At 43.3% G+C, this 258,397-nt stretch overlaps 1 protein-coding gene across 5 annotated transcripts; it reads right to left on the bottom strand.

Moving 5' to 3' along the window:
• Nucleotides 1-81,165: 81,165 nt before the first annotated feature.
• SPATS2 (spermatogenesis associated serine rich 2) lies at nucleotides 81,166-242,717 on the bottom strand. Of its 5 annotated transcripts, XM_077483352.1 has the most exons (13): nucleotides 242,558-242,717; nucleotides 196,030-196,204; nucleotides 121,453-121,532; nucleotides 116,018-116,126; nucleotides 115,213-115,262; nucleotides 113,579-113,840; nucleotides 111,101-111,301; nucleotides 110,056-110,191; nucleotides 93,953-94,011; nucleotides 89,641-89,750; nucleotides 88,071-88,173; nucleotides 83,744-83,937; nucleotides 81,166-83,615 (listed from the first exon to the last, which is right to left on the bottom strand). In XM_077483352.1, the coding sequence occupies exons 2-13, from the start codon at nucleotides 196,052-196,054 to the stop codon at nucleotides 83,313-83,315; spliced, it is 1,632 nt and encodes a 543-aa protein (XP_077339478.1). In that variant the 5' UTR covers nucleotides 196,055-196,204; nucleotides 242,558-242,717; the 3' UTR covers nucleotides 81,166-83,312. The 5 variants fall into 5 exon arrangements, with proteins under 5 accessions (XP_077339478.1, XP_077339476.1, XP_077339477.1 ...); XM_077483350.1 differs by lacking the exons at nucleotides 196,030-196,204; nucleotides 242,558-242,717 and adding an exon at nucleotides 190,574-190,636; XM_077483351.1 differs by lacking the exons at nucleotides 196,030-196,204; nucleotides 242,558-242,717 and adding an exon at nucleotides 135,679-135,799.
• Nucleotides 242,718-258,397: the final 15,680 nt, after the last annotated feature.

Here is a 258,397-nt window from a genome sequence, read left to right as displayed (position 1 = left end):
TTGCATCTGGTGGCAAGCGACAGTGGCAAGTGACAGACATGCTCAGGGCTCCCAATGATTCTGCATTATGGTGAGCTGAACTATTTGATTTTATATAACAGAACAGAAATTGGTTAGAAAGCATGGAGGTCAGCAATGTGTGTCCTTCAGGGGCTGCATACAGTATACTGCATACTTTGTTGTAAACTAATATAAGCTGTTGCCTGGATACTGTGCCATATGGTTGTGGTAATCTGTTGTTCAATGCCATTAGTTCATTTTTTTGTGGGGGAGGGGGCTGTTTGCAGGGGGGGGGGACCTTTTGCTATGGGGCCCTGTGATTTCTAGTTGCTCCCTGGAAGAGGGGGTTTGATACTGTTACTACAAATATGGGATACAGATCAGGCAACTGTTTTCTCTTGTCTAATGGATAATGTGCTGCTGGGGAGGAGGACATGAAAGCCATAATAAATACAAAGCCATATTATATTCCAGCCTGCCAATTCTTAGATGTGGTAGCTGCATTGTTTTCTCTTTTTTGGGCTTTTTTTCAACTTCTGTTAGCAGACTAAGCTGTCCGGCAAAAGTGGCAGTTAACTAGATGCCGACCGCCGGCTGTCAAATGACGGCCAGGCGGCGCACATATTGTGGCGGGAGGCCGTCATATGACGGCCTCCCGTTTAAACAGGGAATGCGAGCGATCGTGCGCGCGCATCCCTGTTTCTTCGGTGGCGGCGTGTCACGGAGACACCGCTCGCCACCGAAGGGGGTGAACAGCCATTCGTTATGGCTGTTTACCACGTGATCGGCCGTGATGAAGTCACGGCCGATCACAGATGGTCACACCCCGAACGTGCACGGCGCATGCGCATGATCACGCTGCGCGTGCACGTCGGTAGCGGCGTGTTCCCCGGGAACACTGCTCGTCACCGACGCTGGTAAACAGCCATTGGCCGGCTGGTTATCCACGTGATCGGCTGTGATCCTTTCACAGCCGATCACTAAAATGTAAACAAACCGCGGTAATGGGATGTTACCGGGTTCTCCTCACACCGATCGTGTGTGAGGAGGAGATTGCGGTAACATCTCGTTACCGCATACAGTGTACACCAATCATACTGATTGCCCCCCCCAATAAAGAGGACCTGTCACCACCCCTCATAGTACCTGTCAATCACAGTCCATCAGAGTACCTGTCACAGTCCATCAGAGTATTTGAGTACCTGTCCCAGCCCATCAGAGTACCCGAGTACCTGTCCCAGCCCATCAGAGTACCCGAGTACCTGTCCCAGCCCATCAGAGTACCAGAGTACCTGTCCCAGCCCATCTTAGTACCTGAGTACCTGTCCCAGCCCATCTGAGTACCCGAGTACATGTCACAGTTCATCTGAGTACCCGAGTACCTGTCCCAGCCCATCAGAGTACCCGAGTACCTGTCACGGCACATCAGAGTACCCGAGTACCTGTCACGGCACATCAGAGTACCCGAGTACCTGTCACGGCACATCAGGGTACCCGAGTACCTGTCACGGCCCATCAGGGTACCCGAGTACCTGTCAAGGCCCATCAGGGTACCCGAGTACCTGTCACGGTCCATCAGGGTACCCGAGTACCTGTCACGGTCCATCAGGGTACCCGAGTACCTGTCACGGTCCATCAGGGTACCCGAGTACCTGTCACGGTCCATCAGGGTACCCGAGTACCTGTCACAGTCCATCAGGGTACCCGAGTACCTGTCACAGTCCATTAGAGTACCGAGTACCTGTCACAGTCCATTAGAGTACTGAGTACCTGTCACAGTCCGTCAGGGTACCCGAGTACCTGTCACAGCACATCTGAGTACCCGAGTACCTGTCACAGTACATTAGAGTACCGAGTACCTGTCACAGTCCATTAGAGTACTGAGTACCTGTCACAGCCCATTAGAGTACCGAGTACCTGTCACAGTCCATCAGGGTACCCGAGTACCTGTCACAGCCCATCTGAGTACCCGAGTACCTGTCACAGTCCATCAGGGTACCCGAGTACCTGTCACAGTCCATTAGAGTACCGAGTACCTGTCACAGTCCATCAGGGTACCCGAGTACCTGTGACAGTCCATTAGAGTACCGAGTACCTGTCACAGTTCATTAGAGTACCGAGTACCTGTCACAGTCCATTAGAGTACCGAGTACCTGTCACAGTCCATCAGGGTACCCGAGTACCTGTCACAGCCCATCTGAGTACCCGAGTACCTGTTCCAGTCCATCTGTGTACCCGAGTACCTGTCACAGTTCATCTGAGTACCCGAGTACCTGTCACAGTCCATCTGAGTATCCAAGTACCTGAGCACCTGTCACCGCCCTTCAGAGTACCCAAATACCAGTCACCAAACCATCAGAGTACCTGTCACCAGGCCATCAGAGTACCTGAGTACTTGTCACCAGGCCATCAGAGTACCCGAGTACCTGTCACCAGGCCATCAGAGTACCCGAGTACCTGTCACCAGGCCATCAGAGTACCCGAGTACCTGTCACCAGGCCATCAGAGTACCCGAGTACCTGTCACCAGGCCATCAGAGTACTCGAGTACCTGTCACCAGGCCATCAGAGTACCCAAGTACCTGTCACCAGGCCATCAGAGTACCCGAGTACCTGTCACCAGGCCATCAGAGTACCTGAGTACCTGTCACCAGGCTATCAGAGTACCCGAGTACCTGTCACCAGGCCATCAGAGTACCCGAGTACCTATCTCCAGCCCATCAGAGTACCCGAGTACCTATATGCAACCCATGTCTCATAGAATATACGTTGGGGTGTTTGCTTTCCAAAATGGGGTCATTTTGTGGGTAATTTCACTGTCCTGGTGGTCCAGGACCTTCAAAAGTGTGATGGGTAGGAATGAAATGAGATGTGTCATTTATGCTCCTAGAACGCCTGAACGTACTACTTCAATGTTCGGCCTCTCTATGTGGCCAGGCTGTGTAAAAGTCCTACACATGTGGTATCGCCATACTCGGGAGGAGTAGCAAAATGTATTTTGGGGTGTAATTTTTGCTATATACATGCTATGTGTTAGAAATATCTTATAAATTGACAATTTTGTGTAAAAAAAAAAAATGCGTTTTAATTTTTTTCCACATATTCCAAAAACTTCTGGAAAAAAATGAACCGTTCAAAAGACTCATTATGCCTCACAGATTATACGTTGGGGTGTTTGCTTTCCAAAATGGGGTCATTTTATGGGAAATTCCATTGTCCTGGTACTCCAGGGCCTTCAAAAGTGTAATAGGTGGTTGAGAAATGAGATGCGTAATTTTTGCTCGTAGAACGTCTGAAGGTACTACATCAATGTTAGTGCTCTGTATGTGGCCAGGCTGTGTAAAAGTCTCACACATGTGGTATCGTCATACTCGGGAAGAGTAGCAAAATGTATTTTGGGGTGTAATTTTTGAAATATACATGCTATGTGTTAGAAATATCTTATAAATTGACAATTTTGTGTAAAAAAAAAAATGCGTTTAAATTTTTTTCCACATATTCCAAAAACTTCTGGAAAAAAATTAACCATTCAAAAGTGTAATAGGTGGTTGAGAAATGAGATGCGTCATTTTTGCTCGTAGAACGTCTGAAGGTACTACATCAATGTTGGTGCTGTGTTGTGTATGTGGCCAGGCTGTGTAAAAGTCTCCCACATGTGGTATCGCCGTACTCAGGAAGAGTAGCAGAATGTATTTTGGGGTGTAATTTGTTGTATGCACTTAAAAAAACTCACCATGCTACTTACTTAATACCTTGGGATGTCTACTTTGTAAAAAGGGGTCATTTGGGGGGTATTTGTACTTTCCTGACTTGTTAGTGTCTCAAGAAATGAGGTACACCTGATGTACTGAAGGCCTGATCAGAAGTGATCAATTTTCAGTGATTGGCACCATAGTTTGTAGACTCTATAACTTTCACAAAGACCAAATAATATATACTAATGTGGGTTATTTTTACCAAAGATATGTAGCAGTATAAATTTTGGCCAAAATTTATGAAGAAAAATTACTAATTAGCAAAAATTTATGACAGAAACAAAGAAAAAGGCATTTTTTTCACAAAATTTACGTTTTATTTTATTTATAGCACAAAAAATAAATAGTGATTAAATACCACTAAAAGAAAGCTCTATTTGTGTGGAAAAAAGGACGCAAGTTTTATATGGATACAGTGTTGGATGACTGAGTAATTGTCATTCAAACTGTGAGAGCGCTGAAAGCTGAAAATTGGTCTGGTCAGGAAGGGGGTGTAACTGCACTGTATTGAGGTGGTTAAAGGATTGAGACAAACCGATACCGCAATATGTCATCTCCAAGTTGCTATGATTGTTTTTATGAATATCTGGTCAATAATATGTGATTGTTATGCTTATTTATTATGTATGTACTTACATTGCCATTTCATGTTTTTTAATGAATAAAACATGTCTTGTTACATTGACTCATCTATTAGCCATGCTACATCTACCTCATTTACAGTCACAAACCCTCTTTTTCTTCCATACGGATTGAGACAAACCATTTAGCACTGACAGGGGTGCTTACTATGGCCAGGTTTTATTCATTTATGTAAAACCTTTATCCCAAAAAACAGTTGTTGTAACTGCATAAAAAGTGTTAGCTGATGTTTGGCTTTAATTTGTTAAAGTCAAGTCCATTTAAATCCACTGGTGCGTCTTGACAATGCTGCTGTCCAAGGATGGCTCCATTCAGGGGTGGCTGGTGCTCAAAATCTTTGGGGGGACGCAAACAAACTGAAAAAAACCCCCATCAATTACAGTCTCACTGTGCCTATCAAACGCAGCCACTGTGCCATCAAACACAGCCACGGTTTCCATCAATTGCCACCACTGTGCCCATCAAACGCTGCCCCTGTGCCATCAAATGCTCTCACTGTGCCCCATCAATTGCTGCCAATGTGCCATCAAATGCTCCCACTATGCCATCAAATGCTCCCATTGTGCCCCATCAAATCCTGCCACTGTGCCATCAAATGCTCCCACTGTGCCCACTGTGCCCGTCAAATGCCGCCACTGTGCCCCCCACCCGCCATCTGCCCGGCACTTACCGTCTTGGTGGGGCAGCAGGTGACGGTGGCAAGCGGTTTCCTTCATGTCCTCAATGACTCCTCCTGTCTACTCTTATGATTGCATGCCTAATAGGTGTCCAATCACAGCGCCTGTCATTTCAGCCAATCAGGTGACGTGTAACAGTCCCGAGCACTTGATTAGCGGAGAGGTGGTTCAGTGTTAGGAAAGCAAATATTCATTCGCTTTCCTAACACAGCTGAGTGAACTGCGAGTGCCAAGCATGGGGCTCGCTGTTTACATTTTTTGACGTCTATTAGAGCCTATGACTCTAATTAGGTGTTTAACCACTTAAGGACCGCCCTCACGCCGATATACGTCGGTAGAATGGCACGGCTGGGCTCTTAAAGGGCAACGTACCTGTACGTGTTTGTGCCCAGCCGTGCCATTCTGCCGACGTATATCGGCGTGAGGGCGGTCCTTAAGTGGGTCGCGCACATGCCATCAGCGGCACACTCGCAACCCAGTCCTGAGCTCAGTGACCATGGCAGCGGGACCCGCGGACCCGATCGCTGCCGGTGTCCCGCGATCGTGTCACAGAGCTGAAGAACGGGGAGAGGTAAGTGTAAACAAATCTCTGCCCGTGCTTCCTAGTGAGCCTGTCACTGATAATCTGTTCCCTGTCATAGGGAAAGATGATCAGTGACCTCACACGCCAAGCCACGCCCCCTACAGTTAAAAAAACACACATTGGGTCACATTTAACCCTTACACTGCCCCCTAGTGGTTAACCCCTTAACTGCCAGTGACATTTTTACAGTAATCAGTGCATTCTTAATCGTACTGATCGCTGTATTAATGCATTAAGGTGAAAAAACATTTACCTTTACAACCCCTTTAAGGCAGTGCTAGAAAATAATGGTAGCCACACAAAATATTGACACTTTGGGCCCAATTTGGACATTTTCACTTAGGGGTGTACTCACTTTTGTTGCCAGCGGTTTAGATATTAATAGCTGTGTGTTGAGTTATTTTGAGGGACAGCAAATTTACACTGTTATACAAGCTATACACTCACTACTTTACATTGTAGCAAAGTGTCATTTCTTCAGTGTTGTCACATGAAAAGATATAATAAAATATTTACAACAATGTGAGGGGGTGTACTCACTTTTGTGAGATACTGTATAACGTTTTTGTTTTTAGATGTTTAATAGCACTTGGTTGGCCCTCCATGGGCAAAGTACAGGTTGACCTGATGTTTTTGCTGTTGACGTGACCTGATGTTGAACTGTTGATTTTCAGCTTTACTGTCACTATAATGTTTTTGGCGACCATGACGTCTTTGGCCCATCTCTCTGCCTCAGGCAATCAGATAAAGTTTTGTATTTATTGATAGAAAACAAACTTGCTGGTGAATGATTGAGTGCAGCTCAGCCTGACTCTATTTTGTTCGGGTGTGAGACGGCAGGGCCGGATTAAGAACATCATGGGTCTGGTGCTGAGGGTTTTGGTGGGGATTTTTATAAAAATAAGGGAGGGAGGATGAGGGAGAAAGACAGGGATGAGCATGTGTGTGAGTGACAGCAACGCAAGTGACTGAAGGCACAGAACCTTGAAGGAAGAACGGGTGAAGATGGAAGTGCCCGGGACCCGCCAGATTGATCGCAGTGCTGGAGGGCTCAGTCGGACAGGTAAGTGTATCCTAATGTGCTAATATGCTGTGTATACTAGTACATTATGGCATAACCTACCCCAGGGCCTCTAAAATGTAGTAATGTTAGCGAACTTTACTACCGCTTTAATATCACAGGAGCCTCTCATGGGGCCCCCTACAGACCCAGTGGCCATTGGGCAGTGCCCAAGTGCATAGTTGCCAAAATTTAAAAACATATTTTCAGTAATACTTTTTTTACAAGTGGTACATTTAGTGTAGCTGACATCCTCCTCTATACATCACAGTAGTAACCACAAAATTAAATGAGTACTAATAATGGACAGAACAAATATGAGGGCTGAGAAGATTTTCTTTTAGTTGAACTAACAAAAGTGTGCCCATTCTAGAGCTCGTAACATTAAGGATATTCAATATAATTTTTTAAGAACTGTTTTTGTGTGTTAGAGGTATGGGGGGGGGAGTATGGATGGTATAAAAGTGGGAAGTATGCACAGGTGAGGGAGAGGAATGTGGAGGGTATAACAGTGGGCACTATGTACAGGAGATGAGTATGAAAGGTATGACAGTGGGCACTATGTACAAAAGAGGAGTGTGGGGGGTATGATAGTGGGAAGTATGTAGAGGAGAGGAGTGTGGAGAGAAAGACAGTTGGCAGTATGTACAGGAGAGGAGTGAGAAGAGAAAAACTGTTGACAGTATGTACAGGAGAAGAGTGTTGAGGGTATGATGGGGCAGTATGTACAGGAGAGCAGTGTGGAGGGTATGGCAGTGGGCAGTATGTACAGGATAGGAGTCTGGAGGGTATCACAGCGGGTAGTATGCACAGGAGAGGAGTATGGAGGGTATGACAGTGGGCACTATGTATGAGAGAAGTGTGGAGAGAGTGTGTAGGGTATGACAGTGGCCACTATGTATAGGAGAGGAGCGTGGAGGAGGATATGATAGTGAGCAGTATGTATAGGAGAGGAGTATGGATGGTATGACAGTGAGTATTATGTGTAGGAGAGGAGTGTGAAGGGTATGACAGTGAGCACTATGTATAGGAGAGAAGTATATAGTGTATGACAGTGAGCAGTATGTACAGGAGAGGAGTGTGGAGGGTATGACAATGAGCAGTATGTATAGGAGAGGCGTGTGAGGGGAATGCCAGTGGGCACTATGTACAGGAGAGGAGTCTGGAGGATATGATAGAGAGCAGTATGTATAAGAGAGGAGTGTGGAGGGTATGACAGTGAGCACTATGTATAGGAGAGAAGTGTGGAGGGTATGACCATGGGCAGTATGTACAGGAGAGGAGTGTGGAGGGTATAACAGTGGGCACTATGTACAGGTGAGGAGGATGAAGAAATCTGGGGAAAAAATGTAAAGGTTTGTGGAAGGATGTTTAGGGACTGTGTAGTGGTAAAGCTGGCCATACATGGATTGAAATTAAGCCAATTAAGCAGACACCAGCCATAGTCGCTCTATGTATGGGCTAGCTGGTTGTACACAAGTCAATCTATTCATCAACTTGAGTGCAACCAGCCTGTCAGGTTTTTCCCAAAACAATCAGTGCTGCCAGCTATAGTTAGCAACACTGATCATTGTATTCTGTGGGTAGGGAAGGCTCCCCACTGGCAGAACACAATAACACTGCGGGAGTGATTCCCCCATCCACAGGTCAGCAGGTAAGAGGGTATATGGGAACAGGCTGGGGAGAGAGGTCTATCAGCAGGGTGGTGTGAGGTGATCATGGAGGGATATCAATCAGCAGGTGGGGGGAGTAACTGGGACTGATATCTTTTGGAGTAGGGTGATATAAGTTGAAGGGAGGTGGCTAACATGGGAAGTAGCTAGGGAGTGACCTGGTTGTTGGGGAGTGTGAAATGGATGATGTCTTTCAAGTTTCTTTCACATTTGCGGTAATGCTTACTGCCCTCTGAAAAGTGATCTGTGGTGAATTGCTTTTCAAAGAGTGGTAAAGCAGCAGCTGACAGGCGTTCATGAGGTGCCACTGCCGCCTCCTTGTTTCTTTTTTTTACATTGCTGAATGGTAGTTTTACATTGTTGGACTATGCTGCTACTGTGAGCGAGTCTGGCTTGCATTTGCAGAGTGGCCCCATTGAAATCAATAGGCGAGTTTGACGGTCGATGCTGCCTGTCATACCATGCAGGCTCCAAGCTGTCCATTGAACTCAGTGCCTCTGACAAGAAGTGAGGAGAGGCACTGTGAGCTCATCCTCTCAGTCTGCTGCAAACAGAATGTGTCAGCTTGTATTTAAACTGGCCTCTCTGTATGTAGCTTCTGACAGGCTGCGCAAGGAGCCCCCCTATCTCCGGGACCATAGATGATAGGAGCCCCACATTTTGATCAGTGGTGGGGTAAGTCTTAACTCCCAAATTTAGGTCTCTGTGTCCCCTGGTCACCGAGCCACGAACCTCAAAGTCGATCATTTTTTTTGTTTGTGATTTTTTATTTTTTATTTGGGCAAATGGGCCTATCTGCAGCTCCAATAGCCCCTATGTTAATTCAGCCCTGGAGATGGGAAGGTCTCATCTTACAAATGGAACTCAAGGTTGTACACTGTATGTAGCTGAGGCTTGTCCAGGGCGTGCACCTATTAGTATAGGAAAGAATTTTTTTTTTTTTATGGTAAGCTTGGCCCAAACAAACTAGTTAAAATAACAATAAAGCTGGAGATCAGTTTTAAGCCTGCACATACCTATGTAAAACAAGGACTTTGCCTTCTTAGCATTCATAAGTCCTTGCCCAAGCATTGGCTTAAAGTCATTGTAAAAGCAGATAGTTTTTAAACTTTTGCATTATATGCATGAAGGTAAAAAACTTTCTGAGTGCAGCTTCCTCCCCAGCCACCCCTTATACTCACCTGAGCCCAGTGATGTGCTTGAGAGCTAATGCTCTCTTGGCTCTCACTTCTCATTGGGTTCTGCTGCTGTCGATCACAGCCAGTGAGGAGGGAGCGGGGCTGAACAGCACTCTGTGTGTCTTACGGATACACAGAGGCAGCTTGGGACTGAGCCTGCTTGAGTGTCCCCATAGCAAGCAGCTTACTATGGTGGGCACTCTACAGGGAGGAGGGGCCAGGAAAGCTGGGGGGGGCCGGGAAGAGGAGGATCAGAGCTGCTCTGTGCAAAACCATTGCACAGAGCAGGTAAGTATGACCTATTTGTTAATATTAAAGTGATTTTAAAGTCTTTTTTTGTTTAAAAATAACAAACACATCATACTTACTTGCTCTGCGAAGTGGTTTTGCACAAAGTTCCTCCTCTTCTCATGTCCCTCACTGGCGCTCCTGGCCCCTTCCTCCTGCTGAGTGTGTGACGGACTGGGGTTTATATGGTCACAAAACAGACACCCCAAAGCAAAGTACATATTCATTTTTTTTTATATTTCTAAACATCTCCCTTCTATTCTATTAATAACCAGTAGATGGCAGAGAAGGTACACAAACAGAGTCTATATAAGGCCACACACCATGTGACTGGAAATTAAACTACTTCCAGCCATAAAGTCAGTGGTCATATCTCATGCTGTTTGTGTGATTCTTTGCAGTTATGAACTCTAAATCGTTCCTAATCTGTATTAACCTGTAATAGAAAGATTCCTAAACATCTTGAGCAGATGCAGAAAAAGTCTCAGCAGATTTTATGCTATAGTTTTGCTGTAATTAGAAGTTTAGAACAGCATGTGTCAGAAACAAGTGAAAAGTGCATAAGAACATGAAAATACTGCATTAGTCAGAACAAATGTCTATAATAAACACTAAACCTTTCTAAATAGGTATATTTAAACCTGATTTATTGGAAATTGCATAGATTTATAGAAGCACATGTTTTCTGTTATTTAATATAGAAAAAAACCTATTGTATGTAAAGCTTATGCATTGCATCATACAGACATTCAATGTGCACCATCCAGTGGTTAAAAAAGAGAACTACCATGATAAGATTTGTATTAAAGCAATGCATTGCCAGTATGATTATTGCACACTTAAAGTGTACCAGGGAGATAAAGATAATTATCTATAACACTTAATAACAGGGATATATATGTTATTAAATCTAGTAATGTTCATTGTTATAAATACGTTTTAAAATACTTTAGTTAAAATCTGTATTATATATTGTTAATGTTTATAAACATGTGACTATAAAAATGTAAAAGATGTATTGTTATGTAAAAATTAAAATACTTCCAGCCATAAAGTCAGTGGTCATATCTCATGCTGTTTGTGTGATTCTTTGCAGTCCACGCCAAGCTGATCACCTTATCTCATCGCGTCTACAATCATCGGCTCTCTTAATTCACATTTTGAGGCCGGTAACAAGTGCCCCCACAGCAAGTGGCTTGTTATGGGAAGAGCTGAGCCGAGCCGCTGCTCTGTGTGTCTCTTCAGACATTGAGCTGCCCTCCCTCTCCTCATTGGCTCACTGATGTTGATTGACAACAGCGGGAGCCAATAACTGTCTCAGCCAATGTGGAGGGAGAGTCCCGGACAGCCAAGGCTCTTGTGTAACATTGCTGGATCGAGATGGGGCTCGGGTAAGTATTAGGGGGGGGGGGGCAGAAGGGGGCTGCTGCACACAGAAGGCTTTTTATCTTAATGCATAGATTAGAAAAAAAAAACTTCTGCCTTTAGAACTGCTTTAAAAAAGACAAAAAACCCCAAACCTTTAGACCCCTTTCACACCAGGGCGTTTTGCAGGCGCTATAGCGTTAGAAATAGCGCCTGCAAAACACCCTAAAGAAGCTGCACCATTGTCTGTAGTGTGAAAGCCCAAGGGCTTTCACACTACAGCGGTGCGCTGGCAGGACGTCAGAAAAAAGTCCTGCCAGCAGCTTCTTTGGAGCGGTGAAGGAGCGGTGTGTTTACCGCTCCTCCACCGCTGCTCCCCATTGAAATTAATGGGGCAGCGCTGTAATCCCGCCGGCAAAACGCCGCTATTGCAGCGTATTGCCAGCGGTTTTAACCCTTTCGCGGCCGCTAGCGGGGGTAAAAGCGCCCCGCTAGCGGCCAAAATGCGCCACAAATCCGCTGCAAATTACCGCCCACGCTATCAGTGGTGTGGTGTGAAAGGGGTCTTAGAATCACTTTAGGTATGCTGATCATCAGAGGGCTGTCCTTGGATCACTTTGCATTTGTTGCTCCTAGCCTTTACTTCATAAAGTTATAATTTCGCTACTGACAATTCAGCATGGGACAGCTATCTGCGAATGTTAAACCTCCCAGGGGCACAAGTACTAATGTCTGTGCTCAATTCCAAAATTATTCTAGGGCTCCCTGTCCCCTCAAGCTTAATTTCAGAAGCAATGTTACAAACACTACTACAGTGACAAAGAGCTGCATACCAATAGGTTTTGCAGGAATTTTATACATTTCATAATCACTGTACATGAGCTATATACACTTTCCTTTTACCCTAGACAAACACAATTGTTACCTTGCATTCTAGATATTGTAGCACTCTCCTCTAGTTAGGCAGCTAGGCTAAATTAATTTTTTGGATTCTCTGCAGTCAGTGGAGCAGTAATCTATTGTTTTTGATTGGTCGGGGTTTCCTAGATAGGTCTTTGATTTCTCTCCTTGCTTTTAGAAGAAACTTCCAGAATGTAGTGCAGGGAGAGTCAAATGACCTGCATGAATATTTAACATGCTCCATTCAATCCCTGAAAGGAGGCATCCAGAAGGTTACTGGTGGGGGTGGGGGGGGGTGATAAGTGTCGGGGAGGCCTTTCCACAGTGCTCTTTCCTTGTCAGGGAGGGCTCCATCTCTCCTGGAGCAGCTTTACTGAGTCAAAGATTGCAGTCTGGGCCTCCGTAGGAGTTAAGCTGGCCATACACCATACAATTTTCTTATTTAATTTACTTTAGATTTACCTTCAACTGTGTGGTACAAGGGCTTGTCTGATTGCACACAAATTGAAAGTGTTTAGATTTGACCTCATATTATATGGTTTTGGTAAATCTAAAGGAAATCTATAGAGGAAATTGTATAATGTATGGCCAGCATTAGGCTGAGGGCCTGGAGAAGACTGCAGAAGAGGAGTCTGGGCTTCTTCCCAGGGTAAAGGATAGGTAAGTGCTGGAGGCACTGTCAGAAGTCCCAGTCTGGAGAAGGATATTTTGTCTCCCTCACTGAGGATATCCCAGGGGAAGCTGTAGGGCTCCTGGGACACTGTGAGTAGGAACTGATTTGGGACTTCAGTGACTTCTGTGACTGCAGTTATGAGGATTTAGTGTGAGGATTGTCCTCCTATTGATTGCTGATCTCCTTTTGTAGTATCCTGTGACCTTAAACCCCTCTCCTGTTTCAAGTTCTTCAGCAATAAATTCTAAAAAGACATCCCCTAGACTGAGCCATTATGTGCATGGAACTGTTTGTGTGATTGTCAGCCTCTGTACTACTTTGGGTGACCTGGGCATATTCCTATCAGCCTCCTCAAGGGATGAGCGCTACAGTATAGTTTGCCCATATAGTTTTTAATTAATTAATTTTTTTGGAGAAAGAAAAAAAAACAAGCCTCTGAATACAGGAAACTCTTTTTCTCACCCTTTTCTCTATCTGTGCCTTAATGGAACATGAACTTTTAGTAATAAGTTCATGTAGCATGTAAAGTTTTTGGTCTCTGGAATAACCATAATTACAGTATGTCATAAAAAATCCTAATGGTGGAACTATTTATAATGTTTCTAATATAAAATAATTTTTCATCTCAGCTATGACAGTTCAGTCTTCAAAAGATTTTTTAAATCATAGACCAATTAAAGAGGCAAGTGTGATAATATACTGTAGGAAATCATCATGGGTGCTGATTGACTGCCTTGTATAGTGCAACTTTTCTAAACCTTTTTTAAACTGAGTGTAGCACTGTCCCCGTAGGGCTTACTGTAAGCACACTTGCACTACTTACTGTGAAGCAGACTTTCCTCCACAGTGCAACACATCCTTCTTTCACTGACACTCCAGCACTACTTGAAAAGACATAGGGTTTCTTGGGTACATATCTGGCTGTTGCAGCTAGCAACCACTGCTGTAACTCAGAGAGACATCCTGGATGAGCCCCCATATGTAGCACTGTCCCCGTAGGGCTTGCTGAGTGTTGACTTCATAGGCCTCTCCCTGGTTACCTGCAGCTGGTTGTTTAGGGTTTCCACTTTATTTGCTAAGGGTTTACACTTGTCCCACCCTTACTCTTGTTTGCTCGTTACTCGATTTCCAGTCCAAGGTATTTGTGTTTTTGTATTTTATTTGGAGTTTAGATGGGAGAAGGGATTAGTGGGATACTCCAACTTGAACTATTCACAGTAGATAAGGACAACTCTCACTTGGCCTCATCGGATAATTTGTGGAAGCAGTCATACTGTTTGAACCATACTGCATAATGTATGGAATTAAATCTTCTTGCTCTCACTAGCAGCAGAATTTACACACTACTTTATCTTCAAGATACTCTCTGGCATTCCCTTTACTGACACCCATCCACTGACTCTTCTAGCTGAAGGGGTTGGCCCTCACTTGACAGGCCCGAAAGACACAGATCTATACTAAGAGTGGGCAGAATCAGATCCCTCTTGGTGTCACCCTTCCAGCTCTGCAGGACCTCTGGGCTCAGCTTCTTTCTCTCTCCCCTGGCCCTTGGGCCAACCACCCAAGTCCGCATGACCACCTCCACGGAGGAGAGGGCAGCTGCCCCCTTCCGCCTGGACTCTATCCCCTGGCTCAACTAACTTTGAGCACATGTACCCTGGGCTTTTATACAGTATCCCAACAGCAGCATTTTTCCTCTGCCAATTGCCAGGGCTGTAACAAAGCCTGTGCACTCACTTGTCAGATCCCCTGCCACTGTCCAATATGCCTCCCTATTGGACCAGTGGGGGACAGTGAAACAAGCTGAGCTGCACCTGAGCACAACCGAGCAGACCTAACCAATAGATCCTGCTCCCTGATAGGCAGAGAGCACTCTAAGTTTTACCTGACCATCTTCCTGGTAAGCAGAAAGACCAAAACTATACTCTCTTCTAGCACCTACCTAGGCGGGTGCTACATCCCACCAAAACAAGCCATGTCCTCATTGGCTTTGGGCATCCGCTCCTACAAAATTACCTGTATAAACATATACAAGGAGTATCCCACAAACTTGGAACGGGGGGAAAAGGGAAGTAACATATATACAGGGCCATGGGGCATACTCCATATGTGGCCAATTAGCACAATAAGTTAGATAGAAAAATATAGACATCTGCTGTACAAATATTTCCATTAATTTTGAAGAGCATTTTTTGCCAGGTGCACCCTTCACCAAAACAAACTGATTGATAGGGAAATGGCTGAACACCCCTAACTAACTATGCTACACATAACATTTTTATTTATTTATTTTTTTATTACATATGTACAAAATATATATACAAATATATTGAGGACAACCTCCTCCGAAGCATGATGATTTCTAGTAGGCCGGCAAAGAAAAGAAACACAAGTATATAGCCTCATTCACCCTATATACTTACAGTCCTCAGAGGTGACCTTTTCACTTTACCAATCCTTATCACTAATTGTCACATATAGATTGCAGATGTATGCAGCCCCATAAGGGCAATTCTTGACTCATCATGTAGTATTCCTGTAATAGATAAAACAGAACAACATCCTGGTCTGACTGGACAAATTTCACATTTGAGAACCATATGACTAGCTATAGACTCAGTCCCACTCAATTACCAGGGTACTGACTCTTGCCTATCCTAGTCAAACCCACAAGTTAGAATGAAGAGGTGCAGTCTGCAGAGTTGACTGATGCTCGCAGTATCCCTTCCTTTGCGGCACAGAGGAAACACAATTTCTCCTGGCGCCCTACTGTTATTGCTGGAGCCTGAGCAATAGCTGGCCTAATTGTGAGTGTTTATAGAAAATCTTCAAGGGAGCCCTTTCCCTCTGGCACTCTCGTTCTCTGAAGAGACAATTAGCCACTGCCCCGTTTTATTTTTCCACAGGGTAGCAACTCGCAAAAATGACACTGGCCCAAAGGAATCTTCATAAAGTGTCCTTGCTAAATGAAGTATCTTCAAAGTGTCCTTTCTCTTTCTTTTTCAGAACAGCACTTGAGCAAACACTTCCTCGGGGCATATGGATAATCGTATCCATACTCCATGGCCACCTTTCTCTGAATAAGCCATTGGAAATGGGAGAACCTGGGGAGTTTCTGCCTATCACGTCTCCCAGGTGGGGCGTACGGGGTCTCTACTTTGGTAATCAGTTTCCCATACAAATTATTCTGTGTATCCCATAGGATTGGATTCTGCGATCCAGTCCGCTCCGCCAACACATGCGATAGCATCCTTGCTCCAGCTCACTCCAATGCCCGCCTTCTTGATACTTATCGCATGTGTCTCCTCTGCAGCTACACACAAAGGCAGAAGTGACATTGTAGCTCTCTTCCCCTTCTCTGATTGGCAGCCTATGAGCAGTGACTCTGCCCAAGGCTGCAGACTAGCTGACTCTCTGGCAGGGAATCCTCCTGAAAGGGAGATCTCTTTGGTGCACTCTCTCCTGCATGGCACAGTAACCCCTTCATTACTGCCATCATGCTGCTCAGCTTCCATGAACGGTACTGCAATGCACACTGTGCTCCCTGCCATGGACACACATTCATCTGCCGACACTTGAGCTCCAGCTGCTGGAAACTGTCCCGCTGTTGCTAGCTGCATGGCAGACATTTCCTTTGACAGCACATGTACAGACACAACCCCTGACATGCCAATCTCTGCGTCCCAAGTTACTGCTTTCTTGAACACAACTTGAAAGCACACTTGCACTAATTACTGGGAAGCAGACATCACTTTCCTCCAACGTGCAACAATTCCTTCTTTCACTGACACTCCAGCACTTTACTTAAGAAGACATAGGGTTTCATGGGTACATATCCAGCCATTGCTGGTAACAACCACTGCTGTAACTCAGAGAGACATCCTGGATGAGCCCCATATGTAGCACTGTCCCCATAGGGCATGCTGAGTGTTGACTTCATAGGCCTCTCCCTGGTTACCTGCAGCTGGTTGTTTAGGGTTTCCACTTTAGTTGCTAGGGGTTTCCACTTGTCCCGCCCATAGTACCGCTTGCTTGTTACTCAATGACCAGTCCAGGTTATTTGTGCTTTTGTATTTTATTTGGAGCTTAGATGGGAGAAGGGATAAGTGGGATACTCCAACTTGAACTATTCACAGTGAATAAGGACAACTCTCACTTGGCCTCACTGAATAATTTGTGGAAGCAGTTACACTGCTTTAACTATACTGCATAATGTATGGAGGAATTAAGTCTTCTTTCTTTCACTAGCAGCAGACTAGATGCACTACATTATCTTCAGGATATTCTCTAGCATCCCCTTTACTGACACCCGTCCATTGACTCTTCTAGCTGAAGAGGGTAGCCCTCACTTGACAGACCCCAAAAGACACAGATCTGTACTGAAAGTAGGCAGAATCAGATTCCTCCTGGTGTCTCCTTTCCAGTCAGCTCTGCAGGACCTCTGGGTTAAGCTTCTCTCTCTCCTGGCCCTTGGGTCGACCACCCGAGGCCGCGCGACCACCTCCATGGAAGAAAGGGCAGCCGCCCCCTCCCGCCCGGACTCTGTTCCTCGGCTCAACTAACTCTAAGCACATGTACCCTGGGCTTTTATATAGTATCCCAACATGCAATGCAGCATTTTTTCCTCTGCCAATTAGTGATGTCCAGTTCATTAATGAATTGTTCTTTTGCATCGATTCTTTTCAGTGAACTGATTGAATAGATACATCTGAGTGAACTGATCCGTTGGAAACAGTTCACTATGCACTCAATACATAGCAGAGCAGGCCTGGTAATATCATCCTAGAGTGAGAGAGCTCCGCCCCTCCCTGCAACCAATCAACGTGCTCAAGGCACAGTGACACTCAGGAACAGGATGCAAACTTAAAACAAGAGTCAAGAGTACACAGTACACCGAGTTAAAGAATTATACGAGTTATGTTCCTTTCGCACTAGGGCTGTAAAACTGTGCTATTTTTAGCACCGCTTTACCGTCATTTTAGCGGTGGTATTCACCCACTAGCAGGGCGGTTTTACCCCCCTGCTAGCAGCTGACAAAGGGTTAAAACCACCGTAAAGCGCTGCTGCGGTGGCACTTTGCCTGCGGTATAGCCGCGCTGCCCCATTAATTTCAATGGCCAGGAGTGGTGAAGGAGCAGTATACACACCGCTCCAAAGATGCTGCTATCAGGCTTTTTTTACTGTCCTGCCAGCGCAGGATGGTAAAAAATGAGTGGCTCTTTCAAGGCGCTTTGCAGGCGCTATTTTTAGCGCTGTATCGCCTGCAAAGCACCCCAGTGTGAAAGTGGTATTACCGAGTTAAAGAATCATATGAGTTGTTAGAACAAAGTACACTGAAAGAACCATGAGTCACCAAAACAGGGCCAGTTCACACATGATTCAGTTCTGTGCGCTTTTTTCTGCACTAAAAATGCATGGAGAGTGTTTGCAATTTATTCCAATGGCTCTAGTTCACACCATGCAGTCAGTTTCCGGTGTATAATCTGACCGGAACCTGACTGCATGGTGTGAACTAGAGCCATTGGAATACATTGAAAACACTGTGCATGCATTTTGTGCAGAAAAAAAGCACAAGGAACTGAACAGAACGGCGCCTGGTGTGAACTAGCACTTAATCAATGATCAGGTAGCAGCAGTACACTGCAGACTGCTTTAAAGACAGAGAGGACAAAGAGTCAGGATAAGAAGATATCCTCATTCCAATTAATTCTTTAACCCTTTAGTATTTAGTTAACGAAAAACTGATTTTTGTGAATGTGAACTGCATTCTGATGGGCCAACAGTTAAGATCGCTAGCCATCAAATTTGTCTGTAGTCTTTACATTGCATAATGAGGCCCCTTTCACACTTGTGTGACTTGTCCAGCGACTTGGGACTGGGACTACAAAGTCGCATGACAAGTGGTACCCTATGATTTCCAAAGATTACCATTCATATCTTTGCGTCTTCAAGTCACAGCGAATTCAAAGTAGTCATTGCATTACTTTGATCTGATTTTGATGAGACTTGAGGCAATGACCTCAAGATTACATAGGTATTGCTTCAAGTTGCATCAAAATTGCATCAAAGTCACTGTAAAAATCTCAGCAAAAACTGCAAGACTTTCAAGTCGCTCAAGTGTGAAAGGAGCCTAACAATTGGATTTTACTACTAGTAAAATCCAATAATTTTTCCTGTGCATGCGCTGTAAAGACTATGGAAAAATCTGATGGCTAGCAATGTTAACTGTGAAGCTGGCCCATCAGAATGAGGTTCACATGCACAAAAACCCGCTTTTCATTTACACAGCTTTTTGTGCATCACCAAAATTAGGGGAGACTCTGATGGGACATAGACATGCAGAAAGGCTCTGACGGGGACACAGATGTGTGGAAAGGCTTTGACGGGGACACAGACATGCATAAAGGCTCTGACTGGGACACAGAGGTGCGGAAAGGCTCTGACGGGGACACAGGCGTGAGGAAAAGCTCTGATGGGGACACAGACATGCGGAAAGGCTCTGACGGGAACACAGACATGAGAAAAGGCTCTGACGGGGACACAGAGTTGTGGAAAGACTCTGACGGGGACACAGAGGTGCGGAAAGGCTCTGATGGGAATACAGACATGCAGAAAGTTCTGACGGGAACACAGATGTGCGGAAAGGCTCTGACGGGTTCACAGACGTACGGAAAGGCTCTGACGGGTTCACAGACAGACGGAAAGGCTCTGACGGGTTCACAGACTGATGGAAAGGCTCTGATGGGTTCACAGACTGACGGAAAGGCTCTGACAGGGATACAGATGTGTGCAAAGGCTCTGTTGGGGACACAGACATGATGAAAGATTTTCACGGAAACACAGACATGCTCTGACTGGGACACAGAAATGACCAAAAGGCTCTGACGGGGACACAGACATGCGGAAATGCTCTGACAGGGACACAGACGTGAGGAAAGGCTATGATAAGATTTTTTATATTTTATTCATTTATTTATAAATAAATGCATTTTTTCGCCTGCAAATATTTGTAAAATCTACAATGTGGCCCTTGGGCTAAAAAGTTTGGAGACCCCTGTACTAAAGTATCTGAATAATAAATGTAAAACAACTGTTACATGATCAGTCAAAGCAGCAATCTGAAAGTGACAATACAACACTTAACAACGAAAAACACAAAATTCACATGTGCAACAATCATATGTGCAATTATCTAAATAAATTCACCTTGGAACACCTTTAACAACAGTGTTAATTGTGTTATCTCACACCACGCTGATAAACAAATGTATGACTTGTACCAAAGCAAGATTTTTTTTACTCACTGTAAAATCCCCTTCTCTAAGTTCATTGAGGGACACAGCTTAATCTTTACCATAGGGCTTTTAGCGCCACCTACAGGAGTAGGACACTAGGCAGAAAAAGAACAGAGCACTGTCTATGGGCAATCCTATTCATCCTATACATCCCCTCTCTGCTATAAGCAGCTTAGTTTGTCACAAAGCAGTACAAACAAGAACCAAATAGATGGGTGGGTGCTTTGTCAGTCAATGAATTTAGAGAAAGGGATTTTATGATGGTAACAAAAATCTAATTTTCTCTTGCATTCATTGACAGACAAAGCTCTCTTCTTAATCTTGATGGTAGGGATATTACAAAGCAGAGCCTCAATGAGGGGTGGGAAAGGACCAAGAGTAAAATAGGCAAACCACGCAATCATCTGAAAAACACCCCAAAGGGGAAACAGGGGAACATTAAACAGTGGCCTGCAAAACCCTGCAACCAAAACAAGCATCCAGGGATGCAACACATCCATCTTGTAAAACTTGGTAAAGGTATGCTCACACAACCAGGAAGCCGCAAATTTGAAACACAGATGCCTGTTGTTGAAATGTCCAGGAGGCACTAAATGTCCTGGTAGAGTGTGCAGTACAGGTAAATGAGGGGCCCAACCCTTGATGGCATACGCCTGAACAACCATCTGCCTGATCCAAGTAGAAATGGTGGCAGGGGAGTAGGGATGGGCTGAACACCCCCCGGTTCGGTTTGCACCAGAACACCTCGAACAGGCAAAAAGTTCTAGCGAACATGCACACCCTATTAAAGATTATGGGACACGAACATGAAAAATCAATGTCCTAATTTTAAAGGCTTATATGCAAGTTATTACCATAAAAAGTGTATAGGGACCCAGGTACTGCCCTAGGGGACATGTATCAATGCAAAAAATTTTTTTTAAAAACAATTGTTTTTTCAGGAGCAGTGATTTTAATGATGCTTAAAGTGAAACAATAAAAATGAAATATTCCTTTACGTATAGTGCCTGGGGGGTCCCCTGTAAAGTGGTGCATATGTGCGATGTACAGAACATGCCGCAGCAATAATGACATTTCTAAAGGAAAAAATGTCAATTACATTTGCTTGTGGCTATAATGTATTGCCGGCTCCCGGCATTTTACGCTTGGGAATCACGGGCAGCATTGTGATGATCCGTCCATGATCTGGAAAGCCATGGTGTGAATGGAGCCTTAGTGTCTCCCACGCAGGTCAGATCCTGTGCATCAATTTCTTGAAATCATATACAGACAGCATTATGTTCTGTGATTACAGCCCACAGTGCCACTTTATCCAAAATATAGGTAAAATGTGTTTAAAATACTAAAAATTATATAAAATGACTGTATATGAGATTTATAAATGATATAGAACGTTATATCCCATCTTAGTCCCGACTAACTATTTATTCACTAAAAGACAGAGTTAGGCTAATGCATGTGTATACAAGGAAGTATGGCCAGCATATCTTAACAAGTGATGAGCTAAATCAATTAGCCACTAGTAATAGGTGAATCTGCCCAGGTTCGATTTGCCAAGGGTTTGTTGAATCTTGCCTAAAATTCAGTGAACCCAAACTTAGAGGTGAATCCCACTGAATTCTAGGGGGTGTTGAATCTTGTTGCTAAATTCTGGTAATTTTTAAGGCTTATATCAAACTACTGTCAAAATGGCATGGGAAGCTAGGCACTGCCATAGGGGGCATGTGCTGATGCAAATAATTGTTTAAATACCATACAGTGGGGAGAGGGTCTGTTCATGTGGCTTTAAGGGCAACACTGAAAATGCACAAATCCTTTAAATAACATGCTTGGGGATGCCCTAAAACTGTTTGTGATGTTTCGAAACTCTATAATGTATAGCGACAGATTCAGCTGCAGTTTACAATAACAGCATATCTGGCTGTGGAGTTAAAATATTTTTTTAACTAGCTTGGATAATATTCAGCAGCAGCATCTCAATCTGATTCATTTCAGTTGAAAAAATAAGTCTTTTTTTTGGGTAATTAGCAGTGACACATAATTTTTTTAATCAGATACTAATAGACCAGCTTTGACTGGTAGATTAACCTTTTGCAGACCAGCCATCGCAGATTTATTGCAGCAGAATGGCACGGCTGGGTGAAACGACGTTACCTTACGTTGCTTTGCCTTTTGACCACTAGGGGCGTGCCCGCAGCGTGTGCCAGGAGCTGATGCAAGTGCCCGGCAGGAGCAATGACCGCCGGGCTCCAGCAATAACTCGTGACAGAGCGAGAACCGGGATCTGTGTGTGTAAACACATAGATCCCAGTTCTTTCAGGGGAGAGGAGGCAGATCGTGTGTTCATACTATGTATGAACACCGATCTCTCTCTCCTCCTAGATGGTCCCATCCCCCAAAGATAGAAACAAACATAGGGAACACAGTTAACCCCTTGATTGCCCCCTAGTGTTAACTCCTTCCCTGCCAGTGACATTCACACAGTAATCAGTGTATTCTTATAGCCCTGATCACTGTATAATTGTCAATGGTTTAAAAACATTGTCAAAATGTGTCAAATAGTTTTAAAGGATAAGTTGACATTTTTAAAAAATAAAAAAATAAATGCACACTTTTTGCAGGTAAAAAAATGTGCATTGATCTTTTTTTTTCTTAGGAGCCTATAAAGCATTGCGTCGATCGGCAGATTTCAAGTACAATCTCAGGCAGTTACTGAAGGACAGGAAGATTCACTAAATTACCTAGAGCACTCACTGGGACCCTGGTAGTTCATTGAGAACTACAAACCATTTTCCAGAAAGGCTGTCGGTACTTGTAGTTCATTCATTCACAGATCACAGAGCCCCACAGCTGCTCTGTGTCCTTTTCAAATTGTGACAGCAGGTGCTGGGAGAATATCCCCGACCCGCTACCACAATGGGGGGATAGAACGTGTAACATGTCCCCAAAGGTGAACTTAGCAGGGATAATAGGCTTAAAAGATATATAACTAACTTTTATTGTATCTATAGGGGTAGGGGGTTCGGGGAATGTGGGTGGTATATTATGATTTTAGTAGGGGGTTTAGGTGCACACTATTCTTGTACTTCCCTTTTCATTAAATGATGCAGCAGTGTGCTGCAACCAAAAGACAGCTTTACCAGTATTATAGCGAAAAGACGAATACAGCACGTGCCTCCGGTTCTAGACAGATGTCCATGGATGTCCCTCCTTACGCCGCCTGGGGCGCACTTTGTTACTGCTGTGTCCTTTGGACACAGTTGATCACAGATCAGCATAAAGGGCCAATCACAAGGACTCTTTATCATTTGATCAGCTGTGTCCAGTCACAGCTGGTTGCAGGAAAACAGACTTGCCAGTTATCAGCTCTACTTTCCTCACACGCTGTCTCTGTGTGAGGAAAGGAGAACCGATAACAGGCAAGTCTGACAGGACACAGCGAGTACGTTGTTTACACTTAATCATAATCAGGGCACAGAACATAAGTGCAGCCCCATCAGTGTTCAGCAGTGCAGCCTCATCAGTTTCCATCAATACAGACTTATCAGCACACAACAATGAAGAAGAAAAGGACTCATTTGCAAAATTGCATAACAGTAACTAAGAAAAATGTTTTTTTTTTTTCTTCAAATTTTTGGTCTCATTTTATTTAGCAAAAACTAAAAAAAACAGTGCTAATTAAATACCACCAAAGGAAAGCTCTACCTGTCTTAAAACAAATGATAAACATTTGATTTGGGTACAGTATTGCATGACCGCGCAATTGCCATTCAAAGTGCGACAATGCTGAAAAACGAGAATTGAAATGGTTAAAGAACAAATGGACAGCAACAAGTGAATGCCCTATAAAACAAAATAAAACTCAAAAGGTTCCCATAATAAATGAAAACCCAAAATACTACCTCCTAAATAGGGTTGCCACCTCATCCCTTTAAACCCAAACACATATGAATTACACAGGTTATGAGGCAAAATTAATTCAGATAAGGCACCAAGTGAGTTTAATTACCACCTTAATCAGACACATACTGTGTGCTTAATATGTGTTCGGGTTTAAAGGCTGGGTTCACACTGGTACGACAAACGCTCCAAAATTGGGAGCACAAGTCGCATGACGTGTATAAATGAATGGTTCCCTATGAGAACCGTCTTAACTGGTCCAACACAAGTCGGTCTAACTTTGAAATAGGTTCCTGCACTACTTTGGTCCGACTTTGATCCTACTTCAGGCCATTGAATTTCATTGAAGTTGGATCAAAGTCGGATCATCGTCTTAACTGATCTGATTTTGGCATGCAACTTGTGCGCTGATTATCTTGAAGGGGAACCCCACGCAAAAAAAAGACAGAGTCCCTCTTCAAAACCATAATAGACTGAAGGATATTAAGGGGTACCCGCACGCCAAAAAAAACGTTGTGGGATCCCCCCAAAATCCATACCAGACCCTTATCTGAACACGTAGCCTGGCAGGTCATGAAAGGGGGTGGGGATGAGCGAACGCCCCCCCCAACTATACCAGGTAACATGCCCTCAATTTGGGGGGTGGATGCTTTGGGGTCCGGGGGAGCCCTACGCACCCCCACCCCAAAGCACCATGTCCCCGTGTTAATAGGGACAAGGGCATTTTCCTGAAAACCTTGGCCGGTGGCTGTCGGGATTTGCAGGCGGGGGACTTATTAAGTCCCCTCACTCTATGTGAATGAGTATGGGGTACATTGTACCTCTACCCATTCCCCTAAAAAAAGTGTAAAAAATAAAAACAGTACACAGATTTTTGACAGTCATTTATTAAAGCAGCTCTGATGTCTCTTATCCTTGCGATTTCTTCTCCCTCTGGCAGTCATTTATTAAAGCAGCTCCGATGTCTCTTATCCTTGCGATTTCTCCTCCCTCTGGCAATGTCTTCATCCTCTGGTTCTTCTTCCTGGGGCCAGAATCTGGGGGACCCCTTTTTAAAGGAGGCTTCCAGATTCCGATAAGCTCCCCGCCCGCAAACTCCAACAACCACCGGCCAGAGTTGTCAGGAAGAGGCCCTTATCCCCACCAACATGGGGACAAGATGCTTCAACATGGGGGGAAAAAGGCCCCCCCGCCCCAAAACACCCCCCCATGTTGAGGGCATGTGGCCTGATATGGTTTAGGAGGGAGGGCGCTCGCTTATCCCCACCCCCTTTCCTGACCTGCCGGGCTACGTGCTCAGATGAGGGTCTGGTTTGGATTTTGGGATGGACTCCACACTGTTTTTTTGGTGTGGGGGTTCCCTTTAAATTCCATACCAGGGGCGTGGCCAAGCGCATGGAGGAGTAGGACGCGTGAGAGCTCAGCTCCCGCTCCACCGTTCCCATCGGCACACAGCGCCGCTACCTCAGGCTTCCCCGGACATCCCCATGAGCAGGAGAGGAGCCCCACACACCCCCCGCACCTCAGGGACCCAAAAACCGGGGGACATCGACAGCTTTTCCCCGCGAGGGGACCGAACAACAAGGCCGCGCCGGAATCCAAGATGGCGGCGACCCGCTCGGCGGCAGCGCAGGCAGCACACACTGCCTCTAAGGTACAGGCCTCCTGGCCCCCTTCACCTCCGTCCTCCCCAGGGTGCCCCGAGCCGCGGGATGGGAGCCCGGAGAGCCCTACACCCTCCAGAAGCCCTTCTCCAGCCACAGGCAAGCAGAGCAGAGGATGGGACATGGAGAGCTATATTAAAGCTCTCCCCACAAAAGGTGACATTGAAGCCTATATAACCAGACTAGAGAGATCCTATAGAAGGGAACTTAAGGATCTGCGCCAAGACATTGGCCAGCGTTTTGAGGACATTGAGCTCCATGCTGAGGAGTCTGCGAATAGACTCAAGGAACATGATCATATTTTACAGCAACATACTAACCAGATTCAGCACTTATTCTATGGCGTTGATGACCAGGAAAACAGAAGCCGCCGAAACAATATCCGCATTCGCGGTATACCTGAAAAGATTGAAAACAAGGATCTGTTATCAGCTGCCACCACCATGTTTAACCAATTGCTGAATAAACCTAAGGAGTCGCCGATTGAAATCGATAGGATTCAAAGATCTCTTGGTCCTCGCAATCCTAGCCCTGATCACCCCAGAGACGTTATTTGCCGCGTCCATTTCTTTAATATTAAAGCTGAAATAATGCAAGCCGCGCGTGCACAGGACTCCATCTTGTTCAACGGCGCACCGGTTATGCTCCTGACGGATCTCTCTAAGCAGACACTGCTGATGCGGAAGGCCCTGAGGCCAGTCACCGACGCTTTGCATGCCAAACAGATCAAGTATCGATGGGGATTCCCTTTTCACCTTTTCGCCTCCCATGAGGGTAAATCTGCTACATTCCGCACGCTAGGGGACTTGCCCAACCTCCTTGGCACTTTTGAACTGCCCCAAACCAGGATCCCGGATTGGCCCCTTACTGCCTTTACCCCTGGCCTGCCCAGCACCTCTGCATGGGAGAAGCAGACCAAGAAGAAGAGGTCCCGCTCCCGTACCACCAGATCTCCTCCAGGATGAACGTTCTCAGCCCCACTTGACAGTGGGTAACTACCTCTCCGTTCTCTACGGCGGCCTTATTGGACTCCTGGTACCCGGGTCGTCCCTTTACAACCTCTGACCTGAAAGTCAAACATCTGTTCCCTTGTTTTTCTTTTTTTTCCTCTCCTTTTTATCTTTTTTCAGGTTGACTGTTCGGTTCATATGTTTTTTATACTAAGCCTACTAACTTTGCTCCCCTGACTTGATGTCATGTGCCCTTCAAATGTTAGTGGACGGTTGCCCGTCCTGTAGTTTTACTATCTGATTTCGGTAACGCACATCATCTATCATTTATATTTTCAGGCGCTGTGTGCTGTTTGTCTGTTTAGCATTTAGTACAGTTTATTGTAGGTGGGGTGGAGCCCCTGAGTTAACCTCACCCACGTTCCCCCACGATAGGGTGTACAGAGTCTTTAGTGACTTTGTTTCTGTTTTATTCTTTAGTCTCTTTTGTTGTAGTGTCTATCACTTTTACCCTCATATAGACACTAGAGGGAGCAATCTCCCTACAATTTTACATCTTTTGCTATTAAGTGACCATCAACTCATGCTGTTCCTGGACCATTGTTCACACTTTTGCCTGCACTACATGTCCCTAGCCTTCCTAGGGCCTCACATTTCCTCTGTCCTTCTTCAGTGCTCTGACCTTCTTCACCTCTCTCCTTCCTGGCTCTTCTTCGTTTTTCCTCTCTTCCTTACCCTTGCTGCACAGCTCTTTTCCACACTCTTCTGCTTGGCCGCACTTGCTGAACCCAATTATCATGCCGCCTACATCCGTACGATATGTCTGCTGGGATAGATCTTAAGTTCTCCTCTCTCAATTGTAGAGGATTTAACACTCCTGAAAAGCGTAGACAGATTTTACGTCACTTTCATAAAGCTGGTTCGAAAGTTCTATTATTACAGGAGACTCACTTTAGGTCTGATAAAGTACCCTCTATCCCAGATAGACATTACACCACCTGGTTTCACAGCACGAACCCTCTTGCTTGCTCCAAGGGGGTCTCGATTGCATTTCATAGTTCTTTTACACCACAAGTGCTTGAGAGCGACATAGACCCTCATGGCAGGTTTTTATTTTAAAAATTGCAGTGTTTTGAAAATGTATTGACTATTGCCAATGTTTATCTCCCCAATCAGAATCAACTCCAGTTCCTGTGCTCCGTGACCGCTCGCCTCAAATCTTTCGGAACCACTAATCTGATCCTAGGGGGCGATCTGAATGTTCCTCTTGTACCGAGACTCGACTCTTCCACTGGTAAGTCCCACCTGTCACCCACCTCGTTGACCAAGCTCAGAGCCACATTAGCAGACATGACACTAGTAGACACCTGGAGGCTATTACACCCATCTGACAGGGACTACACTTATTACTCCCCGGCACATAACTCTTATAGTAGGATTGATTACATTCTCCTCAGCCAAAACCTTTTAGACTTTTCCCCTCAATGTGAGATCGGGTTGCGGCTGTGGTCGGATCACGCTCCGGTACACTTGACCCTCGGGAACCTTCCTCGCTGCCTCCGTCGAGGCGCATGGAGGCTGAACGACAATTTGCTGACAGATACCTTATGTATCTCTGAGGTATCCCAAGTCATCACGGACTTTACTACTGATCATGCCCATGATGAGACTAGCAACATGACCAAATGGGAGGCCCTGAAATGCGTCATCCGTGGTGTTTTTATAAAGCACGGCTCCAGGTTGAAGCGAGCGCGCACTGACGATATACGCCGACTTTTCTCCCTGATAGCTTCCCTGGAAGCCTTGCATAAACGCACTCTAGAACCGCGCACTCTCACGGAACTCTGGAATGCTCGTCGGGATCTACTTCAGATTTTCTCAGCCAAGTCATTGAACGCGTTCCACAAGGGCCGTCACATTCACTACTCGCAGGCGAACAAGTGCGGAAGGCATCTCGCGCGCATTCTCAGTCCCAGACTGCGGAGGCAACACATCCCCTACCTCTCTTCCTCTGCCCAACAGAAGAGGTTCCGGAACTCTGAGATTGTTTCGGAGTTCCGAGACTTCTACTCCTCACTTTACAATCTCCCCTCCCCGAGTACTCCCTCCCCCTCCGTTTCTCCTCCCGATTTATCGCAATATATTCGGGACACGGCCTTACCTGCCATTTCCTCTACTGATAGTTCTAATCTAGAACTGCCCCTGACTACGAATGACTTCCTTATAGCAATAAAAGGTCTGAAGAATGGTAAAAGCCCCGGGCCCGACGGATACTCTCCGCTCTTTTATAAGAAATTTGCCCCCCAACTCGCCCCGCTTATGGCCAAGACGTTCGAGGAAATAGATGACACGCATCCCCTTTCCCCGCAGATTCTCCAAGCCCAAATAGTGGTCATACCCAAACCAGGGAAGGATTACACACAATGTGGAAATTATAGGCCTATATCCCTATTAAACGTGGACCTCAAACTCTATTCCAAAATCCTGGCGACACGCCTAGCCCCCCTGCTCCCCTCGATCATTCATGGAGACCAAGTGGGATTTGTCCCAGGCCGTGAAGCCAGGGACAACACCACTAAAACCCTACCCCTTATCTCGTACGCCAAATCACACAATATCCCCACTTGTCTCTTAGCTTGTGATGCCGAAAAGGCGTTCGATAGGGTGAACTGGAAGTTTCTCCAGGCCTCCCTATCGCAAATAGGTTTGGGTCCACGCATGCTCTCCAAAATTATGGCTCTATACGAGAATCCATCTGCCAGGGTCCTAGCTAATGGGGAAACGTCGGAAGCCTTTGGAATCCGGAACGGTACCAGACAGGGGTGCCCCTTATCGCCTCTTTTGTTTGCGATAATGGTCGAACATCTGGCTCAAGCCATCAGGAATAATAGTTCTATTCATGGGATTGACACCCCTTCGGCTCCCTGTAAGCTATCTCTCTATGCAGATGATTTACTATTGTATGTCACTCGACCCCGCATTAGCCTTCCTGCCATACTCGAGGAGCTTGATCGGTTTGGTGCTCATAGTAATTTTAAACTGAATCTACACAAAACGGAAGCTTTAAATGTATCTCTATCCCAGACCGACCTAAAATTTGTCCAGCAACGCTTCTCCTTCAAATGGCAATCTCGTTCGATCAAATATCTCGGTACGGAGATCCCTGCTAACCTTAACGACGTGTACGCGCTAAACTTTAGCCCTTTGTTGACTTCCATTAAGCGCTCTCTTGAAAAATGGCACACTCTCAAGCTCTCCTGGTGGGGGAGAATGAGTGTTATTAAAATGGATATCCTCCCGAAGGCGTTATATTTGTTCCAGACCCTTCCCATCCTTCTACCGACATCCTTTTTTCTGGCCTTGCGAGCAATGGTGGGTAGGTTTGTGTGGCAACACCACCCCTCTAGACTCAAACATAAAGTTTTAAATGCCCCCAAACTCAGAGGGGGAGCAGGCCTCCCTGACTTCCGACTGTACCACACATCCGCGATACTATCCCGACTCTTGGACTGGTTCCCGAGACCTCGCCTTAAACCTTCCACCTTTATTGAACAAGATATGGCCCCAGTGGACCTACGGGCCCTTATGTGGGGACATCACGCCAGGTTCCGGATGATGCAGGGGATTTCCCCTCTAACAAGGGCAGCTCTCACAATGTGGTATGCTAAAGCTGTCCCTTATGCGCTATCCACGGACCCTGGCCCGTTGACCCCCCTGTTCGACAACCCGGCCCTCCAGGCCCTTGCGGCTAAGCAACACTGCGGGCACTATACCCGTGAGCACTGGCCCACAGCCAATCAATTTGTTCATCCTACTACCGGTCATTTCCGTCCTCCTCCACATCCCCAGTCCATTGTAAAGACGGACTGGCTCACAACTATCTCGCTGACTCAGATTTGCAGAGATCTCCATCTTTCCGGAAAAACGCATAGACCGCTCACACCATTTGAGGATCTCTGCAACCTGACTCAAACCCCAAGACATACCCTGTCGTACATCTATAAAGACATCCAAACCCGATTGTATGCTACTCTCCCTGCATTCACGGACCACTGGTCTAGGGACCTGCACTTAGAGATCTCCCCCGCACAATGGTCCACCTCCTTTACTCATACGCATCAAGCCTCCAGGTCAGGGTTTACACAGGAGAAAAATTATAAACTACTCTCGAGGTGGTACAGGGCCCCGGTCTCGGTACACAAGATGTTTCCATCCACCTCTGATGCTGATGTGTGTTGGCGCTGTCACGGAGCACAGGGATCATATGTTCATATCTGGTGGGAATGTGATGGAATACGCCCTTTTTGGGGTAAGATTTTTACGATTTACAATGACATGTATCAGACCTCTTTGCCTCCATCGCCTTTGTCTGCACTTTTATCCATTCTCCCTGGGTCGGTACGGTCGCAGAAATGCAATCTCCTGAACTTTTTTCTCTCCGCGGCTCGTCACGCCATCTCTCTCTACTGGAAAAAAGATTCCACCCCCCCCGTTTCGGCGTGGGTGGCTATCCTTAATGACACAATGCTCATGGAGGAATTGCAGGCGAAGGCGGATGACGCTTATGAAAGGTTTACCATGTTATGGGCCATTTGGCGACACCACTCGCAGACGGAATCATTCCTTAACAACCTTACGATCTCATGAGCAGGCTGTTTGCCGGGTTTGGTTGGTGGAAGGTGTCATTCTTATGACCATCCGTGGCCTAGCGGCCAAACCTTAACAACTTGATTACTGCCATCTTTTGTACTGAACATTTTTGTTGTAAAGTGAGTGCATAACAATAAGGTGTATTTTGCACAGGTTTGCTTCTATTAATACGAATGCTGTGCTTCTCCTTGTTCTTCCCCATCCTACTCTTCTCCCTTTCAGCTCTTAATGTCTATCTCTACCTCCCCCCCTGCCCCTTCTCTCCTTCTCCCTGGTATACCCGCTTCCTCTGCTTCCCCCCCCCCCCCCCTTTTTTTTCTTTTCTCTCTTCATTCTGTTTATATTGCAATGCCTTATTCTGTGACCAGGCTACATATATGATGCAATTGCCTGTTTGTAACTGTGTTATTTTTCTATGTTTGGCACGCAATAAAAATATATTCAACCATAAATTCCATACCAGACTGAAGTGTCTGGTACGGTCAATCAGGTGCTCGGGTCTGTTACCCTTCACCTGATTGGCTGAAACGACAGGCACTGTGATTGGATGCCTATCAGGTATCCATTCATGGGAGAGGACGGGAGAAGATATCGAAGACATGGAGGAGGACACCGCTCGCCGCTTGCCATCACCCGGTGCCCCACCAAGACAGGGTGAGTGCCGGGCAGACGGCAGGACAGCGGGCACAGTGACAGCGTTCGATGGGCACAGTGGCTGCATTCGATGGGCAAAGTGGCTGCATTCGATGGTCCCAGTGGGAGTATTTTTGATAGCACAGTGGCTGCATTTGATGGCACAGTGGGAGCATTTGATGGGTACAGTATAAATGAGTAGTGGTGCGCTGTACTATAAATCTAACTAAACAGATATTGTGTATGGAATTCCCTCCCAAAATACCCATAAATGCAATAACTCGAAAAAATGAAGACTAAGTGATAAATAAATTATGTAAAAAATATATCTTAGGTATAAGCCTCAAGTGTAGGCAGTGAATGAAAATAAAGTGCTTCAAACAAAAAAGAGAGTACTATCCAAAAATGCTAACGATAAAGCAAAAACTGGAACAACTGAATCCACCAATGCATAGCTGTGCACAATAAAAAATAAAGATGCATAAAGATGAATAGAATTTCAAAGAGTGTTAATTAAATTAGATAGCCACACCTAGTGCATAAATGATATAAATACAATAAATAGCATAAAAACAGTATCCATAAAGTTCATAGTATTTATATCCAAAATGTGCAGTGTAAACATAGAACGAAAGTGCACTGTGCTGACAATCCACACTTCAAAAAAGTGCTGCTCATGAAAAGTGACAGGTACAATCCTCTGTGCTGAAGAACTTATAAGGGTGTCCCCTTACCTTACTGCTGTAAGGTAACAGCATAAATGTAAAGCTTTAGGGGTCCTTAGTGGCCGTCCTAATGCAGGGTGATGGTCACAAACTTCAGGTAGTAGCAGAGATTTTGCCTATGGCTGGTCTCCTTTAAATGGTGGCACCTCTGAAATGCCACAATCTCATTACAGGGTTATGTATAGGGATTTAAGCATAGGAAGGATGCTCCATAGTGTAGTAAATTTTTTAAATCTTATTTATTAAACAAAGAACAAAGGACAGGTACTCACATAGATATATATGAATAATGAGCGTTGTAAAAGTACTGCATATACTGTAATATTAAGAAAATTATTAATTGTTTATGTTTCTATCGTTTTTATTTTAGCAAACCACGTGCTTATAAACATTATACTTGCAAAGTATTTTTGCCTAATGTATGTATGAAATCACTTTTACATGATCATTGTGTTAAGTGTGTATCCATGGGCTCTGTCTATTTTCCTCTAAGAATGCTTACAATGCACCAAAGTCTTTTTTTTATAATGAGAGGCTCAGATAAAGAAGAGTCTCAAGAGGTTGCTAATTTATATATATATATATATATATATATATATATATATATATATATATCTATATAGAAAGAGAGAGAGAGAGAGATTGCTATATATAGGTTGCCATATAAAGGAAAGCTTTACATCTTAATGTGGCTGCATTAGACAGAGACTCATTAAAACCTAACAACTTATAAACTACAAATTGTAGAGATTCTGTAAAAAAAATGAATATTAATAATATGTAAAAATTATCATTTGATGGCTGTACTGAACAATTAAAATGTTGTCTAATGTTTGGTATGAAAATATATTGGATGCTTTGATCAATTTGACATTGTGAGAATTTCTTTGGTTGTCGCTATTACTGGGACATTAAGTAAAGGTAAACTTCCCTAGTGGGACATTAAGACCCTGACAAAGACTTTACCTATTATTCTCTGTATAAAAAAAATAGGATGAGGTTAGGTCAGGCTTCAGATGTAACAGAAGACAATTAGTAATGGACCGGGAAGGGTAATGGAAGTGGTAAAGGTTCATTAATGTAGAGCAAAAAATGAAACAGATAACTGGAAGAAGCTGTAACATGGAAACAGCACACTTAGATGCAAGGTAGAACGCATGCATGGGGGGGATGTTATGGCATAGTGTATAGGGTGCTATGGTGTGGTTAAGCACAATATACAAAGTGCAGCACTGCATGTGCAACACATGGCATACAGCACAGGTACAGAGTCGGGCAGTGTAAACTATTTAAAGCATCATTTGCAGATTTTAAGCAGTGTGCAGTATAGAACATACACCACCATATATAAAGTGTAGATCAGTACAGAATGCACAGCACAGTGTATGAAGTGGAGTGCAGTAGAGAACATACAAGTGCAATATATAGAGTGGGGGGGTCAGTAAAGAATGCACAGAACTGTATACAGAGTGGATTGCAGAACAGAACATACAGTGCAATCTATAGACTGAAAGCCAATAGAGAATGAACAGCACTGTATACAGGGTGGAGTGCAGTACAGAACATACAGTGCAATATATAGAATGGAGGTCAGTACAGAATGCACAGCTCAATGTACAAAGTGGAGTGCAGTACAGATCATATAGTGTAGTTGATAAATGAAATAGTTTCACAGTTTCATAGTTAGTAAGGTTGAATAAAGATACCAGTCCAACCTGAGTGAATGTCTACAATTGTCCCTATCCCTGTACATTGCACACTCACATTGGCCCCTACCCTCAAGGAGCCCACAATACAAGGTCCACACTCATATACTAGGGCCAATTTTGGACAGAAGCCAATTGGCCTACCTGCGTGTCTTTGGAGTGTGAGGGGGGGGGGGGGGTTGCCTGGAGGGGGCCCACACGGGCACAGGGAGAACATGCAGGCTCCAGGCGGGTGGTGCCGTGGTTGGGATTTGAACCACTGCACCACTGTGCTGCCCAATGGCTATTCCATTTACCCTATTTATGATTAGCAAACATTTATTTCTGATTAAGCAGATATATTGGATGCATATTTAGTTAGAAGTCATATTTTGTAACAGCTGTATTTGTGTTAAAATACTATTTACACCTCCAGCTGTGATGATGGCAATCTCGGCCTTTTCCCACAGGGCCACTGGAAGTGACAAGCCTATGTGAACAACCATTCCACATTTCAATTAAGATTTGACTTCAAAGAAAGTATAGATACAGTATCTCACAAAAGTGAGTACACCCCTCACATTTTTGTAAATATTTTATTATATATTTTCATGTGACAACGCTGAAGAAATTATATTTTGCTACAATGTAAAGTAGCGAGTGTACAGCTTGTATAACAGTGTAAATTTGCTGTTCCCTCAAAATAACTCAACACACAGCCATTAATGTCTAAACTGCTGGCAACAAAGGTGAGTACACCCCTAAGTGAAAATGTCCAAATTAGGCCCAAAGTGTCAATATTTTGTGTGGCCACCATTATTTTCCAGCACTGCCTTTAACTCTCCTGGGCATGGAGTTCACCAGAGCATCACAGGTTGCCACTGGAGTCCTCTTCCACTCCTCCATGACATCACTGAGCTGGTGGATTTTAGAGACCTTGCGATCCTCCACCTTCCGTTTGAGGATGCCCCACAGATGCTCAATAGGGTTTAGGTCTGGAGACATGCTTGGCCAGTCCATCACCTTTACCCTCAGCTTTTTTAGCAAGGAAGTGGTCGTCTTGGAGGTGTGTTAGGGGCCATTATCATGTTAGAATACTGCCCTGCGACCCAGTCTCCGAAGGGAGGGGATCATGCTCTGCTTCAGTATGTTATACTACATGTTAGTATTCATGGTTCCCTCAATGAACTGTAGCTCCCCAGTGCCGGCAGCACTCATGCAGCCCCAGACCATGATACTCCCACTAATGAGAGGTACTGAGAGGGGGTGATCCACACCCAAAAGGATTTGGTCAGAATATGGATTCTGACCAAATCCTTTTGGGTGTGGAACACCCCACTCCCTCAGTAAGCACCTCTCATTAGTGACCACCTGTGTCATGGGTGGAGACCTCATGTTCTCCCATATAGAGGAGTATAGCTCCCATGGTTCACAGAAGCAGGATCTCCCGATCTATGGATAGTGTAGGGCCCACTAATCATGGGATACTTTGTCGCAGTAAGTGGGCTTAAGCACCATATAGCAATATGGTTTGACCAAATCCCCATATTTTTTGATAATGCTTTTTGAAAATGTCTAGGTGTTTTAAAAAAGCCTTGCTGAAGGTAAATGCCAGTTTTACCTGTGTGCGCTGTAATATTTTTGTTCTGTTGTATGGTCTTATGGCAGCACCATCTTTATGCATTTTTTAGAGTGTGCCCCCAAATATCTTGTTTATGTTGAACTTCCAGTGACCAATATTAGAAAGTGAGAGCAATAACACCAAATTTAACACACCTGCTCCCCATTTACACCATGTGTAGTAGACAATGTGCAATCCAGTGCACAAAGTGGCATTGTATTAGTTAAATATGCAAGGCCACACAATATGTTATGGGGAAACACATCGTACCTCACGTCACTGTTATTGCACCTCTGTCAAAGGTGAGCACCAGCAGCCAGAAAAAGACCAGGACTGCTGACAGGTATGCATAATGTGGTATTAATAGCAGGACAGGCTTTTATAGGAAAGGGGGTTCACGACAGGCCTGATTTAAACACTATTTGAGATGCATGTAATATTTGTTTTCTATATAACTATATTAACTAGAATTCTGCATTTCTATCTTACTGTTCATTTCTTGTTTTTAAAGGGTTAACTGACAATAAATGTTGTGGCCAATTTGTATACCAAGTTGGTGTTTTACCTAAAGTATTTTCCTTTGTTTTATAGGGTAACACTTGCAGTTTTATGACTCCCGTAGTGATGGGAAAATCTGCCCGGTTGCAGAGGAGTGGATGAATCTGATTTTAAGTTCAGAAAACCCAAATTTTGAGGCAAATCCCATTAACCACTTGCCTACCGTGCACTTTCACCCCCTACCTGCCCAGGCCAAATTTTGCTGTCATACTTTGAATGACAATTGCGTGGCCATGCAACACTGTACCCATATGAAATTTTTATAATATATATTTTTTGCACAAATAGAGCTTGCTTTTGGTAATATTTAATCACCACTGGGTTTTTTATTTTTTTGCTAAATAAACAAAAAAATACCAAAAATTTTGACTTTTTTTTCATAGTTATAAAATGTAGCAAATAGGTAATTTTTCTGCTTTACTGATGTGCACTGATGGGCACTAATGAGGCGGCACGGATGGGCCCTAATAGGTGGAACTGATGGGCACTAGTGAGGCGGCATTGATAGGCAGCACTGATGGGCACTGGTAGGCGGCACTGATGAGTGCTGATTGGCAGCACTGGCAGGCACTGCTGGGACTAAACTGATAATCAGGACACTGATAATCAGTGTCCTGATTATCAGTGTAGCTCAGTGTAGATGTCTCTTTAACACAAGCCAGTTACCGGCTCTCTTCTTCTCTCCTCACACTGTCAGTGTAAGAAAAGGAATGCCGATAACTGGCTTGTGTTTACGACATGATCAGCTGTCACTGGACACAGCTGATTACATGGTAAAGGGCCACTGTGATTGGCTTTTTTCCCCGATCTGTGATAAGCTGAGTTTAAAGGACTCAGCGATCACAGAGCTCGCCACAGTGTGATCATGGGAAGATGTTGTATTACGGCCCCCCATCAAAGTAAGTCCATGCTATAGCCATCATTAGGCTACAGCATGGGCGGGAAGTGGTTAAGGTCTGTGGGGGGATTCCTACTATTAAATTATGGGCAATTTTTTTTTCCATAAATTTTTATTAAAGCAAAAGATGCATACAGAAATATAATTTCACAGATGATAACAATAGTACATCATAGTATAACAAGTAGTTCATTAGAACATATGAACTTTTGAAATCATGTCAATAGTATATGAAGACTAAACAATACTACGAGGATATATGTTTTCATGATGGAGTAACATCAGGAGGTGATATCTTATGAAAATTTTGGTTAGTTCGTTTCTATAAAGGAGGGTGGTTTATGGGGAGGACGTGAAATGGTGGGGGAGGGGAGTTACAGACTCCCAAACCAGTACAGCACAATAATGGGATTTTTATATACAGCTTACCTGTAAAATCCTTTTCTTGAGAGTACATCACGGGACACAGAAGCTTCATTACATAGTGGGTTATATAGGCACCTCTGGTGATTGGATACTGGTTAACCCCAATTAAGGAGAATTCCTCCCCTATATTACCCCTCCCATATGGGAGGCACCTCAGTTTTGTAGCAAAGCAATAAGAAACCACGTAAAACCCAAGAGGGGCGGGAGCCCTGCGCCCCGTGATGTACTCTCAAGAAAAGGATTTTACAGGTAAGCTGTATATAAAAATCCCATTTTCTTGATCATACATCACGGGACACAGGAGCTTCATTACATAGTGGGATGTCCCAAAGCAATGCTCAGATTGAGGGGAGGGAGACACAGATCATAATTATAGACCGCCAGGGACCCGGAGGACCTAAACTGCAGCCTGCAGTACACTGCGCCCAAAGGCGATATCCTCTTGCCCTCTGACATCAACCTGATAGAATCTGGTGAATGTGTGGACTGATGACCAAGTTGCAGCCTTACAGATCTGAGCCAGGGAGGCCTGGTGATGCACTGCCCAAGAAGCACTTACAGCCCTAGTAGAGTGCGCTTTCACTGGAAAAGGAGGGATTTTCCCTTTAACACTATAGGCCTGAGAAATAATCTGTCTAATCCACCTTGAGAGAGTGGATTTTGACGCCGCCTGGCCCTTCCTAGGGCCTTTCGGCAAAATAAACAAGGAATCAGTTTTCCTTATCCGAGCAGTTGCTTGAAGATATATACTGATTGCCCTAACCACATCCAAAGTGTGCAAAGATTCTTCTTCTGCGGACTGTGGGTCCTGAAAAAAGGATGGTAGGATTACGTCTTGATTCAAATGGAATCCCGAAACCACCTTAGGTAGAAAGGACCTGTTGGGACGCATGACCACCCGGTCCTTATGAATAATTAGATACAGCTCTTTGCTGGAAAGAGCTGCTAGCTCTGATACTCTTCTAGCCGTGGATATGGCTACCAAGAAAACCAATTTTTTAGTCAGGAGAACTAATGAAGCCAGATGCAAAAGGTTCATATGGTTGCCCCTGCAAAGCCGAGAGAACCAAATTCAGATCCCATGGGCATACCGGAGGTTTGACTGGCGGTCTTATCCGCATGGCCCCCTAGATGAAAGCCCACACCAGGGAATGCGATGCAAGTGGCTTCTGAAAAAACACTGACAGGGCCGAAATCTGCACCTTGATGGTGTTTATGGCCAAATTCATTTCTAGGCCTGACTGGAGAAAGGCCAAGATCCTGCTAATGACATACTTTCTAGGATGCCATTTCCTGAGTTCACACCAGGAAACATATGCCCTCCAGATTTTGTAATAAATAAGCCTGGAGGCCGGCTTTCTGGCATTGACCAGAGTAGAAAGGACTGGCCCCGAAAGGCCACGGTCTCTCAGAATGTGGGTCTCAGCAGCCAAACCGTCAAATTCAGACTGTGTAAAGCAGGATGGTAAATTGGACCCTGTGAGAGCAGATCTGGCCGGAGAGGGAGGATCCATGGCCTGCCTACTGCCAACTTCATGATCTCTGCGTACCACGGTCGCCTGGGCCAAGCCGGGGCCACTAAAAGGACCGTTTTTGTCTCCCTCTTGACTCTTCCCAGGAACCGAGACAGAAGCGGGCTCGGGGGGAAGGCATAGATCAGATTGTACTGATCCCAGGGAACTGTCAGAGCATCTGACCCCTGAGCAAGTGCATCTCTTGTCCTTGACACAAAATTGTCCAGTTTCCTGTTGAACCTGGATGCAAACAGATCTACGTCTGGAGTACCCCACCTGTGACATAAACACCTCGGGGTGCAGAGCCCATTCTCCTGGGCACAACTGCTGGCGGCTCAGAAAATCCGCCTGCCAATTTTCCACTCCTGGAATGAAGACTGCAGAAAGACACGGAGCATGCTTTTCTGCCCAGACAAGTATGCGATTCACCTCTTTTTGCGCAACCAGACTCCTGGTACCGCCCTGGTGATTGATATAGGCCACTGCTGTTGCATTGTCGGACTGAACCCGAACAGGGAGACCTTGTAGTCTGTAAGACCACTTTATGAGAGCCATGTAAACTGCCCGGATCTCCAAGACATTTATGGGCAATAGCCTCTCGATCGCAGACCATTTCCCCTGCGAGTACGTCTCCTCCAACACTGCTCCCCAGCCTGTCAGGCTGGCATCTTTCGTGATAATCTTCCATGGAAGAGGAAGAAAAGTTTTGCCCTTCAGCAAATTCTTGGTTTGTAACCACCAGACGAGACTTTTGCATGTCCCTGAGGATAGACGCATAGTAAGATCCAAGGATTGGGGCTTCCTGTTCCAAGCCGCAAGGATGCATCTTTGTAGAAGCCTTGAGTGGAACTGGGCAAATGGGATGGCCTCGAAGGAGGTGACCATTTTTCCTAACAGTCTCATGCACAATCGAATGGGGGATGATCTCCTGCCCAGAATTAGGCGCACCAGATCCCCAATGGCCAAGGCTTTTGGCCTTGGAAGAAACACCTTGCCCTGAGCGGTGTCGATGATCATACCCAGGTATTCCAACCTGGTGGCAGGCTGTAGGGATGACTTTTCTAGGTTTATAATCCAACCTAGGCGTTCCAGGTGTTTTAGCATTCTGGAAACGCTGTGGTTCAGGAACGCTACTGTTTTCTCCATGAGAAGTAAATCGTCTAGATAAGCCCTGACGGCTATACCCTGAGCTCTTAGGTTTGCCAAGAGAGGGTCCAGAATCTTTGTGAAGACTCGAGGGGCTGTAGCAAGCCCGAGCGGCAAGGCCACAAATTGAAAATGGCGCCGCTCTACCGCGAACCTTAGAAATTTTTGGTGTGCGGGAAAAATTGGCACATGGAGATATGCATCTTTGATGTCTATTGATGCCATAAACTCTCTCCCTTGCAGGGAGGAGACCACAGTGCGGATTGACTGCCTTCGGAAGGACCGGATGCGTAAAAACCGGTTCAGATCCTTCAGATCTAGGATAGGTCTGACACTTCCATTTGGTTTCGGAACGGTGAAGAGATTCGAGTAAAACCCTGAACCCTGTTCTTTTGGGTCCACTTCTACTATCATCCCCTGGGATAGTAAGTGATCTAAGGCCAGAAATAGCGGTTTTTGCTTTACTGGATCCCTGAGGATCCTTGACCTTAGGAAACGAGAAGGTGGAATCTCCTGAAACTCTAGCCTGTAACCCAGAGATACCAAAGAGATCGCCCACTTGTCTCGGATCTCTTCCAGCCAGGCTCCTGCAAACTGCAGGAGCCTTCCCCCCACTCGGCCGAGCGGGGGCGCCCCTTCACAAGGAAGCTTTTGGGCTCTGCTTGGCAGGCTTCCGCCCCCAAGTCTTTTTCTGCCCCTGGGCTCGGCCCTGAGCCTTTCCTGTAGAGGAGGGTTGAGAAGGCCGTCGCCACTGCTTAGAGCTTGATGCTCCGGGCGAAAGAGCACGCCTAAATGAAGGACGCTTGCTCCTTTTGACTGGAAGGAGAGTAGATTTACCTCCTTAAATTTTTTGGACGAATTTGTCTAATTCTTCCCCAAACAAACGTTCCCCTTTAAACGGAAACCCAATCAAATGCTTCTTGCATGACAGCTCAGCTGCCCAATTCTTTAGCCACAGGGCCCTTCGCATGTGTACCAACATGAGAGACAAACGTGATGCTTGTAGGACAGAATCCAAAATCGCATTAATCATGAAACACAGAATATGAGGCAATTCTGCATAATTTTCTACTTCCTCACTGGGAAGGTGCCCAAGCATCTGCTTAACTTGTTCCTTGAGGAACTGACACAACCCCACGGCTGCGACTGTAGGTTGCACTACAGCGCTAGTCATGGAAAAGGAGGCTTTTAATAAGGTTTCCAGCTTCTTATCAGTTGGATCTTTAAATACCTGCGCATTATCCAAGGGACAAGTCAGGTTTTTATTCACGCAAGAAACAGCCGCATCAACAGATGGGACCCCCCACTTCTTGGTGAAACTTTCCTCCAGAGGATAATGCATAGAAAACCTTTTAGGAGGAGCAAACAGTTTATCGGGATGTCCCCAATCCTCATACAACAATTTATCCATTAAGGGATGAATTGGGAAGGAATAGGCAGTCTGTGGGGCTTTCCTGACTCCCAGGGAAGAAATAGAGGACGTAGCGACTTCAGCAGCAGGCATTCTGAATGTGGTACGCACCAATTCAGTATAATACTGCAACTGTTTTCTGAGCGCCTAGGAGGAGGGGACTATCTCCTCTTCCTCTGATTCCTCCGACTGCTCAAGATCCCTGTCCCAAGATAGGGATCTCTCCTCATTGTCATAAGAATCATCTGAGAGAGTAATTTCAGCAGAGGGAGGGGATCTACCCCTTTTCCTGCTATCTTTCAGGGAAGCAGAAATAAAATTAATTATTATCCCTTCAAAACCCTCCAATGTAGCCCTAAGGGAGTCCTCAGTGACATAAACCGGGGCTGGGACATTAGGAGAGGCTGCAAAACCTGACAGGGGTACTGACTCGTCTTGAGAGGCTGGCTCCAGTCTTGCAGGGGGGGATGGTAACTTACAGGCACTTTTAGAACCCCTGGACCTAGGCGGTGATTTACCAGTGCTCTTGTTACCTCCCCCTGAGACCCTCTTTCGAGGAGACATAGTCCTAAGCTACAAAGCAGAGGTACTAGTACAAAGTGCAATCACTGTTGTGCTTAAAGTCTCACAATAAATATATATGCTTAAACTGCACAACCTGATGCTAAGTAGGTGTCTAAGGTTTGCCTGGATCCAATCCCCTCGGATGCTTACTGCCCACAGCTCCTGTGTCTCCACTTACAGCCCCCCTGACGCTCTGGGCTTTTTAAAACTGCCGCCTGTGCAGTACAGCGGCGTGCACACCGATGTGCACGGCTCACAACCACACTCCCCCCTCCTCTATTAGGCCGGGAACACGCCCGGCGCGTGCACGCACGAGGACCGCCAAATCCAGGGGGGGAAAGGAAAACTCCATCGGAGCTGCGTGGGACACCCCAGACTACGTGAGACCCCTGTATTACCTCTATTGTGGCAGGGACTGCAGTGGAGACGTGAGACAGCTGGAGAACCAGGCTTCACTGAGCCTGTGTACTGAAAGACATGTAAGTATGCATCAGGCTGCTCTTACTCCCTCTAGTGGTGGAAACCAGGTAAGACATACAACTACTCAAAATGAAGAAATCCATCATATAATATATATATATAGGATTAACTTCCCTTACCTGTCCCCGCCGCAGGAATTGCTGAAACAGACAAATTCCAGCCTTCACCCATCACGGCGGGCAGTGTTAGCCAACCTTCAGGTTTATCTCGGGCTCTTTCTCGGAAGAGCCTCCTACCTGGACCATGTAAAAGATTCTGCCAGAAACTTTTGTGCGCTCTGTGTAAACAGTACACCAAGTCTGGTTTTCCCAGAGCCCAGTCTTTCAATAGGAGAGGACTTACAGGCCAAACCTAGTTTCTTCAGCTGACGAGGCCCGGGTACCATACCATCTTGGGAGCCAAATATCGGCCCGAGATATGGATCCGGTTTGTTATAGCCCTTAGGCCCCCGCAGGGACCTGCACAGAGCTAAAGTTTTACATGACCAACCACCATAGACACTGGCGAAAAAACTGAGGTGCCTCCCATATGGGAGGGGTTATATAGGGGAGGAATTCTCCTTAATTGGGGTTAACCAGTGTCCAATCACCAGAGGTGCCTATATAACCCACTATGTAATGAAGCTCCTGTGTCCCGTGATGTATGATCAAGAAAGAGAGTTTAATGGGGTGGGTCGCTTATGAAATAGAATGGGATTTCCCTCTTTTCCATAGAATGTGGATTCCTTGTGGATGTAGGAACATATTAATTCCAAGTCCGGATCTGTGATTTTTATATTTAGATCTTGTTCCCATGTTGAACATGCATTACTGGAAAACACTGAAAATTATGGCCAATTTTTATGCTAACAAACAAACTATGTGTGTGTATTGTGAGTACCTGTGTATTGTGAGTACCTGAGTATTGTGTGTGAATTGTACATATCTGAGTATTGTGTGTGTGTTGTGAGTACCTGTGTATTGTGTGTGTATTGTGAGTACCTGTGTATTGTGTGTGGGTGTGTGTATTGTGAGTACCCAAGTATTGTGAGTACCTGAGTACTGTGTGTGTATTGTGAGTGACAAGAGTATCGTGAGTGACCTGAGTATTGTGGGTGTATTGTGAGTACCTGTGTATTGTGTGTGGGTATTGTAAGTACCCGAGTATTCTGTGTCTGTGTATTGTGAGTACCTGAGTATTGTGTGTGTATTCTGAGTACCTGTGTATTTTGAGTATCTGAGTAGTGTGTGTGTGTATTGTTAGTACCTGGGTATTGTAAGCACCTGAGTACCTGTGTATTGAGAGTATTGTGAGTGCACATGGACTGTGAGTACACGAGTACTGTGAGAGCACGTTGGCTGTGAATGCACGAGTGCTGTGAGTGCACGTTGGCTGTTTGTGTACGTGGGCTGTGTGCACGTGGACTGTGAGTAAATGAGTGATGTGAGTGCATGTAGACTGTGAGTGCATGAGTGATGTGAGTGCATGTGGGCTGTGAGTACACAAGTGCTGTGAGTCCACATGGACTGTGAGTACATGAGTGCTGTGAAGGCACGTGGGCTGTAAGTGCACATGGACTATGAGTGGATGTGTGTTGCGAGTACCTGTGTTTTTGTCTTGTTGAAAACCTATGTATTGTTGAGTATTAGTGTCAGGATCTAGTTGTTAGTTAATTTGGACAGAGTATAACCCCCAATCCCCATTAAATTAGTGGAAACGATGCCGGATGGGTGTGGAGATGTGCCTTGGTGTACACCTTGCGGCATGTATGCGTTCCTTGATCTTCTGATTCAGGGTGAATACTGTTGTGCAAAATGTAAGCACATTGTTTCCCTGGAAGCCCAGGGATGAGATGTCTCTCCATACTAAAGGAGAGTTGGGATTGTACCAGCACAGAGGCTAGTGTTGACAAAGCTGTGCAGGCACCAAAGCAGAGTAGATATGTGACAGTCAGGAAGGATAGGGGGGTAAGAGTGAGGGAGGCCGGTCCTGGGCTGGAATATCCCAAAAAGTACGTCCTGTTAAGAGACATTGGTGAAACCAGTCAGGGGCCAGCACTGCTGGAGCTGAGTGACTCCCTTAGCTGCCAGGGAAATAACATCTCCAGTTAGGTCGGGAGTAAAGCCAAGGGAAAGGAAAGACAGATTCTGGTGGTAGGGGACTCAATTCTTAGAAGAACAATCTGTCACAAAGACCTGAGGTGCCGAACTGTATGTTGTCTACCGGGCGCCCGGGTTCGGTACATCGGATCTGGTGGACAGATTACTGGGAGGGGCTGGGGAAGACCTGGCTGTCATGGTGCACGTTGGCACCAATGACAAAGTTATAGGAAAATGGAGTGTCCTAAAAAACGATTTTAGAGACTTATGAGCTAAATTGAGGAAAAGGACCTCCGAGGTAATATTTACAGAAATACTACCGGTATCTCGAGCCACACCAGAAAGGCAGAGGGAGATTAGGGAAGTAAACAAGTGGCTGAGAGTCAGTGTAGAAAGGAGGGGTTTTGGTTCCTGGAGAACTGGGGCGATTTCTCAGTCAGTTACCAGCTCTATAGAAGGGACAGACTGCACCTAAATGGGGAAGGTGCAGATCTTCTGGGAGTGAAGATGGCTGAAAAGTTATAGGGGTTTTTAAACTAGGCAATGGGGGGGAGTGTCCAGAGGTAGAGATAGTGCGGAACATATTCCAGAGGGTAGTATTGGGGGCATTAGTGATAGGTTGACTAAAGCACATAAACCCAAGGTAAGTATAGTAATAAGTCCTAGTTTCAATCTCAGAACACCCAATAAGGAGATAGTTTGCAACTGGTCTAAACTACGTGGCATGTTCACCAATGCCAGGAGTCTGGCGGACAAGATGGGAGAACTAGAGCTACTGTTGTACGAGGATGATTTCAATTTTGCAGGAATTACAGAGACTTGTTTCGACTGCTCCCATGATTGGCTGGCAACCATTCAAGGGTATTCCCTATATTGCAGGGATAGAGAGGGTAAAAAGGGGGAGAGGTATGCTTGTATATCAAAAATTATATACAAGTGAATGTGAGAGGTTACATCACTAAGGGAGCAAGGGAGGAGGTGGAATCCTTATGGGTAGATCTACAAAGGGAGGAAACTGAGGTCAAAGTAATACAGGGGTAGGCCCCCTAACCAGAGGGAGGAGGTGGAGGCAGACCTCCTATCACAATTTGGATTAGCAGCAAGAATGAGAACTGTCATTATAATGGTAGGTTTTAATTATCCAGACACAGACTGGGTGGAAGGAACTGCACATTTATCTAAGGCTCGCTAGTTCCTAAATGTCTTGCAGGACAATTTCATGGGTCAGATGGTAAGTGAACTAACTACTAGACCTACTGATTACCAACAATTGAGACCTGATCACGGATGGGGAAATATGGGGCAATAACAGCAATCACAGGTCAATTTGTTTTAGTATAAATCACATAAATAGGAAACATAAGGGGAATACAAAGACACTGAATTTCAAAAGAGCCAACTTCCCTAAACTACGACTCTTGCTAGAAGATAATAATTGGGATAAAATCTTAGGAACAAAGAACACAGAGGAAAAATGGGTATGCTTAAAGAGCATATTAAATAAGGGCATTAGCTAGTGCCTCCCAATGGGAAATACATTTAAAAGAGCTAATAACAGTCCTGGGTGGCTTAACTCCAATGAAAAAATGCATACAAAAGCAAGGGAGAAGGCCTTCAAAAAATACAAGGCTGAGGGATAATCATCAGCATTCCAACTCTACAAAGAATGCAACAAGAAATGTAAGGCCGCGTACACACGCGCGGACTGTTCGCCCAACCTTGTCCGCTGAACAGTGTTTGGGCGGACAGTCCGCTCGTGTGTGGGGCTTCAGCGGACAGTTTCAGCGGACAGTTGGCCGAACAAGGTCTTACGGAAATTCCGAAAAACTGTCCGCTGAAACAAGGTTTCAGCGGACTGTTCGCTCGTGTGTAGGCTTGTTCGGCCAACTAAGTCTCGCGCATGCTCAGAAAGGATTTCCACGTCGGAAGGTTGCATTGCAGTGTATAGGACGTCGTATTTTTCGTCCCGTCGTACGTGCCGTTCACGTCATCGCGCACGGTTTCAGCAAACTGTTCGTCCGTCGTGTGTGTGGCCATGTCCGTCCATGCTAAGTTTGAGCGGACTGTTCGCTCAAACTGTTGGACGGACAAAGTTGGGCCAACAGTCCGCGCGTGTGTACGCGGCCTTAGGGTGCAATCAGGGCGGCTAAGCTAGAACACGAAAGGCACATAGCGGAGGAGAGTAAAAAAATCCCAAGAAATTATGTAAGTACATAAATAGTCATAAAGGGAGGTCAGATTATACTGGCCCATAAAGAATGATGAAGGGAATCTGGTTACTAAGGATGGAGAGATGGCAAAGGTATTGAATTGATTCTTCTCCTCGGTCTTCACGAGGGAATCGGGGGGCTCTCGCAATTTCAGTGACAATTGCGCGGTCATGCTACGCTGCACTCAAATTATATTTTTATCATTTTGTTTGTACAAATAGAGATTTATTTTGGTGGTATTTATTCACGACTCCGTTTTTTATTTTTTGCGATATAAGCGAAGCAAGAGTGGAAATTTGGAAAAAAAACAATATTTTCTTCTTTCTATTTTAAAAGAAATCCGATAAAATCTAATTTTGTCATAAGTTTAAACCAAAATGTATTCTGCTAGATGTCTTTGATAAAAAAAAATCAGTTACGTGTATAATAATTGGTTTGTGTGATCACGGACATATGTACGCAAATGATCATGTACATATGTGTGCAGATAATCATTGGGACATGTGATTTTAGTGGGACATATGTGGGGGACGTATTTTTATTATTGGGGACATGTGTTTTTATTATTTGGGGACATGTGTGTTTTGGGGACATGTGTGTTTTGGGACATGTGTGGGGACATGTGTTTACACTGTGTGGGGATGTGTGTTTTCACTAGACTGGTGATCAGTGAGTAAAAAGCTGTAAAAAACAGCTCATACTCACTGATCATCAGCCGGCTGCAGCGATCCGCTCGCCTCTCCTCATCGACGACTTCCGTGTGAGGAGAGGAGAGCCGATTGGCTAGCAACCGGCTGTTTGTTTATATCACATGACGGCCGTGATTGGACACGGCCGTCATGTGATCAGGAGGGCCAATTGCAGAGCCCTCCTGCCGATCCGAGATGCACCGTGTCCCGATGACACGAGCGCATCGGGACCGCGCCGCTGTGCGGGTACGCGTGCACTCAATCCCCCTACTTCTGAAGGATGTTCAGGAACGTCCACTCAGAAGTAGAGAGCTCCCACCCGGCCGTATATATACATTGGCCGGGTGGGAAGTAGTTAAGGAACTCAGTCAAGTAATTGCTAGACCATTGTTCCTAATTTTTTACAGTCTATGGACTGAAATGATACCAGCTGATTGGAGAAAAGTCAATGTAGCACCAATATTTAACCACTTCAGCCCCAGAAGAATTTACCCCCTTCCTGACCAGAGCACTTTTTGCAATTTGGCACTGTGTCGGTTTAACTGACAATTGCGCGCTGGTGTGACGTGGCTCCCAAACAAAATTGACATCCTTTTTTACCCACAAATAGAGCTTTCATTTGGTGGTATTTGATCACCCCTGCATTTTTTATTTTTTGTGCTATAAAACAAAAGCGACAATTTTGAAAAAAACGCATTATTTTTTACATTTTGCTATAATAAATACCCCACAAAAATATATAAAGAAACATTGTTTTTCCTCAGTTTAGGCCGATACGTATTCTTTTACATATTTTTGGTAAAAAAAAAATCGCAATAAGCGTATATTGATTGGTTTGAGCAAAAGTTATAGCGTTAACAAAATAGGGGATAGTTTTTTGGCATTTTTATTCATTTTATTAATATTTATTTTTATTTTACTAGTAATGGCGGAGATCAGCAATTTTTATCATGACTGCGACATTATGGCGGACACATCTGACATTTTTTACACATTTTTGGGACCATTGTCATTTATACAGCAATCAGTGCTATACAAATGCACTGATTTCTATGTAAATGACACTGGCAGTGAAGGAGTTAACCACTAGGGGGCAGTGTATGGGTTAAGTGTGCCCTGGGGAGTGTTCCTAACTGTGGGGGGGCGTGGCTATTCTCTGCTCCCGATCATAGGGAGCAGAGATCAGTGACACTGTCACTAGGCAGAACGGGGAGATTCTTGTTTACATTACATTACTTCCTCCCTGTGAGGCGATCGCGGGTATACCCAGGCCGCCTCTTAAAGGGCTACGTACAGGTACATTAGTTTGCCTGTACAAGCCCTTCTGCCGACGTATATCGGTGTGAGGCGGTCGGAAAGTGGTTAAAAAAGGGCCAAGATACATTCTTGGGAATTACAGACCAGTTAGCCTAACATCAATTGTATGCAAGCTCTTGGAGGGGATTATAAGGGACTATATACAAGATTTTAGGAATGACAATGGTATCATTAGCAGTAATCAGCATGGATTCATGAAGAATTGTTCTTGCCAAACCAACCTATTTACCTATGAGGAGGTGAGCTGCCATCTAGATAAAGGAAGGCCCGTAGACGTGGTGTATCTTGATTTTGCAAAAGTATTTGATACAGTTCCCCATAAACTGTACAAAGTAAGGTCCATTGGCATTGACCATAGGGTGAGTACATGGATTGAAAACCTAGCTACAGGGGTGAGTTCCGAGGGTAGTGATAAATGGGGAGTAATCGGAATGGTCCGGGGTGGAATGTGGGGTCCCCTAGGGTTCTGTCTTGGGACAAATCCTTTTTAATTTATTCATAAACAACCTGGAGGATTGGACAAACAGCTTAATCTCTGTATTTGAGGATGATACTAAGCTAAGCAGGGCAATAACTTCTCTGCAGGATGTGAAACCTTGAAAGAAGATCTGCACAAATTAATGGGTTGGGCAACTACATAGCAAATGAGGTTTACTATAGAAAAATGGAAAATAATGCATTTGGGTGGCAAAAATATGAACGCAATCTACTCACTATGGGGAGAACCTCTGGGGGAATCAAGGATGGAAAGGAACCTGGGGGTCGGTCCTAGTATATGACAAGCTCAGCAATGGCATGCAATGCCAAGCTGCTGCAAGCAAAGCAAACAGAACATTGGCATGCATTAAAAAGGGGATTAACTCCAGAGATAAAATGATAATTCTCCCACTTTACAAAACTCTGGTCCTGCCGCACCTGTAGTATGCTGTCCAGTTCTGGGCACCAGTCCTCAGAGAGGATGTGCTGGAACTGAAGAGAGTCCAGAGAAGAGCAATAAAACGAATAAAGGGTCTGGAGGATGTTAGTTATGAGGAAAGTTTGCAAGCATTGAACTTGTTCTCTCTGGAGAAGAGACGCTTGAGAGGGGATATGATTTCAATGTACAAATACCATACTGGTGACCCCACAATAGGGAAAAACGTTTCTGCGAAAGGGAATTTAATAAGACAGGTGGCCATTCACTAATATTAGAAGAAAAGAGGTTTAACCTTAAACTGTGTAGAGGGTTCTTTACTGTAAGATTGGTTAGGATGTGGAATTCCCTTCCACGGGCGGTGGTTTCATTAGGGAGCATCGATAATTTCAAAAAACTATTAGATAAGCACCTGCACCACCACAACATACAGGGATATACAATGTAATGGGGGGGGGGGGGGGGCAGAGGAGAGTTATGCTGTCTAATAGATCCCAGATCCCACAGTAAAGGAGTATCTGTCACTATCCCAGCTATCACAAAGGATTTTGTTCATCCCTTGTAATAGCAATAAAGTTGATCCAAAAAAGTAAAGAGACCGAGTAAAAACCAAAAACAAATGTAAATAAAATTATTAGGTAAAATATTTTTTAAAGATCCCCGGTGCTAATGCGCAAATACATATGTATACGTAGGTTCCGCACGCATATGTAAACAGTGATTGCACTACACACGTGAGGGATAACCGCGAACATCAAAGCAATAACGCTAGCTCTAGGCCCCCTGTTACCTTCTAAATTGATAACCTGTAAAGGCTTTTAAAGTGTTGCCTATGGATAATTGAATGTACTATAGATTGTTGCCATTCCAGAGGAGTGCACAATTTTAAAGCTTGACATGTTAGTTATCAATTTAACATCATCTATCATCATGTAACATCATATTTTATATTTTCCCAAACAATTGGGTGTTATATTGTGTTTGTGTGCACTAAAATTCATTAAAGTGTATTTTCTCCTAAAAATTGCTGTGAAAATATTGTATGACATCTAAAATTCCAAAAACACCATTTTATTCACCAGGGTCTCTGGTTCCAAAAAATATTATATTTAGGGGGTTCTGTGTAATTTTATAGCAAAAAAAATGCAATATTTAACATGTATGAATAAGACATGTCAGAATTGGCCTGGTTTTGAAGTGGTTTTAAATGTGCATCAATTACCTTGCTCCTTAGTCTTGAGTCTAAACACCTTTTCTTAAGCCATCCTGCAGTGTAAAGCCACAATTACCTCTTTAGATCAAGCTAATTTCCTGCCCTAGAGATCAGGAATTTTTTCATGCTTGTCTTCTGGGGCACCACCCCCATGAGTTCTTCTGTTTGGAGCCAATGAGAAAGGACCAAAGTGGCTGCAATGGTCACCTCCACCAACAGGAGATGTCCTCATCATGCAGGTCCCTTTTAAAAGTTCTGGATTAAAAAAAACAATTATACTCACCTAGGTGGATGCAGCATCGATTTGACCGATGTACCCCGGATGGCTCTGCTGTAAAAACTGAGCGATCAAACACCGCTGATTGCTCAGTCTTTCCTGTCTGTTCTGAGCAAAGAGCAGTGATTGTCATTCAGCTGCCCTCTCCTCCAGCACTCATTGGAGCACTGGGCTGAGGCTGGGCTGGCTCTTGGTGGATCGCTGAGAGGCTGAACCAGGTGCTGGTCCAGGCATTTGGGCGGATCCCGAACATATTGTTGGGATCTTTCTCACGTATTGACTGGCTGAGTGATGGCCAACAGCGGGCTAAAACTACAGCCGCGGGTCCTAATTTGATAATTAATTTGTGGGTGCTCACCATCTGTATTTGGGGCCATACACCTGCACTCACACACCTGTCATCCTATTCAGTGTATTTGTAGCGAAAATATTGTTTTGTTATTTGCTGGGGGAAGGGAGAGGTCCTCTCAGGTAGACTGCATAGGACGCTATGCTTTCTAACAACAGCTCTGTTCACAGGGTCCTTACTTCTGATAATTGACCTGATGTAGTCAGCAGTCATTGGTTCAGACACTATATGTGAGTGCTGCCTACAGCAAGGTGTGGTCGCTGCATTTTTAAAAACAAACTCTGAAAAGCAGTGCTCAGGCAGCCATCACCACTGTGGCTCCTTTTTTCGAAGATCACAGGATTGGAGGCTTGTTGGTTCCGCCACCATCAGGAAATGCAGCAGAGAGGTTCTTACACAGAACAACTTCAAAATGCATGAGGGTGTCACAAATTAGGGGGTTATTAGGTAGCTGATATTGACACAGAATTTCTTCCAGGTGAACCATTGCTGATTTTCACCACCTACACAGTGGTAACAAACCAAGATACTTCAGTATTAGTATTATACAGGATTTATATAGCGCTAACAGTTTGCGCAGAGCTTTACAACATGAGCACAGACAGTACACTTACAATACAAATTAATACAGAGGGATCAGAGGTACCTACAGGATCAGGTGGAACAAAAAGGTAATAGCTGTCGGGGATGATCATATGAAGAAAATGAAAATACAGTTGTTAGATGTGGGTAGGATAGGCTTCTCTGAAGGGAAGGGTTTTCAGGGATTGTCTAAAAGCTAATAGAGTAGGAGATAAGCAGACAGAGTAGGGTTATGCATTCCATAGGAATGGAGAGGCTTTGGAAAAGTCCCGGAGGCGAGCATGGGAGAAAGTGATGAGGGAGCTAGAGAGCAGAAGGTCTTGAGAGGAACAAAGAGAACTAGTAGGTTGGTATTTAGAGACCAGGCTAGTAATGTAGTTGGGGGCTAAATTGTGGATCGCTTTGTAAGTAGTTGTTAGTATTTTAATTGACTTTGTTGGGTGAGTGGAAGCCAGTGGAGGGATTGACAGAGAGGCATAGGAGACACAGAGTGAATGGTAAGGTGGATGAGTCTGGCAGCAGCATTCATGAGGTAAGCCAATGAGAAGGGAGTTGCAGTAGTCAAGGGGAGAGATGACAAGCGAGTGAATTAAGAGCTTTATTGTATCATTGGTTAGAAAGGGGCGTATTTTGGAGATGTTGCGGAGGTTGAGGTGGCAAGATTTGGACAGTGATTGGATGTGGAGCTTAAAGGAGAGTTCAGAGTCCAGGACTACACCTAGAACCTTGGCATGCAGGGATGGGCTTATAGTTGTGCCATCGATTTTGACAGAGAGATCAGAGGAAGGGAAAGGGGCATATGGGGGAGGAAAAATGATAAGTTCGGTTTTGGGTAGATTGAGTTTGAGGAAGTTGTGTGACATCCAGCCTGATATATCTGATAGTAAATTAGTGATAAGTGAGGAGACAGAGGGAGTGAGCTGAGGGGTAGAGAAATAGATTTGGGTGTCGTCAGCATCGAGGTGGTATTGGAAGCCAATGGAGGCTATCAGCTGACCCAGGGAGGAGGTGTAGATTGAAAATAGGAGAGGTCCAAGAACAGAACCTTGGGGGGCCCCAACAGAGAAAGGAAGAGGAATAGAGGAAGTAGAGTTGTAAGAAACGCTAAAGGTGCGGTTGGATAAGTAGGAAGAGAACCAGTGAAGAGTACAGTCACGGAGACCAAAGGCATGGAGTTTTTTGAGGAGGGGGTGGTCAACCGTATCAAAGGCAGCAGAGAGGTCCAGGAGTAGGAGTACAGAATAGTATTGATTGGTTTTGGCCACTAGTAGATCGTTTGTTTTAGGAGAGCATGGAGTGTTGAGGATGAAATCCAGACTGATGGGAATCAAGAAGGCTATTATCAGCACAGTGGTGGCTCAGTCAGTTGTAGACGTTCAAGGAGTTTGGATAAGAAGGGGAGCAAGGAGATGGGGTGTAGGTTAAGATTGGATGGGTCCAGTGAGGGCTTTTTAACCACTACAATACAGGGGCACTTTCGCCCCCTTCCTTCCCAGCCCAATTTTCAGCTTTCATCGCTCTCGCAATTTCAATGACAATTGCGCGGTCATACTACACTGTACCCAAATGAAATTTTTATCATTTTGTTCGCAAAAATAGAGCTTTATTTTGGTGGTATTTATTCACGACTCCGTTTTAATTTTTTTGCGATATAAGCGCAAAAAAGCAGAAATTTGGAAAAAAAACAACAATATTTTCTTTTTTCTATTTTAAAAGAAATCCAATAAAATCAAATGTCATGAATTTAAGCCAAAATTTATTCTGCTACATGTTTTTGGTAAAAAAAATTCAGTTAGGTGTATAATAATTGGTTTTTGTGATCACGGACATATGTACGGAAATGATCATGTACAGATGTGTGCAGGTGATCACGTACATGTGTGCAGATAATCATTGGGACATGTGATTTTAGTGGGACATGTGTTTTTTTTTTTTTTTTTTTACTGTTCCCTGGAATAAATGAGCAGTTGGTTCTTTCAGTGCATGCAGAGCCCCACTACAAGGGAGATTATTCAGAATTCCTGGAGTTGGGCTTTTAATTAAACGCTTTCAGTTGGAGCCAAAGTTCAAATGCATGCATGTCCTATGTAAAAAAAAAAAATGCTATATATATATATATATATATATATATATATATATATATATATATTTTTTTTTTTTTTACTAGAGTATTTTGATATCACATGGACACATTCTGTTTAATGTGAATGCTTACTGTAAAGCACAGAGCCCGGATCTCTGTGACGCAAGTCTGAATCTTTCCTTATGTTCTGTATAGTGTAAATAGTGAATGCAACCAGCAGGAAAGTTCAAGCGTCACCTCTCACATCTATCTGACCTCTTTCAGAGATTTTAATTACAACTCTGCAAGGTCCACAGCACACACGTTCATGCCCCAAGCTGAGACATTTTCTCTCTCCGCTTTCCTCATTATTATACACGAAATACCAACTGTAGTTGTCTCAGCGCTTTACAACATGAGGGCAGACAGTACAGTTACAAAACAATTTAATCACCAGAAAAAAGAAAGATGCAGCTGGCAACTCTATACCATTAAAGGGGATGTAAAGGTAAACATTTTTTCACCTTAGTGCATTCTATGCATTAAGGTGAAAAAAACATCTGACAGTGCCGGCCCCCCGTTTTACTTACCTGACCCCTCGAAAGTCCCGCGCTCACCACCAACATCCTCTTCACCACTGCACTGAGCCTGGCCATTGATTGGCTAGAGTGGATGGATTGAAAGCAGCGCAGCCATTGTCAATCACATCCAATGATGCAGTGCGCAGAGTGATACAGTGAGAGGCTATAGCTGCCGGCTGTATCACGGGAGAGCGCCCGCAAGTTCTTCTCACCATGCGAGGGAGCTCTCATGAACGTGAGAAGTACTTGTGGGGGGGAAGCCGAGACAGCCGCTGAGGGACCCCAGAAGACCAGGTTCGGGGCCACTCTGTGCAAAACAAGCTGCACAGTGGAGGTAAGTATAACATGTTTGTTTTTTATTCCCTTTACAACCACTTTAAATGTATTTATTATAGAGAGCCCTGCTCATTACAGCCTACAATCTAGGAACGCTGTACGCTCACACTATCAACAATGGTGTCTTTTCTCATAACCCACACCACCTTCTATGCCATATTTCTCCTCAATCTGTACATCTCCTGAATTCACCGACACCCACAATGGCCTGTTTATTGCACAGTACATTAAAATATAACTAAAGTTTAAAGCAGTATTAAACCCAAAAGGAAACATATTTCAGTTCACTATTAGTTAGACATGATAGCTGCATTAGTTTACTTTTTTAGGCTTTCTTTCTTTTTTTTTCATTTGGTGATACAGCAAGCATGTTTTTCAACATAAAAGCTCTCCTGCAGTTATAGATAAGACAAACTATTTAACACATATGGTATCAACTTTTATTTATGTAAAACCTTTACCCCAAAAAGGAAAACAACTGTTTTCTGTAACTGATTATAGATTTCTAGTCTATTCCTGTTCGGAGGTGCAGGGGGTTAACACGAAATTTGGGATTTTTCAACCCACTAACAATGGTGAGAATCAGACAGTGAATTGCCCTAAAATTTTTCCTTACTACCTTCTGGCCGTTATTGTGCTGTAGATTTTCTAGTATTGACACTCAACTGTAGGTTGATGCAGCCTCAAGCATGAAGGTACTGGTCTCGTGACATTTGATTCATGTCAGAACCATTGCACACCTCCAACATAGCACCTATGGCATGTCAACTGACAAATGTGCTGTAGTTTACAGTAAGCACTACCCACCTGAAATCGTTTTTTGAAACTATCAATGCTCCCCGCTGAGACCAACGCCTGTGGAAGGGAATTCCACAGCCTTGCTGCTCTTACAGTAAAGAACCCTCTACGTAGTTTAAGGTTAAACCTCTTTTCTTTTAATTTTAATGAGTGGCCACGTGTCTTGTTAAACTCCTTTCCTCAAATTTTTTTATCCCTATTGTGGGGTCACCAGTACGGTATTTGTAAATTTAAATCATATCATCTCTTAAGCGTCTCTTCTCCAAAGAGAATAAGTTCAGTGCTCGCAACCTTTCCTCATAACTAATATCCTCCAGACCCTTTATTAGCTTTGTTGCTCTTATTTGTACTTTCTCTATTTCCAGTACATCCTTCCTGACGACTGGTGCCCAGAACTGGACAGCATATTCTAGGTGCGGCCAGACCAGAGTCTTGTAGAATTATCGTTTTGTCACTGGAGTTGATCCCCTTTTTAATGCATGCCAATATTCTGTTTTCTTTGTTAGCAGCAGCTTGGCATTGCATGTCATTGCTGAGACTATCATCTACTAGGACCCCCAGGACCTTTTCCATCCTAGATTCCCCCAGAGGTTCTCCCCCCAGTGTATAGATTGTATTTATATTTTTGCCACCCAAATGCATAATTTTACATTTTTCTACATTAAACCTCCTTTGCCACGTAGATACCACCTCATTAATGTGTTCATATCTTTTTTCAAGGTTTCCACAACCTACAGAGAAGTTATTGTCCCGCTTAGCTTAGTATCATCCACAAATACCCCAAATGACCCCATCCTCCAGGTTGTTTATGAACAAAATAAATAAGACCATTCTGAGTACTCCCCATTTATCACCAACCTCTGAACTAGCCCTTCTAGCCAGTTTTCAATCCATGTACTAACCCTATGGTTCATGGCAATGGACCTTATTTTGTACAGTAAATGTTTATGGGGAACTGTGTCAAATGCTTTTGCAAAATTAAGATACACCAAGTCTATGGGCCTTCCTTTAGATGGCAACTCATCTCCTCGTAGAAGGTTAATAGATTGGTTTGGCAAGAATGATTCTCCATGAATTCATTCAGATTACTGCTAATGATACCGTTCTGATTTATAAAATATTGTATATAATCCCTTATCATCCCCTCCAAGAGCTTGCATACTATTGATGTTAGGCAACTGGTCTGTAATTCCCAGGGATGTATTTTGGGCCCTTTTTAAATATTGGTGCTACATTGGCTTTTCTCCAATCAGCTGGTACCATTCCAGTCAGTAAAATCGATGAACAATGGATTGTCAATTACTTGATTAGTTCCTTAAGTACCCTCGGATGCAAGCCATCTAGTCCTGGTGATTTATTAATGTTACGTTTCCCAAGTCTAATTTTAATTCTGTCCCCTGTTAACTATGGAGGTGCTACCTGTGATGTGTCATAAGGTTACTGAACCCCCCCCCAACCCGATTCCCCTCGTGAAGACTGAGAAGAATAGATTCAATACCTTTGCCATCTCCCCATCCTTTGAAACCAGATGTCCTTCCTCATTCTTTATGGGGCCAATATGGTCTGTCCTCCCTTTTTTACTGTTTGCATACTTAAAGAATTTGTTGGGATTTTTTTGCTCTCCTCCGCTATGTGTCTTTCATGTTCTATCTTAGCCACCCTAATTGCGACCTTACTTTTCTTGTTGCATTTTTTAAAAAGTCTGAATGCTGACAATGATGCTTCAACCTTGTAGTTTTGAGGACCTCCTCCTTTGCTTTTATATGCATTTTTACATTGGAGTTAAGCCATTCATCCAGGACTTTTGTTCACTCTTTTAAATGTATTACCCAATGGGATGCATTGGCTAATGCCCTTATTTAATATGCTTTTAAAGCAAACCCATCTCTCCTCAGTGTTCTTTGTTCCTAAGATTTTATTCCAATGCATGCCTTCTAGCAAGGTTTGTAGTTTAGGGAAGTTGGCTCTTTTGAAATTCAGTGTCTTTGTATTCCCCTTATGTTTCCTATTTGTGTGATTTATACTGAAGCCTAAACGTTTCCTAAATTGCTCCATATTTCCACATCCCTGATCAGGTCTGTATTGTTGGTAATCAGTAGATCCAGTAACGCTTTATTTCTTTATTACCTCTCTAGGTGCCTCTGCCATCTGAACCATGAAACTGTCCTGCAAGACATTTAGGAACTGGCGAGCCTTAAGCCTCAGACACATGATCGGACTTTGTACAAACTTTCCCGTGGATTTTTGTACAAAAGGCATCGGCCATTAACTTGTATTGCATATACACGGCAGGACTTTTTCAACCAGCTTTCACCAAATCACGTTGTTTTTCTGCTCTTTACCGCCACCTTTGGTCAATTTCTGTATTGTTGTCTGATCTTTTGCATTGATTCTGAGCATGCGTGTTTGTACTTTGTACAAATGTCCTATGGTTTTCTTTACACACGATCTGACTTTGCTCCATCGGACTTTTGTTGCCGGAAAAGTTTGTCCGTTCGCACAGCCAACAAAAGTCTGATGAAAACCGAAAAAGTTTGTCCTATGGAGCGTACACATGGTCGGATGTTGCCTTAAAACAGCTAATTTGAGGGGGCGCATGCGCGGCGCGGAGAGAGCAGGAAGCTAAGCCGAGGAGCTCCGGGAACGAAGGAGATTTTAAGCACTCCCCAGGACGATTTTGCACGCTGATTGTATCACAAAGTGCCTCTCCCTCCTGTGGGACCATTTATGCATGCCGACATCCAAGAAGAGCAAGCGGAAAACCGCCCAAAGATCCCTTACCAACTACCTCTTAAAAATCATGGAGCAGCTGGAGATGTCCCAAGATGGCGCCCGGGCCTTCACAGACGCGGAGTCCTCGCAGTCGGCGGGCTCCCCTCCAGGTACCAGGGATCCCCCCTTGACGAAAGCAGACTTAGAGGACAGCCTGGCCAGTATGTATGACAGATTGGCCAGGAAATTCCAGGCAGAATTACATAAATCCACTAGCACGCTGTCGCAGGAGCTGGCGTCCCTGGGGGGTAGAACAGACCGCCTAGAAGTCAAGCATGACGAATTACACTTGGCCTACACGGATCTCCGGAGAGATCATGAAGCACTGGGGGACACGGTTGTCCAGCTCCAGAACCACCTGGAAGACCTGGACAACCGCAACCGAAGGAACAATGTGAGGGTGCGGGGGGTCCCCGAAACGGTGACCGACATCACGGCTGCAATTACTAAATTGTTTCAGCAACTTCTACCGGACCGCCCGGGGGACTCCTTTGTTTGCGATCGCTTACATAGGGCGCTAAGACCCAAGCCCCCCCCTGAGAAACCCCCCCGGGACATTGTTTTGTGCCTTAAGGATTTCCTGGTGAAGGAAGATATTCTCAGAGCATCCCGCACTACGCCACGCATCCTATTGGACGGGGCCCTGATTCAAATCTTCCCGGACATAGCTCCTGCCACGCTAGTCAAAAGAAGAAAGATGCATGAAGTCACCTCAGCGTTACAAGTGGCACGGATACGCTACCGCTGGGGTTTTCCTTTCAAATTGATTGTACTGCATAACGGGGCCGCTCATATTGCTACTACAGTCACGGAAGGTAAAGGGATCTTGATACGGCTGGGCCTGCAGGAGCGACCACAGACACCAAGACATCCTCCAACTCCTCGCCCATCCCCCATCTGGGCCACCCCATCACCCCAGAGGGATAGACGCTCCCGTAGGCTGCACCCGCTGCCTGATATCTGACCTTGCACCATGATATACAGCGACTACGTCAGTGTTGGAACGATGACTGTGGTATGCTAGCACTTACTCTCTTGACTAGAACCGGAGACGTTCCCTCTCTTTTAGACTGATGGGGACCCCTTTTATTACCACATTGACTGGATTTGGCTCTATTCATTACTCTAACTCTCCTGGTTCTCCCGGAAGGATTTTCTGATTTTTCTCTCTCTCCCGTTTCTCATTTTTTGGATCTAGTTTTTTTGGATTCCTTTTTTTTGGACCTGCCTCATTCCCCCCCCTCCAAACTTGCCCACCACTCTCCACCTTCACCAGCTACACTGATGGTGGGGCGTGAGTGGAGCGAGTGGAAGTACAGGCCGGACGGCCTCGTTGATTACACCATTTTTGTCGAGACGGTCCATTCGTCTCGACCCCAGAGAGTTTTAAGTTCTGTTGCCGTATGGCTTTTCTGTTATTTTTGTTTTCATGCTGACTTAACTGCTAAACATTTTATTGTGCTGTATGTACTGCCCATGGTTGATTGTAGGCTCTTTGGCAGGGACCGAGGCCCAGTTGGGCCGCCCCTGGCTGGGGGCACTGGTAGCTCCTCTGGCGTTGGACTCTGGTGGACGATCTCAAACTCCTCTCAGCTAACATTTAGCAGTGCTAATGTACTAAGTAGACATTATGGGTTTGCAGGTTGTCTCCCATAATGTTAGGGGTCTAAATTCCCCCCAGAAGCGCAGAAAGGCCTTTCGTTGTTATAAACGAATGGGGGCAGATGTTGTTTTATTACAGGAAACACATTTCTCCTCGGGAGCCTGCCCCAAATACTTCGACAGATCTTATAGATTGCACTATTGTACCACGTTCGAGTCCAGGGCCAGAGGTGTTGCGGTATTTATTCGCAATACTGTCCAGTTTGAACCTTCGCATATCTATAAGGATCCGGGTAGTAGATTTATTATTGTCCAGGGACAGATGCAGGGCAAAGCGGTAACTATCGCTAACTTATAGGCTCTCAATACAGCACAAGGGGCATTTTATAGTGAGTTTTTACACACCCTAGATAGATACATCTCCCCGCATCTGATCGTGGGCGGAGATTTCAATCTGGTGGCTAGCCCCTCCCTGAATAGAAGCAAACCATCCCATTATGCTAAGGCGTTCCCCAAATTTCTCACCAAATCCTTAGATAAATTGCAACTTATTGACACCTGGAGGGCATTGAACATTGGAGCAAAGGAATTCACGCATTACTCACATCCACACGATAGCTTCGCTAGGCTTGATTATATTTTTGCCTCGCCCATCCTCTTGGCCAACTCAGCACGGGCGACCATCCATTCGTGCCCATGGTCAGATCATCAAATGGTGGCCTTCCATACTTCCCATGTTGGCCTGTCCCCCGCAGTCGCCTCTTGGAGGCTGAATGACTCTTTACTCACAGACCCTGAAACATATACCTGCATAGCGAGTCATCTAGAGGATTATTTTGATATTAATGAAGTAGATGACATCTCCCCCCAGGTTCTATGGACCGCACATAAGGCAGTGATCCGGGGCCGCCTAATTGAAATCGCAATCACTAAAAAAAGGCAGAAACTCCTTAGGATCCAAACACTCACACGAGACTTACGCACGCTTTATCAGGCCCATTCCAACACACACTCGGCTGATACACTAAATTCGATCAACCAAAAAAGAGCCGAATTAGACACTATTCTCTCGGAACATACTGAAAAATCACTGCGTTGGTCCAAAGCCAAGTTCCTCCTACATAGAAATACAGCCTCGGGCATGTTCTCCCGCAAACTTCACCAATCATTACGACCTACCCACGTCTATAAGTTGAGAAACAATTCCGGCCACCTGGTCACACATCCTAGAGAGGTTATGGACATTTTTAAATCCTTTTATCAACACCTACTATCCCCCCCTTCGCAGCCTATCCCTCGCTCGGCTGATCAATGGTTATCCTCCCTGTCGCTCCCTTCTTTGTCGGAAGCTCAGCTAGCCTCCTTGAACGCCCCGTGTACTGAACTGGAGGTTGTTGCCACCATCAAGTCACTTAAATCATCGACCGCACCGGGCCCGGACGGCTACACATCTCTGTATTATAAAAAGTTCTCCCAAATACTAGCCTCTAGACTGACTAAACTTGTTAACCAAACGTTACAAGGACATCGCCTACCGGACGAAAAGTTATGTGCTAATATGACACTGATCCCCAAACCAAACAAGGATCACACCCTACCCCAAAACTATCGACCTATCTCTGTCTTGAATAACGATATTAAAATTTTAGGGAAAATATTAGCGAACAGATTAGCCCCTATCATAGGTACCCTAGTAGGCCCAGAACAAACCGGTTTTATCCCTGATAGGCAAATTACAGATAATATTAGACTGGCCACGAATATAATCCAAGACGCAAACCTTTTCTCTCGTAAAGTCCTGATTTTGGGGTTAGATATCCACAAAGCTTTTGATAGCGTGCTCTGGCCATATCTGGATTTGGTTTTATCTAAATTTGGTTTCATGGGGGAATTCGTGAATGGGTTTAAGGCGCTGTACCATAGCCCCCAGACTAGGATAAGGCTGCCGGGCTGCTCTTCGGATTTTTTTCCGGTGGGCAGAGGCACTCGGCAGGGTTGTCCACTGTCCCCCCCTGATATTTGCCCTGGCCTTAGAGCCTTTGGCTAGGGCGATAGTGGCAAGTCCGAATATTGGTGGGTATATAAAAGAGGAAGGGGAGTATAAGATCAGCCTATACGCGGATGATGTCCTCTTGTTTCTGCCCAACCCGGGGTTGTCTATACCCAACCTTCTAGGGATTCTCCGCTCCTTTCATGGGATCTCGGGGTTGGGGGTTAACTTGACGAAGTGTTCTGCACTCCCAATTAATTTCACCCCTCTTGAAGTAGATAACCTGCAACACTCATTTGGAATTGCCATTTCTCTTCGCACATTACAATACCTCGGAATTCAGCTGGCCCCTTCTATAGAGGATATGTATAAGGCTAATTACCCCCCCGCATATATTGCGGTCAGGCGATGGTTGAAACTATGGTCATCGTTTCGGATACCGTTGATAGGTAGAGTGGTGGCCATCAAGATGTCTATCCTGCCAAAAATATTGTATTTTTTTAGAGCCCTCCCCCTCTATGTCCCCCGCCAATCCCTCACTGCCCTTCAGAGGGACATTAACATCTTTATCTGGCAAAACAAGAGACCAAGGTTTGGGAAACTCATCCTTCATCGCCCCATGGAACAGGGAGGCCTGGGATTGCCTGATATCTGGTTATACTATCTGGATGCTAGATTGGCTCAGACGGCGCAATGGCATGCACCCACTGGAGGGGTGCCTTGGCTTAAATTTGAAACGCAATCCATACGCTCATATTTTCTTCCGGGCCTCCTGTGGCAGGAGGGTCTGAGGCCGAGTGACCTGACACCTCGTAATGTTATTGTCGGCCATTCCTATTAACTTTGGTCTCTTTATCGACTTAAATTTAAATTAAGCCCTACTAGACCCAGGATGGCATCATTTCTGGGCGATAGGAGATTCCCACTGGCTTTTGAGTCTCCTGGCGCCTTTAGATGGTGGGTCCAGAATTCATTGGTCACCCTGCGCGATCTACATGACAACACTGTCAACTTCGTCTCCTTCTCACAACTCCGTGCGCGTTATGAGATACCCCATGGGGAGTTTTATAAATTTCTTCAAATCCGCCATTTTTTTCACACACACTATAGAACCCCCCAGGTCCCGGTCTGTGCACAGTTTGAATCTATATGTTATCGCCACTCAAGGGATAGAGGTATTATCTCTACGCTCTACAAATACCTAATTGAAACACAACAGCCGGGGAAATCCAGGGCTATGATCTTGTGGGAAACGGATCTGGCCACGGAGTTCTCAGACGAGGACTGGCGAGCTATGTTCCAGAATATGCATAGGTGTGCCAGATCAATGGCTGTGAAGGACACTGTAGTGAAGCTGCACACACGCTGGTACCTGACCCCCACCAGAGTCCATCGGTTTTATCCCTCGGTCTCTGACCTTTGTTTTAGAGGTTGCCAGTTGACGGGCTCAATACTGCATATCTTTTGGAGTTGCCCTCTCCTAAAGCCCATCTGGGACCAGGTTGCCACCATAATGACCACGATTTTAGGACATAGGATAGATCTCACGGCCGAACAATGCCTATTATTTGCTCCGATCCAGGGGATCTCACTACCGGATCAGAGGTTACTCCATACCCTATTCTGTGCTATTCATTGGACGGTAGCCTTACACTGGCGCACGCACTTGCTTCCCTGGGCGCAGGTTTTGTATAGGATGGACTCTATCCGCCTTATGGAGCGCATCCATCACAATATAATGGACACCATGCACAAGCATACTGCTAAATGGGCCAAGTGGCCCACCAACAATGATTCCGCTAGAGTGGGGCCTTTACAGGGTCCCCCTCCGGTGATGGTTTAAAATCTGGATGGAGCTCACTACCGGCGGGATGGAGCATAGTCACCTTTTCCCTCCGCTTTAATTTCTGAATATGCACTGTCACCTGGGGAGGGCCACCGTTATTCACTGAGCAGTACTTAGACGAGTTATTGAGATGCAGAGAAACGATTTGCACAGGCTCATATTTGAATAGTCAGCGGTTTAGTTTACCATTTATTTCAAGTTAAGTTAATTTGAAGCGGACAACCCGTCCCTTAATATCAGCAATTCTGTAACTGGACTGGTTAGAGCTAGTCAAGTAGGATCAAGTACGGGTTTTCCTTATGGTTTCTTTTTTTTCGTTGGTCGTTTATTACTAATGATGCTGCTTAATTTCTTTTGTTTTCTACAATGGAATGTACCAGTATTTTGATCTATATAACAGCATTGTATCTGCCTTTGTTATATTGTTTGCTGCATTATGACCTAATAAAAACGTTTGTATTAAAAAAAAACAGCTAATTTGAATGTTTGTTTTCAAAAAGTTTGATCGTGTGTATGGGCCTTTAGACGAATGCGTGGTTCCCTCCGCCCAGTTAATGTCTGGATAATTAAAATCCCCCATTATGATAACACTTCCCATCCTTGGTGCTAATACAACTTGTGATAGGAGATCCATCTCCCCCCTCCTCCCTTTGATCAGGGTGCCTATAGTATACTCCCAGAATTATTTTCCCCTCAACTTCAACCCTTTGGAGCTCTACTCATAAGGATTCCACCTCCACCCTTAGGCTCGATTCACATCTATGCATGTTGCTTTTGAGCGTTTTTGCAGTGCTTTTTGCGGTGCTTGTCGTGTTTTTGGACACACATTTTTACCACGATTTACAGGGGTTTTTTTACACTGTGGTTGCTTAGCAACCAGATATATACAGTGAAAAAAAAAACGCAAAACGCGCCAAAAAAGCGGTACTTGTGTTTTTGATGCAGGTCCATTGACTTCTATTACATGCAAAACGCTGAATTTTGCATGAAAAAAAGTCCCCAACCCTTTCCAAAAACGCAGAGGCACGAAAATGCATTGATGTGAACATGTTCCATAGAAACCCATGTTAAAAAATTTCCTTGCATTTCTGCAAAATGCATCAAAAAACGCGCTAGTGTGAATCAAGCCTTAGTGATGTCATCTCTCACATTCACTTGTATATTATTCTTGATATATAGGCATACCCCTCCCCCCTTTTTACCCTCTCTATCCCTGCAATAAAGGGTATATCCTTGAATGGTTTCCAGACAATCATGAGCGCTGTTGAACCAGGTCTCTGAAATTGGTGAACATGCCACATAGTTTAGACCCGTCTCATACTATTCTTTTATTGGGTGTTCCGAGATTGCAACTAGGACCTGTTACTATACTTACCTTGGGTTTATGTGTTTTAGTCAATCTACTACTACTGCCCCCAATATTACCCTCTGGAAAATGTTCCACACTGACTCTCTACCTCTGAACCCTCCCCCTAGTTTAAAACACCCTCTAGCTTTTTGGCCACCTTTGCACTCTCCTCATTTAGGCGCAGACCTTCCTTCTCATTACAACACCTGAGAGGAGAACTGCTTGAGATCCATGTGTCATGAGCCACTGTTATAGAGGACTGAAATGTAGTATATTGAACACTCACAAGAAATTGGATATAAATTCATATTGTGGCATGTGAGAAAACACAAAAGTTTCAATCTTGTAAATTGGGTTAATTAATAAATGATTTCTATATTATTTTCTTAGATAGTATGGGCACTATTTGAAGCCACATAAAAGATGTCTATTTAATCTATGGTTCATTTTGGAGGTATGAAGTTGCAGGTATATTTTCATATGGTGTAGATGGTGTATGATTGGAACTCTGTAACCCCACAGTCTCCTGTACTGGTAATTATCATATGGAAATATGCTGGTTTTCTTTATCTGTGCCTAATGCCATTTTCCTGGCTACCCATGGCAAAATAAGAATGGTTCAGTCCTCAAACATAAAAAAAATGTACCCTGATACAGAAGCACAGCCCTTTCAGGTCCAACTAATTTTCAGACACTATTACCAGACACGACACCCATTCTTTCATTGAATATTTCAGCTTGTATTTGTTCTATTTTCACTCTTGGATTATAGAATCTCCCCCACCCGCTTTCTAAGAATATTTTTCCTCCTTTCTCTGCCTTTGTGCCAGATATGCCAATTGCACCAGCTGTTCTTGACCCGGAGTCCATTTTTATATGAGGGTCACTACAATGTAGAGTGTATATGTCAAGATTTATTCATAGGGTTGTCCAGTAGCCACTCCTTTGTTATCTTGGCTGTATGCTTAGGGTTGTTGTCCTGTTGGAAGATGAACCTTCACCCTAGATTGAGGTCCTGAGGACTCTGGAGCAGGTTTTTATCAAGGAAGTCTCTGTGCATGGCTGTATTCATCTTTTCCTCAATCTTGCCCAGTCCCCCAGTTCCTGCCCCTGAAAAACATCCCCACAGCATGATGCTGCCATCAGCATGCTTCACTGTAGGAGAAATGGTGAGTGCTGTCAAAGTAACTTTTGGGTTCTTTGTCAGGTCCCGGACTAAGGCCCTTCTCTCCCGATCTCTGTTTGGCCGGGCAGCCTGCTCTAGGAAGGTTGTTTCAAATATCTTCCATTCACAGAAGATGGAAGCCACTGTGTTCATTGGGACCTTCAAAGCTGCAGAAATTTTTCTGTACCATTCCCCAGATCTGTGGCCCCAATACAATCCTGTCTCGGAGGTCTACAGACAATTCCTTGGACTTCATGGTTTGGTTTGTGCTCTGACATGCACTGTTTACTGTGGAACCATATATATAGACAGGTGTGTGCCTTTCCAAAACATGTTTAATCAACTGAATTGACCACAGGTGTATTGCAATCAAGATGTAGAAACCTGTCAAGGATGATCCGTGGCAACAGGATGCACCTGAGCTCATTTTTAAGTGTCATGGCAAAGGCTGTGAATACTTATGTACATAGGATTTTTTGTTTTTAATAAATTTGCAAAGATTTCAAACTTATTTCACATTGTCATTATGAGGTATAGTTTGAAGAATTGAGGAAAGTAATCAATTTCGGAATAAGGCTGTAAACATAACAAAATGTGGAAAAAGTGAAGCGCTATGACTACTTTCCAAATACAGTCAGGGCTCTAATTGAGTGTTTTGTAAAACATATTCCTTGGAATTCATAGACTGGCACAGGAATATTTTGTGAAATGGTCGCTCATGCATTCTAAATGTGGTGCAAAATGCACCAAATGTCATGTACCCGTCTCAAACTTGTACTTGAGTTTGGCTCATGCTGCGCTACTTTAAAATGAACAAGATGCACTTTTTCAAAAATCTGTCTGAGACAGTTTTTCTCTGTGTATGCCAAAAGAAAGTTGGTCCTAATTAGAAATAATGCAACACAATGAAAAAATGGCACATTTTGAAATGACCTGAATGTAGTGCACAAGTTTCTGTCAGAACCAAAAGTATTGCACCAAATTCATGAAGCACTTGTGTCACATTAAAGATTAACACCAGAAATTAAGTGCAGCAGGCTTTACTGAATTCCCGCCATAGTTACCTCTACTTATTGTGATTAAATTATGCAGCACCCTTTTCCGATTTTGTAATTTATTGGTATTACCGTTTTATTCGCATCTCATGCTGCAAGACTGAGTATAGCCTTACTCAACCACAGAAGACCCTCTTGGGAACTTGCATTTTCAAAGCTATGATGACAGCAATTATAGATTAGGTTCACACCCATGCGATCCGATTCTGAAAAACACGCTGCGTTTTTCAAACAGATTGCAGGGGGTTAACATACACTCTGCAGTTGGTTTGCATGTCCTTGATGATGGCCTGGAGGAGGGGCGAAACGCATTGACGTACTTCCATTTCGTGATAACCTTTGACGCAAATTTCCATCTCCGTGGCACGCACACCATTCAGCTCCAAATGCGCATGATTTTTTTTTTTTACAATTTTTTTTGCCATAAATCCTGTAAGTTGCGCATTGAATGCGCTTGATAATTGAGAGCAAAATTTCACTATGAGTTCTCACTCTGTTTCTCCATCTATGTAGTGAGGTATATCCTTCCGATCTTAAAACGTCTCCCTGCAAGATTTTACTGAGGAACCATCCAGCAAATCCCCAGATCATTTGATCAATGTCTTTTTGATCCCAGACTGCAAAGCTGAAGATCCAATAATTTTGTTGAGTGGGGACAGTAAAGGGGGAGCTGATTCAAGTTTTGGAGAACCGTTGCACTTTTCACTGAAGCACTTCTATATTTTATGCTTTTGTTTTCTCTTAACATTGATACATTAGGCACTGTTTATTAAGATGTATATTGCTTGAGATAGGCTGCTAGCGCTGTTTTATATATTTTTCATTGCTTTAAGGTTATAGGACCTTTGTGCAGCAGCTGCAGTCTTCCTATTAATTTTCATAATTTTTGTTTATCCATATTTCACTATTTGAGTTAACTCTCCAGCGCAAGTTTTTGAATTAGATATATTGGTTTGCATGGATGGGTTGGGATTTAGATGTGGTGCCAAATCTGCAGCAAATTCGCAAAGCATCTAGTGTAAACCCACAGTCAGAGTGATATACTGACTACCCAAGCAACAGCTGAGCACAAGGAAAAAATTATGGTCACCATTAGATCTCAGAATATGTTCAGTACTAATTATGCTTATACGCATACACCTCGCCTATTCAAATGTGTCGACTACAAAGTTAAGGCAAAATGATAAAATTAAGATGTCATAAATTAAGTTACTTTTGCATCAATTCCTCCCCCCCACTTCATTTTATTTATTTGAAATGAATTGGTAATTATTAACAACCAACCATACCATTGCCATAATGCTAAATCACACAGGACTCTTTTTACTTTATGTGTATTACTGTGTTGCTCTAATTATACAGGTGAGATTTTCTTTGTATATTTATCTAAATGTATAAGGCCTGATTCACACTTGGGCAGGGTGCAGGTGCATTTTTCAACACACACCTTTAAACTATTGAAGTATATGGAAACAAAAACCATGACCCTATCCATAAAACGTATAGATGTTAACTACATCCATGTTAAATGGACTGTAGTGCGTTTCTGCAAAACTGAAAACGCGCTAAAAACCACATAGGTGTGAACCAAATGTTTTTATTGCTGACCATTTATTCCATTGCTGTTAAGTACCTTATCCTTTGTTTCACATGTAACATAAAAGACAGAAAGTGAGGGAAAATCGCCCCAAGGGGCCCATACAAACCAAACCGAAATAAAGTCTTCCTTGCTCCAGCATTTTTTTTTTGTGGGACTTTAAAATGGTTGTAAACCCTTTACAACAACTTTATGAAACAGGTAAGCCTGTAAGAAGGCTTACCTGTAGCTACCCTGGATAGCTCCTAAACCTGCACGGTTTAAGAGATATCCCCTGTCCCTTGCATGTGCCGATGTCATCAGCACATGTGCACTGGGACAAACTGAAGCAATGGCATGTATGTATCATTGCTTCAGTCTGTGTGCCATTACCGACGGCTCCCGCATATCACAGCACTGGAGCCACACTACCTGGAAGTAACCCCTGGGAGAGATGTCGCCATCCAGAGGGGGAGGTAAGGTAAGTAGTTCATAATGAGCTAGTATGCTATGCATACTAGCTCATTATGCCTTTTACCAGGGTTTACAACCACTTTAACCTCCCTGGTGGTAATCCCGAGTCTGGCTCGGGCTGGGATTTCAGTACCACGAGCGGTAACCCCGAGCCAGACTCAGGATCGCATCGCTGGATACAGGGGGAGTTACTTACCTTGTCCCCTGGATCCAGCGATGTCCCCCCCGCTGTGTGTGCGAGCCGTCCTCCGCTCCATTCCCACAGTGCCCGAGTGCCACCGAGCTCCGTTCCCTGCGACGTTATGATGCACGGAAGCGGAGATCGGCGCCAAATTCAAAAAGTAAAAATACACATACAGTACTGTAATCTTACAGATTACAGTACTGTATAAAAAAAAAATACATATCCCCTTTGTCCATAGTGGTCTGTCCAGTGGCCTGCATGTAGTTTTATATTATAAATACAGTTTTTTCTGCCTGGAATTTGGAGATTGTCCATAGCAACCAAAAAGTGTCCCTTTATGTCAAAAGTGATTTTAGACCAGCTAGAAAACAGCGATAATAAATTACATTCACTTGCACAATTTGAGCGATTTGTGGAGAGATCCGTCATCAAACACTAAATCTAATGACAGCGACAATTCTGCAAATTAGCAAATTTCAGTGTTTTTGGATTTGATTACATTATTGAATAATTTTTATTATTATTTGTTATCATTATTTATAGTTATTTATTATATTATAAACTTTATTATACAAGGGGTGTCTACTAGACTCTGGTTTGAACAGATTTAAGAGAGTTATTACTAAGAATTGCAGGCCTACAATATAAAACGCCAAATTTCCATGCAAAATAATTGTACCACTTTCAGCACCTAAAATCTGAAATAATCATACCGCCAGGCAGGTTAAGGGCACTGGGACAAATTTTGGCTAACAAAAACAGAAGTGGCCTACTTAGCCATCTTTTTTGCATTTTTTAGGCAGGGAGTAATATGTGAACCAAGATTAGGCTTAAAGTGGTTGTAAACGCAAAAAACGACATACTGCATACTAGCTCATTATGTAATACTCACCTGAGATTCGAAACGTACGCCACTCTGGCGGCCGCCATATCTCCCAGGGGTTACTTCCGGGTAGCGCGGCTCCGGTACTGTAATGACATCACTCCTGTACATGCGCACGGTAACAGCACATACGTGCCATTGCCTACGTTTGTGTAAGGCACATGCAAATACAGAGGATATCTCCTAAACCGTGCAGGTTTAGGAGATATAGGCTTACCTGTAGCTCAAAGTGGTCTGTAAGGGTTACCAACCACTTTAAGAATTGGACCCTTAATAACAACTGCACAATGTTTTAGTTTATTGGATTTAATCTCTGTAAATTTGCAGGTGGCAGTGGTTTAGGGAAACCAAATGGACTTTGGTTACAGAAAAAAAAAGTCTACTCTATGATAAACTGCATGTGCTCAGCATGAAAACACATAGAACTCGTTGCTAGTGACAATAGTGCTATAAAATCCACTTCTTGTAGTTCATTGAGGGACACAGGAGTTCAATAACTGTAGGGTTATACTGCCACCTTACAAGAGGATTTAGACAGTGGCAAAAAAAACAAAAAAAAAACAATGGCCAGGCCAGTATAACCCCTACTACTCCCAGCATGCCTCAGGTTGGTGGAAATCAGTACCACAAACATGAGAAGGGTGGGAGTGGTGTCTATCAAACTACAAGAAAGATTTTATGGTACAGACAAAAGCCCCATTTTTGTTATAAATATTGAAAAAAAACGCGCTAATGTGATACAAAGGGTAGAAGAAATAAATAAAAAATAGAATAAAAAATTTGACAAAAGGATAAAATAGGTTGCAGCCCCCCAGCCAAGAAATCCCCACAAGGGGTTTTCACAAGTAATTAATGATCTGAAAGAGAATGGGGTATCTGGCGCTACCTAATATTGAAAAGATAATAATAATAAAGTGATAAACCCTAGTGTTTCCAACAGTCCCAGTGTTGCATCTGATTGATGAATTTGACCTTTCTATGCCAGGCTAATGTATCCCTACTCTGTAAGGGTATTCACTTATGTCAAAGAAACAAGGTTGTAGATATCTACAAAAAGTGCATAGTGCAAAATAGTAATATAATACTCTATGCGATTTATGCTTGAAATCGCATAAGTACTGTTGCGTATTAAATTTCCCAACAACTAGTAAGCTTCATACATTAAACTCATCAAGTTATAAAGTGCAAAATATGTGACAGGTAGATCAAAATATAATATAACTATGAAATCTGTAAACATATACTCCAAAATACATGTATGTAGTAGTGCAAAAAACGCAAGATAAAAAGAGAGCGAAACAAACCAACCCTATATGGGTATATGTACGTGGGATATATAAAAGTTACTAAATACCATAGACAGTAGGAAGTATCTCACAGGGTATGTATACATCTCAGAACATGAGTGTATGTAAGAAATAGAACTCAAAATAGAAAAAAATAAAAATAAATATAAAACTCAAAACAATACAGCCAAGTCAGCCATCAAAAAATGAAAAAAAGAAAAAAGAAGAAGAAAAGGTAAAAGAGAAAAAACAAGAAAAAGTCTTTAATGTCCACAGTTGAAAAAAACCGGAGTTAGACTTACCGTTAACTCTTTTTCTAGGAGTCTTCCAGGACAGCCTCTGAGATATAGGGCTCCTCCCTCCGGGACAGGAAACACGTCAACCCAATCAAATAAAAGGTGTGGTCCTCCAGGCCCTCCTCAGTTTTACTCCAAGAACCGCCAGAAGGCTCTGAAAGACATAACACACTAACAATCACGTTAGTACACATCCTCACCACTTAGTCCAACTTACACAACTTTGGGTGGGAAACCAGGCTGTCCTGGAAGACTCCTAGAAAAAAAGAGTTACCGGTAAGTCTAACTCCGGTTTTCTCATATGATCTTCCAGGACAGCCTTTGAGATGATAAGCAATGAGCTCACCTTGTCAGGGCGGGACCACTGCCTAGAGGACCTTTCGTCCAAAAGTCTGCTCTTTATCAGACCATAAATCCAAACGGTAATGTCTTGCAAACGTAGAGTAGCTGGACCACGTTGCTGCCTTGTATATCTCCTCCGGAAAGGCTCCAGCCCTCTCTGCCCATGATGCGGAAACCGCCCTGGTAGAGTGTGCCTTAACTAAGGGAGCCTGCTTCCCCTCTAATTCATAGGCTTTAACTATCGCCATTCGTATCCACCTGGCGATAGATGATTTGGACGCCTTGCAGCCCTTGCGGGCGCCCGAAAAATTAACAAAAAGTGAGTCTGACTTCCTGAAGACCCTAGTGGCTTCTAAAAAAATTAAGACTTCTTCTGACGTCTAACAAACTTCAAGATCTCACCTCATCTCCGCCTGAGGCTGAGAAAAATGTTGGTAAAATAATATCCTGTGTCCTATGAAAAGTGGACACAACCTTAGGGAGAAAACTAGGGTCAGTCTTAAGCACTACCCTGTCCTCTAAAATTAACAAAAATGCCTCTCTGACCGAGAGCGCCTGCCGATCACTGACCCTTCTAGCTGACGTGATCGCTATAAAAAAAAACAAAAAAAAACTGTTTTTAGCACCATCCATTTAAGTGACGCTTTCTCTAAGGGCTCAAATGGATCTCGGGTCAAAGCCCTAAGGACCAAGGACAAATCCCAAGTAGGACAGGTCTTCATCTTCACAAGCCTGGCTCTAGCCAGAGCTTTGAAGAAGTTTTTGACGAAAGGATTCTGCTGGAGAGAGGACTGAAGAAAAACACTTAAGGCCGCCACCTGTACCTTTAGGGTGCTGATAGAGAGGCCCAGCTCTACCCCTGCTTGCAGAAAATCTAGGACTGTCGGGACCCAGGGACGTCCAATCCCCTGTTCTCGCAACCAGGAATTAAACCTTTTCCCTATCTTGCCGTAAATCGCTCTAGTTACTGATTTACGGCATTCTAAGAAGGTCTTAACCACTCTCTCTGAAAAACCCTGTGATCTTAAGATCTGTTCCTCAGATACCAGGCCGCAAGCTTGAGTCTCTCTATCTGAGGATGCAGAATAGGCCCCTGGGAAAGCAAATCCTCCCTGACTGGCAGTAATATCGGAGGATAAACAGCCAACTTCTTTATGCTGGCAAACCAGGGTCTCCTTGGCCAAAAAGGACCACTAAAATGAGGTCCGTAGCTTCCAACCGGAACTTCTGCAGAACCTCCGCCACCATCCTTACAGGAGGGAAGGCATAACACAGGCCGAACTGCCATGGATTGGCAAGGGCGTCTATCCCCCTGGCCCGATCCTGTGGGTGAATCGAAAAAAATTGTGTCACCTTCCTGTTGCAAATAGGTCTATTTCTGGCCTTCCCCAGCATGACACAATCTCCTCGAACACTTACCTGTTGAGGGACCACTCGTCCTGGCCTATCTTCTGCTGACTGAAAAAAATCAGCCAGCAAATTCTGAGTTCCCTTCAGATGAATGGCTGATGTCGAGGACAAATTCTTCTCGGCCCAGCAGAAGATTCTGTCCGCAATAGCCTGCAGCGCGGGGCTTCTGGTTCCCCCTTGCTTGTTCAGATAAGCTACTGCTGCCACATTGTCTGACCGAACCTGCAGATCCCTGCCCTGTAACTGGAAAGTTTCTATAGCATTCCAAACTGCCAGAAGCGCCTTCTGGTTTGAGGAACGACCTGCTTCTACATTCGACCAGGTTCCTTGGGATAAAATTCCCTCTAGGTGGGCACCCCAACCCAGCGCACTGGCATCGGTCGTGACCACCACTGTAGCTTGTGGGGACCAGGGAAGACCCTTGTCCAGGTTGACCTGGGCCCGCCACCACCACAGAGACCTCCTGACGGCAGCAGATAGGGGCATAACCTGGTCCAGGCTCTGCTCCCTGCAATCCCAATAACGGAGCATAAATCTCTGCAAAAGGCACTGATGATGTCTTGCCCAGGCCACCGCTGGAAAGCATGATGTCATCAATCCTAGGACTCTCATAACTACCCTGATCTGGGCTTCCCGACCTGATTGAAGCTGAGCTACCGCCTGCTCTAGCTTGTTGATCTTCTCCGCAGGAAGAAACACCCTCATCTGCACCGAAGAGATCCTGTATCCTAACTACAGGACTTCCTGTGAGGGGGTCAACTGGGATTTTTCCTGGTTTATCAGCCACCCCAGTGAGTGCAGGAAACCCAAGGCCTCCTGCACGTCCTTCTGCAGCTGTTGGGCCGACTGAGCTATAAACAGTAGATCGTCCAGATATGGAATCACTGTTATAGCCCTGAGCCTTAACGGGGCCAGCGCATCTGCCAGTACCTTTGTAAAGATCCTTGGCGAGGCCAAGAGCCCGAAAGGGAGAGCTCGAAACTGGAGGTGTACCACTCCAGTGTTCATCCTCACCGCCAACCTGAGAAACTTCTGACACTCCGGATGAATCGGGATATGCAAATATGCATCCCTGAGATCCACGGTGGCCATGTGACAACCCTGAAACAGAAACTTGGTTACCGAGAAGATTGACTCCATACGGAACCGCTTGTATTTTATGAACCTGTTCAGGGGGCGGAGATTCAGTATCAGCCTGAATTTCCCCGAAGGTTTCTTTACCACGAACACGTGGGAGTAAACCCCCAAGCCTCGCTCCTCTGGAGGCACCTGCACCAGTACTTCTTGGCCTACCAGATCTCCCAGAAGACGACCCAGAGCCTTTGCCTTCTCTTGGTCCCTTGGTAACCTGGTTACCTGAAAATTCGGGAGGGGAACTTAACCCAACTCCAACCTGTAACCGTTCCTTATTACATCTCGTATGAACGGACTTTCGGTTGAAGTATCCCATTGTGGAAGGAACTTCCCCAGCCTTCCTCCCACAGGGACACAGGAGTCACTGGGTTTTAGGGGAGGGTTGAGGAGGATTGAATAAGATTCCTCCTCTGCCCCTTCCCTTGTGACCCAACCAATGTTTTTTGGGGCGAACCTCCCTTTCCTGCAGGTTCTGCTGCCTAGAGCCTCGAAAAAAGCGCTTTCCTTCAGCTTTCTTTTTCGTCTCTGGGAAAGCTTTCTTCCTATCCTGCGTGCGCTCTAACGCCTCTTGCAGGCCGGGCCCGAACAAGTGGTCCCCTGAAAAAGGTAATCCACACAGCTTCAATTTCGAAGCTGCGTCGCCTGTCCAAGTTTTAAGCCAAACGGCCCTTCTGGCAGCGTTCACTAATGCGGCAGATCTAGCAGCCAATTTGACCGATTCTGCGGAGTCATCGGCCAAAAACCCCACTGCCTTGAACAGTAGCGGAAAGGACTTCAACAGCTGTTGCCTGGAAGTGCCCGCTGAAATATGAGATTGTAACTATAAGCCAACACTCTAGGTTTCTGGCCACACAGGTAGCTGCTAAGGTTGGTTTAAGCCCAATGGAAGAGGCATCCCAGGCCCTCTTAAGCAGCACATCTCCCCTCTTATCCATGGAATCCCTGAGAGAACCCATATCATCAAAGGCCAAATCTGTCTTTTTAGAGACCTTAGCCCCCCACGGAGATGCTGTTGAAGCTGTGATGACTGAGCCTCGTGCTGGGTCCTTCCTTCAAATAACCACATGGTCCTTCTCGCGGCCCGTTTGCACTACCCATCCATAGAAACGGCTTGCCTCGTGCTAGATGGCGCTGTTGGCAATCCCAGATATTCTATAACTGTGATCTTGGAGACTTCAGGAGAAACTGTCGTCTTGTATCCTAAAGTTGGGTGTTCCCAGCTGCCCATTTCTTGCTGCACATTTAAGGTATAAACGGAATCTTTCTGGATACGAAGGACTACAATGTATATGGGCCAGAGAGTTGGAACTGCATAAGGCTGTTTTAAAGGCACAGCACCCCTGTAGGGGTGTATTCTTCTGGTAAGGGGGGAACTTTGTGGGGGAGCACAGAAGTCACTTGAAGGATATACAAGCACTAAAGTCACCTTATGAATACTTTATTCTTGCTGGACTTTTTTCTTGCTGAATTTGCACAATAGAGGATTTTTTTCAACTGTGGACATTAAAGACTTTTTCTTGTTTTTTCTCTTTTACCTTTTCTTGTTTTTTTTATTTTTTGATGGCTGACTTGGCTGTATTGTTTTGAGTTTTATATTTATTTTTATTTTTTTATATTTTGAGTTCCATTTCTATTTTTTACATACACATGTTCTGAGATGTATACATACCCTGTGAGATACTTCCTCCTGTCTATGGTATTTAGTAACTTTTATATATCCCATGTACATATACCCATATAGGGTTGGTTTGTTTCTCTCTTTATCTTGCGTTTTTTGCACTACTACATACATGTATTTTGGAGAATATGTTTACAGATTTCATAGTTATATTATACTTTGATCTACCTGTCACATATTTGCACTTTATAACTTGATGAGTTTAATGTATGAAGCTTACTAGTTGTTGGGAAATTTAATACGCAACAGTACTTATGCGATTTCAAGCATAAATCGCATAGAGTATTATATTACTATTTTTCACTGATTTTTGCACTATGCACTTTTTGTAGATATCTACAACCTTGTTTCTTTGACATAAGTGAATACCCTTACAGAGTAGGGATACGTTAGCCTAAATATTTATACCTGGCATAGAAAGGTCAAATTCATCAATCAGATGCAACACTGGGACTGTTGGAAACACTAGGGTTTATCCCTTTATTATTATCTTTTCAATATTAGGTAGCGCCAGATACCCCATTCTCTTTCAGATCATTAAAAGCCCCATTTTGATTACCAGTCATTAAAGGCACATAGGAATGACTGTTGGAACACCTAAATCTACCCAACTGGGGGGTGGGCAACAGCAACAAAACACTAACAAGCCCAAAAAAATAAAAAATAAAACACACACACACCAGAAGCTGGACCTTAAGCCCCAAGAGGTCAGCTCAAGAAGCAGCTTGAACATCCAACTGGTATAATGTGGAGAATACGTGAAAAAAAAAAAAAAGACCAGGTGGCAGCTTTGCAAATCTAGAAACGAGTAGCCTGATGCCAAAACTCCCAAGACGAAGCATGATAAAACTTAGAAACCTAACGAAAACACAGAGAATGGTATAGACTCAAGCAGAGGACAAAATTCTAGATGGTCTGTGTCAGGCCCTTTGAAGGTGTGCTGCGGTGGATCGAGATTGGAGGCACCTGGGGCAGCTGGACTGCTCTCCTATGCATGTATAGTCTGACATGATGAGCTGCGGAGCAGATGGCTGAGTAGCTCTGGGTACAAGGCTGTGTCCCGAGTATGTCTGTAGTGGTTGTTGGGGGTTTAAATGGTTGAAGGTCACTGTAGGTAGGCAATGGAACCAAACTGGGTATATATCCTCATTTCACCTGCAGCAGTATAACCAAAGTCATTGAAATGATATGTCCCTTAATGAACGCAAAAAAAAAAATACTGCCAAACAGAAGGCATCATTATTTCCCCACTCATACTTTTACAGTTTCAGAATGCCACTAAAGTTCCCATAAAAATTCAAGATGTACCTGCTCTTACCATACCAAAGTGTGAAATTTTGGCTGTAGGACTACTCCAATAAAAAACAAAAACCTTAAGGTTTGATTTTTACAACGCTTACTGGGTCCGCTGTTCAAAATAACTGAAGTGTGTTTTTTTTTTTTTTCCCTAACAGATTTAAATTTAATACATTTTATAGTCTTCTTAAGAATAATAACTAAAACATAAAACATTGGTAAAATATAAAGAATGGCTATAATAATTTGTAGGCCACATACACAACACGAGCTTATACACCCAAAAACTGCAGTCTTTAGATGAAGTGGCTGCATTAGTTTTTACATCAAATGCCCTTTTCCTTTATTTTCATCTGGTAAACCGGCAAATAGCACACTTCCTGTTCCTACCATCACTTCTTGTATGCCACTCAAGGTGGACTTCAAATAGGTCTTCCTCCTTTCTTTGACTTCATCACACAGGGGGTGGGGATATTAGACATTTACAAAAGGAAGATAATAGCGGTGCTTTAAGTTTATTTTAGTACTAGTGTATCAGATTTTTATTTATTTTTAATGGTACTTGGTCTGAAAAATTGAAAAGGAATACAAGCACTGCATCTAGGGATTTGTAGGAAGCAATAAGATGTTGGTGTTTAGAAGTCCTTGACTTTACTACAGCTGTGTGGGAGAATCACCCATCTGCTTTGTTTAGCATAGATGAAGGGATCATTAGAGATTTTCCATTCAGCCCTTAGACATGTGTATGCCCGGTTTTGGAGGCGGAACCTCATAATGTATTCAACAATCAAGTAACATGCAGTTATTTTTGTCTAAACGTTATTTAACATATCGGTCGGTCAGTATAATGTAATGATTGTAAAGGGTAGTACAGTGCAGCAAAAAAACAACATGTTGAACTAATGAAGACTAATAGCACATTGGTTACTGTGCATCATTAAACACCTCTGCCTGTGGTTTCTCAGAATTGTATGTTCAGGTTATAGAGTGATCTATAAACAAAAGGAACTCTTTAATCTGGTTTATAATTTACAAATTCTAAGGCATAGCACTGTTATTCTAGCAAAAATAAATAAACCTAATGTAATATGGACAGTTTAGAATTCAAAATGAAGTCATATGAACTATGTATCTTATAATGGCTTTAACATTTGCCATAGACATTACAGAAAGGTTTTATAATGTTTTACAATCAAAATTGTGTATTATTGCTTCTTATTAACCACTTCAGCCCCGGAAGGTTTTACCCGCTTAACGACCACCAGAGCATTTTTTGGCACTGTGCCGCTTTAATCGACTTGCGAATTGCGCAGTTATGCGATGCTGTACTTAAACAATAAAGAAGGAAAGAGACAAAGTTCTTTCCCTATTGATGGGATTTTTTTTTGTGGAGACAATATGTCTGTTGCAGAGGTGAGCACCCAAAACAGTAATTTGTTAAAAAGGTATAAAATTTATTTAGTAATATCAAAGCTAAAATAGCAAAAACAAGAAGTAGCCAAAATACAAAATTTGGACCATCAATTGCAGTTATATGAAATCAGATCAGGTACGTAGATGTGCAGAAGTAGCCAACATGTTTCGCAAGGCGCTTCATCAGGGCACTGTATACATCTATGATTTCATCTGTATTTTATAAGACATAAACATGTAATTAATACATCATGTAACATACAATTTATAAGACAGATTTATAATAACAAAAATATAAATCTGTCTTATAAATTGTATGTTACATGATGTATTAATGAGACATGTTTATGTCTTATAAAATACAGAGGAAATCAGATGTATACAGTGCCCTGATGAAGCTCTTTGCCAAACATGTTGGCTACTTCTGCACATCTACGTACCTGATCGGATCTCATAACTGCAATTGATGGTCCAAATTTTGTATTTTGGTTGTTTCTTGTTTTAGCTTGGATATTACTAAATAAATGTATACCTTTTTAACAAATTACTGTTTTGGGTGCTCGCCTCTGCAACAGACATATTGTCTCCACAAAAAATCCCATCAATAGGGAAAGAACTTTGTCTCTTTCCTTCTTTATTATTTTAATTCATTTTAGGGATTGAGAGAACGTTGTCTGTTTTCAGAAACTGTCCAATGATCATATTCATATATGCTGTACCCAAACAAAATTTACATCCTTTTTTTCCCCAACAAATAGAGCTTCCTTGTGGTGGTATTTGATCACCTCTGCGGTTTTCATATTTTTTGCGCTATAAACAGAAAAAGCAACAATTTAAAAAAAAAAACGTTTTTTTTTCTCTTTCTGCTATAATACTACACTGGAGCTCCTGGCCGCCCCCCCTGTGTAATTTTGCTTTATTTTTCTCTATAATGCCTATTGTGGTGCACACAGGAATTGTATGGAATGCACACAGCAACTTCACCTATAGTCTTGTGACTAAACCACAAACTGCATGATAAAGCAGCAACAAACCACCTGATGCTACCTGATAAAGTATAAACCTAGAAGGACAGAAGACAAAGAAACATTGTAAAATAACGAGAACAAAATAGTATATATTTTAGAGCAACAGTTTACAAACCTAGTAATGCAGTCAGTTGTGTTTTTATAGAGGCTTCACTAAGGCATATTTTATCTTACAAGAAAATTGACTGCAATACTTGTGTAGTGCATGCACAGTATAACAGACACACATGGTCAGGAAAAAATATGCATGTCTTGATGAAGGCTCTGGGTAAAGGGATGTTTAATAGCACTGTGAATGTCATTTAAAACAAAAAAAAATAAAAATAAAAATAAGAGTGGCAAGATGTGTTTGAGATACTTATAATCTGTTCTCCAACACAGAGTTTTACCACTTCTGAATCTCTGAAACCCTCAGCCTACCAATGGAGGAAATCACCGACATCACATGCAAATGACCAAAGTGTGGTCACATCAAGATCAATGCATGCCAAAAATGAATCAAATAACGAGGCAGAATGCCACCGCTAATGACAGTATGGAATAAACACATGTGGCCCATTTTTATACCATTTGATTGACTCCAGATTGCAAGTCAAATGACTAATCCATGCAACACCTCAACATTGTTTATTCTGAAAAAGCTACCATTTTAGTTCATTAAAATGTTCCTTTCTTACAACTAAACTATGTTGATATCCCTGGCTATCCCTGGAGCTACTATGAAGTACATGTTGGAGCCACAGAGTTGCCTTCATAGGGAAAAAATGTTTTCCTTTGTTTCACGAAAGGAATCTTATATGCAGCTGTAGTAATGGCAAATGGCCAGAGAAGGAAAATAGCCAGAAGATGTACAAAGTTCTGAAGGCCTCTCCCTCAGTTTTGTTGCATAACACCTGTACTGGATACATGTAATGCATTTAATATCACATAATAGTTATGTGTTGTACTATGGAAGTATCAACACTATAGCCCTTAGAATAGAGGTGATTTATCATATTACTAAAACTAAACCAATCCTAACTTTGCAATGAACAAAAGAAAAACAAGACACATGAATATTGATGAAAGGTGCATCTTTGGACAAGAGAAACGATAAGGAAGAGGGCACTGTCATGATGAATTCACAGAATCATAGGGGAACAAACAGCTTGCAGCCTGCTGTCTATTAATCAGCCACATCAACAGGACAGTGCAATTTTATTAAAACAAAACAAAAAAGTTGCGTGAAAGGACCAAGGAAGGAAGGAAGGAAGGAAGGAAGGAAGGTGGAAGAAATTAGACTAAATTGGCTCCAAACGGACTCTGAAAGGTTACTGATCCTGAGCAGTAAAGTCTAAAAGTTGGTTCTAGGTATCGAAGAAAATGATTTCTAAAAAAAGAAAAGATGCACTGGCCGAATATTATGGAAAACAGTGGCATGCCTGACCATGTCCTCAAACTCTGCTGCTAACCTGTTTTCACATTTTCAGAATCTGTTGGAACGAATACAGCTTCAGCATCCTAAAAAATGGTTGATTTCCTAGCTTAGCCCAAAAATAATAAAAGACGGTATTCAGGGAATGTATGAAAGGGTGGGAATGAGAAGAATCTGCTGACCCCATTACAAAAACAAGGCACTTTAAAGACAGAGGAATGGGTTTTTCTGGGGAGTAACTTGAGATAAAGGGAAAAACGAGAAATACGTTGAAAAGCTCCAAAATTGGCCACAGAACTGCTGCTTTCATGAGGCTAATTTACTCTGTATAAACAAGCACAGACTGAACAACTCAAGAAGCTGCAGTTGCAGGGAGCCCATCAGCTTGAATTTTGCAAAGTTGTCATTACAGCAGTGGCAACAGCTGGCATGTCACTAGAATGACATGTTCTGTCTCAGCCAGCAACTGTCCATTCTCACAGACGAACATCATCTGATAGATAGAGTGAGAGAAACAGGGATACAAAACACAATACGGAACTCCTAGAAGAGCCCATTGTTGAATTAGAAGTAATTGCTTGAAGTCTAATGCAACAGTCCATTTAACATATTGAAAAGAAAGAGGCTGAAAATGACAGGCTTTGAAAAAAAAAAATATATAAGACAGGATAAAGAGGAAAAGTGGCACGGAACAGCTGGCTGTAAACGTTTCGCTTTGTTAATAAATCTAACAGTTTTCTAAAGTCAAGTTATGGAGTTGAACATTGAAAGTGCGGACTAAAGGCATGAAGTTCTTTCCAACTCAGGAGGCAGATGATGGGTTCCCTCTCGGTTTACGTTGTGGTAGGGCCTTGTTTTCAGGGTCTAAAACCCCTGTTTGGACGGGCTCTGAGGTGGCAGCAGGGCCATTGGTGCCAGAATAGGTGGATGTCCGGTCACTGGGCTGACGCTGTGCCTGAGGATAGTAGCTCTGGTTTCGTGGATTGGAATGATACCAGTTGTTGTTCCGGTTTCGGTTGTCGTATCTCAGATTATTAGTTTGGTAGTTTTGTCGTTGGCCCTGAGGTCGATAACCTTGCCCTGGTCTTTTATTGGCTGGAGGTCCCTTAAGGGTTTGAAAAAATAAAAGGGAAAGTAGGTAACCATTTTAAAAGCACAATGATAAAACAAATACAATATAATTTATGTGCATTTTTTTATCAAAATGTTCCCAAAGGGGAATAAAGCAATTACCTGTCTTGGAGGCTGTCTGGGGCCAGAATGACTTGTTGCCACAGGTAAGTCTCCTGAGGCTGTAGCCTTTCGATTGGATGAAGTAAGGCTGGGATTAGAAGAGATTTCAGTAGTGGATGGAGTAGAGGGGTTACTGGGACTTGTTAGGGAACAACAGCGGGAGCGAGTAGAATAATTATTCTTCGGATGGGAAACTGAAAAACCAGAAAAACAGAATTCACTCAAAGTCAATGTATTAAAACCAAGTTGAAGTATGCCATTAAAGGGAAAGGTTAATTTACGATTCATAAGCATTATTATTATATGGATGATGTATAAAATTCTAGTGATTACACTATCTGTAGATGCCAATTGTGTGGTATACATTGGGTTTCACACAGTTCCAAAGTGATACTAATGGCTAAAATTAGGAAAAAAAAAAAAGGGGGATTATACTTACCTGCTCTGTGCACAGAAAGGTCACTTTCGTCCTCTTGACAGTCCCCCAACATGGTCAGCTTCTCCCTCCTTCAGATGTCTCCTGTAGCAAGCCAGGTGCTAAGGAGTCACTTGTTACGTGTGCACTCCCAAACAAGGCTGTTTGCATCCGTACACAGCAAGCCATACCTCAACTCCCAACTCAGAGCAGATGACTGACAGCAGCAGAAGCTTATGGCTTCTCTGCCCTCAGCTTCTCCTGTAAAAGCAGAAAGTGAACGGAGCAGTGCTGAAGTGGCGACATGGAGCCAGGTAAGTGTTTTTGGATTTTTGGGGGTGGAGGGGAGGAGACAGAACAGGTAGTGGGGTTCTTTTTTTTTTTTTACCTTAAAGTCATTGAAAAAATTCTTATATACCCAGTGAAGGGACTAGCCTCAGATAATGCACAGAGATAAAACAAATCCTCCTACATAAATTGTACCGGTATATCTACAGCCATCTTTAAACCTACATTCTTTCAAAGTGCTGAATTTACACAGGATCTCAGCACTAAAAAGCAGGGGGTGGGGAGCTGACGTTACATCAAAGAGAGCTCTGAGAGCTGATTGGAGGGAAGGGACATACCCCTCTTCACACAGCAGAGCTGAGACTGTCAATCAGCTGGTGCTTCCCCCATCACAATGTTTCTTCTGGTATCAGAAATTATTCATGCTGATAGCAGAGGAATGAAGCAGCAGACAGATCAGAACCCAAGAAAATATGTAAATTTTCCCAGGACATTTGCACAAAAATTGAGCCATGATGGGACAAGGAGGGGTTAAGCCAGGGCAGGCCTATAGGTTTTGGTTGCTAGTTTCGAATGCTGTATGTCGCATTATACCCTGACAGTGAATGACTTTCTGTGTGCCCCGTTAGAGGAGTTTTAGATTTATAATATAAGTACCAATGAAAATAACAGTCATATGCTTTAATCCTACCGAGCCCAAGCGCCTGATGCTTCGTATCATTTTCAGATCAGAATGATAGAACACCTGCAAATCGGAGAGCATGGACTGGGGGGGAAAGCCTGCCAGTAAACCAGTGCTAATGAAGAGATGTACTCTTGTAGCCATAATTAATGGCCAATAGGTTTCATACCAGTTAAATGCTGTTGGCACTACCTATTGGGCGGAGTGATCTCCTGGAGTGTAGTGCCAGACAGATGGAAGAGAGAAAGCACTGCTGCCTTTCAGGTAAGTAACCACTGAAATTAAACAGGATATTTACTGCTAAAGGGTGGTGTATTATTACTACCACTGACACCAATGAATACAGAAGTACGTTCATTCATAAGGTTGGGGGGGGGGGGGGGGGGTGTTTGTATTACTACCACTGTCACACATGAATGAAGAGAGGTTTTATAATTACTACCACTGACCATGAACAAAGAATATTTATTGTTGACATGGAGGGATACAACTGTGGCCCTTGGGCCCTTTTAGGTTGGATGCCATTGTTTAATACACATTCCAATAATGGAAATCATCAGCCAAGCATGGAATTGGCTATTATCATCTCAAAGCTACACAAAACAATTCCATGTACAGTATATTGAAGAAAAGAACACACTACTCTCTCTACAATTTTACAAAATAACCTCCAGACTCCAATGACCAGATCATGAAAAGATACAATGAAAAAAATGCTAATAGGTTTATCTCACTGATCACTAGAGTGGAAAAGGGAAATTACAGGATCTACCTAAAAAATGGAAACTCAGTGCCTTGAAAGAGTATTCATACCCCCATTTGAAATTTTGCACATTATTTTATTGGGATTTTATGTGATATACCCACACAAAATTGCACACAATTGTGAAGTGGACGCAAGACAATTTTTTTTTTACAAATATATAAAAAGTGTGGCGTGCATTTGTATTCAGCACCTTTTAGGCTGGATTCGCACCTATGCTTTTTTTAGTGCTTTTTGCATTTTGCCATTTTAACTGGACTATAGTGCAAATCTGTAAAATGCAAAAAGCACTAAAAATGCACAGGTGTGAATCCAGCCTTACTCCGATACCACTAAATAAAATCTAGTGGAACCAATTGCCTTCAGAAGTCACCCAATTAGTAGATAGTCCACCTGTGAGCAATTTAATTTCAGTATAAAATATAGCTGTTCTATAAAGCCCTCAGAGGTTTGTTAAAGAACTTTAGTGAACAAAACACCATCATGAAGGCCAAGGAACACACCAGACAGATCAGGGATAAAGTTGGAGAAGTTTAAAGCAGGGTTAGGTTATAAAAAGAGATCCCAAGCTTTGAACATCTCAAGGAGCACTGTTCAATCCATCATTTGAAAATGGGGAAAAAAAAAAAAAGGAGTATGTCACAACTGCAATCCTGCCCAGACACGTCGGTCCACCTAAACTGACAGGTCGAGCAAGGAGAATATTAATCAGAGAAGCAGCCAAGAGGTCCATGATAACGCTGGAGGACCTGCAGAGATCCACACCGCAGGGAGAATCTGTTCACAGGACAACTATTAGTCATGCACACCACAAAGCTGACCTTTATGGAAAAATGGGAAGAAAGCCATAAAAAGTCCCATTTGCAGTTTGTGAGAAGCCATGTAGGGGACACAGCAAACATGTGAAAGAAGGTGCTCTGGTCAGATGAGACCAAAATTGAACTCTCTGGCCTAAAAGCAAAACACTATGTGCAGCAGAGAACCAACACTGCACATCACCACGAACATACCATTCCCACCGTGAAACATGGTGGTGACATTATGTTGTGGGCATGCATTTCTTTATCAGGGACAAGTAAATGCAAATGTACACCACACTTTACAGATATTTGTAAAAAAAAAAAAAGGAAAAAAAAAGGAAAACCATTTACCATTTTTCTTCCACTTCACAATTATGTGCTATTCTATTTTGTGTTGGTCTATCATATAAATCCCCAATAAAATACATTTATGTTTTTGGTTGTAACATGACAAAATTTGGAAAATATCAAGGGGTATGAATACTTTTTCAAGGCACAGTTAAACTCAGACATTATTACACAATATTACTAAGGAACTTTTAGCACATGGCTCCATAATTTCATTCCCAAGAACACTGTTGGACAATAACGGGAATTCTCAGAAAAAGGAGCCATAAAATGGCAATTACCATTTGTTTGAAGTCACTGGAATGCCATCTGAAAAGGTCTATTGACAGGCCACCCTGATGATCGTGACAGATCTGACAGACAGAATTGACATGAAAGGATGTAGTCACAGCTGGATATCGTAATCATTATCTTAAGATTTGATTCTAATCCAGTAGAGCTTTCTGTTGGATGACAATGGTAGTAATGGCAGGGTCTTAAAATATTTAAACCTCAAAAGGGTGCGTCTCTACCTGGACGGAGGTGAAATCAGAATAAAAGTATAAAATCAGGACACTGCTCACAGCGCTTTGGGCGCACGATGGAACATAAGGATTTCATTGGAGGATCACAATGGAACATAAGGATAAGTAACACTGTTATTTCTTTTATCTTTATCGGTTTATCTTTTTCAGTAATCATTCCTCTCCATTGGTATTATTTTGCATTTTCATTTGTAACATTACTACTTTGAAGTTATAGCAGCTACTTTATTTTTGTTTACGTAATCTTAATTTTTTAGCACATTTATTTGTGATTAACCTTATTATAGGAGTTGCAGCAAGATTGATTTGATTCGGGCATAGAAAAAAGGTGGTAATCACTTATTTCATTCAACACCAAGGGAATAAGTGAGGTTGTTTTTCAGCCATAACACTCCCACAAGAAAGATAGTAATATTCTCCCAGATAGGGAAAACAGGCAATAAATAGGTGGCTTCACTATTGATTAAGAAGTTTAAGGCATAGTACACATAATTAGCTAACACAAACCTTGTCCAAAAGACTCTAAACTCTTCTTCAGTGGTTCCGAATCAGCTGTGAAGCGTGCAGCACGACCCATTTCCTCATCATACTTCCGCTCACTGACGAAATGCTAGAAGACAAGTGATACAAAGTGATGCCACAGGTTAATCAAGAAGAAAATCTTTACAGGTGGTTATCAAATCTACATGTTGAAATGTCTGAAGAAAATGGCTTTAACCACTTGCCGCCCGCCCTATAGGGAATTGACGGTGGCAAAGTGGTTGCATAATCCTGATCGGACGTCATATGACGTGATCAGGATTATGAGCCGCTGCGCACCCCCGGGGGCGCGCATCGCGGCGATCGTTGGTGCGGGGTGTCAGTCTGACACCCAGCAACTACGATCTCGGTAAAGAGTCTCCGACGGAGACTCTTTACCACGTGATCAGCCGTGTCCAATCACGGCTGATCACAGTGTAAATAGGAAGAGCCTGTGATCGGCTTTTCCTCACTCACGTCTGTCAGACACGAGTAGAGGAGAGCCGATCGGCTGCTCCTCTGACGGGGGGGGGGGGGTCTGTGCTGATCGATTATCAGCACAGCCCCCCCGAGGATGCCCACACTGGACCACCAGGGATGCCACCAGACCACCAGGGATGCCCAACAAAAGGTAATCCTCCCTAGACCACCAGGAATGCCAGTCAGTGCCACAATGGATGCCAATCAGTGCCCATAATGGATGCCAATCAGTGCCCACAATGGGCATCACTGATTGGCATGCATTATTGTTTGGCACTGATTGGCATCCATTAGTACAGTATAACAATACAATGCCGCCTATGAGTGCCCACCCATGCCGCCTATCAGTGCCCACACATGCTGCCTATCAGTGCCGCCCATCCGTGCCAGTGCCAATTTGTGCCACCTATCCGTGCCCCCTATCAGTGCCCCCTGTCAGTGTCCATCAATGCCACCTCATCCATGCCACTTCATTGGTGCCACATCATTGGTGCCCATCAGTGCCCATCAGTGAAGGAGAAAACGTACTTATTTACAAAGTTTTGAAAGTGAAATAAAAAAAACATTTTTTTTTTTAATTTGGTATTTTTTTATTTGTAGCGCAAAAAATAAAAACCGTAGAGGTGATCAAATCTATTTGTGGGAAAAAAATGATAAAAATTTCATTTGGGTACCGTGTAGCATGACCGCGCAATTGTCATTCAAAGCGCAACAGCGCTGAAAGCTCAAAATTGGTCTGGGCAGGAAGGTGTTTAAGTGCCTGGTATTGAAGTGGTTAACAAAACAGGGAAGAGGAAGGCCTATGAATTAATATAACTATCATAACAACCGTTTTGTTATAACACCAAAGTAACTGGAGGGGAAAAGGCAGCTGCACAGAACACAAACTATCTGAAACTCATTAGACCTACTCCAGTTGTTACTGTGATTACAACTTAGCTTGGAAAACTAGTGTTATTTTAGTGTGCAGCTCAGTTACATCCACAGTTCCGCCATAACTTCCCAACAATGGAAGAAATCAAAATTGTTGGAAATTTTGATTTTGCCTGTGACCATATTCAAAATTGAGAAGGCCAACCTTGATATCAGCACGGAGCTCTGCTAGCTGCTCTTCAGACATGCGCACAGCCACATCTGTGAGTTTCTTCAGTTCCTCTGCCTTCTTCTGTCGGCTGTCCAGAATCTCCACTGTGAAGAGATATACAGAAGACATTAACAATGGCACAGCTGCCAAATCTGCCTGGATGTAAAATGACAAGCATCTGAAGGTTATTTAAGGCTTTGCTTAAATGTTATTCCTTAAATTCACACAGGTTTTTTTTTATGTGCTCACTAAAGAATAATTCCACTTTGTTGGGAAAGAAATGTTCCCCTTTGGGTGATCTATGTATAATGCAAGGATTTTAATAAACCTTTGTTGCAAATTCCGACCTTTTGTTATTCCGAAGAACTAGCAGTTGATTTGTCCATGTGCAGAGTGAATCTATATGGAAGTGGTTTTATAATGATCAATCAGCTACTGCACCTGCAGGGCTGTAATGAAGAAAGTTGCAGGATCTGCATCCCTTTAGATGTGATTTCCTTTTGAGAATACCTCACCAAAAATACATTTCTGTTGCAGGTGTTTATGAAAATCTGATTTGTAATGTAGTGCAGACTTCTGGGAAAATCGGTAAGGAGTAAATGGAATTGGGGGGGTTCATTCTGTACACCAACGGTGTACAGAACGCCTCCAGGCAGCCATATTGCATTTTACAGAAAGTTAGAGCTGCAGACTGAAAAAGGTAAGGTCATGTTTAATGACATTGAATTACAATGTGACTTGTGCCGCAATTGTATACGCTATTTTTTATTTGCAAATTTATTTAATTTACCACGAAAGTGTAGTTACCCTTATACTGGTTAACAGGGTGTAGACAGCAATTTATTGTAAAAAGTTTTATCAAACCTTCATGTTACAAGGTATTTCTTTCTGTTCCCATTAGAGAGATTTCTGACAGTGGTTCTAATCTTTCCTTAAAAATAAAGTTTGGCTGAAGTTGGGTTTTCAATTGACTTTTCTATAGCACTAGCCCAGTGATGGCGAACCTTGGCACCCCAGATGTTTTGGAACTACATTTCCCATGATGCTTGTGCACTCTTCAGTGTAGCGGAGCATCATGGGAAGTGTAGTTCCAAAACATCTGGGATGCCAAGGTTCGCCATCACTGCACTAGCCCTTGCTGTCACTATCAGGCAATTGTTTCAACCCACAGAAATATAACAGAATCTTACCGTGGATCTTCCATATGGCACTGGGAAAAGAACAGGCTACTGTAGACTACACAATCATCTGAATCTTATTCTCATCTCATATATCATGCTAAATGAGGCACATTATGGCTAATTAAAGCGGAACTTCACCCAAAAAGGGCAACTTCTACTTGTTTTCCTCCTCCTGCTCAGCATTTTGCACCAACTTTTTTTTGGGGGGGGGGGGTGTGGTTGAGGATCGGGTACCTGGTTTTGACAGGTACCCACTCCTCCCTTCCTCTTTCCCAAAAGCCTTTTGGGATACATCACAGGTCCCAGAAGCCTGTGGGACCATTCACAAAGTGCAGCACGGCTTGCTCAGAGTAAAGCCGTGAGGTTTCACAGCTGGTTTTTCTAAGGATGCTGGCACTAGGGACCTGAAGCCCAGTGAAGAATGGGCTTGGGAGAGGACGGTGCTGGATTCTTGGACAGGCAAGTGTCCTTATATTAAAAGGCAGTAGCTACAGTATTTGTTTGTTTTTGTTGCTGAGAAAGGGTTAAAACCACCGCAACGCGCCGCTGCAGCAGCAAAATATGCCGGCAGTATAGCCGCGCTGCCCCATTGATCTGGGCAGGAGTGGTGTATACACCGCTCCAAAGATGCTGCTAGCAAGACTTTTGCGTCCTGCCGAAGCACCACTCCAGTGTGAAAGCCCTTGGGGCTTTCACATTGGAGAGACAGCAGCTGCTCTTTCAGGGCGCTATTTTTAGAGTTATATTGACTGCAAAGTGTCCCAGTGTGAAAGGGGTCTTAAAGCTGAACTTCAACCTTACCTTCAGTCTTTTATGCTTCTACAGGCTCCTCCACTAAAAAGGAGAAGTCCAGCCAAAGCTAGTTTGGGTGGGCTTCTCCTATGGGTCACAATTCGTTTTGCACTCCTGTGACCTGTTTTCAGCGTTTTGACATCACAGAAATCAGTCCAGGCATCAAGTCATCCCGACAATGGGAGTCTGGATCCGCCAGGTGCCTGGATTGACACCCGTCTCAGCCTCTCAGCAAGCCACTGAGAGGCTGAGATGGCTGCTCCCTGCCCCTCCACAGCTCTGCATTCCAATGACCAAGGAGGGAGCAGAGCGGAGAGCTGCTGATGGACAGTCAGTAGCTCTCTGCTCAGGGAGCGGTGGGAACCGAGCCATCCACGGTGTTTGATCACTTGGTTCTCAGTGCAGAGGCGTGGGGTGGACAGATGCTGCATCCACCTAGGCAAGTAGGATTATGGAAAAAACCTCAAACCCATACTTCTCTTTTTAACTGAAACTGCTTACTCCGATTTCACTGCACGCTATGAGCATTTCACAGAGTGCACTAAAATCTGCAGTAGGTCAGACAGAGCCAACTTCACTTCCTGGCTGAAGGACGCCCAGCAATTTCTTATCTTTCCTCCACACTGCTACACTGTCCCTGGCCAGCCCCATCCATTGAATTTAAGTTCATTCAATCATGGATGCCTAAAATTACATGTGGACATTTTATGAAGTAGTTTGTCTAGAAATGCCCAATCCTCCAGATAGACATCCACCTCTCAAAGAATTTACATATTTGCATAACTCCTTACAAAAACTAGCCCTCTGCTTGCATTAGGGCTGAGGGTTCTTGAAAAAAGTACCAAGGCAGTGTGTTGTGAGGTTTCAAAGAATATAAGAATGCATCAGGGAATTCAAACTACAAGCAGATTAAACTTCAGCTTTAAAACACACTGTAACAGACTACGTGACTCTCACACTGTGGGCCCCAGGTATAAAAGAATCTGATAGCTAGAAGGCTCCATGTGCATCTTTGTGCTCTAATGCACTGCATGCATATGCCATGTATTAACGATATGTATTCATACAAGATTAACCACTTCAATACCGCCCATTCTCATTGGGATCTCCTATCCTGGGCAGGCGTCATATGACTTCCTCGGCTTCCCGGCAGTATAGGGGGCCCGCGGGTGATGCTGCATCACCGAGGAGCCAATGCGTGTGCCAGTGATGTCCGCTGGGCACACTTGATCACTCGTGACAGAGCAGGAACGTGGATCTGTGTGTGTAAACAGATCCACGTCCTGTCGGGGGAGGAGACCGATCGTGTGTTCCCAGTATATGGGAACACAGATTGGTCTCCTCCCCTAGTATATCCCCCCCCCCCCCCAGTTAGAATCACTCCCATGGTAACACATTTAACCCCTTGATCACTCCCTAGTGTTAACTCCTCCTCTGCCAATGGCATTTATACAGAAAATCAGTGCATATTTATAGCACTTATCACTGTATAAATGGCAATGGTCCCAAAATAATGTCAAAAGTGTCCGATATGTCTTCCGCAATGTCACAGTCACGATAAAAATCACAGAACGTCGCCATTACTAGTTAAGAAAAAAAATAATAAATGCCATAAATCTATCCCCTATTTTGTAGGCGCTATAACTTTTATGCAAACCAATCAATACAGACTTCTTGCAATTTTTTTTTACCAAAAAAAATAAAATAAAATGTAGAAGACTACATATTGGCCTAAACTGAGGAAATTTTTTTTGTTTATAGCGCAAAAAATAAAAACCGCAGGGGTGATCAATTACCACCAAAAGAAAGCTTTATTTGTGTGGGGGGGGGGGGGAATGATAAAAATTTAATTTGGGTATGACCGCAATTGTCCTTCAAAACGTTACAGCGCTGAAAGCTGAAATTTGGCCTAGGGAGGAAGGTGGTGAAAATGCCCTGTATTAAAAGTGGTTAAACTGTGAGATAATGTGCACACATCACTGCGCATGAGGCCCATAATATGATATGAAGGGGAGACTGAGGGCACCGATGTAAAGGTGAGGATTTCTAGATGTGACCGTTTTCCCACACCACATCTGAGCAGCAAGCTGCCGAGGGGGTACTGTGATGTGATAGCAGAAACATGAAATTCAGACCTGCGCTGGATGAAAACATTTTTACTGACCAGATCTCCATGGATTTTAATTCAATACCCTGATGTACATTAACACGTTTTAAAGCCCATAGTTGGAAGAACACAAGTGTCAAATCAGTAAATGATAAAACATACAGATTATTTTAGCACACAATCAATCACTTTTAAAGTCCTAAAAGCGCAATTAATAATTACTTACTTGCTTCAGCTTTCACTTTGTCCATTTCTGCTAAAAGTGCAACTTCTCTGTCCATGAGGCTAAATTAAAAATAAATCCAAATTAGAGAGAAAATAAACAAAAGTACCAGCAGGTGGCAGCAGACAACGCTGCTAAGCCTATAGTTAGTTGGAACGGCACTTCACTAGTAAACTTAAATTTGCATGTTTCCAGTCTGTGCATCGATTTTGTTTAGGGGAAAAAAATATATACAATTCCGAATTTCAATATTTGCCCATTTTTAGTTATCAAGTGGAGCCCTGCACTACTTTTTCAATTGTTTACCACATTAATCTCATTTTCTTTGTGGAAAAATAGCCTGTTTACTGTGGCCAATAGCTAAATGGGTCAGTTTTTATTTATGTCAGTGATAGATTTTCTCACACTTCCTGCCCTACTCTAAAAAAAAAAAAAAAAAAAAAAAAAAAAGAAGAGGTATACAGCAACAAAAAAACAAATAAAATAAATACATTGTCAGAAGTTCTAACCCTTTCTCAGTCTACTAAAAATTTGTTTTTCTTTGTGTCTCTGTGTAAGATTTCCAATCACTTCCTGGGGTAAGTATGTGAAGAGAAATCTCTCATCTGAAAAAGTATTTTGCTGGATTTGGACTTTGATGCAAAATGATAACCACACACTTCCATGTAATGTGTCGGATACAGGAGCCGACACTTCTGATTAATTTTTAAATGGGAAGTACTTTAAGGCAGTCACCCTCATCCTTCCTTTACTACTTGGCAAGTCATTGACCTGATATGCACATGCTCGCTTAAGGTCAATGACTTGACTAGAAGTCAAGCAAGAATAGGGATTTAAGTAGCCAGCGTATCCCGATTCCCTCATTATATGCACTGCAACTAAATCAAAATGCTGCAAATTACGTTTTTTTCCCAAAAAAGTGGATACATTACTACCTGGTGACTTAGGTCCCTTGCAGATGAGGCCGACTGCACCAAGTGGATCCACCTGCTCAGCGAGGGATCTGTCTGTTAATCCCCGCTGAGCAGGCGGATGTCAAGTCAGTGTCGGCTCCACTATGCAGAGCGGACATGGACACAGTCTATGTGAGAAGTGATCTCAAAGTGAGTGTGAAAGAGGGCCTAGTTGATGGAGAGTGTGATGAGTCTGAAGCATTATGGGTGGAACTGTACATGGGTGTGCATACTACAAAGGTTGTCATTGGAGTCTGTTATAGACCTCCCAGTGTTAGTGAAGAGGTAGAGACTCAGCCCCTTAAACAAATGGAAAGGGACAGTGATAATAAAGGGGATTTTAACTACCCAGAAATTGACTGGAGTAATGGCACTGCTGGGACAGTTAAAAGGGCAAAAATGTAGAAACCTATTACAATACAATTTTATGGTCTAGTTTATTGAGGCCCCAACTAGGAATGACGCTTTGCTAGACCTGGCAATCTCAAACCATGCTGCGCTTATTATCAATATTCATATAAAAGAGCATCTGGGAAGCAGTGACCATAACAATTTAATGTTAGCTGTAAGCAACAAACGCATACAGGTAAGATAAAAACACTTAAATTTAGGAGAGCAAATTTTCCAAGGATGAGGGCTGCTCTCCAGGACTTAGACTGGGAAGGAATATTGGCATCAATGGACACAGAACAGAGATGGTAATTCTTCAAAAAGACTGTATGCAAACTTAAAGCGGGAGTCCGCGTTTTTTTTTTTTTTTAAAGCCAGCAGCTACAAATACTGCAGCTGCTGACTTTTAAAATAGTGACACTTACCTGTCCAGCGCGCCTGCGATGTCGGCACCCAAAGCCGATCTCTCGATCGTCTCTCGGGTGCTGCCACCGCCATCTTGGGTATGGGAATCAGGAAGTGGAGCCTTTCGGCTTCATTTCCCGGTTCCCTACTGCGCATGCGCGAGTCGCGCTGCGCAATAAGGATGGACCCGCTGCCTCTGGGAGCTGTGTGTTTCCCAGCAGGCAGCGGGGGACTTTCGGAAAGGGGCGTAATCTACGCCCCTTTCCGCAGAGAGCTATCCCGGAAGTGGGTGCAGATACCTGTACTGTACAGGTATCTGCACCCCCCTCCCCCCTGAAAGGTGCCAATTGTGGTGCCGGAGGGGGGGAGGGTTCCAATGAGCGGAAGGTCCACTTTAGGGTGGACCTCCGCTTTAAGGCAAAGTATATTCCCATGGGCAAGAAATTGAAAAGGCTAAAAATAAACACTATGCGACTCATGGCCAAAGTTAAAATGGTTATAAAATAATAAGAAAAGAGCTTTTAAAAAATATATAAAAATGAAGGAACGCTATAATCGTTTAAATGTTACAAAGAACATAACAGAATATGTAAAAAAGGAAATTAAGGATGCAAAAATTCAAAACGAACGACAGATTGCAAAAGATAGGACAAACCCCCAAAAATGATTCAAATATATTATTAGTAAAAAGTTCAGGTTTGAGCATGTTGGCCCTTTACAAAATAATCTAGTGTGGGTGACTGGGGACAAAGAAAAGGCAAATGTTTTAAATACTTCCTTCAGCTCTGTGTATACAAAGGAGCATGGGGGAGCTCATGTCCATAATGGGGGTGGTAGTCACACAGCCCCAAATGTTCCACAATGGCTCAAAAGCAATATGGTCCAGAAATATTTAGACAGAATAAAGGTGGATAAAGCACCTGGACAAGATGGCATCCACCCACGGAGCCTAAAAGAATTAAGCTTTGTCATTTCAAAGCCACTGTTTTGTCCCTAAATGTAATATTTAGAGGGGACAGTTAATGACTAAAATGATGCCACTGGATTGGAACGGGGCCAATGTGGTGCCTATATTTAAAAAGGGATCAAAGTATTTGCCAAGTAACTATAGACCTGTTAGTTTAACTTCTATAATTGGGAAGATACTAGAGAGTTAATAAAATAGACAAGTTCTTGCTGGAAAATAAATATTTTAAGCAACAGACAGCATGGATTCATGAAAGACAGAAGTTGTCAAACAAACCTGATTTCTTTTTATGAGGATGTAAGTAAAACCTTGGACAGAGGGGTGGCGGTGGTATACTTGGATTTTGCAAAATAATTTGACACAGTTCCCCACACAAGGCTCATGTGTAAGGTAAAAAGTCTACAGGTTTGGAAATATCAATTTGCAAATTGATAGAAAACTGGCTAAAAGACAAAATTCTGAGAGTAGTGGTTAATGATTCGTACTCTGAATGGTCTAAGGTTATCAGTGGTGTACCCCAAGGTTCAGTGTTGGGACCCTTACTTTTTAACATCATTATAAATGATATTGGGTCTGGGATTAAAAGTACCATTTCTGTCTTTGCAGATGACACCAAGCTATGCAGTGGAATAACGTCCTCACAGGATGTCTCCAATTTACAAGCCAACCTCAGTGCGCTAATTGGGCAACTAAGTGGCAAATTAGGTTTAATGTTGATAAATGTAAAGTTATGCACTTGGGGGGCCAAGACTATGCATGCATGCATCATACATACTAGGGGGAGTACAACTGGGGGGGATCTGTAGTGGAGAAGGATCTGGGGGTTTTAGTAGATCATAAGCTCAATAATAGCATGCATTTCCAAGCTGTTTCCGAAACGTGCAAAGTTCTTTCATGTATTAAGGAGGGGGAGAGAGAGAGGGAGAGGGAGAGGTTCTCAAAAAGGATATCAGGGAACTTGAGAAAGTGCAGAGAAGGGCAACCAAACTGATAAAAGGCATGGAGGAGCTCAGCTATGAGGAAAGATTAGAGGAACTGAATGTATTCCCTCTTGAGATGAGGAGATTAAGGGGGTATATAATCAACATCTACAAATACATAAGGGGTCCATATAGTCAACTTGGTGTTGAGTTATTCACTTCAAGGTCATCACAGAGGATAAGGGGGCACTCTTTACATCTAGGAGGAAAAAATATTTAATCTCCAAATAAAGAAAGGTTTATTCACAGTAAGAGTTGTGAAAATGTGGAAAAGACTCCCTCCAAAGGTGGTTCTGGATTCTTTCCAAAATGTACATAATATAATTGGGTACTGACATTAATAGGTAAAGTTGATCCAGGGAAAATCTGATTGCCTCTCATGGGGATCAGGAAGGAATTTTTTTCCCCTGCTATAGAAAATTGGATCATGCTTTGCTGGTGTTTTTTTCCTTCCTCTAGATCAACTGTGGGTATAAGGTTGTGTATATGGGATTGAATTTTTTTTTTCATTGAACTGAATGGACTTGTGCCTTTTTTCAACCTATGTAACTCTATGGGGAGGTCTGATGGAAACGGACTGCCTGTCCCTTTCCATTCCTACTGTCATCTGATCCAATCCACTGGAAGGATGGGGAACAGATCCCCATCCGTCTGATTTTACTGGACCAGATCAGATGACGGCGAGTGTCAGACATGTCCGCTGACATCCCCGCTCCATAGAGAGCTATGCATGTCTGATCAGGCCTGCCTGAAAAACTGACAGGCGGACATGATTGGTTCATCAGTGTGAAAGGGGCCTTAGTGAGTTACTGACACAGAATTAACATACAGCCTGTGAAATGCTGGGATATCAGACATGATCAGATATATCAGTCATCGGGGTCAGTAAGTAAAAGGACAGTTCTGTAGCCTGCAACTTTAAAATCAAAATGAACAGTTTCCACATTTCTGTCCCAGGATGCTTATATTACTTGGCACTGCTCTTATTAACAGATTTAAAATCTTGACCAGAACGACAGTTAGTTTACAACGAAGACAGCTGCCAACTGAACCGAATATCCATAAACAGCAAGTTTTGATAATTTGTCCCTTAAAGGCTTAGCCAACAGTGCTCTAAATGTCTTTATTTCACTCTGTGGGCATTTAAAACTTGAACACTTCTTATGGATACATCCATTATTATTGGTTGCACCAGTCCTGAGAGAATAATGCATGCGATGATCTTTGGGGCACTGATTCAGCAGTAGTCATAAAAAATTTGGAACTGCATAAAAACAAAACAGCAAAGGATATACATAGATGCTTGGATTTCCTACTCAAGTGACAGCCTATATATTAACATTCTATAACAATAAAACATATCCAGCAACAGTCTGCAATAAAATGCGATGGGGTATATGAAAGAATAGTTTTTTTTGTCTGTTTGACAACAGATAAAAACAACAATTTGATACATGACAAAGGATTCTGGGAGCACTAAGATTAGCTAAAAGACTGCACAGCAATAACCATTTCCCTCCAGGCAGAATTTCTCTAACTGGAACTTTGGACTGAACCATTTGATAAGACATGAAGCACTGCTAGGCATCATTTAGTAATTTTGAAATTTCATATCGAGCTATTGATCTCTGTAAACGTTTTTTTTGTTTGTTTAACCACTTGCCGACCGCCGCACGACGATATACGTCGGCAGAATGGCACGGGCAGGCATATGGGCGTATATACAAGTCCCTGCCTGCCCGCGGGTGGGGGGCCCGATCGGGCCCCCCCCCCGGTGCCTGCGGCGGTCGGCATTCCTTCGAGAGCGATCCGGGATGAGGGGGCGGCCATTCATTCATGGCCACCCCCTCGCGATCGCTCTCGACGAATGGAAATCCTCCGTGACATCACTTCCTCTCCTGTAATGTAAACACAGGAGAGGAAGTGATGTATTCTCTCCTCCGTGTCGGTATTTTTCGTTCCGGCACCGAGGAGAGAGGTTCGGTGAGTTGCACCAACACACCACACATACAGTAGAACATGCCAGGCACACTCACACCCCCCCTTTACCCCCCGATCACCCCCCCAATTACCCCTGCCCCCCCAGTCACAGTGACACCAATTGCTTTTTTTTTTTTTTTTTTTTTGCATTGGTGTCATTTGTGACTGTAATAACTGTTAGGGCAGTTAGGGTTAGCCCCCTTTAGTTCTAATGTACCCCCCTAACCCCCCCAATAAAGGTTTAACCCCGTGATCACCCCCCGTCGCCAGTGTCACTAAGGCTGGGTTCACATTGCAGCGGTTTGAGAACGGATGTGATTCGCACCGCACTGCAGTGCAAATCACATCCGATCTCTGTGCGATTCGAGTTCAGCCATACAGATAGTATGGCTGAATTCGTGTCGCACCCGCCGCAAACTCGCACGGGACCCTTTTTTTGGTCTGCAGCAGAATCGGATCGCATGGGTGTTCACACCATGCGATCCGAGTTTGCAGATCGCACTGCGATATGCGAACTGATCTGGGGGTGTCATTATTTCACTGACACTCCCAGCAGTTCGCATAGGGCAGTGTGAACTGCCGCCGGGAGGCATGCGATGCGGGAACCCGCCGCGGATTCGTGGCGTTCCCGCATCGCTCCAGTGTGAACCCAGCCTAATAAGCGATCGTTTTTCTGATCACTGTATTAGTGTCACAGGTGACGCTAGTTAGGCAGGTAGGTATTTAGGTTCGCCGCAACTTTTTATAGCGCCAGGGACCCCCATATACTACCGCATAAAGCCCCCTGATTGCCCCCTAGTTAACCCTTTCACCGGTGATCACCATATAACTGTTACAGGTGACGCTGGTTGGTTAGTTATTTTTTTTTATAGTTTCAGGGCACCCGCCATTTATTACCTAATAAAGGTTTAACCCCCTGATCACCCGGCGGGTGTCATTTGTGACTGTAATAACTGTTAGGGCAGTTAGGGTTAGCCTCCTTTAGTTCTAAGGTACCCCTCTAACCCCCCCAATAAAGGTTTAACCCCGTGATCACCCCCCGTCGCCAGTGTCACTAAGGCTGGGTTCACATTGCAGCGGTTTATGAGAACGGATGTGATTCGCACCGCACTGCAGTGCAAATCACATCCGATCTCTGTGCGATTCGAGTTCAGCCATACAGATAGTATGGCTGAATTCGTGTCGCACCCGCCGCAAACTCGCACGGGACCCTTTTTTTGGTCCGCAGCAGAATTGTATCGCATGGGTGTTCACACCATGCGATCCGAGTTTGCAGATCGCACTGCGATATGCGAACTGATCTGGGGATGTCATTAACATTTCACTGACACTCCCAGCAGTTCGCATAGGGCAGTGTGAACTGCCGCCGGGAGGCATGTGATGCGGGAACCCGCCGCGCATTCGTGGCGTACCCACATCGCTCCAGTGTGAACCCAGCCTAATAAGCGATCGTTTTTCTGATCACTGTATTAGTGTCACAGGTGACGCTAGTTAGGCAGGTAGGTATTTAGGTTCGCCGCAGCTTTTTATAGCGCCAGGGACCCCCATATACTACCGCATAAAGCCCCCTGATTGCCCCCTAGTTAACCCTTTCACCAGTGATCACCATATAACTGTTACAGGTGACGCTGGTTGGTTAGTTATTTTTTTTATAGTTTCAGGGCACCCGCCATTTATTACCTAGTCTCACTAGTGTACCCCTAAATTTAGGGGTGTCTACTTTCCAAAATGGGGTCATTTGGGGGGGTTTGTGCCATCTTGGCATTTTATGGCCTTCAAAACTGTAACGCCCTTAGAAAGCCTGAAGGCGGTGCTTGGTTTTCGGGGCCCCGTACGTGGCTAGGCTCCCAAAAAGTCCCACATATGTGGTATCCCCGTAGGAGAAGCAGCAGAATTTATTTTGGGGTGTCATTTCACATATGCCCATGGCATGCGTGAGCAATATATCATTTAGTGACAACTTTGTGAAAAAAAAAAAAAAAAGTTTGCAATTTTCCCGCAACTTGTGGCAAAATATAAAATATTCCATGGACTCAACATGCCTCTCAGCAAATAGCTTGGGGTGTCTACTTTCTAAAATGGGGTCATTTGTGGGGGTTTTGTGCCATCTTGGCATTTTATGGCCTTCAAAACTGTAATAGGTAGTGAGGAGTGAAGTCAAATATTTACGCCCTTAGAAAACCTGAAGGCGGTTCTTGGCTTTCGGGGCCCCGTACGCGGCTAGGCTCCCAAAAAATCCCACATGTGTGGTATCCCCGTACTCAGGAGAAGCAGCAGAATTTATTTTGGGGTGTCATTTCACATATGCCCATAGCATGTGTGAGCAATATATCATTTAGTGACAACTTTGTGTAAAAAAAAAAAAATATATATTTTTTTGTCATTATTCAATCGCTTGAGGCAAAAAAATAAAATATTCGATGGGCTCAACATGCCACTTATCAATTTCCTTAGGGGGTCTACTTTCCAAAATGGGGTCATTTGGGGGGGTTTTGTACTGCCCTGCCATTTTAGCACCTCAAGAACTGAGATAGGCAGTCGTAAACTAAAAGCTGCGTAAATTCCAGAAAACGTACCTTCGTTTGTAGATGTGACAACTTTTGCGCAAACCAATAAATATACAGTTATTGACTTTTTTTTTTACCAAAGACATGTGGCTGAATACATTTTGGCCTAAATGTATGACTAAAATTGAATTTATTGGATTTTTCTAACAACAAAAAGTAGAAAATATCATTTTTTTTCAAAATTTGCGGTCTTTTTCCATTTATATCGCAAAAAATAAAAATCGCAGAGGCAATCAAATACCATCAAAAGAAAGCTCTATTTGTGGGAAGAAAAGGACGCAAATTTTGTTTGGGTACAACATTGCATGACCGCGCAATTACCAGTTAAAGCAGCGCAGTGCCAAATTGTAAAAAGACCTCTGGTCATTTACCAGCAAAATGGTCCGGTCTGAAAGTGGTTAAACACTGGTAGCAAGGCACATGTGTGTGTGTGTGTGTATATATATATATATATATATATATATATATATATATATATATATATATATATATATATATATATATATATATATATATATATATATATATAAAAAAAGAAAAGAAGAAGAAGAGCATAGAGCTCTACTTTCTAGCTGAAAAAACCCTACAAAAATTTTCCCAGGCAACATTCATTCTAATCAGCTAAAAAACATTGGGCCCACAGCACTGTTCTGCAGCATTCCACAGGCTACCAATCATGTTATTGACTGTATCCTGTTGGCAATAGGATCGCTAGATAAAGCGCTCACCTACTTCTACAGAAATGCGATCTTGCCAAAGAATTGCCAAATCTGTGAATGAAAACACCACCTCGATGTCTGGCCAATGAGAGAGCAGAAGCAGGTAGGTTTGCTCTATTAGGCCCATTTCACACTGGGGTGGTGGGTGCGTCGGCGGTAAAGCGTCAATATTTTTAGCGGGGCTTTACCCTCAATTTCGCGGCACTATTCGGCCGCTAGCTGGGCGCTTTTATCCCCCCCAGCGGCTGAGAAAGGGTTAAAGGGCAGGAGCGGTGAAAAGATGCTGCTTGCAGGAGTTTTTTTTAACGTCCTGCAAGAGCACCGTTCCAGTGTGAAAGCACTCGGCCTTTCACACTGGAGAGACAGGAGCGGCTCTTTAAAGGCGCCATTTTTAGTGCTGTAGTGCCTGTAAGCGCCTCAGTGTGAAAGGGGTCTTAGTGATTCTACCACCAGGAAGGTGCCACTTGGTGAATAAATTCGAATAGACCAAGTCTCATGCCGTCTCAGCTAATGAGGAGGGAGAGTCCATGGAAAACGGACATGCACATTGCTGGATTGCAATGGAGCTCAGGTGAGTATTGGGGAAGGGGGGGAGCTGCACACAGGTTTTTTACCTTCATACATAGAATGCATGAAGGTAAAAATCCTTAAGCCTTTAGAATCACTTTAATAATCATGTATGTCACTAGGGAAAGCGCAATACAAACAAGTTGACTTGCAGAAATAAAGTACGGTAAGCCCATGATCCCTGTGTAGACAAGAGATAGTTGAAAGAAAGATGTTGGGTAAGGACAAGTAGAAAAAAAACTTGCAGCAATTTTTAATAAAGTTGAATGTGGTTGTACTTAAATATACGCTATTCAGTGTGTGTTGTATCTACACTGTGTACCTGTTTTCTTAGCAACAATCCTAATATAAAAAATAGTAGGGTTTTTTTTTCAAACTTTTTAAATGAAAAATTGAAGGCAGTAGTAGACAGACTCATTTGGTACTACATGTCCCATTTCTTGATCAGCTTTAAGGCAAACTAATTGTGCTCTACTGCGCATGTCATCTTAGCAGTTATTTACAAAGCTCTGTCTATGAAACAAACATGCAATCTTTAGAAACAGTAATGTACAAGGACAATAACCCATGACTACCAATCAGGTTTCAGTGGCCTGAAGTTAAAACAGTAAAAGGTTCATTCTGATTTGTGAACAAAGGTCACAGTACTACTTGTCTTAAATGATTGAGCAAGCCCATAGATGGCATGAATGTAATATCAGTATGACAGTCCTAAAACTCCAAAGTATTCATAAAATTCTTACTAATGCTTTGTTGTAGCAAAAACCTTTTATGTCTATCTAATTGGTGGTTTAATGTTCTTTAAAGCTCAAGAATGTTCGTTAACATGGCTGTAAATCCTTACATATAATCAGTGAAGTGACTGGCCTCAGGTGATACACAGAGATGAAACATCCTCCTACATAAGAGAAGATTGCCGATAAACAGGTACAACTTATCTATAGCCCTTCAAAGTCCAGATGTTATAAAGCTTGTCTAAGCTGTCGGGAAAAAAAGGAGCAGAGAGCTGAAATAATGCAGAGCTCACTTTGAGCGGATTGGAGGGAAGGGACAAGAACAGAGCTGGGGATCCCGCTCATCACTTTTTTTTCTGATGGGGTCAGGAAAACTTATCCGAAGTGATTCATGCTGCTAGTAGAGGAATGAGGCAGCAGACAGAAATGACACTTAATGCTCTTAATTGAGGCAGTCATTATAGAGAGATATGCTTTGTTGATTTTGTCTGAAACTTACAACCACTTTAATCACTGGTGGAGGGTGCAGTAGCAAGTACTTAAACCTGCAACTGTAGCACAGAAATAGGGCCAGTCCACCCAAAACGGTTTCAGCTTTTGTGAACAATTGTTTAAAACCATCAAACAATTTTACACAATTTGGGGACCCCGATGCCAATATCTCTATGCTAGAATTCCTGGGTCTGCCCCCTGCTATGATCATGCCGGGTTCCCTCTGCCCATGTTATTCTATATTTTAAGGCATGCAACTGGAGGATTTAGAACAGGGGCCTCCGAATGTTCTAAACAAAGGGCCAGTTTACTGTCCTTCAGACTTTAGGGGGACCTGACTATGGCAATTGGGAGTAGAAAAGAATCTAGCATAGTGGGAGGAGGAATAGTGCCCCATCATAAGTGTCTGTGGAAGGAATAGTGCCCCATCATTGGTGTAACAGAAAGGAACAGTGCCCCATCTTTGGCGTCAGTGATGAGAATAGTGCCCCTTGTTTGGTGTCAGGGACCGGAATAGTGCCCCTTGTTTGGTGTCAGGGACCGGAATAGTGCCCCTTGTTTGGTGTCAGGGACCGGAATAGTGCCCCTTGTTTGGTGTCAGGGACCGGAATAGTGCCCCTTGTTTGGTGTCAGGGACCGGAATAGTGCCCCTTGTTTGGTGTCAGGGACCGGAATAGTGCCCCTTGTTTGGTGTCAGGGACCGGAATAGTGCCCCTTCTTTGGTGTCAGTGAGGGTGGGGGAGGGAATAGTGCCCTTTTTTTGGTGTCAGTGGGAGGACTAGTGCCCTATTGTTCGGGTCAGTGGGGAGTAGTAGTGGGAGGACTAGTGTCCTATTGTTTGGGTCAGTGGGGAGTAGTAGCATTCCATTGGAGAAATTAGGCTCAAGCTTTGGTGTCAGTAGAGATAATAGTGTTTGATCGTTGGTGTCAGTGGGAGGAAAAGTGCCCCAAGGGCCAGATAAAAGGAAAACAAAGGGCTGCATCCAGCACACAGTTTGGAGAACACAGATTCAGGATATTCAAACATGAGAGGAAACACCGAACGCTCCATAGGAACAGAGTTGGGACTCAAATTAAACACATGTTGGAAGTCAGAGACAGCCTCAGCCCACCATGCTTCACCCTTACCAAAACCCGGTCAGGTAATGACACTTTTACGCTATATTCACGCAAAAATTATTTAACACAATGATCATTACAGTGGCTGTACAGGTATCTCCAGACTTCATACTTTATCACTGGGACAAAAAGTGATGGAAAATCTCCCCAGTGGAAGCATGGACCACAAAAATCAGTGAAAATTCAATCTGGCTATTGTTACAGAAAAACGCTGCCCCCTATTGGCTATGGGACTAAAGTGCTTTAAAGCAGAACTTTACCCATAACAACTTGATAAAAAAATAATGCTTTTTAGCAAGGAACATACATTGCATATTACTAATTTTGCTTCCATCATTAGTGTGTGCTGTAAATTGCCTCCAGCATTGCTCCTGTTTCCGCATTTTGCTGAAGCCTAGAGTCTCTGAACAGCAGTCATAACATTGATTCAACGGTTTGAAAAAAAGTTACATTCCTGGAATGACAGGATTGCTGTCACATTTGCGTGTGAACTAAACTGTCAAATCATCAAATGGCTGGTATACTAACAGATCACACATGCAGAACCATGGTAGTTGCAGATCCAACAAAAGCAGCTTTCTTCGCTGTAAAGGATAGGATGGCTTAATTCCTCTTTAAAGGCTGTCAGCAGATCCATCTACAAATTCATCAGTGTCTAAAAATGTAGAGCAACTGAGCATGTGCGTAGCAGGGTTAGACAGTCCATTATTGGATTTCAAACAGTACAGGCACTTATTTTTAAAGTTTTACATATGCTATATCTGCAAAAGGTGCCAGCCCAAACTCATCTAGCATGAATTTTTTGACTAAAGTTCCACTTTATGCCTTATTTCCTTACAAACAAAAAATAAATAAAAAATGGTCACGAGAAGAAAAAATAATTAATCTGGTTTTGAAAATGCTAGATGTCCGACTGTCATGCTGACCTTTGAATGTCAATTCTATGAGCCAGAAGAAAGTCAGAACTTTGGATATTTATACTTCCGTTTTTATATTTAGGTCTTTGACATAGAATGGATTTAGGCCAGAGGACAAGCAAAAAAAAGCCTGGGCAAGTGCAGCCTACATATTTTTTCCTTCTTATACAGGTGACTTTTAAACTGCTGGTATGAACCTAGTATTGGGATAGCTCTATTACAGCATTAAATTTACTAGTTTCACAAAAAAAAAAAAAAAAAAAAGAACTTATTTAAACATTTGCTGCTTTTGTATCTACTGTGCAGAAAAGAGCAAGACAACACCCTGACTTAGAAAAAAACTGTCCTGAAGCTGCAGTAAAAGTCTGTCCCGGTATATTTATTGAAGGAGTTCCCGGCTGGCTGAGAGCCAAAAGCAGCTGAGAGGAGTTTCTTTTTCTCCACTATACGGAACCAAGCTTCCTGGTTCACACTCCATCTGCACGCATCTCCGGGAAAGAAACGGCTTAGGTGCTGAAGCATCTGGCAACACAAACAGAGCTACTGACGTCTATACTCTGCATGCAAGTAAAAACAAATAAGCCAACACTGACATTTAACTAAACCTTTCTGCTTTAAAGAAACCGTATGTAACATAAACCTATGAAGTTACAGCCAATGATACGGATAAAAATATTCATCTTGTTTGGGGTAAACAATAAAAAGCTTAGCCTATGATGCAGAGGGAGTTTTCTTGACATGGTCCTGCAACTTGACCTGCTTTAATTCAACGTGATGACCGCAGAGTATGTGGTCACAGGCACAGTTTGAGCTGAATCACTTAATACAGTAATGATCTGCTACACCATTTGCCACTCCACGTTGGAAAAAAATAAAATAATAATAATCTCCAAACATTGAATTTAAATTAGATAAGACCCGGTTCACACTGAGGCAGCACGACTTGCAGCGCGACTGCCTCAGGCGACTGGGATCTGACTTTAGCGGCAGCTTACAAAATGACTTCTGTATAGAAGTCAATGCAAGTCGCCCCAAACGTCGCACAGGAAGCTTTTTCTAAGTCGCAGTAACTTGAGTCGCTCCGATTAGAACGGTTTCATTGCACAGAACGGGACGCGACTTGTCAGGCGGAAATCTAATCTCTTCTAAAGCAAAGATGGGACATCTATATCTCTTAAAAAGTGGACTTCCTTTATTTGAAGAACTAAGCCTAAAATATAAGAACTCCCATTTAGTAAAATACATGTGCCCTTTATGGAACTTTTATTTTATCATTATCACACCAACAGAAAAATGCCACTGAACCCTCACAATTTTAATGTAGCCATGCTGCATATACAGTAATAAGCCGGAATAAAAAAGCTGCAGCAATCTAGAGTCAGACTGTAGCTCTTTGGCACAAAGCGGAGGGCCGGCTCTCCTGTAGGCTGACACACTTCACCCCAGCACCAATCAAGAGTGCTCTTACTACTCGAGAAGTACCGTAGTTTAGTGCACTGGCTGCTGGTCAAGTTGGGCCTGCTGCTTTGTGTGAGAGCACCATGGTCCTACTCTCCAGATTCTTGTAGCACAGGGTATTTTAACCCTTGCTGTAGCACTTAAATAAATATAAGATCTGATTTATTGATGTACAGTATATGCAGCATGGATGCATTGCAGTACTAGAGTATAAATGTTCAACTGGGCTTTAATCTTATCTAGCTGTGCAGGGTCAGAATTTTCTATATAGAATGGGGAAAAAATAAAAAAAGAAGAATGTGAAATAGTTAAAAGTACCAAAAGATCAGAGAGGAGGCCATCGCCAATTTCTCCTCAAAAGGATATCTGCCTGGCTATCATGTGCATACTTTGAGGCACTGATCTGAAACATATGGGGGGTATTGACGGAGAATGAAATATTTTAAAAAGTAAAATAGGTATTAGCACAGCAGCTATAAATGACAGGACAGAGCTGGGTTTGTCACAGGATTATGTTCAGCTGAGCATGTTTGTCAGTGAGGCAGGGTTATCATGGGTCATAAAAATACTCCCTTGCACAATGAAGGACTGGCGTGGCAAGTGTGTGATATAAAGGTGCTGAAGAAACGAAACAGCCCAAGGCCACGCTCCCTGACAGTTCATGGTATGAAACGAAACAGAGGGATACGCATCACTGACAGCAGGACAGGCAGCTTTGAGTTACACAAGTGAACTTACAGGAGAATTGCAGTACACCATAAACTGAAAACATGCTCATAAAAAAAAGAACCACTCACTAATAGCAGAAGTATCAACTGCTATCCATGAAGAGGTTATTCTGATAATATTTATCAATACTATTACTATACAAGGGAAAAATAATGATATTCTTATAATATTTCTATACAAGGAAGAAAAATTATCAGGACAAAATCTGCAAAGATAGTGGATAGAGGACGATACACTTCATTAGAAATGAATTGAGCACATGCTCTGTATTAACCATTTTACACCATGGCGTGATTTAGGGCATTTCACTTAACAATAGATATGTATAAGGAATGAATTCAACACAATTTGCTGTAGAAGCAAGTTGTTACAGCTTTTCAGGTCCAAGGTTTATATTACATCAGAGGCACTATCTGCAGGGAGGTTTTTCAGTTTTTTCCTGTGTTTGTGAAAGTTTCCTCTAATTTCACTAGTTTCTTCATACCAATCCAAAAACCTATTGGTAGATAAATGGCAACCACCCAGAGCTGTTGCAACACTGCATATAGGTGTGCCAAGTATACCAGAAAAAAATGTAACATCCCTAGGTACTCTGTAAATCACTGTGTAATACATGTGTCAAACTCAAGGCCTGCGGGCCGAATCTGGCCCTAAAAGGTGATTTTATGTGACCCTCACACCTCTCCTGCAGCTGCGTCACCCCCCTCATTTCCTCTCCCACCCTGTCTCAGCAGCAGAGAGGACAAAACTCCTCCTCTGGTCCTACTTCAGATCCTGCACATTCTACTTCCCAGCGCCGCCTCCAGCAGCACATAGTAAGGGGGGTGCACTGTAATGAAAGGGAGGGTGGGGGACATTTGATGTGGGGTTGTGGTGGTCTGGGCATCTAGTCTTACAAATAAAACCGACCCTTCGAGGGCAACCATAATGCTGATGCGTCCTGCAATGAAAGCGAGTTGACACCCCGGTATAAATAAAAAGCCAATGCCCTTTATCAGGCCAATGAGAAGAAAGAATTAATATACAAAACTACGTATATAAAATACAATCATTCTGATGTCAAGGGTTGCCACAGTCTTGTGATACAAGGAAGAAAATGCCACTAGATATAAAATCAGCAAAAGCTTACCAGCTCTGCAGTTCATGAAAAACCTGCTTCATTTTCTTGATAGAGCTGTCCATTTCTTCCTTTACTACTATGCGATAACGTGCCAAGGACACGGAGCATCGCTGTAAGTCCTTAACAGATTTCTCAATGTTGGCACCTGAAAAATACAAATGTCTTGAGAAACACTGGTCTTACAGAAAGAACAGCTTTGAACAGCATACCCAAAATATTTTTGGGCCGATTGTGATTGGGGATTTCAGTAGAACAGGTATGCGTAAGTATGAAACATTAAGGTTACCATTAACAACTTCTGGGAACTGTTAAATCATTTGAGATTCCGTTCAGCCAATTTTGTAATTAACAATCTCCAGCTACATTTCATAGTAAGAAAGGATTGGACGGGTGATCTGTCTATAAAAGTGCCCGGACAAAGAGGAGGGGCTGTATGTGATGGCACGCGGTGGGGAACACACAGCTATTGAAATTAAAGCTGTGATGTTCCCAGCGCTCCAATCAACCAGGAGGCGGAGGCGGCTCTCCTCTTGCTTCTCTTCACTGGCTGCACTACTAGGGGCACAGGCTGGCTGCATCTGACGGGCACTGGTGAGGCTGCATTTATCTCCTGTACCATGTCCTCAGTCTCTGACCATCTCCTGTGCCATGTGCCCAGTCTCTGATCATCTCCTGTATAAAAATATATATATATTTTTTAAATATGTTTCTGTATCGGTCATTTTCAGCCTAGTGTATTTTTCATTTTCGGTATCTGTTTCGGCACACCCCTACTTTTTTTTTTTTTTTACTTTGCTAGTCTCTTAATACCCAAAAGAACATTGTGAGACATGAGAGAATCAACTGCGAAAAGGCTTTTGTGGGGGGGGGGGGGGGGGGTGTACGCAACAACTTTGCCAGTGTTCAATCCCCTGAAAGGATCAACCTATAACCCGGGATCTATGAATATCGAGCCCATGTCCTGTAGTGTCCGATTAAGATAAAAAGTTATGTGACCCATAGAATAAATTATATTGCTCAAAGATATGACAATTTATACATTCTAAAATCTTACCAAGCTTTTTAGACCCTGTGGATAGGTAGGAATCATCTGTGACAGATGAAGAAAATGAATGAGAACTTGAAACACTTCCAGAGCGGACTTTATTAGAATGCCTGTGGTCAGTTGGTACGCTTTTATGATGGGAATTTTGAGGCAGGTGGGAAGCTGTCAACTTCAGCTCTAAGTCTGGGCGGCCATTTTGGAATGTGGTCCCTTTAGAAAGAAAACAAAACATTCTTTAGATATATTATATTGAGATATTATAATATTATAATGTACTGCAGACAATGAGGCAAGGTAAAAAGTTAATGAATGAAAAATATTTCCATCATGCAAAACGCACCATTCTTTATTAGCAATCTTCTGATTTAACACACGGCCTGTTCCATTGGCTAAAAAGAGTGTGCAGACATAAAAGTCAGAATTCCCGATTTGCATGCTTTTCCCAAGGCAATTAGACTACTGACCATCGATCAAGGTAATTAAAGAGAAACCTGTAAGCTACAGATATTCAAGTATCTACATATCCTTAACAAGCAGTAATTGGGCTCTAAAACAAGTCCTCATTGACCTCTGTGTCTACAGCCATTGTGGAACAATTCATGCTCCCAGTTCACAGTAGAACCCTTGGCAGCTCAGCTCACTCTGCTCTCCCAGCAGTTTTTTTGGCAGACTTACAACATAAACAGAGCAGATGCTCTGAAAGGTCGGATTTGGGTGAAGTGAGCTGAGCTGCTAATAAAGCCAAATTAAACAATGACAGTGCATCTGCTGTGAACAATTTTCAACACTGCCTTTTTAGCTAATGGGGTCAGAAAGGGCTTGTTTTAAAAGAATAATTTCACTCAAAAATAAATGCAATTTTTTGCAGGTAAAGAAATGTGCATTTGTTTTTTTTCTTCTTAGGAGCCTGCAGAGCATTGCACATGCAGACTCTCAGTAAAGTGGTCTGCTCGTACTTCCTATACAGGCAGACAGTTACTGGGAAGCAGGAAGAATTAAAAGAACTAACGAGTGTTCATCAGCACTCTCGTAGTTCATCAAGGACTAGAAGTTGCAAAGGCAGACTGTACTAGTAGTTCATTCACAGAACTGGGAAAAAAATGACGTGTGTGTGTAGATGAAGCCCTGCACAGCCAAGCTGTTTTCAAATCGCGATATCGGGTGTGGGGAGAAGAACCCCCTCTCGCTGTCACAATGGGGTGTGAACATATCTTTTAAAGCTCATTTACTGCCTATTAGTAATATGTACATGCTTTACTGTCTATAGCCTGGCTATTCCCTGTAAGATTGTCCAAATCTATTTCTGATTAAGCTCTCCACAGAGAAGCTGTAGACGCTCTCCATCCTCCAAAGGACAATGCAATATTTACATACCATCTCAGCAAGCCCACCTTCACAAGGAGAAAGAAGGAAAAAGGCCATATGCTTTGGAGTGTTACTAAATCCAGGACTCTGCATTCACTAAATCTGGTCCACAGTACACAGAACACGAAATAGTTTTAGTAAATATAAAGTGCGAAATACCTTCTCAACAGCAGTATATAGAAGTATTGGGGCTTCTATCTGTCCGGTCGAGCACTGGTTAAAGTGAATGTAAACCCACCATATACCCAGTGAAGTGAACAGCCTCAGACTATACACAGAGATGAAACAAATCATACATGTACATCTGCTGTCTTCATCTTTATATAGGGTTTAGAAAGTGCACATCCCGTTAGCATTTTCCCTTCCTAATTCAACTGTGGTTGTGGATTCTTGCTATACACGGTAAGACACTGAGACAGCTGATTGGAGGAAAGGCACACACCCCCACCCCACACATACAGAGCTTGCCTGTGACTCGTCCAGCTTTGTGCTAATCTATTTATATCTCCCTCCCTGACACACACTTCAGGCTCCTGTCTGGAGGCCTTGTCAGAAATGATCGGGCTAATAACAGACTAAAGGAGCAGGAGACAGCTACTGGACATAGTGCTTAGGAGAGATAAGAAAACTCTGCAGATATATGTGCCCAGCTCAAATTTTATGAATCATGTTTACAGCCGCTATAAAGCTTATAGGAGTTTTCATTCTCCTCTGACTGTCCTATGAGGCAGCATGATCCCTGACTTTGTCTGCACAGTGCCGATTGGCCCTGTGCAGATCACATGCACCCTCCCAAGAGGAAAGAAAAAAAAAAAAGAAAAAAAACAAACACACACACACACCAAACCGAGCAGGTGCAGAGTGCCCCCAAGGCTGCGTTATATCAGGAGATGGTTTGGGGACTGTGGAAGGGGAGGGTCAGAGACCAGATCAAATAGCTTTTTTGCATAATGCAGAGGATAAACCCCTTAGGTTCCACAGTGAGTAAAAGCATGCTTTACTGCATATACAGACTGATTTTACTGATAATGGGTTCAGTAACACTTTATGTTTCACAACATTTTCTACAGGAGATCTTTGACTTGCACAAAAGGCAACAGGAGAACAGTTTGCTTTTCTCACCTGGGTGGTCAGATACATCAGGTGTAGTAGGTTCAGAGTCCTCCAATTCTCTAGCATCTAAAGAAAGAGTATCTAAGCCCTCACTGAGGGAATCCACTGACTCTGTGTCATTAGTGGTGCCATTGACATGATAGCCATTCAGTCCACCTTTATCTGAGGATGCAGTACTTTGTTCCCCTTCTGTAGGTGCGGATTTCCCAGCATCTGGCGTATTGCTAGGAGGTGCGGCTTCTGTTTTTGCCTTAGGCTTCTTCTTCTTGTTCTAATAGAACAACAAGGAACATATTCGCCATCTTAAACCAGTGTGAATAAAATGTACCCTATAAAAACATTTCAACGTTCTTTTGTTCTATATAGACAGGAGAAAACGTATGAATAAAAAAGGTCTAAGGAGGCAAATCTTTTCTTTTTAGAAACATCTATATTTTAGACATCTTAAGCTGGATACACATTATACAATTTTGGTTCAATTTCACATTTACCTTCAACTATATAGTGCCAGGGTCTGCCTGATTGCATACAATTTGAAAGTGTTTAGGTTTGATCTCATATTATATGGTTTTGATAAATCTAAAAAGAAAGTTGTACACAAATTGCATAGTAGTGAGTAGCCAGCTTTAGATCATATTAAAATCAAAAGGTATCACTTTGTTCGACAACAAAGTGGTCCTTCAAAACGTGCATCTACACTAAAGTAATTTTTTTAAAGGAATGTGGTACAATTCAGACTGCAATATCCTTCAAAATATTAAAACTACTGAATTACTGCAGAGTCCATTTGTAAAAAGGCAGTGCAAATACCCAAAGCCGCGTACAAGCTTGTGCTGCTAAGGTTATTTAAAAGACCTAGCATAGAAAAGACAAGCATTAGGCCCTGTTCACAAATAGTGCGGTGAACTGCGTTTTACTGTGCTGGAAGAACACAGGTCATCGCTAGGACACAATGGGGTTTGTTTACTAGAGCTGGAGACTGCAAAATCAGGCTCACTTCTGCAAAGAAGCCAATCAGCTTCCAGGTTTTAATGCTAAAGCTTAATGGAACAAGCTGAGGTTAGAAGCGGATTTGTTTCTATGCAGAAGTGAGCCTGTTTTTTTTTTTTGCTCTCTAGCTTTAGTAAATAAACTTCAAGTGTCCTAATCACATTGAAATGCACCTCAAAGGTGCCTTGCATTAAGCTGCAATGCAATGCAGACGACATGCATTTTGTGCTCTTCAAATAAAGGTTCTACGAGAAAAAAAAGGGAGCTGCAGGCTGCACCGAAATGCGCATCACACTGGTCCCTAACACTGGCTCACTGCAGTCGGAATGGACAGTTGCCAGACACTAAACTGCTGCGGTTTAATGTGTGACAGCAGTCTGTTGCTGTGTAAATGGGCCTTTAGTCCTCGTTCACATTGAATGCGGCTTTGAAATCATGTGACTTAATCTGAAATTGTAGTATTTCAAAGCCACATGTCAGTGCGACTTTAAACACAGCTGTGTGACTTTGTGCACAGGTGTCTATGCAAGTCACACTCAAAATCGCCAAAAGTAGAGCAGGAAATACTTTAAATCGATATGGCACCACAGATTCCTTTATCAATTCTAAATTCAGCTCTCATTTCAATACAACAATGCGACAATGCAGTTTACCTTTTTCTTGCCAAGCACAGTCCACTCCTTTAAGACCTCAACAGCATTTCCTAGGGTAAAAAGGGAGAAAAGGGTATTTATCTTAGGAGGATAATACCATTTGGGTATTACATTTGCAGCACAAAAAAAAAGGAACAAACTATGCACAATGATGTGGACAGGCAAACATTTTACTTTTTTTTTTTTTTTTTTTTTTTTTTAACTCTTACACCATATACCATAGAACCGCCATTTCAACTTTTTGGGATAGCTCACACTTAACTATTGCATTGAGGAAAAATTTAGGCATGCTGTATTTTAAAGTGCATGTAAACCCTCCCATCATTTTCAGACATGGAAGTTGCCATCTTAGCCTCCGTTTGATCTCCAACTGCCATGATGCTTTGCATATGATCAGTTATGACACCAGCCATTGGATGGTTTGACAGTTTGGTTTCAGGCACAAGCAAATGTGACAGCTAGCATTCCTGGCATGCCAGAATGTAACAATTTTACAATTTACTTTGCTTTACTATTGTGCAACACAAAAGCACAAACACCAGATGGACAGAAATACAATTCCATTGCTGTAATAAATCAGGTTTGGAAAAAGAGTAAAATTAGGAGGAGGAAATATAACACCCTCAGTTTTAGAAAGATTGAGTTGAGGAAGCGGTATAACATCGAGGGGGGTCAGTTGAGTTGGAGAACATGTTTATTTAAACAAAAAAAAATCACTTTAAGGCATCTTTAAAACAGGACTTGTTTTTGTGGTGACAATCCAGATAGCCACATGCTACCTATGGGAATATGTTCTGGAACTAACCTTCCATGAATGCCTGCACTGTCCTGTCCACACAGTTATCAAAGTGCTGTAGTACCAGTATGATCTCATTGTTACTCTTGTTTGGAACAATTGCACGGACTGCATTGATCTGAAATAAAATAATTTAAATAATGTAAAATAAAAAGGATCATTCAAAAACATTACATATGCTGCAGTAAAATAATGTATCTTTTTATTTCAACATATACAAAATTACTATGCATAACCATTTACAATTCAATCTCACTATTCATTACTCAATTTTTTTTGGTAAAGCTCTTAATATTGTCTACATGTATATCTTTGTATAAAGGGGTAGTTGGTGAGGCTGGGTGTGTCCAACAGAACATAACTGGGCAGGGCTGACAATGCTGCTTGGGATTTCTGTGCAGCAGGGGTACCATTAACTCAAACCACCAGAGGAGAAGCTTGGGAAACAAACATATTTCTTCGGTTTTGAATAAAATCAGACATCAGAAGGTATCTGTTGGGTTACATAATCAAAAGCTCCTTGATGATCTGTACTTTTTTTCCATGTAACATTGAAAACGGTTTAGGGCAAATGTAATTGCAACTTATGAAAGGAGTGAAACATTTAGATATAGTGGAGCGTGCTATACACACAAACATTTTAGAAATGCCTGATCACTGGTCAACCACCTATAGTAAGTTCGTTTTTTAACCACTTGACCACTGGGCACTTAAACACCCTTAATAACCAGACCAATTTTCAGCTTTCGGTGCTCTCGCATTTTGAATGACAATTACTCAGTCATGCAACACTGGACCTATATGAAATTTTTGTCCTTTTTTTCACACAAATAGAGCTTTCTTTTGGTGGTATTTAATCACCGCTGGGTTTTTTTTTTTTTGTGCTATAAAAGAAAAAATACCGAAAATTCTGTAAAAAAACGAATTTTTCTTTGTTTCTGTTAGAAAATTTAGCAGATTAGAAATTTTTTCTTCATAAATTTTGGCCAAAATTTATACTACTACATATCTTTGGTAAAAATAAGTACAAATTGGTGGATATTATTTGGTCTTTGTGAAAGTTATAGAGTCCACAAGCTATGGTGCCAATATCTGAAAATTGATCACACCTGAAGGACTGACGGCCTATTTCAATTCTTGAGACCCTAACATGCCAGAAAAGTACAAATACCCCCCAAATGACCCCTTTTTGGAAAGAAGACATTCCAATGTATTTAGTAAGAGGCATGATGAGTTTTTTGAAGTTGTCATTTTTTCCCACAATTCTTTGCAAAATCAAGATTCTTTTTACTTTTTTTTTTTTTTTCACAAAATTGTCATATTATCAGGTTATTTCTCACACACAGCATATGCATACCACAAATTACACCCCAAAACACATTCTGCTATTACTCCCGAGTATGGTGATACCACATGTGTGAGACTTTTACACAGCGTGGCCACATACAGAGGCCCAACATGCAGGGAGCGCCATCAGGCGTTCTGGAGCACCCAGGACAATTCTGACATTTCTCTCCTACATGTAAAAATCATCATTTATTTGCTAGAAAATTACATAGAACTCCAAAACATTATATATGTTTTTTTAGCAAACACCCTGGAGAATACAATGGTGGTCTTTGCAACTTTTTATCTCGCACGGTATTTGCGCAGTAATTTTTCGAATGCTTTTTTTTGGAAAAAAAACTGTTTTGTGCTTAAAAAAAAAAAACACACAGTAAAGTTAGCCCAATTTTTGCATAATGTGAAAGATGAAGTTACGCTGAGTAAATAGATACCCAATATGTCACTCTTCAAAATTGCACACGCTCGTGGAATGGCGGCAAACGTCGCTACTTAAAAATCCCCATAGGCGACGATTTACATTTTTTTTACTGGTTATATGTTTTGAGTTACAGAGGAGGTCTAGGGCTAGAATTATTTCTCTCGCTCTAACGTTCGCAGCGATACCTCACATGTGTGGTTTGAACACCGTTTTCATATGTGGGCGGGACTTACGCATGCGTTCGCTTCTGCATGCGAGCACATGGGGACAGGGGCGCTTTAAAAAAAACATTTTTTTTTTATTGTTCATTTTACTTTATTTATTTTAGTTTGACATTTTTTTCCCCAAAAATAATTTTTTTGATCACTTTTATTCCTATTACAAGGAATGTAAACATCCCTTGTAATAGGAATATGGCATGACAGGTCCTCTTTACAGTGAGATGTGGGGTCAATAAGACCCACATCTCACCTCTAAGCTGGGAAGCCTGAAAAAAAAAAAGATTCTGGCTTTGATCGTATTAGCGATTCGGTAGAAGCACCGGAGGGCGGCGGGAGATGTCTATGGCTGGGTATTGCAGGGTATCACCGACTATGGCTGGGTATCTCAGAGCATGGTGTTGCAGAGTACTGCGTTGCAGAGCATTGCAGGGTATTGGCGGGTGTTGCAGAGCATTGCAGAGTGTTGCAGGGTATTGGCGGGTGTTGCAGAGCATTGCAGAGTGTTGCAGGGTATCGGCGGGGGTTGCAGAGCATTGCAGAGTGTTGCAGGGTATCGGCGGGGGTTGCAGAGCATTGCAGAGTGTTGCAGGGTATTGGCGGGTGTTGCAGAGTGTTGCAGGGTATTGCAGAGCGTTGCGGAGTGTTGCAGGGCATTGCGGAGTGTTGCAGGGCATTGCGGAGTGTTGCAGGGCATTGCGGAGTGTTGCAGGGCATTGCAGAGTGTTGCAGGGCATTGCAGAGTGTTGCAGGGCATTGCAGAGTGTTGCAGGGCATTGCAGAGTGTTGCAGGGCATTGCAGAGTGTTGCAGGGCATTGCAGAGTGTTGCAGGGCATTGCAGAGTGTTGCAGGGCATTGCAGAGTGTTGCAGGGCATTGCAGAGTGTTGCAGGGCATTGCAGAGTGTTGCAGGGCATTGCAGAGTGTTGCAGGGCATTGCAGAGTGTTGCAGGGCATTGCGGAGTGTTGCAGGGCATTGCGGAGTGTTGCAGGGCATTGCGGAGTGTTGCAGGGCATTGCGGAGTGTTGCAGGGCATTGCGGAGTGTTGCAGGGCATTGCGGAGTGTTGCAGGGCATTGCAGAGTGTTGCAGGGCATTGCAGAGTGTTGCAGGGCAATGCAGAGTGTTGCAGGGCAATGCAGAGTGTTGCAGGGCAATGCAGAGTGTTGCAGGGCAATGCAGAGTGTTGCAGGGCAATGCAGAGTGTTGCAGGGCAATGCAGAGTGTTGCAGGGCATTGCAGAGTATTTGCAGGGAATTGCAGAGTAATGCAGAGTATTTGCAGGGAATTGCAGAGTAATGCAGAGTATTTGCAGGGAATTGCAGAGTAATGCAGAGTATTTGCAGGGAATTGCAGAGTAATGCAGAGTATTTGCAGGGAATTGCAGAGTAATGCAGAGTATTTGCAGGGAATTGCAGAGTAATGCAGAGTATTTGTAGGGAATTGCAGAGTAATGCAGAGTATTTGCAGGGATTTGAGGGGTTAATTTTCGGTGAGCAGCGATGTGGGCACTGCAGATGCAGCCCACATCGCTGCTGACACCGATCTCTTCCCCCTCCGCTGTACCGATCGGTACAGAGAGGGGGAGGGAGGAACCGGCGTCATAACATGACGCCGGCTTGTTTACAAGTGATCACTCCGTCATTTGACGGAGCGATCACGTGGTAAACGGCCGCGATGAGCGGCCGTTTACCGTGATTCGTGATGCGCCGGGTCCACTGGACCCAGCGGTCACGGATGCTCTCGTGTGCGCGCCCCAGGGGGGCGCGCGAGAGCAGAATTCTAGGAGGCCGTTAATTAACGGCCTCTTAGAGTTAAACAACCGCCCTGATGCCGTTAATCGGCAATGGGCGGTTGTTAAGTGGTTAAGCTGGCAATACATGAATGGAAATTTGGCTGGTTTAACCCATTTCGATCCATGTATGGGCAGGGAGGTTGTACAGAAGTGGATATACCAATCAACTTCTGTACAACCGCCTTAGCACATTTTTCTTTCTCAATCAGTGCCAGCAATGTGGATGGAAGTTCCCCCACTGTCAGAATACAATAGCTCAACAGGGAGGATTCCCCCAATCATGTCACTTTTTTTCATACACTCTGGTTGAATGAAAAAAAATGAAAATAAAAAAATCATGTATGGCCAGCCTTTAGAAAAAGGGCTGAAGACACTTATTCATAATCACAGCCAAGCAACTCAGAAGGTGTCCAGGACTGGCAGTCCATATAGTTCTCTCAGGTCAACCTGTAAACGCTGGTTTTGAGAGGAGCGTGTAGTGTAAGCTTTCAGAACATTGGTCTTCAAACTCCGATATCTTTCCCAAGCCACAGATATTCTCTCTGAGTGCAGCTACATGCGAACAGCATTTGGTCATCCCAGCAGCAAGAATACACAGAATCTTGCTGCAGGATTCAAACAGCCACAAGTAACCGTCCATGTAAAGGAGGCAAACAGTTTATACAAGATGTACCATAGGGGAAAAAAAAAAAGAAAACCAAAAGCGGATAGTAAAGTGGTGAATAATTATCTTTTTAAACAAACTATCACTATGTGCCTCCACTATCCCTTTTATGACCCAGCATCATCATATGTTATGTTCTCTCCAGTAGCAAGATGCCATCACATAAATTCCAGACATCTTACTGGTCTCTTTTGAATTCTTTATGTAAATTACAGAAAAAGGAGCTGAATGGATGAAATTATGTGAGGTGACACCAAAGAGATGTTTAAGTGCAGAATGATAAGCTGGTAGGGTGAAGGAAGCCATCGGGTATTAATAAAATATCAGGGTTGGTTATAAAAAAAATCTAATATTTTATCTAGATAAATATGAAATATTGAATATAAATATTCCAAATTTACCCTTTTGTAGTCACCAGGTAACCTGGAGACTGAAGCTCCAGGTCACATAAGAGGGGCAAACCCCCACCCTCTCCGAGTTGACATAGTGCCGTCTAGATTTTTGCCAGAGCAGATGAGCTAGGGCTGGGCTTTCTCAGACAGACCATCACCAACTGCCTACAATGAAGAGTGAAAGCATCCAGTATTAATGTTTATTTACAGATTTTATATGTTATGCAAATATTACAAATAATTAATGTTATTTCACATAATAGTTTATAAACTTACAAGCAGTGGTTGGTTTCAGCGAAAACTACAACAAAAGGATCAATAGATTCAGAGATAAAGAGGGCCAAGTCTGTTATGTACAACCTAATTGTGTGCAGAAGTGAAAGTTCAGTATTCTCAGTGTAGGTGCACACTACTTCAATAACGCTTCAACATGGTCTTCAGCCATGGCATGTTTTTTAGATAACTTCACATATATAATTCTTGTAGCAATTAGTGTCTCAACCAAAGGGATTCAGTTACTCAAGTGCAAAGCCACAAAAGAATAGTCGGTGAATCCTTAGGATGGGTTTGAGAAACGCTGCACTAGACCAATCCCCCCCAGGACACCTACCTTTTCCTTCATATTCTCATAGGAGCCTCCTTGAGCCATCACAGTATTAGATTGTACGTCAAAGACAAAGCCGATTGGATCTGCGAGAAAAAGAAAGCAGAGCAATTACACACAAATGTAACACCTTTCTTAGAACAACATCTATTCAATACAATTAAAATATCAAAATTGGGAATATGCACCAACCCATGATCTTCTCAGTATACGTGTGATATCCTCATATATGCAGGACCTCATTCCTCTTACTTGGCTACTTTAATAAAGCTTGCTGTGTTCATAGCAGGCAGCTCCACCTCCCAAGTCTGGATAGTGTAGAATCTGCTGCATGCGTGGCTATAATATTGCACGACCCGAAAAATTGGACAGCCCTCTATCCCTTTAACTCTAAAATTTCCTTCCAAAGACATAGTGCACTATTCATCCTTCACAGGGAAGCTGCTCTGAAAAGTCAGTGGCAGCAGTGAAACCACTTGGTCAGATCAAGCACTATATGCGGCTTGTCATAAGACGTCTTGCATGTACTTCAGAAAAAACAAAATGAACATTCCACTAACATCAAGCAAAACTTTGGGCTATGTGTTTTTTTGTTCAAAAGCCAGCAACAAAGCTGATTTTTTTTTCCAAGTATTTTCTTTTTTTCTTCAAGTATTAACAAAACATGCAAAGAGAACAACAGAAGACTTTACTTCTTCAGCAGTGGCTACAAAACGACTACAGGAACCAAATCCTGTTTTAGATCAGATCAAGCAATGATAATGGTCCATTGTACTGTTCATGTCCCTCTGCTATTGGGGAATGTGCAACACCAAGCCAACCACCAAGGGATAATTTCACCCAAAACTAACTTTTATTGCTCAGGTTCACCCTACCTCTATTTGGGACTATAGTTGTTTAGCTGGCCACACAGTATTTTTTCATTCAGTCAGTGCTCAAGTTTGAGAGGAGACAGCCACATACTGATTGAAATTCAGCTGGTCCCGGCTGGCCAGCTTTAGATCCTGATAGGTTCGCTATTTGTCCCAAAGTCCTGCCAAAGGGATTTGGCTGCGCCGAATTCTTCAGTTTTACATGATGAAAAATGCAATGGGAGGAGACGTAGGAACACCTCAAGGTGGCAAGGAACAAGAGAGACGGAATCTGGGGAAGGGTGCACTTAAATTGGAGCTCAGGTGTTTCAGCATAATTTGGCTCAAGACCTGATGGCTACATTATTTTTTTTTAAGGCTGAAACTTGTATGGAATTGTAAATTACCACTGGACTAATATTAAACTTTGTATGATGTGTGAATCAGAGACCTACGCTTGTAAATACAGAGACCTCTTTTTGGACAACCCATTTTCTTGTTCGTTCACACTTGCAATAATGCCAGACAGTGGACTCCTGTTGGAATCGCTGGTGAATGCAAACAGCTGTGGTCAAGAAGCCTATACAAAATAATGACAGACTGACATGATCCATGGCTGTCCACAGATTTTCGCATGCATTTGCACAGAGTGGTGACCTGTAGTTGGGTATAGATAATTAGGCCTAGACACAGAGGGATCAAATGAGCGTAAAGGCCCCTTTCACACATGCGGACATTATGTCTATTTCATCCATCCGTTTAGGGTTGAAATACGGACATACATGCATTCCTATGGGATAGCGGGTGTCTGCGGATGAACATCCACAGACACCCGCTATCGTCCGCCTCCGCAATTGTCCGATTCTACAGACGGAGGAAAATCCTATTTTTCTATCAGTCTGCAGAGCGGATCGGATGAACACGGACAGACGGTCCGTGCTCATCCGATCCCCCATAGAGGAGAATGGGGAGCTGACAGGGCTGGGACCGCCCTGTTATCCACCGGCTCAGCGGGGACAACGGAGCGATCCCCGCTGAGCAAGCGGATCATTACTGATCCGTCCCATGTGAAAGGGGCCTTAAGGGCTCATGTACACTCGGCTTAAACCCTGCTTTTACAGTCTTTATTCTGTCTGTAAATTCAGCCCTATGCTAGCATTTATGTTCATGCACACATAGGCGTTTACAGGCATAATAGAAGAGGAGCGTTTACAGGGAGAAAAAAAACCCATCACCAGCACATTCAGGGGAGCAGCTTTTGGGCAATAAGCAAAAAAAAAAAAAAAAAAAAAAAAAACATGCGGAACGAGCAAAAATGTTGATGTATTCTAATGGCCAGAATAAAATATTCTTTCCAACAAAATGCACCAATGTGCATAAATGCGTGTGCAATACACGGCCTTTACCTTTTTTTTTCTTACCCTGGCTTCACACATGCATGCTGAAATAGCATGATTTATGCATGCGTTTGTATGAATAGCATTGCAGTATCAGAGCAATTTCAGCTTCTGCATTTCCATTAACTTCAATGCAAAAAAGTTGTCTTCCACCGACTTAATGCAAAAGTGCCTTCCATTGACTTCAAAGCAAAAACACCTGTCTATCGCAATCCTATGTGAACACTGACCACCGCATTGCCACTATACTCCATCACTTGCGAGTCTGGAACGCACTTCTCCAAACTCGCACAGGACACTTTTTGGAATCTCTTAAAAACACTATGCCTGAGAATTGCAACAGTGGAAACCACCTCGATAAGAAAACGTAATATCTAGCTTGTCATGAGAATCTGTGCGCTTGAAAATACATTCAGATCGTATATATATGTGTGAAGCAGGGCTTAAGCAACTTTCTCCTGCTAGGAGAAAGTGTTCAGATGAGCTGAGCAAACGTGCAGAGCTCACTTAGCCCTAAAGTGCTGCATGTGGCAGCCAAATTCATGGACCCAGTCCCCTCTCTATACTAGGAATGCTGAGCAATTCTGAACAGGAGAATTTTAAAACCTTTGGGTAGCATCCCTTAGTACATTCTCCTTTTGTCCAGTACAACGAGGGGTTGCCTCACTAACAGCTGCCCACCCTTAAAAGGTGGCACGGAAAATTGCTGGTGCTATATGTACTTTATACCTGCCAGCAGCTTTATTAATTTATTGACAGAGACAGCCATTTGCTTGGCTGTTATGTAGGCCTTCCAATTTTAAATTTCTTCCTAGTCAATGACCCAGAACAAGTATAAAGACCAGAAGTTATGGCTTCAATGCCTACATACTTGTGACCAACTCTTACAGTGCTCAATGAGGTAAAAACGCAAAAAAAAAAATAATGAAAAAATAAATAAAATCACCCGGTCTATAAATAAAAGAAATTTTGACTTAAGTCCACTACAAGCGAGTGCCAACAGGCACACAGTTCCTCCTTGATGGTATAACAAATATACAACAATGGTTGGAATAGAATACAGGTAAATAAATACAGCAGGGTGCCAGGTAGCTGTACGCTATTCTCTGTAGTTTACAGGTTTAAAGATCTTATTACTAAAATAAATGAAAAAAGGGCTGAACATATGTGTAATGTAGACATCCATGTTTATGAATGCATAGAACTGTTACCAAAAGACCATTCCAACTAGCTAAACTGCTGCAGGGCAATTTTTTTTTCGCTGTCACTGGTGACTGTCACTTGTTTAAAATGTCAAGGATAGAGCAAAACTGACATTTCCAGTTCTAAAGTAGTTCTCAACTACATTATGCATACACAGAAAGGCATGGCAAAAATAAATGTAATCAGCATAAAGTAAACCTGTCATGAGAAAAGGAAGCTGCCATTGTAGAACTGCCTAGAAAAATGGATGCCTAGATATTATGCCGACACGCCCCCCCTTCAATAATAGATTTCTGTTACCAGGAACTATTGAATTTCCTGACTTTCCCAATTTGCAAACTTGTACTAATGGTCAGTAACACAAAGGATTCTAGTCAGTTAACAAAAGAAGAATGCCGACGGCGGCAGCCATCATCTTCCTCTCGTAACAGGTCCCCTTTAATGAAAATCTTTTTAGGGTTGAGAAAACAAAGGTGTATATAAATTGGATTTGTGTATTGCTTAGTAAAGTAGTATGCGTTTCAGTTTAATTTCTCAGTGGAGGGCTACCATTCAACTGACTGAAAAAATACATCATAGCTGTTACAAAGCCATACAAGTTATTTTAATGATTATTAAAATACATTTTTCCATCAAAAGAGAATATAAAGAAAAAAAAATAAAAAGAATAATTTAAGGCAGTATTAAACCCAAAAGCAATAATTATATTGCAGCTTACCAATTCCGAGATGTGATGGCTGCATTCGTTTTCTTTTTTAGGCTCTTGCTTCTATTTTTATCTGGTGATCCAGCCAGCAAGTCTGTTTTTCACAGAACAAACTCGCCAGCTGAATGTATCCGTTTACATGGATGAGACAAACCACCCAACGCTGTCAGGGCTGATTAAAATGATCAGCTTTTAATGTATTCATGCAAAATCTTTATCCAATAAGGAAAAACAAAAAAAGGTTTGCTGTAACTGATTATAAAGTGTGAGCTGGAGTTTTGCTTTAATTTGTTAGTTTATCTAAATCTGTCAATACATTCAAACACCATCCTCCCCCCAGACTGACAATACTGCCGTCTGCTGTTGTGCCTCCTTTTCTCATTCTTACAGAGTTGCGCCTCAGGTGTGTTACTGGCTACCAGGTGAATACAGACCACCACTGGTGAAAACAGAGGCCAAATGCAGTACTGCACACCACAGAGGCTTGCATCCTGCTCATTTTGAGAGACACAATAAGACAGATGGGATACAGTGAGTGAAGTTTAACTGGCCTACCCCCTAAGGCCTGATTCACACCTATACATTTTTAGTGTTTTACAGATTTGCACCAAGTCCATTTAACATGGTTTCCTATGGGGAAAAAAAAATAAAAATGGGCAGCCCTAGGTGGTATACATCCCCCTCTATGCTATAGGGCTTCAGTCTAGTAATAAGCAGTGTCAGAAGTATTAAAACTCCTTAGAGGGGTGGGTTTTAAGGCAAGTCAAAAATCCAATTTTCTCGTTCATTGACAGACAGCACTCCATTATTCAGAACCATAGGGATGTTCCAAAGCAGTGCCAAACATGAGGGGTGGGACAAAGAGCAATCCCAAGGCCAACACAAGAACCAATCAGTAGCTCAACACAGAACAAACTGGAGCCCAACCTGAATACCCCTTGTGGTCAAAAGAGGTATGCGCAGATGCCAACACACCCACTTTGTTGAACGTTGTGAAAGTGTACACCGACGACTAAGTGGCCACCTTGCAGACTTGCGCAACAGACGTCTGATGACAGAAGGCTCAAAAAAGCACCGTAAGGCCGCGTACACACGGGCGGACTGTATGGCCTACTTAGTCCGTCATACAATCCGACGGACAGTCCGTTATACTTTCGAATGAACGGACTTGACCACACACGGATGCACAAACAGTCCGTCGAAAGCTTGCGCGATGACGTGTACAGCACGTACGACAGGACTAGAAATAGGAAGTCCAATACACAGCAATGCAACCTTCCGTCGTGTAAATCCTTTCTGAGCATGCGCCATTCTTAGTCCGTCGAACTAGCCTACTGACGAGCGGATTGTCCGCTGAAACCAAAGTATGACGGACAGAATTTCGAAAAATCCGAAATACTTAATACGCCAGACTGCACGCTGAAAAAGTCCGCTGAAGCCCACACACGAGCGGACTGTCCGCTGAAATGTGTTTCGACGGACTAAGTAGGCCATACAGTCCGCCCGTGTGTACGCGGCCTAACACGAAAAAGGGGAACCTGATCCCTGACAGAATGGGCCAGAGTCATCATCTGATCCATCCAGAATGGTCACAGGAGAAGCAGACAGCACCTTTCTTGGCCCACCCGTGATCCCAGACTGACCTCAAAAAAAAACTCAGTGGCTGCCAAATACACTTGAATCACCCAAACCACATCCAGGGCAGATAAAGCAAATTCCTTAGGCTACGTTAACCAGGGACACAAGGAAGGCAACACAATGTCCTTATTCAAAAGGGAAAATCGGAGGAAGAAACTGTGGACAAGGGCAAAGGACCAACTTAACCTTATTTAACACTGGGTAAGGTGTACAACAAGATAACGCCACCATTTCCAACACCCCGCGAGCAGAGGCGGTAGCCACCAAGAGGCCACCTTCCAAGGCCATGAGCAGGGGAATCTCCCGAATATTTTGAAAGAGGTTTCTCTAGAACAAAAATCAGTTCAGATCCCACAGTGGTAGAAGAGACCACACCAGTGGAAACAGACAGAGTGCGAGACCAGGAGACGCTGAAGACCACCCAGGTTGACACCTGGCCCTCGATGGTACTGGAGGCCCATTCCTTCTCAACACCCCTTGAAAGGAGGTCGGAATCGGAGCCACCAAGAAAGAATGAGGGTGAATGCCCGGGGACTCACACCAGGATATATGCACTTTCCACATCTGGGAGGTAGATCCTCCTAGGAGGTAGACTCCCTAGCCATCAGCAGTGTTGGAATGGCAGCACCTGGCTCATCACAGCCAGGCCATCAAAACCAGCAACTCTAAAAGAAGGATGGAAGAATGGCCCTTGGGACAGTAGATCCTCCCCGAGAGGCAGTCATCAAGGAACGTCGGTGACCAGGCGCACCCGGTCGGCGTACCCAGACCGGCAGGACCCATCCGTAACCAATAGAATGGCCAGAAACCCCACGGCCTTTATCCTGCGCAAAAGCCACAGCAGAAGCTGGAGAGGTGGAAAGTCGTAGAGCAAACGTTCCCAACCCCATGGGCCCCCAGAGCAATTGAGGTGCCCACCAGAGGATTCTGTGACCTTGCCAGAAACCTTGGTACCATTCTGTTGAGCCAGGATGCAAAACAGATCTACCTCAGGAGTGTCCCATTGGAAACATATCCGATGAAATATGGCCCGGTGAAAGGCTCACCCCATGGTGCAACACTAGATGACAAGCATCCGCCTGTCAGTATTCTACTCCTGGAATGCATACATTGGGGAGGGCCGTAACGATAAGTTCTGCCTTCCAGAGGATACTGGCAACTGCCAACACCCTAATTGGTCCACCTTGGTGATTGACATAAGCCACTGCAGTTGAATTGTTCGACTGGATTCGTACCAGGAGCCCTCGAAGCTGATCTGTGCTGACATAGTCTGATCGCTCGAAGTTCCAGGAAATTGCTCGGTAGTCCGGATTCAAAAACGGGGGAAGTGCTGGGGTCAGGCACATAGTGGAATGCATAAGTAAGCATTTGTGATGCCGATAGAAGCCAGAAAGTCCCCATGATGAAGGGGTGCCACTGCCATGTGGACAGACTCGATCCTAAACTTCTGTACCCACACAAAGCAGGTCAGGGCCTTGAGGTCCAGAACTGGACGTACCCTACTCTCCATCTTTTGGACTGTGAACAGGTTTGAATAAAACCCCTGAAATTGTTCCCGACACGGGATCCGGGGCAATCACAATCTGAAGCAACAGGGCTTGCACAGCCCCATGAAGAACTGAAAATGGTCCGGCGACAGACGCACATTGGAAGTAAAAAACGCTTTTTGGGCAACAAGGTCGGAAATTTATCTTGTAACTGGGCAAAATCAAGACATCACGCGAGAAACAGGTGAGGGTGCACCTTCAAGCTGGCCCTGTCCGTGAGTCTAGAGAATCCCACTCTCAGCTTGCCAGACCAAGTCCTTTCGGAACGTCCCACGGAGGTTTTAAATAGGTTTTAAACCCTTGTTCAGTGGACCCCGAGGGAATAAAAAAAACTGCTGTGAAAGGAAGACTGCCTAAGTGCCACTACAAAAAACTCAGGAAGGGGTCTCCAACTGATACCCCCGCTGCCCGAGCATCCGCACAGGGGAAGCCAACCCAGGCCCCACACAGGGTGCACCGACAGATCCCGCCCACACAAGGCATCAGGGGGCACAGGCCGAGACCCCCCCAGGGAGCGCCTAAAGGACCCCCAAAAAGAAGATCACCCTCAGAGCCCCCACAGTGCTGCCCCTCTGGTAGGGGGCAGCCACGAGGCTTAGCAGGCTGAAAAGGCCATGGAATAGTAGGCTGCAACCTAAAGTTTCGATGTGGGGGGCTGTCGGCCATGAGGAATGCTGCGACTCAGGCTGAGACCCAGTCGTATGTGACCTTCCGAGATGTTTAACGCAGGGCCAGCCCCCGACCAGTGGGGCTATGTCGCGGCCTACCTAGCACTTAGCTGCGGTCTGCATGCGCTTGCTGGCCAGATTGGGGAGACCACTGGATCTTACTGTCCAGTCCATCGCCCAGCCTAGCAGTTGATTGTAGATCTCACCGGAGAAAACTACAGGAAGAAAAAAAAAAAATTGCCAGGACTAGAAATCCCAGCAGGGAACTAGGTTCTTACTCCTGACTAGGTATAAAAAAAACTGAAAGGTCTATAGCGGGGGGGGGGGGGGGGGGTGTATACCACCTAGGACTGCCCATAGGCATAGCCAAGTCTTTTTTCTGCCTAGTGTCCTACTCCTGTAGGAGGCGGTATAACCCTATGGTTCTGAAAAATGGAGCACTGTGTCCGTCAATGAAAAAAAAGAGAAATGATTCCCTGTAAAGCTTTTATTGCCGTTTGTGTCTCCATCATAGGCACTTGACCCTGACACAGTAACTCTCCCCACAATAAGGATAATTCTAACCTTTAATAGCTGTCACAGGGACAGTTGTCCCTACTGAACTATCTTCCTTGATTAGCTGTTACAGTGGAAAAGGTCGGCATTTCCCCTCGCTTACGGTCTCATTAACAATTGTCTCCAGGGCATTAAAGTGCAAGTCCAGCATTTTAGTATTGGATATAGTGGGGATAGATTTTAGAGAGCTGGGGGAGGAGAAGCTGCAGCACACTGACAATCTTAGAGAATGGCTGTGCAGGGGGGGGGGGGGGGGGGGGAGGCATGTCAGGACAAGTCTGAACGCCGGAGGAGAGCAGGTGGAGTTTCCAGTACAGCTAGAGATGAGACCACAAGTTCTCCTGCTTAGTGTGGTCAGCTTTCAAATAGTGAAGCAGAAGGACTGGCAGGACCCTGGATCCTGTTTTTTTATGGCTATCTGGGACGGTTAGGTTTCCTCTCACTTACTTTTACAGTGACAACAGTTTTTTGATCACTGAGAACTGAGGGAAAAATCTGCTAAAAGGACACAAGGGTTTTCTAGGCCTTTCCCCAACCTACATAAATCTATTTCAGTTTGCACTTCTTTACATCTGGGGAAACCTTTCCAACAGCTTCCCATATCTCAGTTGGCCAGAGTTCCATAATAAGACAAGGGTCTATTTCTACAACTATGAGATAAAAATATGAGTCAATGTGGATGGCCAGATCAACATTTTTTTTATTAAAAACGTTACCATTTGATCGTATATCACCAATTTACAAGACAAAAACTATATTGAATAACTGAATCCCAATAGTCACCCATCCTTAACAATTGCTGATGCCAAAGTCTAATCCAATGCAAGTTGGATATAGATGAAAAGCTTTGTAATATAACACATTAAAAAAAAAAAAAAATTATATATATATATATATATATATATATATATATATATATATATATATATATATATATATATATATATATATATAAGACATGTGCATTCGTTTTCGTCCGAACGCATTTTCGTCCGAATTTCAGCTATTTTCGTTTTCACAAACGATAACGAAAGCACAACATCCGAAAAACGAAAATCCGACATAAATAAATGCTTTATTTTCGTTCGTTTTCGTTGTTACAACAGTTCGATATAGAATAGGAGATTGGGTCCTGCCCCAGGGGACATGTATCAATGCAAAAAAAAGTTTTAAAAACGGCCGTTTTTTCGGGAGCAGTGATTTTAATAATGATTAAAGTGAAACAATAAAAGTGTAATATTCCTTTAAATTTCGTAGGGGGGGGGTTGTCTATAGTATGCCTGTGAAGGGGCGCATGTTTCCCGTGCTTAGAATTGTCCCTGCACAAAGTGTCATTTATGCAGGAAAAAAAGTCCTTTAAAATCACTCGCGGCTATAATGAATTGTCGGCTCCGTAATACAGAGAACACTCATTGAAAGTCATTGATAAAAAAATAAATAAATAAATAAATTAAAAAAAAGCGTGGGGGTCCCCCAAATTCAATTACCAGGCCCTTCAGGTCTGGTATGGATATTAAGGGGAACCCTGCCTCAAATTTAAGAAAAAATTTGACGTGGGGTTCCCCCTAAATATCCATAACCAGACCCTTCAGGTCTGGTATGGATATTAAGGGGAACCCCGCGTCAAATTAAAAAAAAAAATTGACATGGGGTTCCCCCTAAAAATCCATACCAGACCCTTTATCCGAGCACGCAACCTGGCAGGCCGCAGGAAAAGAGGGGGGGGACGAGAGAGCGGCCCCCCCTCCCTCCTGAACCGTACCAGGCCACATGCCCTCAACATTGGGAGGATGCTTTGGGGGTCTGTGACCCCTCAAAGCACCTTGTCCCCATGTTGATGAGGACAAGGGCCTCATCCCCACAACCCTGGCCGGTGGTTGTGGAGGTCTGCGGGCGGGGGGCTTATCAGAATCTGGAAGCCCCCTTTAAAAGGGGACCCCCAGATACCGGCCCCCCCCCCTGTTTGAAATGGTAAGGGGGTACAAAAGTACCCCTACCATTTCACAAAGAAAGTGTAAAAAATGGTTAAATAAAACAAACACACTTTTGAAAAATTCCTTTATTAAAAAAAAAAAAAAAAAGATTCCAGCGGCGGTAATCCACTCTTGCTATCCAGCGACGGACGGTCATCTCTCCAGCGATGTCTCATCTCATCCAGCGCAGCGCAGCATCCTTCTGTCTCCTCCACGGAGACACTACAGGCATTCCGGCGGCTGACGTTTCTTATATACGGAGGGCGGGGCCACCCGTCACCTGACCCCGCCCCCCTCTGACGCAAGGGGAAACCCGGGGTTCCCCGTGACGTATGGGTGACCCCGCCCCCCCTCTGATGTAACGGAAACCTGCCTGTGTTACATCAGAGGGGTGCGGGTCACCCCTACGTCACAGGGAACCCCGGGTTTCCCCTTGCGTCAGAGGGGGGCGGGGTCAGGTGACGGGTGGCCCCGCCCTCTGTATACAAGAAACGTCAGCCGCCGGAATGCCTGCAGTGTCTCCGTGGAGGAGACAGAAGAAGGATGGATCGCTGCGCTGGATGAGATGAGACATCGCTGGAGAGATGACCGTCCGTCGCTGGATAGCAAGAGTGGATTACCGCCGCTGGAATCTTTTTTTTATTTTTTTATTTTTAATAAAGGAATTTTTCAAAAGTGTTTTTGTTTTATTTAACCATTTTTTACACTTTCTTTGTGAAATGGTAGGGGTACTTTTGTACCCCCTTACCATTTCAAACAGGGGGGGGGGGGCCGGGATCTGGGGGTCCCCTTGTTAAAGGGGGCTTCCAGATTCTGATAAGCCCCCCGCCCGCAGACCTCCACAACCACCGGCCAGGGTTGTGGGGATGAGGCCCTTGTCCTCATCAACATGGGGACAAGGTGCTTTGAGGGGTCACAGACCCCCAAAGCATCCTCCCAATGTTGAGGGCATGTGGCCTGGTACGGTTCAGGAGGGAGGGGGGGGGCGCTCTCTCGTCCCCCCCTCTTTTCCTGCGGCCTGCCAGGTTGCGTGCTCGGATAAAGGGTCTGGTATGGATTTTTAGGGGGAACCCCACGTCAATTTTTTCTTAAATTTGACGCGGGGTTCCCCTTAATATCCATACCAGACCTGAAGGGCCTGGTAATTGAATTTGGGGGACCCCCACGCTTTTTTTTTTATTTATTTTTTTATCAATGACTTTCAATGAGTGTTCTCTGTATTACGGAGCCGACAATTCATAATAGCCGCGAGTGATTTTAAAGGACTTTTTTTCCTGCATAAATGACACTTTGTGCAGGGACAATTCTAAGCACGGGAAACATGCGCCCCTTCACAGGCATACTATAGACAACCCCCCCCCCCTACGAAATTTAAAGGAATATTACACTTTTATTGTTTCACTTTAATCATTATTAAAATCACTGCTCCCGAAAAAACGGCCGTTTTTAAAACTTTTTTTTGCATTGATCCATGTCCCCTGGGGCAGGACCCGGGTCCCCAAACACTTTTTAGGACAGTAACTTGCAAATTAGCCTTTAAAATTAGCACTTTAGATTTTGAACGTTGGAGTCCCATAGACTTTAATAGGGTTCTAAAGTATGCTATATAGTTAGCTCCGTCAAATCTTCTTTATACATTGACAGACACCATAAGCCTTCCAAGACAGATTCGAACGTAATTCATGTGGATTTTCGGACGAATGCAATTTTTGAACGAAAACGAAATAAATAAAAACGATTTTTGGGAGTAACTAAATAAATTAAGTTTTCGGACGAAAACAAAATTCCGAAACGAAATATTTTACTCTGCACATGTTATATATATATATATATATATATATATATATATATATATATATATATATATTTTTTTTTTTTTTTTTTGCTTGATAGTGCCACATTTTTATTCTGACATAAGCATTCATTCTACTTGTTGCAGGTCTCCCTTGGATTGGTTACAGCCAAGAGTGTCCAGTAAACTGGTCACTACATTATCCAGTACAAACAGGTTTTTGCTGGTTGAGTCACCTGCACAATGGTTCTTAGGGTCAGAGATGAGGAGAAAAAAAAACAAAAAAAAAAAAAAAAAAAAAAAAACACAATCACCAAAAAACAAATCCCCAACACTTGGATTACATGCGTTATGTTAGATCTGTTTTTGACAGCGATTCCTTCCTAATCCTTGGACAATTAAAAACATAAAAGATCATCATGTGCAAAGCATAATTTAAACACACACACACAAAATACACAGTCCCCAATATGAACAAGGAATTGGGTCTGCTGCACAAGGCAAATGTAGCTCATATTGGCTTTCACTGGAACACTAGCACCCAATACGTGGCTGCTAAAGGGGGGGGGGGGGGAGTGGAAGGGAAGGAAGGAAGAGGAGGGGGGAGGAAGGAAGGAAGAGGAGGGGGGAGGAAGGAAGGAAGAGGAGGGGGGAGGAAGGAAGGAAGAGGAGGGGGGAGGAAGGAAGGAAGAGGAGGGGGGAGGAAGGAAGGAAGAGGAGGGGGGAGGAAGGAAGGAAGAGGAGGGGGGAGGAAGGAAGGAAGAGGAGGGGGGAGGAAGGAAGGAAGAGGAGGGGGGAGGAAGGAAGGAAGAGGAGGGGGGGGGAAGGAAGGAAGAGAAGGGGGAAGAGAAGGGAGGAAGAGAAGGGGGAAGAGAAGGGAGGAAGAGAAGGGAGGAAGGAAGGAAGGAAGGAAGAGAAGGGAGGAAGGAAGAGAAGGGAGGAAGGAAGGAAGGAAGGAAGGAAGAGAAGGGAGGAAGGAAGGAAGAGAAGGAAGAGAAGGGAGGGAGGAAGGAAGGAAGGAAGGAAGGAAGAGAAGGAAGAGAAGGGAGGAAGGAAGGAAGAGAAGGAAGAGAAGGAAGGAAGGAAGGAAGGAAGGAAGGAAGGAAGGAAGGAAGGAAGGAAGGAAGGAAGGAAGGAAGGAAGGAAGGAAGGAAGGAGAGGTTGTATGTAGGTACAGATTCTAAAAATGTCTCTTTTGCAATTAAATTTCAAAGTCTATAAATACTAAACAGATGTTCCATGTAGAGCTCTGGAACGTCCGGTATTGGTGGCATTCCTGCATAGATTTCTCTTTAAACATTTACTGTACACAGCTATGAGCAGCTGATTGCATTTCACTCCAAGGACAAGGAAATCAGACACAAAAATACATTTTCTCGAATACAAGATATGCGCAGCTGTGTGCACTGTGCACCTGCAAGACTCCAACTTGTAGAACTTTCAAGATCAGCTTTCCAATGACAATAATCACTGCTAAAATATGCTTAGGACAACATATGGCTACAAAGTTGTGGAACAAGTTTAATGAGATAATTCAGCCTTTCCCTACAAGCTGGAATTTGTAGTTCACAACTGGAAAAGTAGGAAAAAAACAAAAACACACACAAACACTCAGACATCTGCAACAAATTACAAAAAAACTTTATTATGTACTGTACATAAAAAAATAAAAAAAATGAAACAAACAGCAGACAGTACTGCTAAAACTAAACTATACTGTATAAGAAAATAAAAATAAATAAAAAAGGATCCTAAACCCCACCACCTATGACTTGTAGCTACTTACCCATTTACCTGGACTGGATAAAAGGCACTGAAAGTATGCGAAGATCTCCACTCTGCAGACAGGAGATCAGACTGTAGCTGTGTGACAAGGTACAGTATAACCAGAGTTAAATGTACCTGTTGATTGCTGTGTCCTGTATTGGAACGTGTCGCACATTTTTACAGGCTGATGGTTTCCCAACCACTCCTCCAGCCCTGTCAAAAGATCTCTCCAATACCGTCACAGTCAGAAGACAATCCACACCCAAAGTAAGCAGAGCTCTTCGTCATAAATGCACAGCATGCTGACTGACGTCAAAAAAACTGGGAGGGGGTAGGACATGGCTGATAAAACACTGGACTTGGAAACTCAGGTTCAACTCCAGATTGAAAAGCTAACATCTTACACAAAGGTCTCAAAGCTTATGCTATGTCCTTTATTGGCATGAAAAGCAGAAAAGTGCACACACAAACTGTTGAAACGCAATTGGAAGACATTTTTTTTTTTTTTTTTTTTTTTTTTTTTTAGTTTTCAAAAAGCTTTATTGAAAATAAGAAATGAAGTACAGAGTAGGGCATGAAAGAAAACAAAATAATTAATTAGAGGAATACATACACAAGGGATTAGAGACATATCTCAGATAAGCTACAACAGCAATATACCGAAGTGCCAAGGGGCACAATATTTATAGAGGTGCTTATAGTTAAAGGTACATACCAGGTCCCCAATCCAGTTCCCTCTGTGCAAAGGGAGCTGAAGAGGGGAAGAGGGGGGAGGAAGAAGCGAGGAGAGGTAGAAGGAAGCAGGAAAGGTGAGTGGCAGCAAAGAAGTATGGTTAGAATAAGGTTAGTAAACATTGTTGTCTATCAGCGTGTCAATCACATCACAGTGGTTTCAGGTTATTCTAGAAGGGTGCAATTCGGTAAGGATACTGCAGAATGAAAGTTAGCACCGGTGAGGGAGAGTACAATTAAATCAGGTACAGGATTTAGCTCTAGGATCAGAGAGCCAGGGCTTCCAGTAGGTATGAAATTTACTCAGGGACATTTGCGATTTTGCAAACAGGTGTTCCATCAGCAGGTGTTCATTTAAGATAATAATGACATTGCTGATAGTGGGAACAACGGGTTGCTTCCATTGGCGGGCTACAGCTAGCCGAGCTGCTATAAGAATTTGTGTAACAATAGGTTGGAAGGATGGAGGCCAGGTCAAGATGTCAAGACCAAATAAGGCCATCTGCGGGGTGATGACACGCGACAAACCAGTTAAACCAGTAATAAAGTTGGTGACATCCGTCCAAAACACTTTGATGAAGGGACATCCCCACCAAATATGAAGTAAATGTCCGTCTGTATTACAATTTCTCCAACATTTGCTGGAGTGGGTAGGGAAAATGCGAGCGAGTTTTACAGGTGTATGATACCAATTGTAGAGGATCTTAAGGACAGTTTCTCGGTGGGATATATTCCTTGAATATTTGGTTATTAGGTGAATTGCTCGATACCAATCTGCTAATGGAAGATGAAAGTTTAATTTGGTCTCCCAATGGGAGATAGCCGGAGGGTTGGCGGGTTGAGACTGCTGGGTCAGGAGGGTATAAAAGCAGGAGATGCCTCGGATTTTGTTGGAGGGCGAGGAAAGAAGCTGTATGATGGACTTGGTTGAGATGCAACTGGACGTTGGTATGGAGGTGAGAATGTGGCGTACTCTCAGGTAAATGTAGAAGTCTTTGTGAGGGAGAGAGAATCTGCTTATTAGTTGTTGAAAGGAGAGGAGCTGGGAGGCCTGAAACAGGTCTCCTATAGTCCGAATACCATGCTGTATCCATCTTTGTAAAGGTAAATCCGGAGAGAGGAAGGAGATCGCTGCGAAGGGTAGCTGGAGAAGAGCATGGTGGTGGATTCCTCCTGCGGTTTGTAGCAGGGATTTCCAATTGGTCAGAGTTGCGTTCACAGTGGGTAGAGAGGATTTATCGGGGTGGTAGCCCAACCAAACAGCAGCTAGAAGATGTGAAGGCTCTTGTATAAGATCCGTTGCTTCAATGAGAGTCCAAGGTAGTAGTGAAGACATATTCCAGAGCCTCCTGGATTGATCGAGCAATGTTGCTTTATAGTACAGTTTAAGGTTAGGCACTCCCATGCCAGCAGTCTTTGTCGGTGTGTAGAGCGAGGAGGCTTTAACCCGTGGTTTGTGACCCGACCATATGAATTTGTTAATCAGTCGTTGTAAACTAGCTATGTCGGATTGAAGCATCGGTATCGGCAAAGTTCGGAACATATAAAGAATATGTGGTAATAGGAACATTTTAGTAAGAGCTATTCTACCTATCCATGAGGTCTGTACCTGTAGGAGCGAAGTAGAAAGGTTTTGTAGCTTCTGGGTGAGCCCAGCTAGGTTAGTACGCAATAGTAGAGAGGTAGAGGAGGTCAGCTGAATACCCAAGTAAGTCAGAGAGGAGTTGGTAGCCCAGGAAAACGGGGATATCGAGGAGATATTGAGTTTGAGCTGCGGGGATAGAGATATCCCTAGCATGGCAGATTTAGAGTGGTTTAGTTTATAAAGGGAAATAAGACTGAATTGTTGTAAAAGATCGCAGAGCGGGGGCAGAGAGCATAGGGGATCAGTGAGCCAAATGATAATGTCGTCGGCGTATAGCCCAATTTTGTGTGCAGTGGAACCTATCTGAAGACCGGCTATGCTCGGGTGTGTTCTGATAGCTTGTGCTAGTGGTTCAATGACCATCGCGAAAATGAGTGGGGAGAGGGGGCAGCCCTGACGAGTCCCATTTGTGATGGGGAATGGGGAAGACAATAGTCCCGATGTTAAAACTCTTGCACTTGGGGAGGAGTATAGGCCTAAAATGGCTTGCTTGAAGGATCCATGAATGCCGAATTAGAACTTAATGACATGGCAAGGAATAATAATTCAAAACTAAGGCGGAAAGAAAGGGGGAAATTAGATCAGCAGAGAAGGCACTCGACGGTGCTCCGCCCAATGTATCATGTCTATGAACCTGCGGGTGCCATCGGAAGCTTGTCGTAGGGGAATAAAGCCCACCTGATCAGGGTGAATCAGGTTGGGGATAAATGATGCTAGACGGGAGGCTAATAATTTGGCATATAGTTTCGTGTCCGTGTTCAGGAGTGAGATGGGGCGATAATTTGCTGGATCATGGGAGGGTTTACCGGGCTTGTGGATGGTAGTTATAGTTGCTTCTAGTGATTCCGATGGGATCTGTCCGGTGGATAGGAAGCCATTGAAGGCATTACAGAGGTGGGATGAGATCTGATCCCTATAAGTTTTGTAGTATTCATTAATGAAACCATCTGGACCAGGGGCTTTATGCAAAGGAAGCTCGTTGATCGCTTTAAGAATTTCCAGTTGAGAAAATGGTTTGGCCAGATCGTCAAGTTGGGAGGGGGTTATCGTGGGAAGTTGTAAGGGGGCAAGGAATGTCTGGATCAATTGTGCTGAGGGCTGCGGAGTAGAAGTAGATTGAGAGAGGTTGTACAGTTTGGAGTAAAAGGTTCCGAATTCATTCGCAATGTCTTTGGGATTGAACAGTTTTTGGCCCTGCTGATTCAGTAGGAATGGGATTTTAGTTTGAGCTGCTTTTTTCTTGTACTGTTGTGCTAAACGTTTCCCCGCTCTGTTGCCTTGAGAGTACCAGGTTAAGCGAAGCCGTCTGAGATAGAAGTCGTGACTTCTTTGAAGGAGCGAACATAGTTCATTCCGCAGAGAGCTAAGTGTACCTGCATTAACCGTGGTAGGATGTTGTTTGTTTAATTTTTCAAGAGTCTGGATGCGTTGCAGTAGGGCATTGATCGCAAGTGATCTTTTTTTCTTTTCCTGGGCTCCCAACTTAAGGAAAATACCCCGAATGACCGCTTTGTGCGCGTTCCAAAGAGTGGCTGGATTGGAAACAGAGCCTTCATTAGAGGTAAAGTAAGAGGTTATTTCGGACCCAATCTGCTCCTTGATCTCTTTTACATTTAGTAATGCTGCGTTCAGACGCCAAATCGTGTGTCTAGAGACAGGAGGCGACAGGGAAATGGAAATAGAGACTGGCGCATGGTCCGACCATGTGATAAGACCAATAGTTGCTTTGTCAATTTTTTGCAGCAGGATCTTAGAGACCAGGAACAGATCAATCCGAGAATAAGATCTCTGCGTGTGGGAATAGAAGGAGTAGTCCCTCTCCGTACCATGCAGACATCGCCAAGGGTCATAAAGATCTTCTTGGGAAACAAAGGTGGACAGCGCCATGGAGGATTTACGTTTTGGATTGGAGGAGTCCATGTGGTGATCTAAGATTTCATTGAAATCTCCACAGAGTACAATTTCATCTTTTGGGTAAGGTTGAAGCTTGAGGAGCAGTGTTTTAAGGAAAGCTTTCTGGTGAGTATTAGGTGCGTATACGTTAACAACAACCATTGGTTGGTCGTTGAATGTAGCCGACAGAATGATAAATCTGCCACCAGGATCCACTTCTACGTGCTTCAGGACAAAGGCCACCGAAGAGCGAATTGCAATCATCACCCCCCTTGTTTTAGTTTCAGCGCGGGCATGGAAATAATGGGGGAATAATCTGTGAGTGCACTTGGGGGAATTAGTCTCTGAGAAGTGGGTCTCCTGTACGCATAGGATATCCACTTTCTGATTTAGGGCTTCACGCCATAGGAGAGACCTTTTAAAGGGGCTATTGAGGCCCTTAGCATTAAGAGATACAATCGTGAGCGACATTGCAGAGGTGAGGCAAGGTTATATAGCGATGGTCTGCACAATATCAGAGGGGGACTGTCTCGAGAAACAAGGAGAAAATGGGAAGCCAAAGGTAATAGAAGGGAGAAAGGGAATAGGCGGGGGAGGGGCGAGTAGAGAGGGGGGGGGGGGGAAATAAACGTTGCACAGCTTAGTGTAATATACAGTAACAAATAGGCAGTGAGCTGAATCAGAGCGGGCAAAACGGGCCCGATCTGCGCCAGCAAAGTTAAAGCTATGAAAGCAAAGCAGTAATACAATGGCGTATCTTATGTAAGAGAATCAGGTAGAACTGCAAAATATGCCAAAAAAATAGAAACCAAGAATGTGCTTAGCACATCAACAATTGTGGAGCGTGGAAGGGACAAACATCTACTTCCACTCCTCCACACCATGACAAAAACTGTAAAACTTATTGTGAGGAAAAAACCATCTAAAAGAGTAAGAACATAAACACATAACAGAATGCTGCATGTTACAAGCAAGCATTTGCAGTTAGGCCGGAACGTGGGACTCCCTCAGATTAGCTATCTTTGAGGATGGCCGTACAGGTGAAGTGTGGGGAGGTGCCTGAGTTATCAGGCCCCAGTTGAGAAGCTGCTTGAGGCCCTCCTTAGGCGATAACATAGCAACTTGTTGATTGCGGTGAGAGACAATAAGCTTCACAGGGTATCCCCATTTGTAGGGAATTTTTGTTCATTGAGAACAGAGGTGACTGAGGAGAAGGCCCTGCGGGCTTGGGAAGTAGTCGCCGAAATGTCATTGAATAGAGACACTCCATGGAAGGGGTCTGGAAGCGAGCGCAGGGCCCTTGCTGCTCTCATGATCTCCTCCTTGACATGAAAAAAATGTACCCTGGCCAGGATGTCTCTAGGGACAGAGTCTGGGAGGTGCTGCTGCTTGTGGATCCTGTGTGCTCCTGTCTATAAGCATATCTTGTGTCGTCAGCGTAGGCACTAGTTTGCGGAACATTTGATGTAAATAAGGCACAATTTCTGATGCTGCAAGCGACTCAGATACCCCCCTGACTTTAATATTGTTTCTCCTCGAGCGGTCCTCAAGGTCCGCGATTTTAAGACGGAGCTGGGTGACCATGGCAGCTTGCTCATCCTGTATATTCACCATACAATTGTGAGCTTCAGTGGCTTCTGACAGATGTTGTTCTATGCGGTCAGTGCGGTGCTCTAGTGAGGTGACTTTTTCTTGCATATGGTTAAGAGAGATTTTAAGTCTCTGTGCAGCTCAGTCTGTAAAGACAGCAGCATTGCTTTAAGTGAGTGTTCAGAGGCTGGATTGTCTGAGGTGGGGTACTCAGCAAGGGATTGTGCAGCTGGATTCTCAGAGCCTGTGGTACTACATGTCCCAGCGCCATGCTGCTTCTTATGAGGAGGCTGTTTGTCAGGGGAGAGTGAGGGAAACTCTGCTAGTCTCTTACCTCTGTCCCCAGGGGAGATGGAGTGCTCTGTGGTCTGATCCATCCCTTCATCCAGGGCCTGGAACGCTGGAGGCGCTTCCGCAGGGCAGCTATGAGGTCGCCTCAGGTTCCTGGGTCCCGGTCGGCGCCATTTTGGGAGTCCTGCTGCGAAGGCCGCATGTAAAAATCGAGGAGTCTGCGGGGTCCTTGAGCTTGCCCTTCTTCTTGGACATACTCCGGAGACTTTCCGGTAGTCGTCTGATCGAACAGCAATCCGTTCGGGCAGCGGGAGACGGCAGTATTCGCTGTAGTATGGTGTGGAGGAGCGGAGGCGAACGATCAAGCGGCCATCTCACTCAGCGGCCAGGCCACGCCCCAATTGGAAGACATTTATAAAAACTGCAGCAGACAGAATCTAGAGCAGATGTGCATGGCAACCAGTTTCTGTCTTCAGGTTGTTCAGTTAACGTAATAAGCCGATTGGTTGATGGCTTTGCAGTGGTTCTTCTCAATGCATATCCTTGTTCCCTAAACAGCCTTTTTGTAGGTGGGTCTCGGATTCCTCCAGTGCAATGCAGTCTACACTACTCTTCAAAATTCCAACGCATTTCTGGATGACAAATGTTACTGAGGCCAGGGTGTATATGCGAACATTTCATTATCAGTGCAGATAAGCTCCCTTCATGCCACTGTGAGAGAGAGAGAGGAGAGAGAGAGAGAGAGAGAGAGAGAGAGAGAGAGAGAGAGAGAGAGAGAGAGGAGAGAGAGAGAGAGAGAGAGAGAGAGAGAGAGAGAGAGAGAGAGAGAGAGAGAGAGAGAGAGAGAGAGAGAGAGAGAAGAGAGAGAGAGAGAGAGAGAGAGAGAGAGAGAGAGAGAGAGAGAGAGAGAGAGAGAGAGAGAGAGAGAGAGAGAGAGAGAGAGAGAGAGAGAGAGAGAGAGAGAGAGAGAGAGAGAGAGAGAGAGAGAGAGAGAGAGAGAGAGAGAGAGAGAGAGAGAGAGAGAGAGAGAGAGAGAGAGAGAGAGAGAGAGAGAGAGAGAGAGAGAGAGAGAGAGAGAGAGAGAGAGAGAGAGAGAGAGAGAGAGAGAGAATCTTCCCCATCAGGCTCTGCCTACTCAGCATTACTGACTGATTGTGAAGCTGACAGTGTCCTAAATAACCAGTGACAGGTGTGGAGGTGGTGGTGATAGTGGGTGGGTTTGTATCTATGGCATACATATTTAGTCACCTATGAATTGGAGACTTGTTTTTTTTTTTTTTTTTTTTATTCGGTGCAATAGCATGACTGTGTAAACGTGGTTCTGTTTAGGAACCATGTAAATCTGCCACACGTGTCAGTAAAGCTACTGAAAGGACTACACGAGTGGACAGTCAATGCTAATTATATCTTGTAATAGTGTCTGAAGCATGTAGGGGTGTTTGTCCAGAGGTGTTCTTTAAATATTAAATTGATATTAAAGCAGAGGTCTGCCCACCGCTGAAATGATGCTTCCATCAGCTGTTGGGTGCTGCCGCCGACATTGCGGGTAAGGGAACTCGGCAGGGTAGCTTTACGGCTTCACGCTGGGAATCCTACTAAGCATGCACGAGGCTCCTTTCCTCTCTCCCAATGGCCCGGTGACAGGGGGAAGAGGAGGGAGCCGAGATGTGACATCAACATCCGCGGCTGTGGCTCCTGGAAGTGGTATCCTGTCCCCCCAAAAAGGTGCCAGTTGTTGCATTGGAGGGGGGAGGAAACAAATGAGTGAAAGTTCCACTTTTGGGTGGAACTCTGTTTAAAAAAAATAAATAAAAAAAAGACTTTTAAAGCAAACATGTCATTTACCTGCTCTGTGCAGTGGTTTTGCACAGAGCAGCCCAGATCCTCTGCTTGGGTCCCTCGCCAATGCGCCTAGTCCCCTCCCTCCTGCCCCCACAGCAAGCAGATATCAGCATCTCTCTCTCCTCGATGGCTCGCTGACTTTGAAAGCAGCATGAGCCAATGGCGCCCACTGCAGTGTCTTAGCCAATCAGTTGGGAGAGTCCCAGGCAGCTGAAGCTTTTGTGCAACATCACTGGATAAACGGGCTCAGGTAAGTAATGGGGGGGGGGGGCTGCTGCACAAAGGGTTTTTTTTATTATTATCTTAACCACTTGACCACTGTGCTTAAAAAAAAAAAAAAAAAAAAAAACACAGTAAAGTTAACCCAATTTTTGCATAATGTGAAAGATGAAGTTACGCTGAGTAAATGGATACCTAACATGTCACTCTTCAAAATTGCACAGGCTCGTGGAATGGTGCCAAACGTCGCTACTTAAAAATCCCCATAGGCGACGATTTAATTTTTTTTTACTGGTTATATGTTTTGAGTTACAGAGGAGGTCTAGGGCTAGAATTATTGCGCTCGCTCTAACGTTCGCAGCGATACCTCACGTGTGGTTTGAACACCGTTTTCATATGTGGGGGCGGGACTCACGTATGCGTTCACTTCTGCATGCGAGCACACGGGGACAGGGGCGCTTTAAAAAAAACTTTTTTTATTGTTCATTTTACTTTATTTATTTTAGTTTGACATTTTTTTCCCCAAAAATAATTTTTTTGATCACTTTTATTCCTATTACAAGGAATGTAAACATCCCTTGTAATAGGAATATGGCATGACATCTCACCTCTAAGCTGGGAAGCCTGAAAAAAAATAAATAAATAAAATAAAAAAGATTCTGGCTTTGATCGTATTAGCGATTCGGTAGAAGCACCGGAGGGCGGCGGGAGGAATGTCTATGGCTGGGTATTGCAGGGTATCACCGACTATGGCTGGGTATCTCAGAGTATGGCTGGGTATCTCAGAGTATTGCGTTGCAGAGCATTGCAGGGTATTGGCGGGTGTTGCAGAGCATTGCAGAGTGTTGCAGGGTATTGGCGGGTGTTGCAGAGCATTGCAGAGTGTTGCAGGGTATTGCAGGGTGTTGCAGGGTATTGCAGAGTGTTGCAGGGTATTGCAGAGTGTTGCAGGGTATTGCAGAGTGTTGCAGGGTATTGCAGAGTGTTGCAGGGTGTTGCAGGGTGTTGCAGAGTGTTGCAGGGTATTGCAGGGTGTTGCAGGGTGTTGCAGGGTGTTGCAGGGTGTTGCAGGGTGTTGCAGGGTGTTGCAGGGTGTTGCAGAGTATTGCAGGGTGTTGCAGGGTGTTGCAGGGTATTGCAGAGTGTTGCAGGGTATTGCAGAGTGTTGCAGGGTATTGCAGAGTGTTGCAGAGTGTTGCAGAGTGTTGCAGAGTGTTGCAGAGTGTTGCAGGGTATTGCAGGGTGTTGCAGGGTGTTGCAGGGTGTTGCAGGGTATTGCAGGGTATTGCAGAGTGTTGCAGAGTGTTGCAGAGTGTTGCAGAGTGTTGCAGGGTATTGCAGGGTATTGCAGAGTGTTGCAGGGTATTGCAGAGTGTTGCAGGGTATTGCAGGGTGTTGCAGAGTGTTGCAGAGTGTTGCAGGGTATTGCAGAGTGTTGGCAGGGAATTGAGGGGTTAATTTTCGGTGAGCAGTGATGTGGGCACTGCAGATGCAGCCCACATCGCTGCTGACACCGATCTTTTCCCCCTCTGCTGTACCGATCGGTACAGAGAGGGGGAGGGAGGAACTGGCGTCATAACATGACGCCGGTTTGTTTACAAGTGATCACTCCGTCATTTGACGGAGCGATCACGTGGTAAACGGCCGCGATGAGCGGCCGTTTACCGTGATTCGTGATGCGCCGGGTCCACTGGATCCAGCGGTCACGGATGCTCTCATGTGCGCGCCCCAGGGGGCGCGCGAGAGCAGAATTCTGGGAGGCAGTTAATTAACGGCCTCTCTGAGTTAAACAACTGCCCTAAAGCCGTTAATCGGCAATGGGCGGTTGTTAAGTGGTTAAAATATAGAATGCAAAGAATGCATCTGCCTTTAGAACCACTTTAACCTACAGGTAAGCCTAGATTAAGGCTTACCTGTAGTTTCTGGAAATATATCCTAGACCTACGCGGTCTAGGAGATATTTGCAAATCTCCCTACGGCGATTTCTTCTGTGCATGTGCCGGTGTTAGAAAGGGCATGTGCCATTTTTAGCTCGGGTCATGCCGTGACTGGCAGCAGCATGGTGACGTCATGTGAGTCACAGAGCCAGAGTTCGCGGCCCCGGAAGGAAGAGGGGTGAAGAATGGACGCTCGCTGCTAGCGAAGAAGATGGGGACATCACAGGCTTCGCCCTGCAGGTGTCACATAATGGGCTACCATGCGATGCATAGTAGTCCATTATGCTTTACCTTTGCAGGGAAAAAAAAGAGGAAGTAAAACTCATCAGGGTTTACTTCCTCTTTAAATCAAAGGATACCTGTCCTGAAAAAAATTGTGGATGTTTTCATTGCTAGACTGAAGTGCTAGCTGCATGATCCTCATACTGACTCTTCAGCTCCAATACTATGCCGATCGGGAGTTTCACCTTCCTTTGCTGCATGCTTGTTCTGGGTCAGTGACTCAAAGTATTGAAGGCAGAGACAGCCAGGCAAATAGCACAGTCAAAATTAAGTCAGCAGTGGTACAGAACACAAAACATCTATTGCCGTGCACAAGTCCAATACAACTGTGCGAGTCCAGCCTAAAGGTTTTCTTTATACCAAGAAAACATGACTAAAAGCCTAGCCATTGGGTCACATGATCTTTTCTGAAGGGAAATATCAGTAACTCAAGATCAATTTCTTGTCTTCTCACTGTTCAAGTGATCACACTGCTATATGCCAGCCTAAGCTTCTGTTAAAGGGTTACTAACACTACACACAGCCAGGATGGTGTTCCGCTTTCACCACTGCATGCAAGTAATACAGCTTGGTCATTTGATTATCTCCATACCTTCAGCCTAGTTCCTTGGAACAGCTTTATACACAAAACTCCATAGGCAGCTTAAATTGTTCAGCGGAATCAAAGATTGTCAGCATAGTACAGACGGGGTTAATTATGGTAAACATATGTCCTCAGCCGTCTGCGCTTGATCAGCCGTTTACCTAGCATTTCAGCCGGGGTTCTGAAAGCACTAAACCTGGAAATGGCCAGAACTGAGCATTTCTGGGTTTGCCAATCAGGGTAGATCAGGGAATGGAACAATATGGTACAATAAAAGTGAGCGCTTTTAAATGAATAGTGGGGATCCAACTGAGAAAACAGTACCAAGGGCTTGCTTGCATCAATGGCCTTACAGCGAGGGGAAAAAAGCATTTCATCCCCTGCTGATTTTGTACGTTTGCCCACTGACGAAGAAAAGATCAGTCTAGAATTTTAATGGTAGGTTTGTTTTAACAGTGAAACAGAACAAAAAATAAATAAATGTAAAAATCCAGAAAAACGCAGTTCAAAAAAGTTATAAATTGATTTGTATTTTAATCAGTGAAATAAGTATTTGACCCCTTCACAAAACATTACTGGCAAAATCCCTGTTGGCAATAACAGAGGTCAGACGTTTCTTGTAGTTGGCCACCAGGATTGCCAACATCTTGGGAGGGATTTTGTCCCACTACTCTTTGCAGATCCTCTCCAAGTCATTAAAGCGGTTCTTCACCCTAAAGGGGAAGTTCCGCTAATCTGATCCCTCCCCCCCTCCGGTGCCACAATCGGCACCTTTCAGGGGGGAGGGGGGTGCAGTTACCTGGATAATCCAGGTATCTGCACCCACTTCTGGGCAGACCACCGCAGATGCCCCGGCCGCCCCCCCCCCCCGTTGTGTTCTGGGAAACACACAGTTCCCAGGACACAGCGGGGACCAGAAGAGAGTAGGGTGCGCAGTAGGGAACCGGGCAGTGAAGCCGCAACGCTTCACTTCCCGATTCCCTGACAGAGGATGGGGGCAGCAGCGAGACGAGCGATCGCTCGTCATCTGCCGCCGACATCGCTGGACCCTGGGACAGGTAAGTGTGATTTTATTAAAATTCAGCAGCTGCAATATTAGTAGCTGCTGGCTTTTAAATATTTTATTTTTTTAGGTGCAGAACCACTTTAAGGTTTCGAGGCTGATGTTTGGTAACTCAAACCTTCAGCTCCCTCCACATTTTCTATGGGATTAAGGTCTGGAGACTGGCTAAGCCACTCAAAGACATTAATATGCCTCCTCTTAAGCCACTCCTTTGTTGCCTTGGCCATATGTTTTGGGTCACTGTCATGCTGGAATACCCATCCACGACCCATGGTCAATGACCTGACTGAGGGAAGGAGGTTCTCACCCAAGATTTGACGGTACATGTTATCCTGTCCCCTTAGCAGAAAAACACCTCTAAAAGCATAATGTTTCCACCTCCATGTTTGACGGTGGGGATGGTGTTCTTGGGGTCATAGGCAGCATTCCTTCTCCTCCAAACACAGCGAGGTGAGGCCAAAGAGCTTGAATTTGGTCTTGTCTGACCATGACACTGTCACCCAGTTCTCTTATTCAGATGTTCATTAGCAAACTTCGGGTCTGTACATGTGCTTTCTTGAGCAGGGGGACCTTGTGAGCGCAGTGTTATTAATGGTGTTCTTGGAATTTATGGTCCAAGTTGCTTTGAGATCATTGACCAGATTCTCCTGTTCTCATGAATCTTGCATGGAGCCCAAGACCAAGGCAGATTGACAGTTATTTTGTGTTTCTTTCATTTGTGAATAATTGCACCAACTGTTGTCACCCTCTCACAAACCTGCTTGGCGATGGTCTTGCAGCCCATTCCAGCCTTGTATAGATCTACAATCTTGTCCCTGACATCCTTGGATGGCTCTTTGGTCTTGGCCATGGTAGAGAGATTGGAATGATTGATTAATTGATCTGTGGATAGGTATCATTCATACTTCCTTAAGGCTGGGTTCACACTGCTGCAGGGGGAGATCCGGATGTGATTCGCACCGCAAATCACATCCGATCTCCGTAGCGATGCGAGTTCAGCCATACAGATAGTATGGCTGAATTCGCATCGCTCCCGCAGCAAACTCGCACGGGACCCTTTTTTTGGTCCGCAACAGAATCGGATCGCATGGGGGTTCACACCATGCGATCCGATTCCTGTGCGAGTCGGCAGATCGCACTGCGATATGCGGACGGATCCGGGGGTGTCATTAACATATCATTGACACTCCCAGCCGTCCGCATAGGGCAGTGTGAACTGCCGGCGGGAGTAATGCGATGCGGGAAAACGCCGCGGATTCGCGGCATTCCCGCATCGCAGCGGTGTGAACCCGGCCTTAAGAGAATGCTCCTAATCTCAGCTCGTTAGCTGTATCGAAGACACCTGGGAGCCAGAAATCTTGCTGATTGATAGGGGAACAAATACTTATTTCACTCATTAAAATGCAAATCAATGTAGAACTTTTTTTGAAATGCGTTTTTTTCCGGATATTTTTCTTATTCTGCCTCTCACTGTTAAAATAAAACCTACCATTAAAAAATTATAGACTGATCATTTCTTTGTCAATGGGCAAACGTACAAAATCAGTAGGGGATCGAATACCTTTTTCCCTTCCTGTATTATACCACAGTGGCTGGTGCAAGATGTTAAAAGTGTCAATAGTATTGTACAGTTGACTTTTCCCATATTTATTTGACACAGTGGGTCACGATGTGGTTAGCTGCAGCACGGCACGCTGTGTTGGAAAAATTTAGTAATTGTCCAGTGGTGTGAACTGTACCAATATAGAAAGGTGTGTACCCAACATATGCCCTTCCTAATACTTACCTTTTATTAGCACAACCAGCAAAACTCCAGCAAGAGAAGCTTACATAATTAGGCTGTTTGCCAAAAATTTGCAAGCTTCTCTTGCTGCAATTTTACCAGTTGTGCTAATAAAAGTTATGTATTAGCAAGGACATTTGTCAGGTGCATGCCTTTCTATCTTGGAGTAGTATCGCTTATTGGGGATCTACACCCCAGGCTGCAGCACCAACTGTTACACCTGCCTGATGCCTGGCTTCGGAGGTTGAGTGCTCTTTGGGGATTGCTAAGGATGCAAGCTGAACTTATAGGACTCAAGGCAAAAAATTGTCTATGTGGTGGACATGCGCAAGGCAGCCTAATGCATATGGGGGGGGGGCACGACTTTTAGGAAAGCCCAAGTGTTCCAGCACCCAATTACTCCATTTTACAGCAAAACCATTGGGAAGGGTGTAGGCGTGGTGCTGTTCCTCTTAGAGAAACTTGTGTATAATTGAAAGTGTTTGAAATGAAAAAATAAAATAAAAAATTATATATAATTCTCTATTATCAAAAAAACAGTATAAAGTGATTTGTGCTGGTGTGTTACACGCTCTGCATAGTGCAACACTCAAAAATTTGTAATATCTTCAGGGTTGTTAATGCTGTGTGATGATTATATCCTCCATCTGTTCTTACTCCTACTACCTGTTCCGCAGGTATTAAATGTAAAGGGGTTTGACCCCCTGCTAATTTATGTGACAAATGCTAGTTGCATGAACTGGTATTACCAGCATACCATTATTATAATTAATATAGCATTTTAAAGAAAAATATAATACAATGTATATGGTATTAATAAAAAATATAAAATTATATAAAAACACTTAGTCCCATTTGGTGCAGTAAAAAAAAAAAAAGTGTCCAGTGCTTTGCAGAATATAATGCTTTTTCTTATCTTCTTAATTGGGTGATAAGCGTACAGATAAGATCACCAACACCATTATGAATGCACTCACCAAATAGCCTCCCCTACTCCCCGGGGTACTGCGCAGCCACTATAAAGGACACTGTGTAGCACTCCTGGGATGCTCGATCTGTGTTTTGCTAATAGCGTTCTGCCCATTTACCATATGGAGAAGAGAAGAATGGCCATAGCACCGTTTATAAACTATTTGTATTAAAAAAATAAAAAAATAATAAATTCTGCCATGGTATGTAAACTTATGAGCACAACTGTATGCATACATATATATGCATTCATACACACACACACAAAATAACGCATACAAATATCTATTACGATCTCACATCACATAGAAGCCACTGAGCTTACACTGCTAATCTCTGTAGGAGGGTTGGAGTTTAAGCGCTAATGTATTTGCAGTGACCTGGATTGAAACAAAACCTGCAGCAAGTTTTGGTTCAGGTCAAAGACTGATGTGAGTAAATAGAACAAGTTTTCCACTGGCCTGTCTTTCTAGAGCAGGTCACGGTGTCCAAAAAATGAATCATTATAGAAAGTACTGAATTTACAAAAGGGTATTTTAATTTAGCGTTGATTAGGCTATAAGGTATAAAGGGTTCTTAATGCAAATTAAAAAGGATGAGTTTATACGAGAGAGAGAGTATGAGCATGGTCATAACATTTTTAAATGTTTAAGCACACTTTACAGGACTTCCTTAGTAGACTGCAAGGCTAAATGCAAAAAAAAAAAAAAAAGTTTGAAAAATGTATTACAAAAAAAAGGGCAAAAGTTTACAGCAAATCATGCTTCACTCATCACAGAGAGCAGCAAGCCAATGCCTTCTGAAAATGCACTGGTTATGGAACAAAGTTTGGCGCCATTCCAAAAGCGTGTGCAATTTAAGTGCAACTTCATCTTTCACATTATGCAAAAAAAGCACAAAACTTTTTTTTTTTTTTTTTTTTTAATAACACGTTTCGAAAAATTGCTGCACAAATACTGTGCAAGATAAAAAGTTGCAACGACCACCATTGTATTCTCTAGGCCTAGGGCCTTTGCTATAAAAATATATATATAATGTTTGGGGGTTCTATGTAATTTTCTAGCAAAATAAATATGATTTCTACATGTAGGAGAGAAATTGGCCCGGGTGGTAAGTGGTTAAAGTGCATGTGCGTGTAAAGGCAGGCTTCCCTGTATATGTATTGCATGTATATACACACACACACACACACACACATATATATATTTTGAGTTATGTGCTATCAGGCTATATAAATGCCCATTCAACGTAAGATAACATCCAGGTTAGGGCAACACCCAACATAGACATTCCAATATTGAAGAAATACTACTTTTTAGTATGTGAAACAAGAATACAACCTTGTTCTCCTAGATTCTAAGGATTATTTAAAAAATTAAGTGAAGGTTTTATACATGGCTTTATGCCTGTGCATCCATCATTATACAACATTAAAATATGCTATTAAAATGCTAGCAAGTCCTAGGGCTAAAAACAGAAGAACTTGGTTAGGAAAAACAAAATAGGTTTGCAAAGAGAATAATGATTTCTAGTATACAAAGAATGCAGCAGCGAACCAAGTCACGCTATAATATACTGATTAAATACTCAGCAATATAAACCACAAACCGATATTGCCATCATTATAATGCCCATTCATAATAATAATTCATGTTCAGATTAAAAATCAGATCTGGCAGAACATTTTTTTTTTTGGTTAGGATTGTCGCAAAAAAGACATTCTGTATGGTACAGATGTTGCAGCCTGTAATCAGGTATTGTATTCAAGAAGGAAACACATTACTTTCTGGATAATGTATATAAAAGCATTACTTGAATATATTATGTTGAGATGAACAAGGAAAACAGTTTTTCCCTGATAAAGGAAACCCTTCCAACTGCCATTTGTTGGGAAAACTGACCAAGGGGAGCGTTTGGTACTTCTCCACAGATAAAATGATCCTATGGATCCAGCCCATTGTTAGCAGTCTGCTCAAATCACTCCCTTTCAAATAACTTCTATTCTGTATACTCCACAAAGTGTAGCTAATCACACACACACACACACACACACACACACACACACACACACACACACACACACACGTAAGCAATGTATGGCTATGGACATTATGGCTTGATTCTGGAATCTGATCACATGGGTGTTCGCCCCTATGCGAGCCAATTCTGTGAATCACACTGCATTTTGCGAACTGTTTTGGGCAGGGTGGATTTGATTTAAAACACTAGTAAAAAGGGCTCGATTTAAATCCTAATTTTTAAAGAGCAATTGTCATCTCTGTCCCGCAGCGGCCCCTCTTCTGACCCGCTGTTGACTCACCTACAGTCCCATTCACTTTAATGGGACGGCTGGTGATGCGGCAGTGACAAGGTGAGGGACGTGGCGGCAGCAGGTGAGTGGATGCCCACTAACAGGCACTGCCATGATGGATCTGAAATGACAGGTGCTCTTTAAATGTAAGGACTTATTCTTGCTGGTAGTTAGAATCTTTAATATTTGCAAACAAAAAGAAGGTTTCCCATTTAGAATAATAAGCTGTCAGGTTAGTAAAACAGCAATATCAGAACTGATTTTAGGTTAAACAACAACATTTTATTACATATTTTTGTATTTGCCTAACTGTTGGTTCAAACTGAGGCAGCGCGACTTGCAGCGCGACTGCCTCAGACGACCTGGAAACGACCACTGCAGCGGCTTGCAACACGGTTTCTCTATAGACGTCAATGCAAGTCACCCCCAAAGTCGTACAGGAACTATTTTCTAAGTCGGAGCGACTTGTGTCACTCGGATTAGAACGGTTCCATTGTACAGAACGGGACGCGACTTGTCAGGCTGCTAAGTCACCTGACAAGTCGTCCCAGTATGAACCGGCACTAAACATCAATGTTTAGTAACTAAAGTGCATAAACAAAATATCTGAAGAAAACAAAAACAAAAGAACTTAACCACTTGCCAACCAGTGCATGACTGGGCAAATGGGTGTACCAGTACGTCCCCTTTAAGACGTGGCATTGTGGGGCCATGCGCCCGACAGGACCGTGCCCGTGGACGATGTCTGCCGGTGTCCCGCAATCATGACATGGAGCAGCAGAACGGAGAGATGCCTTTGTAAACAAGGCATTTCCCTATTCTGCCTAGTGACATGACAGGGATCTACTGCTCCTGGTCATCGGAAGCAGTGACCGCTGTCATGTCAGTGGTAGCCCATCCCCCCCAGTTAAAAATCGCTCCCTAGGGCAAACTTAACCCCTTGATCACCCCCTAGTGTTTAACCCCTTCCCTGCCAGTGTCATTTACACAGTAATCAGTGCATTTTTATAGCACTGATCGCTGTATAAATGACAATGGTCCCAAAATAGTGTCAAAAGTGTCCGATTTGTCCACCATAATGTCACAGTCACGATAAAAATTGCATAAAAAAATAAAAATGCCATAAATCTGTTCCCCCATTTTGTAGACACTAACTTTTGCGCAAACTAATCAATATATGCTTATTGCTAAATTTTTTTTTAACCAAAAATATGTAGAAGAATACATAATCGGCCTAAACTGAGAAAGAATTTTTTTTAATATATATTTTTGGAGATATTTATTATAGCAAAAAGTAAAAAAATATTGATTACAAAATTGTCGCTCTTTTTTGTTTATAGCGCAAAAAATAAAAAAAAACACAGGGGGTGATCAAATACCACCAAAAGAAAGCTCTATTTGTGGGAAAAAAAAGGACATTGATTTTGTTTGGGTGCAACATCACACGACTGCACAATTGTCAGTTAAAGCGAAGCAGTGCGAATCGCAAAAAGTGCTCTGGTCAGGAAGGGGGTAAAGCCTTCTGGGACTGAAGTGGTTAAACTAAATATATCAGCTGGGTCCACATAAAAAAAAAAAAAAACACACCACCTTCAAACACGGTCCTTTCATCACAGCACGTCTTATGATGTGGTTTCATTCGGGCCACCAGACCTTTCATCTCTTTCTTGCATTTTGCACATATATCTGCTTTACCCATTAGGTAGAGGAACTTCATGAAGATATTCCCAAACTGGGTTTCTTTTATGGCCTGCTGCCATTTTGCTCCTCAATGGAGGAATAACGCACTTCAAGCTATATTCAGAAAGATCACAAAGTTTATAAGCTGCTTAGGAGGTTTCACTTTTTTTTACTGCTTTCCCTTCCTCATCACACTTAGACTGCTAGAGGTGCATTTCTCTTCAATCATACAGTTTGTAGTGTACATAGATTTGCAAAACAATGGGATAAAAGGACTATTCCTGAAAGTTGTTTTATGTCATGGTTAATGTGAAATTGTGTGAATGCATCAACGCAGTGCAGGTTATCTGAGCTTGCATTGAATGAGTTTACCAAGCATGTAAATATTGCAGAATATACAGTTTCATGCTACATAACTAAGCTCCATTTCATGCTGAATAAACTAAACTAGGAATCTTAGATGAAAAACTATCTTTAGATTTATTTTTTAATTGATTTTTATCAACCCTGGTTTTGGGGTGTTAACATCTGTCATGAAAATGACTGTACAAGGGCCATAACAGTGTGTAGAGTCTATGTAATGATTTTCCCAGGACCCACTGCTGCTGCACACATTTACCCATTGAGATGCATTTGAAGAGGCGGCTGTATGCAGTTGTGTGCTGTGGATTGCATAAAGCATCCATATGCATATAGGTGTATGATCCAAATGCATCTTTAAATATAATTTCAATAAATTGCTCCACACGCTGTAGGGCTCCTGTATGGTTGTGTGCATGAGGCCTTACAAAGAAGACCCCACTGGATTGCCAGTCCCCTTTATACAAGAATTGGTGTTCAACTAGGCCAAAGTCTTTAACTTTGCATTCACAGCTTGAAAACCCAATGAAATAAAATAAAAAGTATATTTTGACATCACACACAGCATAGCATAGATCAAGGAGCTGCAGTCATAGACCTGAGTGGAGGGAAAGGATATACCCCCCACTACAGTCTCAAAGGGAAACATGCAAAGCTACAGCCATCATTCACAAGAAGTTAATCGGGCAGATAACAGAGAGATGACAGGAGCAGACAGAATTCACAATAAATTCTTTGGATTGAGGCAAGCACATACTATAGGAGGATATGGTTGGTTCATTTTCATTTCAGAGGTTTACAAACATATTAACTCACCTCCCACTAGGCCACTGCACATATACAGCCGGGTGGGAGCTTCCTCCTGAGTGGACTTTCAGGAACGTCCCTAAGGAGGGGGACCGCCAGCGCGCGCGCCCTCGCAGCAGCACATCTCCGATCGCCAGGAGGGTTCTGTGATTGGCCCTCCTGATCACATGACGACTGTGACCAATCACAGCCATCATGTGATGTAAACAAAGAGCTGATTGATAGGTGATCGGCTCTACTCTCCTCACACGGAAGTTGTCAGTGAGGAGAGGAGAGGGAATTGCTTCAGCCAGCTAGCTTTTTACACACTGATCACCGGCCCAGTGTCCCCAGACAGTGTAGGACCACAAAGTCCCCAAAATAGTGTCCCCACACAGTAAAAAAAAAAAACCTGTCCCACATATGTAAATGTAAAATCATATGCCCCAATGATCATCTGCGTACATCTGTACATGATCATCTGCGCACATATGTCTGATCACACAAACCAATTGTTATACACTTAATGGATTTTTTTTATTTATTTTTTTTATTTTTTTTTACAAAAGACATGTAGCAGAATACATTTTGATTTAAATGTATGAAAAAAAAAAAAATGATTTGTGAATAAATACCACCAAAATAATTGTGTGAACAAAATGATAAAAAATTCATTTGGGTACAGTGTTGCATGACCGTCCAATTCTTATTTTAACTGTAAGAGTGCTGAAAGCTGAAAATTTGCCTGGGAAGGAAGGGGGTGAAAGTGCCCAGTATTGAAGTGGTTAAAGTAGAAATCAGTCAAAATCTAAGGCCAAACCTAATCCCATCCCCATTCTATCTATCCTGTAAAAGAAAAGATGCTTATACTTATGTAATCTGATGCTACTCTGGTCTGGTTACAGTATACTCTTCAGTTGAGGAGGACAGCTGATAATGGATGCCCCACAGTAAGCCTATGGGCGACGTCATCACATAGGCATTTGCAGCCGTCGTAGGTAAGCTCTCGTCATGGACGCGGCAGCGGGAGAAATGTGACCTGACCAGAAAGGCTTCAGAATAGGCAAGTATAACCATTTTCTCTTTCACAGGGTAGTTCGAATAGGCTTAGAATAGGGGGTGGGAATTGGTTTAGCCTTACTTAGATTTTGAGTAAACTTCCTTTTTAAGAAAATTGCTGCTTGCAGGCAGATGCCATTAGATATGTAGACCTTAGAAAATGCAAAGCATGCAGGGAATCCAGAAAGTTGTGGAAAGAGATGACCAGCAGATATGGGAGCACTCAACCTGAAAGTAAGCTTATATCATTTGTGTTGCTATAGCAATGCTGATGGTTAAATGACGTCTATGGACATACACTTTCTTTTTATAACATTTGCCTACCAGGCCAATTGACATTTCTCTCCTACATGTAAAAATAATCATTTTGATAGATTATATATATATATATATATATAATATATTTGGGGGTTCTATGTAATTTTCTAGCAAAAAATGATGATTTTACATATAGGAGAGAAATGTCAGAATTGGCCTGGATGGCAAGTGGTTAAAAGCCAGCACAATCTTGAAGTACACCATTCACCAAGCCATCAATGTACTGAAAATTTTCCTATAAAAGTTGTTCAAAAAAAATCTTCTAGCGTGTGGCTACTTTAGTGTGAATGTATATCCATGAGCTGCTTTTGCAGAGTTTCATTTATACTTCTGGAGCTTTCTGTTGAAATGATCAAATACTGGTATATCATTCCAAGCGAGATTTATAAACTGGAAATCTGTCAAATTCATTTTCATCACAAATCGATAATTAGACATCCACAAAAGATGCGTTTTATACTGAATTTCCAGCCACTACAATATAAAATTCATTTTGTGTGCAGGTTTGAAACGTGTCCGGCATGTACAGATTATGTCAATGTGACCTGCCCCAGCCGTCACAAGAAAACACAAAATAAAAAGTTCAACAGAAATGAAAGCTTAGTTTAGCAATACACAAAAAATATCTGTAACAGCGCAGCTAGGTCACCCCGACCCTCCATCTGACATGAAAAAAATTATTTGCAGACAACGCGATCAATCAAGCCTACAAAGCAGTCAATTTAAAGAAAAATATTCAAGCAATAGGCCTGAACTTTGGGGGAGGTTGGTTGGGGAAGGGGGATAAACAATTTTCTGTGGAAATAGAAGCTGAATATTTTAGTTTTGGGTGAATTAGGCTACTTTCGCACCAAGGCGTTAGCAGTAAAGCTTTACCGTCGTTTAAGCGGCGCTATTCGGCTGCTAGCGGGTTTTCAATGGGCAGGGGCGCTTTAGGAGCGGTTTATACTTCCATACTGGAGAGGCGACTCAGTGTGAAAGTGGCCTCAGCTGCATACTGTGCAGATATTAGTAAAATCTTCAAGAACTGCAAAGACTGAAGCACAACAGTATAGGAAGGTAACTGACCTGGGCTGAACTATTTGCAGGTTATTTTAAAGGGTCAATTAACACTAAAATGACATTTATGTTAGGCCCCAGTCGCACCTGAGCGTTTTGTAGCTTGAAGCCTGAAGCTACAAAACACTGGAGGGGGAAAAAAATCAATTATTCTTTATGGAGATGGTTCACCTCTCCACTCCAAAACACCTGCAGATAGAAGAAGCTCAAACAAGTTCTATAACTTTTTTTTTTTTTTTTTTAAGGCAGATTACAAGCGTTTTTTTCTGCTTTTTACAATGGTGACCCTTTGACCTGTACAAAATCTCAGCAAAAAAACGCAGCAACATTCCGCCTGAAAACGCTATGCTCAGGAGTGAATGGGGCCTAGAGCTGCAGATTATCTATGTTACTTCCTAAAGTGGAACTTTACCCATAACAACTTGATAAAAAATGATGTTCTTTAGCAAGGAACATACATGCCACATTAAAAATTATGGTACCAAAAATTTGTGTGCGCTGTAAATCAAAGCGGAAAAAAACCGAATCGATTTAACAATTACAAAAAAAAAAGTTACATTCCTGGATTGTCGGGACCGACAACCATCACATTTGCTGGTGTCCTCAACCAAACTGTCAAACCATCAAATCGTGTCATAACAGATTACATGTGCAGCACAATGGTAGTTGCAGATCAAACAGGGGCAGCTTTCATGGCTGTAAAGCGGAGGTTGGCAACCTTAATCACTTACTGGGCACTTTTACCCCACTCCTTCCCAGACCAATTTTCCGCTTTCAGCGCTGTCACACTTTGAATGAGACTTGCGCAGTCATGTAACACTGTACCCAAATGAAATTTTTATAGTTTTTTCACACAAAAAGCTATTTTGGTGGCATTTAATCACAGCTGGAGTTTTTATTTTTTTTACCCTACAAATAAAAAGGACCAAAATGTTTTTTTTCTTTTTTAAAAGGTATTTTTCTTAGTTTCTGTTATAAAATTTTGCAAACAAGTAGTTTCTCTTGATAAATTTTGACCAAAAATTATGTCGCTACATTTCTTTGGTAAAAAAACCCAAATGACCCCCCCCCCCCCCCCCCCCACACACACACACACACACACACACACACACACACACTGAGCTCGATAGGGAGAACGGTCACAGCCGCCACGTGATCAGGAGGGCCAAAGTGCCCATAATCCGATGTCTGCTCAGCTGGATTCTGTGATCATAGGATCGCGCAGCAAGCACTCGCTCTGGGGAACATCCAACGAGGAAAGGACCACCCAGCCATTTATGTGCAGTGGCCGAGTGCGAGATGGTTAAAAAGGTGGAGATCTACCCGAACATGGGAGAAAAAGATCACCAGGCACAGGGACGCCTCCTCACCTCTGATTTAAACCTCCAATTGCCATACTACCATGTTGCAGTCACATGCACTGGGCGGCAATCCTGGGTTTAAATCAGGTGGTAAGGAAGAAACATATTACTCTGCATGGACAGGAGCCAGCGCTACAGAGAAGGCATCGGCTTATGTGGCTCTTGCTCCCCAATACAGCTCCAACTTTACAAGTAGTTCCTCTGCATTGTACTCTGATGTTCTAGGATGGCGAGTCAGCAAGCCCAGACCGCGATCTATCAGTCACCTGGCCGCAGGGCTGCCATCAGGGGTGGGTACAGCCCATACACTTGTAAGGGGCCCGAGCATCTCGACAGGCCTGGCTACCTGGCAGGGATGGGAGAAGGCAGATGTAGGGGAGCTCTGTGGCAGCTACTGCTCTGTCACTGAGCTCATATCAAGCCCTTTGCTGCCACCTCTGGCAATTTCCTGCATGTGTATCTTCTTGTGTGCTGCACAAGAGCTGGGACTAGAAACACCGCCTAACAAGTAAAGGCTGTTGTACACACACACACACACACACACACACACACACACACACACACGATGGGGGCTGCGTCTTCACTCCAATGAAACTGCATGCTTGTTTCAGGTCACTAAGAACTAAAGCCACAGACAGCTTGGCAGTTTTCTATAGCAGAAGACCAGCAAGACACATTCTCTTAATCTAAAAGCAGAAGCACACATACAAATGAAAAAGAGGAGAACTGTCAAAAAATGTTACAGAGGAGAGTTTATGCTTTAAACATCTTAATTCAGCATATTTGCATGTTAAAAACAGGAGAGCTAGACACAAGATTAGTTGATGGAAAGCAGGCCTGGACAAATCTAATCCAGAACCAGGAGCCAGCTTTAAGATCGAACCCTGGGATAAGCAAATATTGTCCAGTTTCAATAGGCAGGTGTATTCTTCCTTGATTCTTGGTGTGCTTTCCTATTTCTTCCCGATCTGTACAGTCCTTCAGTGAAGCATTGAATCTGTGCAGGAGGTTACCGTCAGTCCCTTTGCGCTCTCTCCTTGTGGCGGGTGACCGGTATTGTATCCACCACCTCCTGCTGGCTCCACCACACAGCTCTGCACAGTCCTCAATGTCACTTTTACAAGGTTATATCTGGATTTATAAAGCAATTTGATGCACACAAAGATTTATATATTGGAGACCATCGATGAGTATATTTAAAGTTTGAGCTTGAAGATCTTTAAAAACCTAGAAGCCAGCACTACACAACCTGCATAAGGCTGACTATAGGTACATAGTTAAGCAATAGTTATAAAAGAAAACAAAAAAGAAGTTGTTCTGTTAATTTTGAACAGACTTTATTTTATAAAATTAAACTTTTTGCTATAATATCCAAAAAAAGTTTTCTTTATCCGTTTAGGCCAATATGTATTCTTCTACACATTTTTGGTAAGAAAGCTAAAAAATCTCAATAAGTGTATATATTGATTGATTTGCGCAAAAGTTATAGTATCTACAAAATAGAGGATAGATTTATGGCATTTTTATTACTAGTAATTGTGGGGATCTACGATTTTTTTTTAGCGGGACTGTCACATTGCAGCGTACAGAGCTAAAAATAGCCACAGATTACTGAATAAAGGTGGCAGTGGCAGGGAAGGGGTTAACACTAGGGGCAATCAAGGGTCCCAATTACTAGGAACAGCAGATCTATCTACTCCCCTGCCAGAACAGGAATCTGTTTGTTTACATACACAGATCGCAGTTCTGGCTCTCTGTGGAGCGATTACGGGTGGCCGGCAGCCACGTGCATTGGCCCCGGCGTCGCACAGGCCCCCTATTGCTCCTAAAGCGGCCAACGTAAAAGCATAATAGTCGTAAAGTGGCAAATGCTCCCATATCTTTCCTGCGTTTTGACTGCACCTCTCACATCACAGACAACTCATATGGTCCTAGGGGAGAAACATTTGGGCTTGAGGTTTTCACCAACATGCCGATAAAGCCATTGCGGACGGGGAGCCAGGTACTGAAAATGCCAGGACTATCATTGGGCAAGTCCCAGTGACAAAATAGTAGCTAATGTAACTACATTGACAGCAGATGTTGCGTGACAGACTGAACCAAGTTTGCCTTTCTCATGTGAAGGCAAGACTAAGCCGGTCACATTGGCTGTTCCGACTTTCCAACAATAGCCCAGCATTTCTGCGCCTGCCACCCCAATAGCAATAGTATTCAACTATTTGGCTGAAAGTTTTCTTCCCCTTTTGTCAATGTGCCTTGGGGACTGGGAATAGTCTCATGTTAAAGTATAGGTGTAGTGTACCCCATAAAATCTACAAAATACTATCACAACATGATATGACATGATGCCTTGATCTGTTAGCCACTTTCTGTGCTTTGAACACTGTAGTGGGCAGTAGTGGATTTGGGCTATAGAAATGAATGGAAAGGTGGACTACTTGCTCTCCATCTTTCGATTTTCTCTTGTTTACTGCTCATTGTGCTCCAGGCTTTTTTTACGCTCCCTAAAATGCACGCCTAAAGCACATGTTAATCCCTCTGTCCAACTGTAATTTTAACTTCTGGGAGCTTAAAGCAGGACATCCTGGTTACCAGAGAGGCCTTTTATAGTTGCCATGGCACCGCGATGACAAGCCCTAAAATACTCCATAGGCAGTTTTCATTGGAACTAGGATTGAGCTGTAAAGCAGGTTATGTGAGTGGTATGACATGTACGAGTTTGTCTCTCTAGCTCTCTGTACAACAATGTCTTGTTACCCATAGCTGCGATTCATTATTTTAGCTCTCTATTCTGAATCACAAGATTAAATTAACAATGAAAAAGTTCTACAATTCTGCTCACCTGGGTCAGCCTGCATAGTAATCATAGCATTAAAAGAAAAATCGTATAATCTATTCCAAGCTATACACAAAAAAGGCTTAGCTTAATGTGAAAAAAAAGTTACTAGTTTGTTGTTTTAAAGAAACTTTCTATGTACAGTTGGTAATTATGTTTGTACGTAGATGGGCAGTCATATTTAAATGCAAACTGCTGCTCCTCTTCTAGCCTTGCAATGATGTACAATGATTTGTCTTTACTGCTCCTTTTCTCAATGCAGTTAATCAACCTATCGAACAAAAGCATTGAAAAATTTGCACATCACATTAAAAATGAGTGTGGTAAACACTGCAAACCTCACAATGTCTGCTTATTGAAAATACACCTTAGGCTGCTTTCACACTGGAAGCGCCAGCCGTTAGTGGTAAAGCGTCGCTCATTTCAGCATCGCTTTACCGCTGGTTAAGTGGCACTTTTGCGCCGCTAGCAGGGCACTTTTAAGCCCAAAGAAGGCATCAAATTCTCCCGGTTTGCGGCTCTGCCAAAGCACTGCCCATTTATTGCAATTGGCAGGGGCGTTTTGGGAGCGTATACAGCGATAAACCACCACAAAGATGCTGCTTGCAGGACTTTTTCTACCGTCCTGTCAACTCACCGCCCGGGTGTGAAAGCATCCATTGCATTTAACGGGAGGCAGTTTTCAGGTGCCATTTCTGGCGCTAAAATGCCTGAAACTACCTTAGTGTGAAAGGGGTCTTACTGTAGCTAATTTACGAAAAACAGTTTCTATTTCATTTAAGCCAGCATCTTAAAACCAGATAATCACAAAACAATAAATAAAAATAGGAAGGTTTCCACTAATCTCACTATCCCACCAGCAAAAAAGTGACACATCTAACTTGTTGACAACCTATTACACTTTTGAAGGCCCTGGAGCACCAGGACAATGACACGTGACACTGATATGGCACAGATGATAGATGGCACTAATATGTGGAACTAATGACACAACACCAATACGTGGCACTGACATGTGACAATGATATGGCACTGATACTTGGCACTAATATGTGGAACTGATGACAAATGACACAAATACGTGGCACTGACACCTGACACTGATATGGCACGGATGACAGATGGCACTGATAACAGATGGCACGTGGCACTGACAGATGGCACCGACATGTGACACTGACAGATGGTGCTGATAGGTGGCACTGGGGACAGATGGCACAGTATTTTCTATTATTTTTTGTGTACACTCACAAGCTGCAGCACAGAAGCTCTACATGCGGTCTCTGTGTGAGGAGGGAGAACCGGCAATGAGAGATGATCTCATATGTAAACATATGAGATCATCTCTCACTGGACACTCCGATCTAGTGCTAAATGGCCGCTGTGATTGGCCATTTAGCATGATCTGTGATTGGCTGTGTCCAAGGGACATGGCCAACACAGAATTTCCCCGATGTGTGCCCGCAGAGGGGAAGTAAACAGGACGACGTCCAGGGACACCCCCCTGGCAACTGAGTGCCACACTGTAGCAGTCTCTTTTCTTTGCTAGAAAATTACTTAGAATCCCCAAACATTACACATTTTTTTCCAACACTCTAGAGAATAAAATGGCGGTCATTGCAATACTTTTTGTCACACCGTATTTGCGCAGTGGTCTTACAAGCGCACTTTTTTTTTGAAAAAATTCACTTTTTTTAATTAAAAAATAAAACAGTAAAAAGTTAGCCCAATTTTTTTTTTTTTATATTGTCAAAGATAAAGTCTACGCCAAGTAAATTGATACCCAACATTTCACACTTCAAAATTGCGCCCGCTCATGGAATGGCGTCAAACTTTTACCCTTAAAATCTCCATAGGCGACTTTAAAAAAAAAAAATTCTACAGGTTGCATGTTTTGAGTTACAGAGGAGGTCTAACCTAAGGGATGTGAGATCTGGGGTCAAAAAGTCATCAGATCTCATATTTGGACTTAAATGCCATAATAAAAAAAAAAAAAAATGGCATTTGAAAAAAACCAAAAAAAAAAAAAAAAAAAAAAATGGCCCTTTAAAATGTACAGGTGGAAGTGACATTTTGACAGGTGGGGGCCATTTTCCCCCCACTCGTATCCATACTACGGAAGGGGATGGACCCGATCACCTCCGCCGCTACGACAGCTCCGGTAAACGGCGGAGGGAGCAGGAGAGTGGCGGCCCCTCTCCCGCCGCTGATAACAGTGATCTTGTGGCAAATCCGCTGCAGAGACCACCATTATAGTAAACAGAACCGCCAACTGAAAAGATGGATACCTCGGTTGTAGCAGCTGCTGCTGTTACCAAGATATCCATCTTTAAAGTGCCGACATTATATATATATATATATATATATATATATATATATATATATATATATATATATATATATATATATATAGATACACACACATGTTCACGACAGTCCAAATATTTAGCCTAATCTGTGTGATAGCCAACCTGAGCTCTCTTCCAAGCCGTAACTGAATTTCGCTTTTCAGCTTACTGTCAAAGGCACATTGTTCCAAAGGTATTTAGGTGAAACACAAATCTAGCACTGAAAAGGAAGCTAGAACTCTCTCAAGAGAAATCAGTGTCCAAGCAGCCTGAAATCCCCAGGCAGATGCAAATGTATAGGAAACCAAATGCAGAATTGTAGAATTCCTTTATTTAACTACTTACACAGGACATTTTATACACCCTTCCTTCCCAGACCAAGTTTTAGCTTTCAGTGCGCTCACACTTTTAATGCCAATTAGTCATGCAACACTGTACCCGAAACATTTTTATCATTTTTTTCCATACAAATAGAGCTTTTTGGTGGTATTTAATCACCATGTTTTTATTTATTTTTTTGCGTGACATAAGTGAAAAAAAGAGCGAAAATTTTGAAAACAAAAAAATAAATAAAAAAAACAAAACAACACACACACACACACACACACACACACACACACACACACACACACACACTTTAGTTTCTATGATAAAAGTTTGCAAACAAGTCATTTTTGTTCATAAATTTGGGCCAAAATTTATACGGCTACATCTCTTTGGTAAAAAAATAACCCAAAGTAGTGGATATTATTTGGCCTCTGTGAAAGTTAGAGAGTCTACAAGCTATGGTGCAAATCATTAAAAATCGATCACACGTGATGCACTGCCGGCCTATTTCTTGAGGCCCTGAAATGTCCGGAAAGTACAATTACCCCCCAAATGACTCCCTTTTGAAAAAGTAGACAGTCAAAGGTATTTAGTATGAGGTATGGTAAGTTTTTTGAAGTTGTAATTTTTCCCCACAATTCTTGGGAAAATTAAGATTTTATTTTTTTCCGACAAAATTGTCATAAGTTATTTCTCACACACAGTATATGCATATTTCCAATTACACCCCAAAATATATTCTGCTACTCCTCTCGAGTATGGCAACACCACAAGTGTGTGACTTTTACACAGCCTGGCCACACAGAGAGGTCCAACATGCAGGGAGCACCATCAGGGGTTCACCACTAATTTCCTAACGACCTATTACAATTGTGAAGGCCCTGGAGCACCAGGACAATGGAATTACCCACAAAATTGCCCCATTTTGGAAAGAAGACACCCCAATGTCTATTCTATGAGGCATAATGAGTCTTTTGAACGGTTAATTTTTTCCATAAGTCTTCGGAAAACATGGAAAGAAAATTAAAACTTTTTTTTTTTTCTTCACAAAGTGGTCAGTTTATATGACATTTCTAATTCAAAGCATGTATATAGCAAAAATTACAGCCCAAAAAAAAACAAAAAAAAAAAAACACAAAAACAAACAAACATTCTGCTACTCCTCCCGAGTGTGGCGACACCACTAGAGGTCGACCGATATTTGCAGTTTTTTTTTAATTAATCGGCATGTGCTGATAAAAAGGACGATTATAAATACAGTGCGACTTGCAAATGACTTCTGTAATAGAAGTCAATGCAAGTTGCCCAAGTCAACTTGCCTCCTCTCTGGGCAGTCTGCCAAGAAAAGAGTAAAGAGTTACAATGTTTACACTTCAATGAATGAACTCAACTCTGTGTGTAGAGTTCTCAGTTTAACCATTTAAAGACTAAATCTTTTGACACTTGTTGCTTACAAGTAAAAATCCTGTATTTTCTGCTAGACAATCACTTAGACCCCCCCCAAAAATTATATATATTTTTTTAGCAGAGATCCTAGGGAATAAAATAGCGGTTGCTGCAATATTTTATGTCACACAGCATTTGTGCAGAGGTTTTTCAAATGCAATTTTTTGGGGAAAAAAAAAATACACGGATTAAACTGTAAAAGTTAGCTAATTTTTTTTCTCGTCCAAAAGTTTTGACTACCTGTTTTTATTTAATATAATTTTTTTTTAAATCTAAATCATACATGCAAGTAAACTGATTGGATGTTTGTTTTGTTTAATAAATGTTTAAATGTAAGAAATTTTCTGTATCATATGTTGATGGTAAAATGCTGCTAGTTTTAGCGGCGCTTTAACATAATTTTAGCGGTGCTATTCGGCTGCTAGTGGGGCGCATATAACCCAGCTAGAGGCCGAGAAAGAGGTTAAATGCGCCCGTTAAGCACCTCTGCCAAATCGCATTGCATGCGCTTCGGCAGTGGTGCCCATTAATATCAATGGGGAGGAGTGGTGGAGGAGCGGTAGACACCACTCCAAACATGCTGCTTGCAGGACTTTTTAACATCCTGCCAGCGCCATCGCCTCAGTGTGAAAGCATTCGGGCTTCACACAGACTGCAGGGGAGCCGTTTTGCACGCACTTTACAGGCGCTATTTTTAGCCCAAAAGCACCTGAAAAACACCCCAGTGGGAAAGGTGTGTTAGATTTTATGAGATGAAGGGGGGTAAAAAAAAATCGTCCTAACGTATCAGCCCAAAAAAAAAAAAAAAAAAAATCGGCATTATATAACGCCCATCGGCTGCCATGATTTCTAAATATCGGCATCGGCCAGAGAGAAACCCATATCGGTCAACCTCTAGATACCACGCGTGAGACTTTTACACAGCCTGGCCATATACTGAGGCGCAACATGCAGGGAGCGCCGTCAGACTTTCTTGGAGCATAAATTACCCAAAAAATTACCCCACCTTGGAAAACAAAAAACTCCCCAACCTATATCTTATGAGGCATAATGAGTCTTGTAAACGGTTCATTTTTTTTTTTTTTTTTTTTTAGACAAGTCTTCAGAAAACATGGAAATAAAATACATTTTTTTATTTATTTATTTTTTACACAAAGTTGTCAATTTATAAGATATTTCTAACACGTAGCATGTATATAGAAAAAAATTACATCCCAAAATACATTCTGCTACTCCAGAGTATGGCGATACCACATGTGTGAGACTTGTACATAGCCTGGCCACATAAATAGGCCCAGCAGTACCTTCAGGCGTTCTAGGAGCATAAATTAAACATCTCAATTCATTCCTACCAGATAGATATTCTGATGGGCTGGAGATAGATGCACGGGTACTCTGATGGCTGGTGACATAGTTGATATGTACTGTAAGCGGTAACGAGATGTTACCGCAATGTCCTCACAGTGTGTGAGGAGGAGAACCATTCTGTGACCATCTGTGATTGGACACAGTCAGTCACGTGGTAAAGAGCCAATTTTTATTGCCTCTTTACTGTGATCGGGGTTAGGCTGTGCCCGAGGGACACATCTCATCCCCGATCGCCGCGCTGCTGGCCCCTGGGAACCCGCAGGAGCAGTGAGAAACCCGAGGACGTCATATGACGCCCGCCCAAGATGGGAGATCCCATCTGCAGACGTCATATGACTAAAGCTCAGTAATGGAGTGGTTAACTCCACTCACAACAAAAAAAAAAATACATTTTGCGGCTATGGTGACACCTTTGCACATGCTTTTCAGCGTTTTTTTTTTATGCGGAGCATCTCTTTATCACATGTGAGCAGCCCATGTTGCTATAGTTACACATGTGGACGCTCAAGCTTTGCAGTCTGGGGGTAAAACATGCTTATTTCTGGTGTTTAGAAGATCGGCCTCAATCTCCTTTGTGAGATATTCAAATTAGATATTTGGGGTAACTATGATATCCACCAGGCTCGACAAAACAAAATGATGACTGTCAGTTGTCCTCGATGATAATCTGGAGGAAGGGGGCAAAACACATTGACATATTTCTGGTTTCCTAAACGACGCCACTTCCGCTCTCTGTGGAATGTATGCGGAAATGCGCATGCTGAGACATGCAAAATACTCACATTTCAACTCCCATTCAATTGTTTTTAGCAAGCGCTATAGTAAATTGGCGCTTGGCTAAAAAGTGTTTGCGAACGTGAAAATGCACACTATATAGTCAAATGCAAGTTTCAACCATTGAATACAATTGTTACTTTCACAAAAAAAAATAATAAAAAATAATTTTTTTTTTTAAATTTTGAGATAAACCATTTTTATAAAATAAATTGTCCTTGCTGGGTTTTTATGTTGCTTATTCATTTTTTTTTTAAAAGAAAGCTAGTAATGTGCAAACTTTTTCAGGTTTTGATAAAATATATATTTTTCACAAAAATCGAATCCGAAACGCCTACAGGTGTCTTCACAAACAATACCATTGCTGATGCGAATTTTAAAAGGAGTCACAATTGTGTGGTTTCCACATGATCACGATTTTACCCCAAAAAATATGTTATGCGTGTACCAACATCATCAAAATGTAATTCCCCAAATTCTGAGGGTTACATCACTATTCTACACTCACATACCAACTACCACCAAATATCACAGAATCAAGAAGCATAACTCCTGACTAATGTCATTCTACCACCTATAGGTATATGTCCAAAGAAATGCAGTATTTGTGTATTTATGTGTAGGAAGGCTCCACCGCCATTGCAAATCATGCCATGTGTTTACCATGGGCAAGGACAATAATCAGCCTTAAGAATTCCTCAGCAGCACTAATTGCAGCCTCTTACCAAGCAAAGAGCAACAAAAAATAGAGAGCTCTCTCTAGCAGCATGTTGACAGTAATCAGCCATACCCAGCCTTCAAAAACGGATGGCATATGCCAGAAACAGGTTGTTCAATGGCTCTCTGGCCTTCCACAGTACATCTGCATGAAATAGCTTATTGCACACCCCTGGGACTTAGGACTGTTTGACACCACAGATATGTAGCCTACATCCATGTGGCAGTAATGGCTAACTGGTTAGCACTTCTGCTTAGCAGCATCGGGGGTCGATGGTTCGAATTCCAAATATGCTGCTACCTGGCTAGAGGTTTGTATGTTCTTCCTCTTGTGGTTCTAAAGTTAATTTTCACCAGTGATTACATTTTTGATGGGTTTCACATAATGGAAACCCAAGAAATGACATAAATCAAGCGAGTGTGGGTTTGTACCAAATCTATAACCGTTTTGTGGCAAATATGGATGTACAAGTCTGGTGTGATCCTGCACACATTTTAATGTTGTATGCCGATGATGAATGATGAATGTGCTTTGTCAATTATTTGTATGAAGCAGCCCCTACAAAGTTGCCATTTCCTGTTTTGTACCCTCCACATGCCCAACAACAAACAAGTTTAATTTGTAGATTTTTGGTATCACTGATTATGGCCAGAGCCTTGGATATTTTTAGGTTTACCCTGCATAGATACATATGCTGATGCATTCTCTCATTTGTAAAGCGTGTGTGTTCCTGATGAACAGGTGTGAGCACTTGAGGCATACATACTGGGTGGGTGAAGGCGTTCTAGCAATCCTAGCTAGATTATATAAAGACCTGCAGTTGTGGCGGGTGTTTGTCCCGAGAAGAGGCCACATAATGCCGACCCACACCCCACTAAGGCTGTGGTTTGACAATTGCTTTATGTGTTTGCTGGTATAGTTTTGCATTACGGCCCACAAAAGTATTTTGAGGGTCTGAGCATGTACGATTTGATTTGTGCGCTGCCTTTTTGTATTCATTTTGTCTGTTTTTGCTTATGATCCTGCAATTTAACTTTTTAGGAGTTTGAAGCGAGGAGTTCTGATCACCAAAAAGGTTTTTCGTGATTGATATCAGTTGTAAGTGCTTTTGAACAGGGCCCTTCCAACTATATTGTCAAACGCTGGAGCATCATTTCCATGCCCTTTAATTTTTTTATTTTTTTTTGCCAAGTACATTAACCACTTCAGCCCCGGAAGTTTTGGCTGCTCAATGACCAGGCCATTTTTTGCGATGCAGCACTGCAATGCTTTAACTGACCATTGCGCGCTTGTGCGACGCTTTAACCAAACAAAATGTACTTAATTTTTTTCCCCCACAAATAGAGCTTTGTTTTGGTGGTATTTGATCATCTCTGTGGTTTTTATTTTTTGCGCTATAAACAAAAAAAAAAAAAACCTAAATTTTGAAAAGAAAAAAATAATATTTTGCACTTTTTGCTATAAGTATCCCCAATTTTTTCCTCAGTTTAGGCAGATATGTATTCTACATATTTTTGGTAATAAATAAAAAAAAAAATATTACTAGTAATGGCGGTGATCAGTGATTTTTATTGGGACTGCGACATTATGGCGGACAGATCAGACACTTGACACATTTTTGGAGCCATTGACAATTATAAAAATGTATTAATTACAGTGTAAATGTCACTGGCAGAGAAGGGGTTAACGCTAGGTGTGATCAAGGGGTTAACCATGTTCCCTCATGTGTGTTCTAACTGTAGGGGGATGGGGCTGACTAGAGGAGATGACAGACAGTTGTTTCTAGCTAGTAGGAACACATGATTTGTCTCTCCTCACAGAGCAGGGATTTGTGTACACACACACACACACACACACACACACACACACCTATTCTGGTTCTCGTGCCCACGATCGCGTGTGGCTGGCGGTCGTGACCGCCAGACATACGCATCAACATCCCCGCTTAAAGAGCCAATGTGTAGCTATGCTGGTTCGCGGGAACGTGCGGACCTGCCTCAGTATGACAGCGGCTTGTCGGCAAGCGGTTAATGTACCAAATGTTTATACTAATGTTGAAATAAAAAGTAATTTTTTTTGCTGTATGTTTACTTGTGCAGACTATAAATACATATTTTAGAAGTGAAAACTATTCATACACCTTTAAATCTGTATTAAATCTAGTTGCATACAAAAGTATTTGGTTGTACATATGTCCTTAAGTAAAAAGTGGAGGGGAATGGGGGGAGGGGGAATAAAAATCCCTGCTACAATGCTGAATTTCAGAGCTCTATCAATTCTTTTGTGGACAAAGTAAACCATGAAATACGTCAACTAAATGTAAATTCTCTCTAAAAGCACCAAATTAAACCCCCCCCCCCAAAAAAAAAGTACATCCATCCAGAGGCCCTTTGGTTCTGGCATAGATTTTAAGGGGAACTCCACGCCAAAATAAAGAAAAATAAATGGTGTGGAGTCCCCCCAAATCCATACCAAACCCTTTACACGAGCATGCAGCCTTACAGGTCAGGATGGGGGGAGGAAATGAGCGAGCCCCCCCCCCTCCCCAACTGTACAAGGCCACATACCCTTAATATGGGAGTTGTGGGCGCTTCGGGTGGGGGCTCTTCCCCATGCTGGTGGCGACAGGGGCCTCTTCTATACAACCCTGACCGGTTCTGGGGTCTGCAGGCGGGTTCATCGAAATCTGGAAGCCTCTTAACAAGGGGCCCCTCTCCTATGTGAATGGGTATCGGGTACCCTACCCATTCACCAAAAGTGTCAAAGTGTCAAAATTGAAAAACTACGAAACAGTTAAACAAATTATTTATTTTTAAATAAGTGTCCTGCAATGTACATCCACCATCCATCACGCCACCAGACAGATCTGAAAAATAGAAGAAAAGAACAAAAATTTCTGTCTCGATGGAAGGCCTCCCGCCCACCATGCTCAGATAAGGGCCTGGTATAGATTTATGGATTTTAAGGGGAACTCCATTCCAAAAAAAAAAAAAAAGATATAAAATAAAAAATTGGGGCCCCCGCGCCAATTTTTTTTTACATTTTGCCAGTTCCCCCGAAGGGCCTGGTATGGACTAAGGGGAGGAACCCCACACAGTTTTATTTTTTTCATCTACATTGCCGGGAGGCAGCAATACATTACAGCTGCGATCAAGTTTAAAATTACATTTCTTTCTTTAGAAAAAAGGTCATGCAACCAAATTTTTCATATTGAAAAGTTGGAAAAAGTTCTGAAATTTTCTAGGTTTGTCTCATTTTTTTACATCACAGAAACCTGACATTTTAACAGGCGTGTGTAGACTTTTTATACCCACTGTATAGATGTAGGTCCTTGGAGAGGGTGTTTTTGCACTGAGCAAATTGTTGGTGCTATATAAAGCCTGAATAATAATAATAATAATAATAATAATGGTCCTGGCTGGAGAAGTGTCACTAAACTACAGCCAAAAGAGAAGGGATAGCGCGCCTAGTCTCTGTATGGTTTATCTTTCACAGTGGCACTAAGGACTCTTAGTCATTATCGATAACCTATACCCTTGTCTGAATTGCACAGCTGTGAGAGCAGAGCCAAGGGAAAATTGTGCTGCATCGGAAAAAAGGTGTGCCTTTTCTTGTGTGTTCTTATGATTTAGCCTCTCATTTAAGTTAAAGCAACATATAATAAGCAGCAGAGTGTCAATGGGCTCCTAATGTTAAAAGGCAGCTATAGTTAGATGGAATCTCGGCCGGTTTAACAGAGATCGGTTGAGATCCAGTCCATCTATGGGAAGGCTGGTTATACTCAAGTCGAACCATCGGCTGACTTAAGTACAACCAGTCTGTATTTTTTGCATGCAATTACTGCTGGCTAGCCAACAGAGCAGGCTCTCCGCCGGCAGAACGCACAGCACTGCAGGAGGAATTCCCCAAACACTGACTGTGTTGAAGGGGTAATTGAGTGATTTTCTTTACCTGCAACTCATGTTTGCAAGAAAGAAAATTGCAGAATTTAAGGCTTGCCTTACTGCAAGTCTCCTAATGCTCTTGCAGCGCTATAGGTGTGACAAGGCAGGGGGTGTATTGCTTTACAGAGAAAAAAAGTTGCCTTTGGCTGCGCATGGGACTTGTAAGCTGAGCCAGCATTTAAACAGACAAGACAATTAACACTGAATCTACTCCGCTTTTAGTGTCCGACTGGATGAATCGACCCGTGTGGAAACAAAGAGGGGACGGGGAGTGGGGACTAGAGCTGTTAGGAGTAGAGAGAGATAGAGAATACTGAAAATAAAAGTTAGACAATATGCAAAAAAGAATAATGAAAAAGTAATGTTTGCCCCATGATATGGGGGGGAATGTAGCCTGCGTCATCTGCCTACATATTATGTATGGGCAGATGAGGAGAGCAAATTGGGGCACACTGTGTGAGGGAGAAAAGCCCTAATAATATTATTTAAAAGAAAATAAACAAGAAAATGCGGAATGATTTAACATAAAAGTAAAACCCGCTTAGGGTTGGGTTATATTAATCCTAGAGTAAATGGAATGATATCAATCACAATTAAAAAAGGTAACCATCTAATAAAAATTAGAATGTTCTAGATCACAACAGAACCTAGAACACCAAATCCCCATACACACTATCCGTTTTTCTGCTGAGTTTTTCCTTCAGATTTACCAAAACCATGTAATATGAGGTCAAACCTTAGGAGTTCCAATGTGTATGCAATCAGGCAGGCCCTTGCACTACATGGTTTTGGTAAACCTGAAGGAAAAGAAATCAGAAGAAAATCTGATAGTGTGTATGGGGCATTAATCTTATTAATAACTTTGTAAAATAAGAAGACCAGCAATCTTAGGTGATGGCTTTTAAAAATAAAACAAAATAAAACCTTCCACGTTGTTTTCAGAGTCTGGTCCCAGCGGGTATTTTATTGAACTTAATAAAATATATTTTTGACAAAGAATCAACTCTGCTTTTTATATTATTTGGACAAATTAACATCGGCCTTCAACACTTCAGGCAAACAACGTTCTTAGAAAGTATGTTGGTACACTGGTACCTTTGATCTGACAAGGAAAGGGGAGGCCTAGGCAAGCTTCATTAATCTGTCTGCTCAAAAATCCTAGCCTGCATGTAGCCAAAAATCACACAGCAATGTACTAAGCTGAAGAAATACCAGAAATAAGAGTCGCAATGAAGAATGCTGCTTTTTATAAACTGCAAATCAAATCTAAACTAGAATCTCAATTACATTGCTAAACTGACTTGTGACAACAGTAAATATTTCTATATTGGTTTATGTGCCACTTTGTTACCACCAGATATGTCAAGACAGAAACCAGAGAATAATCATTTTGGTTAGTGGAGCCATCTGGCTAACCAAGTGTTCTGGGAATAGTGAAGATTCAACAATACCTTGTGAAACTCGCACAGCTGGGAATTTGCATTTCTCATAGCTTGGTTGCAAATTGGCACAGATGCTCTAATACTACACACAAAATAGAACTGCGTGGTTTCAATCTAAAATCTGTATCAAACTTCTGCTGTCTAGCAATATCCCCTTATAAATTTAGAAACGTAGGGAGGAAAAATATTGAATAAAACTACACAGAAAGCAAAACATGGCTGGACCTCTAGATTAGGGTGACTCAGGGATTACATAATACATTCCAGACCTTTTCTTCTTTTTAGTTTCAGATACAGTTGGCGAAGTTTATAAACTATGGGATCTCTCTGACATTTTAACACCATCAGGGAACTTTCCCCTCACTTCTTGTGTTACTGTGAAAAACCCTTCAGGATGCAGGAACCATTATTGCTCTGCTTGACACCTTTCAGCAGGCATTTTAAAATCTAGCAATGACATGATTATGCAAGCTTCATCTTCCACATTTTGGACTGGTGGGGGTGGGTGGAGTCACTGCATAAGGACATTGCCAGGGCAGTAATTTTTTATTTTATTTTTTTAAACAAAAAAACGTTTTGTTGAGCATTGAGGGTACATGTACATACAAGGATCAGAAAAAAGCATGTGTAAACTACAAATCCCATCAATTCTAGTATCGGCATGTTACATCTAACCATCTGGATACAAAAAGTGTTATTAGCCCACTCTCAGTGGTGCACATATAGATATTCATTTTCCTCATACATTGCAATAGTAAAGAAAAAACAATGGCAAACACTGAATCAATCCTTTAGAACAAATCGGTCATACACCAGGTCTAGTGGAGTTCGTCCGGGAACATCTAACCATTGGGACCAGCTTGTCAATCTTTTCCAAGTGAATAGTATCACCCATTTGGGTGATCTACTCCTGTAGTGTGGGGGGGTTGCAGTATATCCTTTTGATTTATGCCTCTGGCTTTGCTCATGCGAGCAATTATAGTACTGTGGGACTTTATGAAGTGCAGTGGCGTGTGCATTTATATGTATATCTAAAGGCAAAGGTTTGAAATTAATGCTTTGCATGAAGTGGGGAAACCCTGTGGGGAACCATTAGGGAGATCCACCCTCTGTTTGTCTAGATAACCACTGCCACCAAAACAGAAAGCAAAGGTAGGAATTAATCGCTACGAGTTGTCAGCAGAACAGGTGAAGTCTCAACAGGACAGATGGGAGGAAAAAAAAAAAAAAAAACACCATCCTTTGCTTAATGTATCAAAGAAAAAAAAAAAAGCAGGGGAGGAGACGCTTTGGTGATAAATATACTTAAACAAATGAAGATCTTTCCATCTTCTATTGTCATGAACCTTCTAACACTGAAGTATTTCTCCTTTGATTGTATTACACAGTGGGGGGTCTTCCACCCTGTCTTAAGGCTAACCCCCTCCAGACAGCTCTGTGGTCTGGAAGGAATGCATTGTTCTCTGTTTGACCATTTATGTACTTTAAAATGACCCCCTGGGGCTTCTCTGTGTCATTACACTTATCAGTCCTCCTATTCAAGCTATCGGACCAATCCCTGCTATCCCTGTTTCAAGTCCTCCTTTGCATGGTCAAGAGGGCCTGAGTGAGGACTAGAGTTTACTTTCCAATTGACCAATAGGAAAGTGGTTGTTTGGGTGCAGTGTTCAAACTGCTATGTATAAAAGTATGTTGTGTGCATCCAATAAAGGTGATATTCCTGTTTGAACTTGCATACAGCCAGCCTGGTGTTTGTTCTGAGCTATCACAACTGGATTTGAACGGCACATAGCTGTACTTTAAATCCCAGAGCATTGGATGAACGAACCATCAGAAGTTGCGATCTGCAATCCGATTCAATAGGAGGAGTGTCGGGAGAGTGGAACCGAGCGAGCAGGGGCTTGTTACAGACAATAAGTAAGCAGACAATACTTTTGAGAACCATAAAAAAAAAAATCTACAGCATCAAAAGTCCTATGTGAGAAAGGACAGGCATACTTTACCCAGCCATCAAAATAATATAATTCAGTAAACTAGAATTTCACTCTACATCTTTAAGAGGAGACGTATGGCCAAATCTTTTTTGGCCTACTTTTTCTAGGAATCACAGGAGTGCAGTTTGTTCTGCACTCCTGTGACCCGTTTTCAGCTGACAGCACGCTAAAGTCTACTGTTGGATGAAGTCACTCAGCCCATCCAGGTGCGGGATCAATTCAGACTTTACAGTCAGGATCCACCCAGATGCCTGGACCAGCCTCTCGGGGAGCCGCTGTTAGACAGAGCCGGCTCCTCCCGTCTCCTCCACAGCCCAGCACTCCAGAGAACATTGGAGGAGCAGAGAGCCGTTGACTGACAGTCATAGCTCTCTTCTCAGAGCAGAGAATGAGCCATCAGTGGTCTTTGATCACCCAGTTCAGTGTAGAGGCAGCGGGGGACAGATGCAGCATCAGATTGATGATGCATCCACCTAGGAAAGTATCATTTTTTTTGGAAGCCCCATACTTCTCTTTTGTAAAAAGCGGCCTAAAATAATTTTTACAAAAACAAATGAAAAAAACAAATGAAAAAAAAAAAAACAACAAATGTGTGGCCCTAGATACTGGATTTAGATGAACCTTAGGAAGAGAAAAAAAAAAAAAAGTATCTCTTTAAATAATTTGCTAGCATAGTCTTAATAGCATGCTTCCACACATCACCCTCCCTTTCAATGTAACACAAAACTTGCCTTTTAATTAAAATAAATGTCAGCCTCCTTAGAAATGTCAAACATTAATGGTTTTCTTGGCTGATGAGCAGAAATCAAGGAGTCTGGATAACATGGTTGTCTGACTGCCATCTAGTACAAATAGGACAAACAAACATTTATTAAAAGGATATTAAAAAGTAGATTTTTTTTTCCTTGTTTAAAAATAAACACATTGTACTTACCTGCTCTGTGCAATGGTTTTGCACAGAACAGCCCCGAGCCTCTTATTTGGGTCCCCTGCTGGCCCCTCCCTTCTGCTCCCTTAAATAGCCATCTATGGTGGCACCCAATACAGGCTCCCTACCGAGCAGCTGCTGTGTGCCCATTCTCATGGAGCGCGACTTGGCTTTGAGGCTGCTCCCTCCTCATTGGCTCACTGGATGTAATTGAGAGCAGCAGAAGCCAAATAGCTATCGCTGCTGTCTCTGCCAAATAGGAGAGAGAGACCTGGGAGAACCGGGGCCCTTGTTCACATCGCCGGATCGGGATGAGGCTCAGGTCAATTTTGGGGGGGCGGTGGGGGTTTACTGCACACAGGTTTTTTTTTACCTTAATGCATATAAAGCCCCCCCCCCAAAAAAAAAACAATAAAAACACAGCTGAAAGTGCAAACCTTTCTACCATAGAATCCATGATATGAGATGCAGGCGGTTGATACAACTCACTGTCATCTACCCAAAACAAACACAGTTCATTCTGAATGAACTATACCGGTGATGGCGAACCTTGGCACCCCAGATGTTTTGGAACTACATTTCCCATGATGCTCATGCACTCTGCAGTATAGTTGAGCATCATGGGTAATGTAGTTCTAAAGCATCAGGAGTGCCAAGGTTCGCCATCACTGAACTATACATTTAAAAGTAATACCTGTATACAAGTCTTAGGCTGGTTATACATAGTTTGAATCTTCTCTTCTGAAGAGTGGATTTTTATATAGACCTGTAACACTTGTACACAAAAGTGCATCTAGGTTAATCCACGGTCCTCAATCTACCAGGTGCTAGAGACTGAAGTGACAAGTAGACTTTAATTTACCTGACCTTTACTACCAATGAGATTGTGAGTTTACAGCATTTTATCATGCAACTCATGTGCTGCTCCTTATGTTTAAGCATTTACTTAAAAGTCTATATATCCACAACTCCTCAGCTTACAATACATTGCCATTCTTGCTTTTACAGCATACAAAGCTCAAAGTACCATTCAGTGAAGTCGTGCAGTTCTAGAATGCCTTGTCAGGTCCTTAAATGAAAAGGGCACCGTACCATGTTCCTTGTTTTACTTAACGAAACAAGCGTTGAACACTGAACACTGTGCAGCTAAGGATGCATGTAATATGCATGAGCTTAATAACTAGGATATCCAATGCAATTTTAGGCAATGCTTTTAAGATTGAACACTGTACTGTAGGAATGAATTCTTTCAAGAACCAAAATGTGACTTATTTATCAGAATTTATGTCCGACAGGAAAGTTTGTGTTGTATATAACAAAAAAAGACCAATCTTTTTTTTTCTCCTAGTGAAGGTTTGAGGATGAAAAGGCCACCAGACTGGCCACTATATTTATTAGGGTGGATCCTTCCAGTCACTTTGCCAAATAAAGGCTGCTGTAAGTGCAAAGTATGTGTCATTCACAGGAAGGCATACACCAACAGCATGGTTTCCTTAATCAAGAGAAAGCAAACACAAGTTGTTTTTACAATGTACTAAAAAATGACAGATGCAGTATTATTGATTGCTGAAGCGTCACCTTTCATTCTCATCCAATATAAAAGAGCAAAGAATGACAATAGAGGTTCCGAGGACAAAATGATCAGGTATGCTCCTCAGGCTGCGGACAGATGTGTAAAGCCCCTTAATCCCTACAGATAGAGGGTAAAACAAATCCTAATGACTGAACAGTTTTGCAACTTTGACATGCATTAGTAAAACTGTACATCTCATTGCAACTAGTTACTGTATCTGGGCGTTTCATACTTTGTTTTCTTCAAGACAAATTGGGCTTTCATTTGGAGGTGAATGGTATTGAACTCTCCAGTTCGTGTTGGTTTTTTTTTTAAGTATCAAAAGGAAAACTGGTCCCAAATAGTACACAAGTATATGTATACTAGGGACCCGAAGCAATGGTTTGCGTTTCTTTTTTTTCTTTACACCTTACCTAAAAAACACACCAACACCAAGTGGACACTGATACTAATTTAGTTTAGTTTATTTTTATTCCTACCTGAAATACACAGAACATGACCTTGATTGACAGACATCGACCCCAACCTAGCCATTTTATATTTCTTTTTTTAATGGAGAGAAAGATGGGGTGTACAGCGACGGATGACAGAGAGCCAATCAAAGCATTAGAACAAGACCTGGGGCTTTCAGTGTGCATGCTCCCAGCACAAACCCTTGTAAGCATGTGTGTGGCCTCACAGAAAAAGACCCATTTCATTGAGGCCATATAGGTTTACAGAAGGGAAGGGGTTTAAGATTAAGTTCACTTTTGGCCATAACAGCAGAACCCTCCTGAGTCCCATCGGAGTGCTGCATCTCCTCAGCTCCAAAAAAGCGTCAGCGACTTCCCTGATATATATTCTGCGTACCATTCTACAATGACAACAAAAACAGATGCGTGGCTTCAATTATCCACTCTTACATGCTGCCATAATACCATAACATCAAAACTTGGATGTCACTGCAGCTAAAAATCTATGGAGGAGAAAGAAAATGGCACTCGATCAAATCAGTAAGGGCCAGTTCACACCATAGAAACAGTCCAGATGCGCTCCAGATGCGTTTTTTTTTGGATTTTTTTCAACCCTAAGGCTGAATTCACACTTATGCAGTTTTAGTGCTTTTTGCAGATTTGCACTACAGTCCATTTAACATGGTTTCCTATGGAGCATGTTCTGTAGTGTAAAACTGCAAAATGCAAAAAGCACTAAAACTGCATAGGTGTGAATCCAGCCTTATGACTGAAAGCAAGAGAAAGAGAGAGAGAGACCCTTCTTAAAATCAACGATTAAATGCATGCTTGTCGACTTTAGAGCCTTGCTTTAAATGTGCTCAAAGCAGGCACATCCTTAACATTAAGCTTAAAATTAAATATATGTTCTTCACCACAAACAGTGGTAAATCTTTTCAGGTTTGCTGTAAAAATGTATATCTTTTTGGTGCGCCGCAAGACAAAAAAGTTTGAGAAACACTGGTCTAAAACCAAAAGGTTTTAATATTTTGGATAGAGTGCATTAAAGCGAAAACCCTCAACTGTATTTTATCGATGTCTGTCTCTGCTGGAGAGGTTCCCGCTTTACAATGGTCCTGTATTGGGAGTGTATATCACAGACAAACCTTCTAAAACTTCCATGTACAGCAAAAGCTTAAAATAGGCGAGGAAGCTGGTCATTTCTGCTGCAGTACTTGTGCCAACACGAGTGTGTACCTCAGTCTGCTTCTTCTCCTTACTCTGTCCTGTTACAGGAGCTGTGAGCGCAACTTAAAGTTATTCTAACAACTCAAGAATTTTTACTTGGGTATAAAAAAAAAAAAATTAGTGCAGAAGCCCCCTCCTATACTTTTCCTGAGCTTGATCCAAAAATATGCACAACAGCAGCATCTCTCCACCTCCTCAGGCTCAAGAGACAGCAGCAGGAGCCATTGGCTACCACTGCTGTCAATCACAGGCAGTGAGGGGGGAGTGGGGGGGTGGAGCCAAGTCACACTGTCTATGGGCACACAGAGCCAGCTCCGGAACGAGAACGCATTTACGCCCATATAGCAAGCAGCTTGCTATGGTGGGCACTCAGTGGGAGGACCCAGGAACGCCAACAGGGACCCCTAGAAGAAGGGAATTGGGGTTGCTTTGTGCAAAAGCATTTCACATAAGCAGATAATTATAGGTTATAAAAAGGAAAAAAAAAAAACATTTCACTGAACTCTCTATTCAAGTATTTAGTCAACACAAAAAAGTCCCTTCTCAGCAATCTCTTTTTTTTAATCCCTTTGCTGTGATTTGACTTCCTGTCAAAGGAAGGCTACATTTAATCAGCGGCGATGCAGTGAATGGACAGACATCGTAGTTTGACAGACATGCAAGGCCTGTACACCAATCCTTGAAAGCCCACCAACCTTGAATGTTTGTACAGCCTCTGCACCTCCATTGACTAACATAGGCCACCCGCACGCAGCTCCAGAAACATGAACAAATAGGCTTGTGAATGCTGTACGGCCTCTGTGCCTGTGTAAATGAGCCCTTATAGCTGCCTAGAAGAGTTCAGCTTTAAACCCTGATATACACCCGAGTGTTTTGTATCTTGAAGCTTCATTCCTAATCAACCATCTTCCTGCTTTACTAGTTTTCTATTGTCTAAAATAAATGCTGAATATGCCTTAAAATATACCTACAAAACAGCACAGAGCAACAATTTGAAAATTTCGTGCAAATGATCACAATTGAGTGTAAATGCAGCCCAAGGACATTTTATACTGATTGATGCATACTTTTCCCGGAGAACATTTACACTTCACAAAGCTGATATATAGGTTTAAGGTAAAGCTGACACACAAACACCCACAATGAGCCATTTCCTCAAATTACCAAATACAATTACTAATGTATTATCATAGATGTGATTTATGCAGACAAGTTCAGATTTTAAAAGATGGTATTAACTTCAATATAAAAGCTGTTCATTTGGTCACCTGTTGCAAAATATGCCTGCTCTGTGCTGCCAAGTGTGCCTGGCAAAAAAAAAAAAATACATATTGTAACTTTCAGCGCCTCACTGGACAGAAGAGCATTCCAGCTGGAGTAATAAAGATTGAGGCAGGCAGGGTCTGAAGGGATCAATGCTGTGCTTTCCACAGCTAGTCACCCACCGCTCTGAAGAGACATTCACAAGCGATTACAGCGGGATTTCCCCTGAGCTTCTTATATGGTTGGCACTTTTTGTTTTTCTTTGTTACTTCAGAGTCCTTGACAAACCTAATCTGATCTGCGACTGAGACGTTTAGGACAAAATACTTACTTGGAGACAGAGAGCAGAAGAAATGGAAACAGCAAGGACTCAAACTTGTATTCCATTTAGACATATTCCAAGCTAGAGTTTTACATCCAGATGAATTGTACTAATCCTCTCCAACTCAGGAAAGTATGCTATAAAAAGGATCCCGATCCAAACATGACACCACAGCTTTCATGCATTAGCCTAAAGCATATATATTGTAAATCCTCACACTAACACTGATAACTCTCTCAATGAACAGCTTGTAAGAGCTTTAGGGGCGACATACCATCATTCAACACACTGGAAGTCACGCCAGTCTTCTTAAGGCTGGATTCACACCTATGCATTTTTTTTGTGCTTTTTGCATTTTGAAGATTTTCTCTACAGAACGTGTTCCATAGGAAACCATGTTAAATGGGATGTGGTGCAAATCTGCAAAATGCACTAAAAATGCATAGGTGTGAATTCAGCCTAAAACTAGCAATTTTACAGCGATCACTTGCAGAGTGAAAGAACACTAAAGCAAAACTACCCCCCTAATATAAAAAACAAAAAAAACCCACATGTGCTGCCTGCAAACAGGTTGTCGGGTTGCCGTTAATGATACTTATTGTAGGTCCAGATGGCTGCTGTATAAGGTAAAAATAATGAACTCAATAATGCAACTAGTGCATTACTTCCAGAACTGCAGTCACGGGAGCCATAGCTCCCATCCACTGCAACATTACCCACGGCCATTCCTGCTTGTTGATCCTACCAGAAATTAAAGTGGATTGAAGGAGTTCCAAATTTTCCTTTTAATAAAAACATTATATTTATCCATCTATTCTATGCAATTGTTTTGCACAGAGCGGCCCTGAGCCGCCTCTTGTGGGGTCTCACCAGCACTCTTGGCTCCCCCTCTTCTCCATGTGCCCTCATTAGCAAACTGCTTGTAGGCTAGATTCTGGACCTGGACTGTGTTCATCTATAGAAATACTCGGCCTCACCCCCTATTCCCACCTAAGATGATTTGACCGACAGCAGCAGGGACCAATGGCTCCCGCTGCTCTCAGCTAAGCTTGTGACAGCACAGAGAAGAGTTGAAGCCAAGCACAACGCTGAACCAATAGAGAACTTGGGGGGTGTAGGTGTGTGTTAAGGTAAAAATCTTTAGCCTTTACAAACACTTTAGGAGTGGCCTCGAGTTTTGTTCACTCTGCCGGTGTTCTCAAGAGCCTATTGACATCTTCCTCCTTTACTTTCCTAATGCTAAACACCCCTCTTTTGTTGGGAAGATGAGGAAATTATCTGTAGTTCCCCAAGCAAAAAAATAAAAAAAACTTTTTTAAAGTAAAACTAGGCACTGAATGCATGTCTACAGGTATTTTTCTCTACTTGCGGGGTCTTCAAAATGGGCAAGTGTGCATGTATTGCAGATATTTACTTTTATTTTTGCCTTGACATACAATTTAATAAAACACTCATTTAAATACAGAGGTGGCGAAGTCTCCCGAAAAGGTCCAGTTAGCCACTGATGGCTAACATCAGCCACATCTGCTCAGCATACTCTGGAGTATGTTTGTACCCAATGATAGGACACACACTTCACATACTGGGTATAGTCTTTACCCAACCACCCTTATGCGACAGACAGAGGAAGCACCAACCTGAGTGTAGTAATTCGATGCACAATTTATTGTAAAGGATTAAAAACACTCACAAAAGGAAGGTTAAAATAAGGCTCATATGGTGCTTGGTTAGGCTTCTCAGGTCATCTCACAGACATCACGCTGTAGCAGCAGGTATTGTTAGTGCTGTGTGTGGGCTGTGGGGTATCCTTGGATCCAGGAAGAAGCGCTATGAACCGCAGGAGCCGATAGAACGTCACCGGAGAAGCTGCCAGGAAGCAGTGGAGAGGATGGGCCAACAGCAAAAGCTAGGCTATGCACTCAGAGCATTAGCTCCTCCTCAAGGCCTGGGGAGCCTAACCAAGCACCAGATGAGCCTTATATTAACCTTCCTTTGTGAGTGTTTTTAATCCTTTACAATAAATTGTGCATCGAATCACTACACTCAGGTTGGCTCTTCCGGTTTCTCTCTCCCCATTTCATTCACAGAGTTGGCTCTCTCTGAGGACAGCTGCCACCATTTACATTGGATTCATGTATTTTCCCTCTCCCTTTTGTCTAGTTGTGTGGGTGAAACCCCACTGTAGCTTATCTGTCTCAGTTCCATCCATGCATCCAGCGATAAGAACTGTTTCTAATCGACAAGGCTATATGCTAGTATTTAATGTATAATATAATATATATATATATATATATATATATATATATATATATATATATATATATATATATATATATATATATATATATATATATATATATATATATATATATATATATATATATATTGTATGCTTGTTATTTTGTTTGTTGAGTCAGCTTTTTATCCTCTTATTACATGCTTCTGACTCTTTACTGACAAATATGTATAAAGCATAAACCCTAGGCTAAACGGCTTGGACTAGAACTCAAAAATTTGAAATATCACATTAAAAAAAGTTTATACCATCCTCTGAAATATATTTAAAATCTGATTTAAATGTGAAACAGCACAAAACACACTACAGGATAAAGTTGGCGATTTATTCCAAACTCATTTTCTTGGCCCAAAGATGGAGTTAAACTGCATGAGATAATCACTATAATTCTTACATTATACCAGGTATTGGTTTAAATGTCCTTATATTTATCTTGCCTAGATAAATAGGTCAGTGGATGCCAGCCAAATTTTCAAACAATGTAAACCTTGTTTGTGGTCAATGAATACAACAAATGCGTAGGGAAGAGGAAAGGAGTAATGAGCCAACCTGAGATTACTGCTCTCATTTGCTGCTTATTACAACATGCTGTCAAATAATACTATCAGATCTGTAAAAGGATGGGGCAAAGGACTAAATTAACTCCTATGTGCCAAAATGCCACTCAACCACCACCTCCTCTCCCCACTGAAAAATATACTTGGATTTAGTTCACAATTGATTTAAAAAAAGGACTGTGCAATAAAGGGGCAGCTGAGAAAAAACAAACACACAAACACACACACACACACACACACACCTTCTTTAAAGAGATATTCCTATAGGCCAAGGGTGACATTCCTGAAGACTGGCAAGAAAACTTCCATTGACAGGGATTTGCCACCAGCGTTTAAGGAGGTAGTGCCCTCCTTCTGACATACAAACACGCATGGCAGGGCACTCAATCTGCCCCCAACACAGCAGCGGATCTCAGCCACTGCTGGGATGGTGGAGTAGGGGGAATAGTGCCCTGTGCATGTGTGCTTGTATGTCAGATGGAGGGTGTTTTTTTTTTGTTTGTTTTTTACTGGGGGTACACCTTAAATGCTTGGGCTTGCCCAATGGTTCTCTTCTCCTAGATTCAGCATAGGCCATGGTGAATCTCAATAAAAGTTTTATAACCAGGCTTCAGAGACGTCCCCATTGTTCTACAGGAAGAGGATTTTAAAATATATATTTTTTTTCCTGAACTGAGCAATATTTTATCAAATACTGAGGCTCCTTAATTATACAGTATAGTAATTTTTAATACAAAAATTGTGAACTGACAATTTAACCACTTGCTACACAGGCCAATTCACATACAGGTTATAATAAGCATTTTTTTTTTTGCTAGAAATTACTAGAACCCCCAAACATAATATATTCTGAAAACAGAGGCCCCGGAGAATAAAATTGTGGCCACTGCACTTTTTTTTAATGCACTTCCTATGTTCAACTTGGGAGCATTACTTTCACTACCTGTTAAAGGGGCACAACAGAAAATTCCTGTAAAATCATGTAACCAGAACAGGTGGTCCTCAGTAGAATAAAAAAATAAAAATAAAAATAAAGCACAGCGAAGAACTTTACATTGTGCTTTGTGTTCTGCCCCCTTTAGGACTCCGAAATTGGCAAACTGTCCTACAATCACTTTAACCACATAAAATCCGCACTATGACCGAATGACGGCCACAGCGCGGATGTGAATTCCCGGGAGGCCGTCATATGACGGCCTCCCCTGTGCACGCTCCATGCGTGCGCTGTGATCACTGAGTCACTGAGACTCAGGTGATCACCAATCCGAGTAAGGGGCTGGTCTCGGCCGCTTATGTGATCAGCTGTCAGCCAATGACAGCTGATCACGCGATCAAAACAAAAGCTCAGTGTTTTTTTTTTTCTTCTCACGATGACAGTGGAGAAAAAAAAAAAAAAAAAAAGCTGATCACCAGCTTATCTTAAAAGGGACATCGGTCCTGAAAAGGCAGAGGCAATTATGCCTCATTTATGTAGTCTAACAGTGCCCATAAGTGCCACCTATCAATGCCCACCAGTGGTGCCCATCACTGCCACCCATCAGTGCTGCCTCATCAGCGTACATCAATGACAGACAAAAATTACCTGTTATAAAATTTCAAAAAATAAAAAAAATATCGCACAGGTGATCAAATACCACCAAAAGAAAGCTCTATCTAGGGGAAAAAAAATATATAAACATTTCATTTGGGTACAGCGTTGTATGACTGCGCAATTGTATTTTTGTTACCTTTTATATTACGCATCATAATATACTTTATGCTAATTATGCAAAAACTCTGTCTATTATGTATGTTTGTATTCTAGAAATCAACATGTTTGTGCTGCGATGTAGACGAGTTGAAACACATTGGAACCCCCTTGTTTAATACAAACAGTTGTAAAATGTTACATGACTAAAATTTATAGTCTGTTTTTAACAAGATACTGCATTTTTTGATAAAGTGAAAGTATTTTATAAAATGTATTTTTTTATTTATTCTTTTCAGCACCAAAATAATCTAAAAATTGTTCCAAAACCAGGTTTTACTGCTATCTGAGGCTCCATTATAGCGATCGCCCCTTACTTCCGGTTTTGGGGACAACTTTTTAATTTACTTTATTTACTAATTTTTCGAACAGACAAGGGTGCAGACACAACACATCAGTAGAAGAAGTAGGACAATCTGTAATGGTCACAACATATTATGGATAAGAAAAGCTATATTCAGTAATAAGGAATATCTATTTTCAATCAGTACATGCAAGCCCAAAAGGTAGAAGTGGGAGAGGGGCTGGGAAAAATTGAGAGAGAGTATAGGACTCACTTCTTTGCCCCAAGGACAGCATTGTATCCCCTGGAACAGGTGAAGAGACCAGTGGAACCACTTGCATTTAAATGTATCTCCTCTGCCTTGCAATACTTTCCATAGAGTGAATTTTGGCTATTTTAGTGAACCACAATGTGACTGCAGGAGGAGATTCCTGCTTCCAGAGAACTGGTATGCAGGCTTTGGCTGCAACATGTGAACCAGCAGAGTGAAAGTTAAGCCAGCAGGTAGCTGGCTGGGTCTGTACCTAGGTAAAAGTCAGTGAGCTGTCCCTGAATTGGGACCAACAGTATTTCTGCATGTCCAAAAGATATGGCGGCATACTACTCTCTGCCTCTTTACATCTCCAGCAAGTATGCACTGCCTCAGAATAAATCTTTTGCAATAATGTTAAGAACTTATATCAACGAGTGAGAACCTTGTAGCCAAACTCCTGGTTTATTTGCAATGGATAAGTAGTGGGCAAAGTATAAAATAGATACCATAGAACAAACGTAGCCCCCAATGTACACACGGGGACTTTAACGGCAACTGAGTACATATGTTGGATTACAAAATTTTATTAAATGTAAAAAAAAAAAAAAAGTGCATACATTTTCATACATTAAAATAGTAACAGAGCTGACTGAAAAGTGATTGTCTCCTGATATTGCTCGACGCATTTCATTGGGGGTGTTGGGGGGGGGGGGTGCCTTTGTTCTTTGGTATCTATTTTTGGGATGTTGGCAACAACCTGGGGTTATCTGGATGGAATATATTCAAAGTATAAAATATGTTCTTTCTGTGCGGGTAAGCACTAATCTCCGGTCTCTTTCCCACTGCAGCAGAAATGGGGGTACAAAGGACTTGGGAGGTTGGAGTAACAGCTTGTAAGCAGCCAAGACCATGTGAGAAGAGGGCCCTGGCAAAGATTTTCGAAAGGAGAGTATAGATCACTTTAATACACAACAGTTGGCGCTATATAAATCCTGTATAAATAATATACAGTGCATCTGGAAAGTTCACAGTGCTTCACTTTTTCCACATTTTGTTATATTACAGCCAAAATTGACTAAATTCATTATTTTCCTCAAAATTCTACAATCAATACCCCATAATGACAACTTGAAAGAAGTTTTAAAAATCTTTGCAAATTTGTTAAAAAAATTAATAAAAATAATCACATGTACTATTCACAGTCTTTGCTCAATACTTTCTTGAAGCACCTTTGGCACCAATTACAGCCTCAAGTCTTTTTGAGTATGATGCTACAAGCTTGGCACACCTCTTTTTGGGCAGTTTCTCACATTCTTCTCAAGCGCCATCAGTTTGGATAGGAAGCGTTGGTGCACAGCCATTTCCAGATCTCTCCAGAGATGTCGAATTGGGTTTAAGTCTAGGCTCTGGCTGAGCCACTCAATGACATTCACAGAGATGTCCTATAGCCACGTCTTTGTTATCTTGGCTGTGTTCTTAGGTTCACTGTCCTGTTGGAAGACGAACCTTTGCTCCAGTCTGAGGTCTGGAGCAAGTTTTCATCAAGAAGGTCACTGTACATTGCTACATTCATCTTTCCCTCAATCCTGACTAGTCTACCAGTTCCTGCCACTGAAAAACATCCCCACAGCATGATGCTGCCACCATACTTCACTTAAGGGATGGTATTGGCCAGGTCATGAGCGGTGCCTGGTTTCCTCCAGACATGACACTTGCCATTCAGGCCAAAGAATCCAAACTTTGTTTCATCAGACCAGAGAATTTTGTTTCTCATGGTGTGAAAGTCTTTAGGTGCCCTTTGGCAAACTGTTATGTGCCTTTTACTGAGGAGTGGCTTCCGTCTGACCACTCTACCATACAGGTCCGATTGGTGGAGCGCTGTAGAGATGGTTGTTCCTCTGGAAGGTTCTCTTCTCTCCACAAAGAAACGCTGTAAGCTCTGTCAGAGTGACTATTGGGTTCTTGGTCACCTCCCTGAAAAAGGCACTTCTCCCCCGATCACTCAGTTTGGCTGGGCGACCCACTCTAGGAAGAGTCCTGGTGGTTTCAAACTTCTTCCATTTACGGATGATGGGGGCAACTGTGTTCGTTGGGACCTTCAATGCTGCAGAAAACGTTCTGTACCCTTCCCCAGATCTGTGCCTCGATGCAATCCTGTCTCAGAGGTCTACTGGCAATTCCTTGGACTTGTCTGTTAACTGGGGGCCTTATATAAACAGGTGTGTGCCTTTCAAATCATGTCCAATCAACTGAAGTTACCACAGGTGGACACCAATCAAGTTATAGAAAACATCCGATTTGTGGAAACAGGATGCACCTGATCTAATTTTTGAGTGTTATGCAAATGTGATTCTTTTCGTTTATTTTTAATAAATCTGCAAAGATTGCAAACAAACTTCTTTCATGTTTTCATTATGGGGTATGGCTTGTAGAATTGAGGAAAATATGAATTTAATCAATTTTGGAATAAGGCTGTAAACATAACAAAATGTGGAAAAGGGGAAGCACTGTGAACACTTTCCGGATGCACTGTATTGCTCTAGCAAGAACTTGATCAATGTTCTCCTGATTTTCAGCTGTCATTTTAGCTATAAATGAAGGGATTGTGTATGAGAGGCTGCTCTTTGCAACACTTCCTTACTTGAAGATGATGCTGGTGAAGAAACACTTTGTGATGATCCAGAAGCAGCAGAAAGTGTTTCTGGAATCAGAACTCTGGAGGAAAAAGGTTTCTTGCACTTTCATTTCATTCCATAAAGGATTTAATTTTTTTAGGGAAACTATCAAAGGATGTGTTTTGTTATCCTTGTAGCATTTGGAAAATAGGGCTAGAATTATTGCTCTCACTCTAACAATCGTGGTGACATCTCACATGTGTGATTTGAACACCGTTTTCATATGCGGGCACTACTCTTGTATGCGTTCGCTTCTGCGTGCGAGCTCAGCTGTTCTTAAAAAAAAAAAAAAAAAAAAATATATTGTCACTTTTATTCCTATTACAAGGAATGTAATAGAAAAAAAAAAAAAAAAAGAAAAAAGCATGACAGGATCTCTTAAAATACGAGATCTGGGGTAAAAAAAAAAAAAACTCAGATTTCATATTTACACTGAAATGCAATAATAATAATAAAAAAAATAAAATAAATAAAAACCCGCGAAGGTTACTTACCGATAAGTGTGTTTCTACAAAACCTTCCAGGACAGCGACACATGAGAGATTATAGGCTCCTCTCTACAGGAAACACAATCAAATCACAGCTGTTTATAAGGCTCCACCTTAACCTTGTCCCTCAGTAGTTGTAAAGTAATACTCCCAACCGATTCACAAGGGTTATTCCAACATTTAGGCACCAACCACCTAGTGTGTACATACTCCTTAACCCATAACAGGGCTGGAAGTAGGCCTGCCATCCTAGAAGGTTTTGTAGAAACATTGTTATCGGTAAGTAACTGTCGGTTTTCTCACCTTCCAGGATGGCAACATAATAGAATAAAGAAATCCATAGGCCTTTTCAGGTGCAGGTATACATGAGCTTTCATAAGCTATAGTAATGGTTTGCCTTATTCACCTAGAGACTGAAAATTTTGAGGCTTGAAGTCCCTTTCTAGGTCCAGAGAAGAGGATTAAAAGATGATTAGATGTCAGGAGATGCCTCCCTACTTATCTACAGAGGGTAAAATAATTTAGGAGATCTAAACAATGACATTTTCCCCTTCATTCTTGGGGTTCTCACAAAAGGACGGTAAGGTTATTACCCAAGTCCTATGGAAGGCTGAAGACACCTTTGGCCGATATAATGGATCTGGCTTGAGGATGATTCTATCTGGTAGGATCAGCAAAAAGCGTTCTTTAATGGGAAGACACTGCAAGTCCCCTACCCCCCCATTAGTAATTTCTAGGAGAAAGGCTAGTTTTATGGTAAAAAAAAAAAAAAAAAAAAAAAAAAAAAAAAAACTTCAATTACAACGTATTTTAAAGGTTCAAAAGGGTGTCTAGATAATGCTTCTAGAACCCTTGTTACGTTTCCACCTTGGGACCTATCCTTCGACAGGGGCAGCCCTATCCCTGGCTACCAAAAATATTTATTTCAGAAAGGTTCCTTTGCTACTCAAGAAAAACCAAAAAAGCTGCCACTTGTAATTGAAGAGTGTTGACAGCCACACCATTCTCTACCCCATCCTGGAGAAAATTCCAGGATTACTGGAATAGAAGTGGAAACTATTTGTTTTCGTTTACACCAAGAACAAAAAAAAAAAAAAAAAAAAAAAAAAAACTTTCCAAACCTTAAAAGTTAATTTTTCTTGTCACTGGCTTCCTGCTTAAGAGGAGAGTGTCTTTCACTCTGAGCAACCTTTACCAGTGTCAGTGAATCAGTGCCAGGGGGGGGGGAAGGTGTAAGCCAACTGGAAGGTCCAGTTTTGTGCTAGAGCGAGCAGTTTGTTACCTTTCTTTTCTTTTGATTGGCAAAGAGGTCTATCTCTGGGCAGCCAAACTTTTTAACTAGTACTCAAAACCACTTTTGGGTTCAGTTCCCATACTCCCTGTCTGACAGGTTAGCGACTGAGGAAGTCTGCATCCTAGTTGTTTGTGCTCCTTATGTGGACCGCTGACAAGAGGACTACTCCCTGTGCTTGTCCCAGGTCAGGATCTCCTTCGCTGAGGCTAGAAGGGCTTGGGACCTGGTTCCCCCCTGATGCTTCAGATAAGCTACGGTTGTAGCATTGTCTGAACAGACCAGGACTTATTTTCCTGTGACAGTCTTTTCAAAGGCGTTTAGGGCTTCACCCCCCACTCTTAGTTCCCAGAGATTAGAAGAGGATCTGGCTATTTCCCTCTGCCAGGAGCCCTGGGCTTTGGCTTTCCCTAGGTGAGCTCCCCATCCCTGGGCACTTGCGTCTATGGTGACCTTTAGTGGATCCCATTGACCCCAGGATCTTTGGATCCTTCCTGGAACCAGCTCGGGTAATGGATTTTTCCTAGTTTACCATCCAGCCCAGTCTTCAGGACAGAGTTCACCTTCCAGGCATCTGTTTCCACCTGAGCGGCTAATGGACTGGAAATTAGCAAGTCGTCTAGGTAGGGTATCACTGCTATCCCCTGGAGGTGGAGATGGGCCTCTGCTAGAATCTTTGTGAAGATTCTTGGACTTGCAGCTAGCCCAAAAGGAAGTGCCTTGAACTGCCAGTGGAAAACTCCTTCCTGGGTTACTACCGCAAATCTCAGGAAAGCCTGGTGTTTCGGGAAAATTGGAACATGTAGATAGGCACCCCTGAGATCCAGGGTGGTCATAAAGACATCCTTCAGTAGGTTTTTGCGCACTGAGTAAATACTCTCCATTGAAAACCTTTTGTATTCTAGGAATTTAAGTTCCTGAGATTTATAATAAGGATATACATCCCTGAAGGCTTGGGTACCACAAAAATATGGGAGTAAAAGCCTTGGTAAAGCTGTTTTTTTTTTTGGGACCGTAACTACAACCTGTTCTACCAATTCCTGAATCCCAGCTTTTTTTAATGCATCCTTGGGAAGATGCGTTAACGTGATCATAGGTGGGGGATCTGATGAGAAATCTAGGCGGTAGCCTTCCCTGAGCAGACTGATGATGTAAGGACTGTCTGAAAACTCCTCCAACCGAGGAGTGAAATGAGACAGTCTGCTCCCTACCCAGATTCTGGCATCTTTTGTTTTTTGGCCTGGAGAGGAAAAGAGCAAAAGTATCTTTTTGCCTTCCTCTAATATTAATTCTTCTGCTGGGTTCCTTCTTGGACCTTTGTTGATTTTGTCTCGGGGGGCCTCGAAAAAAAAAATTATTGTACTTTGGGTTTGAGAGAAAATGTCTTCCTTTTTTCCCCCCCAAGGACCTAGACAAAGCATCAAGAACTGAGCAAAACAAAGATCCTTCGAAAGGCAAGCCACAGAGTTTGGCCTTAGAGGTAAGATCACCTTCCCAGGCTTTAACCCAAATGTCTCTCATGGCCTAGTTAATCAGTGTTTTTGCAGAGGCCTTAACGGAATCCACCGCCACGTCAGCCAGGAATGCAACAGCATTCCCTATCAGAAAGGGAATCTAGAATATCCTGAGACTTATGTACTTGGAAGTGTCCACTAAGCTTCTCTATCCAGAAGTCTACATTTCTGGCAACGCAGGTTGCTGCTAATGTAATGGCCTAGCCTAGGAATTGGCCTCCCAGGCGAGGGACGATGACTTTCATTGCGTTCCGGATGTTCCCAGAGTCCTCAAAGGAGAGGTCAGACTTTTTTTTTATTTTTTTAACTGGGAGAGGGTGGTGTCCAGCTTGGGGGCCTTTAAAATGTTTTTCCGCTTCCTCCTCCTTGAAGGGGAACCTCCTCTTCCAGGTTTTAGGACTGACCAAACTCCTTGCATTAAATTTCCGCTCCTGAAGAACCACGTCTTTTAGAGACTGGTGTAGGGGAAATACCCTTGCCTGGCTTTTAACCAACCACCTGTACATTTTATCCAGTGCAGAGATTGCTTAACTGGTTCAGGGATTTCTTCAGTGGCAAAGATAGAGGACTTGGAGGGACTCCTCCAGGCTACGTCGAAGAGGTGACTACTTAACTTGGTCTTCTACATCACTATCTGGACCTAAGCAGACATCCTCATCTGGAAGAGAGCTCAGAGATTGACCGGCTTTTGGCTTCCTCCATCTCATCCTCTTCCCTGGGCTGAGCCGGTGGAAGCCCCTGAGAGAAAGGTAAAGAGATACTTGGTCCTGGCTTGGATAGTAAACTCTCCTGTGATGAGGAACACTCTTTAGGGGTGGGTTCCTCTGAACCTACTATTAGGGGTGTGTGAGTAGAGGTGCGGAAAGATTGTATAGTGGCCAATATTTCCTCTTGTACAGACTTGAGAAAATCTCTTTCGTTAATCCTAAGGCCTCTCTCCCAGCCAGTTTAATACACCTATAACAAAAAGGCTGGGTGTAGGATTTTGACAATCTTTCCCCACAATTACCGCACTTTTTACTGGCACAGGTGCTAGCGGATGAGGAAGGTGGTTTGTCAGAGACCTCCAGTGATCCACTTGGGGAATCTGCAAAAAAAGAGGGAACAAGTCATAGTCCCTCTTCCTGCCCCCTGTATCATGGTTTCAGGCCCCTTTTCCCTGGAGAAGGCATGGGGGGATTACCATTATCTAATCTGGTGTCAAACCCTCAAGTAGGTAAGAAAACGGCACTTACACAGTCCCGGCTTGCTCTTGCCTGCAGCCAGCTGTGCTGTCTTTCCATCCTCCTTGTCCATGAGATGGGCTCAGACAGACATTTAGCTCTTTATAGCTCACTGAGCCCTGCTGTGAGCAGGAATGCTTCAGTCTCCGCAGCCACGTGGGTCCGGCGTCTCCTCCACAATTTAAACCCACTTCTTGGGCCTTGTTTGGGCTTTCTCCACCTCTTCCTGCTGTGGCAGGAAGTTTCAGAGTGAAAGTGAAGCTTGGCGCGCGCCGAGTCCTCCCCTTGGTGCGTAGATCGTTTGGACCCCGGCAAAATGGAGCTCACTGCACTAGGAGGAGACCCGGCATGCAACGGAGGGGGATTTGAAACGCCCAGACCGCCGGCACAAATGCCATTTTGGGGGCGACCTGTGAGAAGCTCTGAGGCAGCAGGTAAGTGCAGCCCTCATCGGCATTCCTACACCTGGCTCACACAGGGGTACCATCCGACTCTTTAGTTTTCTGGTCAGAGAAAAAGAAGACAAAACGTTTCGCTGTGGGAGAAACACAATCAATACTGAGGGGGTAGGGTGGGGCCTTATAAACAGCTGTGATTTGACTGTGTTTCCTGTAGGGAGGAGCCTATTATCTCTGGTGCTGTCGTCCTGGAAGGTGAGGTGGCAAAAGTCCCTTTAAGAGCTATGGGCAGAAGTGACATTTTGACGTCGCTTCCGCCCTGCAATGGTATGGAGCAGGTGGGGGGGGGGGGCCCCCCATCTTCCCCTCACTCAGCTCCATACCACAGAGGGGAGAGGATGCGATCTGGTGCCCTCCGGGGCTTACTGGAGCTGCCGGCAACGACGGATGGCACCAGAGCGTGGCGGGAGAGGGGGCCCTCTCCCGCCCCGATAAAAGTGATCTTGCAGCGAATCCGCCACTGAGACCACTTTTATCTGAAAGCGGACCGCCCGCTGAAGATGATACTGGGGTTATGGCAGCTAGCTGCTGCTAGAACAACAACGATATCCCTCTTCAAAATGCAGCCGTACAACAATGGCGGGGGCTGTCCGTAAGCGGTTAAGACTTTACATATAGTTCCAGCAACGTTTCATGGGCAGGTCTTTCTGTTATATTGATTGATCATCATCAAGAAATGGATATATTTTTTCATTGTAAAAACATATTCCAATTTTTCCCCACTTTAACAATGGTTTCCAAGACAAAAAGGATGAATCTCTGCATTGAAGAGACAAATGTCAATAGAAATTTAACAAGAATTCTAATCCTTACCCCACTTGATCCAAAATGAATGAAAAACATTTTAGCAAGCATAACATTTTAAAAAGATATAATTAGTTATTTCAATGTTTTAACAGTTCTTTAAAACTAAAACAATATTCAGCTTTTATTAAAACAACCCGGCATACATATTGACTGGTATTTATCAACTTACCCTTATTACTGTGTTTTCGAGACATCTTTGTTAGAATATGTTAGAAATTCAAAAGGAAGAAGTTTGCTTGTCCACAGGCTTAGCTTGACAATATTTTAGGACTTTGGTGCCAGGAAAGTGAAAAATGCTTCCTTACATCACTTGGGTCAGTTCCTTTCCAACTTCTTCCTGAGCTCTGAAAAGACAAGCATGCATTAATTAATCCATTGACAATACTAGACATGATGTCAGTTTCGATGTGACTAAGATTACTAGTTTGAGTCAAATGTCTGATCCATGTTTTTCTAAAGAAATAGTAAAACCACAAAACAAAAATACACAGTAGTACACAAAGTCCAATAGGAAAGTATATCTCCAGAAGTTCCTGATATCTCCATGACTGCTAGGCACAATATTCTCAGATATTAGGCAAACCAAAAAGGTAGAACAGTCAAGAGATCAAAATGTGCATCTATCATGCAATACGCTCACCAAATTAAAATGTTCAGTTTTCCTCATTTAAAAAAAAAAACAAAATTCTCTTATTTGATCAGGCTATAATTAGCTGTCGTTAACGGGTACACTTCCGAATGAATAAGACAGCAGCCTTCAATAAAAATAAAATAAGACACCCTTAAACCAATAATAGTAATGTAGCTCAAAGAATAACCAAAAAAACTTACTATAATATGGGTAACAGACACACACAAGACCTAGTAAATCCGATACCGACCGTGAGTAAGCCTGTCAGGATTTTTCCTGTCACAGCCAAGGCTCCCATCTTACACTGGAGGCTGCCACAGCCTAGCTCCCAAGTGTGATACTATTTCTTGCTTTTCTTCTGGGAGTTGAGCAACCACAGCCTTTATAACTCAAAAAGTACATGGGTTATGTTAAAGGAGAAGTACAGCCAAAGGTCGCTTTGCTGTGGATCACAGGAGAGCCGTTCGTTCTGCACTCCTGCGACCCGCTGTATGCTGCCATCACAGAGCCGGTCTAGACAGGGGCAAATCACGACAATGAAGTTGGGATCCGTCCACGTGCCTGGACCAGGACACCTAGCTCAGCAAGCTGCCGAGAGCCTGAGTCGGTCGCTCCCGCCCCCTCCACAGATCAGCGCTCCAGTGAGCGCGGGGGGCAGAGCAGACAGCGGTGGCTGACAGTCACGAGCTCTCTGCTCAGGGAGGTGCTTGATGGTACATCCACCGATGTATGAACACATTTTTATTTTTTAAAGGGGGAGGGACACAAACCATACCTCTCAACCACCCTGTCAGTTTCCCTTTAAAGAAAACCTGTACAAAAATAAATATGGAAGCCATCACTGTTGGAAAGTTCAACTGCCTTGAAGCCTTAATTCAGTATCTTCAAAACTTTGAAGCCTCATGCACACAGACTTATGAATATATGTAGTATTGTTCCTGCTAGAATGAGGCAAAAATGCCTCTAAAATGTTACATATGTATGCATTCTACTGGCTGGAATATTCATTTATTCTGAGCACTGGCGTACATTTGCATGTTTATAAAGTGCCTCTCAGAGCCTTTGGTGTGTGTTTTTTTTCTGCCTGTAAATGCCCCTTTTCCAATACACTTGTAAACACCTATGCCTATATAAGGGGCATTTATAACAACCTCAATACTGGGCACTTACACTCCCTTTCTGCCCAGGCCATTTTACAGCTTTCAACGCTACACTATGTGAAATTTTGATCATTTTCTTTACACAAAAATAGCTTTCTTTTAATCACTGCTGGCATTTTAATTATTTTACAAAGAAAAAAAAAATCTGGGAGAAAAAAAATAAAAAAAGTTTGTTTGTGTCAGTAAATTTTGTAACCAAGCATTTTTTCTCCGTCACTGATGTGGCAGCACTGGTAGGCTGCACTGATGAGGTGGCACTAATGAGGCGACACAAACATGCCGCACTTATGGGCACGGCTAGTTGGAACTGATGGGGCGGCACTTAGCACAGATTAGGTGGCACAAATATGTCACAATTATGGGCACTGATAGGTGGCACTGATTGCTGGCATTTCTGGCACTATATTGTAATCAGGGCACTGATGATAAGTGCCCTGATTACATGTGTAGATGTCTCTCCTCTCACACACTCTGTCAGTGTGAGGCAAGGAGCGCCGAATACCGGCATCTCCATGTTTACATGTGACCGGCTGTGATTGGATACAGCCGATCACATGGTTAAAGAGCCGCGGCCACAGCTCTTTACAGAGGTCGAGCCGTGTCCTATCACACGTGAGAGCGCACCACCCCTTCATCATTTGATGGTGGGCAGGGGGCAAGTGGTTAAAAAAAAAAAAAATGGTGTTGTCCCCTTTTTAATTTCAAACAAACATATCATGCCTCCATTGTGCAGTTAGTTTTGCACAGAGTCTTCTGGGGTGCGCCCCCCCCCCCCCCAACAGAGCTCACGGCTCCTCCCCGCTCCCGAGTCCAGCATTTGTGTCCATAGACAGAATGCTGGACTCGGCCCCAGCGTCATTGGATTTGATTGACAGCAGTGGGAGCCAATGGCTGCGCTATCAATCTATCCAATCAAGAGCCAAGAACCCCGGCCAGAGAGGTAGAGCGCGTCTTCAGTGTGGGAACGAACAGGCTCCGATGAGTAAATGGAGGGGGGTGGGGGGTGCTGGTCAGTGACCAAAGTTTTTTATAGGATGCATTAAAAAGGTGAACACACAAGGTTTTACAACCCCTTTAAGTTTGTGTGCACACAGAGTTTCCGACCTGAAACCGAAATGTGGATAAATTCTAACGTCACACAGAAGACCCTTTTTGCATGTTGTTCTAGGTCTGCAGCATAACAACTTGCTAACTGGGCACTTTTACCCCCCTTCCTGCACAGGCCAATTTTCAGCTTTCAGTGCTGTCACAATTTGAATGACAATTGCGCAGTCATGCAACACTGTGCCCATATGAATTTTTTATAATTTTTTCCACAGGCAATGGTAAAGTAAATGCATGGACAATGCAATTACAATTTTGTTTTCAAGTTTAGCTAAAAAGTATTGTTTCGTTAAGGTTTGTGCACACTAAGAAAAATCGGATGAACATTTGCGTCCAAAGAATTTTCGTATTGTGTGTGTAAACAACTTTCCACAGCCGATTCCGTATTTTCGTCTGAAAATTCCCAAAGGCACAAACTAAATTTTCTTGTACAGAAACAGAACAAAATATTTTAGTTTAATGTGTACCAAAAACATTCGCCCGATATTCTTATAGTGTGTAACCCACTTTAGTCGTAGAAAGGAAAAAGCTGTCACTAAACCCAAATTAAAAACAATGTGCCAGTTAAACATTACATATAAACTATCACCTCAGGTTTCATTTCCTTGAATGTGCTTTCTCAATGTCCCTTTCATTAGTCTAATTTTCAGTGTACCTGCAAATGGCATTGATGGCATTGATTTTGCCAAACTTGCTGTTTGAGCAGTACAGTAGAATCATAGCCACATATACTACAAATCCCAAGATCACATATTTTGGCATTCAGAAATGCGTATGTGTGCACACTATCATGCATTGTCTGGTACCTCCTATAAAATAGGGGGGTCTGCCAGCAAAGCAATAGCCTTTTCTGGTCCTGCTATGCATCAGCTAGGCCGACTTTACAGGTGGAAGAAGTTTGTTATATCTGCCGGGAGTGTGAACAATAAGCCCATGTAGGGCCAGCATAACCAACCCGGAAAGGAGGCATAGTGTTTAAATCATTTTTTACTGATTGTTTGAGCATGGCAAGTAAAAAAAAAAAAAATATATATATATATATATATATATATATATATATATATATATAAGTAATTGAGAAGGAAACTAATATACTGGTGTAGTAATGTAGCTTTAGTGACACTTTAAAGTTGAAATTCCAGGCTTGCTAGCCAATTAAAAAAACAAAAGCAACAAGATAGATAGATAGATAATCTATCTATGTCATGGCTAGACAGATACTGATCACCATGATGACTGGTGACCAGTACATTTGTGGGCTCTGTCATAGAAGCCCTACCCTTTCATTTTACAGGATGCTGCATGGCGGGGCTGGAGTAAAGTAGCCACAGCTGAGACTGCATGCAGCAAGTAAGCTGAATGTGTGCTTACCAGCACTTCTAACACCATGGTGGTGACAATTTCTTGGATGCAGCGGTCAACATACTCCCTGTAGGTCCTTCCAGTAGCTTTACAGGGAGTATAAGCCATGTTTTCTGTATATTATGAAGGCAGCTGCCAGAAATGAGAAAAGGACTCAATGCTCAACCTACGGAAGGGTCCCTGGGAAGTACTCTTATGCAAACCAATTGCAGATGCCACTTGCCGGGAACGCACCCTTATTACTCATATTTTCATGGCGATAAGCCGACAGCAATCCTTAAGGACACAGAAGACAAAATTTCTATGGGTTTGGCAACCTTAGCTTGATCAGGTCCCTCCCATTTGAAATGACCTCCTGCTTCCTAGATCTATGGCTACTCTTTATTAGGTAGACAAAAGCCACTGGGGTACTCTATCCCTTCACCTATCCCCTTTCTCTAGTTTCTAGACCGTCTGCCCTTTTGCTTTCTTCTACCCCCTTTTTAATCTCTCTAAGCTCCTGATGAACTCTCCTCCCTAACTCTGACTGATCAACCTCCTCGTGTTTTTTTTTTTTTTTACCTTCCCATGATGGGTAGTATTAGGCTCCAGTGGCATCAGTAAGGCTGTGGACTAGTAAGTATGACAATGCTCCTCCTGTAGTCTAGAGTTCACAAAAGTAGAATGCCATTTAAGGTAGTTATGCCAGCTACAGCATCCAAATTTTAAAAAGCATATTGTATTGAAAATGTTGCATTTCAAGACAGAAGGCAGCTTTTCACTGCGCCTGCATAAAATACAATAGTGCCTGTCCTGGAGTTCTTCAAATTTGAGAATCTGAGCAATTAAGTTGCAACACAAGGAACAGCAGATTTCAAAAAAATCCTGCTGAAACTTAGCAGAAATCTGCTACTTAAAGGATAACTAAAAATGCCACTGGAGATTTAGCAGTGAGCTGTGTTTTGCTCTTCGGATTAAAACAACAAAGTCAACGTCTTGCGTTAACATCTGGCTAATTGGCTTTTGAGTAAAGCTGTCCCTAAACAAGCTATTTTCAGCTTGTTGTTCGAGCACTGGAAAAAACGAGCTTGGTATAAATAAACGACGCTTCTAACTCCAATGTAAATATCGATTTGCAACTTTTATTTTTCACCAGAACAGTTTTGTCCCAAGGTGCCTGGGCAGCTGGATTCTGCTAAAGCTCCAAATGTATTACCCACACAGGTCACATATACAGCAGCATGGTATGGTCAAACACAGCCACAATGTATAAAAGAAATACAATTCTTCTTCAGCCATTTAACAGTGCCAAGATCAGGCCACCTGATGGCCTTCTACAGATCTGGCCATACACAAGTATCATGAGCTAAAGTACTGTATACAATTCTTCAACTGTCTCATTAAGGGGATTTTCCTTTACTTCCTTTCTTGAAGGCACACCTGACAGAGGAAATCTCCCTTAAAGCGGTTGTATACTCGCACATCAAAAATAAATAGAACCCCTGCAAGGCAAAGGTATAATGAGCTAGTATGAAATACTGACCTTAGATCGAAGCCCCCGCATCGCAGCCAGGCCCACGCCGAGAGAGCCGACATCTTGCCCTCTGCATTTCTTCTGGGATCGTGGCTCCGGCACTGAGTGGCTGGAGCCGCGGTGACATCACTCTCACGCATGTGCATGGAAGCCTTCTTACCGGCAAGATCTGCCAGCATCTGCCAGACCTTCAGCCGTGCATTCAGAGCACATGTACCGCCAACATCAGCAGCTGCATGCAAACTAGCTCTCTCAAATCTCCTACCATACAGCTTTAGGAGATATTAATTTTACCTACAGGTAAGCATTATAAGCTTACCTGTAGGTAAAAAAAAAAAAAAAAAAAAAAAAAAAAAAAAAAGACAAAATTAGGGTATACAACCGCTTTAAAGCGGAGTTCCTTTCGGGAGGGACGGGGCAGTCGATATCTGTCTTCGACAGGTATCCCGTCCTCACTTCCGGAGTCCGGGCTGTGACAAATTACGTCACAGTTCAGCTCCCTCCTCCTTCCCCCGCTGCCGGACCAGGAGGAGAGTGCAGCGGTGCATCGTGCATGCGCAGTAGGGATCCCATTGTGAAGCTGTAATGCTACACTCCTGGGTTCCCTTACATGCAATGGTGGAGGCAGCACCTGACAGCTGATGGAAACATCAGCTGCAGTGCTGACATTGCGGGACTCCAGGACAGGCAAGTTACATAGTAGATGAGGTTGAAAAAAATAAAAATAAAAAAATAAAAACAACAACACAAGTCCATCAATGTGTGTGATTATATGTCAGTATTACATTGTACATCTCTGTATACTGTGGTCGTTCAGGTGCTTATCTAATAGTTTTAAACGTTTTAAAAAGAGTGTGTACTTTCTATAGCCATCTCCCTCAATGTACCAGGCTCATATAGTTCTTATCCCAAAACCAGATAAAAACAAACAGTTGTCATGCTCCTGCTATAGACCCATCTCCATCCTGAACTATGATCAAGATATTAACTAAAGTTCTTGCCCACATTAGTGAACATAGATCAAACCGGCTTCCTGCCAGGTAAGTCTATGGACATTCAATATGAGAAGAGTGCTTACGCACTTACAGCTACCATCACCAGATTCCTAGAGTTGAGATTTATGGGCTTTAGACATTGAGAAAGCCTTCAATTCTGTGACTTGGTGTTTTTTCTGCAGTTTTAAAGGTTTTTGGTCATGTCTTTTGTAAATGAATTAGTATACTTTATAAATCCCTGTTGGCTCAGATTAAATTAGGGGGTTTGCTTTCAGACACCCTTCAGATGGAACGGGCCACACGTCAGGGCTGCCCTTTATCCCCAGCCATATTTTCTCTTGTAATAAAAAAAAAATTGTGCTGTACATGCAGGAAAATAAAGTGCCTATTAATGCATTTAAAACAGAACTAGTTCCTACCTATGCCCCCATTCTCTCCTTATAGCAGAAATCACAGCCGGCTTCCCACAGTTGACATGGCGGTGCTGGGGATCCAAAGACCAGGGAACAACTGGCCTGGGTGAAGACAGTACTGGAGCCCTGGGTTGGAAAGTGTCTTTTTATTAAAAAATTTGCTACTACAGTATTTGTAAAGTATAGCTGCTGACTTGTTTGGGACAAAGAGGCTATATATGTTAGTGCCCTGACCCAGAAGTACCTGGCAGACTGATGAAAGATCGAGGCACAGGTAAGAGCAGAAAAGTAGTTATAACTTCCCCGATTCGAAAACTTGTTCCAGGAAAGCAACTCAGAATATATTGATGCAAACGGATCGCTATAATAGTCAGACAGCTGCCATTTACAAATAAGGTTAGCAATAGCAGCCTTTATATTTCTCTCATAGTATGTGTACTTTAGCCTCAGTTTCAGTACCCTTGAAGTTCAGATGTAAGCTCAACTACTAAATTGACTTACAGTTTCAGAAGCGCCTAGAAACCACCATACATATAAACTGGTAATAGCAGAAAACTGCAGGCATTTTATAAAATAATGAAAATCTCTCATGTAGCCACAGCTTGAAGGAGTTTACCAGAGCCCAGCTTACAAAAAGGAAAAAAAAAAAAAAAAGCCTTTTCACTGCATGTGTCCCAAGCTTAACCCAGAGCTGTCAATACGGGACTATGGAAATTGGTGCACATAAGATTATTACGGTAAAACAGACAGGATAGTATAAAGTTGATTAAAGCAGAGTTCCAGCCTCAAAACAATATACATATTTATTTTATAGACATGTCTGGACCGGCTCACGCCGATATACGTCGGCACTTTGAAGAGGGATACCCTTATGGCAGCAGCTAGCTGCCATAATCCCAGTATCCTCTTCAGTGAGTAGTATGGTTTCAGGTAAAAGTGGGCGAATTGCGGTGCATTCGCAAGATCACTTATCGGCAGAGGGGCCCGGCGATCGGATCCTTCTTCCTGTTCGGTATGGAGATGGGTGAGGGGAAGATGGCTCCCAACCATCTTCATACCTATGCAGTGTGGAAGCGACGTCAAAACATCACTTTCGCCTATAGCTCTTAAAAAGGAAGATATTGTTTTTGTTTGAAAAAATGTAACTTTTTTTTTTTTCTTTTTATTGCATTTTAGTGTAAATATGAGATCTCATATTTAAGAGGTCCTGACATGCTTTTTTTCTATTACAAGGGATGTTTACTTTTCTATTCCTAAGAACAGTGTAAAAAAAAAAAAAATAAAAAAAATAAAAAAAAAAAGGTTTTAACGCGCCCCATTCCACTGAGCTCATGTGCAGAAGTGAACGCATATGTGAATAGTGCCTGCATATGAAAATGGTGTTCAAATCACACGTGAGGCATCATCAGGATCATTAGAGCGAGAGCAATAATTCTAGCCCTAGACCTCTCCAACTCAAAACATGCAACCTGTAGAATTTTTTTTTTTTTTTTTTTAAATGTTGCCTATGAAGATTTTTAAGGGTAAAATTTTGCCACCATTCCACGAGCGGGTGCAATTTTGAAGCGTGACATGTTGGATATCAAATTTACTCAGCGTAATGTTATCTTTAACAATATATATATAAAAAAATAAAAATAAATATTGGTGTCAGTAAATTTATATTTTATTTTTACAATATATATAATTTTTTTTTTATCAGACCTGTTTGGGGGCTTTGGTGAGATGGCTGGGGTCTAAACTCCAGACATCTCCCCACTGAGACAGAGAACACAGATTCTCCATTCCTTTTCTCACACCACTGAAGATGAATGGAGAGGAGATATACTGTATATACTATTAAAGGGTGAATCTGGTAAATAACAGACTCAAATTTTAAGAACGTTCGTTCAATTTTCTAATTGTTAATGGGGTCAAATCGACATTAAATTTTCAACCACAGGGATGGGAAAAATTTGGAAATCGAAAACGTCTTAGTCAAAGGGATTTTGAGTGTATGTGTTTTTTTTTTCCAGAAATCACATTCGTTTTAAAAAACAGAATGTTAAAAACAAGTGAAAATTTCAAACAAAATTATTCGTCTGAATATTCTCGTCTGAAAATTGATCCGTGTGGCCAGCATATGCAGTTTGCTTTTGATCTGTTTCTGCAGTGCTTTTTGCTGCGAGTTTTGCTGTGATCTGCGTTTCTACATTTTTTTTTTGGCCAATTTGTTGTTGGGCAGATTAAAAAACATAAATTGCTTGCAAAAAAGGATTACATGCTTTTCTGCAGCGTCTCCATTGAAGTATATCGAACCAAAAAAAAAAAAAAAAAACCCTTCCAAATATGCACAGGCTGAAAAATGCATAGAATGTGAACGTGTCCCATAGGAAACCATGTAAATGAACTGTAGTGCGTTTCTGCAAAAAGCACCAATAAACACATAGATGTGAACCAGGTCTAAGACGTTTAGTAACATAATGGGGCTAAAAAAACTAAAAGTAGCGCTTTATAGTACAAAAATAAATGCAGATAATCACTACTGTAAGGGGGTTAATTTTTTACTGTAGAACCGTGAAAGTAATGTTTACAGTAGCAATTATTTGCTCTTTTTGTACTATAGGGCTCATTTTAATCGATGAGATATAGATAGAGATAGATATATATATATATATATAGATATATAGATAGATATATATATATATATATATATATATATATATATATATATATATATATATATATATATATATATAGCCACACGAGGGGTGGACATTAGTTTAAGAGCACCTTATAAAAGTGGGTGGAACTCTGCTTTATTTGACTTACCGTATATACTCGAGTATAAGCCGAGATTTTCAGCCTCTTTTTTGAGGCTGAAAGTGCCCCCCTCGGCTTATACTCGAGTCATCGCTGTCTGCCCGCTCGATCAGCGTGTCGAGCAGACAGACAGCGGCCATTCTATAGTTCAAAAGCCGCGCCTCCGGCTCCGCCTTCGCCTGTGATAGGCGGAACACTGAATTTCCCAGCAGCCTGTGTTCCGCCTATCACGGACATCGTATCATCCTCGTACTACGGACGAGGATGATACGATGTACGTGATAGGCGGAACACAGGCTGCTGGGAAATTCAGTGTTCCGCCTATCACAGGCGAAGGCGGCGGCGCAGCTTTTGAATTTTACAATGGCCGCCGAGGCGCCGACGAACGAAGAGGGCACGGGACGGAGGCAAGGCAAGGCACGGCACGGGACGGGACGGGACGGGACGGGACGGAGGCAAGGCACGGCGGCGAGGCACGGAGGCAAGGAGGCTCGGCACGGGACGGAGGCTCGGGACAAAGGCTCGGGACACAGGTAGGCTGGACACACACACACACACACACACACGGATGGATACACACACACACAGGGATGGATGGATGGATGGATGGATGGAGACACACACACACAGGGATGGATGGATGGATGGATGGATGGAGACACACACACACAGGGATGGATGGATGGATGGATGGATGGAGACACACACACACAGGGATGGATGGATGGATGGATGGAGACACACACACACAGGGATGGATGGATGGACGGACGGACACACAGGGATGGACGGACACACAGGGATGGACGGACACACAGGGATGGACGGACACACAGGGATGGACGGACACACAGGGATGGACGGACACACACACAGGGATGGACGGACACACACACAGGGATGGACGGACACACACACAGGGATGGACGGACACACACACAGGGATGGACGGACACACACACAGGGATGGACGGACACACACACAGGGATGGACGGACACACACACAGGGATGGACAGGCATGTCTTACCCTCGGCTTATACACGAGTCAATAAGTTTGCCAGTTTTTTTGGGGGTAAATTGGGGGCCTCGGCTTATATTCGGGTCGGCCTATACTCGAGTATATACGGTAACCACACTAAAGCCTAGTGCACATGGGCTGAATGAAAAATGGAAAAAAAATAAACACAACTGATAGTGTGTACTAGGCTTAAAGGAGGAGCTCATTTGGCTTTACTACTACTGTGGATCACAGTAGTAGTGCAGATCGTTCTGCACTCTTATGACCAGTTTTCAGCAGATGTCACAGTTTTTGGCTGACGTCACAGAGCCGGTCTAGGCTCAAGCAAGAATGACAATGAAGCTGGGATCCTCCCACATGCTTGGATTGGCACCCTGGCTCAGTGAGTCGCTGATGGCCTGAGCCGGCCGCTCCCGCCCCCTCCACAGCCCAGCGCTCCAGTGAGCGTGAAGGGGGGCAGAGTAGAGAGCTCTGAGAATAGAGTGATCGGTGATGTTAGCTTGGTTCTCAGTGTTAGAGCCAGCAGGGCACTGGTGAGAAGGCACCCTTAGGCTTCATGTACACGGGACGTTGATTAACCACTCCTAAACGCTTTAACTTGACAGTTACAAATCGGCGTCTAAAAACCTCCATTCAGCCGTGTCTTTTTTTATTAAAATGAAAAACTACTAAACGGAACGCTGCTCAACGCAAGTTACCGAGTTGCACAGCGTTTACAAGCCGTTACAGGCATTTGGTGTTTCAAATGAACATTTATCTGAACCCTTTTTTTGCATTCCAAAACGACTATAAAAAAATAAAAAAGGACCCTGTGTACATGTACTGAAGATAACAGGACAGTTCAGGAGCAGCTGAAAAAAAATTCCCAACTGCTCCTAAACTCCCATTACCAGCAGCAGTGTACATGAGGCCTTAGCCTTTGGATAGAGGAAGATAAGATGAACACTGCTGCGATAATGATCTTCACAAATAGAATATACACAATAGTGGAAGCAACATCTGCCATTTAAAAAGCTGAAACCATCACAATAGATACTACAATTCATTTATAAAATCAATGCAAAAGTAAAGAAGGTTCTTTAGTCCCCCCCCAAAAAAAAAAAATAATAATAATGAAGGTTGGCAGCTTTAAATACCATTGCTTCTGATGTTTTACCACTTCAGCCCTGGAAGATTTTGCGCCCTTCCTGTCCAGAGCACTTTTTGTGATTTGGCACTGTGTCGCTTTAACTGACAATTGCGTGGTCGTGCAACATTGTACCCAAAATCAACATCTTTTTTTCACACAATTAGAGCTTTCTTTTAGTGGCATTTGATCACCTCTGTGGTTTTTATTTTTTGCGCTATAAAGTCAATTTTGAAAAAAAAAAAAAAATTTCTATAATAAATATCCCCCAAAAATATCTAAAACATTTTTTTTCCTCAGTTTAGGCCAATGTGTATTCTCCTACATTTTTTTTTTTTCCAAAAATATCACAATAAGCGTATATTGATTGGTTTGCATAAAAGTTAGTGTTTACAAAATAGGGGATAGTTTTCTTGCATTTTTATTATTTTTTGTTACTAGTAATGGTGGCGATCTGCGATTTTTATCGGGACTGTGACATTATTGCGGACACTTGACCCCTTTTTTGGGACCATTGGCATTTATACAGAGATCAGTGCTATAAAAATGCATTGATTCCTGTAAAAATGTCACTGGCGGGGAAGGGGTTAACACTAGGGGGTGATCAAGGGGTTAATGGCATTCCCTAGTTTGTTTTCCAGCTGAAGGGGGAAGGGGACTGTGTAGGGGAGAGATGACAGATCACTGTTCATACTCTGAACAGACAATCTGTCTCTTCTCCCCTCAAAGAACTGGAAACTGTGTTTACACACAGATCCTGGGTTCTCGGTGTGCCACGAGCAATTGTGACCACCGGGCACTCACATTGGCTCCATGGGCACGCACACACCTAGTGGCCACAGGGCGAAGCAGCGTTACACATTGCCATTTCGCCCAGCCATGCCATTCTGCCGCAGTAAAACTGCGTTGGCAAGTGGTTAATGATAGGACACTTACCTGTCCAGGGATCCAGCACTGTCCTCAGCTGGGCAGGGCCTTCACTCCCCTTCGGGTTCCCGGCATCACCATGTCAGAAGTCAGCTGTGACTTCTAAAGGCTACACAGCTGGCTTCCCACTGCACATGGATGAGTGAATGGTTCTGCAGCCTCCTGGGACTTATAATGTGTCACAAGAGGCTGCATGGAGAAGGGCCACTTCCACTTTGACCACTTTGGTGTCGTGACCACCCACGACACCAAAAACAAATTGCCCAAAAGTTGAAGGGGGGGGGGGGGGGCAGAAAAGTGGAACTTCCCATTAAGGATGACGTTTTGTTTGAAACCACAATAAACATTTCTAAATAGACACATTTAGGGCCTGCAACAAATGCAAATTCTACAATGGGGAGAGATTATTTTGCCTTCTGCTCCCTCCAGCCTAAACTCCCTACTCGGTCACCATGACTGAGAACACCGAGAACACACTGCTCCTGTCTGACTGCACAGGAAAGCTGAAACCAGTCACTGACTGCCCAGACGCACAAAGACCACTTGTCTGGGACTAGCCAGTCTACCTGAACATAATCCCAGCTATGTCAAAGGGGTAGAAGAAGTTCAATAGTAACTTTTATTAACCTACTATCTGCTGGAATGGCAGAAAGGTTTTATAAAGAGGAGTAAAAAAACATCTGCAACTGACAGCAGACTATGAATACTAATTGCACTGGAAAAGCTTAGCAATGATGACAGTGCTTAAGCATGTAAAGTTAAATGGCAATGCTCAATTCCAAAGGGGTTTATAGCTCCAAATCTTGGCAGCTCATTTCCACAGCTCTTGTCTGCGTGGCACTTCTCATCACAGTTAAGGGAGGGAGGGAAGAATTTTAATACAATTTAAAACAGGTAGATAAATAGTTACAGGGAAATGAAAAAGGATTTACCTAAGGTCACACAAAGTATTACAATGACGCAGAGGCTGACTTTTCTCCTTACTATTTCGTAATAGAACAAAAAAGATTTAAGGCAAGCAGGGTATAGTTTTGTATAGCTACAACCACCTAAAGAGGTGACTACCAAATATGCTACGCTCAGCACCACATTTACTTACTCCCTATCAGAGTGGGAATATTGCCAAAGGGCAACATTCAATTTTGCGCCAAAAAAAAAAAAAAAAAACACACACTTTTGCATAGTATTTTTGTACACAGATTAGCATTATCCTGCCAGTAAAGCTCACACCAAAAATATAAACCAGAAGGTTTTTTTTTTCCTAATGTACACGGACACATAGGAGAACATTGAGCTGCTTCTACAGTCAAAACACAAAACTCCTTTAGAAGCAGCCATTTTTTAGGCCAGTATGCACGGAGTCCACCTGACATTCATTCCTACTGAAGACTTGTAAAGCTGCACAGGTTAATGTACCTGTAGTGGTGCTACAGTGATCAATATACATATAGTGATCCGGTACCTCACATCCCTGATAATATCATTTAAACAAAACACTTCAAGTGTCCATGTTATTTCTTTCATAACAAAAGAAAATAGAACGATTTTTATTATACGTAACAAACAGTAAAATGGGTTACATTACACAATCTTTAGTGCTGGTTCACACAGGGGCGGCTTCAAAGTCATCCCGTACAGCGTGACTTCAGCACGACTTGCAAAACTACTTCTGTATAGAAGTCAATGCAAGCTGCTCTGAAGTCACTCCAAAGTTTTTCTAAGTCGGAGCGACTTGAGTCGCTTCTATGAGAACGGTTCCATTGTACAGAATGGAGTGCGAATTGTCAGGTGGCTATGTCACCTGCCAGGTCACCCCGTGTGAACCGGGTCTTACAAAACACAAGCTGTTTTACTGTAGATGAGAATTATATTTATAAATCTTATCCACTTGCCTAATGGGCACTTCCCTGCCCAGGCAAATTTTCAGCTCTCAGCTCTGTTACATTTTGAATGACAAACGCGCAGTCATGACACACTGTAGCCAACAACATTTTTATCAATTTTGTCACACAAATAGAGCTTTCTTTGGTGGCATATATCCACTTCATACCCCACCCATAATCAAATGATGTCCACAGGAGAGATCTCCCATACGGGTTCCTGGGCTACCCAGCCCTCTGGGGGGCACACACCTGCCGCATCACTCAGGAGCTGGTACGCGTGCCCTGCGACCGTGATGTCACCAGGCACCCACAATTGCCGGTAACAGAACCAGGACGTGGATCTGTGTTTGTAAACACACAGATCCACGTCCTGTCAGGTGAGAGGAGACCGATCGTGTGTTCCTAGTACAGAGGAACACCGATCGGTCTCCCCCCTTGCGAATCCCCTCCCCCTACAGTTAGAATCACTCCCTAGGTAACACATTTAACCCATTGGTCGCCCCCTAGTGTTTACCCCTTCCCTGCCAGTGGCATTTATACAGTAATCAGTGCATTTTTATAGCATTGATCGCTGTATAAATGTGAATGGTCCCAAAATAGTGTCAAAAGTGTCCGACGCAACGTCAGTCATGATAAAATAAAATAAAAATCAAGAAAAATGCCATAAATCTATCCCCTATTTTGTAGGCGCTATAACTTTTTCACAAATCAATCAATATACGCTTATTGCGATTTTTTTTTTACCAAAAATATGTAGAAGAATACATATCTGCCTAAACGGAGGAAAAATTATACAAAAAAAAAAAAAATTGTAGATTTATAATTATAGTAAAAAGTAAAAAATAGTGTGTGTTTTTTCAAAATTGTCAGTCTTCTTTCGTTTATACCACAAAAAAAAATAAAAGGTGATCAAATACCTCCGAAAGAAAGCTCTTTTTGTGTGTGGGGGGAGGATTAAATTTAATTTGAGTACAGTGTTGCATGACCATGCAATTGTCATTTAAATGCAACAGCGCTGAAAATTGGCCTGGGCAGGAAGGGGATGAAAATGCCCTGTATTGAAGTGGTTAATCACCACTGGGTTTTATTTTTTTTGCTAAAAAAGGGAAAAAAAAAAAAATATATAAAATAAATTAAAAAAAAAAAAAGCCCAAAAATTCAAAAAAATTAATAAAAAACTTTCATCGTTTGTTATAAAATTTTGCAAACAGGTAATTTTTCTCTTTCATTGATGTGCACTGATGAGGCAGCACTGGTAGTCAGTGCCCCGATTATCAGTGTAGATGTCCCTTTTAGAGAAGGCGGTTATCAGCTCTCTTCTCCTGCTGGAAAGGAGTGCTGATAATTGGCATCTGTGATCAGCTGTGATTGGACACAGATGATCATGTGGTAAAAAGCCGCTGATTGAGGTAAAGAACCAGAATAAGTGATCAGCAGTGTGTGGAGAACACTACGATCACAGAACATACCACACCCAGCACAACTAAAGCCTCATACACACGATAGGACTTTGTACAAACTTTCCCTTGGATTTTTGTACAAAGGGCATCGGCCCTGAACTTGTATTGCATACACACAGCAGGACTTTTTCAGCCAACTTTCACCAAATCATGTGGTTTTTCTGCTCTTTACCGCCACCTTTGGTCAACTTCTGTATTGTTGGCTGATCTTTTGCATTGGTTCTGAGCATGCGTGTTTGTACCTTGTACAAAAGTCCTATGGTTTCCTGTACACACGATCAGACTTTGCTCCATCGGACTTTTGTTGCCAGAAAGTTTGTCCGTTCGCACAGCCAACAAAAGTCCGATGAAAACCAAAAAAGTTTGTCCGATGGAGCGTACACACAGTCGGATGTTGCTCCAAAACAGCTAATTTGCATGTTTGTTGTCAAAAAGTCTGATCGTGTGTATGGGCCTTAAGGCTGGATTCACACCTATGCATTTTTAGTGCTTTTTGCATTTTGCAGATTTGCACTACAGAACGTGTTCCATAGGAAACCATGGTAAATGGACTGTAGTGCAAATCTGCAAAATGCATAGGCCTAAATGACTGCGTTGTAGCAGTCTTTTTTTTTTTTTTTTTTTTTTTTAATAAAAAATAAAATAACAGAGCAGCTCCGATTCTCTTCTTCTGTTTACTGGACTTTTATAAGTTTATCTTCCTGAAGAAAAATCTCCCACTGCCTATGCCTTTACAGGTCATCAGTTTCGGCAGCACCTATTCTGAAGCACACGATGGGCAAAAGTAGAACCAATATATTCAACGAGCACCTTGAGAACTCAGAACGGTTACATCAATAGAGTCAGATATTGATGCATTAGTAAAACGGTGTCAACCATTGCACTGGTTTTAAGTTTCCCTCTTATTTTAGGCTAGACAAAAAAAAAAAAAAAAATCATACCTCTTTTGGGTGGCAGGCGCCCCGTGATTCTATTTGCATGATTTTACTACGATTGTCACCCAACAAATCGCAGGAAAATCGTGACACATTTGGGGTGCTATTGAAATGGACAGGGAACGCACGGGCATCCCACGATTTGTCTCTATCGAGAATCGCAGCGATTGGGAACGTGGAGATGTGAACCAAGCCCAAGCGCCGGCAGGTGGAAAATTTTAATTATATTATATTATATTATATTATATTATATTATATTATAATATATATTTTTTTTTTTTTTTTTTTTCTCTAACTGTAGCGATAGAAAAATCACCAGAAAGTTTGGGATCACTTGTATTTTTATGAGTAATAAGAGCTGCCTACTGAAAATTTGCCCATAAATGTGTTTATGGGCACTGAAATAAACACGTTGTAAATACTTTTACTTTGGGAATGTGTTAAAAAGCAGGGTGGATATAAAATGATTTAAAAATCTGATTTTAATCAAAATTTTAATAAAATGCTTTTAGAGGAAAAAAAAAAATAAAAAAAAAAATAAAAAAAAAAAATAATAAAAATCGATCTAAAGGATTAGTTTTCTATTTAAGATGCATTATTAACTAAGCTCCATTTCATGTTGAATAAACTAAACTATGTAGCATGAGGCTGTATATTCTGCAATATTTACATTTTTGGTAAACTCATTCAGTGAACCAAGCTCTGCAGGCCAAGAAAACATGCACATTATGCAATTTCACAGTAACCACGAGATAAACCAAAGTTCAGGAATATTCTTTTATCCCATTGTTTTGCAAACCTATGTACACCAAACTGTATGACTGGATTGGTTCTGATATCGCCGTTTTACTAATCTGACAGTTTAGTCAGATTAGAAAACCTTCATTTTCTTTGCAAATAGATTAAAAACTACAAGCAACAATAAATTGGATTTAAAGATCACCGGTCATTTCATATCCATCATGGTAGAGCCTGTTAGCTGGCATCCACTCACCGGCCGTCGCTACGTCCCTCACCTTGTTGTGTCCCTGCTGCATCACCAGCCGCCCCATTAAAGTGAATGGGACTGTCAGTGAGTCAACAGCAGGTCAGAGGGGGAGCCGCTGCGGGACCAAGATGACAGTTGCTCTTTAAAACTTATGATTTAAAGCGAGCTGAGTAGGTTTATTAAACCAAATATAAAAATATAGGATAAAATAGTGATCACAATTAATAAAAGCAATGTGGGGAGCGATGAACCCTGTCCGACACGTTTCATCCACAGAGGACATCTACAGGGGCATGATTTTTTATTTAAATCAAATCCAGCCTGGTTAAAAATAGCAGCACAAGAAAGGCACAGCGTTTAGAAATGCACTTTTTACATTCAGTATTGCTCTTGAATCAGATTCAGTATAGCCAGAAAAAACTGCCAAAAACATCAAGAAAATCCAGTCTACACTTAGGGTACTGTTACACTGGAATGGGGGTCCGTTAGTGGTAAAGCGCCGCTAGCAGGGCACTTTTAATCCCTGCTTATGGCTGAAAGGGTTGCGGCGCTGCCTAATCGCTTTGCAGGCACTTCGGCAGCACTGCCCATTCATTTCAATAGGCAGAGCGTTTTGAGAGCGGTGTACACACTGCTCCCAAACCGCCCTAAGGGGATGCTTGTGGGACCCCCCCCCCCCATCCTGTGAGTGCACCGCCCCAGTGTGAGAGCACTCTGGCTTTTACACTGGGGAGGCATGAGAGGCGCTTTACAGGCACTATTTTTAGCACCAAAATGCCTGAAAAGCGCCTTAGTGTGAAAGAGGTCTTACTAAACCAAATGTGCTTTATGATCACATACAGACTAAGGCATATATTACGTTCAGCTTCTTTCCAAAAACGCTTTAACGGCACTGTATTATCTAGACCGCTCAGAAAAAAGCGAGAAGATTCTAAAGCTTACCTTTCTACATATTTACAGTATCAACAGAAATATTAGTATGAGGCTTTCTGTCTTTATAAGCGGCAGAAACTAAATTTCTATTTGCATGAGATCTGAAAATAGCCTAAATCTGTAAACTGACAGATTTCCCATGTCGGGAAATATTTACTTATATTTCCAATGTCCAGCAGACAGCTATGACATCATTCTGTGGAAATAAAAAGCAATCTGTCTACGTGAAGGGGAAGCAAGAGAGTTTACAGCTGATGGTAAAGTTCCTCAGCCAACCCAATAAACCCTGCTTACAGAGCCCGGCAACGTGTGTGTGTGTGTGTGTGTGTGTGTGTGTGTGTGTGTGTGTGTGTGTGTGTGTGTGTGTGTGTGTGTGTGTGTGTGGGGGGGGGTTCTTCCCCTCTACAGCTGCTATCAGATTTGGAATTGGGGCAGCTGTGTATGGCTCCATCTTGCACAGCAGCTTCATCATTTAGTTACAGATCTCTGTGAATGAATAAACTACAAGTCCAACCTGCCACCATGGCAGACAGACTACAAAAGTGTAGTGATCACAACACTTTTAGTTCATTGACACTTCCTCCAGTTCTCAGAATCTGCAACTCCGAGCCCCCTCACTGGATTCCACTAGCCAAAACAGACAATTCAAATCACTAACCACAATATACAAACCCATCCACAACATGGCCCCCAACCAATTTGCACATATTGCACAAATCTTCCTCCCTGCTCCTCTAAAGACATTTTGACCTTTAGTTACCCTGTTACCTCCTCCCATGCTTGCCTCCAGGATTTCTCCAGAACATCTCCCAACCCTAGTATGTCCAGTCAATCCCTACGCAGTCATCCCATGCAGCTATTACCTTTTATACCACCTCCCCCCTCCCTTTAGATTGTAAGCTTCATGAGCAGTGCCCACCAAAATTCCTTCTGTAATGCACTGAACTGGAACAGACTGAAATAAGGGTAAGTGTAAACAACTTTTTTTTTTTTCCTTTTTAAATAAATATAGGATAAAGTGGATGTAAACCCTCACATATACCCAGTGAAATGAATAGCCACAGATGAAACAAATCTCCCTACATAAGTTTTACATGTATATCTGCTGTCCACTTTCTCTATTTCTTTAGAAAGTGCACATCGTGTTACACATCTTTCTTCCTGTTTCAGCAGTGGGTGGGGAGTCTGGGCATACACTGTGCGAGAGGGGATTGGAGGAAATATGTACAGTGGTGTGAAAAAGTGTTTGCCCCCTTCCTCATTTCCTGTTCCTTTGCATGTTTGTCACACTTAAGTGTTTCGGAACATCAAACCAATTTAAACAATAGTCAAGGACAACACACAAAATGCAATTTGTAAATGAAGGTGTTTATTATTAAAGGTGAAAAAAAATCCAAACCATCATGGCCCTGTGTGAAAAAGTGATTGCCCCCTAAACCTAATAACTGGTTGGGCCACCCTTAGCAGCAACAACTGCAACCAAGCGTTTGCGATAACGTGCAATGAGGCTTTTACAGCGTCCTGGAGGAATTTTGGCCCACTCATCTTTGCAGAATTGTCCTAATTCAGTTACATTAGAGGGTTTTCGAGCATGAACGGCCTTTTTAAGAATCACTTTTTCACACAGGGCCATGATGGTTTGGATTTTTTTTCACCTTTAATAATAAACACCTTAATTTACAAATTGCATTTTGTGTTTACTTGTGTTGTCCTTGACTATTGTTTAAATTGGTTTGATGTTCCGAAACACTTAAGTGTGACAAACATGCAAAGGAACAGGAAATGAGGAAGGGGGCAAACACTTTCACACCACTGTACATATATGTGCCCAGGTCAGATTTCATGAATGGAGTTTACAACCACTTTAAGTATAGTTGGTGTTAGGCAGGAATTCCACATTGAGGGCCGGTTAACACCGCAAAAAACGCACTCCAGATTCTTTCCAGATGAGTTTCTGCATGTGTGTTTTTAATGCGTTTTTGACGAGTTTCCGGCTGCATGCCAGGTGCTTCCCCCCTCCCCCCCCCCATCATTCTAGGGTCCAGTGCGTTTTGAATGCATTTCAGCGCAGGAAAAATTAAAAGTGTTTTTTTTTGGAACTGAAAAGCCCTGGAACTGACTACACTGGTGTGAACTATGCCATTGGAAACCATATATTCTACTTTCCATGCAGTTTTGATGCATAACAAAAACACACACACACACACTGGACTGCATGTCGTGTAAACTGGCCCCGAGTGACTTTCACATGTTTGAATGCTTTACATTTTTCTTTTTTATTTAAGCCACTTCAATACCAGGCACTTACCCCCCTTCCTGCCCACACCAATTTTCGGCTTTTAGTGTCACATTTTAAAAATCACAATTGCGCAGTCATGCTACACTGTCCCCAAACTAAATCTTTATCTTTTTTTTCCCACAAAGAGAGCTTTCTTTTGGTGGCATTTGATCACCTCTGCAGTTTTTATTTTTTGCTAAAAAAAAAAAAAAAAATACTGACAATTTTAAAAAGTTTGTTATAAAATTTCGTAAAAAATAAATTTTCTCCTTCACTGACGGGCACTGATGGGCTGCACTGCAGGCAATATTAATGGGTACTTCTTGCCAGCTGCCTGGGCACTGATTGGCATATCCCTGGTGGTCTAGGGTAGCATACCTGTTGAGGTTTCTTCATGGGCATCCCTGGTGGTCCTGGGCGGGCAGGCTGCGCTAATAAACAATCAGCACAGACCCTCGTTGGGAGAGCCGCCAATCTGCTCTCCTCTAATAATTGTGTCTGTCAGACGAGAGTGAGGAAGACCCGATAAGCAGCTCTTCTAGTTTACATCGTGATCAGCTATGATTGGACACAGCTGATCATGTGGTAAAGACCCTCCAACAGGGGGCGTGGCCAGGCCAGGCCCGGCCCATGAGCAGCTGCATCTCACAGAGCTCCAGCAGGTTACCCTGATTTGATCCTGTTCCCGGCTCAGATACACAGGCACACGGACACCAGGCAGCTCCAGAACCTCTTGTGACCCCACGCTACCCCCCGGTATGCTTGGATCTGTGATGGTTACCCAGAGAAAAGAGAGAGGACATGCAAAATGTTGCCACGTGGCACAGAGAAGCCTTCGGAATCCGTGAGTAAACCTCTAAAACCCCCAAGAACACTGGCGGGATTCCCCTAAGGCCATGCGGTACTATGCACAGAAGCTGGCAGACACACTGGTGCTCAGACCTGGCAGAGGTGGGGATAGGACCTGAGGGGGAAGCTGCAGAGCAGGAGGAAAACATAAGAGGAGCAGAAAGAACACATGGGGGCACAGACAGAGGAGGTGGCAGAAGACAGTGGAGGAGAGGAATTTGAACAGCCGATCCTAGCTATGATTCTGAAAGCAGTTAATAAATGTACTGCCTCAGTTAACACATTACAGGAACACTTTTGGTGGTCTGGAGGAGGGGTCTCTGATAAGACAGGATCTGCAAAAGATCAGGGAGAGAACCACTGCTGCAGAAAGCAGAATAAGTGACATGGAAGATGAACTCCCTCCATTGATCAGACACACAATCTCACTGTAGCCAGGCTGGCTAAAGCGGTCAAGCGATGTGCAGATAATCTTAAAAACAGGCTGTGACGCAACAATGTGCGCCTGGAGAGGCAAGACATACTGTTCAATGGAGCACATGTCTCCTCCTACCCTGACGTCTATAAACACAGGGCCCGCTTCACTAACGTGAAAAAAAAAAAAAGACTGCAGAATTTGCAGGCACTGTATGCGATGGTCTACTCTGCAAGGGGTCAAGCCCATTTCTTTGAACTTGCTACAGATGCCTCTGGTTGGCTAGATGCCAATGAAAACAACTTTCGTCAGGCCAGAAGACATGCGGCTAAATAGACATAATCCAGGTTCCAAAAAATTACTTATCTCCATGTGCCTTGGAAATACCCTGTCGGCTCCTTACATTTTCATGTTTTTCTATCCTATCCACTCCACCGCTCAAAGCAGAGTTGGGAACAAAAGTTGATTTGATGTGCCATTTCTCCCTACGGAGAGCATGTGCGAAGCAGCTTTCTACAGTGTTAAATGTACCATGTTCTGACAGACGTGGCTCTTCTGCTGGTAGTTTTGTGGCCAGTGGTTGATGGCACCTGTTTTCCCATAGTTCAATGCTTAATAGCAAGTTACATCCGGAACAACATATGGGTCTATGCAGAGACTGGGGCCTTGCATCATATGCCATGGGTCCGGACTCATGCATTGAAACATCGGTTTACACACACTGAGTTTAGAGTGCCGTTGCATTCAATGGTTCAACTGGTTTATAACCATCTTACTGGAGCCGTACAGAGAATTCAACCCTGCAGAACTGAGTCACTTTGGCCTTTTCTCCGCATACTGAAACTTGCTGGTACTAGGCTGGTGGGACTGGGGAGGGAGGGAAGGGAATTTGGTTCTATGCAAAGTGATGCCTAATGTATACTTTGATGTACATGTCTTTTGTGGGATGAGGACTATGATACCTGTGGTGTCTTGGAACGTTAGAGACCCCCCCTCAAGCGGGCTAAGGTATTTACATCTCTGCGCAAGTATCTCCCTGGTATATGTGCTTTTTGGGAAACCTTCAAGGCCTTTCGTAGGGGCATGTTTATTAGGGCAATTAAAGCTTTTAAGGGGACATCTAATGCACAAAGGGAGGGGGTAGAATGTTTAGTTCATGATCTGGTGGCGGAGTTTGTTTCTATTCCTACGGAGGTCTGAAGGGAGGCTTGGCTGTCAGTGCAGGATGCTTTGTCGTCTCACTTCTGCTACGGAAGCTATTTTTTTTTTAGCGAACTAGCATTCTATGAGGAGGGAGAGCATACCAGTCGCCTTTTAGCAAAAATTGCCCACTCACAGCAGACATCCCCATCCATTGGCGCTCTATGGACTTCCACTTGTGTAGTCACGAACGCACCTGATGAAATGATGTCAGTGCTCATGTCCTACTACTGATTTATACCAAACTCCGCAAACTTACATGGAAGATTTTTTACACACTTCTTTTTGGGAAGTGGAATTACCGACTTTGTCGGATAGTGCAAGTCAACAACTAGATGCCCCTCTGACTCTGGAGGATTTTCAAGTGGTGACTGGGATGTTCCCCAACTCCAAAGCACTGGGAAAGGATGGCGTTCCAGAGGTGTATAAGCAACATGACGAGACCCCATTGCCTAAATTGTTAGAGGTGTTCAACGAAGCCTACGACTAAAGCCATTATAGTCTTACTCCTAAAGCCCGGTAAGGACCCCATAGTCCCGGGCTCCGATATCCCTCCTTCAGACAGATGTGAAAATACTGGCAAAGGTGTTGGCCATAACATAACACTGTAATATCCTCCATAATTCATTCAAATCAAGCAGGATTTATGCCTCAGATATCCACAGCTATAAATTTACGCAGGCTGTTTATCAATATATAGTCTGGGTCTGATAACATGGGGATAGAGCTTTGCTCTCTCGACACCCACAAGACCTTCAATAGTATTGAATGGTCATATCTATGGGCTATCCTTCCCAAATTTTGACTGGGGAAGGAATATTGCATGGGTTCAATTATTATATAGCCCTCCAAAGGCAGCAATCAGTCAGGGAGGGTCTCCTGAGAGGCAAGGAGAGTCTCCTTACTTTAGCCTATTTAGGAGGCACAAGGCAGGGATGCCCTCTATCCCCTCTTGTTTGTTCTCGCCATCGAGCCATTGGCAGCCTGTATTTCGTGCCAATTCAGGAGTTTCAGTATGGAGAGCTGCATGAAAAACTGATGCTGTATGCAGATCACACCATGCTCCTACTGGGAGACACGTTGTCTTCCCTGGGGGGGGGGGGGGGTCATTCAAAGGTTCGGCCACTACTCTGGTTTAGTGATCAACTTGATCAAGTCATCCCTTATGATGTTGGATAAGAAGCTGGACCCACAATTCGTATCCCTAATCGATATACCTGTATCCTCTGAGTTCAGGTACTTCGGTGTACAGGTAACACCCCCACCCTAGGCACCGATCCCTGATCCGAACGGGTCACCCCGCTCAGATCGGCACACGCCGTGATCTGCGGACTCAGCCTTAGGAAAGGCTGTGGCTTCGGCCTAGTTCGAGCGGCGGCCAATCTTGGTGCACCCGTCGGCATTTACAATGTGATCGCTCTGTCAAATGATGGAGCGATCACCTGTAAACAAACCTCTACACAGATCTGTACAGTGGAGGGGAGAAATCAGATGGCAACAGCGCTGTGGGCTGCGTCTGTAGTGCCCACAGCGCTGCTCTGTGACAATTGCAGTCACAGCTATCCCTCCACACTCTGCAATACCCATCCATGCTCAGCCAATATTACATTGGGGGAGATGACGTGGATATTACAGTGGGGGAGATGCATATTACAGTGGGGACTATATGGTGGTGGAATTTTCCCAGGTTTTTGCAAATTCAATTATTTGCTGATCCGAAAAATGATCCGATCCGAGGAACGATCCGATCCGTGAGTTTTTTAATCCATTGCACCATAAACACACACATGCATACAATGAGGTAAATAATTTTTCCCATTTATTAACATATTAAGTAGCTTTTTATAATACCGTATTTTTCGGACTATAAGGCGCACCGGATTATAAGGCGCACTAGCAACGACCGGCTGATAAAATGGATATTTCCATATATAAGGCGCATCGGACTATAAGGCGCACCGGATTATAAGGCGCACTAGCAACGACCGGCTGATAAAATGGATATTTCCATATATATAAGGCGCATCGGACTATAAGGCGCACGGTCGATTTTGTGAGAAAATTTAGGCTTTTACGTGCGCCTTATAGTCCGAAGGTTAACGTCAAGAGACTTGATCTGTGACTCCATGCGCACCCATCTGACAGATACTGTTAACAAAGAACTCCAGCGATGTCAACAGGTCATATATAAGGCGCACCGGATTATAAGGCGCACGGTCGTTTTTGGGAGAAAATTTAGGCTTTTACGTGCGCCTTATAGTCCGAAAAATACGGTATATACGTTTATCATTTGGGGCTTTATACGGGAAGCCGTTTCACAGCTGTATTCTTATAATAGATAAGAGTTAAACATAATCTTCACATATTTATTGCACTCATTCATTTCCACACTGATTTTAGTTATCTAGGTTTACACTTGAATATGTTACATATATATTTTTAGTCATTTATGTCAAAGTCACTTTTCTTCTTGGTCCACGTAATTCTTTTATATTCACAATCTTTTCCCAATTATAATGTACCTCTATCACCAATGCATTTTCATTTCCTTTTTCAAATCACATTTGGTCACGATAAATTATTATTTAGTGATATATGATTAATTATTTACTTGTTTTATACCCTCACATAATCACTTTTGTACCCTTTTAAAGAGTATATTTATTTATTTGATTATTGTATCACATGGGTTTAATTAATTAGACATAGTATTTAATTGATTTCCTGTGTTGTGATTGTTAGCTATGATTAAGCACTACTGCGAAACATCAGCTATTTTTGTCTGCTGTGTTCTTTGGGTTTTTGATGTGATTTTTTTTAATAAAGAAAGGCGTTTTTTCTGAAGAGTGCCGCAGTCCAGAGTCTACTACCGTTTGTAGATACCCCCACAGTGAAGGAGTGGTTGAATATAAGGCTGGAAAAAATAAAATAAAATGTATCAACCAATACAGGGGTAGTGCAACAAAATTTGGGCATCATGGTTAGCTGTTCCTGGTTTAGCCCCTGTAGACCTAATTATGGAACGCTTACTCATGTAACTTGGCTGCGGTGGACAAAGGGCTGGATCCTCCATCCGGGGACTTTGGTTGTTTCAGCTACTCTGTGACCGAATGCATTATATTCAAAAAACAATATCAGTAACACAATAAAATTATAATACTGATCCTATTGCACAAAGGACTTTCAATTTATCCGTACAAAAAGCTGCTGTTATAAATCATACATCCAATCTCAAAATATGCATAAATACAACCACAGTCATAAACAGTACTACTGCAACAACAGCGCTATAATCTATTAGTCAATAGATATGTGCAAAAAAGAATACACTAAACATTATTGCAGTTAAATTATTAGGACATAGAATTCATAAAAAGTCCAAAAGGTAAGGCCAAAGTTCATAAAGTGAGTGAAGTGCTCCAAGAACCCTCAGGTTAATAGGAAATCCTCAGAAAATGCACATCACGCCATGCAGGTAAAGAAGACCTTGTGCTCAGTGTGACCCCCCTTTATTTATGCACTTACCCCTAAGTAAGTAAGTCCTGGTTATTTCTCACTGCTCTCTCACTGAAGCGTGCAGGCTGACAGGCAAAAGCGGTGAGTTCCAGGATAACCCACGCTAACACAGGACAGCTGCATAGACACCCCCATACGCATTTCGTAATCACGTCTTCATCAGCGGGCATAGCTATGCAGATCAGCTCATCCATTAAATAGTATAGTGCAGAGGATCGATCCTACTGCGCTGTCCGACTCCAGCCTTATTAGCCGCAGCACCAAGATCCAGATGCTGCGCTCATCACATACATGTTATTAGGGGTGCAATGGATCAAAAAACTCACGGATCGGATCGTTCCTCAGATCAGATTCACGGATCGGATCAGCAAATAATAATTGAATTTGCAAAAACCTGTGAAAATTCCACCACCATTTAGTCCCCACAATCTCCCCCACTGTAATATTGGCCGAGCATGGCTGGGTATCGCAGAGTTATGGCAGAGTATTGGCGGGTTATGGCAGAGTATTGCAGACAGGGTACTGCAGCCAGAGTATTGGCAGGGCACTGCAGACAGAGTATTGGCAGGGCACTGCAGACAGAGTATTGGCAGGGTATGGAGGGATGACTGCAATTTTCACAGAGCAGCGCTGTGGGCACTACAGATGCAGCCCACAGCGCTGCTTCCATCGGATCTCTCCCCTCCACTGTACAGATCTGTACACGGAAGGAAGAGAGGAACCAGCGTCATGACGATGCCAGTTTGTTTACAAGTGATCGCTCTGTCATTTGACGGAGTGATCACATTGGGTGTAGAAAGATGGCCGCCGCTTCGGAGCTAGGCCGAAGCCGCGGCCTTTCCTAAGGCCGAGACCGTGGCGTGTGTCGATCCAAGCGGGGTGACCCGTTTGGATCACGGATCAGTGATGATCCGTTGCACCCCTACATGCTGTTATCCAGCATCAATATATTTTAAAAAGAAAATATTTAGGCACCGCATTAATCTGGCCACTAAAATTTCATAACATCAGTAGCCTCACATCAAGGCGGGTACAAATTCTCAAATCGCATTAATATAAATACAAGGACACATTTTTCATCAAATACAAATTAAAACTATAATCACTATGCACATTATAATAACTTACTATATACATATGAAGAGCTACAGATTATTTATAATACATTCCCCATACATATAATAACACCATAATAAAGAAACTGCTTATATGGAATCCCCATACCAGCAAAGAAATGTCATTATAACGGCAACGCTTTGATCAAGCTACATACCTGTACTACCATAATTAGAACAGAAATGAGTGCGATTCGCAAACTCCTTTTAGGTCCGCAGCATACGAATCGCCTACATTCCACCTCAAACAGAACTGTCAGCCTGAAAAGCTGTATCAAAGAACCCATATATACATGCGATTCATATGCTACGTACCAGCAATCAAATCAGTACCATGATTGATCTAAATAACTATATATTTTTCATAATCAAAACAGAAGAGAATGCTATTCACAGACTCTCCAGCTAATGAATGGTGTACGAATTGCAGGTGCTTCACCTCACTCCGCAATATCAACCCAAGACGTACAGCAGAAAAAAAACATATATAAATCAGCGAGCGGCGGTCAAATCAGTATTCTGATTGATCTCAATGCCTGTACTTCCCATAATTAAAACAGAAGTGAGTGCGATTCGCAAACTCCCCATTTCAATCAATGGTGTACGAATCACAAATCCTCTGCCTCAATCTACAGTATCCACCCAAATCGTTACCCGGAAAACACACATATGTCTACAGGGCAACGAAAAAAAATAAAAAATAATCACTAATAAAGCAATTTAAATCAAGGTCTATAGTCATCCCATTCGGACTTAAAGTATTAGTTCCACTCAGTCTCCCGTTTTGAGAGCTCTCATACTATATTACCACCCCTCCATGAGGGATGGATCTTATCGATCCCCCAAAATTTAAGGCCACTCGGGTCCCTACCATGCTTTTGTCTAAAATGGGGAGGGACACACTGTGGTCCTTAAAAAAAATAAAAAATAAAATTCACTTTACAATCCCTTTTATTATTTAAAATAACAAACATGTTATACTTACCTCCACTGTGCAGCTTGTTTTGCACAGAGTGGCCCCGAACCTGCTCTTCTGGGGTCCCTCGGAGGCTTTCTCTGCTTCCTCCCGCGGATGCTTCTCACGTTCATGCGAGCTCCCTCGCATTGTGAGAAGCATCTGCGGGCGCGCCCCTGTGATACAGCCGGCGGCTATAGCCGCTCGCTGTATCACCTGGCCCCGCCCCCTGCGCTCCGTGTCAGTGGATGTGATTGACAGTAGCACGAGCCAATGGCTGCGCTGCTTTCCATCCATCCACTCCAGCTAATCAGCGGCCAGGCTGAACGGTGGAAAGGACGTCGGGGGACGAGCGCACTGTCAGATGTTTTTTCACCTTAATGCATAGAATGTATTAAGGTGAAAAAACATTTACCTTTACAACCCCTTTAAAGCCTATAGAAATATTATAGATATGTTCAGAGACCCTCTTAGTGAGTATTCTTTTAGTTCTGCCAATATACATCAACCTACATGGGCACTCTAAAGCGTATACCACGTGGGTCGACATACACAAAATGAACTCTTATCTCAAATTCCCTCGCATTAGCCATTGATCTAAATCAATTTAGACCTCTCAAATTAGTATGGACCTGCTGGTACCATTTACATTTGCGGCAGGCAAAAATAAATAAAAATCGGCTCGGTCCCAAAACATCTGGGGGCGAGAAGGGGGATCTAACTTTTTTTTTACCACTCTTTTAGAAATAAAAAAGGGAGGGGTATCTGGAATCGCTCCCTTCAGTACACGATCAGGCTTCAGGATATCCCAATGTTTTTTTTAAATAGCCTCAACATCCTTATATTGTTCATGAAAGGTACCGTATATACTCGAGTATAGGCCGACCCGAATATAAGCCGAGGCCCCCAATTTACCCCCAAAAAAACTGGCAAACTTATTGACTCGTGTATAAGCCAAGGGTGAGACATGCCTGTCCATCCCTGTGTGTGTGTCCGTCCATCCCTGTGTGTCCGTCCATCCCTGTGTGTCCGTCCATCCCTGTGTGTCCGTCCATCCATCCCTGTGTGTGTGTGTGTCCATCCATCCATCCATCCCTGTGTGTGTGTGTGTCCATCCATCCATCCATCCCTGTGTGTGTGTGTGTGTCCATCCATCCATCCATCCCTGTGTGTGTGTGTGTCTCCATCCATCCATCCCTGTGTGTGTCTCCATCCATCCATCCCTGTGTGTGTGTGTATCCATCCATCCCTGTGTGTGTGTGTCTCCATCCATCCATCCCTGTGTGTGTGTGTCCATGTGTGTGTGTGTGTGTGTGTGTGTGTCCAGCCTACCTGTGTCCCGAGCCTGTGTCCCGAGCCTCCGTCCCGTGCCTTGCCTCCTTGCCTCCGTCCCGTGCCGTGCCGTGCCTTGCCTTGCCTCCGTCCCGTGCCTTGCCTTGCCTTGCCTCCGTCCCGTGCCTTGCCAGGATCGCCGCTCTTCGTCGGCGCCTCGGCGGCCATTCTAAAATTCAAAAGCCGCGCCTCCGCCTTCGCCTGTGATAGGCGGAACACTGAATTTCCCAGCAGCCTGTGTTCCACCTATCACGGACATCGTCTCATCCTCGTCCGTAGTACGAGGATGAGCGGATGTCCGTGATAGGCGGAACACTGACTGCTGGGAAATTGAGTGTTCCGCCTATCACAGGCGGAGGCGGAGGCGCGGCTTTCGAATTGTAGTATGTCCGCCGTCTGTCTGCTCGATACGCTGATCGAGCAGTCAGAGGGCGATGACTCGAGTATAAGCCGAGGGGGGCACTTTCAGCCTCAAAAAAGAGGCTGAAAATCTCGGCTTATACTCGAGTATATACGGTACTAATAAATCCCCATTCATGCTTAGTATCCTGTACCCTCACTTCTGGTTGGAAACATACAACCTGGGGGATATCCTTTACCTCTTTAATCACCCGATCTAGATGTTCAGGGTCATATCCCTTTTCCGTAAACCTACTCTTAATCTATTGAGCTTGTATGAGATAATCGGAATCCCGTGAACAATTCCTGAGAATATGCAAAAATTGGCCATAGGAATATTCCGCAGCCATAACGGATGGTGTCCACTGTTGATCGGAATAGAACTATTCCAATCGATTGGTTTAAAGTAGGCTGTAGTCAGGAGGGAACATTGTCCCTTCATCACCAATAGATCCAAGTAGTGTATGGATTTATTATTCCAACTAAATTCCAATTTGATGTTATTCTTATTGGTATTTAGCCACTCAGAGAATACCATCAACGATTCCTCAGAGCCTTGTATTATATTGTTGCAACTGAATCGTATGCAGTTGAAATCTGAGTATGAATGAATGAATGAAATACTTATATAGCGCACAATGCGAACTGAATCGCCTCTAGGCGCTGTGGCGAGCTTTGATCATCTGCTAAAAGAGGAAGGTCTTGAGTTTTTTCCTAAAAGCCAGGTGATTTTCTTCCAGGCGGATGTTGATTGGAGTATGTGCCGAGGGTGCTGTATACTAAATGCAAGGTGTTTCAGCATAATGTGTATTGATATGGAATTCTGCATTGTTTCTCTGTTTTAATGATTTCTCAATAAAGTTCCTTTTTATATATATCAAAAAGGAAGCCTCCATCAGAGGCTCTTTACCAAGAACTGTGATGCACACCACACCATTGATTGCGGCTTAGGACATCATAGGTCATAGGACGCCCAGTCAGGATAACTGAACCACTTCCCGACCGTCATTCTGCTATAGGCCAGGCGGGAAGTAGTGAAACTATAAAAGAAATAAAAATTATTTCTAGTGTAAATTAGAAAAGAGGGAAACACTCAATTTGTAATCACTCCGATTCCCTGCTCAACTGGTTGCGGACGCAGGTTGGCTCCGCTGTGTGAAATCACGTTGTTGTACATGATCTCACAAGGATAGCAGGCCCACCTACCGTGAGCTCCACGAGTCCGACCGCGGGTCCTGCAAACGATGTCCACAGGGATACCCGCGATTGCCTCGAGAGGAAGAACGAGGAAAACAAGCATTTCCCCATTCTGCCTAGTGACACTGTCACTGATCACCGCTCCCTGTAAATCGGGAGTGATGATCAGTGTTGTGTCACACACAGACCCTCCCCCCCACAGTTAGAATCACTCCCTAGGACACACTTAAAGTGCAAGTAAACCCATCGATTTAAACAGTAAAAAAAAAAAAAAAAAAGGCATGCCGGGAATGCTAACTGCACATTGGCTGTGCTCTCAGCCAAACTATCAAACCATCCAATGGCTGGTGTCATAACGAATCACATGTGCAGCACCATAGCAGTTGAAGATAAACAGAGGCAAAGATGGCAGCTTCCTTGGCTGAAAACGATAAGGGAGTTTACTTCCACTTTAACCCCTGCAGCTCCCCCTCCTGGTTAACCCCTTCACTGCCAGTCACATTTACACAGTAATCAGTGCATTTTTAATTGCACTGATCACTGTATGAATGTGAATGGTCCCCAAAATAGCACCAAAAGCACCCAATGCATCCGCCATAATGTCAGTGTCACAAAAAAAAAAAAAACATTGTAAAAAATAAAAAACAAATTTTTTTGGTCGCCACCATTACTAGTTATAAAAAAAAATATTTTAAAAAATGCCATAAAATTATCCCCTATTTTGTAGATTCTATAACTTTTGTGCAAACTAATCAATAAACCCTTATTGTGATCATTTTTATCAAAAATATGTAGGAGAATACATATTGGCCTAAACTGAGGAAAAAAAAAAAAAGAAGTTTTATATATTTTTTTGGGGGATATTATAGCAAAAAGTAAAAAATAATGCGTTTTTAAAAGTTGTCGCTCTTTTGTTGCTTATAGTGCAAAAAATAAAAACCGCAGAGGTGATCAAATACCACCAAAAGAAAGCTATTTGTGGGGGAAAAAAATGGGGACATCAATTTTGTTTGGGAGCCACGTTGCACGACCTTGCAATTGTCAGTTAAAGCAACGCAGTGCCGACTCGCAAAAAGTGCTCTGGTCTTTGGCCAGCCAAATGCTCCAGGGCTGAAGTGGTTAAAGCGAAACTAAAGTCTCCTTTTTAAAGACTGCAAGTAGGTTAAATTTGTATTGCAGAGGAATCACGCCATGTCTTTTCTGTAATGAAAAAACCCAACCTGCCTGCTTCTTTAGAACGTACAGTAAGCTGCACAAGCACAGCTCAGTTTACATTTTGGCACAGATTCTATGTGCTGGGATGACTGAACTCCTGTACATGCCAATGATGATGGTTGCAGCCTGGCATCCAAAAGAAGCCAGGTGGAAGATGCCGACAAGGGACTCCAGACTGGAGAGGTAAGTATTGGGGACTTTATTTGGAATGCAATAAAAGGCCATCTCCGCCTTTTATGCCATATTACACCCATATTTGGGGTTCGTACTGAATAAGAGAAATCAATGCGTTTATGACTAGCCTAAATCTACTCCTGTCTTATGACTTGTAATAATCTGTTTACATAGCCAAGTTAAATGGCAAGTTTATGATTTTCAAAAATAAATAAAATGCATATACTATAGATTTGCAAAACAATGTGTATTCATTTTTGAAAATGGGCCTACAAAGCACTGCAACTGACATCAGTGGATTGCGGGTGCAATGCCAGACTACTGCAGTTCTGTGTCAGGGAGCACTCAACAATGGTTGGGAATTCTGGGCACAGTGACATCACCTATTGGCTCCCATAGCAGCGTTAATTCCGTAGACAAAAATATTTGTCCTGGTTTTCATCAGCTGCATGTTTTCAGTGATGTAAAACCAAGCAAAAATAAAATTCAGTTTAAATTCAGGATCATTAAAATACAAACTACGGTGGCATTTTAGATAAAAGACTATGACTAAAACGAAATTTGATGTCAAAATTAACACTGGTCCAGCGGTTGTCGGCATTGTAGGAGATAAAAAGCAAAAAGCACCATGCTGCTAATTTCACATTAAAAGGGACAGAAGCAGCATTTTTTTGGGGGGGGGGGGGTTAGGGGGCTTAAGCTTCCTCCCAATGCTAGCGTCCCTATTTAAGACGACACCAGTTTTAAAATCCCATATCAGAGGGCTATATGACGATCTCAAAATGAATCAGATAGAAATTCCTAAATGGGTAACCAACTAGACCATTGCAGGGCCGAGGTCCTCGGTTCAGCGCCAGTCAGAAGTTTGCATGGTTTTGCCTGTGCCTGAGTTTCCTCCAGATACTCCAAAAGGTTAAATGGCTCCTGCCTAAACTGGACCTAGTATGAGTGAGTAGGTATGCATGTGCAATAGGAACCTTAGAGGACAAGGACTGGTGTGAAAATGCTATGCAATTGTGCTATGTAAATTGTCGGCCCTATATGAATATCTGTAATAAATAGTTGAGAAAAAAATAAAATAAAATAATAATAAATAAACCCAACAGCTTTTGCTACAATATATTTACCTTCAATCTCCCACTGTACTTTTTATTTCTGCCACGAGATGTCATTAGTTTGATGGCCAGCCTCATCCAGCCTACTTACTCTGAGTCCAGGTTGTCCATGACCCCCAACCCCCCCCACCCCCAAGCCTGTGACTGGATAGTGAACGTAGAAGCAGTACCGATAACCTCATCTCTCTTTGTGCTTGCTCTTCCTATGAGTATGCTTTTTGTCTACAGAGCTGTATTAATTTGTGTATTTTAAGTGCCCAGAGTTCACCTTTAAAGCAGGGTTCTGGCCGAAATATGTCTTTTCAGATAAAAAAATACCCCTAGAATACTCATGCAATGTAACAAAAGGTAAACTATGCCCAAGCTTTCTATTTGAGCACCATCGTTTTCTTACTTTGTGAAGCTCTTGCACAGCGCAGCCAGCTCGAGTGTGGGCATCTGAAGCCACAGTGTCCTTCTTCCTTGATTCTGTGCATGCAGGCTACCCAGCATGCACAGTGCGGTGCAATTGTGGTCAGCTTGGCATGGCTGACCGAGATTTTCCATAAACGCCAATGTTAAATGTTACTGGAGCCATGCAATGCCAAGCTGGCCAAGAATTTCCATAGACACCATGCGAAGATGACCAAGATCTCCCAGGAGCCAATGCAAAACCGGAATTGACATCTATGGCCATAGCCCACTAGAGGAGGAAGTGAAAATAGATATAAGCATAAATCAGGCAAGTGAACAGAAAAAAATAAATTGCCATTAGTGCTGCATGGTTAGGAGTGAAAAATGTGGGTGGAACTCCACTTTAAAAAGCCATGGTAAGAGTGGAATCGCCTGTTTAAAAAACACTAGGAGCATTTCCAGGTTCACCAAAACAAGTGTGTAAAACCAGAGACACTTGGCAAATATGCATTTATAGCAGAATCCAGAGGAATAATCGCCCAGAAAACTACACAGCGCTTCCTGCAAAAGAAAAACTCATTTTATGCAACTCAGGCACATCTCACATCCAGGTCTACATAGCAGACACACATCACAATCATCTAGTGAATATAATGCGACATGCCATAGTCTTGCCTCTCAGCAATCTTCAAGCCAATGCAACATCTAATCCAGATCTCAGCCCTTCAGTGAATCTACTTCAACAAAAAAGCAGGTTGCGCCAATAGCTCTTTCCAGTTTTGCTTTCCTCTCATGTACTACAGGCATGATTTAAAAAAATAATGCTGCTGTGCCAATGTTCTTAGAGAGTGAGCAATGCACAATACAGTATAGGATGGCAATCATAAACAAAATAAAATTATCTGGCAAAACTTCCGATGCAAATAAGTGAAAGTACCCTTTCCAAAAGCAACCAGCTGAGGGTACCAATGCACGTCACCACGGCTACAAACAAGCCCTTTTATATTTAGCCGTTTAACAAAAAGGCACACTCTTGCTAGTACTTATGAAAAAGCCAGTCCGTGGCCTTTTTCCACAGGGTGACAACACTATTTGGACAACAGTGAATCACTGCAGTGTTGTCACCCTGTAGAGCTGTGTAGCTATACACACACACACACACACACACACACTAAGGAGGGATCGTCACTAATAACCCTCTTCAGCGTCAATCACAGTCCACGGCTTCCTATGGAGCGCTCTGTGCCTGAAGCAATGGACATGTATAACCTTGCGATGTATGTGAAGGAGGAAAGTGTACCACCGGGGACAGCTTAGAGAGGAGGCTGCAGGGACCCAGTTGGACAGACAGAGGTAGCCCACTGGAGCACATAATCCATACCCCTTGTACCGCCTAGACCTAAACCAGAAATAAACCCTCCTATCCTTTACAGCCAAGGAAGCATCCATCTTAGCCACCGTTTGATCTGCAGTTGGCACGGTGCTGAACATGTGATCAACTGACACCAACCATTTGATGGTTTGACAGTTTGGTTGCAAGTTTACTTAAAGTGTTACTAAACCTACAACAGTCACAGTCGTTGTCCTCCTCCTCCAGCTCAATTGCGCCCGCTCATGGAATGGTGTCAAACTTAAAAATCTCCATAGGCGACATTTAAAAAAATTCTACAGGTTGCATATTGAGTTACAAAAGGAGGTCTAGGGCTAGAATTATTGTTCTCGCTCGAACGATTGCGGTGATACCTCACATGTGTGGTTTGACCAACGTTTTCATATGCGGGCGCTACTCATGTACGCGCTCGCTTTTGCGCACAAGCTCGTCAGGGCGGAGCGCTTTCAAAAAATAATAATTTTCTTATTTTTTACACTTAAAAAAAAAAATAAAAACAAAAAAAGGTCACTTTTTCCCCCTATTACAAGGAATGTAAACATCCTTTGTAATAGGAAAAAAAAAAAAAAAAAGCATGACAGGTCCTCTTAAATATAAGATCTGGGGTCAAAAAGTCCTCAGATCTCATATTTGGACTTAAATGCAATAAAAAAAATAAAAAATTAATAAAATAAAAAATTACAACAGAAAAATGTCTCTTTAAGATGTATGGGCGGAAGTGATGTTTTGCATCGTTTCTAGGGCTGCAACTAACGATTATTTTCATTAAAAAATGCCATTTTAACCACTTAAGGACCACCGCATGGCAATGGCACCGACAGGCACAAGCACGTACATGTACGTGCTCGCCTTCCAGCGGGTGGGGGGGTCCGATCGGACCCTCTCTCGCTGGATGCGGTGGTCCGTTTCGCTGCAGGAGCGATCCGGGATGAGGGGATGGCCGTTGGTTTCTCTCGATCGCTCCTGGTGAATGAGAAGCTTCCCCCGCTGTGTATTGTAAACACAGGCAGGGAGGAAGTGATGTCATTCTCCTCGGGGTGGTCTTTTTGACCGGACTACGAGAACAGTGAAAGTAAGTGCACCAAACACTACACTAACATGTAGGCACACAAACCCCCCACCCCCATCACCCCCCCCCCCCGATCGCCCCCCGCCCCCTCCCAGTCACAGTGTCACTGATTGCAGTGATCATTTCTTTTCTGATCACTGCATTTAGTGTCAGTTGTGACAGTAAAAACTGTCAGGGCAGTTAGTGTTAGGTCCAGGGTAGCCCCCTACCACCCCCAATAAAGGTTTAACCCCCTGATTGCCCCTAGAGTTAACCCTTTCACCACCTTTTGCCAGTGTCACTAAGCAATCGTTTTTCTGATCGCTGCATTAGTGTCACTGGTGTCGCTAAGTAGCTAGTTATTTTTTTAGGTTCACCACCAGGTTTTTATAGCTCTAAGTACCCCCATATACTACACAATAATGGTTTTAACCCCCTGATTGCCCCTAGTTAACCCTTTCACCAGTGATCACCGTATAAGTGTTACGGGTGACTCTGGTTAGTTAGTTTGCTTTTTATAGCATCAGGGCACCCGCCATTTATTACCCAATAAAGGTTTAACCCCCTGATCACCCGGCGGTGATATCAATTAGGTTTTAGGGTCAGGGTCTGCGTCGCCCCAGGCAGCGCTAGGTTAGTGCCAGTACCGCTAACACCCACGCGCAAAGCATACACCTCCCGTAGTGGTATAGAATCTGAACAGATCAATATCTGATCTGATCAGATCTATACTAGCGTCCCCAGCAGTTTAGGGTTCCAAAAAAAAAAAAAAAACGCATTGTTAGCGGGATCAGCCCAGATACCTGCTAGCACCTGCGTTTTGCCCCTCCGCCCAGCTGCAGTATCGATCGATCACTGTCACTTACAAAACACTAAACACATAACTGCAGCGTTCGCAGAGTCAGGTCTGATCCCTGCAATCACTAACAGTTTTTTTTGGTAGCATTTTATATTTAAATCCGGAAGGCAGTGCTTGGTTTTCGGGGTCCCGTACGTAGCTAGGCTCCCAAAAAGTCCCCCACATGTGGTATCCCCGTACTCGGGAGAAGCAGCAGAATTTATTTTGGGGTGTAATTTCACTTATGCCCATAGCATGTGTGAGCAATATAACATTTAGTGACAACTTTGTGAAAAAGAAAAAAAAAAAAAAAAATTCCTGCAACTTGTGGCAAAATATAAAATATTTCATGGACTCAACATGCCTCTCAGTAAATAGCTTGGGGTGTCTACTTTCCAAAATGGGGTCATTTGGGGGGGTTTTGTGCTATTTTGGCATTTTATGGCCTTCGAAACTGTGATAGATATGAGGAGTGAAATCAAACATTTGCACCCTTAGAAATCCTGAAGGCAGTGATTGGTTTTCGGGGTGCCGTACGCGGCTAGACTCCCAAAAAGTCCCACATATGTGATATCCCCATACTCGGGAGAAGCAGCAGAATATATTTTGGGGTGCAATTCCACATATAACTATGGCATGTGTGAGCAATATATCATTTAGTGACAACTTTTTGTAAACTTTTTTTTTGTGTGTCATTATTCAATCACTTGAGACAAAAAAAAAAAAAAAAAAAATCAATGGGCTCAACATGCCCCTCAGCAATTTCCTTGGGGTGTCTACTTTCCAAAATGGGGTCATTTGGGGGGGGGTTGTACTGCCCTGCCATTTTAGCACCTCAAAAATGAGATAGGCAGTCATAAATTAAAAGCTGTGTAAATTCCAGAAAATGTACTCTAGTTTGTAGACGCTATAACTTTTGCGCAATCCAATAAATATACGCTTATTGACATTTTTTTACTAAAGACATGTGGCTGAATAAATTTTGCCCTAAATGTATGACTAAAATTTAGTTTATTCGATTTTTCTTATAACAAATGTAGAAAATGTCTTTTTTTCCCTCTAATTTTTAGGTCTTTTTCCATTTAAATCGCAAAAAATAAAAATCGCAGAGGCAATCAAATACCATCAAAAGAAAGCTCTATTTGTGGGAAGAAAAGGACGCAAATTTTGTTTGGGTACAACATTGCATGACCGCGCAATTACCAGTTAAAGCAGGGCTCGACAAACCCCAGGCGCCAGGTCGCCAATGCGACCAGAAATCGCGACCTGGCGCCTAAGCTGCCACCAGCCCACTCACTATCGATGCCCCAGACATGCAGCAGCATTAACACTGACTGCCGTCCTCCTCCCTCCTTCACACTCTGCAGCACTGCGCTGTGTGTGAAACTGACACGCAATGGAGAGAGGAGGATCTGTCAGCCTGATGTCGGGGTGGGCGGGACCCGGCCGAGTGGGGGCGGGACCTAGCAAGCTATTAAACACCAGCCAATGGGATCTGGGCGGGCCGCTACGTGTATGTGGCCCGCCCCTTTTCTTAAGCAGTCCAATCGTTGGCTGGTGTTTGATAGCTGCTGAGTCCCACCCACCCCGGCCGGGTCCCGCCCACCCCGACATCAGGCTGAAATCTGACATATCCACCTCTCTGTTACTTGTCAGTTTCACACCCGGCAGGGTCCCGCCAGCTCCTCTGTTACATTTCAGTAACAGAGTGCTCCATGTGAAACCTGCCAGTGCCAATCAGTGCCACCGCCAATCAGTGCCACCGCCAATCAGTGCCACCGCCAATCAGTGCCACCGCCAATCAGTGCCAACCAGTGCCACCTCCAATCAATACCACCTGCAACCAACCAGTGCCATCTGCCACCGCCAATCAGTGCCAGCGCCAACCAGTGCCACCTGCCAGCGCCAACCAGTGCCGCCTGCCAGCGCCAGTGCCACCGCCAATCAGTGCCACCTGCTAGTGCCAACCAGTGCCACCGCCAATCAATACCACCTGCCACCGCCAATCAGTGCCACCTGCCACCGCCAATCAGTGCCAGTGCCAACCAGTGCCACCTGCCAGCGGCAACCAGTGCCATCTGCCACCGCCAACCAGTGCCACCTGCCAGCGGCAACCAGTGCCACCTGCCAGCGGCAACCAGTGCCACCGCCAATCAAAACCACCTGCAACCACCACCCAGTGCCACCTGCCACCACCCAGTGCCACCGTCAGTCAGTGCCACCTGCCAGTGCCGAGTGCCACCGCCAACCAGTGCCACCTGCCAGTGCCACCTGCCACCACCTACCAACCAGTGCCACCTGCCAATCAGTGCCATCTGCCACTACCAATCAGTGCCACCGCCAATCAGTGCCACCGCCAATCAGTGCCACCTGCCAACTACAACCAGTGCCACCGCCAATCAGTGCCATCTGCCAGTGACAACTAGTGCCATCGCCAACCAGGGCCACCTGCCATCACCAACCAGGGCCACCTGCCACTGCCAATAGTGCCACCTGCCACTGCCAATAGTGCCACCTGCCAGTTTCAAACCAGTGTCACCTGCCAGTTCCAACTAGTGTCACCTGCCAGTTCCAACTAGTGTCACCTGCCAGTTCCAACTAGTGTCACCTGCCAGTTCCAACCAGTGTCACCTGCCAATGCCATCTGAGAGTTCCACGTGCCTTCCAGTGGCAACCAGTGCCACCTGCCAGTGCCAGCCAGTTCCATCTGTTGCAAGCCTTACTCTTTCTGGTCAGCCCATACTCCTGATGTAACAGCGTTTCAATGGAGTTATTGACTGGGTGCTCCATTGTGAGTTAGGGATAGGGGGTAAAAATCAGTGGCCTTACCCCGGGAGCTGAAAAAAAAAAACTGGCTCCTAACTTTTTTAACTGGCTCCTAAATTCAAAGCAAAATTTGTCAACCCCTGAGTTAAAACAGTGCAGTGCGAAATTGTAAAAAGACCTCTGGTCCTTAGGCTGACAATTGGTCCGGGGCTGAAGTGGTTAAGAACGTGCATTCTATTTTCTAATCGCTAGTGGGGTCAAATCGATCTTCATTTTCAACCACAGTGACGGGAAAAATTTGGAAATGGAAAACTGCTTGGTCAAAGAAATTTTCAGACAGTGAATGTGATTTTTGTTCAGAAATGACATTCATTTTAAAAACAGAATGTTAAAAACAAGTGAGAATGTCAAACAAAATTCTTTCATTCAGCGAATGTACAAAGATTTTTTGTCTGAATATTCTTGTCTGAAAATGGATGGATGTGGCCAGCATAAGGCTTGGTACACACCTATGCAGTTTGCGTGTGATCTGTTTCTGCAGTGCTTTTTGCTTTGCGTTTGATTTTTGTGCACGTTATTTTGCTGCGATTTGCGTTTTTGCATTTGTTTTGCCCAATGTGTTGGGCAGAATAAAAAAACACAAATTGCTGCAAAAAACACATTACGTGCTTCTCTGCAGCTTCTCTATTGAAGTATATTGAACCAAAAAAGCACCGTTTTGCATGAACGTGTCCCATAGGAAATCATGTAAATAAACTAGTGCGTTTCTGCAAAAAACACATAGATGTGAACCAGGCCTAAGACGTTTAGTAACATAATGGGGTTAAAAAAAAAAAAAATAGCCCTTTAGGCCGGGTTCACACTGCTGCGGGGGGAGATCCGGATGTGATTCGCACCGCACTGCAGTGCAAATCACATCCGATCTCCGTAGCGATGCGAGTTCAGCCATACAGATAGTATGGCTGAATTCGCATCGCTCCCGCAGCAAACTCGCACGGGACCCTTTTTTTTGGTCCGCAGCAGAATCGGATCGCATGGGTGTTCACACCATGCAATCCGATTCCTGTGCGAGTCTGCAGATCGCACTGCGATATGCGGACGGATCTGGGGGTGTCATTAACATTTCATTGACACTCCCAGCCGTTCGCATAGGGCAGTGTGAACTGCCGGCGGGAGTCATGCGATGCGGGAAAACGCCGCGGATTCGCGGCGTTCCCGCATCGCTGTGGTGTGAACCCAGCCTTATAGTGCAAAAAAAAAAAAAGCAGATCCCTATAGCAATTATGTGCTCTTTCTGTACTATAAAGGGCTCATTTTCTTTTTTACTGCCCAATTGATCGATTATGAAAATAGTAATCGATTAATTTCATAATTGATTAGTTGTTTCAGCCCTAGTCGCTTCCACCCTGCTATAGTATGGAGATGGGTGAGGACCATCTTCCCCTCACTCGTCTCCATACCCAGCCACAAACAGGTCACGATCGCCTGCGCCACTGCCAACGGCTCCGGTAAGCGGCAGAGGGCGCGGGAGGGAGGTGGCCCCTCTCCCATCGCCGAAAACAGTGATCTTGTGGCGAATCTACTACAGAGACCACCATTATCATGAACAGAACTGCCGGCCGAAAAGATGGATACCTCGGTATCCATCTTTAAACTGCCAACGTATATGTACAGGAGCCGGTCGGCAAGTGGTTATAAATACTTTTTTTATATATAAATTATCCCATTCCCTGTTCTCAGCTGTATAAGGCCCCTTTCACACAATCAACCTGCCCGTTTGTTTTTCAGGTGGATCCGATTGGGCCACCTATTGACTTCTATGGGCAGGCGGATGTCAGCGGAGATGTGTCCGCTGACACCCACCTGCCATCCGATCCGACAAGATCCACTCAAGTCAGACAGTTGGCCATACATTCACCATCCATCCAGCGGATGGAATGACAATGGACAGGCTGTCCGATCGTCCCATAGAGAACAGTGGGGCTCTGACAGGTCTGTCCCTGCACAGTGAGCAGAGATGGACCTGTCATCCACTTGATCAGCAGGAATCAACGGAGTGATTCCCAACTGGGCTAGCGAAGTCCACCCAATGGATCCACTCCGTGTGAACCCAGCCTAAGTGCTAGGGGAGGCTAAGCAACAATACTGTACAGTGATCTTATCTTCTCATTTAAAGGCTATGAGGGGGGTGAGGAGAGAAGTCAGCGGAAGTCTAATCACTTGAGAACAGTTTTCAGTAAAGAAAACTGAGCAGGTTGTGCTCTCCTGCTTAATGTGGTCAGATTTCAATAGGAAAGTAACTGTGCTCTCTTGCTTAGGGTGGTCAGTTTTTAATAGGAATGCGCAGGGGACTAGTGGGAACACCAGGGATTTCACATAAAGGAAGCAATACAAGGAGCACAGCATACATTCTCATACAAGTACATGGTACAGCAGGCAAATATCAGGAATATAAAGCGTTGGGGTAAATCATTCTTTAAATCATATAGTTATTCACATATAGGAACTTTTTTTTTTTTTGTATAATGCACCGCTAAAAAAAGTCCTGCTTGCTGCAATTTCAGTATTCTGCGTGAAAACAACCATACGTTGTATTATCGTCAATTGAAATGCACCTTCCATTATTAATGGAAAGGTACCCTCCGCCACAATCAATGGAAATCCACTAAAAACGCACTGCGTTATTTTATTTATTTTTAAGTACATTGTCTGAGTCACGTCCATTCTTCCCCTGTGACCAGGGACCAACACATGTAAAATGCGTTGTGTTGCATTTTAAACGCAACACACATTTTCAAAAATGTGTATCACATTTTAAAACGCATAGATGTATATGTGCATTTAATACGTTAACTTCTGATTTAACCCTTGCAGTGCAAGGAAGGAGGAGCACAGCGGGGATATTTTTTCCCAGCCCGATAACATTAAAGTGAAATTTAAAGAAATGTTTTCTTTATAATAAACATGACATACATACCTGCTCTGTGTAATAGTTTTGCACAGAGCAGCCCCTGATCTCCATCTGGGTCACCCGCTGGCACTGCCTCCTGTCCATTCATACATGGAGAATGGCTCGGCCACACCCCCACACCTTCCTCATTGGCTGTGACAGTACAGCTAACGCTGCTCTTAGCCAATGAGGAGGGAGAGATGAGGCTCTCATGGACATTGCTGGATTGCAATGGGGCTCAGGTAAGTACCGGAAGGTGCATAAAACGCGTGAAGGTAACGATCCTTCCACCCTATGACCCATGTATGACAGGAACATATAAAGACATTTTTTGCTGACCCAGGGCCCAGTCATCCCTCATATGAAGAATAACCAAACGTGCATGGCAGAGGAGAAGAACAACCCCTGGGCATGTGTAGGGTGCAGCCCTGTGTGAGGGGGCAGAGAGGGAAGCCAAGCACCGCGTCAGGAGGCAGCGAGGGAAGCCGAGCACCGCGTCAGGAGGCAGCGAGGGAAGCTGTGCGGTGTAGTGGTTAGCACTCTCGCCTAGCAGTAAGAAGGGTCGCTGGTTTGAATCCCAACCACGACACTACATGCCTGGAGTTTGGATGTTCTCCCTGTGCTTGTGTTGGTTTCCTCCGGGTACTCCAGTTTCCTCCCACAATCCAAAGACATGCAGGTAGGTTGACTGGCTTCTATCCAAAATTGGCCCTAGTATATGAATGGGGACCTTGGATTGTGGGCTCCTTGAGGGTAGAGACTGATGTGAGTGTGCAACGTACGGGGAAAGGGGCAATTGTAGACACTCACTCAGGTTGAACTGGATGGACTGGTGTCTTTATTCAACCTTACTAACTATGAAACTGAGCCCTGTGTCAGTGAGTGAAGCTGAGCCCTGTGTCAGGAGGCAGTGAGTGAAGCTGAGCCCTGTGTCAGGAGGCAGTGAGTGAAGCTGAGCCCTGTGTCAGGATGCAGTGAGTGAAGCTGAGCCCTGTGTCAGGATGCAGTGAGTGAAGCTGAGCCCTGTGTCAGGATGCAGTGAGTGAAGCTGAGCCCTGTGTCAGGATGCAGTGAGTGAAGCTGAGCCCTGTGTCAGGATGCAGTGAGTGAAGCTGAGCCCTGTGTCAGGATGCAGTGAGTGAAGCTGAGCCCTGTGTCAGGATGCAGTGAGTGAAGCTGAGCCCTGTGTCAGGATGCAGTGAGTGAAGCTGAGCCCTGTGTCAGGATGCAGTGAGTGAAGCTGAGCCCTGTGTCAGGATGCAGTGAGTGAAGCTGAGCCCTGTGTCAGGATGCAGTGAGTGAAGCTGAGCCCTGTGTCAGGATGCAGTGAGTGAAGCTGAGCCCTGTCAGGATGCAGTTAGTGAAGCTGAGCCCTGTGTCAGGATGCAGTGAGTGAAGCTGAGCCCTGTGTCAGGATGCAGTGAGTGAAGCTGAGCCCTGTGTCAGGATGCAGTGAGTGAAGCTGAGCCCTGTCAGGATGCAGTGAGTGAAGCTGAGCCCTGTCAGGATGCAGTGAGTGAAGCTGAGCCCTGTGTCAGGATGCAGTGAGTGAAGCTGAGCCCTGTGTCAGGATGCAGTGAGTGAAGCTGAGCCCTGTGTCAGGATGCAGTGAGTGAAGCTGAGCCCTGTGTCAGGATGCAGTGAGTGAAGCTGAGCCCTGTCAGGATGCAGTTAGTGAAGCTGAGCCCTGTGTCAGGATGCAGTGAGTGAAGCTGAGCCCTGTGTCAGGATGCAGTGAGTGAAGCTGAGCCCTGTGTCAGGATGCAGTGAGTGAAGCTGAGCCCTGTCAGGATGCAGTGAGTGAAGCTGAGCCCTGTCAGGATGCAGTGAGTGAAGCTGAGCCCTGTGTCAGGATGCAGTGAGTGAAGCTGAGCCCTGTGTCAGGATGCAGTGAGTGAAGCTGAGCCCTGTGTCAGGATGCAGTGAGTGAAGCTGAGCCCTGTCAGGATGCAGTGAGTGAAGCTGAGCCCTGTCAGGATGCAGTGAGTGAAGCTGAGCCCTGTGTCAGGATGCAGTGAGTGAAGCTGAGCCCTGTGTCAGGATGCAGTGAGTGAAGCTGAGGACTGTGTCAGGATGCAGTGAGTGAAGCTGAGCCCTGCAGCATCCTCCAGGCTCCCTGTACAGCACAATGGCCGGGCACCTTCCATGCACAGCCCTGGGATGTGAGGGGGAGGCCGTGCCCACCGAGCGGCTGAGGGGCGGCCCTGCTGGCACAGCACTGGAATACCGTGATTAATGGGTGAGGACGGAGCGGGCTAGAAGATGCTGAATTGCAAGTATCCCCCGTGCAGCTTTATTACCCTTCCAGCGCCCGAACACGTCCCCTTCCTGAGGCGCCTGCGTGACCGAGCCGCTCCGAACCGACCTCCCGTGTCTCCGGTGCCGTGTCCTCTCGAGCGGTAGAAGGTGGAGAATCCTCACAATAGGGGAGGAGCTACGCTTCAGCCCAGGGGGGGAGCGCAACGGCTCCGACCAACAGAAGAGCCGCATTCCAATGCGCGCACTGGGGGGGCGTGGTCCCTCACAAGAACAAAAAAATAAAATTGAAAAAAAAAAGCCAGGTCGAACACCGGCTGTGAAAGGAAGGATCGGATTGGACGGCGTGTCCGGAAATTACCGAAGACTTCCGAGGAGCGACGGAGAGAGCCGAAGTCTGCTACTGGACCGTCCGATGTTGGGAGGAAACGAAACGAGGGGATTGGATCGTTTCGTTTGCTTTATATGAATGGAAACATGAGCTCATAGTGGGGAGGATTACATTCATCGCAGAGCCACGTCAAATAATAACAGTTGCAAATATTTCAGATGGAAAAGCTAAAAAAAAAAGAAATTCTTAAAGGGGGGTCTGTCCACAGAAACCTTCCCATATGTGTTCATAGCGCCTCACTATCCCCTGTGTGGGGCCCCTTCACATCTGCCTGCATTTACCACGCTAAAACCCATATGCTCAGTGCGTCAAAAGCACGTATACACGTTCACACCATGCCCACACATGAATCACGCAGAAACACACTGCGATTCAGACTGCATGCAAAACGCACTCCATTTGCGATCTACAGTGGGTGTTCTTAGAGAGTTAACGACACCCGAAACGCAGGTTGCAAATGCATTGCGTTTTCCCACACTGGATCGCATGGATCTTTTGTACCATACGATCCGGTTGCAGGTTGTAGTACATGCACTACTTTTGGTGTAGTTTGCTGCGCTTTTAGCTTATTAAAAATGAATGGGCTGAAATCGCACCACACAGAACCACGTGTGAATTGGAGCGTACAGCTCGTTCTTGTGGGATTGATGTGTGGACATGGTATGAACCGACCCTAATTCTATGCAACTTCTTAATATCTTTGTGTTACATTTGTACACAGCGCATTGGATGCTTTTGAAAAATCCTGTTGCTGCATCAGATTTACCCCCTCTTCATGACCAGGCCATTTTCTGCGGTATGGCACTGCGTTACTTTGACAATTGCGCCATCATGCAAAGTTGTACCCAAACATTTATGTCCATTTTTTTCCACAAATAAAGCTTTCTTTTGGTGGTATTTGCTTACCACTGCGTTTTTTTGTATTTTTTGCAGTATAAAACAATGTAGCGTCGGGCTCCTGAAGAGCACGCAATATGTTTTTTCAAAGTTAAAACTTTCCACAAACTACAGTTTGGTTTGGGTCTATTCTGTCTAAATTTGACTTCTGTGTCAGTCTGACTGGACTGTGAGATGTTCAGCCTGGCCGCAGGGGGCACTATCTCTGGTGGCAGGCATGGAACTATGGTCTGGTCAGGTGGTGACACCAGTTGTTGCTGACCTCCCAGATAGAGAGATGCCACTACGTCTGCTACTGAGACTGTTGAGGAGACCACTCTGGAGCAGATGGACGCTGCTTTCTGCCACCGCTACGGAAATTACTATGCCTCCTTTGGAGAAAGTGAGGCACACAAAGTGTTCCCGGAGTCGACGTAAAGTTCCGCCACCAAGTCCGGCTGGATCCAATCGGCGGAAGAAGGTTGCTTCGTAAAAGAGTCTGACTGTGAGTACACCTTTGGTTAACTATTTACCGGCAGAAGAATACAGAGACTCAGAGTTAGAGTCTTTGGCAGATATGGAAGATGAGGACATTTTGAGGACACTGTTATGGGCTGGAGGGGATGATGTAGCCACCACTTGTACAGATGTTTCGGACTGGCTATCTCTAACCTCAGTGGATGGAACTCCGAGGGTGCGGAAAATGCCATTACGGTAAATGTGACTCTCCCTAAACCCGTGAATTTGCCCACACTTAAAAGGGACTCTGCCACATTGGTACAATGGTCCCCAAAGTCCTGCATACCACCCGGGGAAGGGAGCGCCCAAAAGGCCTTTTCACCGGAGCTTTATGAATGGTTTGTCGGATGTCTACGGCATCGGAGCTACGGTCGGCACATCTATGAGGACAAAGTGGTGCTGCAGACTGCATAAAGACAGTGCTGTGTACTTTATCACTACCATGGATGCACAAGGAAAAAATTAAATTTTGCCTGATCCCCGTTTTTACTGGTGAACTATTCCCGAGTCAAGACTTTAAAATTTGCAAAGAGGGTTTCTCTTGGTCTTTGCCTCTGTAATTTTTCTTCAAGTTACTGAACTTTGGGGTAGTTAGTCAGAGTCAGTCACATAGGGGATGGAACATCCACTCTGTCAAGAATACTTAAACTGTTTTTAGGTTAAAGACTGCACTTCAGCGATGCATACCACTAGGTGGCATGAGTCGGCACAATTAATACTGTTTTACAGAGAGAGAAAAAAAAAGCAGTTTTAGAAATTTAAGAGGTTTTAGAAGCTAGAGGAGAGGAATTCACGGAGATTGGTGGAATCCTGCTTTCTAACATGTTCTTTTCTTTTTCAGGATCCACTGGAGAGCATCTATCAAACCGCCAGAGAATGGGTGGGTTAGATAGACAGGCTTGGGTGGTAATTGTAATGTAATTGCAATTCTGTGTTGCTGCAGTGTGTACAGTGTAAATTTTACTGTTGCTTTCCTTCCCTTTTTTCCATTTCCCACCCCAACTCAGGTACTCTAATTTGTTTTTTGATAGGGCCAGTTGTTAGTTCTGGGTTTCTTTTTCCTGTCTTTCCCAGATGATGGGAACATAGTCTAAATAAGCGGGGGCAGTGTGTAGCGCCGGGCTCCTGAAGAGCCCGCAATATGTTTTTCAAAGTTACAACTTTACCCAAACTACAGTTTGGTTTGGGTCTATTTTGTCTAAATTTGACTTCTGAGTCAGTCTGACTGGACTGTGAGATGTTCAGCCTGGCCGCAGGGGACACTGTCTCTGGTGGCAGGCGTGGAACTATAAAGAAATATTAGAATAACCCCGCTCTACCATAAACAAAGCTACTATGTAAACTAAAAGAAGGTTGCAGCAAGCCACCAACATAGGTGCAAACCCCACCAGGGTAAATAAATGTAAAAAAATCAATAAATTGTGTTGCGCTTCCAAATAATTAAATTAAAGTGCCTAGTGCAAAAAATATAAATGAATCACGTGTGTATGTGCAAAACTATATTGCAGGGGTAACAGACCCCACTAAAATAAATTATATCATAAATGTAGCCATCCCTCAAAAAAAGGAATGAATGCAAATATTCAAAGTGCCTAGAGCATAAATATACACAATAAAACTATAAATATCTGTAGATCAAATAGTATAAATAACAAACTCCATATGTGCAATAGTAAAGTGCAAAAAAAAATAATAATAGGCAAATCCAATCAAGTGCATTAAAAACAAGTGAAATCAAGCAAACAAGCAGATGAATAAAAAAAAACGTGGATCAAACAAGCAAATAAATAAAGTCCATAAACAGGATGAAGTTTGCTGATATTCAGTGACTTATTTAGGTACTTCTCCAGTGAAAATATAGGTGAAAAATAACCCTCCTGTGCCTCTTCAGTGTTCACAGCACACCAGGTGAAATGGCCCCTTACCTTACTGCTGTAAGGTAAACAGCAGATTAGAGAGATCCAGGGAGTGTATCCCTTTCCTGGCGGATAGTAATACCCCACATGCCTGACGCTAATCACTCGTTCATTTTCATGGAGATCCAAATTATGGGTTCTCTTATCTTTACAATTTTGGGCGTTTGCTCCTCTTTCAATTTGAATGTGATGTGAAAAAGGTTTCACATCACAGTGCTAAAACAAATAATACAGTGACAAGTGCATAGACAAATGATGAACAATCTAACAATCATTAAATAAAAAATGAATATTATAGTCCAAAATGGTGAAATGAGTAAAAATGAGGATGAGAAAGATATTATGTGAGTCCCATAACACAAATCAAATCTTATAGAGAAAAAAATTTAGAAGTCCACAACAATAAATTGATGATCTTCCAACGTAAAAAGGTGTAATATGAAACGTCAAAGATGGTGAATCCTTAAGGTGGATAAGATTAAACACTCTTACCGGAACACATGGACCTGGATATCAGCGACACCAAATCACGAAAGCCTGGGTATCCAGATTAGTGGCTCTCCCAGATGGATACGGGGACCCAGGATCTCCGATGGTGTCTCCGAACAGCCTCGTAGGTATCGACCGGACTGGAGGGGCAGCTATCCAATAGGAACACCACGGCAACTCTCATCCAAACATGGTATTTAGGAAAAAAGAGAAGGAGGGCTCCGATAGTGCAGGTCAAAAAAAGTAGGTTTATTTAAATCGACATACATGGAATTAAAAAGTGATCACAGTGAATAAAAAGCAATGTGGGGAGCAATGAGCCTTGTCCCATGCGTTTCGTCCTAATGGGACATCTACAGGGGCATCTAACTGCTCCCCCACATTGCACATATATATAGATATCCTTAAAAACCACATATCCAATCAACATTGATCAATTAAACATGGGTGTAAAACAGCCTCCGATTGGAGGTGGGATGGTCAGCTGTTCACTTGCATTCCAAACCTTGATCGGAATGGCCAAACCACCAAGTAGAGCGTGTGCGAAAACGGTGTGGCTTCCACACGGTCCAGGCCACGTCAAAAAAGCCAGCGAAAATACCCTTACAATCACATGACTAGCGATGGGAGTGTTTAAACTTCACTATGTCAAATAGGGGTGATTCTGCGTGTCAACAACGCGGCACTGCACCACGTAAGGAACATAACACCATGCAAGAGACACATGACAGCGCCTCTAACCTTGAGTCACATGACCTGTAAGATGTCAGCCTCGTGACGCATCATGCCACGCAGCTGTTTATCAGGGATACACAGCAGCATTGATGGTTCCTCACGTGGTGGCCATTGTGCTGGCTGCGTGGCGTGATGCGTCACACGGCTGGCGTCTTCCGAGTCACGTGACTCAAGGTTAGAGACGCTGTCATGTGTCTTTTGCGTGGTGATGTGTGTCACATGTTCCTTACGTGGCGCAGCACTGGGTTGTTGACACGCAACATCAGGGATGCAGACGTCATCAGGAGGGGTTTCATCTTCGGACACCTCCCTTCCTTTATACCATGCGGTTGCCTGGCAATGGTATCTAACAGCGGCCATATTCACACTGGATCAAGTCTACTACGACAGAGAATATCAGACTTCAGACAGTGGTATCATTGATGATTCAGTTAATTAATAATGTAGCAAAGTCCCGGGGCCCAAGAGGCCTAATGGTGACCTCAAGGGTTAGGGAGATCTGACATTCTTCCTTGCAGAGTGGGTTACCAGGCATGGTGGGTGTGATGCAAACAAGAGATTTATTGTCTCTTAACAGAACTGGGGGAGAGAGAGTTAGGGCCAGTACACCCTGGAGTAGATGCAATGGTAAATGGCAGACTCCGAGACTTCTATAAGTTGACAGCTATACAGTGGAAGGCCTCCAGCCAGATAACACTTCTGTATAAGTAGGACTGCTGTCTACTATGGCAACTAATCTTGCAAAAGTCGTTAACAGTAGTTGTACATAACTCTTGGTAACACAGAACAGTCCTTTACTTATCTCACAGTATCTCACTGTAGAGCTTCACTCACTGAGCTCCCAGTCTCTCACTAGACTTCCAGATCCCAGTCATCACTGGATCCCCTGAGCTCTTTCGCAGTTATCCCATTCTATAATCATCAAGCGTTACCACCGCTACCCTTCTGGGTCCCTGGCTTGGCACTTGATGATGCTTTCCTACTTCTTCACCGTCCCGGCTGATGAGAAGACTGCTCAGGTACTGGCTTCAGCTTACTCACAGTAGTCTACGGTAACAAAGTGGATGGGCCCTTAGTGGCGACAGCTTCCCCTCTACCTCTGACCACAACTGGCTCCCCGTCCGGTTGAACCTTTTAAACTTGGTTGGACTCCAATCCTGCAGTCCCAACCCTACGCTGCTTCTCCTGCTCCAGGAAAGGCCTCAGGCAGCCTAGCAGCCAGGTGTCCCCGGGAAGGGCTTCAGGCTTCCGACCTAGCAGCTCTGGGTGACATAACACACGTCAACCCAGACAGCCTTCAGGTGGCACAGAATCCTAATCACCTGACTGAACCATCTAAATAAATAGGCTCTCCCAGCAGGCCAAAGGGATTAAAGAAAACCTTGCCTATTGGCTGAGACACCCAATCCATTCATAATCTGTCCTTGCTATGCACCTGTCTATCTAATGCCACCAGCTACAATGCCACCTAGTGACAGAAGAGAAAAGTGAAGCAATTCCAGAATTAGCGGAAAATCAGTGGATCTCTTAACAATTTGCCAGGACAATTATTACCTGGCAAACTAAATTGGTTAGCAATAGACATGTGCAATTCATTTAGTTTCAAATTTGTTTTTTAACAAATTTTAACAAATTAGTTGATTCCGAAATTCGGAAATTGGAAATTTCGGAAATTTGAAAATTTGGGAAATTGGAAAATTCTAAAATTCGAATTGGGAAATTCTAAATTTCGGAAATTCGGGAATACGAAAATTAGAAATTAGGAAATTCGACATTTGGGAAATTTGGAAATTTTAAAATTCAAAAATTTTGAAAATTTAAAGTCCAAAAATAAGAATGAAAATCTGAAAATTCAAAAGCATGATAATCGGAAAACCCGAAAATCTGAAATAATAACTTAGCTATTACTAACTATTAAATTATAGGTATTGGAATTTCCTTTCAAATTTGGCTGTTAGTGAACGTAACGAGTACGAATTTATACAAAGTTACGAATTATATGAAATAACGAATGCTGTATCTAAATGAATGGAACGTAATGATCTAATAATAATAAGTAACCATAATAATAAAACATGTTATTATTATTATTATTTATTAATTTGTTCCATTCCATTTGTTTAGATGCGGCATTCGTTATTTTGGATAATTCGTAACACTTCAGATAAATTTGTATTCGTTACGTTCACAAACAGTCAAATTTGAAAGGAAATTCCAATACCTATAATTTAATGGTTAGTTATTATTAGTTAGTTATTATTTCGATTTTGCTGATTTTCTTTCTTTTTTTCAGATTTTCAAAGTTTCGGATTTTCGAAATTCCAAAATTCGATCATTTGAAATTCCAAAATTCGGAATTCGATATTTTGGAAATTAGAATCTCTGAATTTTAGAAAAAAGCAAAAAAAAAAAAAGAAACGAAAACAAACAAATTTTTTGTCAGAGCACATGTCTAGTTAGCAACCCTGCCTAAACACCAGGGTGCTACATCAACATACACCCGACTGAGGCCATTATTCTCTGCAATATGTATGTTTAGGCCCCCTAGTGGTCAGGCGAAGATAAGTAAAAAATCCCAAATTTTGTTGGGCAAACCACACATTGTAAAGGGTTCATTTTAACCCAGATATTATAATGTAAAACTTCATATTTAGTAAACATGAGGCACGAATATAGGTTAAGCATCCTAAAAATAAACCAAGAAGAACTACACAAATAATGTATGAAAGTATATAAAAAAGTTTAAAAAATATAAAAAAAGTATATGTATAAAACCACTATGGATCCATATTCCGATAAGCCCCTGGCCGTAGACCCCCACAACCAATGGCCAGGGTTGTGGAGACAAGGCCCTTGTCCCCATCAACATGGGGCACAAGGTGCTTTGGGGAGGAACCCAAGGCACCCTCCCCATGTTGAGGGCAAGGGACCTGGTATGGTTTAGGAACGTGCACCCCCTCCTTTCCTGGCCTGCCAGGCTGCTTGATCCGATAAGGGTCTGGTATGGATTTTGGGGGGGACCCCACACCATTTTTTAAAACATTTTGGTGTGGAGTTCCCCTTAATATTCATACCAGACGCGAAAGGCCTGGTATGGACCGGGGGGGACCCACGCCAATTTTTTAAAATGGATTTTTATCTATATTGCGGGGATCCGGCAATACATTACAGTCGCTAGCAATTTTAAATGAAATTTTTTATTTAGAAATGTAATTTTGCTGCGGCACAAAAACACATGACAAAGATGCACCACTTTACAGGCAGACTAAGAGGACCCCCAGGGGCAATTTCATTGTTTCACTTTAAGCATTATTAAAATCACTGATATTGAAAAACGTCAGTTTTAAAAACTTTTTTTTTTGCATTGATACATGTCCCCTGGGGCAGGGCCTGGGTCCCCAAACAATTTTTATGGCAATAACTTGCATATAAGCCTTTAAAATTAACACTTTTGATTTTTCACATTTGTGTCCCATAGACTTTAACTGTGATCGCATGTTTGCACAAATTTTTTGTCTGTTCGCATGTTCTGGTGCTAACCGAACCAGGGGCTGTTTGCCTCATCCCTACTAAAAAATGAATTCACATTTACCATAAAATATAGAAATGTGCTACAGGTTTGCACACCTACACACTACTGCAAACTTACACACACATGCATGCACAAGTACAGTTGATTCATAATAGATAACACCACTCACACACACATTGTATACTACTAGTCAAAAGTTTAAGGACATGCCCATTTTTCCCATTTTTATTGAAATGTAAACAATATAAATCCAGTTGTAGCGAGTGCCCTGACCCCTAGAGGCCTAATGGTGATCTCCAGAGTCAGGGAGAGCTGACATTGTTCTTGATAGAGTGGGTTACAAAGCGTGGTGGGGGTAATACAAGCTGAAGTGATGGCGCCAGACACTTTTTGAATGCAAAGAGATTTATTGTCTCTTGAAGAAGAACTGTGGAAGAGAGGGTTAGGGCCAGGGCACCCTTAAGTAGATGCAATATAATTGGCAGACTCCGAGACTTCTATAGGTAGACAGCTATACAGTGGATACTATGTCTGTATAAGTAGGACTACTGTCTCCTATGGCAACAAATCTTCTAACAGTCACTAAATTTAATTGTACTTAACTATTGGTAACACAGAATAGTTCTCCTCACACGCTACAGTCTTTCATTGTAGATCTTCACTCCCTGAGCTCGCAGTCTCTCATTAGACTCGGAGACCCAATCGCCAAGGGATCCCCTGAGCTCTTCCGCTTCCATTACTCAGTATCTTCTTCAAGTGTCACCCTCGCTTCCCTGCTGGGTCCCTGGCTTGGCACTCACAGATACTCCTCAAGTGTCACCCCTGCTGACACGCTAGGTCCCTGGCTTTGCACTCTTTGAAGTTTTCGCACTTCTTCACTGTCCCTGGCTGGTGAGAAGACTGCTCTGGCACTGGCTCCAGCCTACTCACAATGGTCTCAGGTAACAAGTTGGATGGTCCCTTAGACCCCTTTCACACTGAGCCGCCCCAGGTGTCAGCGGTAAAGCAGCACTATTTTTAGCGTGGCTTTACAGTCGTTTTAGTGGCGCTATTCGGCCGCTAGCGGGGGCGGTTTTAACCCCCCCCCCCGCTAGCAGCCAAAGAGGGGTTAAATCTGCCTGCAAAATGCCGCTGCATGGTACCGCTGCCCCATTCAATGGGCAGGAGAGGTGGAGGAGCAGTGTAGGAGTGGTGTATTTACAAAGAAGCAAAGAAGCTGCTGGCAGGACTTTTTGTGACACCCTGCCAGCGCAGCGCCCCAGCACTCGGGCTTTCACACTGGGTTTGAAGCTGAGGCTTTTTTCAGGCGATATGCAGGCGCTGAAAAACGCTCCCAGTGTGAAAGGGGTCTTAGTGGCGACAGCTTCCCTCTACCTCCGACCTCAAATGGTTCCCCATCTGGTTGAACTGTTACTCTCAGGGCCGGATTAAGAACATCATGGGCCTGGTGCTGAGGATTTTAGTGGGGCTTTTTATGAAAAATAAATGAATAAAAATGCAAACAATTTTTTTTTATAACAAATTAAATTAAATAGAGGGAGGATGAGAGAGAGAGAAAGGGGATGAGAGAGGGGTGAGGGGTAAGGGAGGGAGGATGAGAGAGAGAGGGGGAATGAGAGGGTATGCGCATGAGTGACATCAATGCAGCCCGGCCAAGGCAAGTGACCAAAGGCACAGGACCTGGAAGGAAGACCTATCCATAACCTACCTCAGGGTCTCTAAAAAGTAGTAATGTTAACAAAGTTCACTACCACTTTAATATTACAGGATCCCAGGAGTTTCCAATTTAAACTACTTCTAAAGATCACTATGGCTGCGAAACAGACTATCGCCAAAGCCTGGAAATCCCCAAAGCTGTTATTAGCTGAAGCCAAACAGAATCAATCAAGCCATGATCCACGCCAAACTAGAAGCCATCACTCATGAGATTTGCAATTTTGAGAAAATTTGGCGCCCTTGGGTGACACATTGTTTACCCCCCAACTTTAGTAAATCTTTATTTATTCCTTGGTAACATATTCTTACATTTATGCTTCTTATGTGTTTATCAGGTGCTTGGAGTTGCACATTACCCCAGGGATTATTCTTATATCCTTAGACCCCTTTCACACCACACCGCCCATAGCGTGGATGGTAAAATGCCGCAATTTTTAGCAGCGTTTTACCGCCGGATTTGCGGCAGATTTGCGGCACATTCCGGCCGCTAGCGGGGCACTTCCCCCCCGCTAGCGGCCGAGAAAGGGTTAAAACTGCCGGCAATACGCCGCAATAGCAGCATTTTGCGGGCGGTATTACAGCGCTGCCCCATTGATTTCAATGGGGAGCAGCGGTGGAGGAGCGGTAAACACACCGCTCCTTCACCGCTCCAAAGAAGCTGCTGGCAGGACTTTTCCCTGACGTCCTGCCAGCGCACCGCTGTAGTGCGGGGCTTTCACACTACAAATAATGGTGCAGTTTTTTTAGGGCGGATTGCAGGCGCTATTTCTAATGCTATTGCGCCTGCAAAACGCCCTGGTGTGAAATGGGTCTTATTCTTATTCCTTAGTTTTCTTTCTCCCTCTCTTTCCCTTCCTTTTTCTTAACTTTCATCCTCTCGTCTGTCTTTATGCTTTACTCTCACATTCCCCTACTTTCTCCCTTTTTTCAGGTTTCCCCGCATCCAAATTGCATTTCAGAGATTGTGACCGACCCTTTATGGAGCCGGTGTCTTGTAAAATAGTGTCCTCCATCAGATGGTGTCCCCTGCGTACTGCGCATGCGCAGTACACAGGAACACAGATTCCGAAAATTGCCGAGGATGAACGGCGCCTGCGCCGTGAGTCCAGGTTCTATCCCCACTATCCAAGTGGACATAGAGTTAGAATAAAAAAGAGCCGAGCGGAGCGAGGCCGAGCCCGAAGCGTGGCGAGGGGCCCTCTAAAATTCTTAACCCTATGTCCGCTTGGATAGTGGGGCTACCACCTCCACTCACGGCGCAGGCGCCGTTCAGCTTCGGAGTTTTTCCGAAGCTTCGTCTGCTCCGTACTGCGCATGCGCAGTACGGAGCGGACAGCATTTGATAGGCGGACACTATTAGGCAGAACACCGGTTCACACATCTCCGCTGCAACTCTGGTGCGAATTTGCACAAGAGTCCTGTACATCTTTTGGTTTGTTTCAGGTCTGAATTCATCAAAAAAAATTTGGGCTGAAATCGGACTGAAACGGTGAACAGGGATGCACCGGACCCTGCTGTGAGCTGCATGCGGCAATAGTGTGAACCCAGCCTTAAGCTCTTATATGTTTTATATATTAGACAAATCTCCCAGTATTTTTTCCATGTTTATGCTTTACATGATTTTTGACAGTAGTTTCTTGCTTATTTTATTTTGTCTATAGTGTACTATATATAGTGGATAAAATAAGTCACTTGTAAGATGGCAATGAAAGTCTTTTTCTTGTCAAAATGTGTTTTATTAATTTTTAACAGATTATACAAGCAGATTCATATGCAACAATAAAAAAGTAACATCATAAGATACAGTTGTGGAGGTAGCTTCAAGATACAATATAAAATGATACATATCACACAATCCAAAAGTAGACATAGGGGGTTATTTACTAACGGAAAATCCACTTTGCACTGCAAGTGCACTTGGAAGTAAAGTCGCTGTAGATCCAAGGGGGAAATGCGAGGAAAATAAAAAACAGCATTTTAGCTTGCACATGATTGGATGATAAAATCAGCAGAGTTTCCACTCATTTCGGATCTACCCCTTAGATTGAGAGCGACTGCACTTGAAAGTGCACTTGCAGTGCAAAGTGGATTTGCCTGTTGTAAATAACCCTCTATATGTTAAAAAATACAGAAAATTTGAAGGTGCCCTCAGATACACAGACATACTATACGGTAATTGCACGTTAACAAGCATCATTTAGGAAAGCATAGGTAACCACAACAAAATAATTACACAATCATATTTTTCCACCTAGCAATTTTCTTATTTACTTGTGGGTAGGGATGAGCTTTTTGTTCGGGTCAAACATGAGTTAGACTCGAACATTGGCTGTTTGCCCGTTTGTCGAAAACCAAACATTATGGGCCGTTCGTGCCAAATTTGAGCGGCGCGTAATGGCCCATAATGCACTGTGGGAGCGCAGTGTATTGCTGTATGATGATTGGCCAGAGCATGCACCATGACCTGCATGCTTTGGCCAATCACAGCACCCTCAGCTGTGGGAGGCAGGGTGCCTTTCACCAATCATGGCTCAGGGGGACTAAGCCCACACTATATAAGGTCACCTGCACGTCGGCCTCGTGTAGTGTGTTGTTGTCCTGGTGTACTATTTCTAATATATTGCAGGCATATATATATATATATATATATATATATATATATATATATATACACTGCATACAGTTTAGCTATTTCTCACTGCAGGCCATTCCTGGTTTACTGTTTCTAATAAACTTAGAATATACTTAGAGTGTACTAATATACTCTAATATTAAGTATACAGTACTGTGCACCCATAGTGCAGTTTCTACTACTTTTCTGGTGGTGTACACAATACAGTACACCCATAGTTGTTATTACACTTTTGTTGGTGTACACAGTACCGTGCACCCCTAGTGCAGTTGCTACAACTTTCCTGGTGGTGTACACAATACATACAGTGTACCCAAAGTTGTTATTACACTTCTGTTGGTGTACACAGTAAGGCGCACCCCTAGTGCAGTTGCTACTACTTTCTTGGTGGTGTACACAATACATAAAGTGTACCTACCCATAGTTGTTATCACACTTCTGTTGGTGTACACAGTACCATGCACCCCTGATGCAGTTGCTACTACTTACCTGGTGGTGTACACAATACAAACAAAGTACTTATAGTTGTTATTACACTTCTGTTGGTCTACACAGTACTGTGCACCCCTAGTGCAGTTGCTACTACTTTCCTAGTGGTGTACACAATACTTACAGTTCACCCATAGTTGTTATTCAACTTCTGTTGGTGTACACAGTACCGTGCACTCCTAGTGCAGTTGCTACTGCTTTCCTGGTGGGGTACACAATGCATACAGTGCACCCATAGTTGTTATTACACTTCTGTTGGTATACACAGTACCGTGCACCCCTAGTGCAGTTGCTACTACTTTCCCGGTGGTGTACACAGTACACAATACAGTGTAGTGTGGTTTTGCTAAACAAAATTTACAACATGTCCGGAAGGCCACCAAAGAGAGGCAGATGCTTGCAGGCTACTAAAAGAGGGCAAGCAGGCTCTGTGTCTACAGTCGACATTGCTGGTCATGGACACATTGCATCCTCAGCACGTGGCCCTGGGGGCACACTTGTCCTTTTTTTCTGCAGCTGGCCATGTTATTGAGCCACAACATACAGAAGAGTTGGTGGAATGGATAACACACCCCTCCTCATCCTCCTCATCCTCTGTCACCCAGACTCAGAGTAGTTTGTCTGCCAATGGAGCTGCCAAAGTGCTCTATTCCATTGGCTCCATGTCAACAGTCACTCCTTCCCTAGCCCCACAATTATGCACAGAGGAGTCACCCGAACTGTTCGACCACGGTGTTGGGTACATACTGCTGGAGGGTGTGCAGTGATTTAAAGGCTCTGATGATGGTACCCAAGTTGAGGAAGGGAGTAATGTGAACCTAGGAAGAGTGGGTGCCCAAGAAGCTCAAGAAACTGGTAGTCATGTTCCTCGAGCTGCAGCATACTGCCAAGTTTGCTCCAGTGATGAGGAGGGAAGGGATGATGAGGTCACTGACTCCACGTGGGTGCCTGATAGAAGAGAGGAAGAGGGGGAGGAGGCGGAGGCACATCTCCAACGAGGCAGGATGCCCACCAGGGGGCAGCTTAAGGGCAGCCACCCTATTGCATCACACCGCAGAGCTAAGCAGGTGCAGGGCGCTGCTGACTCCCCACATATTTTGAAAAGTTCTTTGGTGTTTGCCTTTTTTGGCACGTGTGCAGTAGATCGCACAGTTGCTGTTTGCAACATATGTCTGAAGCGTATCAAGCGTGGCCAAAACAGCAGCCACTTGGACACCACAAGCTTGACCAGACATATGATGACTTCCCATGAGGTCCGTTGGCAACAGCACTTAAAGGACCCACATCAAAGAAGGCGGACCTCTCCTTGCTCCTCATCAGCTGGGATCTCCAACCTCACTATACCTCCAGTCCTCTCAGAAACCTGCACTGAGAGGAATGAAGGTATAGAAATAGGTGTCCCAAGTACTTGTGGCCAATCTGCTAGCGGTACACCAACATCAGATTTTAGCAGGCAAATTTCTCTACCCCAGTTGCTAAATCGTCAAAAGAAATTCGGTCCCAGCCATCCACGTGCTCAGCGTCTGAATGCTAGCACTGCAACTGCTGCCTTTTCAGCTGGTAGACTCTGCCCCCTTTCGTGAATTTTTGGAATGTGTGGTACCTAAGTGGCAGGTTCCCAAACTTCATTTCTTTTCATGGAAGGCCATTCTGGCTCTCTACCAGCATGTGGAAGGCAATGTCTTGGCCTCGTTGGACAGGGCAGTCATCAGTAAGGTGCATATTACTGCTGACTCATGGTCCAGCAGGCTTGGACAGGGACATTACCTTTCTTTCATGGCGCACTGGGTAACTCTGCTGGTAGCTGGGAAGGATGCAGGACAGGGTTCAGTATTGTTGGAGATTGTTCTGCTACCACGCCTCCAAAATGCTAGTAGTGGTGATTCTGCCACAGCTCTTTCCTCCACCCCCTCCTCTTCTTCTTCCTCTATGGCCTCTTCCTCTGTATATTTCTGCTCTGAACCATCTGTGCTCTGTAGGCGTTCAAGGGGCTACGCAAGCACTCAGGCAAAAAGATGCCATGCGGTGCTTGAGTTGGTCTACTTAGGGGGCAGGAGCCACACTGGGGCAGAGATTCTGTCAGCTCTGCAGTGACAGGCTCAGAGGTGGTTGACGCCACGCCAGCTTCAGCCAGGAATGGTTGTATGCGACAATGGCACCAACCTCCTCTCCGCCCTCCGACAGGGACACTTGACCCATGTTCCCTGTTTGGCTCACGTCCTGAATTTGGTGGTGCAGCGGTTCTTGAGCAGGTATCCGGGCTTACAGGATCTCTTGAGGCAGGTCAGGAAAGTCTGTTGTCATTTCCGCTGGTCATGTAATGCCAGTGCTCAGCTGGCTGACATTCAAAGAGAATGCAACCTGCCCAAGAACCGCTTAATTTGTGACATGCCCACCAGGTGGAACCCAATGTTGTCAATGCATGCAGCAGAGGGCCATCAATGAGTACCTGTGTAATTACGGCACCAGGACAGGGTCAGGGGAGCTAGTTTTTTTTGCCATGCCGTTAGCTACTGATCAAGGATGCATGTACTGTCCTGTCACCATTTGAGGAGGCCATGAGGATGGTGAGCAGTGACAGTGCATGCA

Source organism: Lithobates pipiens, unplaced genomic scaffold (assembly GCF_037356315.1).
Source record: "Lithobates pipiens isolate NorthernLeopardFrog02 unplaced genomic scaffold, aLitPip1_a1.2 Scaffold_16, whole genome shotgun sequence".
Lineage (NCBI taxonomy): Eukaryota > Metazoa > Chordata > Amphibia > Anura > Ranidae > Lithobates > Lithobates pipiens.
The sequence above is the reverse complement of the archived record's forward strand: the minus strand, read 5'-3'. Positions and strand labels throughout refer to the sequence as shown.

Coding starts and splice junctions, on each gene's coding strand:
- SPATS2 (XM_077483350.1), bottom strand. CDS start 190,616: ATGTGTCGCTGTCCTGGAAGGTTTTGTAGAAACACACTTATCG. Junction 94,012..110,055: donor TTTCATGAACTGCAGAGCTG/GTAAGCTTTTGC, acceptor TTTTTAATTTAG/CCTCATGGACAGAGAAGTTG. Junction 89,751..93,952: donor CAAAGTGAAAGCTGAAGCAA/GTAAGTAATTAT, acceptor ATCTCTTCACAG/TGGAGATTCTGGACAGCCGA.